At 42.1% G+C, this 237,910-nt stretch overlaps 24 protein-coding genes across 37 annotated transcripts; 9 read left to right on the top strand and 15 right to left on the bottom strand.

The window, feature by feature from the left end:
* The first annotated feature begins 3,206 nt into the window (after positions 1 to 3,206).
* On the top strand, positions 3,207 to 4,221 carry fibina (fin bud initiation factor a). The gene has a single exon (XM_070972650.1). The coding sequence runs from the start codon at positions 3,207 to 3,209 to the stop codon at positions 3,867 to 3,869; it is 663 nt and encodes a 220-aa protein (XP_070828751.1). The 3' UTR covers positions 3,870 to 4,221.
* Positions 4,222 to 7,988: 3,767 nt separating this feature from the next.
* Positions 7,989 to 10,649, bottom strand: tmem276a (transmembrane protein 276a). Its single transcript, XM_070972875.1, has 4 exons — positions 9,785 to 10,649; positions 9,247 to 9,360; positions 9,015 to 9,152; positions 7,989 to 8,856 (listed from the first exon to the last, which is right to left on the bottom strand). Exons 1-4 carry the CDS (start codon positions 10,185 to 10,187, stop codon positions 8,609 to 8,611), a joined length of 903 nt encoding a protein of 300 aa, XP_070828976.1. The 5' UTR covers positions 10,188 to 10,649; the 3' UTR covers positions 7,989 to 8,608.
* Positions 10,650 to 11,649: 1,000 nt separating this feature from the next.
* spi1a (Spi-1 proto-oncogene a) lies at positions 11,650 to 14,577 on the top strand. 2 transcript variants are annotated; one of them, XM_070973030.1, is made up of 5 exons: positions 11,650 to 11,801; positions 12,122 to 12,215; positions 12,287 to 12,471; positions 13,523 to 13,682; positions 14,045 to 14,577. In XM_070973030.1, the coding sequence occupies exons 1-5, from the start codon at positions 11,775 to 11,777 to the stop codon at positions 14,353 to 14,355; spliced, it is 777 nt and encodes a 258-aa protein (XP_070829131.1). In that variant the 5' UTR covers positions 11,650 to 11,774; the 3' UTR covers positions 14,356 to 14,577. The 2 variants fall into 2 exon arrangements, with proteins under 2 accessions (XP_070829131.1, XP_070829133.1); XM_070973032.1 differs by having other exon boundaries at positions 11,667 to 11,801; positions 13,556 to 13,682; positions 14,045 to 14,477.
* A 507-nt stretch (positions 14,578 to 15,084) lies between these two features.
* Positions 15,085 to 21,115, top strand: LOC139338105 (protein regulator of cytokinesis 1-like). Its single transcript, XM_070973029.1, has 14 exons — positions 15,085 to 15,213; positions 15,701 to 15,833; positions 15,928 to 16,050; positions 16,145 to 16,378; positions 16,512 to 16,682; positions 16,989 to 17,138; positions 17,257 to 17,404; positions 17,504 to 17,640; positions 17,741 to 17,836; positions 18,131 to 18,277; positions 18,592 to 18,702; positions 18,819 to 18,926; positions 19,554 to 19,727; positions 20,599 to 21,115. Exons 1-14 carry the CDS (start codon positions 15,203 to 15,205, stop codon positions 20,668 to 20,670), a joined length of 1,815 nt encoding a protein of 604 aa, XP_070829130.1. The 5' UTR covers positions 15,085 to 15,202; the 3' UTR covers positions 20,671 to 21,115.
* A 154-nt stretch (positions 21,116 to 21,269) lies between these two features.
* LOC139337896 (ubiquitin-associated protein 1-like) lies at positions 21,270 to 23,814 on the bottom strand. 2 transcript variants are annotated; one of them, XM_070972726.1, is made up of 6 exons: positions 23,755 to 23,814; positions 23,538 to 23,676; positions 22,291 to 22,953; positions 22,019 to 22,189; positions 21,513 to 21,614; positions 21,270 to 21,409 (listed from the first exon to the last, which is right to left on the bottom strand). In XM_070972726.1, exons 2-6 carry the CDS (start codon positions 23,658 to 23,660, stop codon positions 21,275 to 21,277), a joined length of 1,194 nt encoding a protein of 397 aa, XP_070828827.1. In that variant the 5' UTR covers positions 23,661 to 23,676; positions 23,755 to 23,814; the 3' UTR covers positions 21,270 to 21,274. The 2 variants fall into 2 exon arrangements, with proteins under 2 accessions (XP_070828827.1, XP_070828826.1); XM_070972725.1 differs by lacking the exon at positions 23,755 to 23,814 and having other exon boundaries at positions 23,538 to 23,742.
* Positions 23,815 to 24,795: 981 nt separating this feature from the next.
* Positions 24,796 to 33,513, bottom strand: clpxb (caseinolytic mitochondrial matrix peptidase chaperone subunit Xb). 3 transcript variants are annotated; one of them, XM_070972334.1, is made up of 15 exons: positions 33,233 to 33,510; positions 32,569 to 32,646; positions 31,461 to 31,621; positions 31,230 to 31,344; positions 30,446 to 30,600; positions 30,152 to 30,311; positions 29,704 to 29,745; positions 28,873 to 29,049; positions 28,556 to 28,720; positions 27,836 to 27,924; positions 27,412 to 27,576; positions 26,994 to 27,293; positions 26,582 to 26,674; positions 26,387 to 26,493; positions 24,796 to 26,251 (listed from the first exon to the last, which is right to left on the bottom strand). In XM_070972334.1, exons 2-15 carry the CDS (start codon positions 32,621 to 32,623, stop codon positions 26,161 to 26,163), a joined length of 1,875 nt encoding a protein of 624 aa, XP_070828435.1. In that variant the 5' UTR covers positions 32,624 to 32,646; positions 33,233 to 33,510; the 3' UTR covers positions 24,796 to 26,160. The 3 variants fall into 3 exon arrangements, with proteins under 3 accessions (XP_070828435.1, XP_070828437.1, XP_070828438.1); XM_070972336.1 differs by having other exon boundaries at positions 33,184 to 33,290; XM_070972337.1 differs by lacking the exon at positions 29,704 to 29,745 and having other exon boundaries at positions 33,233 to 33,513.
* A 1,097-nt stretch (positions 33,514 to 34,610) lies between these two features.
* LOC139337963 (uncharacterized) lies at positions 34,611 to 51,194 on the bottom strand. Of its 4 annotated transcripts, none has more exons than XM_070972815.1 (27): positions 50,815 to 51,193; positions 49,994 to 50,045; positions 49,868 to 49,885; positions 49,710 to 49,781; positions 48,741 to 48,833; positions 48,209 to 48,337; positions 45,887 to 45,967; positions 44,610 to 44,699; positions 44,352 to 44,444; positions 44,172 to 44,249; positions 43,919 to 44,011; positions 43,762 to 43,845; positions 42,571 to 42,663; positions 42,397 to 42,480; positions 37,938 to 38,030; positions 37,791 to 37,850; positions 37,369 to 37,437; positions 37,164 to 37,277; positions 36,990 to 37,082; positions 36,807 to 36,887; positions 36,471 to 36,560; positions 36,210 to 36,302; positions 36,052 to 36,132; positions 35,713 to 35,781; positions 35,485 to 35,610; positions 35,246 to 35,396; positions 34,611 to 35,129 (listed from the first exon to the last, which is right to left on the bottom strand). In XM_070972815.1, the coding sequence occupies exons 1-27, from the start codon at positions 51,130 to 51,132 to the stop codon at positions 34,664 to 34,666; spliced, it is 2,964 nt and encodes a 987-aa protein (XP_070828916.1). In that variant the 5' UTR covers positions 51,133 to 51,193; the 3' UTR covers positions 34,611 to 34,663. The 4 variants fall into 4 exon arrangements, with proteins under 4 accessions (XP_070828916.1, XP_070828917.1, XP_070828919.1 ...); XM_070972816.1 differs by having other exon boundaries at positions 36,990 to 37,076; XM_070972817.1 differs by having other exon boundaries at positions 34,628 to 35,129; positions 36,052 to 36,117; positions 50,815 to 51,194.
* Positions 51,195 to 52,348: 1,154 nt separating this feature from the next.
* Positions 52,349 to 57,469, top strand: cyp19a1b (cytochrome P450, family 19, subfamily A, polypeptide 1b). Of its 2 annotated transcripts, none has more exons than XM_070972819.1 (10): positions 52,349 to 52,569; positions 53,763 to 53,965; positions 54,263 to 54,413; positions 54,495 to 54,649; positions 54,789 to 54,965; positions 55,060 to 55,174; positions 55,259 to 55,373; positions 55,468 to 55,630; positions 55,717 to 55,958; positions 56,037 to 57,469. In XM_070972819.1, the coding sequence occupies exons 2-10, from the start codon at positions 53,809 to 53,811 to the stop codon at positions 56,280 to 56,282; spliced, it is 1,521 nt and encodes a 506-aa protein (XP_070828920.1). In that variant the 5' UTR covers positions 52,349 to 52,569; positions 53,763 to 53,808; the 3' UTR covers positions 56,283 to 57,469. The 2 variants fall into 2 exon arrangements, with proteins under 2 accessions (XP_070828920.1, XP_070828921.1); XM_070972820.1 differs by having other exon boundaries at positions 52,481 to 52,569; positions 54,263 to 54,405; positions 54,487 to 54,649.
* ap4e1 (adaptor related protein complex 4 subunit epsilon 1) lies at positions 57,451 to 67,460 on the bottom strand. 2 transcript variants are annotated; one of them, XM_070972813.1, is made up of 21 exons: positions 67,119 to 67,460; positions 66,074 to 66,145; positions 65,848 to 65,971; positions 65,444 to 65,517; positions 65,253 to 65,374; positions 64,973 to 65,132; positions 64,724 to 64,890; positions 64,555 to 64,628; positions 64,331 to 64,453; positions 64,119 to 64,228; positions 63,891 to 64,030; positions 63,560 to 63,672; positions 63,347 to 63,465; positions 62,573 to 62,875; positions 61,778 to 61,889; positions 61,550 to 61,688; positions 61,222 to 61,477; positions 60,476 to 61,030; positions 60,200 to 60,390; positions 59,956 to 60,116; positions 57,451 to 59,128 (listed from the first exon to the last, which is right to left on the bottom strand). In XM_070972813.1, exons 1-21 carry the CDS (start codon positions 67,257 to 67,259, stop codon positions 58,968 to 58,970), a joined length of 3,417 nt encoding a protein of 1,138 aa, XP_070828914.1. In that variant the 5' UTR covers positions 67,260 to 67,460; the 3' UTR covers positions 57,451 to 58,967. The 2 variants fall into 2 exon arrangements, with proteins under 2 accessions (XP_070828914.1, XP_070828915.1); XM_070972814.1 differs by having other exon boundaries at positions 63,560 to 63,664; positions 63,883 to 64,030; positions 67,119 to 67,384.
* Positions 67,461 to 67,598: 138 nt separating this feature from the next.
* Positions 67,599 to 72,548, bottom strand: gnb5a (guanine nucleotide binding protein (G protein), beta 5a). Its single transcript, XM_070972342.1, has 11 exons — positions 72,227 to 72,548; positions 71,528 to 71,664; positions 71,379 to 71,420; positions 70,695 to 70,771; positions 70,472 to 70,604; positions 69,951 to 70,094; positions 69,741 to 69,832; positions 69,355 to 69,403; positions 69,190 to 69,286; positions 68,887 to 69,053; positions 67,599 to 68,785 (listed from the first exon to the last, which is right to left on the bottom strand). The coding sequence occupies exons 1-11, from the start codon at positions 72,360 to 72,362 to the stop codon at positions 68,774 to 68,776; spliced, it is 1,086 nt and encodes a 361-aa protein (XP_070828443.1). The 5' UTR covers positions 72,363 to 72,548; the 3' UTR covers positions 67,599 to 68,773.
* Positions 72,549 to 73,307: 759 nt separating this feature from the next.
* On the bottom strand, positions 73,308 to 83,399 carry myo5c (myosin VC). The gene is made up of 40 exons (XM_070971441.1): positions 83,332 to 83,399; positions 82,877 to 82,987; positions 82,602 to 82,773; positions 82,351 to 82,495; positions 82,112 to 82,268; positions 81,764 to 81,907; positions 81,601 to 81,682; positions 81,361 to 81,468; positions 81,166 to 81,272; positions 80,805 to 81,070; positions 80,625 to 80,706; positions 80,391 to 80,531; positions 80,168 to 80,290; positions 79,975 to 80,058; positions 79,734 to 79,865; positions 79,526 to 79,623; positions 79,351 to 79,437; positions 79,146 to 79,257; positions 78,835 to 79,046; positions 78,564 to 78,729; positions 77,842 to 77,988; positions 77,602 to 77,766; positions 77,423 to 77,516; positions 77,276 to 77,339; positions 76,878 to 77,152; positions 76,736 to 76,799; positions 76,564 to 76,644; positions 76,272 to 76,452; positions 76,075 to 76,168; positions 75,920 to 75,983; positions 75,672 to 75,840; positions 75,511 to 75,595; positions 75,345 to 75,443; positions 75,081 to 75,235; positions 74,717 to 74,806; positions 74,463 to 74,613; positions 74,100 to 74,385; positions 73,843 to 74,017; positions 73,666 to 73,746; positions 73,308 to 73,574 (listed from the first exon to the last, which is right to left on the bottom strand). Exons 1-40 carry the CDS (start codon positions 83,356 to 83,358, stop codon positions 73,422 to 73,424), a joined length of 5,229 nt encoding a protein of 1,742 aa, XP_070827542.1. The 5' UTR covers positions 83,359 to 83,399; the 3' UTR covers positions 73,308 to 73,421.
* A 1,895-nt stretch (positions 83,400 to 85,294) lies between these two features.
* LOC139337082 (unconventional myosin-Va-like) lies at positions 85,295 to 100,817 on the bottom strand. Its single transcript, XM_070971440.1, has 40 exons — positions 100,712 to 100,817; positions 100,231 to 100,341; positions 99,522 to 99,693; positions 98,504 to 98,648; positions 98,223 to 98,379; positions 97,997 to 98,140; positions 97,566 to 97,647; positions 97,347 to 97,454; positions 96,564 to 96,670; positions 96,160 to 96,425; positions 95,988 to 96,069; positions 95,767 to 95,907; positions 95,504 to 95,629; positions 95,148 to 95,231; positions 94,732 to 94,857; positions 93,657 to 93,754; positions 93,457 to 93,543; positions 93,226 to 93,334; positions 92,907 to 93,118; positions 92,670 to 92,826; positions 91,743 to 91,982; positions 91,355 to 91,603; positions 90,618 to 90,711; positions 90,385 to 90,527; positions 90,042 to 90,155; positions 89,381 to 89,515; positions 89,190 to 89,246; positions 88,745 to 88,972; positions 88,583 to 88,647; positions 88,422 to 88,496; positions 87,864 to 88,062; positions 87,590 to 87,683; positions 87,360 to 87,500; positions 87,089 to 87,243; positions 86,919 to 87,008; positions 86,675 to 86,825; positions 86,286 to 86,568; positions 85,759 to 85,933; positions 85,588 to 85,668; positions 85,295 to 85,459 (listed from the first exon to the last, which is right to left on the bottom strand). The coding sequence occupies exons 1-40, from the start codon at positions 100,736 to 100,738 to the stop codon at positions 85,307 to 85,309; spliced, it is 5,463 nt and encodes a 1,820-aa protein (XP_070827541.1). The 5' UTR covers positions 100,739 to 100,817; the 3' UTR covers positions 85,295 to 85,306.
* A 1,124-nt stretch (positions 100,818 to 101,941) lies between these two features.
* arpp19b (cAMP-regulated phosphoprotein 19b) lies at positions 101,942 to 104,038 on the bottom strand. Of its 2 annotated transcripts, none has more exons than XM_070971442.1 (3): positions 103,872 to 104,038; positions 103,223 to 103,390; positions 101,942 to 103,120 (listed from the first exon to the last, which is right to left on the bottom strand). In XM_070971442.1, the coding sequence occupies exons 1-3, from the start codon at positions 103,914 to 103,916 to the stop codon at positions 102,950 to 102,952; spliced, it is 384 nt and encodes a 127-aa protein (XP_070827543.1). In that variant the 5' UTR covers positions 103,917 to 104,038; the 3' UTR covers positions 101,942 to 102,949. The 2 variants fall into 2 exon arrangements, with proteins under 2 accessions (XP_070827543.1, XP_070827545.1); XM_070971444.1 differs by having other exon boundaries at positions 103,223 to 103,345.
* A 963-nt stretch (positions 104,039 to 105,001) lies between these two features.
* Positions 105,002 to 107,705, bottom strand: rsl24d1 (ribosomal L24 domain containing 1). The gene is made up of 6 exons (XM_070972155.1): positions 107,553 to 107,705; positions 106,192 to 106,305; positions 106,032 to 106,104; positions 105,874 to 105,937; positions 105,689 to 105,774; positions 105,002 to 105,414 (listed from the first exon to the last, which is right to left on the bottom strand). Exons 1-6 carry the CDS (start codon positions 107,631 to 107,633, stop codon positions 105,338 to 105,340), a joined length of 495 nt encoding a protein of 164 aa, XP_070828256.1. The 5' UTR covers positions 107,634 to 107,705; the 3' UTR covers positions 105,002 to 105,337.
* A 2,561-nt stretch (positions 107,706 to 110,266) lies between these two features.
* Positions 110,267 to 123,372, bottom strand: LOC139337787 (protogenin B-like). Its single transcript, XM_070972550.1, has 19 exons — positions 123,306 to 123,372; positions 122,331 to 122,630; positions 119,229 to 119,373; positions 118,951 to 119,084; positions 118,552 to 118,848; positions 118,208 to 118,367; positions 117,812 to 118,059; positions 117,078 to 117,242; positions 116,495 to 116,800; positions 115,448 to 115,633; positions 113,502 to 113,597; positions 113,212 to 113,398; positions 112,825 to 112,952; positions 112,493 to 112,663; positions 112,086 to 112,268; positions 111,240 to 111,363; positions 110,992 to 111,130; positions 110,766 to 110,873; positions 110,267 to 110,677 (listed from the first exon to the last, which is right to left on the bottom strand). Exons 1-19 carry the CDS (start codon positions 123,370 to 123,372, stop codon positions 110,267 to 110,269), a joined length of 3,555 nt encoding a protein of 1,184 aa, XP_070828651.1.
* A 2,967-nt stretch (positions 123,373 to 126,339) lies between these two features.
* Positions 126,340 to 141,728, bottom strand: LOC139337263 (DNA-binding protein RFX7). Of its 2 annotated transcripts, XM_070971775.1 has the most exons (10): positions 141,330 to 141,728; positions 139,028 to 139,061; positions 137,206 to 137,290; positions 136,750 to 136,789; positions 136,536 to 136,658; positions 136,333 to 136,449; positions 135,067 to 135,151; positions 134,752 to 134,959; positions 132,669 to 132,964; positions 126,340 to 132,573 (listed from the first exon to the last, which is right to left on the bottom strand). In XM_070971775.1, exons 1-10 carry the CDS (start codon positions 141,455 to 141,457, stop codon positions 129,142 to 129,144), a joined length of 4,548 nt encoding a protein of 1,515 aa, XP_070827876.1. In that variant the 5' UTR covers positions 141,458 to 141,728; the 3' UTR covers positions 126,340 to 129,141. The 2 variants fall into 2 exon arrangements, with proteins under 2 accessions (XP_070827876.1, XP_070827877.1); XM_070971776.1 differs by lacking the exon at positions 136,750 to 136,789 and having other exon boundaries at positions 137,205 to 137,290.
* A 9,606-nt stretch (positions 141,729 to 151,334) lies between these two features.
* On the top strand, positions 151,335 to 161,532 carry LOC139337702 (transcription factor 12-like). 2 transcript variants are annotated; one of them, XM_070972415.1, is made up of 13 exons: positions 151,335 to 151,505; positions 153,875 to 153,974; positions 154,630 to 154,772; positions 154,862 to 154,982; positions 155,074 to 155,144; positions 155,509 to 155,605; positions 155,691 to 155,764; positions 156,340 to 156,516; positions 157,273 to 157,390; positions 157,527 to 157,680; positions 159,090 to 159,319; positions 160,164 to 160,341; positions 160,507 to 161,532. In XM_070972415.1, the coding sequence occupies exons 1-12, from the start codon at positions 151,437 to 151,439 to the stop codon at positions 160,304 to 160,306; spliced, it is 1,497 nt and encodes a 498-aa protein (XP_070828516.1). In that variant the 5' UTR covers positions 151,335 to 151,436; the 3' UTR covers positions 160,307 to 160,341; positions 160,507 to 161,532. The 2 variants fall into 2 exon arrangements, with proteins under 2 accessions (XP_070828516.1, XP_070828515.1); XM_070972414.1 differs by having other exon boundaries at positions 157,524 to 157,680.
* Positions 161,533 to 162,626: 1,094 nt separating this feature from the next.
* Positions 162,627 to 175,155, top strand: LOC139337478 (cingulin-like protein 1). Of its 2 annotated transcripts, none has more exons than XM_070972072.1 (19): positions 162,627 to 162,730; positions 164,247 to 165,230; positions 165,304 to 165,398; positions 166,471 to 166,588; positions 166,707 to 166,802; positions 166,892 to 167,040; positions 168,091 to 168,232; positions 168,341 to 168,553; positions 168,656 to 168,862; positions 168,996 to 169,100; positions 169,369 to 169,521; positions 169,733 to 169,903; positions 170,138 to 170,290; positions 171,337 to 171,426; positions 172,545 to 172,628; positions 173,776 to 173,900; positions 174,165 to 174,273; positions 174,368 to 174,531; positions 174,627 to 175,155. In XM_070972072.1, the coding sequence occupies exons 2-19, from the start codon at positions 164,274 to 164,276 to the stop codon at positions 174,706 to 174,708; spliced, it is 3,213 nt and encodes a 1,070-aa protein (XP_070828173.1). In that variant the 5' UTR covers positions 162,627 to 162,730; positions 164,247 to 164,273; the 3' UTR covers positions 174,709 to 175,155. The 2 variants fall into 2 exon arrangements, with proteins under 2 accessions (XP_070828173.1, XP_070828172.1); XM_070972071.1 differs by lacking the exon at positions 162,627 to 162,730 and adding an exon at positions 163,039 to 163,068.
* A 202-nt stretch (positions 175,156 to 175,357) lies between these two features.
* On the top strand, positions 175,358 to 179,956 carry LOC139337480 (aquaporin-9-like). The gene is made up of 6 exons (XM_070972073.1): positions 175,358 to 175,494; positions 175,715 to 175,841; positions 176,880 to 177,017; positions 177,216 to 177,334; positions 178,102 to 178,319; positions 179,013 to 179,956. The coding sequence occupies exons 1-6, from the start codon at positions 175,417 to 175,419 to the stop codon at positions 179,221 to 179,223; spliced, it is 891 nt and encodes a 296-aa protein (XP_070828174.1). The 5' UTR covers positions 175,358 to 175,416; the 3' UTR covers positions 179,224 to 179,956.
* A 5,364-nt stretch (positions 179,957 to 185,320) lies between these two features.
* Positions 185,321 to 201,002, bottom strand: LOC139337253 (disintegrin and metalloproteinase domain-containing protein 10-like). The gene is made up of 16 exons (XM_070971763.1): positions 200,858 to 201,002; positions 198,682 to 198,832; positions 196,728 to 196,846; positions 196,429 to 196,587; positions 195,779 to 195,879; positions 194,811 to 194,960; positions 192,915 to 193,007; positions 192,646 to 192,829; positions 191,761 to 191,924; positions 191,458 to 191,641; positions 190,646 to 190,796; positions 190,356 to 190,539; positions 190,140 to 190,248; positions 189,797 to 190,017; positions 189,580 to 189,706; positions 185,321 to 188,386 (listed from the first exon to the last, which is right to left on the bottom strand). Exons 1-16 carry the CDS (start codon positions 200,922 to 200,924, stop codon positions 188,166 to 188,168), a joined length of 2,385 nt encoding a protein of 794 aa, XP_070827864.1. The 5' UTR covers positions 200,925 to 201,002; the 3' UTR covers positions 185,321 to 188,165.
* A 225-nt stretch (positions 201,003 to 201,227) lies between these two features.
* fan1 (FANCD2 and FANCI associated nuclease 1) lies at positions 201,228 to 206,993 on the bottom strand. Its single transcript, XM_070973164.1, has 13 exons — positions 205,501 to 206,993; positions 205,280 to 205,420; positions 204,870 to 205,071; positions 204,560 to 204,793; positions 204,341 to 204,472; positions 204,138 to 204,246; positions 203,912 to 204,031; positions 203,652 to 203,816; positions 203,385 to 203,547; positions 203,197 to 203,300; positions 202,920 to 203,114; positions 202,371 to 202,499; positions 201,228 to 202,288 (listed from the first exon to the last, which is right to left on the bottom strand). Exons 1-13 carry the CDS (start codon positions 206,699 to 206,701, stop codon positions 202,151 to 202,153), a joined length of 3,033 nt encoding a protein of 1,010 aa, XP_070829265.1. The 5' UTR covers positions 206,702 to 206,993; the 3' UTR covers positions 201,228 to 202,150.
* A 379-nt stretch (positions 206,994 to 207,372) lies between these two features.
* On the top strand, positions 207,373 to 218,292 carry apba2a (amyloid beta (A4) precursor protein-binding, family A, member 2a). The gene is made up of 12 exons (XM_070972201.1): positions 207,373 to 207,511; positions 210,253 to 211,501; positions 211,717 to 211,821; positions 211,910 to 211,949; positions 212,044 to 212,189; positions 213,004 to 213,090; positions 213,207 to 213,392; positions 213,561 to 213,740; positions 213,896 to 214,108; positions 214,856 to 214,975; positions 215,104 to 215,244; positions 216,356 to 218,292. Exons 2-12 carry the CDS (start codon positions 210,284 to 210,286, stop codon positions 216,425 to 216,427), a joined length of 2,508 nt encoding a protein of 835 aa, XP_070828302.1. The 5' UTR covers positions 207,373 to 207,511; positions 210,253 to 210,283; the 3' UTR covers positions 216,428 to 218,292.
* On the bottom strand, positions 217,174 to 221,386 carry duox2 (dual oxidase 2). Its single transcript, XM_070972202.1, has 9 exons — positions 220,897 to 221,386; positions 220,431 to 220,547; positions 219,867 to 220,045; positions 219,705 to 219,762; positions 219,479 to 219,613; positions 219,030 to 219,237; positions 218,709 to 218,923; positions 218,415 to 218,605; positions 217,174 to 218,036 (listed from the first exon to the last, which is right to left on the bottom strand). The coding sequence occupies exons 2-9, from the start codon at positions 220,483 to 220,485 to the stop codon at positions 218,025 to 218,027; spliced, it is 1,053 nt and encodes a 350-aa protein (XP_070828303.1). The 5' UTR covers positions 220,486 to 220,547; positions 220,897 to 221,386; the 3' UTR covers positions 217,174 to 218,024.
* Positions 220,970 to 236,775, top strand: duox (dual oxidase). Its single transcript, XM_070972200.1, has 33 exons — positions 220,970 to 221,036; positions 221,123 to 221,206; positions 221,284 to 221,448; positions 221,891 to 222,078; positions 222,278 to 222,479; positions 223,686 to 223,852; positions 224,606 to 224,669; positions 225,042 to 225,138; positions 225,287 to 225,377; positions 226,019 to 226,121; positions 226,369 to 226,541; positions 226,926 to 227,101; positions 227,209 to 227,327; positions 227,431 to 227,568; positions 227,676 to 227,789; positions 228,467 to 228,669; positions 228,928 to 229,113; positions 229,364 to 229,589; positions 230,117 to 230,210; positions 230,295 to 230,470; positions 230,556 to 230,625; positions 230,779 to 230,817; positions 231,152 to 231,330; positions 231,452 to 231,682; positions 231,779 to 231,878; positions 231,960 to 232,009; positions 232,107 to 232,234; positions 232,350 to 232,503; positions 232,874 to 233,106; positions 233,199 to 233,357; positions 233,478 to 233,633; positions 234,219 to 234,347; positions 234,458 to 236,775. Exons 1-33 carry the CDS (start codon positions 220,970 to 220,972, stop codon positions 234,578 to 234,580), a joined length of 4,584 nt encoding a protein of 1,527 aa, XP_070828301.1. The 3' UTR covers positions 234,581 to 236,775.
* The last annotated feature ends 1,135 nt before the right edge of the window (positions 236,776 to 237,910 follow it).

Raw genomic sequence — 237,910 nt, 5'->3', positions numbered from 1 at the left:
TATCTCACCAGCCTTCTGGTGGAGGGTCATTTGACCCTGCAGAGTATTTTAGCATCTTTCAGCTCATTGTTTTGGTTGTCTGACCAGCAATTTAATCAGCATCATTTCCAGCTACAGCAGGCAACTGTTTGCAATGGAAAAAGTGCTGAAAAAGTGACTTTAAGCTACCTGCTCAACATGACTGACAAAGTTAGCAACTAGCCGGTGAACACAGTGCAGCAATTAGCAGCTAAAGGCTAAATATTTCCCTGAGGAGTTAGCAGAGACCAAGCTGAAAGGAATATTGCACTAACATTCTCCAGGTGAACATAAACAGGTCTTCAATGAATCCTAATGCTGCTCCACGTCTGCTGGATGTGTCAGCAACACATAATAAATCAATGCTTTGTTTACAGCTTGTTCCCCCAAGAGGCCAGAACAAATCAATTATTACTGTTTTAAATGCAGCTCAGAGTGTACAAAGGGCTTGAATAGTGTTCACACAGGTTTCACTTAATTGTATTATTTTCAGGTAGTTATGAAAAGCCACCTAGGAGCCAAACTACAATGACGCAGTAATTGTTTACTCCAAATAGATGCTGAAAAACACTGGAAATGGTGAATACTGGGCAGCTGAACCTGGACTGAGGCCATCACGACTGCTACGTCATCTCCACAGTGATCTGCACCTGATTAATCACTGAAGTACTTAACTCTCCTGTTATTTCAAAATCTATCATTATAGGCAGCTTCAGTGGCTCCATGAAATTGTTTACTGATTGATAGAACATCGCAACGGGATTAATTACACCTGTGCTGGTCTGTCTGCTCTGGAAAAGCTCCATTTCCTCTTGTCCAGCACATGTTCCTACATCAGTTCAACCTCCTCACACACCTGCTCCCAGTTCCCTCATCAGCTTCCTGTATATATATATCTGCACCTGACCTTTAGCTGTTGTTTCCTGACAGACTGTCTATTGTGCCTCTGAGCCAGTCCAACTTTAATGTTTAATGTCTGCCCTCCCGTTTTCCAGTTTTTGGACTTTTAGCTTCCTGCATGATCTCTTGGTTTTGTTTGCTGCTGCCTGTTACTGACCTGTGTCCTGCCTATTTGTTTGTTTTTGTCCTATTGCTGCTGTCTGTGGAGTCTGCTCATGGCTCTTAATCCAGACTTGTTAGAAGGAAAAAACATACACAACAACTCCAGTACAAATAATATTAAACACTACCAACTTGAATATAATATTTGATTTTCCATTCTGGGGCTGCACAGTGGCGCAGCAGGTATTGCGTGTACCTCACAGCAAGAAGGTTGCCGGTTCGATCCCCGGGTCGGTGAAGTTTGCATGTTCTTCCCGTGCATGCGTGGGTTCTCTCCGGGTTCTACTCCGGCTTCCTCCCACAGACCAAAAAACATGCTCATTAGGTTAACTGATGACTCTAAATTGTCCGTAGGTGTGAGTGTGAGTGTGAATGTTTGTTTGTCCTTGCATGTGGCCCTGCAATCGGCTGGCGACCGGCTCAGGGTGCACCCCGCCTCTCGCCCATTGTAGCTGGGATAGGCTCAAGCCCCCCGCAACCCCGAAAGGGATAGGCGGTATAGACAATGGATGGATTTTCCATTCTCTCATATTTAGTTTGATCAAATCAGATCTTCCCCAAACCATCTGTTTATTCATACAGTCTCCTCCATGTTGAGTGACAACAAAAACACAAACAAGTATTCAACATATTATATGGAACATGAATTGGATCATAGGGAGGACTAAAACAGCCATTGCCAGCTCTGTGTTTACAGCTCGCCATATGTTTCCAGTTTGTGTGAGTTTGGCTGACATGCTGAGAGCCGTATTGGAGACCACCCTGTGATGATGTAATTACCCAAGACAGGATGTGCAGCAGAGGGGATCGTATAGCCGAGGGGACTCTCCCTCCGTGCAGTAATGTAATCACCTGACTGAAGTCATCAGAGTGAGCTCTAACTGCACTCTCACAGTCTGGGAGAGGGTGCATCGACTAAAAAGAGGCACATCCTGGTGAAATTCACTACATTTATTGTTCGAAGTTGCACATATGAAAACATATTCCTCCAGCTCCCCTGTGCCACAAAGAAACAACAGGCTCTTTGTTTGTTTCTTTCAAGATTTGTTAGAAACTAAAATGTCATTTGATTTTTTTACAATTAAATTTGGTACTATAATGTGTTTAAGCATTCTTGAAATTTTGATTTTGTTTAAATATGAGGGATTTTCTGTTTTTATTTATTTAGTTGGTTGATTATAGTATTAAAGTCAGAGATACACAATTGAATCAGTTATGTAACAAAAATGAGGCTTGGACTGGGCTGCTGTGTGCTGTAGACGGGATTGCATTCAGACAGGCCTTGAATTTTTAAAAGCATTGGAAAATCTTGGCTCTGTTATGTAAAATATATAAGGTATATAACATTAAAAAAAATGTATAGGAAATGTTCAAATGCCTATGGTGATCTTGAAAAACCTGCATCATGACTTTATTTATTTATGAAGGCAAGCTGTGGAGTGTTTTTCAGTCGTGGCGCTGCCCTCAACCCTTTCCCTGCATGCTTTAGATGTTTCCCTGCTCCAACACACCTGATTCAAATGAATGCGTTGTTATCAGGCTTCTGCAGAACCTCATGACGAGCTGACCTGAGCCAGGAGTGAAAAACACTGGACAGAAATCTGTCTTGTTTGTGTACACTGACATAGGTTAAGCTTTTAAAGAAGAACTGAGAAATAGAAACTGAAGAAAAACACAGAAAATGATTATATGCATATAATACAAAATTAACTCTTCATATCACATAAGAAGACATTAAAAAAAACATGACCAAAGTTAATGGTGATTCCTAATGCTTTAAAATGCGCAATGAAATGGGACTGAATGAGGAAGACTCAAAGACTCTTGTTAGTATTTATGACCCAAATTTATCAATTTGTCTTGTGCATCCTTCACAACCTCTATATTATCTATATTTCTGCTCAAATACAACTAGCATAACATAAAAGCAAACTGTGTAAACTCAGTTCTAATGTTTGGTGTGTTTTTATACTTGGAAAGCAACTTCATGACTGCGTGGTTGGAGAAATCAGGGGCCACCAGGGGCCCTCCTCACTTAAACAGGCAGTCTGTGCCTTTTAGGTGACGGGGCCTGTGTAACATGAGCCGGACTGAAAACTCTGCGCTTTATCCGGCTGCCAGTGCAGATGCTGTTCGCCAAAGAGAGAGAGAGGAGGTGCATGATGGATCCCGTCCCACTTCTGCTCATCTTTGTCACATCTTTGCCATTTTGCTCGGCGGTCTACAACGGGCCCCTCCAGCCGGAGATCTCCAATGGCACTTTCCATCACTTCTTTGTCCCGGACGGGGATTACGAGGAGACTGAAGACCCGGAGGAGTGCCAGATGTTGTTTAAATTCTCGGATGTGTACCCATGTGGGGCCTCAGAGGAGAGGGACTCCGTGGTGCGGGACGACTTCATCATCACCAAGCTGCAGGCGGAGGACTCGGCGCGGCTGCTGGAGGGCATCGGCCGGACTGTGGCGCACGACTTGGACGGAGAGGACAGCTACGGCAAGTTCCTCCAGCGGGAGATCTCCCAGATCGGCGAGGCTTTCTCAAGCGTGGACAAGTCTCTGTTGGAGCTGGAGGTGAAGTTTAAACAAAGTCAGGAAACTGAGCTGAGAGAGGAGCAACAGCTGAACGGCTACGTAATGAAGCAAGTGAGTGACATCAGGGACGCGCTCAGGGGAACCACGGACATCTCTGCAGGACTCAGAGACAAACAGGAGCTGCTGTCCCTCATCATCCGCAGCCATGGCACCAGACTGAGCCGCCTGAAGACTGAGTATCTGAATGTTGGCTCATAGAGGGGTTATGCAGCTCAGAGTGTGTGTGTGAGAGTGTTTTTCTGTGTGTGTTTGTGTGTGTGAGACAGAGGACCCTCCAGTTGAGCAAACAACTGGAAAGTTCATTGTGGCTTATGAATATCCTTCCCAATTATGTTGAATATCTCCAACCTTTGGTTATCCCCGTTCCTTGGTCATGTGTCATTATAGGGAGCTGGAACAAAAACATGTACACATTCCTCTGAGTCAGGAGGGGAAAAAGAAATGTGGACATAAATTCTGTCTGCATGGAGCGCTCTGTGCCACCTCTGAGGAAGAGATTCATTCAGAGGACACCCAGAATAAAAGCAGATTTATCTGCCTTTTTAATCAATCACATATCTGCCTTTTTGTCTGTATGGTTAACTTATGTTGTTTGTACAATTTTACGTCATTACAGATCAATAAAAGCTTAATATTCATCACATTGTTTAATTTTCCCTTTTATTTTTTAAGTAAGGAAACATTTCTGGACAATGGTTTTCTGCTGCAAACTGAGCTCATGTGTCCTGTGACAGACAAGGCCATACAGTGGTGTATTATAAAAGCCATCTCCATCCTTTGAAGCCTGGCACTACCATAAACAGTGAAAACCTTTGAAGTCTGAACTTCTGGATTTTCCTCCTCTGTCATGTCTTTACGTCACCATGTTTGTTGTTGGCACTACAAGTGGCAGACTCGACCGTCCCGTCAAGTGGCCCTGGTTAATTGGCGTCTGAAGTCTGTCACTGCCTCCCACTTCCATCTGGAAGCCATTGACTCAAGTATGAAATATGTTTGTCCGCAGGCAGCCACTCTCGGCATTATCTGCTCTTTTGTCTGTCAAGATCTATAAAATTCGTGGCTGATATGTAATGATCTTGTGTTGAACTTCTGACTTGTTTCGGATGATGTCATTTCGCTGCTTAAAAATGACTTACAGCTTGTTTAAATCTCTAGACGAAACAACTCTGTGCTCTTCTGTCGTGTTGACATACTCTTTATTTCAGACACATTGTTTATGGGAGGAAAGTTGTTTTGAATTCCTGAAAGACATAAACTCGACAAACTAATCTACTGTTGGGCTGATTTAATTTGCATTGCCTTGAATTTAATATTTGGAATGCCTTTGCTCGTAATCTGTGTATTTTCTATCTTTAACAACCATTTAAATCGCTCTTTTTTCCGACCAGCATGTGCAACAACCACCGAGTAACTGCCATAAGCGTGCCCTCTTTTTACACAGATAATGTCTCTGCAGATGTGAAGGAGCCAGATGGGCTGCCATGGGCACAACTGGGTGTGATTTCCTCTGTCTGGTTTTCCTCACAGTCCAGCTTCCCCTGAGGGACCCCTTTTTAAAAACAGCTCGCCGTAGCTCAGCATAGTGCGGGCCAACCCTGTCAAAAACCCAGAGCTGTGGAGAAACCCTATATTTCTGGATGCCTCTTAATTTTCAGGGGCACTGCACAGGGCTCACAAGATCTGATTAAAAGACCTGGTTAAAATTTCCACTGTGTGTGTAAAAGTAGAGTGGGTCATGAAGCCTCTCATGAACATCGCACTCATCTTACCTAATTTGTCCTTTTTTGGCGCAAATCATTAATTCCTCCTATAGAAAAAATATTTTTTCTGTAAATTGGTTTCAGGTCCAAGAAGCCAAGAGGAAGGAAGGTCTGAGCGTTGAGCACGCTGTTAGAAGAATGTATTCTCCTCACTGACATATTTTAAGGACAAACAAAGAAAGGTCAGGAATGCAGTCGACCTGAGAACACACTGATCCCTCACTGTGCCGAGCACAAAGCCCCAAAACCTCATGCCCCCGTGGTGTTATTATTAGCTAGATGAGAGCTATATGAATACCACAACTGCTACTAGTCCTACTATTATTATCATGCAATGAATACTTATGAATATTACAACCACTACTAATACTGTAGTATTACCATCCTCCAGCTGTATCTGCCACTAAATGATTTCTTTTTGAAGAAAAGACACAAGCTGGTCACTGATCCCACTGTAATGACCACAGAATTATAGATTTTGACAGAATAACTTTAATTTAATGTCCGCTTACTAGCTTTTAACCATGTCTCATGGTACTCATCACCAGGTCAACACATAGCAAGTGAGTTTTTTAAGGAGCTTTCAAAAGCATTTCAGTGGAACAACTGAGAAAACTCCCACTGAGCAAAGTCCATCCTCTCATGAAGACAATGAGATGTGGTTGAAAGCTTTGAGAAGAAGCTAGCAAGTGGACCTGAGGTTAAGATTGTTTCGTCAAACTGCTCTTTCAAAGGCCACGAATGAACTTGTTGAACATGTTACAACATACAGTCTAATTCTTACTCTAGAAACGTGGCGGAGAAGTGTTCAAATCTGTTACTGAAGTCAAAACAGATCAACCACAGACTCTTAGAAGTAAAAGTACTGCATTCAAAAATTTCCTCAGGTTAAAGTGCCTCAATATACAACTGGACTACAAACCTGATTCATTACACATTGTGTAAAACATAGATAAAAACAGAACACAGTTAATAATTTGCAAACAAACTAATTGTTACTACTTAACATACACTGGGGTGTCTCCATCTATACTATTACAGGTGCACATCATAATTTATTACATGATTACATGGATTAGTAATCAGAATCTGCAAAGTAATTCGTTACTTGAGTCATTACATCACTGCAGTGGAGCGAAAAGAACAATATCTGCCACGTCGAGGTTAGTTCAACTACCTGAAAGCTGTACAATAATCAAGTCTACGTTGTTACTGCAGTTTCTTCCCGTCACAGCTCAGACAGCGTCAAACACTGCACTCATGTTCACTTTTAAGCACTGACCACGTTTATTTACCTAACACTTCAGAACTAAATATGTACTTTTCAGTCCACTACATGTAACTGGCAGCTGTGGTTAGAAGTCACTCTGCAGAGTCGGCTTTTACATGCAAAGCGCTGACTGAGCTCCCTGTTGACTTTAAGCTAGCTAGGAGTGTGTGGAGTGATTAGACCACCTAGACATTCAACTGCTTTTTAATGCTGTGGGCACATGCAGGACACGTTTCTCCTCTTTAAACACACAGTGCAGGTGTTTCGTCTCACTGGTACCAGAGAGAGTGCAATGTGACAACAATGTGAAAGGAACCATTCTTTACAATGAGCTTTCATATATATTTACATTTTAAAGCAAGTACTTTGTTCTGTTTATATAAACCTCATTTTAATGGATTATTCCAGGCTGTTGTGATTCTTTACTCAACCGAATAACTGCGTCCTTCTCTCCCTTCAGTCTGCAGTTCGTACAAATCATTCATGAGCAATAAGCAGCAGTGAATTACTGCTGATTGCATATTATTGCATTTATAATACAAAGCATGACATTTATTAGATTATGAACTGAAACGTCCTTACAAAAACACAGTCTCCAGTGGCCAATATGGTTTTAACCAACAGCAATGATGAAGTTGATGAAGATAGTGAATATAATTTGAGTGATACATGGTAATGCTAAGGAGCAGAGAAACCTCAGGAAATGAGCGAAGCCATCAATTGAATTGGATGTCAGAAATATTTAATTTCTCATAAAAGTTGTGGGAATGAATTACAGCTCACAGAGGCTGGTGTTCATGTTGTTAATGGAATAAAACATTCAAAACATAATACAAGTGTAAGTTTAGCTGTTGTCAGATTAAAGTGATCAGAGAGCTTCTGATGCAGTTTTATCTGGATTTCATTTCTTTTTTATGGACCACCGACGTTAATTAAAGGGGGTTTTATTTCACTGTAATGCACAGCAGACAATGACTTCACTTTTTTCTGTTCTGTTTTATTTGGGGCTTTTTTTTATTTTTGTCTCTCGGTTTTGGTCACTGACTCAAGCTTTGGTCAGCTGCACATTTAAGAGTTCAGAAGTGGTTGAATAAAACAGACTCCTTGTCGCACTAACAGGAATATAAACAGCTGCTGTTTAGAAGTAATGCTCTAAAAGTTTGGGCTCCATTAGCAGGCTCCTTTGTCTGCTGACACACCAGTAAACTCTTGTCAGAATAAGAGAAAAGACCACCACAAAGACGTTTATATCATGTCAGTTCAGTGTTACACAGGTTAAAAAAATGGTTTTGCATGGCTGTTTTATTTTTCAAAAATATTTCGATGGGGGTAAGACCTCAAGAACAACAAAACATTTCCCTCAAACACAGTTTGGTCTTAATGCTCATATTTTCCTTGAATAAACACAAATGCATCTGCATACATACAATTCAAAAAGTACATGTACATATCTTGTTTTGAACGGGTACATAATGATACACAGTTGCCCTTTGAAATGTGACAGTACACATCCATAGTTTGATCTTCAACACCGATTTCAAAGTTGTGCTATTGATCTCTGCCAGTGTTTCTTTTCTCTTTTTTTTCTTCTCAAACTAGCAGATTTTACAGGGGGAAAAAAACTTTGTATAACTATTCTCCTCTTAAAGAGCAAGCAATAACACTGAACAGTTCATTCATAAAGAGGGACGGAAAAAGCACCAGAGGAACTGAAATCTTCTTCAGTCAAACGTCACCTCTTTTTCATTTTCATGAGAGCGAGAGTCAGTGTCCTGTGCTCTGCTTTCTCTGTGCCAAGCTGTGTGAAGGCTCTCTCTGCTCTGAGTCCCTGGGTGAAACTGTCTCTGGAACAGGGCTCGTCACCATTTCAGGATGAGACAGGTGTCTGTTAGATGCGTGGCGGCCTGTCACACACAGCCGTTCTCCTGCCTGGGCTTATGCACCACAGGGGTGTGTGGAGGGTAGAGGGAAGGAGCCAGTGTACACAGGAAACCAGCCAGCAACGTGAGGCCCAGTCCACCCCACGCGCAAAACATGGACCAGCCGTAACCATGACTGATGTCCTCTGGTATCCCAAACATGTAGCGGGGATAGCGGGACAGTTCAAAGTTGATCCCAGCCACACATGTGCAAAGGGAGATTATGCAGCATGTTCCTGCAGCAGAGAAAGAGAAAAAAATAACAAGTCAGGCACGACAACAGCCCATTTCCATCTCCTCTGATGCATCGTTTCACCGCCCTCTTATTAACAAAGACCTTACTGCCCCTCTGTGGTGATTCGGGGTAGTGCCCTTTATGTAAAGTGCATCTTACCTCCCATGAGGAAGAGAAGTCCAGCGACATACTGCATCAGATCATGCTCTTTACAGCAGCCCAGCACGCCTATGATCCAGCCGAACAGGATGATGGATATGGCCATGCCTATGAAACTGGCGGTCATCCTCTGGAGGTCTGCAAAGCGCAGGGAGAAGCGGGCTTTGTTGAAGTTTCTCGACATTAATTCATCAGATTATGAGGGGGGGGGAAAAACAGGGGGCGAACTCACGGAGCGCGTGCCACTCATCCTGCCTTATTGTCTTCGTCAGATTGATTGGCAGGTTTCTGGGCAGCACTGATGATGAGTAGTAGTATTTTATTGGTGTGCAGCGCGGAACCAATCCTGTGGATGTAAACAACACAAAGAGGATGGCACATAAGCACCCAGATCAGATAAAGAGGATATCACAAGGCTCTCTGCTGCCACCCCTCACCCTCCTCCCAAAAAAAGAGCACCCAACCCCCTTCCACCACCACCACCCACCCACCCATCCACCCACATCATTGTGGAGTAGCTTATTGTACGCATCTCGAGGCTTCTGTTACTACAGCTTGCCCTTTTGTGCTGGAAAATAACACGTCGACTGCGTTGTAACTGTACCCCCGCGTTATTACTGCGTAGGCCTTGAGGGTCTGTGCGCAGCATCAGCACCTTGGATAGCGCATTCGTGCGCAAAGTATTTACAGACAGCGCCTCACACACTACAACACAAAAATGTGCAAAACAAACACATTATAGCGCAACCCATGATCCCCTGATTCCAAACCTTTAAAGATCAAATCTTCCGTCTCCAAGTCATATCCCTCCCGGTGGCACTTCTTCCACAGTCCGGTGATGGTGGAGTTGTACTGCCGACTGCAGAGGGACTCCATGGCCGGAGCAGGAGGCAAGAAGTGCCGCTTGGCCCGCAGCAGCATTTCGCCGCTGACACTGGAGCCCCTCCTCTCCACATTTTTCTCCTTTGGCAACATGCGAAGTGGAAGGTTGTTGTTGGAGATGTAAATGTAGCCGGGGTCGTTTCTCTTGTTTGAGTAATTCTTGCAGCGTTCCCGGTGCCTCCTCGCGTCAGTCTCGTACCAGTTGTCTGTGCTGATCGCTACTGCTATCAGTCCCAAAGCGCAAAACGCCAAAAAGAGACCCGCCACGGTTAAAGTCCTCATAGCAGCCATGTTCCATGCGTATCTCGCCTCGGTACCGTGATAATTCCACGGGACAGCGGGACTCCGCTCCTGGCTGCTGCTGTCAGTATCTGAGGTGGGGAGGAAATTCGGCAGTACGTGGAAATCTGAGCTGCAGAAAAATCCCCAAAGCCCTCATTTCTTTGATTTGTCAACCACCGCCGAAAAGAGCCAAATTCCGAGGCGGAGGATAAATAAATTTGGGCCTCGATGAGCTATTTTGGTTGTCTCCTCTTTGCCTCTGAACTCAGTCTAGCCTAGATACTGGTCAGTCCAACATTTCTTTCCAGTAGATGGAGACAGAGCAAATATTTGAAAGCACAACAAGCCCCAGGCCTGCACTGCACAGTGGATCATGATCTGAAGGAAAAGATGGCCAAAGTTTGTGCTGAAGCAAGTTTCCTCCCTCAGGTTTTTATTTCCTGCATCACCTCAGCCGCTGTTGTCTGAAGTGTTCAGTTATGAAAGACAGACCATATTAAACCCACAGAGGGCCTCCTTTTCTCTCTCTGGTGCGTTTCATCACACCCAACATATTGCCTCTGGTAACTTTCCATCCCGCTGGGGCCAAACATCTCAAAAATACAGTGGAATGCTGTTTGGTCCATTGTGTAATTCAGGAGAAACCATAAGAAATGGATACAAAAAGAGTTGCTATGCCACAAACACATGATATATTAGTTTTTTGCTGATAATGTCTGGGAGGATTTATGGTCATGACAGATGTTTCTACATGCATCTGGGTTTCATCTGACACTTTTTTGGGGACAAAAATATGACAACGCAAACAAGTTACAGGGACACAGAAGCTCCGGACATTTCAGTCAAAACATACTGGTTTCATTCTCTTGGTCAACACTTCCTCAAATTAAACCATAATGGCAAACTAAAAGAGGAACATGCCCGGTTCCAAACTTCACTTTTGGTTTCAGCTCCTGTGCTCACTAACTCTTCAAAAAATTCCTACATGAATAAATGTGAAAGGGGATTGTTGCAACTGACAGTAAGAAAACAAGTAAATCTGCACAGCAAGCAAAGAAGGACCTGATTTATGTATTTATTACTTAATTATGAAGAGTTCAATGAAAGAACAATATCATAATATTGAAGTTTTATCTTGTTTTAAGAATGAATGCAGGATTAATGTTGCTGCAAGGTCACATCAGGGCAACACAGCAATTAATAAGGGGGGGAAGTTGAAGTATACAAAGGGACTCTTAGTGAAATCCACTAATTGTAGATGGGTTGTGATTGCTTATATTCTGCTCTAAAAAAAAAAAGAGGAATCATTGCTGCACTACATGCCTCTTAAATATGCAGTAAAAGGCATGTCAATATGATTGGCTCATACTGTAAAATACACCAGACCATCAGGAACTAGCTGATCACTTGAATTTGTCAATTGGATGATATGAACGCAGGCTGTATCAGGTCCAGCTTATTTCTCGCTTTCAGTTCCCATTTGTCTTCGTGAAGTCAGAGCTCGACGGCGTTGCGTGTTTCTCTGTGAAGCAATAAGAAAAAGTTAACATTTATCACAAGCTTGGAGAACTGAGATTCTCATGCTGCCTTGTTTACATGATGGACGGATATGTCATACCACCTGTAAGTGTTTACTGCTTTATTCTCTCAATTTTGACCTTTCACAAAACAGATGAGGGGACTGAGGACAGTGTTCTGCTGTTTATTCTGTGTGTTTCTAAACAACACTTTTCCCGATGAACGTGAGAAGAAGAGGGAGACTTACATTTTTGAGTTTTATGAGTGTATGTATGAACTTGTGACTTATTTCCTCGTCTTTGTGTGATATTACAAGCAATAAAAACAAATTAAAATAAATAAAAGTAATTCTAGTGGAACAACTAATGGTCATATTTGACAAAGAGACTTAAGCTTACTCTCTCTTTTCCTCTCTCCTCCAAAAGGCCTCAGAGGAAATCAATCCAAATGAACCTGAGGATTATCGACCACCTGCAGAGCTGTACCCCTACCTCACTAATGTGGGGGAGATTTATGAAGGTGAGAAGGCTGCATTTAAAGAGCATGAATCACTCCACGACTGAGCGCCTTACACCTTCTGTCACTCTCAGACCATAGGTGGACCTTCCACTCTGATCGCCTCCAGCCAGCGGACTTCGACAGTTCTCCAGTGAATCACCTCACAGAGCTTCAGTCTGTGTCTCCTCAGCAACTGACACAACCCTACCGCTACAGTAGCGAGCCTCTGGCCCTTCACCTGGACCCCCCGCTCGGACCCCTCTCTGTGTCACCACAAGTGAGTTCATGTGCAGAAATGTATGACAGTACCAGTGTGAAAAGACACAATCAGTATGTTCAGGTTCTGAATACACAGACGTAGCAAAGGAAAACCACCATCCTAATGGAGGAAAAAGCTCCCTAAATTTAATGCAAGGTCAGTTTTAAGTGCAATCTTGTTATTTTTATGTAGCAGTAATGTTCTGCAATGATGAAAAAGCTGTATTATGTGATTTCCCCCTGAGTGATGGACAGAAGCTAAATCATAAAGGGCACTAAAAATAATAACAATAATAATAATTTTTTCTACTTATTTTGATTTGGTACTAATTTAACAGCCTTTTCCACCTTTTAAGTGAAAATGGTGGCAAATTAAAACATTAACTAATGCTGCTACAAATGATTGTTCACAAATCAATACTGATTAATCTGTCAGTGAGTTTCTTGATGAAATGCCTTGTCCATAAAGTATCAAAAAAATCATGAAAAATCTTGACTGATTTATCCAGTTAGCAGTCTAACACCCAAAGATATTTAATTTCCTATCATACAAGACAAAGGAAAAGAATATGAGAAAGGACATTCACAATTAAGGAGCTGGAACTGATTAACAGTGTTGATTAATATACTGTCAATCGATTAATCAATTAATCAAGTTATTACGTCCACTCTCTTGTTGATATACAAACATGAGTGGATATGCCCGCTCCAGAATTGAATACTAGGTCAGAACAGAGAGGGCTCAGGAATTACTCTGAAGAAAACATCATGGATTTAGATGCTTTCAAATGTAAAATAATGATGATGATATAATAATAATAATTTCATCTCTACAAATACAGTACATGATGTGGACAGCCGGGGATATTTTCACTGAAATGTCGCTCACACCACGTGGTCCTGCTGAGCACTGAGTTCTATTCTGGCAGAGTTACTTCCTCTTCTAGAACAATGACAGGGTTTAAACCAAAATGTCAGACTGTGATTCACTGCAAAACAAAAACCACAGCTGCTCTATCACTCCTTTGTGTAAACTTGAATGCTGACACTCTTTAAAATTTCTCCTAAAGATCCCATATTACACCTCATCCCTGTGCTACCAGTACCAACCCTCTGCCTCGCCTGGCCATTACTTCTCAGAAGAGGAGCACAGACAAATTAGCCCCCCGTTCGAGGTATCAGATGGGGAGGATGAATTTGAAGACCACTCCTCCTTCAGGAAAGACACTAGTGAGTATACCCAATAGCTGGGACAGATCAGATCCCTTATCAGTATCTGCACCAGAACAATCCACGTACCGATCCATATTCCAGTCTACTTATAGTTCACATATTTAATTGGGGCTTACACATAATACACACAACAACAGTAATGATGATAATAATGATACTTTTAAACAGAGCTTTGATATAGGTATCAGCAGATATCCAAGTTCAGGTATTGGAATCGCACTGGGACTGAAAATAAGTGGATCAGTGCATCTCTGTTTCCAATGCAAATTTTCTTCTGACATTAAAAGCACTGAAAGCATGAAAAAATGGATAACTGTCAGACAAAACTGCTTGAACAAGTCTCACATTTTCTAATCTAGACAACAAGAAGAAAATCCGCTTGTACCAGTTCCTCCTGGACTTGCTAAGAAAGGGTGACATGAGTGACAGTATCTGGTGGGTGGACCAGGACAAAGGCATCTTCCAGTTCTCCACAAAACACAAAGAAGTTCTGGCCAACCACTGGGGTACGCAGAAAGGAAACCGCAAAAAAATGACCTACCAAAAGATGGCTCGAGCTCTGAGGAACTATGGTAAAACTGGAGAGATTAAAAAGGTGAAGAAGAAGCTGACCTACCAGTTCAGTGAGGCAGTGCTGAGGAACCTCTACTTGCGTCAATATCCTCACTGAAGAGGGAGCAAAAGCTGTCTTTTATTATGCTGAAATCACTAAACTAGCCAAGATTGTGTTTTGCCTGTTTGCAATTTCAGTTTGTTTTTCTACCAAGTTTTCTTGCGTATTTATTTGCGATGTACAACCTCTTTTGCATTTGCTTCCATATAAACTGCTTCATCCCATACTCAAATGAAGTTTATGTGTTTGTGCACAAGGATTAAAGGATAATCAAACATCAGGGACAGTTCATTTTTATTGTTTTGTCATGAGTGCGTAAATAAATATTATGTTCGACTGGTTTGTAAAATTACTCAAGTGAACTGAATCCAACGCTGGGAGCCACAGACAAGAGCCATGAAATGACAGCTAGTCCTGTAGAAAAAAAAAGAGAGAGAGACGACCAATTGTTTATTTAAAGAACATTTACAAGAGGTTTACAACTGCCAGATTGACCTACAGTTAATTTACTGAAGCATAGTTCCGCTTTGTCAGATGTTTCCAGCCGGACAGAGCGCGTCCAGATATTCAAATTCACAGGAGAAAAAAATGCTATTCTCGTTGAATGGGTTATTTAGATTTAGTAGAAAACTTCGACAACATGTCAACACTGAAATACTGATATGATATAACGGTACTTTAAGATTTGCAACCGAGAATTTTCCTAACGGGCGAGTACACGAAGTACCACCCCAAGGAAAGCTTCCGATGACGTCACTTTGACCAGCCAATAAAAACCTATATGTTGTTTCGGTGCAAAATTCAAACGCTGTCGAGGCGACAAACGGCCAGGCACCCCGACAGCCGCTCTCACGTTAAGGAGGATTTTTGTTTTTAATAACTTTTAGCTGTCTGAGGTGGCAACATGAGAATAAGGTAAATAGCTTAAATCTTTTATTAATTAGAGTTTGAATTGTTTACGATAACAATGATAGGCTATATTCAGTAAGCAAACTTAACAGCTAGCTACTTCCTGGTTGGCCTGTTGATTTTCGATAAAGCTAGCTTTACTGGGAGCTGATGCACACAGCGTTTGTCAAGTTTGGACGGAGAGGTCGTCTCTGTATGCTGCAATGAGTAATTTTGAATGGTAATGATTTTTTTCTGTTAATCTCATGGCACTAATGTTATTCGTGAGCTGATATTATTTAACGTTACGGTACAGCACCGCCAAGCTAATGTTAGCTAGTTCAGTGGAAGAAAGGATTGTGGTATTTAACAATAGCTCCCAGCTGCTATAAGAATGTGCTACCTGGCTTTAAATTACTCACTAGCACTAACATTAATACCGGACTGGTTTAACTGGTAACAGGTGTCTAAACACCAGAAAAATGACGCACTCGAACCATTGTTTTTAATCCAGTGAAGTCCACGCCGCAGAGTCTGTTGCCTACCTCAACAGAGCACTGGTCAGGCTACAGGATATTTGGGAAGAAATCGGGATTCCAGAGGAACAGCGTCTGCAGAGAACCAACGATGTCCACAAGCACATTCAAGTGAGTCCCACATCAATTTTAGATTAAATCTGGTTGTTGGCCTTACGGAGCTAACAAAGTGTCAAATTTATTTTTTGTTTCCCGTGTCCTGCAGGGTTTGCTGGACCTAATGATTTCTGAAGAAGAGGATCTTAAGAAGAGATTAATGAACAGCATAAAGTCCTGTCTTATGGAACTTAATAACTTGTGCAGTGAACTTCAGCTACCCCCCTTTGAGGTACAGTCTCTTTTAGGTATATGTGATTGTTTTCTTAAACAGGTCTAAGAAAGTTGCTGACATGTTTGGACTAACTTGCTGCATTTCTGTAAAGGAGGAGGATGGCTGCACCATGTTGCAGATGGAGAAGAATACTCGCACACGTCTACTGGCGATGAAGGAGCACAAGAAGCAAAGAATGCAAGAGCTTAAAGACCTCATTGGCAAAGACCGTGAGCTGTGTGATATTATGTGCACTACCCCATTTTGCATTGACCAGGACTCCATCCCATCACTGCAGCAACTGGACACATATCGCACCTACCTGAATGATTTGACCAAAGAGAAGGTGTTCTGACGTTCTTGTTTTTTGTTGTTTTTTATAATTAGTGCAGTTGTTTTTTGTTGTTTTTATAATTAGTGCAGTTTTTATAATTAATGCACTTTCTTATAAGGGTTGTAACGTGTGTTGCCTTTTTTAGGAGCGTCGTCATGATGAATTTGTGAGCATCAAGAGGGACATCATCGTGTGCATGGACGATCTGGAGCAGCAAGCAGAGACCACTTTTGAGGTGGATGTGATGTGTGAGGACGAAGAGGCATTTTGTCTGTCGGACGACAACATTGCTGCTGTTAAAGTACTCCTCGTTCAGGTGAATTTGCGATACTTGCATCAGGTTGTTTGGTAACAGGTGATAGTATCATGATTGGGTATGAAAGGGGCATCCTGAAAAGGCTCAGTCGTTTACAAGCGAGGATGGAGCGAGGTTCACTACTTTGTGAACACGTGATTGTATAAAGGAGATTACTACATGGGCTCAGGAACACTGTCTAAAACTGTTGTCCATTCTGTCGTCGTGTTTTCATTTACATTTACATTTTATGTAGTGTCCCAACTTTTTTGGAATTGGAGTTGTATATTATTATAATGGTTGTATGATTTTTATGCCTCTTTTCAGTTAAAAGACCGCAAGGCTGAGAATGAGGCCCGTTGTTCAGCTTACCGCACTAAGATCCAGGAGCTGTGGGAAAGACTTCAGATTCCCCAAGAAGAGAGGGAGCCTCTCTCTGAGGACATGGTCAAATCAAAGAAGAAGAACATCGAGGCAGTAAGAAACTACTCTGTGTTCATATTCATGAATGATAAGTGATCTCAGACAATGCAGTAGTGTGGTGTTGCTTCAATCACCTGTAACACAAGTTTTAATGTGCATTCTGTCTTTCCAGCTCAGGGCTGAGGTCCAGCGTCTCGAGATGCTGAAAATACAGAGCATGAAAAGTGTCATCGAGGCAATCAGAGCTGAGATTGCCCTTTTGTGGGAGAGCTGCTTCTACAGCCCAGAACAGCAGCAAGCTTTCGCTCCATATCATGCTGGTGAATAACATTGTATAATGACAAAGCCCTTACATTGAATACATGTGGTTGATCATCATGGTGGTAGTGTGGGTCTCAGTGCATGTCTTTTTTCCTAAGATGATTTCACTGAAGAGCTTCTCAACCTGCACGAGGCTGAGGTCAGCATCCTGAAGAAGTATTATGAGGACCACAGAGAACTATTTGAGGGCGTGACAAAATGGCACGAGAACTGGACTTTGTACTTGGAACTTGACGTAAGTTCCATCCTGATGAATTTAGTGGGGAAGCATTTAAAACCAACGTCTTCTCTTGTGGTGGTAATGTGTGTGTGGATGTATGTATTTTCTGTCTCAGAAAAAAGCGAATGACCCCTCGAGGTTCAACAACAGAGGCGGGAACCTTCTGAAAGAAGAGAAACAGAGAACTGACCTGCAGAAAAGTTTGCCCAAGGTGAGGAAATGTTTAAAAGGGCTGATTATCGACATGTGCTCTGTGTTCAGTAAATACAAAAACAAATGACCTCCCATGAACCATATATGAGAAGAGCAGAAACAGCTGAGAGGTAATCGGTGTAGTACCAGGTTTGGCCAACAGGTGGTGATAAACATTAATTATCTTAGTCGTCAGTTCCTGTGCAAGTACCAGATTTTGACATGGGAAGGACATTTTACAGATTGGGCTGTTAAGAAATGATATTAAATTAGAAGTCAATAAGGTAAAGTCAGTGTTTTCCATTTGTTTCAGCTGGAAAAGAGTCTGAAGGCCCAAATTGATGTTTGGGAGGAGGAGCATGGCAAGGAATTCCAGGTCAATGGGCAGAAATTTCTTGAGTATGTGCAGCAGCAGTGGGATAATCACCACAATGAAAAGGAGAAGGAGAAACTGGACAGGGTATGTTATTCATCTTAAATGTCCCTGTCACATTATTTCACATGTATTATTTTAGCCATTTTCTTTGGAAACATGCAGTTATTGAGCTTTTAGAAAATCTTGGCTTTTTAATAGCTGATTTCCTTGAATTTTAAGTATAATTAAACTGATATACAAAAAAAATAAATGTCTCATAATATAAATATGACGACGTATTCAAAATATGAGACATCTTAAAATTTATTTATTTGGTATATAAAATGAGAAAGGATTGCTGAAATATGACTCTTGTCTTTTGGCCACTCCAAGTAATTTTGATTTTGATTTTGAAATAGCAACTGAAAAAGACCAAACAGACACAGGAAGACATGTTATATGGAACTTCAATGAGAACACCATCCAAAAGGCGGCTAGCAGCGACTCCCACACTCGGAAAAATTAGAAAGGTGAGGTGGTGCGGCGGTCTTGTCAGATTTATTTCATGTGCCGTTACACTAACTGATTGTATGTGGTGAGTGAATAGAGTCACAAGTTGACCCGTGTTTTTCTTCTGTCCGCTCAGCTCAATGGCTCCTCCACCATCTCCACTCCAACAAGTTTCCTTAGTTCAGGTCTCAGTGGATCCAAGTGCCAGTCCTCCATCCAGAAAGCACCTCTGTCTGCCAGCAAGGTAAGCTCCCTGTCATCCTTCTGCCTCATCTCACTGGCAGATTTCAGCTTGAGGGTCACAGTGTTTAGCCTTATATCTGACTCTCTTATTCTTTATGGTCATGGGGTGAGGAAAAGTGCAATATTGTCCCCATTGTTGTTTAACTTACATATTGATGACTTGTCAGGAGTTGGACACTCCTAAAAGGAAGCAGTGAACTCAAATCTTGATCAAAATGAGATACAAATACACAGTAAATTAAGGATTTTAAATTGTGTGTTCAAGATGATTCTTATATGAATTTCATAATCAAGCTGATACTGTTAACACAAGCCCCTGTTTACTGCTCACCTTAGTGCCAACCAGTTTGTCAGTATAAATGTATCTGATTGGGAAAACCCATCTGTCAGTTGTGTATACACCCTGAATGAAGCACTGGACCATTCTGCCAAAAACTGCTCTTGTGATAGCTAGATGTGGCAGCTTTGAAGGAGTGTTCTGAGACTGGGTGATGCTGTAGGGTTTCAGTTTCATTGTAATGTGCAAATGTGTTTTTTTTCCTCTCTCATTATGAACTTATGGTCTGAAATGAAGTAAGGGGGCAAAAAACAAAAAAACACATGATCATTCTAGTTGGTTTTGTTGTAGGGTCTTGGCCTACGAACCCCTGGACATGGAAAGACTCCCCGTGCACTAGACCGAAACAAGGAAAACCTCTCCCATCTTAATAGAAACACTCCGAGTGGCACACTAAGGTCTCAGGATACTCAAGATCACACCTTCACCTTTAACTCTTTTGCTGGCTCCTATTCGGACTTTGCGGTAAATGCGCTTTTTACATCTGTTTTCCCCACTACAGAAAGTCCACAAGTAGGTCTAGGTCTAGGTAAGTCTGCAGGATTATAGTTAACCCAGTGAATTTCTAGATTATCATGTAAAATGCCATTTGTCACGACTGTTGAGGTAAAGCAGAATTTCAATTGAACATTTGTTTGACCTGGACTTGGACGCCCTTGAAATTACAAAATCTGAGGGAAAAAATGTCTTCTTCGTTGCTGTAAACACTATATATTTTTCTATTTTGCAGACAAAAGTTCTTAAAAGATCAGCCAATAAAATGACCAAAAGGATTGCTAGCATGCCAACAACTTGATTGAAAAGCTTTGAACCAACCGAAACATGCTTGGTTTTGTTGGTTGTCCAGTAACAATTTAGCTAATTATAAACGTGAGCAACTAAGCAACCATGCATACTTCTGCCAAGTGCATGTGGTTTCATCTTGATAATTAAACATTTTTAGACACTGATCATCTGCATCAGTTCACACAGTGACAGGATGAATACACATAGCAGATTCTTTTTATTCCTTCGTGCAGTGATCATGAGAAAATAGTGAAAAAGTTCTAATACTCCACAGTAAATCCTGACATAATTAAGACTCAATCACTCTGTGTCACAGTTTAACATTTCACTGCACTACTGTGAAGTCTGGACATTATCCCAAAATGAATGAATATATATATATATATATATATATATATATATATATATATATATATATATATATATATATATATCACGTCACAAGCTGACATGTTCAGTTCACACATGGACTTGTATCTCCAATCACTTGACTTTTGCCGCGTTAAATCTGATCAAAGATACTGACGGTAACTTTGACTTCTCTTTGCAGAGAGACCTCTCGAAGGCGTCTAAATCGAACGTGAAGTCAGGACTGCTGAACTCCACCGTCAGTAATCAGTGACGAGTCAAAACAGCCGCTCCGGCACCGGAAGTCATCCAGCTTGGTGGTAGCTTGGTGTAGTTTTGGTATAGTGGACAAGAAGGAAATTTAATGTCAACTTCCTCTAAAACTGTAAATATTTTAATCTTTGTCTCCATCTATCCTGTTTTCACAAGGCCTTCTTGCAGGGTTTTGTCCGCTGTGTATATAATGTGGCAGGTTAATGATATTTGTACCAAGGCTGTTGTGGCTTTTTCTCTGACGTTTTTCATTATGTTTACAGCCTTTTTAAGCCAGACGTTATTCGCCATATCTAGAGCACTACATCGTTTTAGTACTGTAGCAGTTAGCCAGTGCACCCTCAGCTGAAATGACAGCCGAATTTGCTCTTCAGAAATTGAATATTTTGAGTGCTTTTTTTAAAATCAAGCTGTAAATAAACACGTTCATAAAAACGTTCATCCTTACTAAGTGTACCTCTTTTTTTTCTTTTTTTTTTATCTTGTGTCATTTTCAATTATACCTGACTGGTTTCATTCTAGCTCCTACAGTTGAGTTGCCCTGCTTATGTTATAACTGAGTCAAAGTCAGAAGGCCGTATTCGTTAAGTATCCAGTTGTTCTGTTTAAGCCATGCGTGTCATGAGTTCTTCGAGAGCCCTCTCGCGGTGATTTTCATGAACAAGCAGCACTTCTTTGATTGCACTTTGCTGGAAGCCCATTTCATTAAACTGAGTCAGAAGGCGCAGGAACTCAGCAGCCTGAAACAGAATTTATTTAAAGTCAGTAATAATACACAGTTGGTTATGATCAGGCGTGGCTGTGGTGGTTTTTTTTTCCTTTAAAAAAATAATGGAGAATCACCTTGCTCTCGCAGTTCTGAAACATCTCCAAGGCCTCCTCCACCTGTGCTTCATCATAACCCAGCTCACACAGATGGTCACTGGCCACCAGGTACTTAAGGATCTGTCAGTAACAGGACAAAATGTATGAAAATAATTACAAGAATGACATGCTGGGTTTTGACAAAGCATAAATAACATAGGTTAGATTTCTGATTAAAGACATGCTTTCATACCATTTAAGTATGTTAATGGGGTTTTTAATTGCTTATGCTTAAATATTTGTGTTTGACAGATCCCTAATAAGACTGGGTGTAAGTGAGGACCCATTCTGTTGGTGTATGTTCTCTGTCAGGTTTTAGCCAGTGATCGAGAAGGACTCCTCCCACTGACTGTTTGACTGGAAGCATTTATTAAAATTACAATAATATTTAATTCAGATTTGTTACTGAAGGCAACTCAAACATATTTATACATTATCAGGGTTTATAAACCACCAAGAGGCATTAAGTCCAGTGTGTTACCTACCTTGTCCGGGCTGCGATAGCCTGTCTTCTGCAGAGCCAGAATAGCCGTGCGTAAAGGGTATCCCCTCTCTGTGATGGTTTCCAGTAGCTCCCTCTCTTCCTGGCTGAGTGCTGACATCAACTCCGCTGCTGAGTCAAAGAAAACCCCACAAGGGCCGCCAGTCCTCATTACCTGATGATGAGGGGAGAACAGACAACAGTTATGAAGAAGAAGTAAGCCAAAAAGAGATTGTTTGATCTATTTTCTTCTTTGAGACGTTGACAGAAAAAAACCTTCTGTCTGCGGTTTTTGATGACAGGTCCTGCAGAGGAGGGCCGTTGCTGCTGCAGCCTGCATGGAGGGGGACCAGCAGGTGGTGTGTTTTGGGACAACTTTCTGCTGACGGAGCCCAGTGAACGCTGCCTCTTCTTGCTGTTCTTCTGACCTAAGAGGCGGGGGCTGGCCTGCTGTGCCCGGTGCTCCTCCAGTGCTCGCACAGGCTGTCTGTAGTCGTGGAGAGAAGGTAAAGACCCTCTGTGGCCTCTGAGGCTCCGAGGTGAATCAGGCTTACAGTGGTGAGTGGCATGGCCGAGGTGCATGTCTTTGACTCTGGAGACAGGGTCTTTGGGCGCGGCGCTCCGGGGTCTCTCTCTGCACTTGATGGGTTGACGTGCATCCTCAGTGGAGGAGCTTTCAGTATCTTCATTGTAACCCTCTTCATCCTCGGAGTCTGACATGAGGAACTTGACAGTGCGATGGTGCAGCCAGCGAGTGTCCGCAGAGTTCAGGCTGTGACTGCGGGGCCGGGGGCTCGGGGTCCACGTGTCGCTGCTCCTGCGACTGGTCCTGTGGCTCTCCTGAGGGCTGCTGAACATCATCCAGTAGGGGGGGCAGGACGGGGCCTGACGGACTGGGGGCTGCCCAGTTAAAATCCATTTCTCCAGGATGAATTCATACTGCAGTTAAAAACAAAAGAAAAATATCAACAACAGACCTTTTACACAGCAGACATTTTGACTGAGAAGGAAAAGTATGATTTGATAACACCAGCAATGGTTCTGTTATATTCAAGTGTCCCAGTAAGCCATGACTATGAATACCAGGTCCCTAAGTCTGAAGCAGCTAAATGGAATTCAGCCATCACTAATTTTATTAAGAACACCTGTGCTTTTCCTGCTGTCACATGACAATATAATGTCTTACAATTAAATGCAAGAGTTCATCAAGGCACCAAGGCAAAAAGCTGCGACCTGACACACACATCCATGTAACTTTTTCGGGTGCGGTGCCAAAATACTTTTAGTAAGAAAAAACAAAAAATCTTGATAATTTTTAATCAAAACGTCCAAATAATCAATTGGACACACATGATATACAGTTTTGTTTTTTGTTTTTTTTCCTTCTGGGATCCGACACAGTTAAGAATTGTCTTAACAACAGAAAAGCACAAGAAAGAAGCTGTAAGATCTAAAAGATCATGTCTAATGAACTGATCCCAGAAAGACATTCGAGCTGATTTCAAAAATGTTCAATGTGTGACCTCTGTGTCTTGTAGCATCTGATGGCGGTCTGGTACGGCGACGTCTGGAGCTGTCACAAGCTGCACCTCCTCCTCCAGTGGTCCCAGCAGGGTCTGAAACGGGACATCCTCCAGAGTGTTCATCTTCACCAACAAATACCTGCATCAGAAGAATGGCTGAGTCACTCAGTGGTAAGTAAGAGAACCAAACCTTTATTTCAATCTTATCCGTACTCACTGCGGTCAGGTGCTCTCTCTGAGGCGCGCAGCTCCGTGAAGCACCGGCAGGTGTTTGGAGTGAACACACAGACATCATCATATGTGATAAACCTCTTCATCACTAAGCCTCTGACATCATCTGTTTACCAATAATACCTCAGACACCTGATGTAATCCTACCCACAGAGGTACAGTACAAAGAGTATTCGAAGATATATATATATACATGTTAATATATACCAGAATACTACTAAAACTATTCAAAAATAGCACTAATAATCTAAAAATGTGTAATTATTTTGTTTTACTGTTAACACATTAAAAATCTAAGATGTATCATCTTTCCTCAATCTTTTGTCACATTTTAGTCAGCTGTAGCTTTTTTCTTTATGTATATTTAAAGGCACATTTCAGCCCATGTGACTTTCAGTGTGGGCTTGAAGGGGGATCAGGGAAATGCTGAGGTATTTGGAAACAAGACAGGCATGATACTTTCCAGAGATTAGCAGATTACATAAAGGTGACAGTGAGGCAGTGTGGTCATCTATTGCATCCGTTTCCCGATTAAATGATTTGGTCTGTGTCCAGAGTGTCTGAGAAACATTTCATCACCCTGACGACCAAATTCATTTCAAATGTACGTTTGGACGACCTGAAGGCCGGACACGACAGGTGAAAATTTGTTTCTTCATGCACTTTTTTTCCATTTCTTCTTTCAGACAAGCAGAAAGTAAACATCCAAAATAGACATTTAGATGTTTATTCTAGTTCTGATTTCAGTTCTGGAAATATACTCAAAAATTGCTATTAGATAATGCCTTAATTGTAATATAAAACATACAATTCCAGAGAACTTGTAATAAAAACTGTCTTAATATAAGTAATCAGTTGAGGAAGTTTCATGGTGTTTTCCTTATCAACTGTCCTGTAGTGTCTTATGTTTTGTCTAAAATCTCTGGAATTTTAAAGACTGTTTTCTAGTTTTTCCCCATACTCTGAAACTGAACCTTGACCCTGTTCACCTTTAGTGTCTTGCCTTAAAAGTAAAGAACAACTTCAGTACAGAGATATACATTTTATTTATATATTTTAAACAATCACAATAAATTTCAGATTCACAAACTCGGGTGGTTTACAGGTTCTGTAACAGACCTCTGAAAAGAGAGAAAAGCCTAAAAGAAAGGGAAACTTAAAGCAGAGAGGAGAACGGATCTAGTTTAATTCCATTTTATAGCACAAACAGCATTTTAAAGAGTACAGCAGCGTGGTTCAGTTCAGTCAGCGCTTTAGGTAGAGGCTTGAACATGTGTACTGATGTACCATTAAGTAACTGGATATTACATCACTAAAGGTGAGTTTCACACGCTGGAGTACACACAAAGAAAATCAAAAATACCTGCGCTGTTCTGAGGGGGGTCTGACAAAGCAGGTTTAGAGCTGCCTCCTAACTGTGACAGAGACGATCTGTCTGATAATGATGTCAATATGGGCGATGACGCTTGAACAAGAGGTTTAAGAGTATTATTCAGTCATGTTTCTTAGAGGATAGCTACTCCAAAACAAAACCTGCCTCGTTAACCTGTTAATTATGCTTTGAGAGACAGCCCTCTGATCCAGTCCAGAGACGCAGAGGTCTGGAAGTAAACGCATATACATTCCCTAAAGGGTGGGCTAGGGGAGGAAGCAAAACACTGAAAAATAACCATTCTGGCTGTTTGAACAGGTCATCATTTTTCACCTGCTTTGTTTAGTGTGCTGGTGCATTATACGTCACAATGTGTTCTCCTAATTACAGGTTATGTTATACAAACTGCTTACAAATGCTACCAAAGCCGTGTAGCTCAACATTTACAGCCCGATTTTACTGTGAACACCATTGTCACAATGGTGGTAAAGAAGAAAACATCAAAATATTGATGTGCTCATGGAATATCATGCCCTTATGATTTAAGGCATTATTTGACATGGTAACATTGCATCTACACTTACTCAGCGCCCCACGTTTTCAAGTGTACAGTATGATCCCATAACTTCCATTTGCTTCCCTTGCCATGACAGCCCATCACCACAAAATGCAAAAACAATTTAGCTAGCTACAAATCCTTTCATGAATAAAATTGCATTATCTTTATATAGATAAAATGTTAACAATCCCCAGAGATTGAAATATTTGATGAAGGTCCACCCTGTGAGCGCACCGCTAGAGAATTACTGTCTGATGCACAGGACCAACGGTTGTTACACTCTCTTGACTTGTTCATGATGAAAACACTCCTCAATGAGAGCCAGCAGCTTTCTTTACCTCTAAGACAACGTCCACAGCTTGTTTGTCAGGGGCTATCATTAAACCCAGAGTTGGTATCCAAAGGTTCATGGTGATCTAATGATTTCAGAGACCGTCTTTAGGTGAAGTAAGTGACACGGTTCAGTTGTTTGCAGCGTCCGCCTGTCGAGGCCAGTTCTCCTCCTCAATGCCTGAGTCGTACTCCTCCTCCGCAGACTCCTTGGCTGGAGCTCTGAAATTCAAATGGAAACTCCAGTTCAAGTTTCAAACCAACCCAACATTTGGAGACTCTGTGTGCTGGGCTTCAGGAATCTGATCTCTAACTTGACACGTATTTAGCCCTGTACTGTGAATAGAGAGTACTGACCTGACATATCTGGGTTGTGATTTTCCTTGGACAACATCTTTGTCCAGCTCAACAGCCATGATGTCAGAGTGCGGCACCTCAAACATGGGCTCCAGAAGGAGCTTTTCCTACAAAACGAAAAAAAAAAAGAGGACAAGTTTAGTTATTGCATAACATCAAGTAACAAGTTTCACACACTTGGCAAACATCACATACCATGATGGATCTGAGCCCACGAGCTCCAGTTTTCCTCTCCAGAGCCATCCTGGCTATGGCCCTCAAGGCATCCTGGTTCACATTGAGTTCACACTGAAACAAAAACACAGCAGATTTACTTCAATTCTAAATATCCAGTCATCCAAGGAGGACAGTACGAAGAGTGGGTCCACGGTTTTGAAGTCTCATGAGACGCTAAAAAACACCACACAGCGGTGGTGACTCACAGGTGTAACTATTTTATCTTTTGTTGTAGTAATCTCAGGGTAAACAGAGATAAGGAGGTCACTTTACCTAATAATCTAACAGGAATGTGGACTCACAGATGGCTGTGGCTATGGCAACTGAACCAGGCTTGACTTTTGCCTCACTGTTGCCTATACTGTACAACCCACTATATCAGAGTCCTTACTTTGTCCATGCTGAACAGAGCCTGGTACTGGGGCACAACAGCATTGCGTGGCTCAGTCAAAATTCGGACGAGCGTGTCTTCATCCAAGCTGTGCAGAGGAACAACCACAGGCAGACGGCCAACAAACTCTGGGATCATTCCAAACTCGATGAGGTCCCTGGCCTCGACGTGCCTCAGCAGCCGGTCCTTCTCCTCTATTTCCGCCACTGTGTCCGTCTCACCGCTGGTGTTGGCCAAGTCTGCGGCAGCCGCAGCACGGCGCCCTTTCCCCAGGTTGGAGGGAGTTCCAAAACCCAAATACTGAAGAGCCATGAAACAGGAGGATCAAGTTAGAGGCGGGGATGACGGAAAACAGGAATCTTGGCTGAGTGTGTGCTGATAATCGGTACATATGACACATGAGCTGTGTTAAATTTACCTTTTCGTTCTTTCTTCTGCTTATGATTCTGTCAAGTCCGTTGAAGGCACCAGATGCAACAAACAGAATGTTTGTTGTGTCGACCTGCACCGTTTCTCCTCTCAGCTTCCTTGAGTTTTTCTCAGGAACGTTGACGATCGTGCCCTCCAAGAGTTTAAGCAACCCCTGACAGAGAGGAAAAGAAAATGTCCAGGTCAACCAGGGCAGGACAAGGAAAACAAACAGGAAAGTAGTTACAGGAAATAAGTGGTCTGCCGCTCTTCGTTTGTTTTTGTTCTTTGTTTTTTTGTTTTTGTTTTTTTGTTCTTTGTTTTTGTCACCACAGCACCACAAAATGCAACGCAGGCAGTTTCATTATGAGATTAATATCTATAAACAAACTGCATTAAAGTTTTATTCAGGGTAACTCTGGGTGAATACTGACCTGCTGGACTCCCTCTCCTCCTACATCTCTCAGCTGATGGATTCCAGGCACACTGCCAATCTTATCCACCTCATCCAGAAACACAATACCTGCACACGAAACACAAGAACAGGGCCAAGGCAGTCTTAGTTTCACTTCTGGTAATTGCCTGAGGCAGTCTGTGTGTGTACATACATGTCTACCATGTTTACTTTGGCTTACACTCTATGATTCACTTCTCCCTTGAGTTGCAGAGCAGTGGGAAGTCGCCTTCGTAGAAATGACACTGATGTTTATTTTTGTTAGGAACCAGTCTGACCTCAAGTTTTATCAAACTTCTTCCTGTTTCCTTCCCCTTCCTGCTTGTACATCTACTTAGATCACACCAATTACACATTCTTTACCCATGTAAGGAATAAAAAATGGAAATGCGACTACACACATTTTAACAGGTTGTAGCTGAATGGCATAGTAACTGACGTGAAAGTGTGCATAATGTAATTTTCACACGGGCTAAGTTTCACTGAGCGGTTTTTTTCAAATGTTTGAGGCAAGCTTGTCATTGTGAACTGAAAACACGGCAGTACTCCTATCAGATGGGATTTGTCCATCTCTGAATGTTAATGGGGAAAAAAAATACAGTATGATGAGAGAAGAGAGCAGATGCTTAGTGTGATATAGTGTTGGCATCATTTTAACACAGGGAGCTTCACTGCTGTTCAGTGCCATTCCTCTGCTCACCTTGCTGTGCTTTGTCCACTGAGTAGTTGGCATCTTGCAGCAGTTTGGCGATAACTGACTCAATGTCTTCTCCCACGTATCCAGCTTGAGTTAGTGTGGTACAATCACAAATTGCAAAGGGAACATCCAGACAACGTGCCAGTGTCTGTGCCAGCAATGTTTTTCCTGTGAAAAATTAGAGGAATCATGATCAGATTTATTTTGGCAAGAGAATTAACTATTTATAAATAAGCGACATATTTGGCAGTGCAAGTCATAATGATCCCAGTGTCACTGAGAAATATTACGATTTACAGCAATGTTGAAACAACACCAACCTGAGCCAGTTGGACCTAGAAGTATGATGTTGCTCTTCTCCAGTTTAATGTCGGTGTGAGTAGAGTCCAGGACCTCGCCGCCCCTCCTCTCCTGAGGGGCCTGCTGACTCGCCTGCTGCTGCATGGACGCTCCCAGAGCATTTCCATGGGGGCTGATCCCTGCGATCTGCAGCAGTTCTGCAACAAAAAGCAAAGCCACAGGGTTGGCTTTGTGGCCGACGAGTACTGCGAGAACTTCTTTAGGAACTGTATTTCATAATAAAGATGCAACTGAACACTAAATTTAAACAAGCCATTCATTGATGGTATATGTGTCAGGCTGTGCATAGTAATGGTATATATGTACAGGCTAAATATATATGGGCCCTTCTGTGTGCCAGTGTGGAGCTGCTGAGTGATAAGAGCTGGTCTGAAAATAGAGGAAGTGCAGATGTGAATGTAGGTCACTAGGCTACTTTATCTCACTCTCTTGCCAGTCAAAGATTAACAAGCATCATTTCATTGCTTCAGTATCTGTAGCTTATTTGTACATCTGGGAAAACAGTGAAGAAACATGCTACGATCAGTCACTGCTCCAGAACTGGAGCTGTATTTACTCAAATAATTGTGCTCAGAGGGACTTTGATTGTTTAGCATCTAATATTTTAGGTTGAGTATGACTTTAAGTATTTTACTAAAAATATAGATCTGAAAAGACAGAACACAGCTCTACGGAGCCACAGAGGTCTGTACATTTTGGCATTTGTGCAACTCGTGAAAATACAGACTGTTTAAGCGACTTTTTAAAGGGGCCCCTGAGAAAGATGACACTATGGAGGACTGATCACTTACTTGTGAACCTGTACTCATCCTCTCGTCTTCTCATCTCTAGCTCTATAGGGAGGATGAAAGTACTCAAAATCAATATTATCATTAATCATTACCATTATGACATTATCAATACAGTCCAACAAAAATGTTTGTACAGCTGTGTGAGATAATTATTGAACAAATGCCAAATAATACAGATTATGATTCAAGACGAGTTATGATGATATAATGAATGATAAACTCATCAGTTATTTGTGTTGATTTGAGAGTGTTAATGGCTCTTGATTATTTAACATATTGTGTAAAATATATGATATTGCACTCTGAACAAATCATTAAATCATTGCATCTCTTATACGTTGAATTTATCAGAATCTTAAAAATAGTATTTTCTAATGCAAAAATGGATGGAAGTTACACCCACAAGTCGCAGAAAAAAAGCAATATCTATATACAACATGATACTGACCACGAGGTGTTAGGGAGGGCTGTTTTTCCACCTCCACCTGCTGCCGACTCCCAGCAGGGATGTTGTTGTAGATGCGCTTGTAGTGATTGTACACTGCAACTGCTAACACCTTTTTTGCATAGGACTGGCCAACAACATACTTGTCGAGGTAAGCATATATCTGAAAACAAGAAGTCATTTATATTTCATTAAAGTATAATAGACTGACTACTACAATAGAATAAGCAACACTCACCACACAAAATCATTTAAAAACATATTTTGACAACTCTTGTTGCTGTTTTAGTTTCTCACCTTCTTTGGGGGAGGTGGAGGTTTCTGTGCAAATGCCAGCTTTACTGCTTCCGCAGCAGATTCTGGCTCTTTATTTAGCCCCTTCTTAGAGTCCGTTTCAGACAGAACCACGAAGAAGTGATGGCATTTCTCACATTTGACAAATCGTGTTGATGCTATAAAAGAACACAAAACACATTTAATATTGAAACATTTCACAACCCTGACACACTTTAACAATTGTCAAGGTTGCAGATCTATAAGCTGACACTCGAACCAAAAATAATTGTTTAGTGTTAAAATGTTATGCAGAAAATGGAGAAACAACCAGTTTAGTATCAAATTGTTATAGTTCAAAAATATAATAGCAGTGCAGGAACACGTGCTGCTTAGCTCAGATACACTTCTCTCTTTACAATCCACTTCAATGTGTTCAATGCTAGAGGAGACTTTGTTACATCATATGACAACATGTTCCTGCTTCTATTCTTCACAGAGGTGACATATAAACTTAAAATGCTCACTGGACAACAGGAAACCAACACCTTAGTGTTTACTTGCAGGTCTTTACTTTGACATACCATGCATGGAAATTACATATGGTGATTGTTTCTGGTGTAATACTTGTGTCCTGGGTGGTTACAGTACTGTGTTTCAGTCCACCACCACAGTCAGCCAATGCACAAATCATCTCCTCGTTGTCCCCCTCCCCTTCCTCATCCATGTTGCATGACATTTGACAATGTTCATGATGATCTTCTAATAATGCCAGTATTTTTTGTCAAAAACTAAAAAATTTACTCACATACAAAGGTCTCTACATGTGTGCAGGGATCTCCACATTTTGGGCAGCGTAGCTGGCTTCCCCCCTTGCCTGACCCTCCAGAGCCAGATAGTCTCTTCCCCTCACTGATGCTTTTCTGTGTAAACACGACTGTGTCAGCAAATATAATATTACCTTACTGCTGTCTCTTTCAAGAAGCAGTGTGTGACACTACCATGGAACAGAAATTAGATTCATCCTCCAAGACATTACCTTTCCACCATCACTTCCACTGTCCTTTGTTGTCCCATCTTTAGAGGCATAGCAGACAGCAGTTTCTGAGAACGACCTCACCCGAACCCAGGGAGGTAAATGAGTTTCCCGAGACCCATGACGACTCAGAGAAAACAACTGGATCCTGGAGCAGGAAAATCCTGAAACAATCGCAACATCCTTTGAGATTCCTCACAATGTTGTTACCTATACAACACATACTGAATAATAATTAGGAAACAAGCAAATACAAATTTCAGAACTGCTCCAATTTGTAATGTCACTAGAGCTGAAACGTGTATCTGATTAATCCTTTAATCGATTGAATCTGCAAAAACCTTTTCACTCATTTTTTAGGCAAAAATACAAAACATTATCTGATTCCAGCCTCTCTGGTGTGATGATTTGCCTACTTTCCCTGCCATATGTGATAGGAAAAAAAAACAAAAAACAAAAAAAACAGATGAGAAACCTCTGAAAAGTGATGCACATTTTGCATAATTTTGAAAAAGAAATCTACTACTTGATACTGTAAATAGTTGTAAATTGTAGCAGTACAGGTATCCCCAGTGGCACTGACCTTAATTGGCTAAAAACACGTCAGATTAGTCAAAAAAGCAACAGAATATTGCTGCAGCTGCAATTAGTTGAACACAATATATATTATCAAGAGCCACAGTTCATAATCAGGGGCCTAAGGCCCATAGTATCCATGTGTGCTGTAGCTATTGCACATTTAGTATTTGTCATTATGCGTTTCTTCATTTTACAAGTGTGAAGGTCTCTAGCCGGCTTGGAGACGAAACCACTTAGTTTAGCTCTTGGTAACACCAATTTGTGATTTTAGTCATGCGTTTTCATTGTGTTGTTGCTCTAAAAGCTGTCACAGCTGTGCAACTCTATAAAAGGCTGTGTGATGCAACAACGTTAGCTTTGCTGCAGTTACTAAACATTTCAAGGGACTTTGCCACCTGCTGCTGACATTATATGAATGTCATAACAAACAGCGAACTGGGTTATCTGGAGACCTACTTCACAGGCTGTAGCAAATAGCACAATGTCATGCAACTTCGGCCAGCTGGCAGGGTGTGTGCTTGTCCTTTCTTACCTCTGTGGGCAGTGTTTAGCAACAACCTGGCAGCCGAAGTGCATGGACAGGACATAACTCTTCTTTTGACTCAAAATCCTGTAAATAAACATAAAGTTAACATGGCTTACTGAGGGAAGAGGGGGTGGCTAAATTAGCCGGCGGCTAACAGCCAGCAGCGGCGAACAGGAGAGGCCGGTTACGTTTCATAACTTCAACGTCACAGTTAGCATTAGCAAAGCAGGTCATTTACTGGTGAAGGTGGTCGCCAATGTTGCTCAATACGGTATAAATAAAACTTTGTTAATCCACTTGAAATGTATTAATTAATTAGACTACCTTTACTACGGATACTTACCCCGTGCTATCTAGCGCTAGTAATCAACGACAAAATAAACAATGTTACGCTAGCTAGCTAGGTTAGATAAACAGGTAACTGTTAGCTACTTAAGCTAGGCCCAAGCCAGAGCTGCCTAACGTTCCACTGCCAGTGGAAATGACAGGCAGCGTTGCACAGTGGTTAAGATGAGTGGCTTTACCCTGCGGTATGGATACAAATAAGCTAAAGGCTAACAACCAAGCGCGCAAGCTAACGCGAGTAGCCAAATGCCTAGCTTAAGTCTAACGTTAACTTACACCAGCAAAAGGGGAGGCAACATATAACCCGTATCGTAGGTTTACTCACAGGGCACGATGAAACCAGTCGCGTCTTGACAGCCCTTCGAAAAGAACAAAAGTGCCAAGTCACTGCAGCTTTCGCTCTTCTGTTTTAGTTTGACAGGTTAGCGTGTCATACTAATGTCACAGTGCGTGTTGCATTAAGTGGCAAGCGTTGGCTTCGTTTGGCCGCTATTTCCCAGGTGGGACACGACCCAGAGTGATGTAACGCTTTGCTGTTATGAACTAGGTCGGTTAACCGCTAGCTAGGTAGCCTACCCCTTGGGTACAGTGGCTAGCAGATGTGATTAAATCAGTGTAAACTGTGTACGTAATATGGCGGCTGGCCTTGGGTCTATGCACACAAATCCATCCATATCTTTAGAGATCTACTAATCCACAGGAGGCGTTAACGGGATGTTTGCTGCTGCATTCATGGTCCTACAAGGGTATGGTGACGTTGTGTTGCATTTTGGGATCCTCGTAAATATGGGACACTGTCTGTCTTTCAAGACCCCGGATCATTGAATTTTGAGGTCGCAAAAAGACATGATTCATGATTGTTTGAGTTGCTCATGGTGTAATTAAGTTATATAAATACATAAAATACCAGTATACATGAGTAAACTGATTCAGTTACTCAACCAATACTTTTGTGTAATGTAGCAGAGAAAGGTCATGGCTGCCAAGAGTTTTAGACTATATCACATATAAACAATTAACAGAGATATCATGACAAATAACTGAGAAGTCTCAATAACCTGTTGTATTTAATTTAACAATAGTAATTAGTAAAGTAAAGTAAACACATCTTCTTTGCCAAATCCTTCTTTGTTTTTTTGTTTTTTTACTTTTCCTGGCAGTTTAAGGCCAAAAAAACAAAGCCATGTAATCACAAGTCAGAGAGGAAAAACCAGTTCTAGCACGATGTTGGTTTCAAAGTAATTTAAGGAATTTTCTGTCCCCAAAGAGAGGTGTCAGTTCTGGTGTGTAGGCTCTAGCTTGAGAATACATCGTAAGATACAGTATAAGAGGTTGGGTCCCTACTGATCACTACCATCTCCTGCTGTCGGTGCATTTCTATATTGTGTCACCTCCAAGTTTCCATGAAGACAGGCTCTCAAGATTCAGTAAACTAAAAATGCAGAACCTAGTTCATGTTATTCAAATTCTCTAACAAATTACCATAAAACAATTGATAGACAGTAGAACCTGGGCTTTTGATGCCACTGGGAGTCTGGGACCTCCAACACAGTTGCCTACTTTGCCCAGTTGGTAATCCAGCCTGGGTTTTTTTCCAGACAGTGGCTCTCTTACAAAGAAGGATGCTGTTTTTCGATTGCATGTTGAACTTCCTCCTGCATTAAAATCAGGTCGCTGTTTCAAGAAATTCACATAAACCGACTGAGAGTTTAAAAAAAATCTTTAATTGCTCTTTTTACAAGGTTTGCGGTTGTTTTTAGGTCAGTTTGAGTTTGACCTTGCAGGTTTTCACACTGCTGTTGTCCCACATGTACAAAATCTTTTTGTTGGGATAATATGACAGCATAGCCAAGATGCCATTAGCTGGCCTTAAATCAAAACTTGCATCCTGAGGACTCTCATTCTTTAAATCAAAAGCATATGTAACTTTTCGGTCTTTGTCGTCTGTAAAATATAGCACCCCACAGACAATGAAAGCATTTCCTGCTTTAGTCGTAGGGTAGTGAGTGTTAATGACCGACTCCACAGAGAATGTGTCAGGACTAAGCTTGGCAACCATTGTACTGTCACCTGTATCTGCTGCAAAAATGACCCACAGTCCATTTTCATCCACAGCAAACTTGAAATAAGTCTTGGAGTTGCTGAAAAGATACTCCAGGTTGTTATATCTGCTGTTTGCCATGATCAGAGTGTTTGTTCTTCTCTTGGTGTTCAGGTCAAATCTGTAAAATATTGATAATGGATAAGTTAAGAAGGTGAGTACGTGAAAAGTCACATGACACAGACAAAAAGAATGTTGGTAAGTTGATTAGTCAAGGTTTAACACACAAACACATACTTAATAAGTTTGTTTGTTCCTCCGTTGTGAAAGTACAGTGACTTCTTGTAAACGACGTGACCACAGCCCTGGTAGAACCTCAAGACGTCAATTGTTTTGTTGCTTTTATTCTGAAATGTCGAAATGTCCCTGTGCTCCGCCAAAAGTCGACCTGGGGAAGAAATGTTTCTGCGTTGAATCTGAAGTGAATCTCAAATCTCCACGATGTATGGCAGACTTGTGGTTGCTGTAAAAATCACCTGAAAAGTGCTCGGCCAGCCAGTATCGGCCGTCGTCCAGCTGCGATGCATCGGACATCCAGGCTCCAAATGTGCTTTGCATTTTGGTGGCCTTCTCTGAACATTTAATAGCTTTTATATTACACTCTAAACAAAGGAAGATACATACTTCAGTAAGTGAATAAGTTATAGAATGGAATAAGAATAGAATAAGATAGATGGATGGATAGATAGACAAAATATCCTAACCAGCTCTTGTCCATCTGTCACTGGTTGTCATGTTGATCCTGTTGTTGGTCTGGAGTGGATATGAAGAGTCTCAACAAAAAGGAAGAGGAACAAAAAGGCTTATTTTTTCTTAGAATTAAATATAAATAGTGGATTTTTATTGTTTGTAGCCAAAAAGAAAAAAACAAATGGTGATCACAGATGATTTTGAATCAATCCACTTGTAATGTGAAATAAATCTTTAAATCAGTGTTTTTAAAGATGATGGATGGGCTTTGAGAGAAAAGAGAAATTTTAATAACTAAATCTGTGAATAAGTCAAATCTTAAATCAAATATGGTACACGAGGCGACGTCTTACCACTTTTCATGGGTGTATCAATAATGTTTCCACTGTTATTGAAGGAGTCTCTCTTTTGAGTCTGGTCTACAGAGAGCGAGGCTGGAAAATGAAAGGAAACATAAACAGAAAAATACATATGGACAAAAGTATGTGCTTTTAGGCTGTATAAAGCCTACCTGTTAATGATGTAAGTGGTGCATCTGTAGCATTTTCTCCTTTGGTAGTGGTCAAGGTGTCATGGCTGCTGTCTTGATGAGAGGATATTGGCTCTAGAAAATAAAAAGGTATTTGGTTTTCATAAAGCACAGTCTCATTCCAGGCTGATAATACATTCATGTTGTTGTTAACTAAATGAACTGGTCAATACTGAAAGAAAGTTACTAAAAGTATGAATACTAAATCTTAAATCGTAATGATTAAATCTCAGTATCTCCTACCTGTAAATAAGTGAAGTGGTGCCTCTGTAACATCCTTTGTACTGGTTTCAATCCATGAGTCAGGTCTGCCTGCATGAGGTGACACTACCTCTGTGGGAAACAAACCAGAATCTGAATATTTATTGTCATCTTCATAACTAGATAACTAGATTTTATATTTGTGCCTTAACTTAAAGGTCTGATGTCTACGAACTGGCCACCTGCACAGGTCACTCCAAACAAATAGGGGACAGCACATCAGCAGGGTAACTGCTAACCGCTGCTCACGCTACTCATGTGAACTGGTCAATGTTGATACCAAATATGTTATATATAGTGTATTATATTGTATTTTACCACTTTTCATGGGTGTATCATTAATGTTTCCGCTGCCACTGAAGGTATCGCTGGTTTGAATCTGGTCTGGAGAAAGTAGGACTGTAGAATGAAAGGAGACATTATCCAACATTTACACACACTAATGGTCCTTTAATTAGGACAGAAGAGACTTTTATGTATAATTCAAAACACAGTTAATACCCGTTAGTACTTTAATTGGTGCCTCTGTAACATTCCCTGTCTTGGTATCATTCAAGGTGTCATGGCTGAACTCTGGGTGAACTGAGACTAACTCTAGAAAAAAAAGAAAAAAGCTTGTGGTTAAACATGTTATTTATATGATAGAATTGAGGTCTGACAATAATGTTCTCCTACCAGTGTCTTCCAACAGTTGCTTGTTAGACTCCACACTCGTGTCTAAAAGTGTCTTAGAGTCGGTAACATTCAATAGATTTCTGCTATAATCAGCTGAATGTGGTGTTGATGACTCTGGAAATAAAATGACATATGATACAGATGTTAAATCTGATCAAAACTGAACATCTCATCATAAAAATCATTAACTCAGATCATTAATTACCAGTTTGTGTCCATCTGTCTTTGCTAGTCAAATTGACTTTGTTGTCGTTCTGAGGTGAAAACGAAGAGTCTAAAGAAAAAGTGACAAAAAAAGACAAATTCACATTTTGTCCTCATAAAAAATGTAATAAATATAATACTTTTAGTAGATATATTGCAGTCCAAAGCTATTATAAAACCTTCAATATTCACTTAAACTGCACCAAACTGTAATCATAGTCTAATTCCTGTTTTAAGATACAGTGCATGAAAGTTACTGAACATTTATTGTTTGTAGCCAATACAAGTGCTAAGAAATACTCATACAATAAATCATACCACTGCTAATCCATTTCACTGACCCTTAGAATAAATGAAATCTTTAAATCAGCATATTGAGGGTGATGACTGAGTTTTGAGTTAAGGGAAAAATAAGTTTCTCACCACTTTTCATGTGTGCATCCATGATGATTCCACTGTTATTGAAGGTATCATTGTGTTGTTCTGCAGAGAGAAATTAAACATTATATCTAATGCTTTAAAGTAGTGGTCACTCACTTTACTCATAATTCAAAACATGGTATCTCCCACCTGTTAATGAGTGAACTGGTCCGTCTGTAACGCTGTCCGTGTTTGAGTCATTCAGGGCATCGTGGCTGAAGTCTTTATGAGATGATACCAACTCTACAAAATAAAAGGCACTGTGTTTAACATGTTTCATTCAGTCAAAATTAAGTTTATTCTGTACAGCCTCCATTGAGCAGAACTCTACAGCAGCTGATCTGAATAACTTTCCAGGAGAGAAGCTGCAAACAGAGGAAAGTACATTTTTCTTTTAGACGATTATTGTTTCCAGTAGTGGAAAGTAGTGATGGCGAGATGAAGCTTCTTGAAGCTTTGAAGCCTTCCAGCCACATGGTTCACAAAAAGGTTCATTTCTTGAGGCTTCATGTGCACACAAACCCTACTGCTGGTCAAAGACTGTTAAACAGCCAGATATATCATTGGTGGTGATGGGTCATACCATGCCGACGCTTCAGAGCGGAACCTATAAATTATAGGTAATTGTAATTTTATCAATTTCCAATACACTCAAGACTGTCCTGCAACAGTGCAGCCATGGGAATGACTGCCAAATGAAATAAATCAATTCATTTTAATAAATGCATTTCAGGTATCGTTCATGTATTCATTTATATAAATAAAATTTTGATTGTTGTTGGATTGTTTAGTGTATTATGGGTATCTAACATGACAATACAATGGAATCTAATATTACTTGTCAAATGTTTGTCAGTAAATAATTTTGTCAGCATTTGAATAACTCATAATGACAGGCGAACAATTGTTTTCAAATTGTTGGAGTATTTTAACCAGATAAGGGGCGGTGGACGTGCTTGTGAACATGAAGAGGGCAGTGAATTTGATTGTGCAACTTAACTCCCAGAGACCCACTATTGTAATTTTACAACATCACATTTCAAGTCTGCAAAAATAAACCTTCCCCTTTTTTTCTTTTTAAAACCATATTTACATTACTAATAGGCCCTATTGTTCAGTTCTTCAATGCTAGTGGATGGTAGAATGTATAATTAGCCCCGTTTATCTGGCCATGAAGTCATATGACCTGGGAACCTGGCTTGGAGTGACATTGTGAGATTTTGAGCATGTTATGTCTATGTTGTAAATTTGTTATGTCTATGTTGTAAATTTGTTATGTCTATGTTGTAAATTTACAACAGTGGGTAATAGTGATACCAAAAGTTTCATCCGCACCATTTTTTTTTTTAGCAGTTTTCAATGTTGTAACAATTCTAACCTATTTTACAATTTCGATTTTAGATTAAATTCAATTTATTGCATTACATTAGCAATTAAATTATACATTCCAATGAGATTAAGTAAGGATTTTAGGATAGAAAGAATTCTGTAGCACAATTTGAAAAATACTATAGTACTGGTCCTGTTTTTCCTGGGCTCTGCTTGGTTGCCCAAACAGCTGCCTGTTGAATGATAATAAGGTGATAATGATGATGATGATTATTTAGCCTGGACAACAACAATCAGTTGTTTTAAATTTCAGAATGCCTGAAACCAGGAAGGGCTGCATCATGTACGGTGTGCAGGATGTTATCAAGGCCATCCAGAATGGGGACAGTGAAGTGGAAATGTCCTCTGAGGACTCCGATTCAAGTGATGAAGAAGAGTGTGGAGATATCTGTAAAGTGGAAAAGGAAAACAAGATACCCAACGACCACCTTCCTTCTGGGACAAAACCGCCAACAGATTTGTTGAAGTTGAGAGGCCTTACATCGTGGCTGCCTATAACAAATTCATGGGGGGAGTGGATTTGTTGGACTCATTTGCAGCAAAACATAAGTTTCCACTGAAGTCCTGTCGCTGGTACATTTACATCTTCTGGCACACCATTGTCCTAGCTGTGATCAATTCTTGGCTTCTGTACAAACGGGACTGCAAAGCCTTGAATATCTCAAAGAAAGAGATGCTGAACATGAACAGGCCCAAAAACACTGATTTCTGCATCATATGCCTCCTGGAATAACATCTAAAAGTAAAAAAATATATATATATGCATTTTTTTTCTATGTTTGGGTTTCTGGGGGTTAAGGAAGGTTAAGGAACAAAATATGCCACATTCCCCTCATTATTTTCAAGCAAAGCACCAAAATGTATGTATGGATGAGGTGTTGTTGTACCCCAATTCTTTTGTACACAACAAACACTTCACCTTGGATTAAAAGAAAGGACAGTGGAAAAACATAGTACATTGCATAACAAACACAAAACAAGTGTAATAATGTTACTGAAAGTGTCCTTAATTTATTGGGAGACATCAGATCAAAAATATTCCCAAACGGCGGAAAACTCACAAAATGCAACTATGTCACACACAAACCAACAAATCGCCAACACTAACCCACGAAGTGTGAGAGGATCCATTGTGGTATATAAATCGCGCCGATACTCGAACCAATCCTGAACCAGCGAGGCTTCGCCCTAAACTACAAAAAGCATCGATACGGGCTTCACTAAACACTTCCGGGATTTCTCGACACACGCCCCGAAGCGTCCGCACGATACGACCCATCACTAGTGGAAAGAAGTGGAAAGGGTGCTTGATCAAGGATGGCGCCGCGGACGGCTGCATACGGTACCCGGAGGTCTTTCACCAGAGAAGAGCTCATGAACATCAGGGCAGCAACACCAGTGGATTTATTTCCTAATTTTCTGGTCCCAACATTGGAAATTTCGGACATCCTGGTCAAAGGTGCGCTCACCTTTGCTCACGCAGCGAAACGCCGGGCGAGAGGAAAACGGGCCGGTGCGCTCGTGCGTCTTCGCCAGCGCGGACTACGCATAGCGTTGCCGGGAATATTTCTCTCTAACGTGCGTTCACTGCCCAACAAAATGGAAGAATTGCAACTGCTGTTGCGTAAAAAAAGAGACTTTTCTTCATCTGCGGTTTTGTGCTTCATGGAAACGTGGCTGTGTGGATTAATACCGGACTCTGCGCTGCAGCTGGCAGGCTTCCAACTGTTCCGCGCGGACAGAGACGCGGAACTTTCCGGCAAAACTGAAGGGGGAGGAATCTGTTTCTACATCAACAGTGGTTGGTGCAACAACGTGACGGTGATCCAGCAGCACTGTTCTCCCGACCTGGAATTTTTTATCATTAACTGTAGGCCTTTTTATTCACCCGGTGAGTTTGCTTCATTCATTCTGGTCGGTGTTTACATCCCGCCGCTGTCCAACGTGCAGGACGCACAGCGCATGCTCGCCAACCAGATACTGTGTGTGGAGCGGACCAATCCGGGCTCTTAAGTTATTGTCCTTGGTGACTTTAACAAAGGTAACCTCACTCACGAACTCCCCAAATACAGACAGTTTATTGAATGCCCTACCAGAGAGGAGAATATTGTGCATCACTGCTACACCACAGTCGGGAATGCTTATCACGCCGTCACCCGCCCTGCACTGGCCCACTCTGACCACGTCATGGTCCACCTGATTCCTGCGTACAAGCGAAAACTCTGTGAACCCGAAGTGAGGACATCAAGGAAGTGGACCAGAGAAGCTGTGGAATATTTCCAGGCGTGTTTGGACTCTACTGACTGGGATGTGTTCAGGACTGCTACCAACAGTCTGGATGAGTACACGGAGGCTGTGACGTCCTACGTCAGCTTCTGTGAGGACTGCTGTGTTCCATCACGCACCAGGGTGAGATACTACAAACCCTGGTTCACAGCCAAATTCAGACAGCTAATGTTGGCAAAGGAAGAGGCCTTCAGGAGTGGGGACAAAGACAGATTCAAAGAGGCGAAGGACAAGTTTAGCAAGGCAGTGAAAGAGACTAAACAACTGCATTCTGAGAAGCTCCAACACCAGTCAATGACTCAACTCAGGAGAAGCTCTCCCAGCTGCCTGACTCCACCTGCAGGTGGATTACAGACTTCCTGTCTGACAGGAAACAGTGCAACTTCACCAAAACAAATTCCTCGTATGTGTAAAATCGTACTCGGCAATAAAACTTTTTCTGATTTCTGATTTTCGTCTTGATTTCTTTACTCAAGTACTGTACTTAAATACCATTTTGAGGTACTTGTATACTACATTTAAGGGGGACATATACTTTTTGCTACATGTCACCACATTTATTTGGCAGCTATAGTTACTGGTTACTTCTCAAATATAAATATACATATGGTGATACATTTCCTCTCTTCATTTCATTTCAATAACTCTTCATATTGTCAAACTTGCATTAAAAAAAAAATTAGAGGGAGTCCAAAGACATGGAAAGAGATTTGTGTATCAGAACTTGTTTTTTTTTCCTTCACGCCCCCATATGAAGGAGTTAAAACTGGCTCCACAAGTAAAATGCTGCTTACACACTGATGCATCACATATACAGATAGTATAAATATTTATGTATACTTTCTTTATGGGTTGAAACAAGTCATATTTTTATATTCATTTCTAGTATAAAGAAAGCCTGTGGGATTTAAAATGGTACTGAAACTTTTCTTACCAGATTGCTTATCTGTGTCTTGAAGTTTCTCACTAACATTAAAAACATCTCTGGCTTCATGAGCTGGATGTGGTGTTGGTGACACTGTGGAAAGAAAGGTGACGTTTAAAAAGATGAGTAACAGTATGAACATCAAAATCAAACTTTCCCCAAACGAGTCCCAGCATCTCCCACCCGTTAATGAGTGAACTGGTCTGTCTGTAACATTCTCTGTGCTGGAGTCATTCAGGGCATCATGGCTGAAGTCTTGATGAAATGATGCCGACTCTAGAAAATAAAAGGCAGGAGTTTTAACATGTTCTTTCATATAATCAAAATACAGCTTTGTCTACACTGCCTGCATTCAGCAGAACATGACAAAACCTTCCATTACAAACAGTGGAAAGTTGCATTTTTGTAGAGCTTCCAGAGGTGGAAAGTAACTGAGTACATGTACTCAAGTACTGTACTTAAAAGCAAGGTTTTGAGGTATATTAGTTTCTAATCGACTATTAGAGAGGGACGTATTTTACTTTTATTTCACAGCTACAGTTTCTGGGTATTTTTTTGTGTTTATATAAAAAAATGTATTACACATATGGATGTATATCTCCTCTGGACTTTTCATATAGTATTTTGGATCATTTATGTACATTTAGCTGACAAAACGTCTGTATTTTGACCTGCGGATGACTGTGAATGCAGGACTTTTACTTGTATTTTTACACAGTTGCATTTTTAAGTAAAGGATTTCAATGCTTCTTCCAGTATGAAACTCTTCTCCGTTAACTTTTACTTTTACTAAGGGGGACATATACTTTTTACTACATGTCACCACATTTATTTGGTAGCTATAGTTACTGGTTACGTTTCAAATATAAATATACATATGGCGATACATTTCCTCTCTTCATTTCATTTCAATACCTCTTCATATTGTCAAACTTTTGCATTAAAAAAAAAATAAAAAATTAGAGGGTGAATGACTGTGAATGCAGGACTTTTACTTGTATTTTTACACAGTTGCATTTTTAAGTAAAGGATTTCAATGCTTCTTCCAGTATGAAACTCTTCTCCGTAAACTTTTACTGTGATTACATGTATAAACATCATTTAATTTCCTTGTCCTATTTAATGCACTTTTGATTTTAAATTACAAAGAAAAAAAAACATAACATGCCAAAGACAAATCTTCTGCAAACATATGTTATAGCCTTCATTTTGTTGGGTATTCACTCACTTTATGAGTTACCACATACCTGCTAATAACCTGACTCACTTCATGAGTTAAAGCAGGTCATATTTTTCCATTCCTTTCTAACATTAAGAAAGCCTATGGGATTACAAGTGGTACTGAAACTTTTCTTACCAGAAACTGTTTCTTACCAGATTGCTTATCTGTGTCTTGAAGTTTCTCGGTAACATTAAAAACACCTCTGGCTTCATGAGCTGGATGTGGTGTTGGTGACACTGTGAAAGAAAGGTGAGATTTAGATCAAATCTGTGTACAAACATTTTATGACCCAGTCCCAGCGTCTCCCACCTGTTAATGAGTTAACTGGTGCTTCTGTCACACTCTCTCTGCTGGTTTCAAGCCACAGGTTGTGTCTGTAGTCTGGACGAGGAGACACCAACTCTGCAGAAAATAAGACAGAATGTGGATAACTTCTATCAATAAACTGAAACAGGCAGCATGTGGTCATACAGTCTCATTCTAAGATAATATTAATATGGTAGACGATTGTTCTGAAACGAAAACTGATACCACACACAGTGTTTACAAGACAGTTTCTTACCATTTTCCATAGTAATAGTAAAGTTCTCTCTGTCACTGAAGGTGTCACCGTCTTCAATGAGGTCTGGAAGAATCAGGTCTGAAGAATCACAGGAGACATTATGGAACATTTACACACACTAATGGTGTTTCAGGGCAGCACCTTTATTTGCAGACATATAACTGTAAACACAGTTAACACCTGGCAGTAATTTATTTGGCGCCTCTGTAACATTCCCTGTCTTGGTGTCATTCATGGTGTCATGGCTGAACGCTGGGTGAAGGGATAATGACTCTGGAAAAGAACAGGAAAAAGTACTGGATTAAACATGTCCTTTTATATATATATAAGTACTGGATTGAACATGTTTTTTTATACAAGTAAAGGATTAAACATGTGTTGTATATGATCAAATTGGTTTGACAATGACTCTTCCTATCACTCAAAACAGCTGCTTACCAGACTCTACACTTGCTTGTAGAAGTTTTTTAGAGTCAGTAAAATTCAACACATCTGTGCTATCATTGGCTGGACGTGGTGACAGTGATTCTGTGGAAATAAAGATTTAAAACAGAGGAGTTGGTACATGCATCATGAATTATTCACAAGTAGAGTGAATAAAGTATAAAGTATGTTAGTATAATCAGGAAAATGTAGTTTGAGTATTAAAAACAAAAGTACTGTTACTGATCATATATCATTAGATTATTATTAGTCTTGCATTGACGTGTAAGCAGCACTTGTAATGGCAATTTCAGTTCCTTGTACTTCATCTACTTGAGACACCCCACCTCCCATTTCCTCACCAGGATATCAGGTCCTTTTGTGTTTGAAATTGTGATGTTTAGACCTCTTAACGCCTACATACAAAACTGTGCAGGATGTCTCCGGTGCGAAACACTGCTGGGAGCCGGCACCGATACCTATAGCCGACCAAAAGGTGCAAAAACACACCTTTGTGTAGGGAGTATTCCTCAGGTATAAATGTTTAGCTCTCTCCATGCTTGGGGTCTTTCTTCATTCCACCGCTCGTGTGATGATTGACTTTTTCTTTGCAAAGAAAATAAAAAAACCTTGCCGGCCACCAGACGTCTCTACCTCATTATTTACCAGCAGCAGAGAATTTCCACAACACACTTCACTCTTGCCGTTGATGTTTAACTATGCTGTCCTACAACTATTGATGATTTACATTACTGATTAATCTACTCATCATTTTCTTCATCAGTCGATTGTTTGATAAGACTATTTGATAATTACCCAGAGCCTAAAGTGACACCTTCACAATGTCTGTTTTCTCCAGACCTCACAATTATTACAAATCAATTAGAATTAGAACACTTTTAAAATTAAAAACAGCAAATCTTCAATCACATTTATGAAGCTGGAACAATGAAATGTTTTTGCATGAAAAATTACTATTATTGATAATAATATCTGCTTTACTTGTATATTCTGTTGAGTGGTATAATTCATAGCAAACCATGATATTTCATTAGCACAAAAATCTTAATTTCTAAAGTGACTAGTAAGTAAAGCTGTCAAATAACTGTCATGAAGTAAAAGTATAAATCAGCATGAAACAAAATACTCTAATGTACTTAGTTAAATTCCAGCACTAGTTATTCATCATCATATAAATTAGATAAAATTAAAGAGCAGCTTGAAGCTGTAAGTCACAGACAGTCTATAGTCTAAACCATTAACTTGTAAAAATGCTGTAAAAAACTTCCCACCAGTCCTGCTTGTTGTGGAGCTGCTGACGTTTTCGGTGTCGGTGTCATTGAAGGCCTCACTGGTCAGAACAGGAGATGAATCTAAATATGAACATGAGGAAAATCTGAAGGTTAACTTTTGTGATTGTTTTTACTTTAAATCTTCATCTATGAATCATAAGGAGAGATTCTTAAATGAAGAGTCGACTGTGACGACATCAACAGCGATAACTTTAGAAAGGTGGCAGGACTTTGTGGTTTTGTGGTCGATGTGATTTGGGCCAGAGCTGCCATTGAGGTCGTTTCTGTATCTTTGGAGGGGGATTTTGGGGGTTTACTTGGGGAGTTGTCCTCCCATCCTGAGCCAACACATGGTGGATATTGTATAGGCTGATTTCAATATGACTTTGAGGCAATAAACAAATAAAGATTTCTGAACCAGAACTCCTGGCCACGAGGAGATGCCTCTGAAAAAGCATTTACATCTTCATGCTGGGGAATAAAAGTTACAGAGGGGAGAATTAAACAGCTAACTCAAAAACACGTCACACAACATGTGGAGGATCTCCAGGCGTGTTTGGACTCTACTGACTGGGATGTGTTCAGGACTGCTACCAACAGTCTGGAGGAGTACACGGAGGCTGTGACGTCCTACGTCAGCTTCTGTGAGGACTGCTGTGTTCCATCACGCACCAGGGTGAGATACTACAAACCCTGGTTCACAGCCAAACTCAGACAGCTAATGTTGGCAAAGGAAGAGGCGAAGGACAAGTTTAGCAAGGCAGTGAAAGAGACTAAACGACTGCACTCTGAGAAGCTCCAACACCACCTCTCAGCTAACGACTCTGTGTCTGACTGAAAGGGGCTCAGGCAGATCACCGACCACAAGCCTAAAACCCCCCACTCCATCAACGATCGATGCCTAGCCAACGACCTGAACGAGTTCTACTGCCGCTTTGAAAGACAAAGGGACAGTCCAGCAACCATCCCCCACGACACCTCCCAACAGCTCCAGCTCCAGTCACCTTCACCAATGCCCACCTTGTGCTCTCTCACCTCAAAGACATCACCGATCCTCTCCTGGACCCCCTGCAGTTTGCCTACAGAGCCAACAGATCTGTAGACGACGCAGTCAACTTGGCCCTCCACTTCACCCTCCAGCACCTGGACTCCGCAGGAACCTACGCTAGGATCCTGTTTGTGGATTTCAGCTTCAGGAGAAGCTCTCCCAGCTGAGCGTGCCTGACTCCACCTGCAGGTGGATTACAGACTTCCTGTCTGACAGGAACCATTGTGTGAAGCTGGGGAAACACGTCTGCGATGCAAAGACCATCAGCACCGGATCCCCTCAGGGCTGTGTTCTTTCTCCTCTGCTCTTCTCCCTGTACACGAACAGCTGCACCTCCAGTCACCAGTCCGTCAAGCTCCTGAAGTTTGCAGACGACACCACCCTCGTCAGACTCATCTCTGATGGCGACGAGTCCGCCTTCAGGTGAGAGGTTGACCATCTGGTGACCTGGTGCAACCAGAACAACCTAGAGCTCAATGCTCTAAAGACAGTGGAGATGGTTGTGGACTTCAGGAAAAACTCAGCCTCACTTGCCTCCATCACCCTCTGTGACTCCACTATTGACACTGTGGAGTCTTTCTGCTTCCTGGGAACTATCATCTCCCAGGACCTCAAGTGGGAGCCGAACATCAGCTCGCTCATCAAGAAAGCACAGCAGAGGATGTACTTCCTACGGCAGCTGAAGAAATTCAATCTGCCAAAGACAGTGATGGTGCACTTCTACACAGCCATCATCGAGTCCATCCTCAGCTCCTCCATCACCATCTGGTATACTGCTGCCACTGCCAAGGACAAGGGCAGACTGCAGCGTGTCATTCGGCCTGCAGAGAAGGTGATCGGCTGCAATCTCCCTTCTCTCCAGGACCTGTACGCCTCCAGGACCCTGAGGCGTGCAGGAAGAAGAGTTTGTGTCCCACCCTGGACACAAACTCTTTGAGACACTCCCCTCTGGCAGGAGGCTGCATTGACATTGCCATAACCCTACGCGTTACATTAATGCTCTGCTTGGTCTTCCTTTTGAAAAACAGACTGTGCTTCTGAAAAAAAAAAAAACAAACAGACCTGTGTATATATATATTTATATTGTTATATTTTTTTACTTATTGTTATATTTTTTACTTTTTTAATAGCTTCTTCTGTGTCATGCACCAACCTCACCAAAGAAAATTCCTCGTATGTGTAAAATTGTACAATAAAGCTTTCTCTTCTGATTTTTTCTGATCAACACGTCATGGTGAAAATGACTGTAGATGGTTCTGTAGAGACGTTCTCACCCATCAGCACGTTGGTTCGATGGATGTGATCTCTGATGGTCTTGTTTCTCATTTGATTACAATACCAAGCAGGACATGGTGGACCAGGCGGGCCAGGTGGGCCTGGTGGACCCCTTGGACCAGGAGGACCTAATAAACAATCCTGCTGGTCAGTGACATAGACTCAACAACAGCAACAATAAAGAAACAAGAAAGCACTAATGTGACTTCTTGATATTTTTCAACATTGTACTGTGACTGTGACCCAAGCAGTGCTGGGAATCTGTTAAATTTAACAATTTAAGATTGTGGTTCAGTTTGATTATTGGATCCCACAACAGGATGAAGTATTGAACAAAACATCTTGCTGTTCTCAGAATCTCACCAGAAAACTCATGTCTGTCCTGAAAATATATAAAGAAACCCAGAAAATGGAATAGATATTTGTAAAACCAGCTTTTTAGATGTAATCTTGACTAAAGTTTGGACACAGGCTTTGTGAGATGTTAATCAGAGGATTCATATCAGGTTTAAAGATGCTGCCATGTCTCACCCTCAGTCAGAATGTCATTGTAGGTTTCACCTTTCAGTCGGGGCGGCCCGGGGTCTCCTTTAGGTCCTGGTTCTCCTTTTTCACCAGGGGGCCCTAGTCAGCAACAGGGGTGGTCATTAGTTTAAACCACAGAGCTGAAAATGGAAGTCCAAACTAAAAGCTGTGTGTTGATTGTAGGACGGTGAAGCTGTCAGCAGATGAACTGACAGTCATTTCAAACTCTTTTCTCTTCGTCTGAAATGCAGCCGAGCTCGTCTGTGACGCCGTCCAGAGTCGCTGAAGTGTTCCAGTGAACGAGTGAAGGCTTGATTCATGTGTGAAAAGTCCAGCAAACATTTTCTGACTAAACCAGCCCCTCATGCATTTCTAAAGTGGCAGCGATAGACAAAGCCTCTTGCAGACAGTGAGTGGGATTCTCATGTTATGTAACCTCAGCTGAACAATGGAAGACTGTTTGAAACTTGTGACTGACTTCTGTCTCTGAGTTTGTCTGATCTGCTGCACGCTTCATCTCTGTTTACCGGAAGGGATAAAAACCAGCCTGATTTCAGAGAAGCTGGGACGCTGTGTAAATCCTAAATAAAACAGGATGCAGTCATTTGCAAATGAACTGTGTTTACCAGCAAAGCTTTTACAAACTGTTAATGTAGTAACATCCTTCATACAATCATGTGTTCACGAAGTGGTGAACCTCGCTTGTGAACGAGGTGTTTTTAGAGCCTTCACACAACTTTTCCAGTCTTTTCTTGCTCCTGTACCCACTTGTTTTAAACGTGTTGCTGCATCAAATTCAGAATAAGCAGATATTTACAAAATTATTGAAGTTGATGAGGTCAAGCATTAAATATATTGTCTTTGTACTGTTTTCGATTGAGTATATGTCAAAAAAGAGGAGCAAATCATCACATTCTGCTTTATTTATGTTCTACACGGCGCCCTAACATTTTTAAGACACAGCAGATCTCTCACCTCTTTTTCCTCGTCTCCCCTCCGGCCCCGGCGCACCCTTTGCTCCTGGTGAACCAGCTCTTCCAGGCAAACCTAACAGGCAAAAGATCTGTGACTGCAGCACCAGATTCGGCTTAGTTTAAGTACTGATGCCACTAAATCAAAGTGCTTTTCTTTACCTGGTGGTCCAGGTGGGCCTGGGGAAAAAAGAAAATACACAATCTTGTACATAAATCAAATACAGAGGAAGCACCAGAAACCATAAAAGCGAAAGTGCTGGAGTGGAGAGTATTTATGAAGCGCACCTGTTAAACAAATTCCTCTGGAGCTGTTGCACAGATCTATGAAGGCTTTGACCTGAAATAAAGAAAAATAGAAACAGCACAGGAGGTGGAGTCACTGTTGATTGTTACCACACCTGGAACATCTGGAAGCTTTCTAAAGTTACACAAACACACCTTTGCTCTTCTTTTGAGACATCTTATCAAATACAACTGTGCCCATTTCCTCGCAGGGTTTTAGAGAAGATTACAACAACAATCCCATTTTTAGAGCTGAGAAGATGAGGTGAATCTCACACAGTTGGCACAATATTAAATTGTTAATATAATTTTTAAGGCAGAAATTCACTGATTCTACCTTCTTAAATGTGAACATTTGCTGCTTTTCAATAATAAAACTTGACGTCATTTTGGTAAAATACATGTGTATCACTGGTAAATGTGTTGCTCTCTCTGTCAGCTACCACAGTAGCGTCCTCTGAAGAAATGCCAGCTCCCAGCGGATGTGATTACAGTTGAGGGAGGAGCAGGCAACAGTCAGGCTGCTCAAAGTGTTTATCTGGAAAGATCCGGTGGAAAACCAGACTTCTCCTTAAGCTCTGCAGCAGACTCTTGGATTCCTTGCATTACAAAGACATGCTTCTTATCCCAGAAGGGAAAAGAGAGGAAATGTTTCTATTAAAGATGACAGCAAAGAGTTGTTGATCGCTCCCCTGTTGCCACTCATAATAACTTAATGAGAAATCCATAAATCTCTCTTTTAATATATAATTTTTCAAACAGAACTGCAGTAAACAGTCTGTAGTGTTGACAAATAAAAAGAGTCAAGCATTCTGGCGTCTTACAGGAACCATGGAGTATGTCATCATCATCAGCATGTCCTTCTCGTCTTGGCTTTGTGTCTGTTGCTCCTGGTCTCTTCTGCTGCGGTGGAGCTTCTTCAGCTGTCCGGCCTCTGCAGGATCCGCGGGCAGGATCCCCGCCTGCAGCCTGCAGCTCTGTGACAGCTCCTGCACCTGGCCGTCCAACCTGAGCAGCTCATCCGTCAGCTCTCTCTGCCGAACCAGCAGGAACACCAGAGGCGCCGAGCCAAGGAGCAGCAGCGCACACGTGCCCACCAGCAGCACTTTCCACGCGAGGAAAACTCCACTCCTCTCCTTCATGTCTGTGCCCTGCTTCCTGGTCTTCCACTGCAGAAGTGATCCAGGCTCTGAAATTCACAAGCACATGCAGCACATATCTGAACACCTGCCAGCAGATGAGACGTCAGAGGGGAAGTACGCTGCAAGCTGCTGTAGAGGAATAAACATGTCAAAATCTGTCTGTAAGTGCAGGGGGAACCACGTGATGCATTGCGCAACAACAAGCATCTGGGAAACAGTTAAAATCTAATAGGCTTTACTTGATTTAGAGGCTAATTGCCATATTTCCAGGATGACACATCGTGCAGACAGTATTCCTTCTCATCATTCTGGTGCTCTTTCTCTCAATATTGTCCCCAGTCCGTCCTACACAAAGTTACATGGAAGTGGAATAAATAAGTTGGGAACAAGGGGAACATTCTCTGGATCCACAAAAGAGCTTTCAGAGAGCTTTCGGTAAAAGGCTGTGGGTGTGTGGATGTTTGTGTGTGTGTGCTAAACTGTCCTATTAATAAATGTGTTTTCATGTTTTTCATTTATTGCATTATGCATTTCCAAATAGAGAATAATGGTGACATGTTATGTCTCCACTTGTGTTGGTGCACAGGTGTCATTAAAGTTCCCCCATTTTCCAGAAAAGTCCTATTGATCTGTTCTTTTTGTCTCTGCTACAGTGAGAAAAGCAAGTTTTTCAGCCAACTTGGGATAAAAACCCCCACCCAAACCCCTAAATGTGAAGCCAACATCTTGATCAACAGCATGCCAGCTATTCATAGGTGCTCAGCTTGAGGGACAGCTCATTGTAAGCGCACAACCTCTGCACTGACTGTTTTCCCTTTCTAACTTCACATCCACCATCATTTCTTTCTACGTGGTGCAGCACTCACGCCCATTTGAAATTGAAATTTTGAAGACTTTTAATTAGAAAGACCGGCATTTTCTTTTCCCCCTCTCTTTCCTTTTTTGAAGTGCTGGCTGAATCCTTGCTCCTATTGACACAGGTCAGTCTGACCCAGCTGATTAATTTCCCCTTGAAAAGCCTCCTGGGTTGATGAATTGGACAGTGGGGCTTCTTTCTTTTGAACAAAGCTAAACCTTAAGTAATCCCATCTAAAAAAAAATGAAGCATAATACAGCCGATAAAAGACCTGAAGGTTTTGCATTCTTATGAATGAAAAAAAAAACCCAAAAACACTTTTTTTGTTCTTTTTGAAGCTGCTTTGCGGTTCAGACATGCACTGTTATCTGGCCTGCCATGTAATGGTACTTGTAACCCCGAAGTGGTAGTGTTTCTAGGCAACCAGTTAAGTGCAGGCTCGAGCGAGGATTTATAAACACTTGAATCACTTTGATTTATTTGGTAGAAGGATGTTGATCATCTTAAACACCAGTGGAGGAAGCAGAGCATCTCCTCAAACTGCATTCTTAACTTGTCAGGAGTAGGAAAGAACAAGACACGTAAGTATTATTCTTTGATTTGGTAATGAAGAAGCAAATAATGCTTAGACCAGTAAAAAGATACTGCTTTAATGTTATCCAGATGTAAAAACATGTGAGAATATATTGCGCTGAAAATCAATAACCCACCTTGACTTTTGACTCAGTTTAAAAAGTGAATTGTGTGCTTTGTTCCTGTATGGAGGCACTGAGGTGAGGCAGAAATCTGCGTTATGAAATTCAATTGAAACTTTAACTCTCTCTCACGTCTCTCATGTCTCTCTTTGGCCATGTTCTGTCACTGCACAGTTTGATCTGAAAACATGAAGACATTCAGGAAAACAATGTCGCTATTATGAGGGAGGAAACTGTAAAAAAGAAAAAGTTTTATGACTGATACAAGCAAAATGACTTGTGCGACCCACAGTTCTCCCGCTCCTGTCCTCCCTCTGTTATGTGTCACTGTCTTTTTTATGTTTCTTGGACAGGATGTAACTGAAAGGCAATTTCCCCTCCGGGGGATCAACAAATATATTCTGATTCTGATTCTGATTATGGATGCATCAATATGTCCTTACTTAACACATACAATAACTCATGATGCGCTATTATAGGACAAGTCATTAGTACAGCTGACTGCTGAGCTGCGTACAGGTCGTTCTAATTCAGTCTGAGTAACATCTACAATGTTTCATGACTCTTGATGAAAAGCATCAGAAAGCATTATGTGTGCTTTTAAGTGTAGAGATAAAGCATTATACTGTATATGTGGTCGCAATTGAAAGTGTTACCCAAATCTGATTCACATTCTCTGGTTCTGAATCCATCGTGCTCGTTTTAGTTGATAAACTGTGTAATAATAATTATTTAAATAATCAAAGAGAGAAATTACTTTTGCAACTTACTGTGTTCAATATATTGAGAGAATACACTAACTTTACGAGTGTGATAAACCTGTAATAACATTACAAAATAAGGGAATGATCCATCACTCTATCTCACTTTAGTGAGATATTAGATCGGGAATATTGTAACACTACTGTGATACAAACAGTTCATCACAGAGCTTGACGTGGGTGTATTTGGGCTTTAATGTGTGCCTTCATCCAAGCACTGAAGGACAAGAGAATTACAAGGGATGAAAGGGACGGCTGGCCACAGATTAGAGATCTTCTATTTTCATTTTACGAGTTTAGTTTGTCTGTTGTTTAAAGGACAGAGAAGCTTTATGAGCACAGTGTCAAAGCCTGCTCAGGCGTTATGAACAGGATGCTGCCGCTGGAGATACTCACCGTCGGCTCCACGGTGGCTGATACAGTGTCTGAAGTCACCACCCCTCTGCTTCTGCTGCTGCTGCTGCTGCTGCTGCTGCTCGTCTTCACCGCCTGGAGCCAATCAAACCGGTCACACATCCCAGGTAAGACACCTCAGCTGCACAAGTAGTTGTAAATAAGCATGAGAGTAAATAACATGAGAAATATTTGTTTCCTTCAGTGTTTTGTACTGTGAACAGTGGCAGTAAATTTTCACAATAGAAACATGGAATTTAGATCCAAAGTAAATGTTTCTGCATCACAGGATTGATGAAATAATCTAAGAGTTTATTGATTTCCATACAGGAGTTCCTCTGTTTTCACTTGCCAGTCATCACACATACATTAGCGCAACATGGACTCTATCATGTCTCACGTCATTACCTGTTTCTGTCTCCCAGGTCCTCCTTTCTTGGCAGGGCTCGGTCCTATTCTCTCCTACAGCAGATTCATGTGGACTGGGATAGGAACAGCCAGCAACTACTACAACAACAAATACGGCAGCATTGTCCGCGTCTGGATCAACGGCGAGGAGACCGTCATTCTCAGCAGGCAGGTCTTTTTGAGATAAACCTCTTCACATTCACAGTTTATCCCGTGAATGTGGAAGTAAAAGCCCGGGGACTCTTGCAGGTCTTCGGCAGTGTATCACGTTCTGAAGAGCGCCCACTACACAGCCAGATTTGGCAGCAAAACGGGGCTGCAGTGCGTTGGGATGGAAGGGAAGGGTATCATTTTCAACAGTGACGTCCTCCTCTGGAAAAAAGTGAGGACATACTTTTCTAAGGGTGAGCGTCCATTGGATTGTGATGCCTTATTTCACCTCTTGTTCATGTGTCTAATAAGCTAAGAATAATAAGTGGCCCCCTGCTGAAACACTGCATCGTTGTACTAGAGTTACTGCACTGCTTCGTGGTTGTTCTGCAGCTCTGACTGGCCCCGGCCTCCAGAGGACGGTGGGAATCTGCGTGAGCTCCACAGCCAAACACCTGGACAGCCTGCAGGAGATGACCGACCGCTCCGGACACGTGGACTCTCTCAATCTGCTGCGAGCCATGGTGGTGGACATCTCCAACAGGCTTTTCCTCAGGGTGCCGCTCAACGGTCAGCTGCATGTTCACTGTCCGTAAATAATGTTTCCAGCTCTTGGACTGACGCCTGCAGCTCCTGACTCTGTCTTTTCTTCCTCCTAACTCAGAAAAGGACTTGCTGATGAAAATCCACAACTACTTTGAGACCTGGCAGACAGTTCTGATAAAGCCTGATATATTCTTCAAGATTGGATGGCTGTACAACAAGCACAAGAGAGCGGCGTAAGATCCTCACACCTCACAGAAATGAGTCTTGTCTTGTGATTTTTCCAGACTAATCTCTGCTTTGCTTTTTTGCGGCAACAGCCAGGAGCTGCAAGACGCGATGGAGGGCCTTCTTGAAATGAAAAGAAAGATCATAAATGAGTCTGAGAAGTTGGATGATGATCTTGACTTTGCAACAGAGCTCATCTTTGCTCAGGTTTGCCCCTTTTCAAAAATCTATACTCCCTCTGTCACAGAGCACATCTCATGTGTTTGCTTCATTCTGCATGTCCTCATTTTCTTTTGAGCAGAACCTGGGGGAGCTTTCAGCAGATAACGTCAGGCAGTGCGTGCTGGAGATGGTGATTGCGGCGCCGGACACACTTTCCATCAGCCTCTTCTTCATGCTGATGCTGCTGAAACAACACCCAGACACAGAGCAGAGGATAGTAGAGGAGATGAACACTGTCTTGAGTAAATGCTTTTGTGTGGTCTCAATCTGTTTCACTGCATGAAGCCACTATTCCAACAATCTGCAAACGCTGCATTTTCATTTACAGGTGAGAAAGCTACTGAGAACATCAATTATCAAAGCTTGAAAGTGATGGAGAGCTTCATCAATGAGTCTTTGAGGTTCCATCCTGTGGTGGATTTCACAATGCGAAAAGCTCTGGAGGACGACATCATCGAAGGCACTAAAATTACAAAAGGAACCAACATCATTCTCAACATTGGTCTCATGCATAAGAGTGAATTTTTCCCAAAACCCAAACAGTTCAGCCTGACCAATTTTGAAAAAACAGTAAGTTATTTAACAGTATGTGGCGAAACACTAGAGACACGAAACATCAGCTGAGTGTGTGCCTCCTCTGCTTGGCAGGTGCCCAGTCGTTTCTTCCAGCCCTTCGGCTGCGGCCCTCGTTCCTGCGTGGGCAAACACATCGCCATGGTGATGATGAAGGCCATCCTGGTCACTCTGCTGTCTCGCTATACTGTGTGTCCTCGCCCAGGCTGCACCCTCAACAGCATCAGGCAGACCAACAACCTGTCACAGCAGCCCGTGGAGGACGAGCACAGCCTGACCATGCGCTTTATCCCCCGAACAGCACAAACCCCTCACAGCTGAAGCTACTTAGTATTATAGTATCTGATACAGTGAAGGGGATGAGTCTGCTGAGCCTGCTGAGCCCCTGACCAAGATAACACAAAAGTGAAAAAAAACATTAACTCTGGTACTCTGGGTTTCAATTGTTCTTTGTTTCTTAGTTTGTTTCAAATAGCAACACTACATTTGTGATGTTACAGCAGATGTTTCGCCAACTCCACAAGACTCCTTCAACAAAAACAAGAATTTTTCCTTGCAGAACACAGGAGCTGCTGGTCTGCTGCTGCCTAGATTTTTTTTGTTTGTTTGTTTGTGTTATTGTGTGACTTCTGTGTTTTAAAGGGTTTGTTCAGCTTCAGTGAAAACACACAATAACACAAACTAAGAGTATGAGGCAGCGGTAGCAATCAGCCACTCCTCTCTTCTCTGAGAGGTTAAATTACTGTTTTTGTTAAAGGAGTCTGGTGTGTTTGGAGAGAGCAACACAACAGCTTCAGTTAACCATCATAAAGGGCTGTCTGATGGCAAGTAAAGTGGTGAAAATAATCCAAACATAGAGTACACTTAAACTGATGTCGGTTTTAAGGTGGGCCTTTTCTTGGGTGGCCAAAATGCCTTTTTCTGCTGCCAAAGTCCTCAGCAGTGCATTGCTTAGCTCCCTAAACTGGCACTGGAAAAGTAACTCATACAAGCCCACTTCAAAAAACCCAAACTTACAAAGGGAAAATATAGTAGGGAGCAGTTAGATGTATATGTCAAGTAATAGCACACACTAGAAATGTAAAATATTAGTTGTACTGTATATATGGTACATTAGTATGAGGACAAACCCATTACCCCTATTATCTCATATTGTTTTCTGATGTTAAATCTCATCATATTAAAAAAGTTATGTAGATAAGAGATGGAGATGATCTAATTTCAGGGTCTCAGTGAATGGAAATGTGTCCTGTGTGACACAAGCAATCAATCAAATGTTACTCATATTTTTTTTACATGTGGTGTATGATCAAGTAAACAATGCTCATTTAATACATGTAAAATATTTTTTTTTTCCATGTAGCCAATATCACATAAGAAGCTCAGAGTTAATGTTCCTCTTTGCTAAAACATCCAGCACATCTGAGTCATAGCTATTCCAGGTCTACACCAGGGGCATGTATCTCATGAATCATCACTGAGCCAAAATCAAGTGAATTTACATGTGTTGAATTTATTCATAAGTTAGCAGAATGTAGTGACAGGCACTCGAAGAAACAATGATTTTCTCTGTACCACAGGCACAAATCAAACACGCCACCTTGGCGTTAGAACATAAGGCGTTGGGTTAAGGTTGACTTTTGGACACACTGTTAGGTTCACGCTGTGCTTCAAATCAAAACACAGGCAAAACAAAAAAGAGCAAAGACAAACTTTCCCTTCAGGCTGAATGAAATAAAACAGGCCGAGCCAAGTCAAACCCAGCACAGCACAATCCAACAGTACAATGATTTCTTTTCTTTCAGAGAAATTAATATAAAATCTTTTCTCTAAGAATATAAATCCAATAAATATGTCTTTAATACTGCATTGATACAAAAATATAATAATCAAAGACCACTAAAATCTGCCTCTCACCAAAACTGACAAACCAGAAACATGAGTGCATAGATCATCATATGACAGAGAGGGCAGCATCTGCAAAGCATGGAAACTGAAACGCTCCTCATCATAATGACTTTATGGCAACACGGACACTGCAGAGGGATCTTCAGTGCTACATTTAAGACAAAATGCTCTCATCATGGATGTAAGAAATATGTGGCTGCAGTTGGATGTTAATGCCGGCATCATGTAGTCCTTTACACAAACGCAGATGTAATCCTCTTTTTACTTTAGCAGTGAAAACCAGCAGCTTCTGAGAAAGCAGCTTTCTGTAAATGTTACCCCTATCATGGTTTATCCAAGTCCTCACCAGAAATGATGAACAATTAATTTGCTACTCTTGAAAAGGAAGGAAAGAATTTGTGTTGTTCTCCCCGTTTCAGTCAGTATTGCTTCAGTCAGTGTTGATGAAAAAGAACTCAAGATAGATGTAAGCAACAGCAAAGAAACGCTTTAAGATGCTAAATGAAGAACTGAGATCACTTTTATGTCTTTGTCTGATTAAAATCCAAACAAGCTTCACTGCAAGGATCGTTCTTACCTTGAAAATATTCCTGATTTTTAAAAATCATGCAACAAATTAGAAAGTGGGACATAATATATGTTGTTATTGAGCACGCATGCCTGGACGTGACGATTTTCCCCTTATACCAAGACTGTCGTACTCATTTACATCACAAACAACACTTCAGCCATTGAAATCTTCAAGTCATTATGGAGCCCTGCCATCATTTTAAGACATTAGTGTTCTTCTGAAACATCACACACAATCTTTTGGCCCTGAGGTTATTACCAGCCATGACTTTCAAATAATCCTGTGAATTATTCCACCAATTTAACTTAGAAATAAATGCCTCATGGACAAAAAAAACAAATCCTGCAGAGTAACATCTAGTGGAAGAGATAAACAAACTGTAAACACTGTGATATAAAGATGAGAATGCAGCAGATGTTCTGCACTGTCTGCTGTTCTGTTCTGCACTACTGCTCCGTGTACCTTCCTCTTCAGTGTCAGGGGGTCGTGCTGCTCAGTGCTGTCAGTGGAGGTGCTGCAGTCCGGGCTCAGTGCTCCTGTAAAGCTCTCTGGCAGTAGTAGATTAGGCAGTCGGGCAGGTCGGGGACTGGAGAGCGCAGCCATGCAGACAGCGTTCCCGCATGCACACGACAGTGCATCAGACATGGCTGATCCTGGAGGAGCTGGCAAGCTACAATGCCTTCCATACCTGTAAAGGTGTATAGGTTAAGGTACAAAGGTTACTCACTGACAGTATATAGCACATGGGACACATGTTTTGTACACATATTAACCTTTTGTTCAAATACTGTACCACTGCTCCTTTCACATACAGTATGCATGTTTGTCAGTTTTAAAATATGCATACACCGTGCTTTGAGATGCACTAAAAACTAATGACTTGAACTTGGTGGGTCATTTTAGAGCTTGCAAACAGCAGCTGACAAAATAGAAATCTCTGAAACAAGTGAGTAAGTGGAGCTTGATTGACAAAAAAAGCGATGATGTTAAAAGACTAACAAGGGTCTGGAGCTGCAGATCTGCCTAAACTGACTAATATATAATTCTTTCTAACAAAGCATGTTTTTTATAATTTGCAATTAATGTCTTTATTACAGTTTTGTTTTGTTTTGTTTTTATTATTCATGCTTTTAAACTGGCATGAAGCTAACTTTAACTCTGACGTTTGATATGCTTTTTTGTACCTTTTAATGGCACCTCTTGGTCTTCATCAGCTACCTTAAAAGCTCTCAAAAAAGTTAGCGGACCTCGTGTTGGGATTATTTTGTGAAACTCTTTCCAAGGTGAAGAAAGAATGTTCACACTTTATGTATAAACTAACTTTCAAGGAGTTTTGTCCCTGACTTGACAGCCACTTAAACTTGCATTGTGGAACTCTTGTCTCCCCCTTCAGGCTTTAAGAGTAACTACATAAACACTGAAGACACCATACATATATGTCCATCAAAAAATTCACATATCCGTATGTTTTTCCTGTCTTTGACACCTTTGGTCTAGATATAAATGTCTTTTCACCGATGATTTCCACGACATGAAGCTGCAGCTTCTTCCTCAGCACGTTCAGAGTGGCAGTGAGAGATTCCTGGCCATCACTTATCAGCGTCAGGTTCTGCTTTGTATCGTTGGAGAAGGCCAGCCACATCGTCCCGTATTCCTCTGTGGACACAGTCAAAGGCCTGAAGGAAACATGTGAAGTTACAGTCAGCCACTCGTCGTCTCTGCACAGCCACACGTGAAAATAAAGAAGACAATATTTCACCTGATGAAGCTGGTTAGAGGCAGTCTGTAGGAGAACTGCGCCGACTGACGAGTCCCAACAGGTAACAGGTACGATACGATCCCAACCACTTCAACACTGACTGAAGGCCTCCTGACAGTCAGGGAATACTGACACACTGCTACACCGAGGCTTCTCAGCTCTTGCACTGGACTGTCACACTCACAAGACACCTGAAACATGACGAGAAAACAGCCTTTAACATGCCTAATTATCAGCAGACGTCACTAAGAAGTCTCTGTTCAATAATTACTGTACCTCAAGTTCACCAGAGTCGAGCTCCAGCAGTATCTGTTGAGCGTCAGTGTCAGAGGAGTTGTAAATGAAAACAACGAGTGCTATCGAATCCTCTTTCTGCACGTGACAGACTGAGAGATCCAGGTTTTGGCTGGAGCACAGTGGAGTGATTTCTGAGTGGGAGAGTCCAGCGAGCTCCGCAGGAAGATGAGAACTGAGACACAAGTCTTTAGGTCCGTCTGGGTCTTCATGTGGAGCAGGATCAGCAGCTACTGCAACACCATTATCCCTAATGAGAGAGGGGTTACTTCCCTTTATGTCACTGTCTGTTAACTCGACATCACAGGTGCCATTAGCAGTGGTGAGGCTCTCAGAGAGATGGGATGTCTGTGTGGGCGAAGAAACCGGCAGCTCTGAGGTGACGTTGGAGTCCAGGAGGTTGTCGCACAGCAACTTATCCACTGTGCTCGAAGCGGAGACGAGGGAGTTGGATATTTGCTCGCTGACACACGGGGACGAGCCTGGACCTTTGGCTTTTCTTCTGAATCGCTGGGGTGTCGGCTCAGATTTTCCCATCTGTTTAAAGGAACAGTTTTTGTGCATGCACAGATGTATTTGTAATAATACACCAGCCAAAGCTGTTACTGGCAGCCTTAATCCTGCCAGCCCTCATATTGCAATCACAATATCAGACAAATGTATCACAACTTGCAGCTTTACTTCATTTTGTGCAGCTCAAATTGCTAAAGAACAATTAAAAAGCTCACCAGACACACGGAGCTTTGGGAGCCCAGGCCGACAAACAGCGAAGAGGCCAGCTGCTGCTTCTCTTGTTCAGGCTCAGGGGTGGGTGCAGGGGTGGGGGTCTGGCTGTGTGAGCTCTCAGCCTCACCCTGCTGGCTGGGGGACCGGAGGGGACTGGGAACCTCAACCTGGGCAACCTCCTCCACAGGTTCCCTCTGCACCAAGTAGCCCTCCTTCCCCCACACCCTCTTCACACCTTCCAGCTTCAGAGTGGTAGAGCTGAAACAAAAAGCATGAGTTCTAAACCAGCCAGGTGTTTGTGTGTGAACTATTTCAATTCAGTCCACCTACCCTCCTTTGTGTGAGAGGTCGGTGCTATCGCCTGACAGACCAGAGCTCATGGATAGCAGTGTAGGAGACTGTCTGTCAGCGATGCTGCAGGAGGACATGCTGATGGGCAGGGACAGGCCGTATGGCTCCAGGCTCAACGCTGAGGCAGACATCACAGTCAAGAACAAAAAAAAAAACAAGGCAGAGCTGACAAATCCGCCACAGCCTGGATATTTTCATGCGTCTTACCTTTCGCCTGAGCTAGCTCCTCCTGCCGTTGATGGGGAGGCTTGTATGGAGCAGCGCCAGCAGCCAACGCCTCTGACACAAATCCATCCAGAAATGACAGAGACGAATCCACCTAGAAACCAACAAAGACTGCAAGTTTAAACTTCTCCTTTGATGAGGATGAGAAGATCGTTTGGAAGAGTTCCACAGGACTTACAAACTAAGGATGTCATATGTGAGTGCTTATTATGCAAATATATCTGATATCATGTTTACACTTTGCTTTGCCACAAAACACAATAAAAAGACTACATGCAATTAAAACAACCAGAGTGTGTGTATTTAGGACGTCATTCCTAAATACACATGACTCATCAGGTCATTCTTGTTCTCTTCTTGACTGGAACTGCGTCTGATACTGAACGGAGTTCTACGGTAAACCCAACCCATCAGACTGCTCACGACATGCCAAAACAGCTGCTGTGACTACAAATGAAAAGATGATTTGCATTATTTCAATAAAGACTGGCTTTAATCTGATCAACTATGTGTCATGGAGGGCAAGTGTATGCAGGTCCTGTTTCCAACCATCAGGTAATGAGCACTTACTCCGCCAGAGAGGAGGATCCACGAAGTGACATCATCTGCTTTCAAGGGCTAAATCATTTCCCGTTTTATTGTTTTTGGCATCTTACACCAAATTTTGACAGCAGTCAAAGTAAATGTCCCCATGTTTTCAATATATTATCACAACATTACAGTGACACTACTGTGCACTGAAACATCATTACAGTAATTCTGCAGCCTGCATGTTACCTCCAGAGGTTCCAGGCCCGCGTCTCGGGGTATCACCCTGGCTCGTAGTTCAGAGTCTTGGCTGAGGTGCTGCAGCTCCTGAGCCCTCTGCCTCAGCACTGTGTCCAGGGAGCTGCTGTATGTTTCAGAAACCTCTCGAGCCACAGACACGCCTGCCCCGCCCTCACAGAGCTTGGTCATTGCCATGAGGACCCAGGTCTTGGTTTCACTGCTGGTCTTCTTCATGTCCAGCAGTTTGGCCAGCAGCCTGAGGACTGTGGCCGGTTCAAGTTCCTCCCTCAAATAGGAGTATTCACCGAGGACCTGTACACAGCAGAGAGGGCCAAATCTTTATTCAGTAGTATTCAACACACTGAAAGATTCACTCCTGTGTCTGTATCTAGGATTTTTAGGCTATCAGATACGTACATATCAAATTGACATGGGCCTGAGATCTTCTCACCTCTGATGGTCCATCAGGAGACACACCACCAGAACAAAGGCGCTTTTATTGTCTAGATTTCTAACTATGATTTGAGTGACACATCTGGGAATCTCAAGTCAACTAACTCTTCATGATCTTTAATGATCCACTCGCACTTTTAAAATGATATTGTTTCTTTATGGTGCTTCCTCTGTTTTCCTGAAGTTATTCTAACCAATGTTCACTTTTACCTCCTCTCATCCTTCACTGTAAACCAAACTTTGTACCCCTTTTTCTTCTTCTTCTCACCACCATTATCACCCAAGAATATGCAAACTGCATAGACTACTTATTGTGCAGACAGCACTCACCCAGCTGATGACTTGGAGGAAGCGCTGTGGCAGTTTGCCGGGCTCTCCTTGCAGCAGAGCGACATATGAATCCACAGCAAACAGCCTCAACTTCTTGTCTTCCTCCACGCTGTCAAATCCTGGCTCATTAAACAGAAGTTAGCGTTACAAAATGAACTGAAATATCACAACACAGCACCACTAGAGGATAAGAGGAGTGTGTGGTTGTCTCACCCTCAGACAGCAGTTTAAGGAAACTGTTTGGGATGTCAGGCTGCATCATGTCTCCACCTACTGAAAACACTGTGTTCATGGTCTCAATGAACCATTCATTGTCTGGTGCATATGTATAAAGGTTTATAGGAAAAAAACTGAGAAAAAAGAGAAACAAAGAAGGTACACAACATGTCTCAAACCGTGCTTTCTATCAGGTTTAACTGATTTAATGACATCTGAGTGAGAAGCAGGAAGATGTGCAAAATAAAATCCATTATATTATCGACAATAATTAATTAATCAACCATCTGAGTTGAACAACGTTCAGAATCATCTATGAGAAGGATATTTTTCTGCCAGTTCTGCAACTTTCCCCACCAGGTCAATGGTAGTGTAGTCATCTTTACTGATACGCAGGAACTCCAGCATCTTCTCCACAATGACTGTGACATTCTGGGCGTTAGTGATCCGAAAGAGCAACTCCAGAGTCTACAGGAAAACAGAAAACAGGCCCAGAATGCTGTGAACACACAATTCCATCACACCAAAATCCAGCCTACAACAGTCACCGCCTCACCTCTCGCTTGATGATGAGGTCGGGGTGATCGAGACACTCTATGATGGTCATCTGATGCTGCAGGGCCAGTTTAGGATCCTGCTGGACCACGTAGGTGAGGGCCTTCAAGCCTGCAGTAACAATAAATAGACCAATTTACTACCGTGAATATCTGAAGTCTTGATCATCAATGACGAAAAAGATTGAAATCAAAGGCTTCCTTTGGGTCTTACCAAGATATTTGAGATTAATCTTCTGCGACAGAACAAAGTTGCCAATGCACTTTGCAGCTTTTTCCAAAAGATCAGATTTGGGATGAATTGCGTAAATACACTTTACACACTCGTATAGGATTGCTGGAAACAAAGAGGGAGTTCAACAAGTGATTAAAGAAAGCACCTAAATGATTTCAAAAGACCAAATTTACAAAAAAAACAGGACATTAAATGCAACATACCATAGGTGATGTTATGATTCATCTCTGCTCTGCGTAAAGACTCATCCAGGACTTCATACATGATCTCACTTGTGCTGTCAAACAGAGAACAGACGCGCAATGATTCAAGTGTGACCACAGAACAGCAAAAACATCCAGTTCACTGAGGGACAAAATAAGTCAGAATTACCTCTGGTCATTTTTCCCAAGCACAGACAGAATTCTGAGGAGCTGAATTTGCAGCCATGGAGCAGGGACACTATGATAGTTAAAATCCATGGGCAGTTTTCCTCCCACCACTTGCTTCAGTATGGTGACGAAACTCGCTGTCAGGTCCTTGTAACCATCTGGATTCTCCTGCAACAAAAGAAAAATAAGTGGTATTACTGTTATGTGCAGTCATAACCTTGCAAATAAATAGTCCTGAAAAACAAATTACCTGAATCATCTGTAAGTAGATGTGTAGTGAGGCTGTCATGACACCGGGATCCTTGTCACACAGAGCTTTGCGGAACTTGTTGTGGATGTGCTGAACTTGATTCGGTGCTATTAGGTAGAATTTATACAGCGCCAGGACGGCTTTTCGGCGAATGATTTCTCTACAAACGTGTAAGGAGAAACTGTTCTAAACATCCACGCTTTAGTTTATCATATTAATGAATACACCTGAAAGAACACAGGTCACAAATCAGACTCAAATGGCAAACAGCTTTTCTTACTTTGGATGATTAAGTTTCTCCTCGACCAGAGGAAGGATCGCAGGAATCATATCTTTGGGGAACATCTGACTGACAACAGTTAGAGCCATGCACACTTCAATAAGGTTGGTGCTCTGAAGATCCTGAAAAAACAAAATGCATCAACATCCATTCTTCAGACACCAGAGGACAAATGGCATAAAAACACCCACCTTTAATACAGTGTTCACGAGGAGAAGAAGCAGCTCGTGACTTTCGTTCAGAAACAAAGACACAGCGAGATAACCTGCAAATCATACACAACGTCAGTTTTTGTCCAAAGCAGAGTAGGAAGATGCAGTGAAGCTGTTAAAATGAATTTCTGGAAAATAAATAAATAAATAAAAAATTTTTAAAAATTACTAAATCAACAACTGAAAAAGCACCGGTCCAGGGTGTACCCCGCCTCTCGCCCGAAGCTGGGATAGGCTCCAGCCCCCCCGCAACCCCAAAAGGGATAGGCAGTATAAAAAATGGATGGATGGACAACTGAAAAAGCTTCTAAATGTGCAGCTTGTGTTGATCAGGGGACTGAGTGAAGATGCTGAGGAATGTGGAAGCTTTTACTAGAACATACCGACTCTTTTCTCCAGAGCGGAGCCTTGCTGAGCCAGTTTGATGGCATGAATGTAGCTGAACGAAGCCTCATAGCCGAGCATTTCACAGTAGATCGCTCTCACCATGAGCTCCTTCATCTGTCTCTGAGGGAAGAAGTAAACACATCATTAATTTCAGGCATCACTGGAGCAATATGAAAAAAATTGGTTTCTTATGAAAGAATTGGAAAATTAGGAGAATCATACCATGGAGGTGTTGGGAGAGGACACATGTTCTTTGATGGATGCTAGTTCATGTTGAATAAGCTTTTCCTCCTCCTGAGCAGGGGAAACATTTGAGGATGATAGGATCAAATACTGAGACTGCTAGGTTTGGCACTACATGTTTTGGTGGTGGCACACACAGGTCCTGGTGTGTAGTTCATGAACTGAACTACACACCAGGATCTTACAGAGAAGCGCTTCCAGGTATCCATTTATACAATTATTTCAAGAAGGTGAGATAAGTTAATATTCATTATATCAGAGCCAGTGAAGCAAATGTAAACCTTTATATATTTATGACTATTATGGGTGCGAACTCTTTTCTTTACGCTGTGGTGATGCAAAGGAACAGCATAAGTTGCGTCTTGTTATTACAGAGGTGTCAAATCCTCCTACCCTTTATGCAAATGATCAGCAGCAGGTGAAAACAACAGATTAGATACACTTTATATTACTCACAGCCACTGCCAAAAGTAAACCATGCCAGTGCGCAATGGAAATCAAATTGTAGAGATCTGCTTTAGATGCATCACAGTGAACATGACCTGACAACATTAACTGTAAGCCATTTCTGAATGGTGCACTCATATGTTTGTGAGATATTACATCATTAAAAACTTGGCAGATGATAGGCCGAAACAATTTCTCACTCTCCTCTCCTACAGCACAGTTTGTGAATACAACGCATACTGACAGCTGACTCTCAAACCTGGAAAATTTGAGGTTATCACAAGCACCTGAACGCACCAACCTTGGACACGTTTTTAAAATGGTCACAGCTCGGATTTCACCTGTATTATCACATAATAGTAACATAGACGAATCAAGAGGGTGTCTGTAAGTCAGTCTAAAACTTAGCACAGTACTGCACGGAATGCTTAGCTTATAGCAAGTGGGTTAAAACATATAAACACATCTTGTTTTGAGTTAGCATGGGCAGCTTAGCAAGCTAACGTTAGAGCATATCATCAACAAATGACGCGTCTTATTTCACCAAACCTCCGGTTTTTAAGCACATCACACTCACATGTTTGGAGGTGAGCTCAGTGATCCCTCTGATGAGGTTTCCTAGTTTTGAGGTGGAGGACAGTTTTGCAGAACCAGGCTGAGAGTCTAAAGACAGGAGGCTCGGCAGAACTGTCAGGGTCTTCTCCACAACATCGCTCATTTTGGCAGCGAAAATCGGGGCCTGGCAGCTGGCTTTTTTCTTTCAACATACGACGATTAAATCATCTATCCATCCCATTCAGAGATTCTTACATAGAGCCAGTGAACGCTATTTGTTAAACACTTAAAAAGACCACAAGAGGTGAACAGCTAGCTTGCTTGTCGGCCATTGTTTTGATTCAGCAGGCTTGTAAATGATGTCATTTCCGCTTGTATTTGGGAAACTTTATTAGAAACCTTCTGCGCGAACAGTGGCTGCCAGGCGTCAATAGCTCAGCAGACTGACAGGAAAATAATAGTAAAACATTAAGATAAGGTAAAGAACAACAATGAGAAAGTATTGATATTCAAAACTCAGTTTATTATGTTTGTGATACTTCGATAAACAGTCCCCTGTATAACTGTACACTAAACTACAATAAAATAATTACAGTAAATATGAAATTACAGCCATTGGACAACTGCATGAAAAGGAATACATTCTAAGAATTTAAACACGTTTTGATATATTGGTATTTAGATATATAGTGTGGGACCACAGGTTCAGGGTGTCTGCAGTGACTGAATGTGCACATAGAGCAGAACGTGGCTTTCATGGCTGGAAACCAACAGAGGTAAACCACATTTCAAAATCACAGGGATGGAAAATCAACATCATGTATTTTTAGGTTACCTCTAAATGTGCTTTCTTTACATCTGAATAATATTGGCAGGTGAGTTGCTGATAGGAATTGAGAAGGCTTTTGGATGCATGTGGTTTGGAATGAAAGTACACAAATTTGCTTGAAACTACAAATTTGTACTTTTGCTTGTAATGCTTTATGCCAATGCTCCTGCATTTCCAATGTTATTTTTGAATCGTCATCAGACTTAACTAATATTAATTTTTTATTGCCAATCTAATTATTCTCACTCTCACTCATATCCTTGTTTCATCCAACATTTTGCATTTACAGAGAAGCCACAAATGCCCATCCTGCCTTCTGTCTTTTCCCAGTCTGTAGCATGAGTAGGTCTAGCCAAGAGAAGCTGAGGCCTTCATGCACACCTACCTGCTTCTTCTAGAGAAGCATTTGTTTCCCTATATCCCATTTTCTTCCACAGACTGCACTCCTCCATCAGATTTTTGTGCAAAAAAAACAAATAAATAAATGAGTAATGTCCTTTATGTGGGCACATACATCACTTTATTGTGTCACTTCTATCCTAGACTGATGCTAGTCACTACCAATGCTATTTTCTGCAATGTACATTTTACATCTTAAGTAACCATAAGTACTTCTGTGCAATTCTCTTTCAATCATACTGTAATACAAGCGTGCCGTTTGGTATAATTATTCTCTGAAATATGTAAATTTACCCTGGCCATGACATTGGAGTATATACAAAGCTATTGATATGCCCTATGTACAACCAAAACTGAGTCTCTATCTGTGTGATTGTACTCTAGCAAACAGAAAAGTTGGGGTGTCTTCAGTAAGTCTGTCTACCATTTAATCTTCTGTGTCTTCATCCTTAAGCCCAGATCTGGAAAAAAAAAAAGAATCAGCAGACATTACAAGCTGTAACCACAAAAGTCACTGCAGACTGGAAAGTCAGATCAGAAGAAAATAACAGACAGCTCATACCCGAAGAGTGTGGTCCCAGGAACCTGTGCTGAAGGCCGTCCCATCAGGGGAAACGCGCAGCGTGCTGACACGGTTCTCATGTCCAAACAGAATGGAGACCCGTGTTCCTTTGAGAACATCCCAAACATTTATGGTGTAGTCGTTGTAGCCGCCAAACAGTAGTCGTCCTGAAAGATACAAAAAACAAAATGCTTTTAACAGGGTGACTCTGATATAACCTAAAATGTTGTAATAATGCTCATCAAATGCTATTTGGTTGAATAACAAGAACAACAGAGAAGTAACAAAGGGTATAATTCTCACCACTGAGAGAGAAGTCAACACTAGACACCCCAAATATGATGCTCTCTTTGGAATAAATCGCCACTTCTCTGTCTGCCCTTAAGTCATACAGGCGGCACTGTAACAAAGGTTGAATTTTAACATGTTTTCAATTGCACCTTGAGTGGTAAATGTCTGATTACTTACTGTAGCATCATCTGAGCCAGATGCAAATGCATCTCCACTGGGATAGTATCTAAAAGAAGGCACAAAGAGCCATGGTTAGGAACAAATTACGCTTATAAAGGCCCGATGGGAAAGATTTGAATATATTAGACTTTTAGCGACTCTCAGTAGTCATATGGAAATAGATGGAGAATTAATGGGCTAAAAGCAGCACACAGATTTCACCAATTTTCACCTTTATCGTCTCATTTTTCTACAAACAACAACACAGGCTATCCCAATCATTTAAAAGATGCTAAAACACATACAAAATTTGCATAGAGGATTTAAAATATTCAGCATTTTTCTCACTGAATGATTAATGCAGAAATATACTCTCACATCAGAGCTCAAAGCCAACCACTTACCGCACACTGTTGATGTCCGATTCATGAGTTTCAAAGGACTGAATACACTGTCCTGAACGCATGTCCCACACATTCGCCTTCTTATCACAGCCCTGCAATAACACAGAACCATGCAAAATGTTTGAAATAATTCAGTGACATTAAAATAGTCATAAGATGCAATGACAGAGGAGGAGGAGGAGGAGGAGGAGGAGGAGCTGGCATCCTCACCCCTGAAACAAACGTGTTTCCAGTCTCAGAGGGGGCCAGGTCCAGACAGAGCACGTCTGCTGCGTGTCCATGGAAACTCTGCAACAGCTGCCCACTCTCAACGTCCCATAATGCACACGTTCCATCCCCGCTGGACGTCAGGATCTGTAACACCAGCGGACAGTGAGGAGGAAGAACAAGGGCTGCTCTGAAGTTCAGTAAAAATGGGCTAACATGCGGCTATAAATGGATTGTCTTTGCTGCGTGAAACGTCATGTGACCAGGACATCAAACCAGGAGCAACTGGCTGTTGTGAATTATTAACAAAGCTCTTTTCACTGGAATATGGAGAGCAGTGATTTCTGATTAATAATGAGCCAGAAATAGTGACGAATAGAAAGAAAGCTGTGTTTGCAGGAACCTAAACGTTAGTAAAAAAGTGGGAAAACATGAATCACATGACTATAATATTTCTATGTTTCATTCAGTTGCTTTTGGTGTTTTTATGGACGTTTTTTTTTGGGTGTGGTGGATATTCTCACCTGCATATCCGAGTTGGTGAAGCTACACGCAGACAGGTAGTTTGTGTGCATGGCCACGGATTTCTTCTTGGCAGCCAAGTTCTCATTCTTGTCCAGAGACAGAGGATACACAGAGCACTTGTTGTCCAGGCCCCTGCGACAGAAAACAAGCCCATTTGAACAACAGAAAACCATTGAGATGACACATCACATTTGAGACGATCACGGGTAGAAAGACACTCACCCACAAGCCACAGCACAGCCGGAGGGGGCGTAGGCGCAGGCCATCACCCAGGTGCAGGGCATTGTCACAGCATGCTCCTAATGAACATCAAAAGACAAAGCTGCATGAGCCGCACCGGGACAGTGAGATGAAACAAAATCATTAGGCATAATTAGAGCAGCACAGTGAGCGTTAGGCTGGTCGACATGAGCAGTTCAAAATCAGACCCTTTAAAAGACATTTTTAGACATTCATGAGGTCAATTTTCTAAGCTGGCACCAATTTCTATTGTCCCTTCCTCTCCATCCTCGTTCATAAAAATGCATCTTTTGCTTTACAGCGCACTGTAGATATCCTGTTCATGTGCAAATCCTCTATGTCTGCTCCTGTCTGTTATGTCTCAGAGTTAATTTTCTACATATATCAAGAAAATTCTCAATCAGACGCTCAGCAGATGATTTTTCTATAAAATCACAACATTTGGTAACATTCACAATGATTTAAAGACTCTACATACCAGTTTATGTGAACTGACGATATTCATAAACCATATTTGAGAAGCTCCACACACACATACTCTTCTCTTTCATATGTATGAATTTAAATATCTGATTGCGTTAAAAGGAAGGAAGGAAAAAAAAATTTTCAATCTCAGCGTCTTTCATTCAGTGGTAAAACACCTGCATGTTGAAAAAGAGAAGTTACCTTGTTGGTAGTGAAAGCATCCCACACAATCACTTTTCCATCCTGCATCAGAAGATTAGAAATTAGTACGGTATAAAACACATTCATCCAATTACAAACATGGCTCTCTGAGTAACTGGGATACTGGGATTAAAAGCAGAGTGTGTGACCTGTGAGGAGCTGACGATCCTCCTCTTGTCCTTACACCAGTCCATACACAGAACTTTGTTGCCATGTCCCTTCAGAGTTCTCCGGGTCTTCATGACAAACTGACCCAGGCCCTCCACCTTCTCTGCCACCTGATGTACTGCACACACACACACACACACACACACACACACACACACACACACACACACACACACACACACACACGCACATGCACACATGCACAATACATTAACCCCCCTTCTGTATACATCCTCTGTTAATATTCCCAGCAGCAGTGAGGATTAAACACAGTGGGCCTTGGCATGAATATGTTGAATTAACCTTTGATTAATCTGTCTTGTTCTCCATTAGCTCCTCGTAAAACAAGTAAATACAAATAACCTGTTTATTTGTCACATTTTTGATTTAATATCTCTGGCGTATGGCTGAGACATGATTGGACAAAACCACAGGGCTGCATGGAGGGATGCAAGCACCGGGCTGTAAAATGGGAGGCAAACAAACAGCCCGCTTTAGTCCAATCAGAGGTAACGTCGGGCCAATTGTCACTTTGACCAAATTCGCATCCCTGCACCGCTGACGACATCTGTCCTCTCGCTAGAACACATTCGCCTGTAAATGGGACATTTGCGGCTATTTGTCCCGTCACACTGTTATCGCAGAGGTGAACCGAGGCCTCTCCATTTTTCAGTACTCACGCTCGACGTCGTGCAGTTTCGCTCTTTCCTCCTCCAGCTTCGACTTCAGCGTCTCCGACTCCGTTTTGAGATGGGCCAGAGTCTCGTTCAGCTGTACCTCCTGTGTCGCCATTTCAGGGATTAGAGGGGATCTCATATATTTCCTTTGTGCAGGCAGCGATCGGCAGCGAAAAGGCTTAAAGCAGAGCTAACAGCTGATGCTGCTGTCATGACGTCAGAGGGAGAAGATGCTCCTCCAGAGGAGGAGGAGGAGGAGGAGGAGGAGGAGGAGGATCCTGCATCCTGGTAATGCTGTTGCTCCATAGGGGCTGCCTGCATCCTCAGCAGCAACACGGCCCCACGCCTACTCTACAGCTGAATAATGCATTCAAATACATATTCAAAAACGACGTGGAAAACACAAAGCAGATACAGAAGGTACATTTTTAGCACATAAGACCAATTACTTCAATGCAATCACAGTACCATATTGAATAGTTGTTACAAGGGATGTATTTTTAAAGAAATAATTATAATGTTGAATAATCCTGCGACGATTCAAAACACTGTTGAGTTCATTTTCACATTTTAACACTGAGGTCCTTGTTTTTTTGTTTTGTTTTGTTTTTAATAAAATAAAGAAGAGGAATATTCTACAGTTAAAATCAAATAAACACAGCTGGTATTTAACTGGCTCATATTACAGTATTTTTAGACTCGCTATATTCAAATTTGAAGAACGCAAAAGAGAAAAGAAAAAAACAGAAATTACTCATTTTTGTCCCACCGGACTTTCACTCGGAGCAGCAAAGAAGGCTCTGCAACTGCATTTATGCCTGGATGTTGACAGGGCAGCTGCCTTCAGATGGATTGTTTTGTCTGACTAACAGGCAAAAAAAACAGTGAAATTCAGTTTACAATGACAAAAAAGCAATAAAATAAGCAAATCCTCAAACTGGAGAAGATGAATTTTCTGTGCATTAATCAATTACTGGCTGCAGCTCTGATAAAATTACCAATTTTTTTTTTGAAGTGATATGAAAATGCAAGCAAGCAAGAGATTTTCTTTTGGATGTGGACGTTACCTGGCCACAGCCCTGAATTTAAAATATCTGGTGTACACTGTTTACATATTTATATGTACAATAAGACAAGCCAAATGTCACACTGGACTATGAATCAGTCGTGAGGAGTGAGAGGTCAAAGGCTGGCTGTGTCAGATCCTGGTTAGGAAACCCAGATGAAGGCTGCTGGGGACCTGCAACAGCTCCAGAGCCTGCGACGACGGGCAGAAAGGAAACGTGACCTGGAAGCGGTAGTCTGAGTCCAGCATGAGCTGTGTGGAGCCGTCACGATCTTGTAGTAATGACTGCAACAAGGAGCAGATTGGCAGATTCAGTGAGGTGCAAGTGTGGCAGGAAAACAAGTCCTTCATGGCAGTAAAAACGAGCACAGCTCACCTGAACTTTGCGGACAAATGACGACGTCACCCTTTTCTCAAAGTCGTCAATGGGCGTGTAGGAGTTCAAAATCTTGACGATCTAAAAATTTGAATGTGAGTTTTGTTTCACATTAGTATGAAGCTGTTTATTTATACATATATAGATATATACAAATGTGTGGCATGAATAAAGCACCTGCACGGGGTTGAGTTCGGTGCATTTTTCAGTGATCTCCTTGGCGTCGTCATCAGTGGACTTGTTGACTTGCAGTAGCCAGGCGGCCTGAGACAACGGCCTCAAAGTGTCTATAGCATTAGAGCTTTGCAGCTCCTTCTCCTTCAGCCATTCCTCCAGGTAACTGATATTGCACCTAAACAAACAGAGAAGCCATGAACTAAGTTTTGTCTGAAAATAAATAAATAATTAAAAAATAAATAAAAATAACCACAGACCTGATTTGCATCCCTTTCCTGCAGGAACACATGTCTTTGCGCAGCATGATGCTGTTGAGGGTGGTCGCACCAACTATGAAGAAGAGCTGCTTCACGGCCTGTTTGATGAGGCCCTGCTCCATGCCATGCTGGCTCATGGTGGAGTGGAAGACGCTGAGCTGCTGAACGATGGAGGAGATGGTGCACGTCTCCAAGTCCTCGTAGGTGCTGTTGGAGCGCTTCCTGAAGCCCGTCGGCTTCATGCTGGAGATCCCCTGCAAACTCTCGTGCTCCAGCATACCAGGTACTGCCGGACAAGAAGGCAAAGCATTTTAGGTTGCTTACAATGCTCTCAAAATCTGCATGTGATGAATTTTGTAATACCAATTGCAGGAGTGAGGCTCTTTTCCATGATCGTGATAAACTGGTGGTAGATGTGGATGGCCAGGTCGCTGAGAATCTGTCTGTGTTCTGACAAATCAAAGTTCTGCAGGCAGTTCTTCTTCTGGCGAGGAGTGCTTTGTTTCATGAACTCCTTTTGAGAACAGAAAGGAAAACAAGGGAATGTCAAAATATGCCTGCTACTGTATATGACGCCACGGACACACAAAACCATGATAAACACAGTAAACACACACCTCCTCCCCGCTGTACTGCTTCAGACAGTTGAGCAGCTGAAACGTGTTTGAGAGCCAGAACGACAGCAACTCAAAGTCTTTTTGGTGAGTCTGAAATGAAAAAGTGTCAGGTGCTTTTTGCTTTCATTTATTTTTAGCAACCCAATGATATTTTTATATATTTAAGATATTTTAATTATGCAGCTTGCTTTTCAGATCATCAATAACACAAGATGAAAAAATGGATTTAAAGTAAACTGCTGCCAACACACAAGCAGTCTTATCTTAAATAAGGATCTGAATTATTGCTTTAGGATTAAATTCATTATTTATTCAGCCAATCTACAGCAGAGATAAAGGCTAATAGACACAGAATTAACCTCACCATGATGACCTTTTTGACAGCACCAATGATAGCATTCATAATAGACTTGAGTTTGGTTTCATCGTTCAGGAAGTCGGCATGGCGGACGCACATGAAGAGGATGTAAGCTGGCAGGCCGGGGATCATATTGACCACCACACCTCTGGGCTTCAGGTCTGTCAAAGTTCATCAAGTTATTCTGTGTCCCTGCACAAACACTGTTGCTTTCAAAGTCAAACTCATAAAATGAACAGGTTTAACAGAAATGATACAGAGGACGAATACCCAGAATGATGTTTTGAATGAGCCTGGGTTCGTCCTCTCTCTTGTACTCCAGCATGCCGAGGTAGTCTTTGGGAATGGCAGGCGCAGGCGTTTGCTTCGCTGTGTGAGAGACATGACAGTGATGAGCATGAAGATTGATTTGATTTGATAGAAGCCACGGTGCTACCTTTCTGTGACGTTTCAAGGCTCTTTATTTGATTGTGGAGTTTCTTTATTAATCTGTCTTTCTGGTCGAGCAGCTCCTCAAAGTCCTGAAAGAGAAGAACTCGTTACTGTCTTTCATGGCAAGACAAGACATGCATTCACACACTATTGATCCACACACACCATATTCTCAGCAGTTAGCCGTGAAGTCTCCTGTCTCAGTTTGTTCTTGGCCTCGCTCTCCATCAGCTGCTGTCTCTTCAAGTGATCATTCTCCTCCTCCAGCTCCTCTATTTGGCCGAGAAGCTCCCTCTTCAACTCCTCCAGCTCCTCAACTTTCTCCTCGAAGTGCCTAGAAAGCAACAAAAATCAGCACGACCCAGAAAAGACCCACACTTCTTTAATCAAGACTCCAATCTGAGTATTTCTACCTTCGCTGTGAGCTCTCTTCTTTAATCTTCCTCTGAAGAACGTGAGTGATCTCCTCAGTTTTTTCTATTGGGTGGCAAAAAAATAAAAGAAGTAAAATACTAATGTGCAGAAGAGCTTCATAGTGAAATGGATGGAAAAAAACACACAGATCTACCCGTTAGCTCTCTGCTCTGCTCTTCTACATGGGTCTCCAGTTCTTGTTTTTGTCTCTGCAGCTCTGAAACCTGCAGTTTAAGCTCTGGTATAACCTGCAGATCACATTAAATAAAGGGAAAAGCAAGAATCAAAGTACATTCTGCAGCTTATGTCTCCTAGTGTGCGACACATGGAATCAAGAAAGCCATGACGCACTGAGTTCTCACTGCTGAGCCGGGACACCTCTTGGCGAATATTCTCGTTGATGTTGCTTTTCTCCTGGAACAGGTTTTGTAGCTTGCTGTTCTCATTTTGAAGGTGGTCCACTTTCAATTTCAAGCCCTCCACCTGGGTCTCATGGCTTTCCTTCTGTTCCCGCTGGTGCTTTTCCAGTATTCTGCCATCACAGGTGGAAACATGTCAAACAAAGGTTTGCCACACAGGAACAGACTGGACAGCACAGATTTAGGTGAGTGGACTGCTGCTGCTTGGCAAGTAAAAAATAGACCTGGTGGCTTTCTGTAGGCCATCAAAGGCTTCCAGCAAGTCTTCGACTTCGTAAATCTCCTCAGAGTTGTCTGGAGTTAGCCTTCAGAGAAACAATGTGTGAGATTAAATGCCTAAAGCAGGTATAGAACAACGACAGGAGAGAAGGGGGAAACTTAAAACGTCTGGATTACCCCAAAAGAACCTCCTCTTCAACAACGCCACCAAGAAGCTGTCTCGTGATATCCTTCATTTTAACTGCAGAAAAATATTCAGGGATCATCATCAAAGTATTGTACGTAACTGAAATGAAGGTGTCCCAGTCAAAGCCTTTACCTCGGGCTTGTTCCGACTGCTGCTTCATCTTTCGGTCCATGTTGTTCCTCTGATTTTGCAGGTTGTTGAGATCTCTGCGTAGCTCGGGAATGACCTTGACATGTTTGGTGAGCTGGACGACCTGGTCCTGCAGGTCAGAGTTCACCTGGCCTCCCTCCTCCATCTTCCTCTGCAGGCTGACTCTCTCCTCTTTCAGTCTCTTTATCTCCTCCTTCAGAGTTTCCACCTCCTTCTCGTGGTCTTGTTTCAGGATCTCAATGTTGTTCTCTGCAATCCTGCCAAGAGTCATCTCATCAGCTACCTGAATAAACTGAAAAAGCTGAGCCAAAGTTTGCTCTGGCACAGAAAGATTTGCTCTATGCTGTAGATGAGGCAGATTGCACACTTTCATCACTTACTTTCTGAGCCGTGCTTCATTTTCTTTCTCTTCCAGAAGATTCCTCTTTATTTGATCAAAGCTCTCTGTAATAAATGTTAAACCGGTCACAAATTCGGTACAAATTAGAATAAGAGTAGCATACAGAGGACTCTTTATTCCTTTTTACCTTTGGACTCTTTGGTGGAAGCTTCAAACTTCCTTTCCAAGTTCTGTTTTTCAAGGTTTACTGCATCTTTTTCCTTTTGAAGCTGCGCAATCGTCTGGAGCAACAACAAATACGAAGGGCTCAGAAAGACAAAACACAAACAACTGTTTGAAATTTTAAGCATCAACTTCAAGACTGACCAGAGTAGCATCTTCTTTCGCTTTCTTCTCTCTTGCCTCCAAAAATGCCTTCTGATTGGTTAGTTTTTCCAGCTGTGCCTCCAGACCCTGAAGTCTGTCTGTGGTTTGAGAGTGGGAGTTGGCCACGCTTGTCAGTCTTTCCATCAATCCACGGTTCTCTTTGTTCTGTGAGGACACATGGATTCAGTTATGTCCTCTATAGAAAAGCCGCAGCCGGAGAAACTTTGGAAGCATCTTTACCTGCTCTTCAATCTTCTTTCTGAGCTGCTGCACCCTGTACGAGAGCTGAACATTAAGCACCAGCCGACGCATGGTTTGAAAACGCCGCCGTGCCAGCCAGGCTCTGGCATACTTCTGTAGAACCAGGGCTTTCTGCTCCTCCACCATCTGAGCATTAACAATGTGATAGCAGGGCAAGAATTACATGTGGTTACATCTGTACTTTCATCATGCTGCAACCCCGATTCCAAAAAAGTTGGGACGCTGTGTAAAAGCTAAATAAAAACAGAATGCACTCAATAGCAATTGAACTGCCCATGTAGCAACCTTTATAACAACCTAACATCCTTTATACAATCATGTGTTCACAAAGTGGTGAACCTCGCTCCATCCTTGCTTGCGAACGACTGAACCTTTCCAGGATGCTCCTTTCAAACCCAATCATGATTCTATCACCTGTTACCAATCAACCTGTTTACCTGTGGAATCTTCCAAACAGGTGTTTTTGGAGCGTTCCACAGCTTTCCCAGTCCCAATATGTTGCTGCATCAAATTCAGAATAAGCATGTATTTACAAAAGTCAATAAAGTTGACAGGGTAAAAAATTAAATATGCTGTCTTTTTACTGTTTTCAGTTGAATATATGTCAAAAATGATGAGCAAATGATCACACTCTTATTTATGTCTCAACTTTTTGGGATCGGGGTTGTAAATGATTAATGAATTAATCTTCAGTTACAGACCTTCTTGTGCTGTTTACGGGCCACCCAACCCCGTGTGAAGGCCTGGATGGTGATGGTGGCCAGATGGACTACCTGGTAGATCTGTCTCATGCGGTAACCTCTCCAGTGCCTCTGGATCACCACTGATGCCCAGGCCTGCTTCAGTGTTGCAGCGCTCACTGTTTTGCTGCAGGTTCACAAACAAAACAGGACCCTGTCAGACCCCGAGCAGATACAATAAAGCATGCAGGACAGCCAAAAAACTGCAAAACTGCAAGTGAACGCCTCTAACCGGACTGTCCTCTTTCCACGGATGTACTCTTGGAGAATGATGGCTGCCTCTCTGATGCGCAAGTACTTCCTCCTCTGGCTCCACCCGCGGACGTGTTTCTGGATGGTCACGCAGGCTCCCCTCAGCCGGTCCAGGCGCAGCTTCTCGAGATAAGCTACCTGACCGGCTCGGAAGAAGATCTTTGTCCGACCAAACTTGTACTGGTTGGGGTCCTACCGATCAAGCCATGAGTCCAAAATGATACACAAAAATGCAGCACATGATAATAATGCATGATTGTATCTATAGGCAAAGCAAAAGCGGCGGCTAACCTGAATCAACCTCTGCAACACGTTCTTGCAGGTCTGTTTCCTGTCGTTGAGGTCGGCCTCCTGATGTGACATTAGGATACTGTATCGGCTGTAAAACTCAATGTACGTCCACCTGCGAACATCATTATCTGTCATTACAACAAGATCATACAGAAATGAGAAAATTGTGATTTGGCCCTTGTAGAATCTACTAATAGAGGATCACCTGGACGGATAGCTCTGTGCACTGATACGAATAGTTTCAAGGACTCCACAGGCTCGCAGCTGCTGCACCACCCTCCTGGAGTCATATCTCAAAAAGCAAGCAAACACTCACGTAAAACCAAAAACATGGTGAACACAGAGTGGATCATGTCAACCACAGTTTCATCAGTACTCACTCAAACGGGAGCTTTTCATCATTGGGCTTAATGCAGCGCACATAGTGAGGGGTGGTTGCATTCAGTGTTTCCATCAGTAAAGAGAGGGAGCTGCGGAACTACATTCAACCACAAAGTTCATGAGAAGGGATAAAAATACAAACTGGTAAATGCAGAAAATGAAACTTCAGTGAGAGAGTTCAAATCTCCAGTGAGTAAATATTTTCACCTTATCTCCCACAGAGGTTCTCAGCTGTTTATTGGCTGGCTTCACTCCAGGCCGGGCAGGCCTCACTTTGATACCTTTACTGTTCGCAGTGCTTTTCTCCTCCTCTTGGAAAAAGTTGGCCAGAAAAGGAAACTGATAACAGTTGCAGGCAGGAGGAATGTGTTAAAACGAGATAAAACAAGGCTGCATGGGCAGGCTTTCCTGATACATGTGTGTTGATTTTTAACCACTGTGATATTACCTTACTGTCTCTCATAATGTCGACCAGTTCTTCATAGAGAGTGTCTCTGTTCTTTTCAAGAAATCCTCTGCACTGATATTCCACCTGTTAAAGGAATATTATAGTATTAATAGTATTAAATATTAATAGTTAATAACAGTAAGAGTCATTTTTGTGCAGCACGACACAGGAAATGTGTTTCTCCAGACAGCACCTTGTCTGCAAAGTGTTGAATCACAAACGCCTCACTTGATAATTTGGGTTTCTCAAACAGAGGACTGGGCTCAAGGTAGGTGAAAAGCTTTTGGAGCCAGCTTTGATCAGTGCCCTGAGGAAACTTAAAAGTAAAAACATGTATGAACAGGAGGTACAGCAATCATAAAAATCACTAAAGAAGAGAAAATGTGGAAAAGCTAATGTCACGTCCTTTCAATTACCAAACATTCCTCATCAAGCAAGTCAAGGATCCCCATCTTTGCTTCAATCAGATCGATGACCGGCTGATTGTCATAGAAATCTATCAGCGTCCATGGGATGTCCTCTTTCATGTACTCCTCTTGCTCCAGCTTGAACACATGCTGATTGAAGAAAGACAAGAGAATAACCCTCTGCGCTGATAAAGGGATGTATGCAGTGTTCTGCAGCGATGATGGGACGACTGCCATGCTTACCAAGTTAAACTGCTGTTGAAGCTTTTCATTTGCATAGTTGATACAAAACTGCTCGAAGCTGTTGATGTCAAACGTTTCAAACCTGAGGACAAAAGGACATCAAGATCACATCAACAGCGGCAGCTAAAGTGACCTGAATTACCAAACAGCTGAGGATAAAAAGTGTTGTATCTGCCTTACCCATAAATGTCCAGAACGCCTATGAAAGCGTGCTGCTTTCCTGCAACCTGCAGGGCTCTGTTTATCCTGTTGATGATACAGTCAAACAGGTGGGCATAGATCTGCTTGGCGAGGGCATCTCTGGCATTCACTGCCCGCTCTTTGGGCACCGGCTTCACCACCGTCTCAGCCACCAGAACAATCCTCCGATGGCACAGCCAACGCACCAACCCATCCACGCTCACACTCAGCAACTCACAGAAGACCAGCAGGTGTGGATCACTGGGCTGGAAGATGCACAAATCAAATTTTGCATTGAGCCCGGTGCAAGTTTTCAGATCGAAACAAAAAGCAATTTAGGGCTCGGAGAGTTGAGACTCACAGGAACTGATGATTTGTCACTTCCAGAGCTTCTGATCTCCACGTTTCCCAAATGCAGGATGGCCGCTAAAACTTTGAACACATCTGACTGGAAGACCTCTGTCAACCCTGAAGGAAGCACAGAGGAAGGTAAAGCTAGCATAAAAGTTCAAACACTGAGAGCAGTTGGAGTCTGACAGCTGAGGTGTTTTTGTACCCAGCAGTGAGAAGGTCCGTCGGGTCTCCTCCATGTCTTTCTTGTCATCTACACCTTCAATGGCGATCTCACCACCCATGCAGGTGTACTGGAACTTATCTGCACTCACTGCAGAGAATGTAGAATCAGGTGCATTTACAATAAAATAACCTATCAATAAATATGTTTATGTTTGTAAGACTGCTGTAAGCCAATCAGATTAAACAACCTGCAGAGTAAACCCTGAGTGCAAACACTCACACAGTCGTAGACTCTTGAACTCTGGCAGGTGAGCACAGGAGCACATCTGGTAGAATATGTGATAGTTTCGCTCGTTGTCTGCCTGAATAAAACAAGAACAGCATTATTGTGGTTCAGATATAAGACATTTAGATATCTATAGCATCTTCAGCTCATACACTACCTGAAAAATCACTCTGGATTTCTCTAAGAGATAGGTCCTCATGTTCGCTCCGGTAATCCGGTACCTCTTGTCAAAGCTGATCTCTGTGTACTTCCCAAAACGGCTACTGTTGTCATTCCGGGTGGTCTTTGCATTTCCTATCGCCTGAGAGAAAATCACCTCAGATCATCAGTCGTCTTTTCAAGTTATCACAACGACATGTTTTAATGAATGCATTAGGTGAATGAAAATGGCAGCTGATGAGTTTAACATTGTCACAGCACTGAAACATGGATCCTTTGTCAACTCAGTGCAGAGAATGGTGATGGGTTGCCTGTGAGAGGGGCTTCTGGTCCAGTCAAATCATACCTCTGTTATTGGATTGGAAGCCAGGACTTTGTCTTCAACCCGAGTCTTACTTCCAGATTTGCTTACAACCGCAAAGTACCTCATAGCGTATCTAGCAGACACAGTTTTACCGGCTCCAGATTCACCGCTGACGATGATAGACTGGTTCTTGTGGTTTCTGAGAAAAAAAGGGGGTATGTACACTGTTAATAATAAGACTGTATATTCGACTTTATGTGATCACTTCAGCTTTGACTTACCTGGCCATCTGTTTGTAAGCCTCCTCTGCCACTGCAAATATATGAGGGTCCATGTCTCCCATGTTCTGGCCTGAGTAGGCGTGAATGATTGCATCTCCATAGATATGCAGCTGTTTGTACGGATTTACAGCCACCAGTATAATACCTGAAAATGAGGAAACAGCACAGGCTGAGCCAAGAGCACAAGCTGCCGACTACCTGCACCTCAGTGCTTACATATAATCTGACAGCCAAATTTGTTTCAACAGTACCGCAGTAGGTATAGATGATTTTGGACTCCACAAATCGCACTTTGAGATTATGCAACACTGCAGGCTCATGCAGGTAGCTGAGAGCGGTGAGGTCGTTCTCCCCCACCAAGATGTCCGGGTTGCGAAGAGGAGGGAGTTGTGGTTTTGATGGGTCAACAGGGTAGTGCTGCTTCTGTACGGTGACAGGTGGTGTAAAAGAGTCAGCTGCTGCTTCTCACCATCATAAAACCTGCTGCAGTTGCGTGTGAGGGTTTTATTGGTCACATTTTACTTACTGTGCCATCTTCAAGGAGCAACTCAAGAACGGTGTCCCCAGAATGAAAGTTTCTGATAATCTCGGCTGATTTCCACACATGTTCTGCATCTGCTATCCACACTCTGTTGTACTAAGGGGAAAAGATTTCAGTGGTGACAAGTTATTAATTTAAGTTTTTACTATTTAGTTATTACAGAATATAACATTGTGTTAATGTAATGCTATTCTCTGTGTGTTTACTTAATTAACTAGGAGGTATTTCATCATAGTTCACATCTATATTAACAGCTCATACAGATTAAAAATTGAGGAGGAGTAAAGAGCTGAGCATTTAAACTTTAAATGCCTTTGGGTCCATCCTCCTCTACATCTCTGCAACTTCCCTGAGCCCTGACAAAGTTTCCATATGTCTCTGTAAAACAACGTGGGGGGATTATTATCTCTACTGTAATAAAAAGTGAGCTGTTCTCTTACCTCGGTGTACAGTTCCCACAGAGCCATCTTTAGGCATTACGGTTTTGACTTCTCGTCAGTTAGTATTTGTTTACCACCTGCTGTGTCACTGTACTTTCCAGGTTACCAACAAACTTCTTCCCTGAGCCTCGCAACTATAGCAGTCAAGCGACATAAAGTTACATCGCTGTTCCGGTTATTTTCAAAATAATACAGAATTAAAAATCTTCGAGGAGGTCTATATTTTGCCTTTATTATCCTTTAAATATTAACCTAAGTATATGTCTGCCAGGTTAAACGAAGCTTCAATAATATGCACTACTAAGATTACACTGTGTATGTATTAAATACTTTAGAATTGTTTTCACAGGGTTGGAAAGTTTCCAACGCCAATGGAAACCAGTTATGCGAAGGACAAACCTGATGCTTTTATTCTGAAGGCGACATCTCTCGTATTCCAGGTGCGTCTCATGTCTTCCTGGATGACTTGTCGCTCACCTGCTGCGGACTTTGGCTGTGTGACTCCGCCCTCCCGTCTTGTGACAGCGGCTTGCCGGAGTGGGTGTGCTCGTTTGATCAAGGATCGAGACAACAAAGGAAACCGGATGCAGACCACAGCCAACTCACTATTATGTGGGGCTTTACCACAAGAATGTTTAAAATGTGATTTAAAAAAAAAAAAAAAAAAAATCCTACTTGCTTCACTCTCATTATCACTGTATTTGAAAATTTGAGAAAACAGGGAATGAGAGTTTAACAGAAAGACACCCAAGAGAAAAAAAATAAATAAATAAAAATCTGGTATGCAACTAATTTGTATTTTTTGTCATTGTTATATGTTTAGCATTTGCACATACAGAGCATAAAAAATAACATCCTGAGGCAGCATAGCAAGGTGAGCATGGAAGGTTCAGGTATCCGTTACATCTGTCCAGTACATGCACATTTCTAAACGCAAATTAATTCAGAGATCCCCAAACTTTTCCATGTGCAGGACATTTAAATATATCTGATTAGAAGTCTTGTGGATCAAGTCCATGTCAAGTCTTTTCTCCCAAACAGATGAGCGTTAGAGTGCACATCCTCATTCCATTTGTTCCATGAAGGATATCTACTGTTAGATACCATCTTACACCTTATTACAGAACTATGTTTTACAAGTTATTGCGCCAGTGTCAGAAAGCAGAATACTAAACATAACTGAAATATTCTATATTTTCTAGGGGATTAAAAGACCCCACTTTGGGGAAAAACAAAAAGCGTGAGATACAAGATCCACAAAACCTCATGAGGTAGTGAAGTATTTTTAAGTAAACCAAATCTTCTAACTGAGAAGCCAGCCTTTAATATGACCGACAACATGAATACTGGTTACATACTTGAAATCTTTTCTGCTCCTTCACCTTGACATAAATACTGTAACATCACCTGACATTAATAGTTACAGAAATAGAAAATTACAGAAATAAAAGTGCACGTGAATTTCATTTTGAGACTCTTTCCACATCTAAATCAGACACACATTAATGTTTGAACATTGCACATGATTATTCATGTAGATTTTTAAAAAATTGTCCATGGTAACAATGCAATTCATAGTTACCAGCATATGTTTATCTATCCCATTATCAGAAACCTGCACGTGATGTGACAAGTAAAATTTCCTTGCATGAGTTTAGATAAACCATTCTCATGAATGCATTTAAGAACCCTTAGGTTGACTATATACTCTCAACACCTGTATCAGTAATACATCAGGTGTAGCAAGAGATGACCTTTAAATGTTTTTTGCAGATTCATTATTCAGTTATTACTGTTTGGCTACGTATTGCTGAGAAGCTAATACATAGATATGTGTAAAGACCTTATTCTGCTGCAGTACTGCAATAATCAGCTATAGTGAACTGGTACGAACTTTGGTAAGAAAAAAAAACAGTCTTTACTGTTTTTACTTAAGTAAACGGGGAACAAAGTCTAAGTGCCAGAGGTCACTGGTCTAGACGCGGGTGAGGAAGCTCAGATTGAGGCTCACAGGGATCTGGATGGTCTCCAGAGCCACAGAGGAGGGTGTGAAGGTGAGAGTGACGGAAAAGATCTTCTTGGTGTCCATCATCAAGGTGGATGACTCAACTCGGTCTTTCAAAAGGTTCTAAAATGTTTTAAAAAAAAGCAGATATAGTGGAACAAAGCTGATAAATGGTATGACTATAATATTAAACACAAGACTGAGTATAAAAGAGAGCTGCATTCTAACTCACACCTACAAGACCGACTTACTTTAATAGTTGCGATGAAAGCGGTTGACACTCGCTCCTCAAATTCAATCACGGGGGTGTACAAGGTCAACACTTTCACAATCTGTTCAAGACAAGAAGATAATGATGAAAGCACAGTCACACATTGTGTCTACAGCTTCAGAAGGGTGAACAGTTATTGATGGTAACGCACCTGTGCTGTGGTGAGGGCAGTACACATGTTGCAAATGGCTTGGGCGTCTGCGTCAGTCTTCTTCTTGATCTGTAGAAGCTGTGCAGCCTGTATGAGAGGCTCCAGAGTCTCTTTCGCACCGCAGTCTGCCAGCTCCCTCTCCGTCAGCCACTCCTCCAGCTGCCACACGTTGTACCTGAAGCCAGAGGAACACACAAACAATTCAGACTGAACCAAGGTACTGTCAAGCAAGATCCAACCCGACATCGGCTCTGTGAAACCACAGTAAAGTTGATGTTGAGTAAATATTTTGTTGCTTTTAGAAGACGTTTTTATTTAGCCTAATGATTTAAATTACTATCTTAGGTTTCTTTGCTTTAAAGTACTATCTTTTATATCTAACTTGACACAATACTATACAGATGCATACTGTTTGCCAGTCGGTGCAGTGGGTGAAAGCTTGCTTGATAATACAGGCAAGGACGGACACTCTTCAATCCATACTCTCCTGTCCCTCTAATTTCTCCAATGACCAATCTGTGCTGTACCTGATCTGCAGGCCTTTACTCCAGGAGCACATGTCCTTCCGCAGGAGCAGGTGATTGAGTGTGACGGCACAGATGATGTAAAACTGCTGCTTGACGACCTGTTTAATCAGGTCTGGATCCATCCCATGCTGACTCATGGTGGTGTGGAAGTGGGCGAGGCGCTGCAGGAGGACTTCCACTGTGACAGCCCCCTCCTCTGGGAAACTGGTGCTTCTCTTCCTCAGGCCTGTTGGTTTGGACCCCAAAACACCCTGGATTGCCTCGTGCTCAAGCATGCTTGCAACTACATATAAGACACAAATTGAGAAAAAACACATATCATGTAGTTCTGTTATGGTTAGGCTGCTGGATAACGGCATGTTAGTTTAAATGAGATTATGTCTCCTCACCAATCAGAGGCTGCAGGATGTTCTCCATGCATTTGATGAGCTGGCGGTAAATTTGGATGGCTAGATCACCAAAAACCTGCTGGTACTCTGATAGCTCAAAGTTGGCCAGGCAGTGCTCATTCTGCTTGGCAGTGTTGTGCGTCATGATGACCTGGTATAAACAGGTTGGACAGGCATCTTGGGTTCATTAAGGACATGTACAGCTGTAATCATAACTCTGGCACCAAAGCCTACTCAGGCTTACCTCGTCTCCATTGTACTGCTTGAGACAGTGCATTAATCTGCATGTGTTGGCCAGCCAGAAGGACACCACTTCAAAATCATTTCCTTTCCTCTATAGGGACAGAACACTAATTAATTCAAAATAAACACATCACTCACTTTCTTTACACAAGGCAATGTGATATACTCCACCTTAATGACCCCTTTGATGCTGCTGATGGTGGAATTGAGCAGAGTGCTGACTCTCCGGTCATTATTCACACTGTCTGCATATCGCAGGCACATAAAGATGATGTATGCTGGGAGTCCCGGAATGAAGCTGACTGCTACCCCACGAGGCTTCAGGTCTGAGAAGATCAGAATAATTCAAAGCAAACTCATAAAATACATTGTCCTCTATCTTTAAACTACTCTAAAAACAGATCAAAAAATTATTTGCTTGAGTGAAACAGGTTGGACATACCTACGACCACATTCTTAAGCAAGCGGCTCTCGTCACCCTCCTTGTACTGCAGCATGCCCTGGTATTCTTTCTCTTTGCGGGTGATGTTCACCGCTCTTACAGTGTTCATCAAAGAGGCATTATTCTTTTGCTGAGCACTCGCTGAACACAAGACACAATATAAGAAATCACAGGATTGATGCTGTGCTTATCTATCAAACACACTCTATGAACACAGTCAATGTGATTACCTTCAAAATCTTCAACTTTTTGGATGTAAAGTTTGAGTTGTTTTTTCAACTTGCGTATGGTTTTGTCTTGTTTCTCCTGCTGCTCCATAAGCTCCTGCAATTATGTAAACATAACTTTCATGCAAGGCACAGGTATAGATCCAGTAATATACAGAGAAATCTGTTTAGTTTGAAGGAGTTGAGAAATACTACATGTTTTCACTGTGCATTATTGCAATTGCCATAATTGCATATCAACAGATAAAAGGCAGAGTGAGAGATCTGGCAGACCCACCAGGTTTTCATTGGTCAGCCGTGTCATCTCATGCTTCAGGCTGGCCTCAATGCGGGCATCTTCAGAGAGGAAGAGGCTCTGGGCCAGCAGCTTCTGCTGTTGATCCTTCTCATTCTTCAACTTGTTCACCTCCTCAAGCAGCTCTGTATACTTCTCATTGTGAACACGTTCCTGCTCCCGCATCTGGAACTCCAGAAGTCTGGAGGATGGAGGTATGGTGTTCAATTCATATGGCATGAATGTGCTTGAATCTACCAACCAGCTACAGAATACTGACACAATGAAGTTAGGTGCTGTAGGGTTTTTATGGTGATGGCATACATGTGCTCTTTGCATACTTCAGGTGTTATTTCATCTTGTGAGGGACTCATTGCAAGGGTGCATTATGGTCTTAATAAAAAATGCAAATTGTAAGTCTCCTTGAAAAATGATTCTGCAGTGTGCCTTTAACCTTTTTTCAAGGAGACCTGCATTTTACATTTTTTATCAAGACCATAATAAACCCATGCAATGAGTCCCTCACAAGATCGAATAAACTCCAGAATATTATATCATTACCTGTTGGTCTCTTTCAAGCCTTCATAAGCCAGCCACAGTTCTCCATCCTCATTCAGTGTATGGATGTCAGTGGATCTGAGAAGCAGCATCAGAGAATTTAAATAACTCTTAACTCTGTCACCTGATGGATTTAAATTGGAGTGGGAGCCACATGGTCTCACCTGTCAACATCTTGAAATGAAGGAGTTTCAAGATCTAATTTCACACCTTCCCCAAGCGCAGAGTCCTAGATGACAGTTCATATGGGATGAATTAAATCTATGTATTATCAGATGTCTGTTAAATGAATATATTAAACATAACAATATATGTTGTTTTCTCACCTTATGTTTAAGAGCCTCTTGGCGGACCATGTGTGAGCGGAGGAGCAGCACTTCCTCTTTTCGCATCTCCAGCTCGTCATTGGAGGAGCTGAGCTGTTCCAGCAGTAAGTTGTAGGGCAGAGAGCCAGGGACAGGGGGCATCATTTCACTGTTCTCATTGGTCAGAGACTTCCGCAGCTCAGTTAGATCCTGCTTCAGCTTCTTGTTCTCAGACTCCAGCTCTTGCCGCTACATTAAGACATTTAGAGAAACATAAACAAATAAATCATCTAGAAATTAATTTTTGTCTCCATTCATAGTTCAGTTACAATAAAACTATGAACTACAAGAGAAAACTGTTTTAAGGTACATTAATGGGATGAGTCTTTCTGGACATTCTCTTTTTTTTGGGATGTTGAAAGACATCTTGCTTGGATCCAAATACTTGTACCTGACTAAGTCATACCTTCAGTTTTTCCAAGTCCAGGTCTGCTCTGCAAACAGCTGTCTGCTCCTCCACCTGCTTTTTGGAAAATCATACACATAATGTACTGTAAATATTAAGCATTCAATCACAAATATCAACCAAAAATGTAATACCTTATTGATACAGAACTAAGAAACATTCAGAAACAAGACTGGTGTTTCAATCCATACTTTTTCCTTTTCTTGCTGGGCTTCTTCTTTCTTCTCCAGCTGCTGCCAAAGTGTCTGTTTGTCCTGCTCTAGTTCCTTCAATCTTCTCTGGAGTTTCAGAAGGACTGGCAGATCCACCGTTGACTGGGTCTCATCCTAACAAAACACAGCAAGCATTGGTTGATTAATCGCTTCACAAACTAGCTAGAATGCTTTGTTCACAGACAAGGCCAGAAAACATCTTGCCACAGCTGTTCCAAATGTGAGATGTCGCCCGCAGGTGCTCTGTAAACACAAATATCAACATACATCAAGAAGTACCTCTATTTTCTTCCTTTTTTTGTGGCGCTAATAAGAATCTTCCTGTAGGATGCCATCATCCTTCTCAATAGAAACTCAATTATCAAAGAAATCATGTGAATCCAGATCATGAGGAAAACTAATAATCATGTAATTTACCTATTCACAGTAATCGCTGTGCCAGTGAATGTGCCAATATTGTAACTGAAATGTCAGTGAAGCTGCTATTCTCTCTGAATATGGAAAATACAACAATTTTATATCCACCTTTAAGCATACAGAGGGTGAATATTTCAGACCCAGAAAGGTAAATTTTGGGCAAAGTATCACGTTGAGGTGATTCTGATAATGCACTGTGATATTGTGTCATTTTCTACATTACCTCTGTTTGTAAAGGGCTGTCTTCTCCCTCAGCAGAGCCTAAACTCAGACTAAACTCAGATGAGTTACTGCTGTAGTTGGAGTCTCTTCTCTTGTGCCCAGATTTGTTTGAACTCTGCATAGGTGTGAAAAATAAAAAGTAAAGAAAGTCCACATATGTTACAGGAGAAGTAAACAGCCAGACATAAACTTCTAGCTCCAGATAACTGGTTTCTGTATACTCTGCAAGTTATTATCACCACTACTGAACCTTTTAACAGAAGTCATTCAGGTTTGTGACTATCTTGTAAATAACAACCATTGTTGCAGTGTCAACAATGTGACACCAGTCAAGTGTTCCTCACAATGCTGAGATCCATCTCGTCCTTCAGGTCTCTGTGCCGCTCCTCCAGATGCAGGTGTTCACTCAGCAGATTTTGGTAGCGTGAGCGTTCATCAGTTAACTCCTTTTCCATCTGTTTTATGTTCTCAACATTGGTTTTAACATCTGAAACAAAACAGTTTTTGTTCTATTTACTGATTGAAAATGACACCATTACTTATGGACTGTGGAGGTTTGAGGTGAACTGCTCAGTACCTGATAATTGCTGGGCTTGTTCCAGGATTAGTTTATTCATTTCATCTTTGTCTTTGTTCAACAAGCTGTTCTTCATATTAAGCTCTTCTACCACCTGATTGTGAAAAGAAGCAAAATTGTGTGTTTATTTATTTCTATTCATTGTGGCTTTTAACATTTTAGAAATAAAAGCAGAGCAAAATAACCTTCTATGTTAATAAAACGACCAAAGGGTAGCTCCTACGTTCTTAAAGTTCCTATTTTGCATTTCATTCTGTCCTTTCGTAACTCAAATGTTTCCCTATGAATCTTATTATTATACTCCATGAGCCACCATGTTGAATTTGCAGAAACCTTAAGCCTAAATGCAGGACGGCTCCATTCTTTCCTGAACATTTTCAACAAGCAAAACTAATAAAACAAAGGAGACTGCAGCCTAAAGTAGCAAAATAATGGGATCACAGTGACAAAAATAAACACACTGAGAAAGAAAGAAAAAACACAAATTCAATCTGAGCTATGAACGCTGAACTAATTAGTGACGAAGCCTGGGGAAAGTGAACAAACCTCTGCTCTACTGCTTAATGTGGAAAGGTGGTGTGACGCACAACAGAATCTTAAATGTCATTGAAGTTACTTATATATCTTCATTTATGCTAAGTCATTAATTCCATGGATAACTGTTACAGATACTTAAAGACAGAGCACTGTGTAAAACTCAAATGAATGATGATGAAGATGAAGTCTAGTTGGCCTACCTGTTGTGTCTGCTCCTTGTAGACCTTTACATGCTCCTCCAGGTCTTCTTTCTCCCTGCGGGTGCTTTCCAGCTCATGCTGAAGGAAGGAGAGCTGCTCCAGCAGCGAGGGAAGTGTCTCTGCCTTGGCTCTGGCCTCCTGCTCTGCTCTAAGTAGGTTTTTGATCTCTCTGCTCTGCTTCTCTCTCTCCACAGAATGGGTCTTCTCCACAGCATTCAGCCTCTCACTGAGCTCTCTGTTGTCTTTATGCTGCGGGGGGGTGATACACACACATGTTGTGCATGTGATACAACCACTCCCAATGACCCAGTGTTTTTCCCACAAGTTATTATGGTAGACTCCAGAGTAAACAACTATAACACAGACAAAACTAGCTATCCATACTCACCTGCTCGTTTATCTTGTGTTGCAACTGCATAATCTTGTTTTCCATGCCAACATTGAGTTTCTTGAAGTGCTCCACAGAGCGCGCCTCCACTTTCAGCTTCTTTAATTCCTTCTTGGCCCTCATGCGCCGTACACAGCTCTGCAGCAGGATGATGGCAGCCATGGTGCGTCTGTAATGCTGCCTAGCCAGCCAGCCTCTCATCCATTTCTGAATGACCAGAGCCTTTTGCTCAAACATCAGCTGTGAAAAGAAAGACAGAAGAAATATCAAGTTTACATGTGAAAATTTGTAATGGTGTTAGAAGGGTTAAGGTGAAAATCGAGAGGCCGTTTGTAAGATTAGTTCTACATAAAAAGTGCTCATGCTTTTTTTAATTAAATTTGTGTGTGTAAATGACATCAGCTGACAGGGAATAAACATGTGACCCAGCTGTTGCCTAATAATACAATTTCAGTGAAATTGCATAAATTCGAAACATTTAATTTAAAAAAGTGTAAATTCAGTGTGAATATTGTCAGTCTATTGATATGGCATAATGATTAAAAATCCTACACAGCAATCAAGGTTTAGGAAGTGCAAACAATGTCTGACTGATGAGTGTTACTACGCTAACCTGGTACATCTGGGCTTCCTTTGAGCTGGAAACGTTTCATATTATGCTGAAGAGGCTCTAATTCCTATTTTCTTGGTGGCACCTATTAAATCCAGTTTTGGTGATTGCAATATCAACTATCAAGTTCCTCTATGGGTTGAGAAAAACCATAAAAACACCCAGCTGGCAAATTAAAATCAAGGCTGATCTTAATATTTCCTTTAACTGGAACAATGTTGATAAAATCAGATTTTGCCTACAGAACCTTACAAGTGTGGAATTATAACATTTAATTTCTAAAAGGATCTTTTTTTTAAAATCAAGCATGGCATTACCTTATAGTACTGCTTTTTAGCCAAGTAGGCCCTCAGGAAGCACTGAATAGAGATAGCTGCAGAGCGCTGCTGCTGGTAGCGTCTCTTTGTCGCCCACATGCGCACATTCCGCTGAATGACAACAGCTGCTCTGGTTCTTCGCAGAAACTTCACATAACTGACAGGAAAATTAAACACGTAAGACACATGCTCGAGCAGGGTTTTTTCATTCTGCTGTTGTTTAATGTCTCCACTCACCAGCGTGCCTGGTGGCCCCGTACATATCTCTGTATGGTGACAGCCGATTCCCTCATCCTCAGGTACTTCTTGCGGGCCAGCCAGCAGCGGATAGTCTTCTGGATGCGGACACAAGCCACGCGCAGCATGTCAGAACGCAGCTTCTCCAGGTAAGCCACCTGACCAGCCCTGAAGAAGATCTTGTTTTTGCCAAACTGATACTTGTCCTGATCCTAAAAGTAAAACAGAATACACAGCAGCATATAGTCTATACGTATACAATGGAGACATTAACTTTGTTATTGGCCTATGAGGATGCTTTTACATATTTCAGAAATACCTCTATAAGTTTCTCCAGGAGATTTTTGCAGGTTTGCTTTCTATCAGGAAGCACATCCTTTTGCTTCATGAGGACCCGATAACGGCTAAAGAACTCCTGATAGGTCCATCTACAATATTCATAGATATTAGAATATAAATAACTTTTACAGCGCTATATAAAACATATAATGATGTGTTCAACTGCCCATGACACTGTGCTCTCTACCAGATGCAGTTTTCGATATTCTACCTAGAAGGGAAGCCGGCTGCTGAGATCCGGATTGTTTCGAGGATGCCGCATGCTCGAAGCTGCTGCACTGTCCTCACAGGGTCCAAGCTTTTTGAAAGAGAACATACAAACAGCTGTTACAAAAACAGATGTATATCTGTTCATCTGCATTTCAATGAACATAACTGTGTGAAACGGCAGAGTGAAATCATCGTCCTCACGTGAATGAAGTTTTATGGTCATTTGGCTTGATGCAGCGTACATAGTGAGGAGTTGTAGCATTTAGTGTGTCCATCAGCAAATGCAGAGACTGTCGAAACTGAGTAAAAAGACAACAATAAATCCTTGATTGATGATTACACTGGGAAATGCATAAATTGTAATAAATGTACTTAAACATTCAGTTTACATGTTCAATATTGTACACTGGCTGAGTCACTTAGAAATCATCCAGCTGTACATTCTTTGGTGTTGTCTATGTTCTTAAAGCTGCAGTAGGTAACTTGCATAAAAAATTTATTGTCATATTTGCTAAAACTGTCCTACTGCGCAGACAGCAGTACATGAAACGTAATCTGTGAAAAAAAAAACTGGCTCCATTGGTCCCACCTACTGCTCCTACTGCGATTTGTAAGAATCCACCACGGCCGACACAAAACAACCAATCAGAGCCAGAAGAGCGTCTGAGGGAGTGTCTTACATCTGTCAATCACTACTCACACGCTGCAAACCGCCCCCTCCCTCCGCTCATGCTGCCGGCTGCCGCTCAGTCAAACAGCACTGTAAGCAACGTCAGGAGGCGAGTGAAAGCTATGGCAGAGCAACAGCCACCCGCAAAGGAGGAACTGCCCATACCGCCGCTGCCAACAACAGCAGATACGGCTAGGACAACAAATAACCATGAAGCTAATATGGTGATTGTTACAATAACACTCCGCAGCGCGTACTGTGTGTTAGCGACTGTGATGTAGCAGCTGGGCAGAGTTAGCTTGTTTCCAGATGCCTCAGGGAGGAGGGGCTTGGAGGCAGAGCAAGAGTGCAGCGAAGAGGGAGGGGGAGTGACGTGGAACTTGTGTTGGTTCAAATTTTCGGGCTAAGTCTGCTCTCCTCTGGATCTTACCTACTGCAGCTTTAAAGACAACTAAGCCTGATCATCTGAGAAAACTATTAAATAAAATATAATTTCACCCCAAAGTTGTTATTAATTAGACATTTAGACATTGCCTGTTTTTTCAAGATGCTGAGAACTGTATGACAAAGTATCACACGTCACCAAATGTCTCTTCATGCTCTCACCTGCAGCCCAACAGTCTTCTTATTATCTCTCTGAGCTTGACCAGCCCTTCCAATAACACTGGTGCGCTTCTTAGCAGAACTCTGGGCCTTCTCATCATCCTCAAACAGCTTCAGCAGCAAATCAAACTGAAAAGATCATTTTCCAGAGATCAGAGCGACAAAATGCAAAGATATTTTTGAACAGCAGATGGCAGCACCTTCAATCTGAAAGTGAAATAGTGGCTGTACTTCCTCCAATAGTTAAGGTTGAACAATTCCAGGGTGTGTGCCCACAGACTTGCAACACAAAATATAGTTCACAATCATTTGCTTTTGGTTAGTTAGGAAGTGTTGACATTGAATTCATTCACCCTCCACAAGAGAGGTGACGGAATACTCAGTGAAAATACAATAAAACAATTTCTAAACTATTTCACCTTGCTATTTTTCAGCACATTTATCTGCTCCTCATTGACCGTGTCCTTGTTTTTCTCCAGGAAACCCTCACACTGGTACTCCACCTAGGCAAAAATGACAGGTCACACAGTGTTCTTTGGCTAAGAGAGTAAAGGTCATATCCATCATTCAGAGTCTTAAGAAAACTGATTAATATTGCTTTAATAAACAGAGTCATGTGGGGAAGGCACATAAGTCTGATTTTGCAAAGCAACTCACTACACTTTCACAAGACTTTCTGCTGGTGCTCTTGAACAGAAAACCTGAGTCATTCATCCATCCACAGAACACTGAGACACAACCCCACTTCAGCGTGACACATACAACTGTGTTTCACCTTGTCTGCAAAGTGGTGGATGATGAAAGCTCTGTTTGATAGCCTGGGTTTATCAAAGTGAGCATTCTGCTTCAGGAGAGTGTTGTACAGTTTCTGGGCCCATGAGTCATCAGAGCCTTTGGGCATCTATGGAAAGAGGAAGAGCTGACACATCACTTAGTCACGGCTTTACTCATTACCTCCAAATATAGTGGAGATTCCTCCAGTGGAAAGTAGCTGAGCAGAATTTGGTTGAAAAAAAATAAATAAAACTGGCATTTTACCTTGCACTCTTCATCCAGAAGGTCCAGGACACCCAGCTTGGCCTCAATGAGATTAATGCACGGCTGGTTGTCGTAGAAGTCAATCAACGTCCAGGGGATCTCCTCTTTCATGTACTCCTCTTGCTCCAGTTTGAAGACATGCTGGAGAGAGTGATAGATGACAATGATTCACATGCACATTTTGACTACAATGAACATGTTGAGGAGGAAAAGACACATACCTGATTGAACTGTTGTTGAAGCTTTTCATTGGCATAATTGATGCAAAACTGTTCAAAGCTGTTGATATCAAATGTTTCAAACCTGAGGAAGAATACATGTTTAAATGAAAACATGTCTGGTCATCTAGCGAGTGCAAACAGTGAAACCACAAACCTGGAGATAAAAACCTACCCGTAAATATCGAGCACACCAATGAAGGAGTGTTGTTTTGCTGCCGATTTTAAGGAACCGTTAATTCTGTCCACAATCCAGCTGAAGAGTCTTGCATAGATGTGTTTGGCTAGAGCATCTCTGCCATTGACCGCACTCATTTTGGAGACAGACTTGACGTAGGTTTCTGTGGTCGTCTTGAGTTTCCTGTGACACAACCAGTGGGCCATTTCTTCACAGGGGACCCCCATCAACTCACAAAACACCATCAGATGCACATTACCTGGCTGGAAATACAGTTAGAATAATATTGATTTCACACAATTAAGACCTACACATCCTCATTTTAATATTCTGACATAAAATTAAACAAATATATGAGACAAAATACTCTCTTGTTGTGTTCATGGGTAATCAGTGTTTACCAAAATGCTGCTTCTGTCTGCAGACTGATCTTTAACTTCCACATTGCTAAGATGGAGAATAGCTGCCAGAATTTGGTAAATTGCCATTTGATCACTTTCAGTGATTCCTGCAACGAAAACAGAACAATAAAATAATAAATGATCAATCACATCACGTAATCCATAAACAAAAAATGTATACGTACAACTCTAATCCGATTTCAAAAAAGTTGAGATGCTGTGTGAAACATAAATGCAACAGAATGTGATCGTTTGCTGATCCGTCCTGACATACACTCAATTGAAAACAGTACAAAGACAATATATTCAATATTTTACCTCATCAGCTTCAGTGATTTTTGTAAGTATATGATTATTCTGAATTTGATGCAGCAACATGTTTTAAACAAGTTGGGACAGGAGCAGCTAAAGACCAGGAAAGTAGTGGAATGCTCCAAAAAACCTGTTTGGAACATTCCACAGGTAAACAGGTTGATTGGTAACAGGTGATAGTATCATGATTGGGTATGAAAGGGGCATCCTGGAAAGGCTCAGTAATTCACAAGCAAGGATGGAGCGAGGTTCACCACTTTGTGAACACATGATTGTATAAAAGATATCACTACATGGACTCAGAACAGTTTGTAAAACTGTTGTCAGTGAACGCAGTTTGTTTGTAAATGACTGCATTCTGTTTTTATTTATGTTTTACTCGGCAAGCCAACTTTGTTGGAATTGGGGTTGTACAGTACCGTCCATTCAACATGTAAAGGCAAACCTTACTGAAAGTTATTCAACACTAACCTAACAGTGAGAAAGCCCTCCTGGTATCACACAACTCTTTGGCATCATCCACTCCATCTATGACGGGGCTCTGACCCTGGTTAGTACAGTGGAAGTCATCTGCGCAACCTTAAAACAATCATATAAAATGTTGCACTAAATAGACAGAACTGCAACAGATTTTTTTAACTGTTTCTAAATCACACTTAAGTGACAAGTGATATTTAGTGACTCTCATACCTAACTTGAAGGCTTTGAACTCTGGTAAATGTGACGAGGCACACAGCTGGTAGAATATATGGTAGTTCCTTTCTCCATGGGCCTAAAAGTGGCGCAAACTGACGTAAAATACACAAGTGCCACAAAGACATTCTGTAAAATTGATAACTCTAACTGTCCATGCATGCAGGCTGACAACGAAGTCATCAAATCTGAAACAAATGCTTACCAAATCCCAATACTATCTTTTTTTAGTCAGGCAGGGTCAGGAAGTGCATGTTGTTTATGTTGTTTGTTACTATGTTGCCAAGATACATGTTACGTGTTAGATACACATGAGAGTGTTTTAAATCAATCAACACAGATGATAGAAAGATAGAAAGTGCCACATTCGGACACTGAGGGCTGTCATCTAAAGACATGCGAGTTAAATCTATATGAATGAAATTTACCTGAAACACAACTCTAGACTTTTCCAGTAAGTAGGTTCTCATGTTAGCCCCAGTTATACAATGCCTCTTGTCAAACCCAATCTCAATGTACTTCCCAAAGCGACTGCTGTTGTCATTCCTTGTTGTCTTGGCATTCCCAAAGGCCTAGACGAATCACACAAAAGGGTTTCAGCAACCTTTGTCATTTCATAATTTTGTCTTGTTTTCTTGAAGTGTTAAATGTTACCTCCATGATGGGGCTGGAGGCAAGGACTCTCTCCTCAACATTGGTCTCACCAGAGGAGCAGCTGACCGTGGCAAAATAACGCATGGCGTATTTAGCAGAGACGGTCTTGCCAGCTCCTGACTCGCCACTCACTATAATAGACTGGTTTCTTTCATTTCTGTGTAAAAAGATGTGATGACAAACAGACGGAATATAAGCTAAGACAAATTAAGAGTATCAGCTTTCAAGAAAATTCACATTTCATCTGCTTTAAGCTGTTTTCTATCTGGTGATTACAAGACCTGGCCATCTGTTTGTATGCTTCCTCTGCTACTGCAAATATATGGGGGTCCATGTCTCCCATGTTCTGCCCACTGTAGGCACTGATGATGTCAGCTTCATAGATAGGCAGGCTCTCGTAAGGATTGATGGCAACCAGGACGATTCCTAAACACCACAAGGAGAAAAATCCTCAGTTACACTCTCTTCAGGAAGTATAAACGTATGTTAGTTGACATGGATTCAGATTAAAGCATTGTGAACACTGACTGTGGATGTTTTGTGTGTATTATTTATACAAAATTCATGTAATACATTTCAGTGCACTGGTTGCAATCCTGGGGGTTGTGACCCCCACTAGGGGTCACCAAAGCTTCACAGGGGGTTGTAGGCCTTTTTATCTTAAGAGGTGTAAGGAAACCTTTTTTTTAAAAAAATAAACAAATTACAGTAGCCCTGTATCTCAGCATTTCTTAAATTTAGTTTGGATTATTATTTTTTCTGGTATAAACTTATGTAATAAGTGCCCTTATCGTTATTTGATAGTGCACGGTGAAGTCTTAACAGTCTCAACAGCCTTGTGCTGCATTAGAGAAGTACGCAGTTCAAACAACCGAAGAGCTAACAGAACAATGGCCAAGAGTCAGGGAGAACAAAACACTGCATTTGTCAGAAAAAGAAGCCTATTAAGTATGTCTGATTGTTAAAAACTACAGATAATTGCATAAAAAGTTCCCAAAAATACCTGGAAAACTGATGCAAAATTCACAGTAATTAATCTGCTCAAAATTCATCCAAATCACTCATTTTACACAAACTTCCTACAGCTCCTGCATTCACTATTTGGGTTAACTGTACAGTTTCTGTTGTTCTGTACTGTTATTGCTGTGCATTGAAATAACCACTGTTTTAGTGCATGTTCCTTTAAGCCACAACCATTAGCATAATGTACTGTAGATTATATCAGAGCATACAGTGAGCCAGGCTCCAAAGTCTACAGTGACAGTGATAGTGTGAGTCAAAGGAGATGAAGCTCATTACCACAGTATGTGTAAATCAACTTGGAGTCCATAAAGCGCACTTTAAGGTTGTGGAGCACTGCAGGCTCGTGGAGGTAGCTGAGAGCTGTGAGGTCATTTTCCCCCACCAGGATGTCAGGGTTTCTTAGTGGTGGCAGGTTGTTGGTTCGGGGGTCTATTTTGTATTCCACCTCCTAGAAAGACACAAGAAATACTTACTTAATGAGTCTAAAGATGGCAAGAAAAAACAAGCATTAGTTACACTTTATGTTGAAACTAACTAGCAGACAGTGAGCTCAGCTTGATCGTGTTCACTCATGATACTCTGGACATATTTCCCTGCCAGAAGTGCATGCCCAAACTCGATACACAGCTGCAGGTAGAAACAGCGCAGAGTGAAAAACCTTCAACCACACACTTTTCATCCATCAGTCCACTTATGGTGAGACCAAAACATTACACTGGCTTCCTGTATTCAAAGCATTGCAGAGTTGCATAAAGAGGCACAAGGTGTTCTGTGGTCTTGCCTGGGAACCTCTGTGCATTTACCAAACATCACAGCTGCCTCCAATAATCCCACAGCACACAGAGATTTATGAGGCTCCACTGCCAGTACTCTTGCACAGAAATGTGTGCATGGCTCTCTGACAGAACACCACACACCCATTTCCACCTCAGCGCCTCTATCTTCCTGTGTGTGATTATGTGTGTGAGGCATTTGCCTGTCTCACCGTGCCATCATCCAGCTGCAGAGTCAGCGTCAAGTCGCCAGGAGTGTAATCTTTGATAAGCTCTGCTGACTTCCACACTTCTGCTGCATCTGGGAGCCATACACGGGCATACTGATGGGCAGAGGGGAAACCAGGTCAGAACCATTCAACCACTGCATTAACAGTCTTTAAGAAAACTACAGCAAAATAGCAATGACATGGACCTCGAGAAAATGGCAGAGTAGCTAACCCAACATAAAGCCAGCAGACAGCAGTATAATGTGGATGGATACGGGGCATTTTATGTGGCAGACAGAGAAAAGGGCAATAAATTAAGATTTTAAAAACACTGAAGTTGTTCAGAAAACATGTCTAAGTGACTGACACGAGTAAACCACTGTTCTTTACATGACATTTACTGTAAGTGAACCAACGTTAGCTTAAGAAATCAGTTGAATGAGTTGGAAAACCGACACGGGCTCATTCACTCCGGCAAACTTACCTTAGAGTAAAGTTCAGAGGCTGCCATGTCTTACTGTTCGCTCCCTCACAAACTTTCTCTGTCGGCAGGAAGAAGGTTAAACATTTCATTGACTCCAGGGCAGAAAACACGAACTTTTCTGAGCTCCTCTCCGGAGCTCCGTGTCGCGCGCTCAGCTGGAAGGACAGTTGCTGCTACGACAGTTGACAGTCAGCAGCGCGTGCGCTGACACGTTGAGCTTTCGTGCGTCTTGTGTGCCTCCTAGCGGCCAACGCGCGCGTGTCAACTAAGCCATCTAAAGGAGGAGGCCTCGAAGGAGTCAACGTCAGTGGTGGGAGAGTTCACATCATTTAGCCACTTAAATAGAACTACTAATACTGTAAAAAATACTCCATTACAAGCAAGAAAAATGCCCGCCACACCCAGGTGACACCTTCACAGTGCTTGTTTTGTCCAATCAAAAGTCCAAACCTCTAAATTCTTGTAAATAAATGGAAATAATTGAAAGAGAAAACAGCAAATCCTCACATTACGAAGTTCATGGAAATGTTTGGCATTTACACATGACAGATGACTTAGGACTTAAACTTGTGTCAGTACTTACTAATTGATTGATAGTGCTGGATAGTTTCGTCACTTTTGTAACAAAACATTATGTTTCATGAAATCTTTGTATTTTTTGTGTGCAAAAATTTAATTTCAACATATAATTGAATATTAACATGTGATAATAGCTTGCCTTTCTTTTTTATTTGTCCCCTTTTGATTGAAATACTGGGTAAAATGACTGTCCTCCTTCCCACCCACTCCTTAAGACCCTGCTCAAGTATTGTATTAAGCAGACTTGATTTCTGAGGTACTGACCCTTAAGAAATTCTTAATTTTACAGAAGTTATTGGTGAAGGCATCCGACATACAGCGTTGTAAATGAGTGCATGCTTCACATGTATATGCCACTGCTTCATTTCTAAGGGTTTTAATTCACTTACTTCACAATTAGTGAAGTATCCACTGTTTACCGTTAATGTATTTCAGTATTTAACTATAGCCATAACAATAGGACCATATTAATATACTGACTAAGTATTTACTAATTTTGAGGCATTTTAAACTGAATTTTTATATCCTTCCAACAGATGAAGACATACTTATGTCTTGTTAGGCTTTCACTTGAGTACAAGATGACCTGGGTGCAAACAGTTCTGTCATTGTCACATATGAGAGTAAAAATAAATGTAAGGACACAATCAATTGAATACATATACTTACAAGATATTATGCAAAACTATTTTATTTACAAAACAAATGGCACAGTGTGACTGCACAATAAATGCACATGCACACTCCAGACATGTCAAGGGAGTTTCTTTGCATTAAATCCTAAGTGATTCCAGTCAGACAGTGAACAGACATTTCAGGCAAAATTCACAACTAAGATTCTCACTGAGGGAGCAAATATTGCTCAAGAGGGTTCATTACTTTTAAGGCCATTTTAAAGGTTGGGATGAGATGGAGACCAGCAGCAAGTCTTTGCAAACCAATGTCACTAAAATGAATTAAAATACAACTGCCTACAAAGAGTGTGTGGTCTAATCTTCAGTGCTTTGAAAGCACAGAATCAAACAGTTTCACAGAGAGAGGAAGGGACACACAATCAAGGACCAGAAAACCAAAAAACAAAGCAGGATTACTGCACTTTTCACTAGATAAAAAGACATGCCTCCATATGAGCAAAATAGTTTCAAATTCAACAGCATATCTGTAGATTACACTTCTACCTTACACATACACCAGTGCAAACTGATTATGTTTTCTCTGTGGTCACAACTCATCAATATTTTTGCCTCTGCAATTATCAGTGACACAGTGGAACAGGATTCCTTTGTGGTGATGAAAACAGATCACGTGCACAGACTTCTGCTACTGCGCATGGAGGCATATCCTCAAAAGTGAAAATGTTCTGTGAAAATAAGATAGCACTAACATCCATTAATATTTACGTGTGATATTGTGTTCAGAAATGAATCGCTACTCAGTCTTTTTTACAATCTCGAGGCACATTTTCAGCTACTCCTTTGTTGGATTTAACTCACTGACAATTCAGTGCCTGACATTTGACATTTTTTCTCAAGAACTTGACTTGGTACATAACTTGTTCTTAGAGAATACATACGCAGGTGAAAAAGGAACAAAAACGTAAACGGCAGGTAGATATGAAGTGGGGGTTGGAATGGTAACAAAACAGTAAACATGAAACCATCAACCGGCCAGTTTGCTGGCCACAATTGAGGTCTTTCTTTGAGGCAGGTCCTGAGGTGTTGGGATGTGCCCACCAGTGATCTCTGTCTTCTCCGTTGGGGCTGATGGCAATTGTTTATTCTTCATTTTTGCCTTGGCCATGTTGTAGTCACCAGAGTCAAAATACTTTTGCTGGAAAAAGAAACACGCACACAAACAACAAGCCATCAAGTGAGAACACTATTAAGACTGGTATTGTTTAGATGAGTAGCTAGCCTAATTCAGGTAACGCACCCCTTTCTGAAGTCTTTTCCTCAGAAGGTCTGAGCCTCCAGGCTTGGCTCCAAGGTTAGGATACCTGGCCTTCAGTTTGGCCTCCTCTGCTTTCTCTGGACTGATTACTTTGTCCTCCATTTCCTGTTCAGCGAACACAGAGTGCAGGGATGGCAAATGACCACTAAGCTAACATGATGGGAGAAAAACTGTGAAGTTTCGTTTAAACGTGCATATGACATTAGTGATTAATGAAACTGCATTATATAATCAGAGAGTTACAGCTAATATAGGTATTAATTATGTTGCACAGTATGCAGACGCCGCCATGAGGGGAAACTCCAACTGGTGTTTGCACTAGCATTCATCTTGCCATTTAACTTAGCATGTTCAGCTACAGGATTCACCAATGTTAGCTAAGTTATTAATCAAGTTAAAAGTGATTACAGCAGTATAGTCGTTGATCCCAAAAAGGCAGGCTTTTTGCTTTGGTTCACCAACAAGCGGTGGTACCTAATTAGCTAATTACATCGTTGGTTACATTAGCAAAGAATAAAGTGCTAGCTACTGGCTAACTAGCTTCCAGCTAGCCTCCGGCTAATATACCAGATTCGACGTGCTACTAGCACCGGCTAAGTAGTTAAATTTGTAGTTCGTTGTTACAATTCACCTGCTGTTCCTCAGAAGTCCTCGTTCCTTCAACCTCTTCGGACATAACTATACTCTATCCCTGCTCTGCTAGCAAAACTGGATGTAATGACTCGTTCTACCAGCTCTTCTAGCAGATGAAAGGTGCTACTGGCAGCGACAGGGCGGGCGAGGGCAGCAGCCTGTCATGCAGCCTGTCCAGCAACAGTCCGATGAATCGATACCAGAGATGCAGATGGGTGAGACACTGGGGCAAATGTACTTTAGTACTGCATCTTAGATTTGTATAATACATGAAGTGGTTGACTTATTGATGCACGCCTTCATGATTTAAAAGACCATACACACAAAATCATCATCAGTGTAATGCCTTCAATATATTGAAAATATTCATGTAAAAATCGACTTTACTACCCAATATGAACACGTAGAAAAAAATCTTCAGACTTTCCATAGACGCGTTATTGCCTCCATAAAACGATGCACTTTAATCTTAATTACCATCTGAGTAATTCATAGAAAATCTTTGGAAAATAAAATATGATTTATGCTTTTGTTATTTTTCAGCATTTCTTGTCAATGGTCAGTTGTATTACATCTCTGATTAAGTGCCAAAGTCCAAGCAGACTAACTTTTCACATTAGTCAGAGCATCTGACCCCATATTTCCAGATAAAAATAGTTAACAGTGAAAAAATAGCCCAGACATGCCATTTTTTCTAGTACTACCAGCACCAGTTTAGAATGGGATGCAAAATGGTTTGATGTTAACTTTTACATTAATTTTGTGGCTGTTAATGAGAACTTACTTGTGTTTGAATGATAGAATGTAAAAGAATGACAGATATGGAAATTACGAACACAGGCCAAATGCTTTTTAGCTAATAGCATAGTGTACATTACGCTTTAGGTGCGTACATAATACTATATTTATCTTTTCTGTGCAGTGCAGTGTATGAAAGTGTTTATACCTTAAATCCCACATTATACAAACAACCATCGCAAAGAGTTTATCAGCAAAATCCACATGCAACACAAAATCAAAATGTTTAATGTTCTGGTCATACTTCTAACAAATATTCAAGTTTTAGTTTATCGAGGGTTACAGTGGGGATCATATATCACAGAAAATAAGAAACATAGGACCAGTTCCCAAAAGAAGCTTTTTTAATTTTTTGTTGGTTACCTTTTAACATTTTCTGCATTACTGTGATACATCATATTATGCAGGATAGAGGAAGTTCTTTATAGCCCCGACTATCACCCAGAAAAAAAATAACTGGGAGATATGAGGTTAATTGCTGGTTCTTTCAAGATCTCTGTTGGGTCAATGCTTTCGGTGCTTGTACAGCAATTTAAAACTGAACGCATTACTGTGTCCATGATCAGCCATTTGGAAAGTTTCATTCCAAAACAGAAGTACAAAATAACTCAAGGTGAACTTGCTCACAAGTTTCAAGACACAAACAAAATCCTCCAGGGTATAAGATTAATTATCCTCATCCCCCATCTCCACATCTTCTTGTAACTTCTGCACCATTTTGGCTTCCATCTGTTTGGCTTTTCCTGTAAAAAAAAAAAAAAAAAAAAAAAAAAAAAGGTTAAAAAAGCCAATTTGTGAACAATGCTGAAATTACAGACTAATCCTAAGGACTTCCATCATTCAGTATTTTATTTGTTTCCCCTGTTGGATTGTCTTTTTAATAATCCATGACTAGAAAATATGCACCATCACGAAACTGTCCCCAAAATCAATGTCATCAATTCAAATGTTGTAAATTGTACACAATAATAAGATTCTTCTGTATAACTTGGACATTTGGTGACTAAAAATTCTTACCTGCATGTGGTGCTTTGATGAGGTGAATATTTTTCTTCACTTCGCTGATGGCCTCTTCTTTCTCTAACTCTTTGCCCTTCTTTAATCTATAAAGTGGCGATAAAAACAGTGAAGGCAAGGCAAGCACTTTCAGTACCAATGTATTTAACATAAGACATTAACATATTTAAAGAGGACTTGCTCACCTGTTCATGATAAATCTTGCCTGTCGTTTCTGTTTTATCTCTTCCACCCTCTTCATTGCTTCCACTGTAGACATCAAAAGCGACACATTGACTCTTTGGTTCAAAAGTCATAAGACAAAATGTTCTCACAGCAATCATGTGAGGAATATATACATTACCTGTCTTCTCCCACAGATCCCTGCTATATTTAACAGGCATGTTTCTGCGTTTCTCGAACTCCAAGGAGTTATCCTTAAAGAGGGGATGTTTGTTGGATAAGTAACAGTAAACTTATTAATAATGACTCTGAAATAAGGAATCTGTAGATAACCAACTCACCACTGTCAACTCCTTCCCTGATGCCTTTCTGAATGCTTTGGTCCATCTTGTTTTTCTTGGGTTACGCTTCTTCTTGAAGTTCTTGATGCATTTTGATCTGCAGAATCTGAATGTCTACACAAAAAGAGATAGAAAAATTAAATAATTCAAGATCTAACTCAAGAAGAAACCACATGACTTTGAATTGATATGAACAGATGGATGTACATTAAAGATTTGACATTATTAGATACACTGGTACTGGTGTTCGTGCTGTTCAGGAAGCACAAAGAAACACCAAAGCTAGTAAAGGTAGTCTGGAAAACAGTGTCTCCATTTCATAGTCTGTCCACTAAAGAACAGAGAGAGAAAAGTTTATTTTTCAACTGTTTAATGTCTTACTCTGTACATATCTTGGTCAAAATTAATCAGTAATGAAGTTCAAGGAATTGTTATCACAATGTTTGTTTTGTGCTTATGTAAACAGACAATTTACTTATTATTATTATTATTATTATTGTTGTTGTTGTTGTTGTTATTAGTATTATTATTATTATTATTAATAGCTCGGCATCAGCCCCATAAATCTATATCACAAAAAGGGATTATATAAAGCTATAATATTGATCCTGAAGCTCCCTCTTCAGTAACACCATACTGTTTTTCAATTTAGTTTTTTCTCAAATACTAATTTCCTTTACTGCCAAAAAAAGGGCAATAATATAAAATTCACTTTAGGCTATAATACCGATTATCAAAAATGCCAAAGTAAAAAGGTGCAAAAAGAAAATAGAAACAAATTAATCGATTATCCTTTGAATACAAGCCTTGTCAAGCTTATGTTCAATCTGTGTTATGATACGAGGATACTGAAGCCGTACAACATATTTGGACTTCAAAAACGAAAGGAAAGTTTAAAAATCACAATCTTTAAAAACATTACAAACTATACAAAGCAAACGTAGTATGATTTTCAGAGCTAATACTGTGGGAGTGCTATGATTTGTCCAGTGTGCAGCAACAAGCTCCTTTAGAGGGCGCAATTATTCCACAACCCAAAACCGAGGCCCTGCTAGTTTAATGTCCGTGCTCTCCAACAAATTGACTCTTGCTAAAAGATGACAAGTATAGTGTATTTCATAGATGGTTACGTTAACGTTATTTATTTGCTGCTAAATAACAGAGCACTGATGTAGACAACAATCACGTTGAGTTATTTAGCATCTGTCAGATGGTAGTACCCTGACTTCATTCCACGTGAGAACACAGATCGTTATGTTAGCAAGCTAACGTTAGCCAGCTAGCTAACACGACAACTAACAGTAAAACATGAGCTTCAGTTAAAGTTACACTATTATTCAGGCAAAAAGGTAGTACCCTACCTTACAGTCGTTCCGTACAAACATGGCCCCATGCCCGGGGTACACTGGACCCGAGCAGAAATAACACTTTTCGATGCGCATTTTCACAGCAAATGTGCTGCGTGCACAACCGACAAAAACAAGACCGCCCCGTCTCTACTTCTTCTTCTTTCTGACTCTGGCAGCGGAAGCGTCTGTTTGTTATTTGCTGCCCCCTGCTGGTCTTTCTGTTACACAGGCCAAAGTCTGTCCTTCAAAACGATTCAAATCCACATAGGATTCATCTTCAGCGTTTGTAAAGCGTCTGTCGCCATGATGAAAAAGTCACTCATGTACTGAGGACTGATGGAAGATGATTTCTGAGATGGACTTGGACCTTCTCCTGAATGACTGTACAGATTATAACCCCACACTGTCCAATACGGTATGTCCATAATAATATATGGTGGCAAAATGTGGTTAATCTTGGAATAGGTAATACATGTAATAAATAAGGAAGTCTAATACAAATAAAGTGAAATATTTACTTTTTTCTTTTTTCTGATGGTATAAAGAGTTTTAAGGAACACACTTTGGAGCATCTGATAAACACTTTCCTTGTTTGCCACCAATTCACAAAGCCCATATTATATTTTTTAACAACCTCTACATGTAGCATGTAACTGTACATACGATACACTGGTAAAATTAAAAATATATTTCTTATCATAATTATTTTTCAATTTCATTTGCTAACCCAGCATGTGGACGCACGCACGCACACACACACATATACATAAATCCGAGAAGACAAAGATCAACACAAATATATTTTTCCAAGAACAATTTTATTATCTAGTTGTTGTGATCATCTTGAGTATCAAAAAAGTCTGTTGCAACATCTCAACACTTAAAATAATTTGTTTTGTTGCTCACTTTGGTTTAAAAGATGTATTTTGGTATTCAAAAGCAGAAATATCAGAAAACCATAACTTAAATAATAACAGTTCAGTCTACAATTTTAATCTACATTTGGCACCTGAGTTACTTCAGCCAAATGACCTGTGGCTTTCAGTTAACCTTTATATTAAAGCATTACACAGACAAACTTTTAACTTGAAACCAGCCTTATTCATCTTGTAAAATGTCACATTAAAATTGGGAAGAATTTTTTGTTAACAACATGCTAAAAAGACGATCTAAATTAAAATTTCCAATGTAACCTAAGTATCATTCAGGTGAAATCTCACAGGGATAAAGAAAAAACCAGCAGAACAGTTTATGACACCTCAAGCTTTTAAAAAACAAAATGTAAAAACGCCTTTCTAGTAATCAAAACCGTTGGGAATCATATCACATTTATATGCAAATAATGTAGATGAAAACCAAAGAAAATCACTAAATAACAGATACTTCAAGTTTCTTTGGTTAAGATTATTTGTATTACAAAGATATAAAAATTGATTATGTTGCTCTTCACACATAGGGTTTCCGTTTGATAGTCAGAATCCTTCATTGTCACACCTGGACAGGAAATTTTTTGGAGAGAGAAAGAGATTTCCTCTCCAAACAGCAATATTGGTGAGCGGTAACAGACGATTCTCTCAACAAAGAATAAATATCATCATCTATCACTGGCAGGACACTCGGGATCTTTGGTCTTGTGTCAATAATCTCCACCGCACAGTACCAAGGATCAACTGAATGAAAAGCCTTACCCATCTGAGGAAGGAGACAACTCTTTGGATAATAGCATCGGCATCACCGCTGCGTTTAGCAATGGTCTAGAAGGCAAATGGAACACAAGCCACGGAGACTTGCGCTAAAGCTTTCACCAGAATAAAGGATCAAGAAAATTTACACTGAGAAAAGCATTCAAACCGAAGAGAAATTTACATCATTGGCAAGAACAATATTTTGGCAGACGTACCCTCAGTGTACATCCATTATATTTTTGGTTGCCTTAGAATATCTATTGTATTATCAAAAACTCTTTGGGCACAATTTTTCACGTCTTTGGATCTCATCTTCAATAGTATGCAAAGCCCTTTCAATATTAAGGCCATGTTAAAGCTTTGAGTTCAGTGCACTGAAAATGCCAAACGATATTCTATGATAAAGCTCAAATAGTTTGACAACATCTAATGCACTTGTTATTTTCACAACATCCATCATTCAAGCAATGTGAAACAAAAGCTCTTTCAACCGTGAAAATAAAAAGTTCGGAGAATTTTTTAAAAAGGAGGACCTCTGGATACGAGCACCCCAACAAGAAGTAACAAGACGCGGCAATGAAATGTTTTCACCTTGTCCCCTGAGTCTGATAATACTGCACCGTACGCGGTGAAAAGGAGGTAGTAATGTATGTACAATAACAGAACATGGAGGTAGATCATCAGTCAAAAGGGCTCAACTACACCCTCCGCTCCAGTGGAAAGTAATTAAATATAATGAAAATGTATCACAGTACATTTTTAACATTCTTTTTAACATTCATCATGGGTGAGCTTTGGTTTAGGACAGACAATGCCAAACACAGACAAACAGGTAGAAGGTTAAAAAAAATGGAAGTAAAATGTTATAACAAACATTCATACAAAATCCTGAGGTAGATCCGAAGCAAAAGCACATTTCCTCCATCGCAGCAGCTTCCTGATCCCTTTTGCCTCAAGAAATAACCCAGGGGCTTGACTCAGGAAGCAAAGGTAGAAGTGGCTTCGCATCGGCTGTTGGAGACAGATCTAGGACAGGTGATGTCAGGAGCTGACTGCTTGGGACGTGTGGAGGGCAGGATGAGAGCCCTCTGAGGTGCAGCAGAGCCGGGCAGCATCGGGGGCGGAGCGATGGAGGGAATGGCTCAGCATCTCCTCATTTTCCACTTCAAAAGACTGCTTCAGCTCGGCGACAGTGGTAACATCGTCAGTCCCAAAAGATTCAGGTCTGGAGCTTCGGCTGGTCGAGTTGCTCATCTCTTCGTTGCTTTCTTCGTTGGAGTAGTGTCCAGAGTCTCCCGTCTCCTGGCTGCCCTCACTGGTGTGAGAGCTCTCCGAGTGATAAGGTCCATAGATGATCTCCCGGGACGAAGGTGGAAGGGGCGCTGAACCTAAATGCTCCTCATATGTTAGAACAGTCTTGCCAGTCTCATACAAGCTGGCTCTCCTTGCAACCTAAGGAGGACAGAATTGAAATTAAGATTAAAAAAGAAATCTGTCTGGAAAAAAAGCTGATTGACCAGAATAATGTTGCATCACTCACATCACTTTCAGCTGGATTCATGACATCCTGTTTGAAGGGCAGCCACCTCCTGCCTTGATTCTTGCTGATGACTGGCCCGGCACTATTTATGACAATGTTAGATCCACCCTGGAACAAATGAGAAAATATATGAGAAATCCAGATGTTCTTGTGTTCTTCTGAATATAAAACATGTAAGTGTAAACCAGAGCTCTATGTCATTCACTGTGGTTCGTTGTTGTCTCACCTTGGCATCTACGAAGTGAGCACTGATCATGGGTATAAGAGCCTCGGCATTTTCTAAGAGGTGTTCATGAGGCAGGGACAAACCAGCTCGTGGATCTTCAGCAGCTCCCCCGCCAATGGCTTTGTGACTGGAGGATTTTCTATTAGCCACACAAAGACAATAATTGAAACACACAGCAGAAAACTCATTGTTTATGTTTTATACTCTGCCAACTGTGCTTCATTATTCCAAATAATTAGAATCAGTACCTTGGTCGGCCTTTACTGATGAGGATTAGCGCACACATAACAATACAGGCCAAGGCGATGCTCACACCAACAATGATCCCTGTCATGGACCTCTGGTCTATGTGGTAGAGACCATCAGAGAACACTGGAAGATAAACAAGACAGTGAGTCAGATGGAAAATAATTACACATTGGCTACAGTTATTTAGAGAAAGTTAAAATGCAGAGGAAAGATAACTGAACGGACAGAGAAGTTAATACTCTCAGCCAAGAAACTTTGTTTAATATATCTTCACATTATCTATTCTTGTCTGCAGTTGACAGACACTGTGTGAAGGCCTTGATGTGCGTTAAAAAGTACACTAAGCTTATTATCAGAAAAAAAAACAGAACTCCTCCAAATTCCTACCTTAAATAAGAAAATGCTACCACTAAAACTAAAAAAAATAAAAAAAAAACAAGGTTTTGATTGTTAACTTGTAAATGGAATTTGATTTAATGTAAAATAAAAGAACATTAATCAAAACCTACAAATCTTAACTGTGCATACACTGAACCACTGTTTTGTTTATTGATAAACAGGGTTAACAAGTGTTGCTGACTTGTGCCTCCTAGTGTTTTGTTTCCTCACCTTCTCTCACTCTTCATGGACCACCTTTACTTATGATTAGAAATATATACTCATATATATACTGTGGATATGTACAGCAATAAACAACAAAGTGTATCACCTCACTGTGAAAATGCAGTTTTGTCAAAACAAAACTTTATTTCAATATAGTTATAGATGCACTTGATATAACAAATGAATCAAAGTGATGATGAGACGCCTCCATCATGTGCACTCAGGTGTTTCATGGAGCTTACCTGTCGTATCCGGGAAGCTGTCAGAGTGCCTGGGGTTCTTGCTGCGGTGGGTGTTTCCATGCTTCAGTGCCAGCTCCACAATGTTCGAGAAGGGCCCGTCACCGACCTGGTTGGAGGCAGACACTTTCACAACATAGACGTTCCCCGGCTCAAGCTTCTCCAGCAGGGCCATCGTATGGCTTCCTGTAAACAGAAACACACCACAAGGATTAGAAATACAGGAAACTGATACAGGTGCACTTAGTCTTGCACAAATAAGTGCATACAGCATGTATCACAGCTGAGTTCATGTGACACACACCCTACTGTAACTAGTGGTGAAAACAGGTCTCTGTGGTTGGTGATACACTTACTGTATATCTTAGTAAGATGCATTAAAATGTTTCCTGAAAACGTGCTCTACTTACCCTCCCTCTGCAGTATCTGCCAGTGTCCAGCCAACCAGGCTTTCTGGGTAGCGTACAGGATGGTATAATGTCTAACCACCACATTGGGCTCTGTGGGCTCCCGCCAGGACACCAGGGCAGTATCTTCCTCGATCAGAGTCACTCGCACTCCTGTGGGTGGTTTGCTAGGTGCTGTACACAGAGCAATCACATTCATCATAAACAACACTTGCTGAGAAATTCACTGAGGAATATGCAAATGATTTGAGTCTGCGTGGAAGAGGAAATAGTGAGATGAGATGAGTGAGACACAGAAAGCGAAATAGTCATGACAAAATAAATACATTAATTACCTGCTGGCAGAGTCCGATGGTAAACAACAGAGCTCCAGGGACTCGACATCTGGTCCACATGGAGACGCACAACAAACTCATAGCGAGTGTTTGGATCCAAGTTCTGAATCATCACACTCTGTTTGGTACTGTGGACAAACAAAATTCTTACGTTATGACCATTTGGAAGACAATAATCCTGAACTACCCACTGTATAAATTGTGCAACTGTAGGGTAAGCTTAATTTCCTTCACCATCAACAGCAAATGATAAAAAGTACAAGGACCATGTCCACATGACCTGACAGACATGCAGTGTAACACAGTGTTAATACTCAGGCAGCCAAACCAAGGCTTTATTTGTCATGCCAGAGGCAAAATACTCAATTTCTTTGGTTCTCAACTTACATTTGTAGGTAGCGTACAGCAGAGGCGTTGTGGGTGCCCACAGGTGTACAGCGGACTGTATAGCTAACAGCCTTTCCAGAAGGGAAAGCAGGACGGCTCCAACGCAGAGACACTGAAGATGAATTGGTGGCCAAGACAGCTACGTGATCTGGAGGTGGAGGGGATGCTGCCAGTTGGTCTCTAGCCGCTGGACGATGGAAGCAAAATTAAATATATTTATTACATATCTCAATCTTGCATTCCATTCTGAAAGTATGATTTTGAAATACACAATAGAGAAAAGTACTTACACACACATCCTGGAGTACTGACTGTTTGGTCTGCCTGATAACCATCTCCAGCTTGACTGACAGCCAGAATCTTGACATGATACTTTCTCCTTGGATCTGAAATACAAATAATCAATTTTCAGCCATTTCCTGTAGTTAAAACTAAAACTGACATTACAATAACTGCACATAACATCTTACAAATGAATGGGCCAAATATTTGGTAAATAATACCAAAGCCTGAAAGATTGCCATTAAAAATACCAAATAAATACAGCAGCATCTATTTAAAAAAAAAGTCAGACACACTGACAATTAGCTCAGGGGGAGGTTAGGTCATAACTGGCCATTGGCCTCCTCAGTCACCCCAACCTCTCATTTATCATGTGTTGTCATGTGTAAGGAGCATGAGACAGATCAACCAGCCCCAAGGCCCAGCAAATATGGTGACATAATCAATAAGTTCTAATAAAATTATCACAAAATTATAGTCTTTCCATTTTGAAAACCTATAAAGATTTTATAACTATGAAACCGTATGAAATAGGTTGTGCTCACAAAACAAATCACTAAATTTGAGGGGATCGACAGAGATGAGATGAGGTAGAATGTGGTCTTGTTTGTACTATAAACTTAAAAAATAGAGTAATTATGGAGCATAGAGGGCTGTATCAAGTGCTGAGTAAAAGACATCAGAAAGATCACTGAGGTTTGGGAAGCTTTCATCTAATTATATGGAATCAAAGTTTGTGTTTTAACTTGAAATGTGACCATTGACTTAGCTCCTTAATCAGGATATTTTTTTAGAATGTTAAGGTTTGTTTTATGCCTCCAGTGTGAAAGGTCGGGCAGTGGATATTGACCAGTGAAGGCGATGTGTCCACGCCCGCTGTGGGGGCTGGGCCAGAGGCAGCGTTCAGCTGCTGGGATCCTAGGCCCATGGGACTGGGGGGTTTGACTGGGGTCACCAGGTCAGGCCAAGATAGAACACAAGGAATCTGGGCGCAGGACAGTGGGAGCTGGGCCCCTTTTGTTCCCTCTTTCACGTTCTTCCCACTGCCCTTGTGTTATAGCCTTAAACTTGAACTGACACAGAAATAAACATGGCTCTAAAACAGAACTTATATTGATATCACTAATATTATGGAACCAGTGACAGCAACTTGTGTGTTTATCAGTATCAAAACACACTGAAGGGTTTAACTTGCTACTTTTCCCACAAGTTATTACTACTAAAACAGCTAAATTAAAAAGAGTGACTAACAATCTACCCTTTTCAACTTTTTGTGTATGGACTGAGAAGGAGCCACGCTGTGCCTGAAGACTTACATCAGACAAAATGATATTGTTAACAGTTTTGATTACTATGGCCCCAGTTCATATTGCATATAGATCGCTGTGGGTTATTTACATGGACAGCACAGATGACCGGTGGGGGCAGGGTCCTAATCCAGGACTGCTGTCTCACGGCTAGAGGTCAGTGGCTCGGTCCAGCTCTGACCAATCCCAGAGGGCTTTGTTTGTGTGCTCCAGTGTCCAGCTAAAGGGGGGTAGTAGCCAGGGTCTTACAGGGCAGGTCTGGCTCTGAACACAACACAATGGCGAAGGGTAATTATGCAAGACACGGGATGGGAAACGGTGGTGGGAGGGACATCTGGACCCTGACCTCTAACCCGGGGAGCCTGATCTCATACAATACCACAGCCAGGCTGGAGAGGACTGCTGGTTAGGCAAGAGGGGTCAGCCCATATTGATCAGGACAGAAGGTGAAAATGCAAATGCACCATCCAACTGGCCACTGAATTAAATTGGGAAGACCCATTTGGGTAAGAACCCATCGGTCACTCTTGGTTGTCTCTACGCCAGAATCACAGGTCTAAAAAATAATAATGTTATATGTTCATCTGCTCCACTCTCTAATCATCTTGTACACTAGACAGCTATGACAGCAAAAATGCATCTCTCACCAAGGCCACTGATGGTGTAGGTATAGGTCTGAGCCTGCAGCTGGATGGTGGGCTGCTCTGGTTGTCCTTCCTCATGGTAACACAGCCGGTAACCCTGGACAGCCACAGATTCTGGGGAGGTTTGCCAGCGTGCCACAATGGAGGTGCAGTTAAGAGGCTCAAGTTGAAGAATAGGGGCTGAAGGCACTATGGGGTAGAGACAACATGCATAGGATCAATACACAGGCATAATTAAAATTTGGCTGAGCACAAAGACTGAACATACAAACAAAAAACAGCAGGAGAGGGGGTATATAAAAAGGGTGGTTGGATGGGAGTTTATCCTACCAACACAATGCTTTCTCAGAAGTGTCCATGCAAATTAAGAAATTTGGGTGTGACAGAGTTATAATCTAAGCTGTATATTGGAGGAAAATGCACCAATACACATAATATTTTCGAAGACTGTTCATTCACTAGGGTTAATGTTCTACAAGTATAATTCTGTCAGCCATGCTGCGCTATATAACCTACATTTTTAACTAAACTCTTGAAAAAAAAAAAATCCAGCTTTGGTGGACAAACAGCCTCCCCCAACACACCAGGCCATGAAAAGAGGCTATTCTTTCCCTCACATAGATGCCAGAGGCCCTCTCTTTATGACCCGTGACTGAAGCCACTCTAACATCACTGACAGCGAAGGGCAAAGGTTCCTGGGTAACCAACACAAAGACTGTGGGACAATGCTACAAGAGCAAACTCTAGTCATAAGCTGGCCACACTGCATGAGCTCTAGTGATCCTCCCGGCATTCTAAGACCAACAAAACAGCAATGTAACAAAAGTAAAAGCATAGCCAGTTGCAATTTGGGCAACATGTGATTCTACTCTGTAGCATGAATTTTGACCATAAGAATAAATTCAATCACACATGAAAACTTTGGCCACAAATGCAAACAAAACTGGTCAATACAGCCACATGATAATATTGCATTGATATGTATAACATACTACTTTATATAACCAACTCTGAAGATTTAGAAAAGTTTTCAGCCTTCTACGGGTTTACCTTTGCTGCTGGAAGTCTTAGGTGTTCGGTGTGAGGTCCATGCAGAAGGTTCACACCAGCCCACACGGGTGGCTGCAGCCATGCGGAGCAGGTAGATGGTGTCAGGCTGCAGGCCCTCCAGCAGATATTCAGTGCTGTTCTGAGGTATCTCCACAGAAGTGACACTGTTGTCTGCCGCTGTTCGATAGGACAGTCTGTATGCAGACAACCGACCGCGGCTCACCTTGGCAGGCAGCGGCTGCCAGCTCACCTGGATATCTGTGGAGCTGTGGCTGATCAGACTTAGTTCTGGGGTACGCAAAGGCACTGGGGAAAGACAGGGATAAAAGAAATATACTTGACACTGGTTTGGTGATGGATTTCCTCTGAATACAAACATCCTGTCATATTTCTATTTATTATTCACACAAATTTGCAGCTAGTAAGTAGACCACACAGAGAATTGTGCTAAAAACAGCATGCCCATCCCCCTTATGTCCACTCAAAATGTGCTCTGTACACACATCACTTGCATGCATTTTAGTTTAACTACCAGAGTGATTTATTGCAAGGAATGCTGGGAGTCTCAGTGCTTTACGCTTACCATCCTCCAGGGTATGTTGACTGACTTGGTCTGACATACGACTGGCTCCCATTGGCATATAAGCCACAATGTAAAAGCTGTAGTTTCGAGCTGGCTCAAGGTCATCGACGATATAACTGGTTGTGTCATTGCCAATAACAACTTGGTATTCTTCGTTGTTTAGACCTGACAAACAACAGAGTAGAAAGCAGGTTAGAAAATAGGTTAAAATGATTCAAAGAAGAAGATACTTCTATGAAAGTCAGTGTTTAGGAGGGCTTGATGCTGAACATGTGTAATGCAAGACATAGCCACATAACTGTTTCCAGGCCTCTTATAGCGAACCTACTTAAACATCTTAAAATGTGTTCACAAAAGCAGACTTGACTTAATAAAGTTAAGTTAAATATCTCCTTCAGCTGTTGGTTTGCAAGACTGTGAGGCTTTAAAAAAGCTACACTGGCCCTTTAACCGCAAGCAGAATGAGCTGGGGAGCGGACAATGGGCTGGCTAAGCGCTGTTATTTCAGTGAAGTTGCCTTTCTGGGTCCTCCTTGACCTCTGCTCTGTGCAGCAACAACAGATGGCCTTCAACAAGGAAAGTTGATAACATGTGAGAGAGAGAGATAGCTTATTGCGGTTGACTGTCATCTTGCATGTTATCACACTTTCCCCTGTCTTCGTCAGTAACAGATCTTATTCAGCTCAAATGAAGGACCTGAAACATATTTAAATGGTTCTTCCTCTTGGTCTCACCTTCAGCCTTCATATAATGGATGGAGTAGGCGATGACTTTGTCTGCATTGTAGAGAGGTCTCTCCCAGGCCAGTAAGATAGCAGAGCTTGAGATGGTCTCAGCATGAATATTTCTTGGTGCACTGGGCCTGTCCTCGGACATGACAACAATAAGGCGAGCCAAGGACAGCACAGAGCCCTGTTCATTCTCTGCCATGCACTGGTAGATGGCATCATCCTCAGGGATGATCTGGGTAATCACCAATTTACTGTGGAACAATTAACAAAATATTAACAACCAGTAGTAGCCATAGAAAAGCAACCCCAAGAGATAAAATCTTATTCAATTAAGAATTTTTTTTTTTCACAGTGCTACAGCTATGTGTCCTTGTGTCCATTACTCCTGTTGTGTAATACCTGTTGTACATCTTAATCCTCCCATTTAAGTGAACCTTTTCCCCATTCTTTAGCCAGCTGATGCGTGGTGGGGGCACTCCCTCGGCTTGGCACATGAACCGTGCAGTGCCCGCTCTTGGACGGGTCTGGCTCTCAGGCCTCTCGACAATGGATGGTGGCACTGAAACAGAGGTGTAAGAGAAAAGTGATGCTTGCTTGCCATTTAACAACCATCAAAACCTTTTCTCTAAATATCTTTATCATCTGAAAAAGCCTTCGTTGTGTTAAAGCACATGGAATATAAGAAGCAGGAGATGTGGTCTGAGAACCAATGCAGTTAAAAACTACTCAAGAGTTTGCTGTACCTTGAACTGTGAGGTTGGCTGCAGCAATAGTGTAGTTGCGGGTTCCAGGGGTGGTGGCCCTGCAGAGGTAGACTCCACTGTGCTTGGAAATGACATCACTAATAACCAAGTTCCCATTGCCCAGCACTTTGGCGTTGTACACGTCAATGGGTTTACTGTCAGCACGGCTCCAGGAGATGATTGGCCAGGGATTGCCTGTGGCCACACACTCCAGCACCACAGTTTGGTGAAGAGAAACTGTGACATTCTGAGGTCCAGCAATGATTCTGGGCCTCTGCCGTGGTTTGGGAACTGCACCTTTATAAGAAAAGGAAATTCTTAAAAATACATTCAATGTTCCCAGCACAATATGATGGTTTAATGCTAATTCATAAAACCCATTTAATGAAGTCTCTGTACCCTGGTTGACTGTCAGTGTGGCCTCTCTACTCTTCAAACGGCTACCGATGTTAGTTGCTACACATCGATACTGTCCAGCATCTTCCAGTTGTACTTTGTGGATCTGAAGGACTCCATTGGGCAAAACCGTCATTCTGGGAACATACAAAGGTAACATTAGGATCAAACTAAAGGGTTTGTTTGGACAGCAACAGAATTTGGGAGCTGCTATGAGGTTACAAATACAATTTAAATAGAGGTGGAGTATCAAAAGTGACTCAAGGTGTGTCTGCAGGTACCTGTCTGTCTGTAGAGGTAATGTGCTTTGGTTGAGCTCCCAGGTGATGGTGGCAGGAGGGCTGGAAGTGACTGCACAAGAGAATCGTGCCACTGAGTCTTCAGTCACCACCATAGGCACAGGATGCAACACAAACTCTGAGATACCTATGGAAAAAAATTATCAGTCAAGGCAGAAGGTATCAGCAGCAGAACATCTCAACTAAAACCTACTTCGTCAACTTACTGTGAAATCAGTGGGCATCTGTTTTAGTGTTGGGTTCGTTTACACTGATTTATGTTACAGTTATTTGTGTTTGCCACTTAGTAGACAGAGCATTTTCTTTCAATTTGGTAAAATATTATACATTATGCATGCAAAGCAATGACTTTGATGGATGTTAACTGATTCTATGAAAGGAATTGATCTTTGCAAGACACAATGATCTGGCTTTGTGCAGATGAGCAATCAAGTCCCGTACTGCCCAGCTGGTCCAATCAATGGATCAATTGAAGAATGACACTGAATGATGCATTGTTATAGACAGAAAACAATCAATTCACTTTGCATAAGAAGGACTGCGAGCAACCACTATGAATAGAAAAATATCTAACACAAATAAATATGAAACCAAACCAATTCTTGCAGAAGGCAGGGATGACACACTACATATTTGCAAAATATGCCATTTTGCCAGTTTAAGGTTGCACATATTTTACATTTGTGCATGTGTAAATGTTCTACCTAGACCCTGTCATGTAGTCACTGATTAAGTACAAATGTTCTTCAAAATGACTAAAACAACTGCGCACAATTTGCCAAACACACATTCTCCACGTGTGTTCAAAAGATCTTTCAATAATCACCACAAATAAGCAACCCTAATCTGCATTTATCTCCAGAAAACAATGTAAAGTAAGACCAATGACCTTCATTCATTAAGGTGATAACTCTGCCTCCCCCCCTCACTCACAGGAAGGAAGTCAATATCATGTTAAAGAAAGTCAATATCGTGTTCTCCCACTGAAACTCCGCATTAAAGAGTAATCCTTTAATTCAAGACCAAATCTGATCAATGCTACATAAATAAACTGGCAGCCCTGCTCAGGTGAAGTGCATTAGAGGTTTGCTCTAAACCAGGACCAGAAAAAATGGTCCTTTATGGTTTGTTTGTGAATTATTCCTCTGCAATGGCAATAGGTTTTGGCTTTGGGTACATGACAACCAAATTCCATGTCAAAATTCATTTAATTATTTTCCAATGGTCAGTATTATGATGAAGTCCGGACCTATGTCCAGACAACATGGCTGACTGGAACATCATGGACAGCACCTGGTCACACGTTAAAAACAATATGCTGGTTCCGCTGAGAGACATCAAAACATCTTCACTCTTAAGATCAGTGATGTAGACGGTGGGTGTGGCCTGCACAGACTGATCCGCTAATATGGTCACCTCTGTTGTATAGAACAAATCAATGTCTAGGTCAAACAGCACAAAGGTTTCTCTGCGGAGGTCAAAGTTCGCCTCTACCCCCTGTCCATTCAATTTTAGCCCAAACTGGGAGTCAGATCGAAGTCAGTTCACCATTAGCCAATAAACACAACAGAACCTTGTGATTCTTATGTTGTTAATATCCTACATCAAAAGCTACAGTTGTAATAATCTATAACGGCAAAGAATACTTGTTTTACAAATACTATAAGAAGTATATGGGACATCTGACACCCTCTAAATCCAAGAGGTGCTGAAACTGGTGAGACAGTCCTAAAACTACTAGGGACATAATTCATAAATATGAACATGTTTTGAAAGGATCAACAAAATGTGACGGAATATCATGGCTGTTCATTCACATGACAAACCTTTCTTTAACAAAAGAGCTTTGCCTGACAGGGCAACACAGGGACTGAGCCAGTGAAAGGGATTGTGGGCTGGGAGAGAGAGAACAGCAGGGCAGCCCAGCCGCAGCAGGCCTGTGACATCACAAAGCCTTTCCCCGCTGACCCCTGACCCGCAGGACCTCTGGACAGAAGGGGAGCACAGAGGAGGCCCATCCTCCACTCTCCGCCTACAGCTGACCAAAAACCTTTAACCCTTTCACAGACAAAGGCTGGACACCAGACCAAACTTGACTTCTGAGGTTTTTGGGGTTTTTTGGTCATCTTATAGAAAACTGATTTCTCTGTTGCCTTTCAATAGATTCACAACATTGGTAACACAGCTGTCAGAGCAGCGTTGGTGTGTCTCTATTTCTATATTCAGAAATCTCTTCTTGTGTGATTACTGTATCTAGTTCTTCCTAATGGTGTACTGTTGAGTGTTAGGACATAGTGCATAAAACCTTCCATCCTTAGTGTCAGAGTCAAAATCAGTATATTTCAAGGGTCATGCAAGTTTCCATGACACCACTCTTGGGATATCTCTTCTAAGACCTGTGAAGTGTCCATGGTAGACCAGGCCCATTGAATAGAAGCAGCTGCCCTGTCCACTGATATGTGGACAAACAAATGCCCTGAAAACCCAGGCTTTTCTTCTGGGGCAGTCAGGGTTACTCCAAACAAAGGCTAAAAGGCAAATGGCCTTTCAGAGATTCCTCTGTGTAGCAGACCATTCAGCAATTACACAGAGCCACAGTCTGCAGTGACAATGCACTCCCACTAACACAAGAGAGAGAAGGCTAATTTCTAACTTTTGCCTGTTTCCTGAGCAGTTTCACAAGTGTTCAAGTGTTACTTCTGCTCAAAACAGGGAAAAGCACTCAGACCCAGGGATGCCTATTTATGGAGTATTTACAAGCTTTTAGATTGACTCTCCATCTTACTTTAACTGTCTCTTAAAATGATCCCATAACTGGACTGACAGCTTTAAACTCAAGCATGGCCAAGTCTGAACAACTTCCAATCACAAGGAAAGCCAGACTTTGGAGCTTTTTTCCTCAGTAAAGAAAAAAAGAGCGGGGTGGGTTACATCTGCTTCCCATCTCCAGGTTAATAACCCATGAACTTCCCATTCCGATGCCTGCACGCTGACACCACAAAGTGGGTATCACCAACAACTTTTAACCCATCCTCATCAACAGTGGAAAACAGGAAGCCCTTTCACTGTGAACTCCATACTTACTTGCGATGGTCAGACGTGATCTTTGGCTTAGGATAGCTCCATATTTGTTCTGGGAGAGGCACTGGTAAAACCCTTCATCTGATTCCTCCTTAGTATGTTTTATCTTTGGTATGTACAAGGAGCCGTTTGGCAGGAACTGTATGTGCTCACTCTCTGCCAAACGAACTCCATTCTTGAGCCACTTGATGGTGACTGGAGGCTGCCCATGAGCCTGACAGTCCAAGACAGCAGGGTCCTTTGGTAATGCAGTAACATCACTGGGCTCTGTGATGAAGGACAACTCGCTGAAACATAAAACACCTTGTGGAAAAGAAAGGGAACATGAGTAGAGGGTTAGTTATCTTCCTCAGAAATAGACGACTACTTACACAACAATAGCTTTATAGTCAGACAGAGCACATATCACACTACAGGACTATTAGAATAATTACTTAATTGATATAACAGGAAACAATAATTAAAATACCATAAAGGACGATATTGTTGGCAAACATAAATTATGTAGTGTAACAGACACTAAAGTAAAAACAGCTGTGTGAAGATGGTTATGGTAATGATGGTATGGTGAGATGTGTAATGTGCTGTCCTGATTAAAAAAAAAATAAAAAAAAAATCTATATATATTATCTTTAAGAAAATCAATGATGAATGGTGTTTTAATATTTGCTGTCACAAATATGAGACATGAAGTCAGCGAGCATCCGAGCCGGCCGATCAGTTAACATGAACTGGCTCTAATGACAGAGAAACACCGGGCTAATAGAAAGTATACCGTTAAAGTTTAACAACCTGACTTCTTATCTTCTCTTAGTCAACGTGGTTCACAAAACAACGCTGTTTTTTTTTTTTTAACAAAATAGTTAACTGTACATGTATTTCACCGGCCAGCTGACGGTATATGGGCAGATAACGCTTCGTTTATCAACAGTCCGCGCACGATAACATCAGCAACAAAAACAAAAATACGACACTTACCTGATAAAGGAAGAAACAAAATAAAAAGCAGCCAGCGCTGGTGGTCTTTCATCTTAAACTTCGCCATTTATCCGGACTGTTGTGTCATTTTCCCCTGACACCGCGACCCGCCGCTCTCCTGCGTGCCGTCCGTAAATCCACAAACTCACTTCTGCCGACTGCGGAGGACCGACGGAAGGACAGGGGTGCCGGGGGCTCCCCGACCCCCGCCTGCGGCGCATGCGCAGACAGCACCGGACACAAGCAAACGTGCGCGTGTACGTGCGTCTCAGCGGTCTGGGGGCCCCCAGAGGCCCCCAGGAGGAACTGTCACAAAGTGTGCAGAAGGAAAATTTCCTGTCCTGACAGGATGAGGTAATGACCAGAGGAGGGTCACAAGAAAAACACTGTAAACAAACAGGGTCTGTGTGGCCTGATAATGTGAGTCTATCCTCTCATTTGACACAAATAAATGGGGACTTTGGCAAGTGCACAGAGGCAGGAGCTCTTTAAATTGCACTCAAATTCAGCCTTTTATTTCTTCTTCTGATCTCTTTGAGGCTCTCTGTAATCTCCCCTCTTTCTATTTTCAAACAACACTTAGTGTGTGTCTGTGTAGGGGTTAACTGCATTGTGTGACTGAATTATCTTGATGTAGTGTAGTATACATGTATTTTGTTGTCAGGTCTCTAATGAGATATCCATAAATAAAGCTTAGCTAACTGTTCAGGTAGTTGTGGCACAGATTTACTGGTTCAGGTTCTGAACTACACCCGTAAATTGCTTCAAATCATCTCTGATCCATATTTTTCACCCGTTTTCGCTTCATTTAATATTGTCATTCTGTCTCTCCATGTTGTTATTTCACTTGTTCTGCCATTTATTGTCTGTCTGTCTGTCTGTCTGTCTGTCTGTCTGTCTGTCTGTCTGTCTGTCTGTCTGTCTGTCTGTCTGTAATGGAGAGGGGGGGTCCCTGTTCTGTTAATCTTCTGTTTTTCCCTGTCAAAAGGTGGTGGAATTTTTCCTTAAATAATTAGAGGGTCTAAAAGCAAAGGAGGAGATATGTTGGATTGTTTGAAAAGTTCTCTGAGACAAATCTGTGATCTGGGTCTTTATCAGTTGATCAGACTTGAGTGGTTCAACAAGATGAGAGTTTTTATTTTTTTTCAGTCAAAGTGTTTACACACTATTATAAAGCTGAAATGCACATACATGTCAAGGTTTGATCATGTCTATAGAGCACATCCCTACATACAGTAATTTTCAAACTACATATTGTCAGTAACCAAATACCATTTTCCCATGTAGCAACTTCACCTAATGAGATCTTCTTTTCTGTGCATCAGATATTTAAGACAACAAAATAAAATGAACATGATGAATTATCAGTAACCAAAGGCCACTGGTAATAAGGTCACACCGAACGGCATCTGCTTCCACCACAGAACCTGGTAATTATGAAGAGATATTGATGGCTGCAAGTCAGCTGCCTAATGAATTCAGATATTGATCCGGCGACCGTGCCTTGTGACAATGACCCTCAGGTCTCCCGGCCCTCATTCAAAGGCAACACAATGGCCTCCAGCTGTGAGATTGGCCATGCTGTATCAGCAAAACACCCATTCGCTGGTGAAGGTAAATACAGTCATCACATTCAGACCAGGAAATGTGATGTGCCTTCCCAACAATATTATCTAACTGTTATTCTCAACACCTATGAATTGTTGTGTAACGATTTTAAAGGATTACTGCCCCAAACATGCACCTCTGCACTTCAATATCCAATCAAATGAGGAGTGCGGAGTGTAATTATGTATTGATTAGAGCTAACTATTGATTTAATCATCTAAAGCCTTATAGTTATAATTCAAGGCTCAAAACCAATAGTCAAGTTAATAGCATCCTGTAATGTGTTTACTCAATAGCTTAGTATTTTTAAATATTATTTAAAATTATATATTAATATTTTTAAAATTATATTATCAATGATTCTATATGCAGGAGAAACACAAGCACCTAATATTATGTATTTTAATGAACTTGTCTTTATAAGGAAACACACATGTTGTAGGTTATGACTGATGGTTAATACTTAGTTCCCTGACATTAAGTGTGTTCAGACAACAGTTATCAAAATGCAGCAGTTGCCACAAATTAAAAAAAAAAAGTGAACATTTTATTTCTCTGAACACCAAAATGTTTACATCACTGTTGCAAAACCTAAACTGATGATTTTGGCTGTGAAAAAGCTGGCAAGATGTCAAACGTGACAGTAAGCTAAAGATGGTTTATCTGTATTGCCTCACTTTGTTGGCAGTCTAACGTTCTTTGGTTATTGATATGTTGTATATGAAGAGGAAACACGATCCTGTTTTGCTGGTGAAATCTGTCGACTCACATTGCCAAATGTTGTGGTGTGGAGGTCGAGGCTACTGCTGGGCTCCACATGGCTAAAGGTTAGGCTGTTTCTGCCATGATCAATAAGGTCATTAACATGTTCTGAATAACAGAGGCCCTGGGAAAGCAGAGCAGGGGACCAACGAACCAGGCTCTGATTGGCTGGAACTCGTCTCTGGGAGAGGCCACCCCCCACTGACCTTAGAGGTCATTTCAAGAGCTGATGACCTCTAACCTCTTGCCAAGACGGTGATGGAAAGGCTTTGAGTTTGTATAGACTTGACTGCTAAAATATAAAGAGTGTGTGGTGTTTGACCAAAAATGAAAAACCTTAGCATTAGCAGGTTTGGCTAAAATCAATAACTTCATATCATGAGCTGGGGACAGACCAGTCAAAATGTTTGTATTGGAGACAAGACCCTTTATTTCTTCGCTAAAATCTTGTCATTACCCAGTGGCATTTTGCTAGCACTGACAATGACACCTAATATAGAACATTGTTTGGCTAATAAATTCAACTATTAATGCCTAGTGTGACTATTTTTAAACATCAAGGTTTGCTAAGTCCTGTAAGATTACTTCTCATGATCTGAAGCATGTTTTTATTTACTGCAATAAAACACAAAATCATTTGCACATGAACACACGAAGCCATTCTTTAAAAAAGTTTATTGGCTTTTAAAACCACTTTAAAAATCTCACCAGTGAGTACTTTCCATTGAAAAAAGAAACAACGCGTTTGCAATATTAACAAGCTACTGTACAGTAAGCAGTACACCAGACAACACCACAGAGGAGGGTTTTTTTTTTTCTACTGGTAGAAATGGACAAGATAGTCAAACAGAGTTGGTTCTGGGTCAGTCAAAGGTAAAGAATCAGAGTCACTGCTTGATGGAGCTCCTGTACTCATAAAGAGGTGCATTTCCTTCATTCAAATTCAAATATCAGTGCCTTATTGTTAAAGACAAAATTAAGAGAAAATGTTAAATTTCTTCACAAATGCATTTTGCAAAATAAGAATATGTAAAATCGACAGAAAACAGTCATCAACATAACATATAGAACAACATTAACTTAGTAAACAGCACACAACAAAAGTAATGGAACTCATGAAACTAGCACCGCCAGTCTGGTTAACAGAACCTGCCCAAATCACAGAAGACAGTGGTTACCAAGAATACAAAGTACAACAGAAGTCATCACACATGCGTGCGTACAATCATTTATCAACATAATGAGCATGTAGGTTTTAAAAGGTTACTTAACTTTTTTTTTCCCTCAATGCTTTATATTCTCATGTATGAGAATGAGTAAGAAATGTGTATCTCACTGAGATTAATGCACATTTTGCTACAAGACAATTAGTCATTTTCTGACAGTTAACCTCCCTACTCATCTTGTCATAAAAAAATTTTCTTTTTTTTTGTGGGCATCCATCATTACATTTGTCCATAAAGATGTGGCAAAGCCATGTGTCATAAAAATTTAGTGCAATAATGTGAACCTCCAAAGTTTGTTGAAACTTGAGTTTTTCCAGTGTCTGCTGAAAGGCGTTGAGCACAATGTCTGTCACAGAGATGTCTGCAACCAGCTAACAGTATCACAACTTTTTTTTTCATTATACCATGCTATTGATCCTGCTCAAAGCACACACCACTTCTTCAACCGCAGAGACCTATTATCTTTGAATAGAAAAGAGTAAAATAAAATCAGCAAGCGAGACCAGACAGCATTACTTTTACGACACATTGAGCCAGAAATGTAACACACAACATACAGTATCTTGCCGACTATAGATCTGTTAAGCATTTTTTTCTTTTAAAATGGCACATACTTAGCTAGAATAATGGCCATAATATAGTGTCTTGATACATCAAATCTCTATGTATCTATCCTATTTACAGATGGAGCTTAAACATGACTTATACAACATTGACAATAGCCAAAAACTCAAGCAAGCATCCTACTGTATCACATAGCCTACCTGGCTAGCAGTGATGGTTTCAACATGCTTTCAGGTCCATGGTTACCTATAAAACATAGGACAGTGACCATATCACAAATTTACACACTGTACATAAGATTTATGCAACTTAATCCTTTTCCCCAAATGCAATAAAACTCTTTTATATCTCGGAGGCTGCCCGTTTCCCGTTGTTGTTAATGTTTACTAGGAGTGTCTCTATGTGTAATAATCTCTTATGTTATTCAAACAGATCATCTTTGGTATGGAAATAAGGCTGGATTCTCCACAAACATAATTTCATTTCCTCTTGATCTCAAGATGACATCAAAACAGAACATGTCAGCCTCTAGCCTTCTGTATAACTGAGCCTTCTCCATACCATTGATATTCTAATCCAAGCTGGGAGTATAGCATGCCAAAAAATAATCTCATGACTGAAAGTGTGCCTGCCATGGTTTTCATGAAATGACAGCATATCAAATTCCTCCAGATCCATTATTGATAAGGGCACACACAGTGTAGTTGTTAGCCTATACAATACGCATCTATATTGTAACACTGCAAAACAAAAACAATAAGAAATAGTACTGAAAATATCAGAGTAACAGCTGCCTTGATATGATGAAGCTCTGGATGGTTCTGAAGATTCCGAACATTTTACTATATACAGTCACTCTACAGATGGCATAAGGCCTTGGACTTTGGGAATAAGGCAGCCAGTTGTTGATTCCTTTCGATGTATAGTCCACAAAGTGGCCTGAATTCCCATCTTCTCCCCACTGATTCATCTACTCCCTTTAGATATTAAACAGTACAAGAAGTATAGGCTTTAAGAAAATTTCACTCCTGGACAATGCTAAGATGTGAATCAGTTTTCCACTGATTTGGTATATGATAAAGTATAAAGATTATGTCATAAATTCAGCACCTGGCAGCATAAGATGCTACCCTTTTTAATATTCAGATATGGCAGGTAAATGTACTACAACTATTATGTGCATATACTACAATCCCAATATTGTCTCCATTTGGTTGAACTTGAACTGCACACACTGAAAATAGTACACAACAGCATACGTTTTTGGTCTTTTGTGCCAAATTTCCATCTCACTTTCATCGAGTGTTTGTTAAATACAAATATTGCATTATTGATTGGTTATAACATGGAAGATTCTGCTTCTCTTAAAGTTCATACCATACAACCTTGCTCTTTGCTGCCACCAAGTACTCACACTTTTTACTTGAAATGCTTACATGTCTAATTTCAGATGAGGGAGAACAGTGTTTAAGTACTGAGACTCTGGGTGACAAATGAAAAAGGAGAGAAGTAACTAAACATCAGTAGGAGAGATTTTCTGGTACGCCTGGCACTTTGAACAGAACGAATGGAAAAGTCCAGACAAATCCCAACAAACTATAGTTTAAAAACAGATATACTACATACGCACCAAACAAACAACAGAGAACAGAACTCATACAGAGTAAAAGATAACATTAGCCCAGCATCTCTACTGTAGTAGGCTGGTCTTTGCTTTCTAGCCAGTCAAAACCAGAGTTCACAGTATCACTGCATATCTGCTGAAAAAGCGGGTCGTTCTTCAGTTCTTCCAGTGTTGAGTCTTCATATTGTTCCTGCTGTTGGTTGGGGTCAAACAACAGGTTGGTGTCCAATGTGTTAAGGTCAGTGATGCTACTGGACAGATCTGAGGTCAGTCTGATGTCATTTGAGAAGTCGGACGCCACAGCGTTGAGCTCCGAAGCTACCTGACCCACCAACTGGGAACTGGGGTTGAGGCCATCGTCCCCCAACAAGTCCTTGACAGTGTTGTTGAAATCCAGCTGTTGCTGCTCGTCCTCCACCTCCTGCTGCTGTGTGCTCTGGAGGAGGAGCTGTGGTTGCGTCTGCACAGAATTCTCCTGGAGCTGGAGCTGCTGCTGCTGCTGCTGCTGCTGGTCTTGTTCACCAGGACCCGCTTGTGCTTGGCTGTCCCCGGTGGAGAAAGTCACCTGTTCTCCACTGCCAGTGGTGAGGTAGCCATGCTGCTGGAGCTCAAAGGCAGCAGGGCTGGAGCTAACAGGCAGCTGAGTCTGGTGAGCTGCTCCTCCAGCGAACGTAGGGGTGGTCTCCAGGATCTGGGTGAGGTTCATACGGGCCGTGTAGTTAGAGGGGAGGTTGTTTATACCCAGGCCACGAACAGAATCATCGCCATCAGCTTCCATCTTGCTAAGAAGAACATTGGTGATTTTGGCCGTGTTACTCTGACCCTGAACAGGCAGCATCTCACTCTGCATCATGATATTCAGAGGTACAGACTGGCTACGTTGGACCATGCTGTGGACAGAGCTGACTGTCTGGTTGTTGGACAGGATGCTGAGTACCTCGGACGTGATGGGGGAGTTAAAGGGCGAAATCACAGCTCTGGTGGTGGTGGTGGTGGTGGTAGTATTCGTGGTGGAGGTTGGAGGGCCAGTGTTGCCACTGAAGTTTCTCTGGCGCACTGCAGGGCTGACACTGCGGCAACGGAAAGTACTGGATGCTGATGACGTTGATGCCTTGTTGTCTAACGGTGCAGGCACAGCAAAACTCTCTTGTTTAGTGGGAGTAGTCACACCTGTTACAAGCTGCTGTTGCTGCTGCTGTTGTTGTTGCTGTTGTTGTTGTTGCTGCTGTTGTTGTTGTTGTTGTTGTGGCTGCTGCTGTTGCACTGGGGAAATGGGGGTCAAACGGCCAAAGTGAGCAGCATCCTGTCTCGACTGAGCCTGAAATGACTGGCCGGGAATTGCAAAGGCATGCGGCTTACGAAACTGGTCATCTACCAGGTCTTGGTAGCTGGGCAGAATGCCAATGCTGTGGTTGGACAAAGGACTTGCAGAGTTGCTGTTGTAGCGGTTGTTGATCCACTCCAGTTTGGCCTTGTCAGGGTGTGTTGCCATTGGCCTCTGCATCGGCTTAACAGGGCTGCTGGAGACAATGCTGGCGTCATGATAACCTGTGATGCTTGAGTTTATGGGAGTGAATGCAAAAGGGTTCCTGCACTCCACTGGGCTGGGGGGGACACTGCTGCTGCAGTTGGACAGTGGTGTGCTGATGGGGGTGTGGCGACCCATTGCTCCATCCACCGGAGTAATGGGAGCCATACGGGAGCAGGGGCTCTCTCTTGTCAAGCTGTGCCCAAGCGTCATTTCAGAGGTGGGGGTGGGTGTTGGGGTTGGGGTTGGTGTTGGAGTGGGAGTTTGGACAGGAGTGGTACTGCTGTGGGCAGAGTGGTAGAAGGCATTGCCGGCCTGGTGAGCATTTAAGATAGAGCCTTGACTGCTGGCTGACTGGCCTTGTAAAGAGACGTCAACACAGCTACCAAACAGACCCTTCAGCTTCATCTGCTCCTCCATTTGAACAAGCTCCTCCACGATGCTGTCCTGGGTCATGTCGTCATCATTGAACGGAAAGTAGTCCATGTTGGGCTGAGAACCTGCAAAGTCAACCATCTCCTGTGTGAGGGTGAGCTGGCCTGAGGCCTCAGGAGGTTGAGCTATAATGGAAAGTTGGTCAGTAGGGGCTTGTTTGTGTTCTGCTGGTATCTGCTGAACAAATGCCTGCTTCCGAAGCTCATCCAGCTGTCCCTCCTCCCATATTGTGCTCTTTAAGTCACTCATCACAGAGGCTTCGTGTGCTCCTGAGTTGGCTGGTATGGCACGAGGGTCCCCAGTGATCTGCTGCAGCAACGCCTGATCAGATGTGTTGGTTCCAGCTGCTCCAGTGCTGGTATCAGTGCTGAGTGAATGGTCTTCGTGTTTCACCACCAAGGCTTGGGGTTTGACAACAGTCTGGGAGCCCTCAGTGTGTGTGATGGGTGAGTCAGAGAGTGCAAGGATCTGTGTGGGCCCTATGGTGGTGTGTTTCACAGTCACTTTGCAGGGGGCACTCTCTGGCCTGGCAGGGGTTCCCGGTCTGGGGATCCTCTTCACTGCAGCACTGACTCCAAGTTTGGGATTGTCAACTACAGCCAGTGGCTGCTGGGAGATAAACACCCTCTTCACAGGAATCACATGGGACTCCCCGCTTGAGCCTGTGCGCTTCCTGGGGCTCTTGGCATCTGAGCAGGGATCCTTCGACGTTGGGGTAACAGCGGAGGAGCCATTGGATGATGCGTTGCCATTGGAGTTCTGATTATCAACAGTCAAGTACAAAGTACTGTCATGGCAGTTACTGTTATTGCTGTCCTGAGTGCCAGCTACAGCTACTGAGGTGGGAGGGGATGTGGGGTCAGTTTTTATCCTTACACCTTTGTCTGACCCTGGAGAACACTTAACCAGGAAGCTTGGCTCACTGGCAGCCCTGAACTTCGCCATTCTCTCCTCTTTGGCCCCAACAGCTGCTTTCTCCGTGCCAGGGGTGGGATTACTGTCATTTCCAGCTTCAGACACAACTTTGGTGTCAGTGGAGAGGGTCGGAGTGGAGATTGGGGCACTGGGTCTGACCGCAGGAGACTGAGGAGCAATCGAGCTCACACCGTGAGGCTGCGCGGAATCGTCCGAAGCAGCCGTGGTGGTCACACCTGCCGAGGCAGGACGCACGGTAGCACTGCTGCTGCTGGGAGCCAGAGCGATGGCCGTCATCTTCACCACGTTGACCGAGCTGACGTGGGGAGTGGGCATCACAGTTTTTATGGGGCTGTTGGTGATGAGCAGGGTGGGGGGTGAGCGCAGCGTGATGGCACTGGTGGCAGAGGGCTTGGGCAGAATTTGGGCGTACCGTGTACCGTGTCGTGCCAGCCTGTCCCCCACAGGACTAGCTGGAATATTCTGTGGAGTTTTGGGAGACTGTTTGAGAGACTGAGTGACCACTTGGAAGTTCACAGGCAACACTTTCCCCTCTGCTGTCCCAACGGGGCTGGGCGAGGTCATCAACTGCCTGCTTCTCTGTACCTGCGAGAAGAACAGCGAGAACACAAAATTACATTTAGGAACATTTATTAATAACAAATCAGAGCATAATTTGTGAGACAAATAGAGCCACATACCGTGACTGGGCTGGGGACGGCTGCTACTACGATGCCTATGGTGGGCTGAGGGGAGAGCAGGGCAGGACTGCCGCAGGGGATGGTGGGGCCGGGGGTACTGGCCTCAGTTCTCTTGATCTGGGTCTCACTGGGCAGGGGTGAGTGGAGCTTCTGCTCCTGCTGCTTCTTCTGGATCTTGCGCTGCAGTTGCTGCTTTGCATCAACAGAGGGAGAGGGCAGGGTCTTCACCTGGGGCTGGAAAGAGTTTGCCTCAGCTGTGGGCACAAACGCAGAGGCTGGCGTCGGTGTCTTCATTCCTGTCGAGAGAGGAAAAATTCCAAGAGTAATGATTAGCAAGCATACACTTTAAACCAGGCAAGGCCAAAAGCAGCACTTTCTGTAGATCTGGACTTGAAGTGCCATGAATATTTTGCAAGTATTATCAAGTACTGCAACCTTGTGAAAAGGTTTGAAATTGAAAACCCCAATCCATACATTAGATAAATCTTCCAATTACTTCCAATTAATTTCATTCTGATTTGTCCGCAAACCTTTGAACTTGCTGTGTGAGATGCATTTATTTTTTCAGTCATCATTCTTCACTGATGGACAGTGAAGACCATGAACATGTAAATAATGATGACGTGAACTGCTGATGCTGCTCCTCTTGAGGAAGGGGAGGGGAAGTGTTCCTCTGGTTTTAGGCTTGTTTTAATTTGTGCTTAATGACTGCGGCAGGCTGAGATCGAGAGGTACACTGGGCTACATTATAATGATGCTCTCAGTAAGAAAATAAATGTACCTAGAATACGCATATCCTGTGAAAGTCCCCTGATATAAACAACTTTGCTACTATAGCCTTTCATGCTGCAAAGCTGAAACGCCATTCTGAGTGTGGTTAGCATGAAACACTGATTACAGACAGCCACATCAAAGGTGGGGTGACTCATTCTGGAGGCAGAATGTTGATACTGCCGTCTCTCCTTTTTCACAATACGATTACACGTTAGCATGCTAGATTTACTGTCTATCTCTCTACGTCCCGTCCCCACACACCGTCCTTTGCACCAGCACGCATGCCACCTGTTGCTGATTGGCTGGAATAGTACAGACAGACAGTTAGTGGACCGATCATCAACAATCTTTCTCCACAATGACTCACCCCACCTTTATCTTAGTTATATTTTCAGCACCATGGACAGCTGACAGCTGCGTGCCCGTACTCGCTATTTTGGGAGACAAGTGTGCAAACTTAAGAATACTTGCATGATCACACGAAGAAAACACCTAAACCTTCATGGAGTACATGTGTAAACTGTAATGTCTGTTGGTGATCATCATGAGGACAATAAAACATAAACAGAAAGAGTTGTAGTTTTACTTAACATATCACTCCTCAAGTAACACATCAAGATGATTCTGTCAACTATGATGTGTACACACACGCACGCACGCGCACGCACGCGCACGCACGCACGCACGCACGCACGCACGCACACACGCACACACACACACACACACAGCACACCAGCAGATCAGAGGACATCTGCACCTGTGGGTGTTCTGCTGCTTGCTGGGGTTTCAGTGCCAAGTTCTGATAGTGATTAGACCACATGCTTTTTTTTCTTGTTTAGCTACACTCAGACTGCAACATGCGGAGGCTTGAGGACATTTTGGTGTGGAACTTGATGGCTGCAGTCATCATCTCGGGTCAAGCAAGGCCAAATATGAAGCTCAATTCACAGTCAAGCAGTGGTTTAAGGTCAGACTGTGTGGGCAATCTCATGAAGCTGTCGCTGGACCAGGCTCTGGCAGTTGGGAACCAGCTCGAGGTGGAAGCCGTCAATGGCACCCAGCTCACTGTGTTAACACTCAGCTTGACTGCTCAGTGTGGATACAGCCTGGAGTCTGACCCGTGGGGACGACATAACATTTAACATTGGCTGAGACTCAAACTGAGTCCATCAGGCGTGGTTAGTCATGATGTGACGCAGACATGCAGCTACACTTAGCATTTCCCTCCTCCAATAACACATTATGATGATTCTGCCAACTATGATGTACAGTACAGTTAAAGAACCACACCAGCAGATCACAGCTGTACCTGTGGGTGTTCCGGTCATAACAGTGAGTGCAGCCATGGATTTAGTACCAATGTAGTGGCTATTGAGCAGGAAGCGGGCCAGGTCCTCCACGTTGTCAAACTGACGACTCAGAACCTTTTGGGCCCACTCGCACACCAGTCCACAGGCTGCAGACCTCATTTCGTCCTCCGCGCTCGGGGACTGGCCCGTCGGCTCCATCAGCTCGCACTACAGCCCAACAGAAGACAGCAGCAGGGGGATGAGCACCAGACCATTTTAAAAGTCTGACTTGATATTAACTGTTTTTTTTTTTTTTTTTTGGCAGTGTAACGTACCCCATCACCAGACTTCTGCAGATCCAGGTTGGGTAAAGATGGCATGTGAACAAAAGCTTTCTTCCTTAACCCGCTATAACAGTATGTGAGAAGGAGTTAAGGCATCTAAAACGTCATGTAGAAACATATAAAACATGCTGGATTTAGGTTTTCTCTGGCCACATTCTTATTTTGCGTCTAATCTATTCTCATCATTCTCCTCAAGGCCCAACGAGTTACCTTCTCTGAAAATCCGCCAGATATTGTACATTTAAAAAAACACCTCAAATCCAAACTACAGCTTTTCAGCTCTATGCCAAGGATCTCTCTTTAATCTGCCTGCAGAAGTCCTCGGGCAGCGGCGGGTTACAGTTCCAGTTCTAAGATGAACTTACCACAGGACAACATGTTAGCAGGCTTTAGAAACTTAAGGCTACATCTTTGAATTATTTCAGAAGATTGGATTTCTCCATGGCAAGCTGTTTACATCTTTCTGTGCATTATTCATGTTATTTATAATTTAAACAGCACGCGCCTTTAGTGCATGCCTTTAGATGAGAACTAATTGTCCACTGCGCTAAAAGCAGAACCATGAACTCACACTGGAACCAACATGGGCGATAAGTCACAAGCTCATTTTCTGGCTTTTTGGCAAAATAATGCTGCGATCAGGACAACTTTATACAGCTGAAATTGTCCATCGAACAATTTGCATGCAACATGATTGGCCAATGTGATTTAACTGCATGTACACTGGGCAAAATAAGGCAAGTGTTTTTAAACTCTATTCAAAGCTCAAATTTGAATGTGATCATTCGCAAACTAACTTTGTGCTTACGAAGTGCCCCTGAGTCCATGTAGTAACATCCTTTATACAATCATGTGTTCACAAAGTGGTGAACCTCGCTCCATCCTCGCTTGTGAACAACTATGCAATCATGATACTAACACCTGTCACCACTGAACCTGATCACCTGTGGAATGATCCAAACAGGTGTTTCTGGAGCATTCCACATCTTTCCCAGTCTTTAGCAGCTCCTGTCTCAACTTGTTTGATGTTGCTGCATCAGATTCAGAATAAGCAGATATTTACAAAAATCAATGAGGTCAAACATTAAATATTGTCTTTGTACTGTTTTCAACTGAGCATATGTCCAAAAGGAAGGAGTCAGGGTTGTAGGTGATGGATAGCAAGGTTATCTTAACAAAGTCTTTCATGACTAGCCAAAAAAAAAGAAAGAAAGAAAGAAAAAAACATGGTCTGCGTTCATCAGGATGAAAGGATATTTGGATTTGCCCCTCATGCCCAGTCGACGTGCTTTCATGTTAGGAAAGACATTCTTCATGATCTTTCCAAAGTCTGCTGCACTCAGTGGATTGTAGCCAAGATTGTCACAGTAGCTCCTGCAGGAGAAGAGAATCCGCCATAAGATCATCAGGTAATACACACTGGGTATCAGGGTATCTCCTCTGACCCCACACACACTCACTTGTATTCATCATACACCTCTTGCTTTGGGAGGGAAGTCTCTGGATGCTCTTCTAGGTGATTCCGTATCCAGTTGAACGCATACATCTGTTGAGTACGGCTCGACGACATGGAACTCTGATCACTGAAATTGGCACATAAGAGAAATAAATCTGGTGAGGCAGTGTCCTCGACTTGTATGCATCATTTCTTGTTAATACAGAAACTTTTAATACCATAATCCAGGAGTGGAGGACCCCCTCTCATTCTCAGTCCAAATGGGCAGAATTGGGGGGTTGGGGTGATGAATAGATATGGGGAAACAAATGAAACACAGACAGCTAGGTATAGCAAAAGTCTACATATATCAGTGTTTTGCTTCATAATGATAATCAATCATACAGCTGAAAAATGAATGCCACTTTCGTATGAAGAGAAAAACTCACCGGTGACCAACGACCCCCCCCAAAAATGTCACAAAGCTAAGTTTTTAGCATGTTAAGGAGCTGTCAGCCTAAACTGTATCTGTGCAGTAGCCTGTGGATAGTGACTTGAATTTCTGACAAGCAATGAGACAACAGTGCCAAAAAATGTCATGAGAGCCATAACAAAGCAGCCGTGTGTGTGTGAGACAAGAAAAAGGCCAAAGAGCAAAGTGGAAACTGGAGTGCAGTGCGCGTCTGTGACATACCTTTTATCATTGCCACTGCTGGGACCAGAAGGCAACTTCAGGTAGAGGTAGAGCTTTTCAATGTCTGTAAACTTCTCAACATCTTGCTGTAAAAATAAAAACATCACAAAGGGAAAGAATATTATTCAAATAAAATGAAATAAACGGCAGTCTGGGACCTGAAAGCTTTCACGTCTTTGCTTCATGAGAGTAATGGAAGCAAGACAGACGGCGTCGTTGATCAAGAGCCTCTAAACCTTATTTCAGGTCAAACTGTTCAGAAATAAAATACACGTACGCAGAAAATTTAGGGTATCTGGTTCTGAATTTAGCGGCCCAACCGTCTGAGCACTGACTCCAGACCAGCTAATTCTCAAATGGTTTCTAAGAATGCGTTCATGTTACCTCTTCCTCTTCTATTTGCCTCTTTGTTGCTAGGGAAACCGATACTTGACTGAATGAGGTGAGAGCTGTCAGCCAATCAGCAGTGAGTAAAAATGCTATTTACTAAACTGCTACAAGCACAGAGTGAATTACCTGAGTCCTTCTCTGTTTGTGCCGCAGTCGGATCTTTTAATTTTACATTTTATTTCTGCCTGACCCGGCATTTCCACTGTGCGGCCATCTTCCCGTGATTTTTGGCTGGCTTCATATCTAAATCTTTTTTTTGTCTGTTTTACTTGTGTTTATTGTTGACATACAATCTTAAGTTGCACAGAGCATTTTATTTTGAAAATTTAACGGATTCTCTACACCGGTCCGGTGTCTGACTTCCTGTCTGGCTCATCTGTTCTCTGCAGATTAGAGAAAAATGCTTTTGCTTTGTATTCAGAAGGATAATATGTTTTAGGTTTGGGCAATAATATTATGGGACAACTGAAATTAAGCCATGCAGCTACACCATGTTAGCCCTCTCTCTGGTTGCATTTGTCAACCATTGCTCACAGTAATATTGAATTTTTCAGGACTTTTTCCACAAATGTGACAAAGTACGTTGATTAGTCAGGTATCTAGTTCACAGGATCAGTCAAAATTGAGAGTTTTTCAATGAAACTTTCCCAAAAAATCCATTAGATTGATATTTGAGTAGATTTCTTGGCAGAAAATTAGAAATAAGGTGATAGAAATTGTGTTGCAAATCACGCTGTTTACGTCGAAATGCTTCCTCATCTGGATGACAGCTGAGAGAAAACGAGGAGCTTGTAGCTAAAAGGAGCTTCTTCTGTCGCACGGATGAGGTTTGAGTATGAGAAGTCTGACGTGGACCAGAAAACTCCAGTTCAGTAAGAAATACGCCTTTCTACGTGGTCGTTTTATATTGAATTTACAGAAAATGTGGCATCGTTTGTACGGTTATCTGGATGTGAAATGACTTAAGGTGCATTCTGGTCACATCGCACAGCTCTAATCCAGATGTGAAACTCATATTATTACCAGGTAAAGGGGGTCTTTTTTATTTGACCCTGGCTGATGTGCAACAATGTCAGTGTGTGGACATTTTAGCAGGACTTGGATGAAAATGACTAAACCAGCCTGCATAAAACCTGACAGACTTGTTGAAGCTAAAATACAGACCGTTACGTGTCTGCAGAAAACAAAACACGGATGTTTTTGGCCTGTCTGCACATGCCAAAAACATCCTTTCATCCTTCCTGAGAAGAACTCAGCCTCATCAGGTCATGACCATGAAACAACAGCATTTCTACATTATTTCCTACCAAAAGCTAAGCAGCACACCTGTTCTTATGATCCAGCTATATGAGACCTTCTGATCATCAGGGGATGGTGACAGAGTGTTTGATAACAAAAACAAAGACTTGGCTTGTATGAGTATGGATACTCACCAATATGCTGTCCACTTTTGATTGTACAGATTTGCTGCAATGAGACAGAGAACAAAAGTGAGTAAATATGACTCAGATTAAAAGATCGTCCAACTTTTTCTTATTATTTCAACCAGGTTTGCGCGCATCATAAATGATAATAATAACATGTTAAATTGTGATACGCAGTCATATGTGCTAAAAAAAAAAGAAAAAAAAAAGTGCTGCATCCCAGTGCTGTAAAACGTTAATGAAATCAAGACAGGACATTTTTATTGTCTGTGTCTGCTCAGATGTCAGTCTACGGTGGCTTTGGACAATATTCACACTCCTTCACTTTGTGCACATTTTATCCTGATAGAGACAGAATTCACACTGGATTAAATGTACTTTTAGGCCATAAACACGCAATAATTCACACTGAAAACATGTTTTGATAGAAAATCAAATGCATTAATAACCTCAATCTCTCATTTCTACAAGAACTCAGACCCTTTATTCTGCACTTTGTAGCAGCAACTATTGCAGAAATTACAGCTCCAAGTCTTCTTCCTGCAAGATCCTCTAAAACACAGTCAGTGGACTGGATGGAGAGTGTCTGAAGTGCCGTCTTCAGGTCCCTCCTCTGGGGTTCAAGAAGTCCAAGCTGGACCATTCAAGGACATCCAGAGACTTCAGGCCACTTCAGCTGAGTCTGGGCTGCTGTTGTACTGAATGATAAACCTTCACCTTTCCCTCAACCTCCTGTGTGCATCTGGCTGCGTTCGTTCTCCCTGTGCATGCCACTGAGGAACACCTTCAGTGCAGAACGAGTTCTGTCACCTCCCTGACCACGATGCCTGCTGCTTCCATACATCTGCTTCACAGTGATGGAGCTCACTGTGCTCATGGGAAAGCTTCAGAAATGGTTTTATGGCCTCACCCTGATCTGCCTACTGCTGGTTTTGGGTCTGAAAACCACTAAGAACTGTGGGACCTCATCAGGGTTGCAGCAGTACAGCAGTTTCACAGTATACTGTTGTATGAAAATTGACGGTTATCACATTATGTACATGCATGGTGTTGAATTCTTCAAGTTTACAACAAGATTCACATCTACCAAGACATAATAATATGTGAAATTAAAATAATGTGTTTGTTTAACCCAAAATAATAAAAAAAAAAAACAACTTCTGCTTTCATTCCTTTCAGGCTCATTGGATCTGATGATGATGATGATGATGATGATAATAATAATAATAACTGTGTAAGACTGTGTACCATGAAAATCTCTTACTACTGCAGTCTTACACTGTAAATACACAGGTGTGTGTCTTTTTAACATTTTTCTTTTGTCCAATCACGTTCTAGATGCTCGATCATTGACTCCTCCCTCTACAATGGACCTCCATAGTTTACTGTTTAATTGCACTGTTTTCCATTTGCACAATGACCGTGAAAGTGAAGCAGCTACATGGAATTCAGCCATTCAGGTCTATGAGTTACACCTGCACTTTTCCTGCTGTGACATGTCAAAATGTTTGCTGTAAAAACGACGTACTGAGGGACTTTTGAGGACAAACTGGACGCACAGATAATATGGTGGACAGTAAACATACATGTATTTGCACTTTTTAGCTGATAGGGGTTGGGTCAGATGTCAAGAATAATCAAAGCACCAAAGGCTGCATAGCAAAAAATGGATTTTGTTTTTAAGCGTGCAATAGCCTCTAGAAATCACTCAGTGCATCAAACCATTTAAAACCCCATCTATAAAGCGTTACAGTGCAGCGAGTCAAAACATGTGAGCAGCTCCACATAATAAAATGTGATCCAGCACAATCTGCTGCGTGTTGATGGGAAACCAGACGGAAATAACTGAGCTTTCACAGAAAAGACAATGACCAGGCAATGAAAGCTAACCCCGTCATCAGAGCAGAGTCTCCTGTTATCATCAGCAGCATTAAATCAGTGTGTCTCAGTGGAGCTGTCTGCTTTGACACCTGTCATCCCGAGCATCAGTACCGCCGGTGGATTAGGTGTCATCTATCACATGGCCTCCTATGGCTCGATGCTAATGATCAGAGCTACCGCTGCTGCAACTAACCCGATGTTAACGTGTTATTAATGCATAAGCAGGAAGCAGACGGCGCAGCTTTGCCCGCTGCCGCCGTGTTTCTGTGGATATGTGCGCTTAGCACGGGAGCACTCGTGTTATTTTCAGCCGCTTTGTGCAGCGCACAATCCTCCCTGCCACTCCACAAGCTAGATACGCTAATTATGAGGCTACGGCTAGCGAAAAAGGACAGTGCGGCTGCTTGGGGAGGATCATTTCCATCCTTACCAAATTGAATTCTTTATTTTGAACTGTAACGCGTTAGCCTCGGGCCCCTGGAGTCCTGGCACCAACGCTGGAAGAGAGCCTAATCCCGAGGCAGGCTTCTGACCAGGTTGTTGTTGATCATCAGCCATCACGATGGAGGGGTGGTGGGGGAGCTTTAACAAGTAGGCCTCATCCCCGGCTGTGCGCTGCACCGGACCCACCGCTGCTGGAGCGGCTCAGTCAGCTAGGACAGCCCGCTGAATCCACCACAGGGCATGGCTACGAACACTGTGATCTGACCCTCGCAAAACACAAAACAAAACCCAAAAAACACACACCCGGGAATACAAAAGGCATTTCGCAGAGGTCTCTCCGCTGCCGCAAATAGCACGCCTGCAGCGGCCAGCAGCAGCTACAGACAAGCTGCCTGCGTCAAGTCACGCACAGGTAGCGCAGACCAGCCCGGAAGTGCACATGGATTTTTCCTTCGAAATAAAAGCATGGCATTTGAAACGTATTTGAGGAGAGAACAAGGACAGCAAATATTGACCCCCATTACTTCCCATAGAAGCACATTTGGCAAGGATCTTTTAATATTCAGTATAAACACGATGAATGATTAGAGCAAACAAAAGTAATGCAGAGTTATGGTGGAGTTATGGTGCACTTTCTTCTCTTCAACTGCATTCCAGAGGAAACTACTCTTGTCCACTACATTTGATTAACAGATATGGATGCTAGCCACTAGAAAATCAATAACTGCTCTATTCTGTGACGAATCAATTGTTTAAATATTTTTTATATTATTTAATCATCATTCACAGATTCCACCCCCCATCTCCTCCACTGTGAGCAGCTTTTCTTTGTCTTATATTTCATTGAAAGTCTTTGGTTTGTTAAGCGGTGGTGCGATAAAACAAACAAACAACTATGAGATGATCAATGACAATACTTGCTGATGATACAGTGCAATTCAAATTATGCCCAACAAGGACGGTTTTGAAAGTAGAGTTGAAACAATAAGTTGAGTGTATGATTAGCCAGTTAGCAGAAAATTCACCGGCAATTATTTTGACAATCTCTTAATCAATTCAGTTACCTTTTCAAGGACAAATGTCAAGCAGTTTGGATCAATAAAGTCTTATCTAATCTTATCTTCATCATATGTGTGAGTGAGCTGAAAACCATTGGGTCGTTTAAATATGTCATGTTGGAATCTGGGAAATTGTGATGCCTATTTTTGTCAATGTTCTGACATTTTATAGACAAAAAGTATTGAATGATTAATTGACATACTGATTGTTAGATTAATCTTGAATAAAGACAAACATTAGGTCAGACCCACGTTGCACAACTCTACTCCAAAATACCCTGCTTTATTCTCCACTCCTATAAACTGGCAAATACCTTAAGTAAATACATCTTTATCCTGTTGGTGCCCGTTTTATATGTGATTTTTAACAGAGTTTTAATTTCTACATCCTGACGGGGATTTGGGTTTTTCATTGTAGTCTCCTGGAACTTGACGCTGGTCTGGGCGCTGCAGTACCTCTGTCAGCCTGCGGGGGCGCCGCTGCAGGAAGCTGGTTGAAGAGATAGTGACAATGACGGGTAAACAGCCAGGATGATATCACTACACCATGTAAACCGGCCATGTACCAGCGCGTGTATCGATCCCCATATCTACCAATATGCCTCTAACGATTGATCATCTGATCAGACAGATGAGATGCTCAGACACCAATCAGGCCTCATAGATTATTCCAAGATGTTTCTTTGCCCATCACACAGCTTAGCCTACTATTTTTTCCTCGGCTGAAATCTGAGACACAGCTGGCGGAAAAAAATAACCTTACAGCATGAATTGGACCGAGACTGTCTGTACCGGATATAAAAATAACCTTCACTTATGTCACATCAGTAGACCTGCTGTAAGTGACATATATTGCACACATAGCCACTTAATTTGATCATAATCACTGTGTTTTGGGTACAAATGATCAGTCACGATCTATCTATCGCCTTCATGAAAAGTCAAACATATAAATTCAGAGGAATGAAGGCACCAGGTCAAGAAAAACAAGACCTAAATAAATAAATTCTCTCATCATGACTTATTTTCTGCTGCCATCTGTTGATGGAAACCGGTAACGTTACTCCACTGACACCACTCTCATGAAACAAAATGCAAGACAGCAATAAAGTCAGACACACCAGGGAAAGGCAGGTATGTGCTAGTACACAGTCACTTATATGACCTCTGAAGACAAGAATAACACCGACAAGTAATAGAGTAATAGAAATGTTTGGTGTCTGACTGTTTGCGTGACTTGAGGTTGTTCTGCTCCACTTTTCTTGGTAGATATGTTTATTCAGTGTCTCTCAGCGCAGTATGGGAGAACTTTCCTGTTTGTCCTTTGCAGTGACTGAGCCTTTGTTGATTTTGGCCACCATTAATGTTTCACTGGCATGATATCCTGATGGCAAAAACGTCTTCCACACCAATGCACCAAATGATCTGAATGTGTGAATGTTAAAGCCTCACATTTTTGCAGGTACTGTCACTATTATGATCTCACACCATGTAATGAAGTCTGTCCTGTGAGAGGGCAAAAGAAGTAGAAAAAAAAAATGCTTGAAATGCAAAATTTGAGGTAAAAGAAGGACTGAAAACAGAGCATTGAAGATTTTCTGGTGGTAACTGATCCAAGTGGGTGTGATTGTTTTCTTACGGGGGCACTGGATTTATAAAATCCAGGCAGATATATATTCCTGCTGTCATGATTTTAGTGACAGTGGGAAGATGACGGTGCAAGATTAAGAAAGGCCTGACTGAAGCTATTTATGTCACAGTGTTTATTTATAATGATGATGATGATAATCATAATAATAAACGTGATTTTTATAGCACCCTTTATACAAGAAATGCAGCTTACTTACATTGGTGCAACTTTTTCTGGGCTATATATACAGTATACATATAAAATATCCCAAAGACTTTTGGCAATATGTCACACTCATTGTATATAATGCATACATTAGTAATGGAGTCTATATCTGTCGGGATCTGCAGGTTCCCTCCCCTTTTGCCTGGTGTGCTCCTGTGTTTCCCTCTCCTTCTGTCTCGTGTCTGTCTCTCCCCTGTCTGTCCTGAATGTATGTGTTTAACAGCAGGGTATGGCTGTCAGGTGTGGCATGTGTATGTGCTGACTGGTGTGGCATAGCCTCCTCCTCTCCTGAGCACACCTGACCTAGTATGCGGTATATAGGCACCAGTCTCCCCACCAGTATTTGTCGAATCGTCTGCTCACCTATGTGGTAACACAGCGATAGACCTATCTCCTCTGGCCTGCTCGTCAGTACTAAGGCTGGATTCTCTTTTGGACTTGATACCTCTGACCTGCTGCTCTGCTCGACTGATTGATGTCGGACATTGAGTCTCAGCGTTTGGGTCCTTAACAATAGCTGTAGCGTTGTTTGGTTCAGAACTGATGTACAGTTGTGTGTCATCTGTATAACCATGGACACACACACTGAGCTCTCTAATGAGGTCACCAGTGGCAGCATGTATAGTGAGAATAAACATGAACCAAAGCAGCTCCCTTGTGCATCCCCAAAACAGATGTCATGTTTCTCAGACGCATGATTTCCAAGACTGATGTAAGACTGTATGCTTTAAACCAGTCTAACACAGTCAGAAAGACCAAACAACTGCTCAAGACGATCGATTAAGATATCATGGTCAATTGTATGAAGCTGCACTTATTTCTTATCATATATAATCGGCATCATATTTGTTGAGAGTAGTTTGATCCTGTTTGGTACAAACCTGTTTTTAAAGTCGAGGTTGGGGCAAGTCCACCTGTATGTGTCTGGACTGTGGGAGGAAACCGGAGCACCCGCAGTAAACGCACACAGACACGGACAGAACATGTAAACTCTACGCAGAAAAGCAGGTTTAGCCTTCTACTAGCACCTTTTTGCTGTGTGATGTAGGCGCAAACCACTGTACCACTATGCTGGCCTTGATTTGACCTCACTCAGCTACTCGTGACTTTGTTAAAAATGTCCCCTTGTTGTGGTTGTATTGGTGCATTCAACCTCCATGGAGCATTCGGGGGGTCTTGGTCCTTGCTGAAAAATTCCTCCAAAATTGGCCAAACCAGTTTCTAAAGGCTGTCATTGTTCATGTAAATGACCTGAGGCCATTCATGGACTTTTGTTCGGCAATTTAAGACCTCATGCTTCCACTACCTCTGCTGTACTCCCACTGCTTTGGCTTACTGCCACTGAGATGCTATATACACTTGATATATGTGTATAAATACACCTTTCAGACTTTGCCCTTTTCTTTATCCTTTTTATCTCTACATGATGACTTCCACTTCATGCATCAGTTGCAACTACAGAGACTACATTATTATTATTATTATTATTATTATTATTATTATTATTATTATTATTATTATTATTATTATTATTATAAGTAGTAGTAGTAGTAGTAGAAACCTTTATTACAAGTAATTTAATCTTGTGGCTTGTGGGACCCTGATCAAGGCCAAAGAAGTTTCTATTGTGTTTTTTAGTTTGGCAACATTTCCTGTGTATGTCCACATGGTGGCAGTACTGGATAGAGGGACTGATATTTGTCATGGAAGCTACTATTTAATCAGGTGGTCTCACTGAGAGACCTGAGTAGAGCAGGAGAAATACATACGACTTCACACATACACCTCAACAGCATCATGAGAAATGACACTGAGACGCAGAAGCAGCCAGTGATGGTGGAGCAGCTTCAACATAATCACTCCATACACATGAAGCTGGCTGAGGCTGAGATTAAATACCACTTACTGTTAATTAAGGCAAGTACAAACTGCTTCTTGTTCTTGCCACATGAGCAGGCCCCCGCAAACATGCAGGACGCATCTCTGCCGCTGTCCAGTGCTGCCACCATGTGGCCACATGCAGAGTCTGCTGCCAAACTACCCGGTGAGCCTGAAACAGGTCAGACTAAGAGTTGTCTGAGCCATTACTGAAATAATATCAACACAATTAAAAACTAAAAAGGGAACTAATTTGCACATTTCATATATTTAACAACAATTCCTTAAGTTGACTGACTTTCACAAAAGCCTCTCTCTGATGCTTTGTGTCAAAATAAAGAAATGCTGAGGTTGAGTCACACATGCAACCAACAGCTGCTGAGGCAGCATGAAGGCCCGGTCACACAGAAAGTGGCAAAGCAATATTCATCAGTGTGTTTACATGAAATAGGAACTTGGTGACTTATGAAAAACTGGCAAGATATGTTGGTGAAGGATTTGTCTTTATTTCAGTCAATAAAGAGTTACTGAATAGATTACATTACATTATAAATCATGCCTCTGTTGTGCGGCAGTCTGAAAGAGGAGGATTTATTAACAACGCATTATGTGACATCATTCTAAAGGCCAATTACAATGACAATGAACTTGTAGACATGTAAATATTTAGGCCCTTTTTAGCCCTTTGGTGGAATCATGAAAATTCTGAATTGGAGTAAAACAGACAAGCAGCAACATAAAATTATGAGATTGTTAATTTAGTCACTGGAAGTTTCTCTGAACTTGTGGAATATTTTCTCACAGGCAAACGCTATAATTAGAATCAGATGTGTAATGTGTCATTTGATTTAATAGATCTGCGCAACAACATTTAGATGCTCTTGACGATTTCTTCCTCTTTCCATAACGTATCACGCACATCCATCAAATCTTGTCATTTGCTGGCTTGTTAACAGCACCGGAGGTGTGGAACAGTGACACTTCATCTAAATCTCAAGAAAATGTTGTTTCCTTGTTAGTCATTGTTTTCTCACTCTATTTTTGACCTTCGGTTGCTGGCTATTCTGGACTGATTTATTTTACTGTCAATCTCCTGTCACTTCTTATTTGGGCTGGAAGGTCTCATCTCTGCAGTCTTTGCCCTTGCTCATTCCTCCGAATGTTAAGATGCACACTCCTCCCAAAGCTGCTGCTGTTTTTGTGGATGTGTAATGCCACAGTGATCAGGCCTCATATCTGCAAGTTTTATGCGGATTTCAGGTGAAAGATTTCTGATTATGCTCTGCCATATTGACAAACACATGCAGTTAATTCTCCCTAATGCTTAAATATACTTAAAACATAAAGACAGATATCAATATAAAGAGAAATATGTGAAGCCAAACAATGTTTATTTTCTCAGATCATTTGTACACTTACACACATTTATTGCCCTAAAACACCTCTTATTTTGAACGCTGTCGAGCCTTCATGTCATGCTTCCTGGGAATCGAGCAGGTCACACGTCAGACTGGCAGTGACCTAAAGCCGCCCGTCTCCTCATCGCAGGTTATGGTGAATGTGGGACGAGGTCACGGCGGTCCAGAGGTCGGTGAGTCTGGCTCTCACGTGCACCGTGCAGCCATGACTGCTGCAATCCTCTTACAACCCCCCACTTCTTATAGCACTCAGGCCAGACTATAAGATCAGCTTGCTGTGGTCAGGTTTTATCTTGAAGTACAGTAGATCCTCACGACAGTCACGCCAGCAGGTATCAAACACCACAGCCAGCCTGCTTACCTCTGTATATCCCAAGCAGGTTGGTTTGCTTTGAAGATGCATTCACTGACATGCCCGCTAAAGACACATCAGGATAAAAAAAATACTCTTTTAGAAAGGTGAAAAAAGCCTATCATTAAAATTTTGGTGAGCTAGGATTGGCCGGTCAGTGTTTGTTACGTGGTTAATATACAGAATAAACTATTTTTATTGTCTGGTAAAATCAAGATTACTTCTAATCAAGTAATCAAGTGCTCATCCAAGAAATTTGTTGTTTCAACTGATTGAAAGTAACTGGAGCTGAAACGACTAGTCGATGAATTGATTAGTGCATTAAAAGAAACGTAAAACTGCAAAACTTTTAAAGGTTCCAGCTGTTGACTGATTGAGTGATTGATAAAAACAATTGTTAGTTTGGGCCCTACAAGCAACAAAAGCTACTGTCATATTTCTATAAATCTAGAAATTAGGAGGTCTCCTGGAAAACTGTGGAAGACAAACATGTCCACAGTGTCCCTGCAGTGAGGAAGAACTGTGAATGATTTAGTGGCATCAGATCCTAAAAATAACCAAAATGTGTGGATGCTTTTGATGAAGTTTTCTTTTGCTTTCTCAGTTCAGCACCAGGGTGAAATCTGGGAGTCCCTGGCTTTGACGTCACCCACACAACCCATCCCAGGCCACGCTGTTATTGCAGATTTTATACAGTGTGTTTTTTTCCTCCTTCTTCTTGGCGTCCTCTGGAAGAGCGGATGGGAAATTCTGATGTCATCAACCTTGGCACAGCGGGACAGAGGAGCATGCAGACCCTCAGGGTGCCACGATTGGTGCCCATGTGTTTGTGCCCCGTAGATGGTGAAATAGATGGTGTGGTGCTGCCCGCCTGTGCTGCACCTGCGTCCCAGCATGCTGATTGATCAGTTTGGTCATGTGGAATGTCACCATCTGCTCCCCAGTCCCACTCACCCCTTCTTGTGTGAATGCCAATCACTGGCAGGAAGATAGTTATTTAAGCCATGTCAAATCAGGCGCATGACGATGAGCACTAGGCCAACACTTGAAATGTGTGTTGCAGGCGCAGTATGCACAACAGCATATCTTACAGTAAAAGGACAACCATGACTTCAGACCGCAAAGGGCTCTATGTTTTCTTCTTCTTCTTGGCCACATCAATGAAGATTTTTTTCTTTGACAGACCGTAATCTGATTTTCTGCCCTTACTAATATATTCTGCAAAAATGTAAATTGATAATTGAGGGCTTCAATGTTGGCGGGAATGTACTTTTATTTGTTTGCATATGAAAGCCTTCATTTCCCCTCTTTTATTTTGAGCATGGCTCCTTATTTATTTCTCTTCCATCCCCTTCAGTTGCTCTTTTTTGGCCCCTTAATGGCCAACAACGTATCAGGGGGCCATCAGGACTGACATTCTTCATTGTAGAGCGTCATAAGCAATGACATTTCAACCATGGGAAAATAAAGATATGCAAATTTGAACTCATTAACATTTGCATTACCTGTTTGAATAATCGCAGTCCTGACAAGACTGCAATTAACTAAGATTGATGCAAAGTTCAGGGTTAGGGGACTGTATATATTTGCTCCTGGATCATTTTCCCAAGATGTGTGTGTGTGTGTGTGTGTGTGTGTGTGTGTGTGTGTGTGTGTGTGTGTGTGTGTGTGTGTGCGTGTGTGAGTGAGCGTGCGTGCGTGCGTGCGTGCGTGCGTGCGTGCGTGCGTGCGTGCGTGCGTGCGTGCGTGCATGCGTGTGTTATGCATGCTTGGTGTTTCCAATGAGGAGAACTGATGAACTGATCTCTGTCAGAGGAAAAGGTCATTCAGTAGCCACTGGTGTTCCTGGATTATTAAGAAATATTTATTATTTCTTAATGGCTTAAGAAATATTTCTTAATTCTTAATAACCTGTATCTAAACTTAAATAGGAAAATCATCTTAGGCCAAATGTTATTCCCCCCCAAAAAGAATGAAAGGTCAACAAATGATTGTTCTGAGGAGACTGACCTGCTAACCCAGTTAACTCTAGCGTGGATAGTCAGGATTAGACTTTGACTGTAAGGAAACAGCACGACAACACAGCTCACCTTCAGACAGATTGAAACCAGCAGACGAACGTTTGTTTTTTTTGCTCTCAGATCAGTTTAGTGCAGTTTCTTCCCAGAGTAAACACTGAACCTTATTATGGTCTGGTTGCCTCACAAATGTATGCTGACTCTTTTTAAAATGCACAAACTGTGCATTAAAAGCCATTCACTGGGAAACCACTGCGCTATGGAAAGATTCCATTGTGCTGTGAGTTTGGACACTTTGCATGCAGTCCTCTTTGGCTTCAGTGTAAACACTGGAGCGTTGGTAAGACATTGTGTTCAAGATAAGGACTTTGCCGCCATATAAGTGAGACTTATTTGATTGGATCTGAGATCTCTCTAGGACAAAACGCCTTGCCAGGACTGTGTGGCACACTGCAGGTCACATCATCATGCCAAATGCAGTGTTTGCATTTATGTAACATGCAGAGAATTCTGTACAAAACACAGCCTGCTGGCCATTTGTACTGTTTGCACACCCTCTATTCTAGCTGTTGAATTATAATATATATATATAGTTGACTTCCTAATGAGAGTCTGCAGAGAAATTATCTAGAAGTCATAAATCTGAGTGATTTGTTTGCACACACAGGAGGTCGCTGTCAGTGTCAGCACCAGGGCAGCAGACACTGGATTTTACCTCACACAGGAAGTCTGACTGTTCAAGTGTTCTACGTTGGCACATCACCCAGACAGATGACTGTTATAAATAACCTTTAACCCAGGCGCTGGAGGAGCTCGCCACGCCACACGTGCTTACAAATTAAGACTTTGTTCTATTTGTAAATGTAGGGCAGACAGGGGAGTGGTGTCCTCTGTTTACTGGAAACCTCTACCTGTCGAACAGAAGATAATCTGCAAGGCGTCGTCATCGCTGCTCTCTGGTCCTGAGGAGGGATTTTATGAGCTTGTTTGCATATGATTTTACACTAACATGGGATGTCAGGATGACAGATGAACAACAACATGCACAAGCCTCACTGGTGATGCCTTTTTCCCTCCTTTTTGCTTTGGTGTGGTTAAGGTGTTTGGTCTTGTGTGGGGAATTCCCTGATTATTACAAGTGTCAGTTAGTTTCATGACAAACAGGCTCCTTAGTAGTGAACACACACTAAACACAAAACCCTACAATGATTATGTTGCTTCTATAACTGAATATTCTCTATTAAAATTTAAAAAAGAAAAAGGATGCTCATCATAGTCTGGACCAGGCTTGTAGTACAGTAATAGCATCAACCCTTGGCCACCCCTCTCTGCTGCCTGGAATGGTCCAGCCCTTATTTGCATAAGTTGTCTGCGGGTAGCTGCATGACCAGCAGGGGTAGGTTAGGGGAAGGAGTGCATGTGGACTACATACACATGAGTAGAGAGACGGAGAGGCGAGCTGTGTGTGGACTGTATCGAGAGCCTTGGAGTCCTGCACTGATCCAGACAGAGTTATGTACTGTGCTCATCCTGTCTCTGGCACAGGCAACAACTCATTGATGTATTGCTACAACATGAAACCAGTGAGTACATTTCTTATCCATATGTTTCTCTTTGATTTTCCTGAGGATGCATGACACTGTGTATGTGTGTTTGCTGAGGATGCTGTTGCACTCTTTAATTGTCTCTTCAGGTGTTTGTTTGTTGACTCACTGGTTTTCAGTGGTTGAACAATGTGTTCTCTAACTATCCAAAAATTTGCATCAGTGTAAAAAACATTCACATGTGCAACCTGTATAAAAGTTAAGAGTATTGATGGATATGCTTTTCAGAGAGGCATTTTGGAGTCGGTGGGATGTTTCCTGCTCTGCACACATTTGTTGGGGTATAAGGTTGTTGTGTCAGGCTCGTTTGCATTCATTTGAGAAATGGAAGGTGAGAGGGTTTTGTGTTTTGGAGAGGTCATGTCTGTTGTTTTGTGCTGAATGGGTCATTGTCACTTTATTGAAGAGTTGTGTACAATCCGTGAAGCTTATTTCTGTTTGAACTTCAGTGGCTGCAACTTGCCAGAGTGAATACGAGAGGAAGGAGTTAAAAATCTCTGGGAGTTCAGTCACTTTGTTATTTGTTTGTTTATTTGGCTCCCCGTAAGCAGCTAGTTCACATAACAATGTGATTGTCTGGTCATAAAAATCACACAACTCATAAGAACTCACCATGCACGCCACCTAAATTAATGACAGCATTCAGTTAGTTACCACTATAACACCTCAATCACTTGTAGTGTCATGTTGACAAACCCATGTTGAAATGCACCGGTGAGACTCAGGCTTCCTGTGAAGCTAAGCACCATGTAGTCAAGCCTGGCAGCAGAAAACATCTTGACATGAAGCAGATTGCTGTTATTTCTATTTGATTTAACCCTGCTATGGCGGAGCAGTCCCTCCACCACTGCAGCCATTATCAAAGGCAGCTTTGATCTCTGTGAGACTAACCATATCCAGACATCGTGGATCACAGAGGCAGAAAATTGGTTGCATGTGGCTGGAAGTTGGCCATGGTGGAGCACAGCATAGGCCCTGAATAGCAAGTTGATATTTCACTCATCTAGCATGATAATGCTGTGTGCATTTACAATAGGAAAACAGTGTGGTGGTTTGTTCTTTTTGTAAAAGTTTGCACATATATTTTACATTGAAATAACTTTGGAAAGGAAACTAACAGATTGCTGAAAAGGACACATTTTCAGTACGATTATTTCAAGGAAATATGGAGGTTTTATAGCATTTAAATTCTCTCTTAGTTGCGGTCTTTATTTGCCCTTATCATTTGTGATGCAATGATTGACGGTTCCTAAATCAATGCTATGCTAAAAGAGGATGCCATGGTGACGGCCCCTCTCCAGCGGGGGCCTGAGAGGGCGTGCTGGGGCGGGGGTGTGACCATTATTAACGGGTCGCCTGCTATGCTGATGGTAAGGAGGACAATTGGCTTTATCCTCCGCCATATGCTGCCCATGGCGGCTCAGACGGGCCCGGTGTCGGCAGGGGCTCCTCTGTTTGGCCTAGCCCACAATCACCATGGGACTCATGCCAGCCAGGGTCACGGCTGCGTGCGTGTGTGCGCTTAAGTGTGAGCGTCTTTCTGTGTGTGTGTGTGTGTGTGTGTGTGTGTGTGTGTGTGTGTGTGTGTGTGTGTGCGTGTGTGTGAGCCTGTGTGTGTGCTTGCTTCGCATACTCAAGAGAGTCTTTAATAGCCTGCTTTACAGAACTTGTCGTCCGGGTAACTGACACCCCATTGATGCTGTGCAGGGAGGTTTATTTTCATTTCCTGGGGCACATCAAAGCAATGGAGGGATGTGCAGGTGCAGCCCAGACCTCTTGGTGTGTTGGAGTGAGTGAGCATGTGTCGGTGTGTTTTGTGCGCATATGTGCAGTTTTTAGCCTTGCGTGTTACAATTAAAAGGAAAAGAAAAAAACATTAACCAAAGGTGCATGAATGTTAGATCTGTTTCTATTTATAATATTTAGTTTCCTACAGGAGGGGATCATTAGGCCGAGACTGAGCTCTCTGTTGGGTTTCTCTCTGAGGACAAAGTATGAGAAGGCCTGTAATTCAATTTTATTTGGGAATTGTATCCCGGTCTTCTGAAGCCAGCCGAACCTGATCACGATTAGGGCAGGGATTTCTCATGGTGAATGGTTCCTAAATCCGGATGAGGAGGTGCATGGATCTGCAGCTTATGGATTATCGCAATAGCTCTAAGTGTGCATCAGCTCTCTGCTTTGTTTTTGTAATACTGTTGCTTCAGCTCGCACTCACAGTATTCACGTTTGAGTCAGTAAGATTGCTTTGAGTGATACAGACACATAGGAAAACATTATCCGTGCACATTATGTTTTGGTTCAAAGTTGTTTTTCCGACAATGCCTTAAACAAGCTTTTCTCTTTAGGTTTATGAGCAGTCTCCCAGTAATGATGACATCAGCCAGAGCTCATCTTTACATCCATCCATCAAGGCCCCCAGCAATGTGTTTGCAAGCACCTTCTTTGGTGAGCTCAAACAATCCAAAATGAACATCATTTTCCATCTAGTATGAGCACAAATAAAACAATATAGAAAAATAATCAAAACCTTACTCCACAATAAGAACTATTAAACAGGTCTGAGAGCCTAAAGCCAAGCTGGCAGCTCTGTGACGATGCGTTTAGGTATGGCAGTGCTTGACGCAAAAATCAGCATGTTTACATACTCACAGTGACACCGCTAACGTGCTGATGTTGAGCTGGATTGCCATTTTCACCATCTTAGTTTAGCATGTTAGCGTGCTAACGTTGGCTAATGAGCACAAAACAGACATCGCAGCTGAGGCTGATGAATGTTGATAGTTTTGCAGGTCTTTGTTCATAAACCAACATAGGATCACTAAAGTTATTAAAAGATTGCATTGAAATAACAGTTCAATTTTCAATTTTTTAGTTTTTTATAATTATTTAATAAGCCTTTAAAAACTGGGCTTTTCCTGTGATTCTCAGATATTTCAGATAAAGACTGTCTCGTCCGTTATATAAGTTAACGTTGTGCAGCCAGTGATTGAGTGATGGGGTCCATTGTTTGCACAGAGGCCTGCTGCAGAGCTTCATGACTTGACTGGCTGCTTGAGATGCTGCTCCAGTGCAGGCTATAACATATCGTTATCCATTTTAGAGGGGACGAGCAATTCGCCCGACATCTGGAATGCTGTAAATGGTCTGAACCAGCAGGGCTATGAAGGGGCTTTGGGAGCAGCCACAGCCCACCAAACACAGCCGGGGAGCTACAGCAACCTGCAACCACCGCACAATCACCTGGTGAGACTTACCTCCAGGACCATGGATGTTGACACCAGAGCACTCTTTAACCCCAGTGGATTAAATGTGTGGTTTTTTTTACCATTCAGGACTACTCTCCTCATTCAGTGATGGCTGATATGAACAGGGGTCTCCCACCAATGTCCACTTTTCACCGCAATAATATAGCGCCACGCAGTGCGTCAATCAACACCTCAGAGAATTCAACAGGTGAGGAAATGGGAAATAATCTTCACTGTTTATTTCAGTTCAGGTTTGTCTGCTCTTTATTATAATATTTTACAATGTTTTTTTTTTTCAGTCTCAGGGAGCCAGAGAAATATGTCAGGAGGGTCACAGACAGGCGATACCCTGGGCAAAGCTCTGGCCTCTGTAAGTATGCACCACCTTAATCCCATTAGACCGGCTCATCTATGCCCTGCTATGTTCAAACAGTCAGACCAGAGCATAAAACCGAGCCCTGAGAGCTCTGGCAATATAATGCAAAAGGAAAATAGTTGTCCGCTCCAGCCAGTAACAGACTAGCGCATAATAATGAAGTGCTGCAGGAGTTTTTATTGGCTGCTGACTAGTAAAATGACCTGAATTGATGAGTTTAGTTCAGGTTATAAGCCTGCTCCAAAGGCCATGGCAGTAGCTGTAAAACCTTGTGCAGAAATGACAAGTTGTGCTTTAAAAATGATCCATGCCCCTCTCCCGCTCCTGCCCCTCCCTCTCTCTCGCTCTCTGCAACCAGATTTATTCCCCCGATCACACCAGCAGCAGCTTCCCCTCCAGTTCGTCCACACCGGTGAGGTCTCCGTCCCCGCTGCCCAACGGGGCTGAACCTGGAGGTATTTAGCCAAGAGTTAAATACTATTTACTTTCTGTATCTAACAATCCCTTCATGAACTGATTTGATCGTTTTCTTCTTGTCAGGTACCAGCATGTGGCCCCGGAGTTCAGCTCAGGCACCAGTGTCACCACACTATGAGTCTTCACTTATATCACTGGTAAAGGCCTAATTTGATGTCACATGCCTGAAGTTTAGATGATTTATTTTGGTCATATAGATGTATGGATATCTATATTTTTATCATTGCAGCAGCAAATATAATAAGGAAGAAAATGTAATAAAGCAAAAATAACAAGTAGAATATATTCAGTATAAAAATACCTACAAATATAAAATGCATTTTCAAACAACAAACAGCCAAATATATAAATGTATTAGTGTTTGTACATACAAGGAAATATATGGACTAACGCAAAAATATCGACATAATAATAATAATGTTTGCTTAAAGGACCCATAAGTAAGATTTAGGGGGATCTGTTACTGTAATATAATATTCACTGGCATGTTTCTACAGTAGCCTAGAATGGACAAACCAAATACTGGCTGTAAAGAGCGGCTTTCATGTTTTCTATTTTTGTTTTTTTTTTTGTGTGAGTTTTATGGCTTTTTATGCTTTTAAAGGGAGGGAGGGTGAGGAGAGGGATATTCAGTTGGTTGCAATCTGCAGTCCTGGATATAAATCCTCAAAACAATCAACAACTTTAACCTTTTGTCTCTCTGTGCTTGCAGTCTCAGGTGGAGGACCGACTGGACAGACTGGACGATGTGATCCACGTCCTGAGGAACCATGCTGTGGGCCCCACGGCCGGTCTGCCCACTGACATCCACGGCGTGTTGAACCACACCCACCACAGCCACCCGGGAACTGCCAGCACTCTACCGCTCACCTGTCACACTCCAGCCATGGTTAACAGACATTTGTTTGAAGTATTTAAGGAAGGACAGGGCAGTGTGTGTGGAAATTCCATGTTGTGTGTGTGCATGTGTGTGTGTGTGTGTGTGTGTGTGTGTGTGTGTGTGTGTGTGTGTGTGTGTGTGTGTGTGCGCACAGCATGCGTATGTGCTGGCATTGAGTTTCAGGAATTTTCCACCCGTTAAGTCTGCATGTTTCCTCATGTAAAGGTTGTTGTCCTTGAAATAGGAAACTGAGCACAATGGCAAAGCGCGTCGCCCTTGTATGGAGAGCGTACAGTATGTGCAGACTCTAATGCCACTGTGGGGTGATGGGGGATGCCTGCGTCGTGCTCTCCCATTCCAGCATGTTTCCCTTTCAGCAGACCAGGGGATTTTGGCCCAGCTGGAGTGGAAGTATATGCAGGGAAAAGGGGTTTTTAGTCTAATCCTTTGGGGGAGGGGGCTATTAAATTCTCTCACTTAGATTTTTCCAAATGATGGGTCGGTCAGACGCCTATCATTCCTGAGGGAGAATTAGTGGTATGTTTAGGGAGTATATAGTTTTACGGGAAGGATTAAGATTGTCTGAGATTAAATTAATTCTGTACAGCGAGAGATCTACCCAACGATACGTCGGAAATGAGGGGGCAGATGTCGGGTTGCAGTCGGTTGGATCTGAGAGTTGTATACTTGTTGTGTAGTTGACTACCTTCTTGTGAATGCATGAATATTGCTTGTGTCACATTCAGATCTTTTTATGTGATGAAGGTTGAAGCTGTCAGTGTGAACAACAACCCCTCAGCCTTCCAGAGCCGCACCCAAAACGGCCACCTGTACCCAGGCAGGCAGAGGGCCACGCTTCATCCCATGCAAGCTGGAGGCAGAGGCGAGTCAATCCTCTCATCTATCCGCTGCTGCATTCATACAGTTCATCTCCTTTATCCGCACTTTTGAACCTTTAAACTATTAATGCTTAAAGGAGATTGCCATCTTATTTTTTTTTTGTGTGTGTGTACCTGCAGGAGGTCTGGGAGGTCAGGGTAATCTGGATCTGAAGATGGAAAGCGGGGAAAGGGAAGAGATGATGCACACCAATCACAGTCACAGCTCTGACAGCCAGAGATCAGACGAGGAGAGTGAACACAAAACACAAGGAGAGAACAGCACAGGGAACAGGTGAGCTGTCCGGCTCTCATTTAAGTCGAGAAGACCTGGTGTGTTATACCAGCTGCTGAGCGTGACTGCCAAAGAAATCTTACAGCGGTAAAATAGCACAGCAGATTTCAAAATAAAAGTCTCTCAATCAAAGGCAAGTATCAGAGCTTTCTTGCCGTTCGGTTTCACTAATTTAAAATGCTGTCAGCCCCCCTGCGGTGAAGGGCAGCTGTGTACTGGCGAGCCGATTTAGCTCTGCCTCATATTTCTTCCTCATGTTGCATTAACTTGCAGTAAATTAAACAAAGGACATATAGTAAAGTGTAAAGATATCAATGATAGACAGGTCTATTTTGGTAGTGGGGTCATCAAAAAAGGGGCCCAAAATAAGTCTTTTTGCAGTATTCTGTCGTCAGCAGCCATTAAGAGTAAAATACAGTATAGTTTTCTTTTTTTTCTTTTCTTTACACATTGATTATTTGTAACTACAGTTATTTTCATTATCGGTTAATCTGCCTATTATTTATCTAAAATAGAGAAAAATGCCTGTAACAAGTTCCCAGAGGCCACCATGATGACAACAAATGTCTTGTTTTGTCTGGCTATCAGTCCAAAACCTTAAGACAAAATAAAAAGCAGCAAATCCTCATATTTGAGAAGCTGGAAATAAGGGGTGTTTGGTATCTTTTGCTTATATAGATCAATTTCCAAAATACTATATTAATTTGCTGTTGATCAGCTTTCAGTTAATCGAGAAGTTGTTTCAGCTGTATTTGTGATATCAGACTTGATCACTGATGATGAAAGATAGTATTTTAGAGTGTCAATGATGTGCAACCATGGTATACATCTTGAAAATGAAGTCAGTCTCAGTGTTTGTCTCAGTGTCTGTACTCTCAGAGGTCACTTCAGGACAAAGCTCTTCATGACATCAGCTCTGCTGCCTGAGTGCATCTTTTCTTTTTATCTACATCTATAATCTAGTTGAGGGATATTGATGTTGATGTATGTGGATGCCCCTCCAGCAACAATTTTACCACTGGACATTTGTTTTGATTTGTTTTGGTTTCTTATTCAAACCGAACAAGACAACAACAGAAAACAGTTGTTAAAATGTCTTAATCAAAACAATAAATATGCCCTTATGGATTAATTATTAAAATGTGCCCCTGATCACATGAGCTTGATGTCAGTGTTGTATGTAATGTGTCACAGAACAAATGAGGGTGTATCAGGTGACATCAGGAGACTCCATCAACATGAGTTCATCTCTGTGACCAGCAGAGGGCAGAGAAATCCACACGATAACTCAACACAGTCCTCTAATGGATGACCCGCTGTCACTTAGATCCACTTCAGGTTTAAATACATGAAAGATTCAGACAATAAATCGAATCCTTACCAGCGTTTTCTCCTTGCTGGCGTTGCAGTATTCATGAGGACGAGGACCTGAGCCCGGAGCAGAAGGCCGAACGCGAGCGCGAGAGGAGGATGGCCAACAACGCCCGTGAACGTCTGCGCGTGCGGGACATCAACGAGGCCTTTAAGGAGCTGGGCCACATGTGTCAGCTGCACCTGAAGAGTGAGAAGCCACAGACCAAGCTGCTGGTGCTGCACCAGGCCGTGGCAGTGATCCTCAGCCTGGAGCAACAAGTCAGAGGTCAGTGCGTTACTGCTGCAGGCTGAGCCGTGCAGGCTGCACATCCTCCTCTCTGATGCAATGATTGCGCTCTATCAAGTAAAGCAGACAGTGAAAATAAACAGAATGTGAGGAGATAAGATAGAAACCTACAGCTCAGGGTTGGTTTTTACCACTTGGAAGCAACATAATCACACAGTTATCAGACATGGAGCAACATTATCATTCATTTGGAGTCATGTTTGTGCACCCCTCTCACTCACACTCTCTTTTTAGCTTTGTTTTGGTGTCCACCGACTCCCGAGGGAAATATCTTTAGCAGCTAAGTGCTCCACTGCGTTCACCAACTCGTGGCTAACTTTGTCCGTCTGCTGTCTGGCGCTGGGCAGATCATGTGCTGTGGGTTTGTAGAGCCTCTTCACTGAAAACAGCTGCCTGCTGTGGCTGAAAACAGAGGTGCACTGATGAGAGCTGAGAGAGGGAACCATAACATTAAAGCTGTGAGCCGTAAAATCAAAACAATGAGCTGAAAGATGCTAAAACGCTCAGGGATCCATTACGTTATATTATATGTAATCATTTGTTCTATTGTTAATATAAAAATGTTGATTAAATCAGCTTTAAAACAACAAGCAAAATTTGAAATTTTCTGACTTTGGCATCTTTTTGGCTATGTTAAAATGACACCGTGGCTAATTTGCCACCATAATAATGTGATACACAAAATTCATAATGGCAGAAAAATCAACAGCAAAACCTGAATGTGCATCACGCAGGGGATGGAAATGAATAATATCCACATACGACCACATGTCTTGAGTTTCTTTATTTAGTCAAATGTTAACCGGTTGTTCGAATCCCACAGAGAGGAACCTGAACCCAAAGGCAGCGTGTCTGCGGAGGAGAGAGGAAGAGAAAGCGTCTGCAGTCATGACGGATCCACAGTCCATGCATCTCGCTTTCCATCCCAGTCTGACAGACCCGGCAAACCCCATGGGCCACCTCTGAGCATCCAATGATGTCTATATCAAATCCAGCATCAGGTATGAAACATTGGCACAACTTCTTATGAGTGATGAACTTAAATCGTTCTCCGCAAACAGAAAATCTATTTTTCTTTTAAATATATTGTTGAAAAGCTGTTGACAAAATGTTAATACTACCAGGTGAGCCATTTTAATTGACACCGCTGTGTCTTTGATGTCCAGATGTTGAGTGAAGAACATCCCAGGAGCATCCAGCTGCTTTTGGACGTCCAGCGTTTCCTCTGAATTCGGACCAGACTGACGGGGAGGCGGACCTCTGTTTGTAAAGCGTGATGCAGTTGAACAATCATCTCCTCACTTCCTGTATGGACTTCTAACTTTGTGCCTAAACTTTAATTGTAACAGACAAATGCATTGTAAGCTGCAGATGTTTTGTACATATTTTGTATATTTATTGATTATCTGTCTGTTTGAGTATATCTGAAAGGATGAAACCCAGTAGTGAGAGCAGAGCCAGATTATGTTTCTGACTGACTTTTACAGTGTATCACTATTTACCACTCATGATTTCCACCGAGCTCAGAGGACTGACATTCCTACATTTGTGTGTTCAGACAATGGATTTCATTTGTCCTGTGTGTGTGTGTGTGTGTGTGTGTGTGTGCGTGTGTGTGTGTGTGTGTGTGTGTGTGTTGCAGGAGTTTGACCATTCTGTGAATGAACAGATCTCCGAGAATGTTCTTTAACACGTAGGCATCATCTGTTAATTGTATATTTGTTACAGATTTGTGTTATAGCACTGTTATTACACTTAACCGTACACTGGTGGACAGGATCCCTCTTCTTCTCAGTGTATTTATTGCTCTTCAGATGTAGTCGAAGCTCTTTGCATGTTTGAGTTTTCAATAGAAGATTTCAGCTATTTTCTAAGTTATGTAACTTATCTTTTATACAAATATTGTGGATTTCATAATGTCTCTATTTACTTTTATCACCCTGATTTCACACCAGAAAACCCTTTTTGTGCAGTTTTACTAGACGTAGCCACATTTCATGCTCTGAGCAATACAGTATTACAGAATAATTGATGTCTTGTTTGCTTATCACACTGCTGAACAAATAATAAATAATAATCAAAAGTAATCTCAAATACTCCTATGATACCATGTACAGTGTGTGTACAGTTTGAAGTAGCCTACAGGCATGTGTCAAAATGATAATGTAGCAATAAATGTCTTTTTTCAAATACTTTGAGCCTGTATGTTATTTTAATGGAGCAAAGTACATGCACACATACACACACCACACACACACCTAGTGTATACAGTAGTCAATACCTTTATATAAGTAAAAGTACCAATACAACAATGTAAAACTACTCCATTACAAGTTAAAGTCCTGCATTGAGTACCAAAAAATTATCCACTAAATATACATCAAATACATACTTGAAGCCCCAGTCACTGATTGATTATCATATTCTATTATTAGATTGTTGGAGCTGGTCCAGGAGCAGCTAGTTTGGCTAATTTAAGTAAAGAGTATATATACTCAGTTACTTTCCACCACTGTCAAACAAATGATGCAGAAATCACCTGAATCATGGAAAAGCAGTGTTGGGACTAGTTCCTACCACTACTTTTGGAAATGTAACTAACTATTTGTAATATAAAGTGAAGAAACTTTGAAGAAACGGTTCATTAAATATAATTATCAGCAAAGCTTCTTCTTCTTCTACCAAATCACTCTGTCAAACCAACACAGCTGACGGGTGGCGCGCTAGTCTTTGCTGCCCTCTAGTGGTCGGAAGTATTAATTACTCCTATCACCACCGTGATAATGGGAACAGTGATAGATCGAGAAGGTTTGACAGTTGTCTTATTCCACTTTGGTGCAGCGACACTTAAAAAATATAGCTGTTGTATGTGTGTCTTAATTAGAGAGCTGAAACAGACATTTGAAAGTAGCAAAAATCACTTTCCTTTGTAACCAATTGCCTGTGTATGCTCTAATTGATCAAGCATTTAATTACTTTTGAGAGGAGTACCATTTTCCTCACATGAGCATGATTTTACAAATCCAACATAGGCCTTAAATATGTTACAGGATTACTACAACAGCCTTTTCCGCTGAAGTGGTATTCAATAAAGACATAACGGGCTTTGTTAGTCATATTTTCCACTACACACATTTAAGGACTTCATTATCAGAATATTAAAGTGTGATAAATGGTCCAATCCCTCTGCTCATTATTAGTTTTCCATAAAGTCATATGTTTCATCATGAAGCTTTGAGCTGCAGCAGCAGTCAAATGGTTTGCGTATCTGGCACAGAGCGGTCAGTGAACGCCCCTCGGAGCGGGACAGAGCGATCATGTCCGGGCGGCGGAGGAGGAGGAGGAGGAGGAGGAGGACTCAGCTCAGCACTCAGACTGGACACACAGCGGGTAAGTTTCACCTCAGATCGATGTTTTCTATAACCTGTTTCCTTAAAATAAGAAACACAATATTGCTCCTGCAGCGGCTTGTAGCTGTTTGATCTGCGGTCTTCAGTCAGCAGTGACTTAAAGGATCTGAACTTTTTCCAGCTTTCACTTAATCTGTCATCTGTCTTCCTCCTATAACATTTCAGTGGGACTTGGAGCATTCTTTGATATTTACCGTTCACGTGTCTTCATTTAATGTACCTGTGTATTATTTCGCGGCTGTAGTCTGTTTGTTTAAAGCTGAACTGTGTGAGGTGAAGTTCATCAAGTCAAACCGGATGAACGCAGATCCGCATCAGGTACATTTTCATAGTCAGCTTGTGCTGATGAACAGTGAAACTTGAATTTTATACATTTGATGTATAAAGTTTAGGAGAATTTGAGATGAGCGGTGACAAAACTAAGAGTAGTGAAAGAAAAGCCTCTTTATTATATTGGCCAAATTCATCCAACATTTAGGCAAACTTTCTTAAATACTACATTTTATGAAGAGTTTATCAGCTGTAGGCTAATTAATGGAGTTATTAATGGTTAATAAATAATTTACTATTGATAATGTAATGTAATTTACTAACAGCTTTTAGATATTAATAAGAACATCATTTGGGTTGCCAGGTTGTATAAAATTCTCCTTTCTTCATAACGCTTGATTCGTCTTTTTAGCCCGCTTTTAAATTGACTGTCCAATTAAATACCTTTTGGTAAGTAACCAGTGTTGACTTATAACTTACAAAGTGATTTTCGTGGTTAAACTGATGAATTTGAGCATTTGCTACAATAACAAAGTCGTACTGTAGGAGGAGTTTCCACAACCTGGCAACCCAAAAGTTAAACTGGTTAATGAGCCCCAAAATTATTTTTGAAAACATTCTGAAATTGTTTAATAACTATTAGAACAGTTAGGTGTAATAACATCTAACAGAAAGTGGTATCAGTATATTGATCAGAGCTTTATATTAGTTAATATAATTATAATTAATTATTATTAAGGAGCTGCAGTCTGACCACACTCAGGATGGTCCTCTGAGGAAGACACCAGTTTGCCTGCTGCACAACGCCTCTTGTGTTCCTGTCTTTCAGCCACACACTAACATATTTGTTGACAAACATTTTCCTCAAGTGTTACACCATGAAGTGGGTGACGACACCTCGGAGACTTCGGTCAGTTGTTGTCGTCATGCAGTTGGCTTTGCTTTGTCTCTACAATAGTACACTGTCATGAGCACACAGAGGGAGCTGTTTTCATTGCACAGCAATATCAGGCTCTTGTCAGTGTCCATTTATTCTGTCTTTAACGGTGGCTGAGTGCAGCTGTGTGAGGAGCTGCCTGGATGTCTGTCATTGTGTCCCAGTGTGGCTCTGACCCGTGTTGTGTAAACACCAGACTCAGCTTGATTACCCTGATGCACCAGTCTTCAATCCACCTTCCCGTGCAGCGTCGGTCAGTTTTAACATGCTGTTTTTTTTTTTTAACTAGTTCATCTGTTACACCAGTGCAGTCAGGATGGAGTCTCACAGACTGAGCTACATGCAGCAACACTGTCCCAGAGGCAGCCAGGACAGCTTATTTGGAGTCAGGGTGCAGGTCCAAGGGATTAAAGGTCAACCCTATGTGGTTCTGAACAGTTCAGGCCAGGAGAGCCACCGAGACATCTCTGTCATCACTCACCAGGCGGGGTACAATCCAGGCATGGTGAGGAGGTCTGTGGATGAAAGGCACTCTCCATCTGAGTCACAGAGGACTGCAGCCTCCTCCGGGTTTCATTATCAGAAACACCCAGAGATTCTGAGACCTTATGACCCTGAAAGTAATAACCTGAACCGAGTCATTCCTTCAGCGGCTTCAGTCACCCGACCCGTACAGCTGAACACTGGCCCTCTTCCGGCTCAAACCCAAACTGCTAATGGGAACAAACCCAGGATCCCTCTGCCTGCCGAGGGCCCAGAGGGAGACCAGAGTGAAGCGGCCCAGAGCAAGGCACCTCCCTCAGGCCGACCACTCCCTGCAAGGTCCCCAAACTCAGTGGAGACCGACTCCATCTTATCTGTGGGAAAGCTAATAAGCCAGTTTAACAGCAGCCAGCGAAGGGGAAGGGGAGGCCCGAGGAACAGGCTGGACCCGGAGCAGTGTCGGAGGTCCCGCAGCGTGGACAGTGGTCGAACTTCAGACTCCTCGTCCTCATCCACCTCCTCCAGCAGAGCCTCGTCTCTGAAGGGCATCAGGGCCGAGACCCCTGGTGGGATATGGCCTCCCGGGTCAGCCAGGGCTAGACTCCTCAGTGGAGAGGCCTCGTTCTCAAGCAAGAGGGAGGAGAACAAACCCAGCACATCACTTAAAGGACATAACGGAAAAGAGACGATATCTCCACATGCTGCAAAATTGCTTCACAGATCAGAGAAACCTTCTGTCTCCAGATCATGTAGTGACCAGACCGATGACTCTGATGAAAGAGACATGCAGGTAAACAGACGAACACTAGGGCACAGCTGTAATTTAAAAGGCTGTATTCATTGGCTGTTTATTCCCTAACCAGGTCACTCCTGATCTTCTGAAAGGACAGCAAGAACTTTCAGTGGACCCCCCTGAAGACACAGCAAAACAAGTCCTGTTCACTTACCTCAAGGATGGGTAAGTGTCCCTAAAGGAGTAGCTGGACATTTTGGGAAATATGACTTTGCTGCTGAGAGTAAGATGACACCTGTAGCTAAAATATGAAGCTACAGCCGGCAGCCGGTTAGCTTAGCTTAGCATAGAAAGGGAAGCACCATTATTTGTACTGCATATTTTAAACACAGAGGTAATTCAAAGTGCTTTACATGAGACATAGCAATACATTAGTACAACATTTAACACAATAGAAAGCAAAAAAAAAAAATCAGTTCAAATAGAATAAAATTGGATTTTAAAACAAAAGGAAACTCAAGGAAACACGAGGAAACAGCTAGCATGACTTTGTCCAAATAGTTATAAAATTCACCTAACACCTCTAAAGCTCACAAATTAACACGTTAAATACTTAAATGAATTGTTTACAAAATTACGTATGAAGAAAATGATAAGTTGTTGTCAAGTGAAAAAGTTAGAAATAATGTGTTCATAAGTGAGACCTGTGGAGCCCAGGCTAGCTGTTTCTATGCTAAGCTAAGCTAAGATGGCTACCAGCTGTGCTTCATAATTGGTGTGTGGACTTCAAAGTGGTATCGACCTTCTCATGTAACTCTCAAGAAAGCAAATTAGCATATTTCCCCAAATGTTGGACTATTCCTTTAAAACAGCTTAATAAATGGGTTTGCGTTTGCACTTTCTGTCTCCATCTCTTCTTTTTTGTAACCTGCAGCCAACTTATGGTGATTAGCTTATGGCTGTGATCATGTAGTGTACATAGTCAGATAAAGGGGTGCTGCTCCAGCTGTGTGTGCTCTCGCAACAGTCAGGAATGCAGAGCATGTACTTGTTTCCACTGATAAAAAAAAACTTCTTCACACGGAAAGTTTTTAAGCTCCATTCGTGCCTTTTTATAAAATATGTGCTGAAGTAGAGCAATAAGCACCGTGTACGTAAGGCAGCTGGAGTAAAAAGTCGCATGTTTTCCCCTCTCACGACAAATTACACCACCGTATCTTTATTTAGCAACCGACTAAATTTAATTCTGTCATTACACCTCGTGAGTACTATTAGTGTGTTTTTTCTTGCTCCTCAGGACGACTGATGATGACCCCACCACTCAGACGAAAGTCACCCTGTTGCTTGAAAGGGTCAACAAGGTCAAGTGGAAGACTGCTGAAAATGTGGAGGAGGAGGAAGAGGAGGAGGAGAAAGTATGTGATGGGATCAGATGTTTGCCCGTGTTGATCACTGTGCACCATGATTTAATGTCTTTGTCTGGAAGTAAGCGTGGTACCTTGTTGCTGGATGTCTCTCTTTTCTCATATGTAGGATTATGCAGCCGAGGTGAAGCTTTTGCAGGAGAAACAGGCAGCTCTGGAGAAAGAAGTGTCTGAATTACAGCAACAACTGGAGACCGAGATGAAGGTGTTGTTCCCGTCCTGTTGAGTCACCTCTAAAACACTCACTTCCTATTCCTGTGACTGATGATGTTCCTGTCTGTTTGTGTTGTGCAGAATGAAAAGACTCTAGCTAAGGCTTGTGAAAAAGCCCGAGCAGAGAAGAAGAAACTTCAGGAAGAGTTGGCCAAAAGTCAGGAAGAGCTCTTCCAGCTCAGGGACAGACTGGCAAACATCGAGGCTGAACTCCAGTCAACCAAACAGGAGTAAGAGTGTGACCTCCAAGTCATTCACCCAAGTTTACAATGAAAACTGTGCTATGTAAATATATGCTTATCAGCTAAAAACACAGGAAAGTGTCAGATTGACGCTTTAAAGCAAAACACTAATGGTTTCTAATGTAACACGTAAGTTCACTGTCAAGAGAACTGTAGAACTGGGCTCTCTGTGGCTAAATGAGTTGTTAAATGCTTGGTTTGTGCTCAATTTACAAGCATCTGGCCGAGAGAATAGCTCAAATTTTTGGGAAATACGCCAGGCTTATTTACATTCTTGTCCTGATTTAGATGAGATCAATACAACTCTTAAATATGAAACTGGAGCAAAGAGATGGTTATCTTAGCTTAGCATAAAGACTGGAAACAAGCAGCCTACCCTTTGCTAGCTATTTTGTGGTGTCTGGAAGTGGCTGCTTCCAAGAAATATCCAGAACATGTTTTTTTTGTCTGGATTAAACAAATGAGAGCTGCTGGTAGGAGTTTTTTTTTTTTTTTTTTTTACCCTTTGGACAACTTTAATACTAAGTTAAGCTAACTATCTGCTGGCTGTAGCTTCCTATTTATCGCACAGATGCAAGAGTGGTATAGATCTTGATGTAATTTTCAGTAAGAAAGTGAATTAGCCCACAAAATACTGAACTATTCCTTGATCTAATGATTCCTATAGTTGTCTACTTGTGCAAAACAAAGCATATCAAATAGAGTTAGATTTTTATAGCAAATGAAACAGTTCTGAAATACACAACTCAATAGGATACACATGAGCTTTAGCTCAAAGCTATGTTCCACTTCCTTTAACTAATCTTCTGCTCATACTCTGAGGTCATTCAAGTGAACTGTGATGTATGATCTAATGAAAGTCATTTGACCGTACTCAGAGTCAAATACCATTTGGATTAAGTGTCCAGATTTTCTTGTTATCTAGTCCTATCAAGCACCTTTCTAAATCTTTTAAGCAGGGTAAGCAGCCTCATTTTGTTGATAATGAAATATGGAACTAAGATATATCTGTCCTGCATATTTTTTGTATGTTGTCAGGCTGAGTCAGATGAAAGCAGAGAGGGAGAGGTCTAAGACAGAGATGAAAGACCTTCAGCAGCAGCTGTCTGAGATGCATGATGAGCTGGACCAAGCCAAGAAGGCAGAGGTGATAAATACAGAGAAAGAAGTCCTCCTGAAGGTAAATGAAACCACATGAACAAGCCGCACTTCACAAATCAACAGCAGCTGTGACGCTCCTCGCCTGGACTCAAGGTTGTGACTCTGCACTTTGTTGGATGTTTGTCAGGATATGGCGCTGCTGCGGGCGGATTTTCAGGAGATGCTACAGGTGAAGGAGGAGCAGGAGGAGGTGCTGCACCACAGGGAGAGGGAGCTCAGTGCCCTGAAGGGGGCGCTCAAAGAGGAGGTGGAGACTCATGATAACTACATGGCCGCTCTGAAGCACGAATATGAAAATGAGCTTGAAAAACTGCTCACAGACTTAGATCTGGCTAAAGAGGTAACAGGAAGAGACGCAGTTCTACGAGTTATTTTCAGAAGCTAAAGCATGGTTTGTTTTGCCTCTTATGTTCAGCATTTATGATTCCACCCTGTCCCCCAGACCAATGCCCGGCTGGATCAGAACAAGGCCGAAGCAGAGCAGGAGAGAGGGGCAGTTAAGGTACAGCTGAAGGAGCTCAGCCAGGAGAGAGATCAGCTGAGAGGAAAGGTGCAGGAGCAGAGCAACAAGGTGGATCAGCTGAGTCAGGCAATCCAGGAGTATAAAAGCACAGAGAGACTGCTGGAGCAGAGAGCAAAGCAGCTGGAGGTGGGGAACTTTTTGGAAATATCTGATTTACTCGATTACTTTGTGTCTTGATGCTTTTATTGGCATTTATCATACTGACGTGACTGATTCTGCTACTTTCTATACATATTCCGATTTTCTCCTTGCTCCCCAGAGGGAAAAGCAGCAGGTTGAGGAAGCACTGAAAGATGTGAGGAGGAATGAGGAGGAGATGTGTCAGTCTAACCAGTCTCTGCTCACTCGCTTGGAGGACGTGCAGGTAAAGCCAGGTTGCTGTTAGCTCTAGAGAAACAGCTGTGGTGGCCCAGCGGTCTAAGATGCTAACCATGTAACATCCTTTGTTGCATCCCCTCTGTCTTCTCTTGCTGCTCTACACCATAAATAAAGAAAGAAATACCCTTCAAAAATCTTATAAAAGATGAACAGCTTGACTCACATTAAGCTCACGACTGATATTGCGACATGAGACACTTTTTAGCCCTAATGGAGGCTCGTCGTCTCCTCTTCCCTCTGTTACTTTTTCCCAGAGTAAGTTGACCAAACTAAATCATGAGCACAGGGACCTGAAGGAGAAGCTCAAGGAGGAGAGGAAACAAGTAGAGGAGCTGTGGAAGGCAAAAACTGAACTGGAGGACGAGAGGAGGCTGCAGGACAGGACTGTGGAGCAGCTACAGAGGAAGGTGAGAGTGGACCAGGACTGTTTCCTGGGCCCTATGGGAACATTCTGCAGTTTTTTTTAGAGCCAGATAAGACCTGAAAATCGGTTTTCTTCACCCCAAAGCCACATGAGATCAGCAGAAACAGCATTAGATTCATTATGCCCCATTTCCTTACACCTAATGAGGTTCACTTATCTCACTGTAGGAGCTCTCTGTTTGTCTCTGTGCCCAGATGAATTGCATCATGGAGGATTGCGAGGCGTCCACCGATGTACTTCAGAACCAGGTCGATGAGGCCAGAGAGAAGAGTCAGAGGGAGTTGGACGAGTTGCGGAGACAGCTGCAGGAAAAGGGAGCAGAGTTGGAGAAATCCCGACAGGCAGCCAAAAAACTGCAGGAAGAGGTGTGGTGCTCATTGTCTCTCTGATTCACCAGCGTGTGGGTTCAACTGTCTGAGTCACCAATGAAATAAAGTAAATAGACGGCACAAGGAGGGAAAGGAGTTATCATTATTGTTTCTTTTCCCTCTGATTTTTAGTTTTTAAATATTTCTGTCAGCAGATTTCATCACTCCTGTATTTGTTTAATAAAGTCTGACTGATTGCCTAATAGCAGACGTTGCCTGTTCTGTGTCCAGCTGCTTCCTCTGGAGGAGGATCTGCGGCGGTGTCGCAGGGAGCAGCAGGAGGCCCAGCTGAGGGGCCGGCAGCTGGAGCAGAGGGTGGAGGAGCTGGAGGAGAGGAACACAACCACGGTGGGAGAGCGAGAGCGGCAGATCAAACTCATGGAGGTAAACGCCTTAACCGAGGAAACCTTTGAAGTAATCACAAAACGATATTGTGCTTCCATAATATCCAAAAGTACACTAGATCCTAAATTTCCCATAGTACAACTCAACAGCATCTCTCATTAGACCTTCTCTGAATGAGAGATTTGCAATGCAAGGTTACAGATTTGTGGTCTCCAAGGCCTGGCTGACTTCTCAGAGTTGGAGCCTTCATCCATGCTGCTTGTGACATGGACATGACAATATTTTGAGCACCAATTGTCTTTTCGTGCAGATTATTGTTAATCAGCGCCTGTAAAAATGTGTTGATGTGCCTCCTGAAAACAGAAACAAGCTGTTATCCAGCAGAGTTTTGACAAATGAAGACCAAATCATTTAAAATACCTCTGAGCTCGCAGGAGATCTCATCCCGAATCTTCCCACGGTGGAGTAATAAGATGTTAGACAACATCAGTGTTTCCTACCATAACAACATACTGTTTACATGTTTACTGACGATGATCTTGATGATGATCGGGAGCTTTCCTTTAGAAAGCACACTGACTGACATACTTCAGTTTATCACATGTTTTAAAGTGTTTATGTGCTCAGGCGACAGTGTTTGCACTCACTGGTTCTTGTGAACTGTAAGGGTGCTGAACGCAGCCATGAGAATAACATCTCACAGCTCAGCTCTGTTTGTCTTGCTGATGACAAAACATCACACAGTGATACCAGCGTGCTCACTGTTGACACCCAGTATCGACAGACGAGGCTCATGTTTACTGTACAGAGTTATCAGACCTGTCTGGGTGGAATCTTCTTTCACGCTTTCGAACACTCACATCCATTCAGCGGTGAACGGTTGCACAAAAACTTCATCCATCACAGGTTGTCCTGAGACATTTTTTCCACTGATTTCTTCATGTATTATTACGCTTTCTTTAAAATCTGAGCCTCAGGGGATAAATTCATCATGTCCTCTGTACTGATAAACACGCCAGCGTCATGCATTATATATGAACTTGATGATGTGTTGACTCATTTTTCATGTGTTGCTCTCCTCTCAGGGGCGTATCAGTCAACTAGAAGAAGATCTTAATGATGAGCGCTGCAGCGCTGACCGCCTGATGGAACGATTGGACAAAACCAAAGTGCAGGCAGGTTTAATCTTTCACTGTCTTTGCTTTTTTCTACACAAATACTCATAAATTTCTTCAGCTGCGAGGAGATAGAATTATGCCCTGTCTTCAGTGTGAACACCCAGCCCTGCATCTGTTTTTATGGTAAACAGATTCAAGGCTGAGTACTCATGTTTCCCCTCAGACACTGAAAGCTGCTGATCGGTGCTCCTTTTGGCCTGAAATATGACCGAACCCTTTCGACTTCACATGTGTTTCTTCATCTCATGTCATCACAGTGTGGCTGTAAAGTAGGCCACCATTCATGGGAGCAAAGTGGTGCAGACTAATTGACACAAAACACTGTTTTGGGTGCAGTGCAAAGAGAAAAAACAGCTAACTATTGTGAGCAGCTATTCCCACTCCCTTCACTGGGCCTCTGGATGTTATTAGAGGAGAGAGCCTTTATATCCGATGTGGCTGCTCAGAGCAGACAGCATTTCCTCAGATTTTAGGAATTAAGATGAAAGCTTCTCATCTAAAGTGGAAGTGCTTGTCAACAGGTAGTGGCCTTTTTAAGGTGCCCCTGTTTTTCCAGTCAGTTATGGAAGGTCATGCATATGAAGTGCAGGCCCATTGTGTACGTCATGCTGCACATTACGACTGAATGCTAGTAGTGCAATACAGCAATGTAAAAAAAACTTTATTTCACAAAAAAGTCCTGCATGAAGTAAAAGCATGGAAGTATTAGCAACAAAATTAACTTAAAGTATAAAAAGTAAATATACTCATTTCACCCCTGTGACTGACATACTATTACATATGACATGATTAGATGGTTTACAGCAGTGTTAATGTCATAGCTAGTAGAGATGGAAGTACTTTTAGCTGCTTTGTATACATCCATGTATGTACTGTTAGCTCCAACTAGACACTGCTTCTCTGCAAGAGGTCACATGACAAAAAGGTTGAAGTGACTTTTCTTTGTGTAAAAGTCTGAATCTGTAGAGTCGCTGGTAACTACAGCTGTCAGGTAAATGTAGTGGCATAGAAGTATAAGAAGCCTAAGATGGAAGTACAATTATATCCGCATTGGACTGAAGCACAGTAGTTGAGTGAATGTGAGTCTTTTTCTCTCTGCTGCTTGTGTGTGACAGATGGATCAGATGAGGAACGAGCTGATGCAGGAGAGAGCAGTAAGGCAGGACCTGGAGTGTGACAAGATGAGCCTGGAGAGACAGGTACTGACCCCTGAGACCAGCACTGAACCCTACAACCAGTACTGAACCCTGAGACTGGTTCTCACCCCCGAGACCAGCACTGACCCCTGAGACCAGCACTGAACCCTACGACCAGCACTGACCCCTGAGACCAGCACTGACCCCTGAGACCAGCACTGAACCCTACGACCAGCACTGACCCCTGAGACCAGCACTGAACCCTACGACCAGTACTGAACCCTGAGACTGGTTCTGACCCCTGAGACCAGCACTGACCCCTGAGACCTGCACTGAACCCTACGACCAGCACTGACCCCTAAGACCAGCACTGAACCCTACAACCAGTACTGAACCCTGAGACTGGTTCTGACCCCTGAGACCAGCACTGACCCCTGAGACCAACACTGACCCCTGAGACCAGCACTGAACCCTACAACCAGCACTGACCCCTGAGACCAGCACCGAACCCTACAACCAGCACTGACCCCTGAGACCAGCACTGACCCCTGAGACCAGCACTGACCCCTGAGACCAACACTGACCCCTGAGACCAGCACTGAACCCTACAACCAGCACTGACCCCTGAGACCAGCACCGAACCCTACGACCAGCACTGACCCCTGAGACCAGCACTGACCCCTGAGACCAGCACTGAACCCTACGACCAGTACTGAACCCTGAGACCAGCACTGACCCCTGAGACCAGCACTGAACCCTACGACCAGTACTGAACCCTGAGACCAGCACTGAACCTTACGACCAGCACTGACCCCTGAGACCAGCACTGAACCTTACGACCAGCACTGACCCCTGACCTCGCACAGTGCCTAGAAGACAAACCAGAGTTTAGTCTTTTAAACAGCACAGATAATCCAGCATCATTACTCATCTAAGTGTTAGCGCAAGCCTGCTTAAAGGTGCTCTGTGGAGTTTTCTTGTAAACAAGCAAAGCTGAGTAAATCTGTGAACTCTAATGAACATGTTGAACGCTGTTGCTTCCTCTTAAAACATTTGCAAACACAATGTTTTTGAAAACTGTGACACCAAGCTGCCTTGTTTACATCCGTGTCTGCTTGCTAGCAGTTTTCTTCTTCCCGTCTCTTCTGTCACAGAGCCTACTTACCTTTAATTTTTGCCTAATTTATGACTGTTTTTTTTCCTCTGTCAGAATAAAGACCTGAAGAGCAGAGTGACTCATCTGGAAGGATCACAGAGGACCAACCAGGACTCACTCGTCTCCAAACTTAACAGCCGCATCCAGGAACTTGAGGAAAGGTTGGAAGGAGAAGAGAGGTGAGCACCTGCACATTAAATAATGATCTTATAGCTCATAAATGTATACAGAATTTTATTAACTAGTGCAGGATAGCACCCAGAAGAACACTTTGGATAATGGCTCCATCAGATACTTGATGGTGGCTGTCAAGCAGCGAGCTCATATCACTTTTCCCGTGGTTGTAAGAGTGAGAGTATCTCTGGTCCAAAACACACTAGGAAGGTGTTGAGTTACAGGAAGCTGCAGCAGCGATGTGATCTCTTGGTGCTTTTGTCCCTCAGAGACAACAACAACCTGCAGCAAGCCAACCGCAAGCTGGAGCGCAAAGCGAAGGAGATGAAGATGCAGGCTGATGAGGAACACCTCAACCTGCAGAGCGAGAGAGACCAGGTTAGGCACCAGGAAGAAAAAACAGAGTTATCAAGAAGTCAGTCGCAGCAGACTTGACTCGCGACTCATTATCTCACTTCTGTGAACTCTGCAGCTGACTCAGAGGCTGAAGACGGCGAAGAGGCAGATGGATGAGGCGGAGGAGGAGATCGAGCGTCTGGAACACGCTAAAAAGAAGCTGCAGAGAGAACTGGATGAGCAGATCGAGGCCAATGAGCAGCTTCACAGCCAATTGAGCGGACTCCGGAATGAGATGAGGTGACCACTCACACCTTCTGCCGCTGAGTTTCTGTGTTTTATGTGCAGACTTACATCCACTCACTCTCAAACTTTTTTACTTTCTGCATTAACAGGCGCAAGAAGAAATCCCCTCCTCTCATTAGGGTTGTGGAGGACGATGTGAACGACGTGGACAACTTTGGATTGACTGACTGACGTGTGATAAAAACAAAAATGCTGTCCAACACTCACTTCTGGACATTATTAAGCAACTTTAGACTGTGAAGAATCCTTGATGTCATCATTCAACATAATTCCATTAACAACTCAGGTGTGATTTCATATTGTTTAACATGTGAGCAGTATGGCACTTTGCCCTCTGGTGGCGATATGTAAAACTACAATATCTGACAAACTGATGTTTTGCAATGCAACCACAAAGTGGCTTACTTCCCTGTAATTGATTACTTTGTTCCCTAAGTTATTCCTTTGTGGTGTGAGTTAATATGGTGCAGAATGCAGACTAATGAATAAACAGAGTAAAATGCATTCCCAACATTCACTCATGTTTATACGCCTCCAGAAAAACTCTTGAAATAAATCCAGTTGTGTGCTGTTTCTGTAAAGTCTGCGGCCACATGCACACAAATAAATAAGAAAGTCTTATTTGCATTTGCATTTAATGAAGATTCAAAACAAACCACAGCTTTCAATCACTCTGCCCGCCCTCTGCTGTGAAACTTTGTGAGTCGAGGCTGACGATAGGAATGCGATGGCTGTATGGATCAATGGCCTGTGCTGAATGGCTGCAGTCGGGTAGAGGTGGAGATTGGACATGAGAGTTCTGAACTCCAGAGGTTCACACTGCTGGACATCTGGTAGTTTAAACAGGAGTCACACACTGAAATACAACACAAGAGAAGCATGAGGAAACACTGTGCACTCAAACATGGAATACTTAAGGAATTCCTGGCAGAATTCCTGGGGACATTTGTCCTGGTTGTAAGTAACATTTTTTTATATTGTTATTTTTTATTTTCTACAAGATATTTGCTTTATAAGTTGTGTCAAGTCTATGATGTTGCTAAAGACAGGTAAGTGATCTCAGGCTCATGCTTAGGAACGTTCTTGTTCTGTGTCCGCCTTCATGATGTTGTCTTTGAGAAGTCAGATGAACAGATGTCAGTGAAAATCTGCTGTTCTCCTCCTCTCTGCTTGTCAGCTGTTTGGCTGTGGCTCAGTCGCTCAGACTGTCCTCAGTCGAAACACCCTCGGGGAGCCTCTCACCGTCCACATCGGCTTCTCTGTTGGACTGATGATGGCAGCATATGTGGCTGGTGGAGTGTCAGGTAAATGTGGTTTCATGATCCCCTGCAACCGTTTATTTCCACTCAAGCAAAACTTATCTCACATGAGCCGCCACAAGTCACTCACAGTGACTGATATGGTCCTTTGAATTTAATGCATGTGCAATAAAATTGAATGAATAAATGTTAATGCATGCTGATGCCACTCTACTGATTATTGGCATCCTGTCAGATCAACTGAAAAATATCATCAGCTGTAATAATATAGTTAACACTTTGTTGTTTGCATATTCAGCTTCTTTGCTGCTTTTAATCTACTGCAGACTCTATGAAGCATTAAAATAATTCATATGTAAAACAAACAACCTGTGCCAGAACGCATAAACAGTCTGACACAGCTCGCTCATATCTGCTGTAATGAAAACATTGTACTTATGAGGCTTGCAGCTTGTAATAATATAACTTTATGGCTTCCTGTCCAGCCATGTGCCACCTCCATGGCTCCAGTGTCAGCAGGAACGAGCCAGCTCTCTGCCCAGATTCAATGAATGTGTACTGAGCATTGATTTGTTAGTGGTAGTGCGCAGCCTCTCCGGGGTCATACATAACCCTGGGCACTAAATGTCCTGCAAACTTCATTGATCATAGGCTACGCTCATCTGTCTATGGCAGAGACCAGACTCAGTCCAAACGAGACTGCTTGTCTCATGTGAGCTGCAGCTCCTTCCAATTTCACATAAAAAGGCCCAAATGGATCTCGTCAAGACTGAACACTGACAGATTTCTAATATGTTTTTAAAAACTAGCTGCATGTGAGCACAGCTTGAATAAAAGACGAGCAGAATAATGCTCCCTTTGGTTGTTTTTTTTTACTTAAAGGTTGAATTTCTAATATGTGACCATTATCCTCCTCTTTGCTTGTGAACATACATAACAAAACCCTGCACCGCCCCAGGGGCTGCTCCCCTTCTGCTGCCCCTTGTAAATGTGAAGGCCTCACTAATGATGGAGAGGATATCATGCCAGCCACCCCCACCCACTGCACTGCTCCCTCACTCTCTGCTTTGTCCTCCGTCCCAGGGGGCCATGTGAACCCTGCTGTGTCTCTGGCCATGGTGATTCTGGGCAAACTGAAGATCTGGAAGTTTCCCTTCTACGTCATCGCTCAGTTTCTTGGTGCTTTTGCTGGAGCTGCCGCCGTCTTTGGGTTATATTACGGTGAATACACCTGAACTTTGTTTCCTTACACGTGCATATTGGACCATAACAGTTGGTAGTGACCCTTAAAAGCTTAGTTTCTCCCAAACTTGAAAAAGAGTCAACACTGGGAGTGTCATCATTCAGCTGTAATGTGAAATGAGGTACTAATGGATCCCTGTGCACACCTACAACAATCTTTTTTTATCCTCCTCACAGATGCTTTCATGGACTTCACCAGTGGGATTCTTTCAGTGACAGGAATCAATGCAACAGGTCATATTTTTGCCTCCTACCCTGCGAGACACCTGTCGGTCCTCGGTGGCTTCATTGATCAGGTGGGCTCTGGTCTCTGTGACCCAGTGACCTCCCTTCTATTGTGCAACACCGCTCCTATTCAGGCTCTAAATACTGCAAAGTTTGGCAAATGCAGCTAATGCAAAATTGATTGCCCCATTTAGTCTGAGAACACCCCCTCTTTAGCTCAGTTTTGGGACTGACAGCTCATTTCCTGGCATTCACTGGAAGGTCAAATCTATATTTAACACCATTTTCCGTCTTTTTAGTCGGTGCAGTCATCCAAAAATAACATGTCTAGCAGCTTAAAACTGTTGGAAACCAGGTGAACCACTGAGATAAGGCTAATCAGTGTGATTGTGCTTATGCTAATGTTTCCTGTCTGTGCAGCAGTGCTGCTGTACAGGTTGGCGTCCCTAAATACATTTTGTTAAAATAATTGATAGCAGTTAAAACCTACATTTGAACCACTAAGATTAGACTTTTTATGATACTTATCCTCCTAATGTACTCAGTGTAGACCAATACTGACCACTATACAGGTTAATGCTACATATGTTATTTATAAATCAGCTGTTTTATAAAACATATGATATGCACACAGAGATATTTATAGAGATACTCACTTACCTACATATACTCGGATATACATGAATGTTAAGTGAACAAAATCTTGTGCAGGACAGGAAGCTGACAGTTAAAAGTCAATGCAAGATAAACAGAATTACATTAAATTAAAAAAAAAAGAAGAAGAAGAAGAAGAATGATCCTGCGTCCAATTAATCAAACAAATGACATTGTGCTGCAGGTGGTGGGGACGGGGATGCTGGTCTTGTGTATCCTGGCTATCATTGATGGTGGAAACATCGGGGCCCCCAAAGGTGTGGAGCCGCTGGCTATTGGTCTGATCATCATGGCCATCGGTGTGTCCATGGGGCTGAACTGTGGCTACCCCCTGAACCCTGCCAGAGACCTGGGACCCCGGCTGTTCACAGCTGTAGCAGGATGGGGGATGGAGGTCTTCAGGTAACTGTACAGCAGAGGAAGACACATCAGGATGTTGAAATATATATGTATGAATATATATTACATCCGAAGGGAACTCATTAAATTTTATTAACCTGCATAGTTAAGTCAGTTATTTTTGTGTAGGTTATTCAGTGAAAACTCTAAGTTAATGGTGGAGTAATTGCCAAATATGTCGTGCAGAATAAGGCATTAGTAAGTGCTTTATAATGACTAATAACGAGCCAGTATGCTTCTAACATGCATGCTGATTAGCAACTAGTTAATGGTGAATATGTGAACCTTAATATAAATTGTTAACACAATTTTTGTCAGCAGTTAGATGTTTGTTTGTATTGTTGCACTTACAATTGCACTTGCAATTATTTTCTGTATCATCTGTTATGGTGTTAGATGTATACAGGTTTACTTTGTATATATAGTTTTACTGTCTGTCTAAACTTACAAATTGGCACTTTTTATTTGCTTTATCAACTGAAACTATTATTGAAGTAAACAGATTAAGACCTGAGCTGCTGACATGGCCTGTAGTGTTATATAATGTCACATGCGCTCGACAGATGGAGCCGATACTTGTGAATGATCCGGTGATGGCCCCGGTGACCCTCAGTGGCCTCTGTGCCGGCTGCTGCTGTCACTACCAGAGACGTGTTTAACTCTTTCCTCTTTCCCTCTCTGCTTCGGCGCTCACAGCACTGCAGACTACTGGTGGTGGATCCCTGTGGCGGGGCCCATGGTGGGGGGCGTGGTTGCAGCCGTCATCTACTACCTGCTCATTGAGTTGCACCACCACCGCGATGAGCCTGAAAAGCCCCAGGAGGAGGAGGAGGAGGAGGAGGAGGAAGACGAAGAGGACGAGGACAGCAGCCTGAAGGACAAATATGAGATGATCACCATGAGCTAAAAAAAAAAAAAGACATTAACCTCCAGGACTAACTGGTTTGATTCAGCTGTTTTACTGTCAGTCAGGTGAAGGGCAGCCAGCACAGCCTCCATCTGTAAGGACAAGCTTCCTCTGTCAGTGTGCTCTCTTTGGCAAACCCGTTAATAGCAGGATAGGCTGTAGTTACTCTTCTGATTGACTTTATGCTCTGCAGAGACAAGCTTTTCAGCCCACCGATGGCAATATTAGAACATTCAAGGGTCAAAACACAGAGTAAAATAAATTAGGATGCGTTTTAGATAGAAGAACTGCAGCTCATTAAGCACTCCGGACGCTGCTCTGGTCTGTAAAATGCTGGACCCACCATCCAAACCAATGCTGGACTGCATCCTCTGCGATTTAACGTATTCTGTTTTATGTTTCATAAACACATGAAAATCTCAGTCCTGTGTGTTTCACAATGTCATGACTTTTCATAGGTATGTTGTAAATATTGTATTCTAGATATTAGATGAAAAATACCCTTCATTTGGCTCATTCATGTGGTGCTGGACTAAATAATTTCACATCTCCTTTTAGCTTTGCTCCCATTGACTTCTGTGGTTGTGATGAAATTATCTGTATATTCACAAAACTGTTTTTTTTGTTCTCATGTAATTATTTTCTTCTTTTGCAAACTGTGAGGAATCCTCCCTCCTGTTCTTTATTCATATTGTGTTGTTTTGTCTACATTAAAGTTTCTACAAATATCGAATTCAGAGGAGATATTTCACTTCAGGGACTCGACAGAAACACCATCATTTGCTGCATTTGTCATTATACCTTGTGTCCTCATACACCCTTTGAATTGTATAGATTTAATACTCAATGTGACAAAGTGAAAGAAGACAGTAGCACAGTAGTAATGGTAGTGGTGATTGAACCCCTTCACCAACACAAGAGATGGATCATTTAGGTGATAGGACTGTAGAGGACAGTGACGCCTCACAGTGTCAGCTCTGAGCTTTAAGCTGTAAAATAGTTCCTTCCCCTTGTTTATGTCCTGCATATCAAAGATGATTGGAGCCCCAGATACAGACTCCGCAAAAAGTTCAATTACCACACGTCCTCTTCATTGAAATATCCAGAAAAAATGAACATGCAAATGCTTCTGTAAAGTTACTACAGCCGTTAGATATACGTGAATCAGCCACGACATTCAAACCACCTCCTAACACTGTTGGTCCCATTGATGCATGGACTCCACAAGACCTGTGAAGGTGTTGTGTGCATCTGCCACTGAGACTTTAGCAGCAGATTCTGTCATTTCTGCACACTGTGAGGCGGTGTCTCATTGGATCAGACTGGTCTTTGCAGGGCACATTAACCTGCTGAAAGATACCACTGCCATCATGGAATACCGTTGCCATGAAGGGGCGTATGTGTTCAGCAGTAATGTTGAGGTGGGAGGTAAATGTCAAAGTAATATCCACATGAATGTGAAATGAAAGGTTTACCAACAAAACATTGACCAGAGTATCACACTGCCCGTTCCCCGACCCTGTTTCCAGTTCAATGGTTGACTTTTGGTGGGTATTAATCAGTTCATACTGGGAACAACCCACAAGCCATTCTGCTCTGACCCATCTCCTGTGCTTGTGTGGCCATAACCGTTCAGCCTCTGTCAAAGTCATTCAGAGCCTTAAGTTTGCCCATTTTTCCTGCTTCTAACACATCAACTTCAAGAACTGACTGCTCACTTGCTGCCTGATATAACCCACCCCTTGACAGGTGCCACTGTAACGAGGTGATCAACATTATTCCCTTCACCTGTCGGCTTTAATGTTGCGGCTGATCAGAGTATTAAGTGGAGTAGAAATATACAGTTGCATAAAATGGACATGAAAGGGACATATAATTATATTTAAGCAGTACTTGAGTACATGTACTTAGTTACTCTCCACCTCTTGTTGGATCAGTATTTATTTGTGCCTGCAGGCAAGTGTGAAATAATAATAATAATAATAATAATAAAGGGGCTCAGATGCCTTCAGTGACAAATAAAAGTCTGGGAGAAGTTATAGCCAGACAACACAAATACCCACATCAACTTGCATTTTTTAGAGACAGGATGAGGGTCAGTGACATCAGCAGAGCAGAAGGCAAAGCCTGGAGGAGGAAACAGCAGCAGAATACCAGAACAAGAAGCTGAGTATCTGGCAGACTCAATGAGATCACTGCAGGGCCAGTTTATCTGACACCAGCCTGGTGGTCAGTGCAGATCACATTATTGTGCATGTCACTTTGACATCTATACATTGCATGAGTGCATACATGGAGCAGAAGGGAAAATCAGTTTGTATAGACTGACTGGCTGCTCGATAACGATACATGTGCAGGTGCATGTGATCCTCCCTGCTCTCACCTATGGGAAAGACATAATGTAGGACAATGTTGCTGTGCTGATTCAGCCTGCTTTGAAGAAGTGCTCGCAGGCTTCTCAGCAGAAACAAGAAACATTCCTCCTGAGAACTGGCTCTGCAAAAGTGTATTCCTCCGTGACTGTGAAATCACATGGACACACCAAATAAGCTCAATATGAGGAATGTTGTTTTAAGATACAACCCAAGAAGTGCAAGAATCATGCAAGTACATCAACTTCATCAAATATGCTGAACTGCCTCAAGTGCTACATGTAGAGAGTTTGTGTGTGCAGTCTGAACAGATGAGGAGGGAAGATGTGTAGTTTCTGCTGTCCTGATGTCAGTGGGGAGCTTGTTCCACCGTTGTGGAGCCAGGACAACAAACAGTTGTGATTTTGTTGAGTGGCAGCTGGGTCCCTCATAAATGAGCAAGTAGCAAGCTGATTTGCAGTAGCTGAGCGTAGTGGGTAGGCTGGCGTGTATGGCTTAACAAAGTCCTGGACGTTGGATGGGCCTGAGCTATTCGCAGCATGGTAGAAAAGTACTAGTGTCTTTAATCAGGTTTGAGCAGCCACTGGTAGCCAGTGCAGTTTGCAAAGAACTCTGGTAGATTGAAGACCAGCTGCTGCATTATGGATGAGCTGCTGAAGGGATAACACATGCAGGCACACCAGGAAGTTTAATTAAGAAGTCACACTGAGATTAGGACACCCTTAAGAAGAAGAAGAAGAAGAAGAAGAAGAAGAAGAAGAAGAAGAAGAAGAAGAAGAAGAAGAAGAAGAAGAAGAAGAACTTTTACTTTATTAATCACACACATGCACATTCCATGCTTTTTGAAGAACACAACACATCATGCAGATGCTTCTGTGAAATTCTTCCTCCGCATTTAACCCATCCTGGTCAGTCCTTCCTCCGTGACAGACCAGGAACGGTGGGCTGCCAGCTGACAGCGGCGCCCAGGAACCCAGTTCCTTTCTCGTCACCATTGGTCAGATGGTGATCTTCTGGCATGTTTTTAGTAGGGGTATTTGTGGAGGATACCCCCCCCCCCTCCCCCAATGCCCACAGTGGGAATTGAACTTGGAACCCTCTAGCTGTGAGGCGACAGTGTTTCCACCGTGCCACCCAAACATCTCACTTGTAAAGTGAGATGTTTGGGTGAGTAGCCTAGACAGTTTCATATAGCAGCATCAAGCACATCAACAGCACAAGATATTTTGCATAATACAGTGCAATAAACCTATGTAAATAAAACTGAATTAAATTGAACTGAATCCACTAAGACATGTCATCCAGGCACGCAGAGATTGATGCTGCTACCTGGGAACAGACAGAATGAGTTGAGTGTCATCTGCATAGCTTTGACAGAAAAAACATGTGAGTGAACAACGGAGCCAAGTGACTTGGTGCAAAGAGAAAAGAGGAAGGGACCCAGAACAGAGCCGTGAGGGACTCAGGTTCAGACACATGTAAAGAAAATACACAACAAGATTGAATAATAGCAGATGGGGATTCCTCCAACTGGCAGCATAATCATGAGCCACTTAATGTCTTGAAGCAGCCAATGTTTTCATCAGACATACAACCTAAATCTCAATCTTCGCAGACTGGCCGAGTGGAGGAGCCTTGACAATCTAATGGAAATGATACTGGACAATGAACTGACAATGATTCTTCGCTGCCACTGTGTTTCTATTCTTTGTGTTTCAGTCTTTAGGGTCAGCTGCTGATCGGAGGGCGTGCTTGCTAGCACTCAGTTCAGTCTGGGCCGGTGTCACTTTCACAATCATGCTTTGTCATTGCAGGCAGAGACAAAAGGTGCTGCTCGCCTATCAGCTGTGACGTCAGCTCCTTGCACAGAGCTCAAACTCTGAATGTAGGATAGTGACCAGGGTTGGTCACATGGTCCTCTCTGTTAGGAGCATCAGCATCAGTAATAACAATATAAACTTACTGGACTTGCCTGCATTTTCTAGAAAATATTGAACCTAAACTCTTGTTGTGGGTGACTGTGCTTGCTCATGTCACAACCAGCGACTGCAGCTCAGGATCCGCATTGAAAATCAATAGCGGGCCACATTCCACTGCATGTGCTAATGCGTGCTTCCAGGACCTGATATACACTTTCCTATAGTTGTTACATCAGCATACACACTCATGAGGAAAAAGTCATCAATAAGTGTAGGCAATGAGTAACAAAGTGTGTAACAAACACATGGATTATTCTGTGAATAAACTTGTTGTGGCGAAGGAAAATACAATTATCTGAATCTGCATTTCAGTCTACCATCTGCACTCGAATAAACAGATCACTACTGAGCCCACACAATGTTTAGAGTTTAGTTTTTTGATTGCTTAAGTACTCGTCTTTGGAAACAGATGGTATGAGATGCTGTATGTGGCTTTATGGTGCTGATGTTGGTGAACCTCTGGTCCCAACACTTCACCACAGCAGCTGCTCCCTCTGCTGTGGAAGCTCCTCTACTGCATTCAGCTGCGTGATAAAGTTTACTTTACAGGAACTTAACACTTCAGGCATTTACCACAGGAAATCATCACTTCAGGATACAGCTTTCAGAGCTCAACACCAGAGGAAAGACAGATCATCAAGCACATTTTTTTTTGCACTGCTACATTTCATTTGAATAAAATACATTTCATCTTAAGATCCCTTTTTTAACCTCAAACTTGTTTAACATGCAAAATTTAAAGGATAAAACAACATTTTAAAAATATGATTCATCCCAAAACAAGTACATTTTGTAAAATCAGTGATTACCATATAAATAGTATAGAAATAAAGCTGGGACATGGGCAAGAAACAGATTACATGTTAAAAAAAGAAAAAAGAAAAAAAAAAAGAGCAGTGTCTAATTGACGACTGTGTTGATGATCCAGAAGATGTGACTGAAAGCTTGCCTCCATAGATGAATGTCGCACAGATGGTCCATCCTAATCTTCACAACTCATCATGTCACAAGCTATGAGTGTGAGGTTTGCTTTAGCCTTTTCAGATGTTACTCTGGTGATTTAGAACTGCACTTCCACAAAGTTGGACAACTTGCTAAAAGGAGATTATAAAAAAAGCAAAAGCATCCACACACTGACATCCGTGCTAAATGAATTCATGAGGCCAGTTGTTCATCAGAGACCTTCCTCAATCATGAGAGAAGTGAGTACTACAGTGGATACAGACAGTAATGCTTAAGGATCTCTGAGTGAGAGCTTCCCTGAATAAATAAAGACTGTGTGTGCAGAAGCTTTTCTGAGCTCCAGCCGCTCCATCATGCATTCATTTAGTGAGCAGTGATGCTGCAAAAACGACAGAATTAAAACTAACTTTTACTCTTAAGTATGTGAAGGTTCAAAAATGCTGGAACTTACCATAATGAAACTCATTAGCATAGTTTCTTAGACCTTCCTGCCCACACGTTAAACACCCACCTTTCAATCTCTGCACCAGTTTGTGACGCATTTAAGTTTCAAACCCAATCAGAAACAACTCTAATGACATCATCAGGGTTATTTTCTCCTCCAGAGCCCCAGAGAAGATTATGCAACTGTTTCCACAGGCGGAGTAGTACTCCTTGCGATGAGTAATGTCCATATGTAAAATGTGTGGAGTGCCCTTTTGAATTCCTCCGCATTAAACCTCTGCATGTACAAGCAGAACTGCAGCAAGGGAAGAGAAAAAGCCAGAGAGAGCACGCATCACAGACAGTAAACAGGGGTCTATTTTATTTTGAACGAGTCTTTTAATTAATGCATTTCAAGTACTCCAAAAATTACATCTCTTTGCACAATACAATTTGAAATCTTTTTTTTCTTTTTAGTAAAAATGTTCAAAGTGAACAAAAATTTCCGATACTGTATAAAACACAGTGAACATTAAAATCAGACAGTAGTATTACTTTTTAATCTTGTGTTCTTTCGGCCTACATCACCTACAACATTTCAACTCAATTTGGACATTTTCAGTGCACGTTTATCTAAAAACTTTTTACCAAGACTACGAAATTAAAAAGAAAGTAAATTTACAGGCATTATTCTTCTGCTCTTCTACCCAAACCATGCCACAGGATAACGAAGACAAAAATGAGAATGAGTAACATTAACTCCATCACCCTGAATTGTTTTTACCATTGATGATGGTGGAAAAAAGTATCATAAGCAAACTCCATTTCAACTAGCACATATAAGAACATAAATAACTTAGAAGAAAGAAAAGTTTGTCACACATGAACATCTTCGAACAGCTTACTCTGGAATAAGAATACAAAAACTGAAACAGATGTATCAAAATGTAATTTTTCATTTTCAAATGAAATGCAAATTTTTCGAAGTACTGTACAAGTTTACATGTAAGTTCTCCAGGCTTGACGGGTGTGATCCAGCCTGGGAGATGAAATTTAAAAAGAGCTCCATTTTGTACAGACATGAGAAGTTACCGCAACCGCCGACCTGCCTAATTCATCTGTCATGTGAAAGAAACTGTCAGCTGTGAGACACACCACCTTTAACGTCCCCTCCAGAGCATGTTTGACTTCTACGACCATCAGGACAGTGTTTGTAAGATACTAGTTATGATTCGTATTCCATGCATTTAGAAATAATAACGCCAGGACAAAATAAAGTCGGAGCACAAGAAAACATCCTTGATGCAAAAAACCCAAGCTTTTTTTGTTTTTTGTGCCAAAGTTTTCGCCCACATTTCAAATCCTACTGGTGGGTGAAACACTCGCACGGTAAATAAATCCTGGGATTTTGCACAACATATCACGACCAGATTATCAAATCCTGTTGGTAAGTGTTATCTTTTTCCACAATGCTCCTCATGCTATGCCGCAGCGAGGCGAGGAAGAAAACACCTGAGGTGAACCGTCTCCTTCATGTCTTCTATTCAAAGTGGCTCCAGAAGATTTACAGATGCTTCCTGTGTTTTATAAAACCTGTGCAAAAAGATCAGCTGTATAAAGTTTTATGGCACGCTGATGTAAACTCACACCGACGGCTGCACTCATGAGCTCTCAAGGGGATTCAGTCCAGGAAGAAATCTGACCAGGAGATAACTGCAGGTGAGTTTTAAAGAAAGAGAAAAATTAAGAAAGCTGTTTGTCTCATGTGAAACTAGTGAACACACTGAGGAACGTGTGAATAGTGTGACAATACTGCTGCGTTACTCTGCTCCCTCCACTTCTTTAAAGACTCACATTAATAGCTGTCAAAGAAAATAGTGTTGAGTGACATACAAATATTACAGACCTTGGTCAATTAATAGTCACATTTAATAAATGTGTCTGCATGCCCACATTGAAAGTTCTTAGATGCGCTATCTGAAGAATAATAGAATGATTTAAATCTTACAATTTTTTTTTCTTTTTTTTTTTGTACATCCACACCGGAGTCGTTTTTAAATTTATTTCCACACTGGTGTAAACTAACTCTGTAACAGGATACACTCTCACCTCTAAACTAAGCCACAGCAGCCTTCACTTTCCCTTGTCTTCATATCGGATCAGGTAGAATCATCATCAGCTTCAGTTAGTGGTTATTCATTCTTCATCATCAAAAAACAAATCGGTAAAGACGATAAAAGGTGTACCAAACTAGGTGATCTTCCCTTTCTGTTCCCACGACTCTTCACCTCATCTAGCTTGTTACGCAACATGTTAGCAAGACAATAAAAAAACAAAAGATGAAAAAGGGGGATCTTGAACAAAGAAGGCCTGAAAAGTGGGATATGGTGACCTTGATGTTCAAATTCCAAATCTAGCAACCTAACGAAAGTGAAAGAGATCCACCTGATTGGACGACTACACGGAGAACCTGATGGCGTCAAATCCTCAACCGCAGCGTCCAAGGAACTCATCACGACCATCATTCCTTCATTTATGTGTTAAGAGTCCTGAGAGCACTAACCGAAAAATAAAAGAAAAAAAAGTGAAGAATTACACATTTACAGTAGAAGAAATAGTTTGTTTTCACTTATGATACACTAAATATGTACAGTCACATGCAGAAGACTGTCTGCACGAGAGACCGGAGCCTGTGTCTTTTGCCGTTTGACATGTGTAAATCACAAAAGTGCCGCAAATCCCCACTGAGTGTCTCTCAATCCTGGCTAGAATGGCAAAAAGAAAAGCACAGAACAGTTCACCAGCAGCCACGGGTGTGTCACTCAAGAAGACGTTGCAACCAAAAAAAAAAAAAAAAAAACAAATTAAAAAAAAAACACATCACAGAATGTACTAAAGCTACACATGATTCCTTAACTCCTTGGCACTCCTTAAAAAAAGAACGAAAAAAAAAGGTGGAAAAAGATGCTAGATCACACTGCATTGGAAATGGCTGATGGTCGAGTCCACTCCACAAAGAGCCAATATAGTTGCTAGATAGCATTTTCTCTTTTTCACTGTGTCTGTTTTGTCTGTAGATGGAGGATATGATGATGAGTAACGACCATGTCAGGCTTTTCTTTGGATGGAGTGACGCTTTTGTTTCCCACTGTAGGCACAAGGAGGAGCCAAGGCATTGGGGGGGAGGAGGGCGGGATGCAGGGTCTCAGCGTCTCATCTGGCCCATCTGATAGTTCTCTCTGGGCTGACGGTGGTGCCTCTGGGGCTGCGCCTGCCGCTGAGGCTGCCTCTGGGGTTGCCGCTGGCCGCCGTGGCCGCCGTGCCCACCGTGCCCACCATGTCCGTGCTGGTGGGAGTGCGGGTGCTGAGACTGGTGCTGCACCTGGGAGTTAGCATGCTGCTGCGCTCGCCGCCTCTTCAAAGTGCCTGTTAGGAGAGAGGCAGCTAATTGAGCTTGTTGAGAGACACACAAGTAGGTTTGCTCCAAACTAAACTGCATCCAGTGACACTCTGCTACTGATGCCCACACTGCGATAACAATAATCTTGTTCATTGCATGTCACACTGTGAGAGATGAGTCTACTAAAACCGTGGTCGCAGTCTGTGTCAGACTGCACGATATCAATTTGGATGCATGTCAGGTGATATGATGAAAGCCTGGTGAATTGTAGCGCTACAATGAAAGCAGAAACAAATAAAACAAGCAGACACGTGTCATCGACGTGTGTCATCCTTCAGCTCTTATGTCTTGAAAATGAAGCAAACCCATAAAACAAACTATGGCCATGGTGCTGGCACTTCAATGCATTGAAAACCTCAAATGAGGAGGAGGAGGAGAGCGTGGACTCATTCGTGGAAAAGGAGGTTAATATACTGCAGGCTGCTAACGAACTGTATTCGACATCGTTTCAAACGGCAGTCAGATTTTGGTCCTACATTTCTGCCACTGCCAGGATTTTTGATGCAGCCTATTTTAGTTGATGAAGCTTTTAATCAGGCAGCCGACTGTTTCGTAGTGTGACCCTAGACCATTGTTTTTGTTTGAACACAGATTTCAACACGCTTCTTTCACACTTGTCATAGAGGGCTTAACTAAGCAGAGGGATGCGGTAAAAGTCACTTCATTTTTGTCACAAAACTGCCTTCCAGCATGTGCAAACATGCCAAACTTAGTTTCTTTTCGAGTGTAATTCAGGCCTAATTGCTGAAAGTTGAAGCCAATAACTGCTCTCGGGAAAGACTTTCACAAACACCGTGACCGTTGTAATCCTTGCTAAAGACTGCTAAGCATTGAAAATGTACAAATTTAAGCAAATCCTACTGCAACAATGATATTTACGAACAATTTGATCAAATATTACTGTAACTATGCATGTGGCTAAACAGATGCAACAACCAGGACATTTTCTGGGAATGAACAGAATACAAACACCTTCAACAGGCCAACCCCGCAACTACAGAAGAACAACACAAATCAGTGCAGTGGAGAGGCAAGTGGAGAAATCACTGTAAACTTGTCACACACATGATTTCAAACACATCAGCTAAATGACGATGCATTTATAAATGAATATATAAAAGTGAGACTTTCTTTTGTTGGACTTTCTCTGTGGACTCACCTGGAAGTGGTTTGGGAGGAGGAAGTTTGGGATTACTGCTCGGTGTATGCACACTGCAAATCTTGATGAAGCCGGCCATCAGCATGATGAGGGCAATACCCATCAATAACACTGCCCACCAATGGGCCTAGACAAGAGAATGAAGCACAAATCAAGCACAATCAACACAAAACCACCTAACTTATCGTCCAATCAGAACCAAGAAGTCGATACGTACCACAATCCACTCTGCAATGTTCTCATAGAGCTCTGGGTTGAAGATGGCCTTCTTCAGCCTGGCCAGCGGTCCGTCTGCATCCACCAGACGGCACTTCATGAACACGTCACAGTAGCCCTTGAAGTCGTTGCAAGGCGAGCCAGCCGGCAGCGTGGTCACTTTCTTATTGAAGAAACGAGCCAGACGCTCCGACCCCGTGCTGCTGCACGTGTTGGGATTCACTGTGGAGACGAATCACAGACGATATAATTCAAATGACAGAGACAAAAACCTACAGCACATTTTATTTGAAGAAAGAACAAAGCCTAGTTGACAAGGTGGGGGAAGCGGGTTAATGACTCACTCTTCTCCATGCAGCACACGTGGCAAAGCTCAGTCTCGTCTTTGCCATCTTGGCTGGCACAGGTGCACGCCTCAAGCCCGTACTTCTCACAGATGGAGCCGGAGCAGCCCTGCGGGGGAGGAGCATGAGGACAGGCGAGATCAGACACTGACTGGTATGACTATTAGGTTGCTATAACAACCAGTTCTTCCAGGTGCGAAGTCTTCAGCCACTTACGCCATTGAGACAGACTTGAGTCTCTCCGTGGCAGGCGGTGAAGTTGGCCTTGGGCTCAGACGTGGGGCACTGAGCGCTGACCCCGTTACACATGCCCTGGTGGGCGCACTCGGACTCCTCTCTGCACTTCTCATTGCGACCCTTGTAAGTGCACTCAGCAGTACAGCAAGGACCCTGACTGGGACTGGTGAGAAAGAAGCGCCCAAGCGAGAATTAGAACAAATGAGCTGACAGATCTTTACGAAACATCAAAATGTTGAGGCAGACAAAAATTGAAAGATAATATCTACCTGCAGACTTTGTTGGGCTTTAATTTGCACTTCTTGTTGTCAGCCTGGTTGGCGTCATAGCAGCACTGGTCCCTGCACTGATCACTGTAGCCACAGTCGCACTCCTCTCCTGGCTCCACCAGGCCGTTACCACAGATGGGCTGGCCAGACTCTGTTTTGGGAAGGAAAAGTAAACATTAAGTCCGGTCCCCAGTAACTGGAACATGTCGTTCCATACTGGGACTTTTTGTACTGAAGGCTGAAAGTGGATGAGAAATCCGACATTTACTATGAAAACTGTCACTACAAAACCAAACCAAACAAATGATGTTCTGAAGAGTCGCTGCAATACACACGGAAACAAAATCAGTGTTCAAAAAGAGACAGATCCTTGAGAGCCCAAACTGCTCTTCATCAGTTTGGAAGGACAAGAATCCGTGAGAGACTGATATTGGCCTCCGTAGCGGATATGATAATCAGATAAATCAGCTAAGACTGATATGCATGAGACTTTGTAATGGACTTTTAAAGAATGTTTTTGTTATGATACTGGTTTGACAGTTGTATTAAGTATCACACTTTATTTAAAAAAATCCATGATATGCCAAATACTGTCACTAAAAATAGTGCTGGACTAAAACCAGGATTGTTTTTCAAAGACAACACCGGCCAATATGTTAGTGCAGCTTTAGTTGCCTGAATTAATTCACTAATTACCACGGTACTGGCGCTAAAATCTTCCACACTCACCAGTAAAGGGAACGCAGAAACAGAATAATATCGTGATTTGACTTAAAAAAAAAAGTCCTCAGTCCAACAAGAACAGAACGTACCGACAAAACAGTTGCTCCTCTTTTTCTCCAGAACCTGGCTGATGTTGCGCACACTACAGATGGAGAACTTATTGTTGTTGAGCTTGTCTCCGGATGTAGCTCTTGCATACATGATATAATTGCCCTTCTCCTTCTTGTCTTGGCTCTTGGATTCTCCCGGGGTGCACTCGGATCCAGAGTCGTGCTGAGAGTGAGAAGCAAAAGAATAAAAAATATCTCAGGTTAGCAGAGGAAGGACAAAGTGTACGAGCTTAATAAATTCATTCTCGGCGTGCGTGAATGTGGCACATCTAAGTAACTCACCGGGGAGCCAAAGTTGTGTCCTACTTCATGTGCAAAAGTGATATGGGAGACTTTTGGAGGTACGTGGGAGGCATAGTTCTGTACAGTGATTATACCGGTGTTGAGAGACTTCTTTTTTCCGTCTGAGTACAGCTTGCTTTTTTCACAGATACCTCCGGAGCTCCCTGGGAATGAAAAGCACAAGCTGGAACAAATCTTCTTCCAAATCACAGCCACAAAACATGAAGGATTTCGCACATCGAAGAGGGAGATTAATGCCGTGACAGTTTTTCAATTAAAAGTGCACATGACATAATGCCTTAATTCAAAACATAATGAGCCTGAGTGATCAACTAGTCTCGAGTGCACGTTAAATTAAAATGTTGTTTGTCATCGCTGGCAGGAGATACATAACCTCTCACAGTAAATTAAAAGATTTCAACGGTACAATATTTTTAAAACTTTAAATTAAGAATGTAGCACAGAATCCTAGTTGCTATTCCAGCACGTCAGTAACAACCAAACCTTTGGGAATCATCACATCTGCATAGTGTCGGATCTGATATTTGAAGCTGCATTTGGTCTGAATCAAAGAGCATTCAGAATCCCAAACACCACTGACACTTTTTCTTGTTGTAGCTGCAATGTATAATGCAGATAAGCCGCAATTAACTTCTAATGTAAATCACGGATGCTTTCCTAAAATAATCATATTCAACTAAACTTGGGTACCCATGCTGATAATGTGCCTAGAGCCCCGTGCAAAGAACATCATGAGATTCATACAGTTTTAAAAATGTCAGAATCTGTTAGCTGTGGATGCAATCATACAATACGCTGCTTTAAAAAGGGACCTATTTTTTGCACTTGCTGATCACTGATGACACACTGACTGTCTTTCAGTACCTGAGGGGGCTCCGACCCAGGCCAAACCCAGCACCCCGTCATCGAAGTCTCTGTCGGTGAAAACATAAGCCAGACAGTAGTCGTCATGGTTCTGCTCAGAGTTCAGCTCCAGGAACTTCTCCACCCCGATGTTGGCAAAGCGGAACGGGTTGGACCTGTCCCTCTCGTCACTGGTGGTGTTTATCTACACAAGAGGAGGGCCATGAGTTCAGGCGGAGGAGGGGATACAATCTAAAACGTTTAAACTGAAAGTTCAGCACAAGCCTTACCCTGATCCTTTTCACCATGAAGCTGATGTTGCGAATGCCCATGAAGTCTGTGCCCTGATAGATAGCATCAATGGCCTTGACATGACTGGAGATCTGAAAGAGTAATGACAGATTGAATCCACTCTGTGTGCAACTACGATGAGGAACACGCTGAAGGTACAGTACACATGTAGACTGAAGACGTAAAGTAACAGAGTAACTAGAGCAAACTGTCCTGAGCTCATCCAGGCATGTTTTGATGGACTGGTATTGGCTAAAATAAAGCCAATCAACAATCTTTACTGTTCTCTGTGGTGTTTTATCTGACTCAGCCCGATAGTGTCACAGGGTGGTCTCCTTTACCACAGCTGGCCTCTCTACAGTGTGAGCATTCAGCTGTACATTTAAAATTAGACAGTGTGAATGTGAGAATGATTTGGCCTCACTGGTGATTCACTGTGAGTTCAGACAATGAGCTTGGCAGAATACATGGATTCAGTTAGCTCCAAACGTAGCAAATCTGCTATCTCATCACTGTTTTTAGCAAAGGGCAGCATACAGAATGCTCAGGCAGCAGCTTCTCATTTTTAGCTGGAGCAAACAGATGCTTTTGTTGGTTAAAATGACAAACATCACCAGCAGGAGGCCATGTCGCCTGTCGCTAATTACTGCTTATACCATGAGTAACAGGATAACAGGAAAGGTAGTGTCTGTGTCCAGACAAAGACTTTTTGTGTGGACCTCCACTCACAATCAGAGTGTTTCTGTAGTCACAGCAACTCCAACAGAGTGATACGACTTCTCTCTGGCAGATCACATCATGTCACTTTCAGGGGTAGAAACCTCCCCATTAAACTTTCATTCCCATTATATCAATAATTTAAGCTTATAAACGTAATTGTTTTGAACCAGAATCTTCAGTATTTGGAACAAGCAGCTCGTGAAAAATAGGGTCTGACATATTTAGCGGTCTGCAGCTGTCAGTTCAATGCTTCAGATACGTGCTGAATCACCATTTAGGTAAAGAGATGTATTGGATTAGACTCTGTATCAGCAGAAAATTGAGCAACCCCTAGCAACCCAATGTTAGTAACTGTGTAATCATGTTTTAGAACCAGTTATCCAGTAAATACCATTCTCCTTTTTCTGCGTAGTCAGATTATTTGACACAACCATTATTTTGTTAGTGTCTTGGAGAAAAGACGTATTGTAACTACATAGTTTTGGTGAGTTTTGTTTTTGACAATTTAAATTGTGTTTGACGAAGAGTTATATTAAAGAGAATTAGATGAGTACATTGATACCGCTCTCATGTCTATACTGTAAATATGAAGCTATTACCAGCAGTCATTTAGCTTAGCTTAGCATTAAGACTGAAAACATGTGGAAACAGCTAGCCTGGCTCTGTCCAGCAGTAACAAAATATCCCTCCAGAACCTCTAAAGCTCACTCATTAACGTGTCATATCTCATTTGTCAGGCTGGTACTAATTTTCTGATTTAATTCATGTCCGAAAAGGGAATACGAATGTCCCAAGACATTGAACTGGTCCTCAAAGATACCATTTTTCCATGGGAATTATACTTCCATGGACATTTACTATTTGCTGTGCACTTCCAGGCTCTGACTTTTACATCTCAAACAGGAAAACAGGCATTACTGTGTGATTTTGTGATTACTGCAAGTTTTTTGTTTGTTGTTTTGTTCCTCTCTTGTAAGCCCCATGACTCATCACTTGCACTGAGTAAGAGGTGTTATTATTCCAATCCTAATTAGCCTTTACACTCTTAGATGTCGGTTAAAAATATACCTCTCCACACACATCAGACAAAAAAACCCTCATACTGACTGTGTAAATCCAATTCTAACCGCACCACAGTAGCATGTGTCAAGTGAGTGACAGTGGCTGCGTCTTACCTGAGCAATGACAGCCTCTCTGGTTTTATAGTACTTGTAGAAAAGGTGGTCTGTCTGAATGAAAAGCTGGCAGGTGTTCTTCTCAACTTGGGCCATCCTCTTCTTCCTCAACAGCACGGGGTCATTAAAGCCTCCCTCAGTGTGGAGCTCCTGGTGTGAGCAGCACCGGAGATAGAGAGTAGGAAACACATGGTTAAATAAAACATAGTATAGATAGCGTTTTCCAACCAAACAGTGGCTAAATAAATGATGTCTGGTATTTTTAGACTGTGGTCTTTCAGGTGCATACCATGAACTGCAACTCTGCTGAGGAACATAAGGTACTGTATATGGCACATACAAGAATATGGTGGGAAAAAAGGATAGAAAAAGCATATTAAATGTCTAATTAAAAGACTGTTTTGGAATAATGGAAGTAATGGAAGAGTTTCCCTAACTTATTTCCATATTTCCCGAATGGAAAGACAAATAAATATACACATATATACTCATATAACTAATAGTTTTTATTTTTGGTTCATGTGGTACGTGGTATAAATTGAAAAAGGACATACAGTACGCCATTTCTGAGAAGCAGCTGAATACTGTTTTTCAATCTGGGCTAATTTAAGTTTAACTAGTTAAAAATACAGCATACAAGTCAAAGTAATCCATGTATACAAGCTTACTTGTTTAATATTCAGGCATTACTGCATAAAACCCTAATTTGGAGTAAAACTTGGAGCAAAGACCAACTTTTTGTCCTGCTATTGAGATGAGCTACTGATTAATGGTATAGAAATCTGTTAATTGAGCTGAGAGAGGCTATTCTCACCAGTCAATATAACATCAGACTGCACACAGAGGCTTGAAAAACAGGCATCCACGGGTATGACCCTGACAAAGTAGGAAAAATATACTTTTTTCCCAAAAGGGCAAACCATCCCTAGACACTGTAAGGGTTTACTGTGGTGTGTGGTGAAGTTCACCTTGGGTGGCTTCTCCACGGCAGAGGCTTGGTACCTCTTCATCCTTTCAAACACCGAGCTATCAGCACAGCCTCCCTCTGGGCCGTACTTGTGCGGGTAGTCTGAGTGAGAGAGGCAGACACAACACTGTCAGGATTATGGGAGACAATGTTAGCTACTTAACCCCCTGAGTCACTCTATTTCTGGCGCTATTCATGATCAGCTAATGGGTGTACTTACACGCCACTTGAGCCTAGCTTTGCTATGTGAGCTGTTACTTTCCTGTCGCTCTCATTAGCGATTCCTCTCACATTTCTGTGTAATTTGCCCCTCAGCCACATACTATATGTACACAGATGATTTCAAATTAGGGGGTGGCAGTGTAGTGAAGTAAGCTTTGTGTTCACTACTAGCACCAACATTGTAAAGCTGCTAAAAGGAGGCAGTAGCCCGAGAGAAAGATCGTGTTACTCAGCTAATGAGCACCCCAGGTATCTGTGCTCCCTGGAGGGCGATCACACACCAGTCTGCCTCTATCAACTCAGCTGCCCTAACCTTGCACTTTCCCGATCATGCATTTACATATGCATGCATCCAATTAAACATCCTCAGTGATTACAAGAAATTGGCCTGTCAAAGTGTCTGTCTAGCTGACGTTGCTGTGGACTCACGTATGTCATCTTCGTGATAGATGACTGAATGGAAGGGCACGTCTTTTCCCTCCAGGTATCTCTCAGCAGGCTCCACGTAGTAGGTGCCTTGGTAGCTCTGAATGAAGCCCTCAAACTTACCATCCACAATGGCACCATGAGTCAGGGTACCTTTCTCACCTGGGAATCCAAATTACAGAGGCGCAGGTGTCAGATGATTCACACAAGATCAGGTATTGATGTTTCAGAAAAACATTAAACTAGAGTCTGAAAAACGCAAGTATAGACAAGCATATTAAAAATGAGAAGGACAGTCTTGCCGTAGATTTCTCCAGTGTAGATATGAGAGGTATCAAATGGAATCTCTTCTCCTGAAACATCCACCTTCAAATCTTGGGCAAACAAGGTGGTATCCCTCTTCATTCGTAAATTAAAATGCCTGAAATCGAAGCAATGAAACTGTGGGTAATTCGAAAACAAAATACATCTGAATGTGATGACACAGGGCACAATGTGGGACAGCAGAGTTATCTATATTGCAAGAAGTTTGTTTCTGTGATGTCCTAAAACTGCCTGCTGATGTTATTCATGTCTCAGCGTGAGCCTCAGCCTATAGATTTGGGTGAGAATATGAATGCGGCCTCACTTTGGGAGGTGAGCAATATTCACCCAACCTTAGAGAAAAGGGAGAATGCAAATGAAAGGGAAAAAGGGTGAAAAGAAGGGCATGGTTAGGCAGACAGAAAACATCTGAGCTGTTTTTTGCACAAGGGGAACTGCAGTCTATCCTGTAACAGAAGGAACTGAAAATCAGGACATCTTGAAACAATGCTGTGTTTTGTTGATCTAACATATGGCACGGAAACAAAGACGTTGCAGTAAACCTTGGGTTTCATGTAACACCTACACAATGCTCTTACTGTATGTTTGTGTAGTGTGGAAGTTACTGTACTGCAAGCCAGGCAGAGCAGTTTAAATTAACTGTAAGAAAACACGAGTCTTTGTTAAATTAGACCGGAAGAATTCGGTCAAACGTGACATGATGATCCTGTACGTGCACAAAACCTATTTGACTGTTTTCTGTTATGACTGAATCTCAGGGGAAAAGTGAGGTGCACTGAAATTGTATCTGACAACGCACTCGTACACAAAACCTGCATGCAGAAGGTGGATGGGGTGCTGCAAATTAAATGTAGGAATTCGACTTGTCTCTCGCTTTGTTGTGAATTCAAAGAAAAAGAGGCTGACACATTCCTGCTTTTCAAAGGAACAGACGTCTTCCGCGTGTTTGTTTACACGGCTCTTATCGTTCTCTTCCCTATTAAGCAGCGTCAGGGTTTGGGAACAGCAGGCCCTGCTACAGGCAGGACGACAAACAGCCTTTGCCAAGCTCCCAGCCAGATGGTCTTGACTTTGTCATAAAGAGTGTAGACACTTTCTATTATACAACATCAAGTCCTCAAAGTATTGGATGAAGAACCATGACAAGGACTATATATATCCATCAATCCATTGTTGAGGGGGGTTCCCACCAAGGTATCGAGTGTACAGAAATACCGTGGATCCTGTGATCCATCACAGGGCAAACCAACACACACACACACATTAACAGTTTCCTCTTCACCTGACCTGTATTTAGATTGAGGCAGGAATTCAGAACAAGTCAGACGGGGGCTGCAACAAATAATAGTTTTAATTATCAATTAATCTGCCAACTAATCTTTTAATTGAATCACCTCAAATTAAACGCCTGTTACACTTATCTCAAGCTCAAATTCATGTCTTCAAATAGCTTGTTTTATGTGATCAACAGTCCCAAGCCCAAAAATGATCAGTTTACTATCACACCAGACAAAGAAAGGCAGCAAATCTTCACAACTGAGAAGCTGGAAGTAGGAAATTGTGATATTGGTATTTTTGCTAGTTGATATTCTGTCCATCTGCCAAATGATTCGAAGTTTTAATTCCAATGGAGATAACAGAAACTACACAGAAAGAACCAAGGCTGAGATTTAAAATCTGTCATCACCAAAGACCCAGTCTGATGCCCCTGATCAGGTCCAATTTCATAAAACAGGATTAAACGTGAATAACTTTCAATCACACTGAAAATCTCCGCTACAGCTGATCTACACTTTTAATCCTAAACAATGTAGGCATATTAGATGAGCTTTGCAAATAAAAATGGTAAACAAAGAGACAGATGAAGAGACACGAAAAGAGAGATCTAGACAGAATTTCCTTTCAGATTAACATCTGGAAAAATGGACAAACCTTCCATGGGCATGAAAATCTAAATGAAGGAACTTGTCTTCATGGGAGAGCGCCCTCTTGGCCCTCTGATGCTTGCTGTGCAGAAGCTCTGTGTCGTAGGACAGGCCTTCATAGTGACGGATGTACTTGTTCAGGGGATTTCTGTAGTGTCCTGTCGGAAAAGAACAGAGGAAGTCCTGTTACCAGCAAAAACAAGGTAAACACAAGCTTTATGAAACTTAATGAAATGCATATCCTCACAGAATCAAAGTAAATGACAGCACAGGCGTCCCAGGTGTATGGATACAATATAAAGGTAAAAACATACCTATAAAAGACAAACTGCACTAGTGAATGTTGGAGGACAAAATACTAAGATCTGTCACATCGACTATACAGTACTTAGCAGATGGCAGATATGAAACGCTTGTTTTGCATGTTAGGCAATACATTTCAAGGATCAGATACTCCAATTTGAGTATTCATGGTGGTGTTTAAGTATAACAGCTACATTTCAGAGCAAATAACTGAGGCATGGTATGTGTCAGGAAAGTCTAAGTGCCCAAACAATTGATGATCAGCCAGATATTTAACAGGCAGGATTAAAAACGATGGCAACTGACAGCAAGCCAGTATGGTCTGCGTTTTAAAATTCAGCTAAATCCATTTAAGTCAAATGGATGCCAGTTTTGGAGCTGTGCTCAACAACAGCCCCCAGCATCACAACATTATTATTTTGCCACGAGAAGAGTGGGTGGTGGGCTCGAAGGGAAAAGATTCTGGAGCACCTCTACTCATTTCACAAACTGCTTCACACCCAAAAGCAGTCTGACAAACTCCACTTGAAGTGCGTAGACAGGGCACAGAGCACACTGGCAGATCTGTAAGATCCCATCTTTGGCCCATAACATGAAAACCAAAAGAAAGTGCTTTCAGTTAAATACAGTATATGTAATTACTACTGTCTGACTGGTAATTATGCCTGACTATTGAGCCAGAAATTATAGGATTCCCTGTATCCATGTAACAAAGATGGGTAAGTAGACCAGGCTTCAGCTAGTTCTCTGTTCATGTGCACTATGAAATATTTAGGTGCCATCATTAAATTTTTCATTATGGGGACTATGAGAAGTGAGGGCCATGCCTACTCTGAAATATCTTAATTTGTCACGACCTACAACAAACATGATAATAAACACATAGATTCCTCTTTATTACAGTTCTGCGATCACTCTGAACCATCAGTATTAAATACTGAACACACACAGTAACGTAGCAGCGACATGTGCACGTTGACGTTAATTTCACCAAACGAAAAGGGCCTACTGAGTTGAAAAAGTTGTGACTGATACTTTTGACGGTTTAACAAGGGAGCAATGTTGAGATTAAAAATATTTCCCATTATTCAACATAGATATTGATCGTACAACTGACTTACTTCTACTTCTGAGTCCCATATAGCCAATTTCATTTTACTGATACAAGATTAAAAAGCCGATAGGGGCAGGTGTATGATGCCATAGGTACACCACAAGTCATTATAGCATTTTAAAGAGGGGCAATTCCCCCCAAAACAAATCATTAAAATCATAATGAACCCAGAGTTAATGCGACTCACAATACGTTTAATTCGAGAATAGCAATAACAGCACAAGACACAGCACTGACCACTGACCGACACAGAAAACGGAATTACGCCAGCAAGCCTGAAAACTTGTGTCATATAAATTATAAACGCTGACAAGGTGCAGGAAACGTCATGTCACCGGCTAACTTTATCATTTTCGACAAAAGTCGTTACGTTAGCGGCTAAAGTGTTAGCTAGCACGAAGCTAACCGTCCGTTAACCCAGTCGGCATCTCCGTCTTCTCATAACAATGGCTGTCGGCGCTATTCGCACGATAACAACAAAACCGATCCAACCCTGACAACAAAATCGGTGACAATGCGCGGAAACATCTCCGCAATATCGGTTCATTTCAGTCAGCTGCACCGAACCAAATCAGCTTTTACGCCACGCACCATTTGTTAGCTTGAAGTAATACGGCAAAAAAGGGTGCAGTCCCTCTTCATAACAAGCAGGCCCTGCTGATCCCTTCTGTTAGCTAACGGGTTATCAGCCTTTCTGCTCCTCTCAGCCGCTGCCTCACGGATTCAACACAACTTGTAAGGTTTTCTGTGGAAATACCTCACTCACCTTGGGTGTGGTTTAATAAGTACACGAAAAGGAAAACTTTAAGAAGAAGCATATCTGCCAAATCCATTGTTAGAGCATTGATGCCGTTTTCACTTTATTGTCCTACTTAGATAGGCGCAGACGCCCTGTGTGTTTATTGCACCTTCCTCTCATCGCCTCCTCTCTCGCCAACGTCATGACGTCAGACGCAGGGCTGCCTGGCATCCCTTCCCCCAAATGCATCCATGATCCAGGCCTGCATACATTACAGTCCGCCCAGGCACAGCCTATGGTCACAGCGCTAACCTGGCTGTGATACGCAATGTATACATCGTTTTCCGCCATTACAGGCTCATTCATACACAGGACAATAATACCAAAGTTGTCTTTTAATATTTAATGGCCAAACCGTTATGTCAACAGTCATTACATTTTACATATCAAGACAATTCAGTGACAGATCTGTTTTGTTGATTAAATTGATCTACAGAAAATTCACTGACAACCACTTTGAAAATGATTAGAGTCATTTTTAAACAAAATGCTAAAACATTTCCAAGTTCCAGCCTCTCATTTTTGAGGATTTGCTGCTGATTTGCATCACATGTGATGGCTGTTATAATAAGATGAGTCATTTGGGTTTTGGACTGTTGGTCACACCAAACAAGCAATGTGATGACAACATCTTGGGCTCCAGGAAACTGTGATGGGCATTTCCACTACTTTATAACATTTTACAAATGTTAAATGTTAACGATAATAATCATTACTTGCAGCCCTCTTATTTGATTTCTCGTTTCCTTTGTCGTACCCAACTGATGTTTTTTTTTGTTCTGATAGAGTAGTGGCAAAACTCCATATCTAAAGGCATATTATTACAGTAATTACTTGGATAACAAACTCATAGAGCTGTCATACAATTTGTAAGTAGCCAGCTAAATGTGAGTTTTCGTTGCTTGGCAACCCAAGTTCCTGAGAATATAGTGTGAATGTAACGGCAAAGAAAAGGGAACGCCGTCAGTTCGCCGTGGCGGTTGGATCATATCATGCATCAGCTTTGATTATCTGCAAGCAAGCTATTTCTGATCCTGGCAGTCCTCAGTGATGATCTTCATCTCATGATGCACCTCTTCCTGATAAAGCCACATGTCACAAGGCACACCTCTTCCCACAACATTCACACTCATATAGGACTCAATTTATCTGTGACAGATGACCAGAATCAGGAAAAGCATTCAGATCATTTGCTTCCATTTTGACCACACAATAATTAATTAGCAGCAAAGGCAGTTCATCAGTCAGTTCTGTGTCTGATTATTCCAAACGAGCTCCTCTGGCTCCAGTAGCCACCACGTGACACACCTCCACATCGGCCCCCAGTTTCTGAAGCTCATCCAGCCAGATCTGTTGCTTCTGGGACAGACGGTCACTGGGCCCCTTCACCTCCACCAGCTAGAACAACAAGACATCCCCTGTCACATTTACACCAAGGAAAACATCAAATTCAAAGAGCCAGGATGTGACGAGATCTCACCTTGTAGCTGTTCTCTGAGGTGTTCCACACCACTAGATCAGGCAGACCTGCACGGCAGTGTCTGTAGTCTTTTGACATTCGTGCTATTACCCCTCCTAAGAAGGCTCCACCCAGGCATGACACAAGAGACTGCAAATAGATAAATAACACATGCAGTCAAAACATATAATCCTAATTATTTACCATAGCCTATGGAAGCATCCTTTACATTATCTTTCCACATATAACTAGACATATAATGTATAATGTGATATACATAATATAGAGCTGTAATAATGTAACCACATGTTCATTACTGAGATTGTAGTTGGTCTGGACAGCATTATAATGAAATGTTTCTAATGTTTATCCCCCCCATGTTTGTAAATGGAAAAGGAAAAACATTAGAAACACTTCTCAATACAATGAAATCCAGTTTAACACCACCACAAGCTATAACCTCAATAATAAACATGTAGTTAAATAAAGTAAATATCTTTTCTGACTTGAACTGCATTCAATTCTACAGGTGTACCTACTAAAGTGGTGTATGTGAGTGACAGTAAATACCTGTGCCTGTTGAAGGGATGAGAAACGATCCCAGCTGACCAGCGAACAAACTTTACCCTCCTGGGAGGTCCAGACCTCTTCTACCATGGCGTGCAGTGTCTCCACAGATGCCTCGCCAAGTAACTGCACACGAGAGTCAATCGCCTCCTTTCGGTTCTCGTAGAAACAGTCAGTGTGAAGATCCAGTGGACATGTCTGTGAGGAGAAAGGAAGACAAGTTAAACTGGTATAAATACACAATATCCCACAAATACAATATTGGTAGAGCTTACTTTACCTGGTACGGATTTCTGAAAACATCTGGAATACCTTCCATAAAAATGATGTCCCAAAGCAGAAGAGCAAATAACGTAGAGAACGTTGAGCCCTCTCCATGGATCCCTATTGCATTAACAATGCCTAATCAATGTTAAAGTGATAAAAGGATACAGAAATATTTTTGATAGGTGAAGCAAAACCTTTTACCTTGGTCAAAGCCTTGTTGGCGGTAATGTGCTAGAGACAGCTCTTCCACTGAGCCTATTACAGTGGCATTAGCACTCTCTTCCCCCTCTTCATTTGCTGGTATAAGAAACATAGATTTCCCCATTCCCCCCTCATGAGGAAACAGCTGTCCCCGGATGGTCACCTGCAGACAAGAGCATTAACAGTTCATATGTCTATTTTTTTTACATACACCAAAAAATTAACACTTGTTTTTCTTCCCAGATACTGACATATTGTTAAACTCACATGTCTGACATCTTCGACTTGGATAGTAGGCAGGTCTTTTAGTTGCAGACGATACTTCTTGAAGCTGGCAGACTCTTTCATCCTAACAGCTCTCTGATGAAGAGAGAGCTTATGTCCAGTTCGCACCAGAGGGTCTGACAGCCCATCTCGGATAGCACAAATAGCCTAGAAATAACAAAAGAAAAGACAACAGCTATTACTGAGAGCAATGTCACACATCTAAATGTCTTAAAGAGGTGAATGAGGTCACTGGTACTCACTTGGTCAGGTTTCTTTAGGTGCTGGTGAAGGTTTAATGCCAGTCTGTCCCACCACCGCCCTCGGCTGTCAAGACAGTAAACGGACTGCAACAGTAAGGACCGCAGCTCCTCTACTGCTTCCTGTAACACAATAGTAGACCCTTAGCTTCTTTAATTGTGACATATTATAACTTTATTTACAAAGGCTGAATGTGTGTGAGAGTGTCAGTGGATAATGTCAGAAAACCTCATAGCGACGTAGCCTCTGCAAGACCTCCACCCCCCTGGATAAGATACGAGTGTAAGCCCATCCTGTGGTGAAGCTGCGCATGAACACAGGCAGCTCCTCCTGGTGACTATCACCAACACAATAATAAAGAAATCATATAAATAATGTCCAGGGAGTCTGTATCTGTTTCAGGCAGAAGCAAATGAATAGATCTATGTCACCTGAGGTCATGGTTTTTCTGCAGCTCCTGCCAGGCACTTTTGGCAGCAGTGTAAAGCTCCATGGCCTCTTCCCACTGACCTCCCTGCATGGCTGAAGCTACCTCTTGCAGGGCTCGCATGGATGCTTCATATCTGGTGTGATGGATGGAATCCTGAGTTTTTATATACTGCATAGATAAATGTAATAACAACAAAGTAATTTATTTTCCAGACCCCCACCTGATAAGATCATCTCTGTCCTGGAACACCTTGGCTGTACGCTGCACTGTGTAGTCTGGGAAGGCCAGGCGTCCCGAGTTGACCAGTAGGATTGTGAAGAGCTGGTTTTGCCCACCAGCCGCCATCTCCTCCTCATCCATGGTGTCCGTCAGAGAGAAGAGTAGAAGGATGCGAGAGAAGACAGCCCGAGGATCACGACACAGGCGCACACAGGGACCTGCGAGCTGCTTTGCTCTTTAAGGTTAGAGAGCAGAGGGATGAGAGATCATTGCTGCAATACTACTGAACAAAATGTATTTCATCATCTCACCTTTTGAGGATAACAGCCCCAATGTTGTTTTGAGCAGGGGTCATAGAGAAGAGGGACTTTTGCTTGCTGAGACGGAGAAGTCCATCCACAAGCTGCTGTTTCTGAGTCCCAGAATTGCCCAGATGGAAAGTCTTAGCAAGAGCTTTGAGCTCAGGAGCAGGCAGGAGATCCAGAGCCTCCCCTAACTCCTGAAGGTCACTCTCTTTGATGAACAAAAGCACAGGAGGGTATGAAGAAGTGAAAACCAAAAAATATACATGTTTTAGCAGGATTGCTAAATTGCTGTTTTGTATATTCTATTGTAGTATCATATGTACTTTATTTGACAGATTTAAAGGAGGTCAGCTAACTCTGCTAAAGATGCCCTAAAATGTCAAATTATGTTATTTATTAAGGCTTTAGCAATTTACCTGACTGTAGAAAACCACCTTGAACCAGTTCCTGAGCAACAGGTCCCAGATCACTGCATATCTCCTCATAATCCAGTTTATTTACTTGGAGCCACTTCAGCTTCCTCTGAAAGAGTCTCACGTACAGCTTCTGCCCCATGACTTGGAGAGGAGAAAACACCTGTGAGTGACGAGGCCTTACTTATATTAAACAACAATTACTAACTGATATTTCAACATACCTGAGAGCTTCTCAAATACATGTACGAGTGACATATCATGCTGGTCGAACAACGCCCTGTCGTCCTTGTTCTCCAGGACAGCCTGAAGCACAGTCCGGAAGTTACGGAGGTAGTAGGGAAGCCGTGGGGGGTGAGAGCCCTCGACAGCCTGGTCATTAGTGGCGTACTCTGCAGCAGACTCTGGGAGTGAATCACTGCTGATGGCTGCTGCACTGTTCTCATGGGTCTCCTGTGAACTTAGAGGGGGCTCACATGCAGTAGTGGCAGTCGCTGAAGGGACTTCAGTTTTAAGATGGTCCACATCAGTCGTCTCTGCCTTGTTTTCTCTAGACAACACCTCCTCTGGCTGTCTGCTGCTCCCCTCAAATTTTGCCTTCTTTTTCAAAATAGACCCCTTGCCGGTTGGAGTTGTTTCCTTTTTTCTCTTTGCTAGTTTGGAGGAAGTAGAGTGCAACTTCGGATTATCCAATTTTTGGACAGTTTCTGATTTCGATGCTTTGAGTTCAAGATTATGTCCTTTGTCTGAACATGATAGATCTTGCACTGCTGTTGGAGTGTCCACGCTGGTTGTTGTCAGGTCAATAACTGTCACAGATTTGTTGTTGTCTTCTAAACTCTGAATGCAAAGATTTTCTTTCTGTGAGCTGCTTCGTGTTTCAGAGTATATCTCCTTTTCATAACACTTTGGCACATGTTTATCCTCTGTCTGTGTCCTCTCAGGTTCCTTACATTTCCTAGATAACTTGGAGGAGAGACTTCCCAGGTCAATCACCCTGACCACACTTTTACTGCTTATCTCCCGCGGTGGCTGGTGAAAGCTTTTCTTTTTGAAGTAAGGGCTGGTATTGGTCTCATTGACCTCTTCTTCCATGTTTGGCTCCAGCGCTGGGGACTTTGGGGGATTCTTTCTGGGTGACAGCTGGATGCTTGGCACAACACGATTACTTGCTGAGGCGGCACTGCTGTCTCCTCTCTCAAAGTTCTGACATTGCAAATCAATGTGCTCATTGATCTTGAATCTTGGTACCAACTGGCCACAAAGCGGGCAGGCCAGCTTAGGTGGGGGCTGACTACTGAAGAACGAGGTGATTGGAGCTGTGGTGGCAGCAGCACTGGCAGAAGTCCCAGCTTTGACATTGCCTTTGTTCTTGGACAATGACAAACTTCGCTTGAGTTTGTCTTTGCTGGCTCTGCCGGTCATGGTACAGACGGAAGTGGCGTTGCTCGATGAACAGTTTTATAGGCATACTCTTAGGAGCATTAACGTATGATAATGCTAAGGTCTGTTTAGCTCACTTAAATGCTAACTGAGCTCATAAAAAATACTTCATTTTAAATTGTAACACTTTTCGGGTTTTGGTGCGACACATATGCATTAGAAGAATTCCCCAAACATTAATGTAAAGACTGTCAATGGGTCAAAACATAAGCTAACATACCGGTAGCGGTCTCATTTGGTTACAGACGAGCAGCACGACAATAACAATCCCGCTTCTCAGGCTTAACCAGCAGAGCGCAGAATGCTTTTCAGGGTGTAGCAATCGATCTCTACCACATCGATATTTTCTCAACTACTAATGCAAAATAAACAAGGTGAAATTCCCCCCCCAAAAAAATAAAAATCTTGGTCTACATGTAAAATATTTATATGTAGATATATCTGTTAGTTTAAGTTAATGATAATACAATACAAAACATATGAATTACCCCTTTTACACTGACACCGCACACTGTTAAATATATAACCAATAAATATTACTTGTGCTTTGAACTAAAATGGCAATGGTCAATTATTTAGGCGTATGTTTGACCATTCACTCATTCCGCTTCTCTCTGTGTTATTATTTGTTGGCTGAACAGGGTAGTGAGCACATGATGGGGGGTGTATTTTCTACACAGGTTCCTGGGCTGCTGTGCGGCTTTTATTCAAAAATCACCATTCCGGAGAGCAATCTGATCTGATCAGCACACGGGCATTTCACGAGGAGGGCCGCCGACAGGACCGATGCTGGTAAGTGCCACACGGAATAATCTAAGAACAAATGTCAGGGGAAAAAAAACATCTTGTAGAGATGCAGAAGGGCCTCTACGGCTTCCGATGACGGGGCTGAAGACAATGCTGGATGTGCCCCTCTGGTACAACATCAGCCCATAAGGTGGATGTCAGCATGGTGCAGTCTCGATGCTTCAAATCAAGGTCGATTTGTATTGCAGCAGCAGGATGGTGTTGCTCCCAGATGGTGAAAGCAGCAGTGTGTGCTGAGGGAGTCAGCTCCATCACTGTCGTGGTATATGCGCAGGGAAACCATATATCCGATTATCTTATCGATATTTACGCAGATGGGAATGCGGCGTCCAGTTATGGGGAAACCGGAGCGACCACAACAACCACTCCTGCAGCTGCGGCAAAAGTTCGGCGTAATGGTTTTATAAAACACCACAAATACGTGAAGGGCAGGGCAAAATGCGTATAATCTTAAACCTGGAGCGCGAACACAAGCCTATAATAAACCTTATTGTTTTTAATTAGCACTTCAGCACCATGGAGAGGTCATGATTAGGTCCGCCTGTCATACTGTACTGGAGGTGATCTGGCGGGGATTAGGGTATTTTTTGTACTCGTAATACCATAATCTCAGTTGCATTATCATCTGATCAACACGGTGAGCGGTGAGGATTTATTGTGTCTAGTGTGTTAAACCTCAATCATACCCGAAAGCTGGAGCCCAAACAGCGCAGTCGAGCTGTTTTTTTCCAGTTCAGCCACAAGCTCAGATGGTTCATGTGTAGATGAGGGTGTTGACGTGTTTATTCTGGGCGGATATCAGACCACCGTGTTCAGTGTGATATAAAGCTCTGATACACTGTGTACCAATCATTACCAGACCGAAAGCATCACATCAGGGGTGTCTGGCTTTTCTTTTCTTTGAAATCTTAATGAACTTACTCAGAAATAGTCGACATAAATGGCCATATTGGTCCTAAATATGTATCAATGTGTGTAAAGTACAGAGGCTCATTATTTTGTTGAAAAGACTAATTTTCTTTATAATATCCTTTTTTAGGTTATTTGTTGTTGTTATATTTTCATTATCAGTCAGTGTGCCAATTATGTCAAAAAATGTCCACCATATCTTCGCAGGCCTCAAGGTAAATACTTTAAAGTGCTTTTTCTATCTGACCTACAGTCTGAAACTCAAAGCTGTTTGAATGACTGAAGCTTGTGAGCTTATGAGAGACTGGAACCAGTCGATTTTGGCCCTGTTGAAAAATAGCAAACAATTAACTGGTTATCAAAATTGTGGCAGATTCATTTCCTGTCAGTCAGCTAATTGATGACTTGATAATGGTCTAGTTCAGCTCCTTCATTAGTTTAGCTCTATTCTACTATATGACCAAGTCTGATTTAGTGCGACAGTGTTGTGATTGGTATATTTTCTTTTTTTGTTGCTAAAACAATCATAAAAATGGCTGAAATGAGTGCAAAGAAATTCATTTTCCACCAGGTGTGTTTGCATTGTCTGCTCATTTGTCGATACATGGGATGTTATGTTGTAGAGATGCTGTTGGGATGTCAGAGGAATGATGTACTGTTCTGCAAACGGGTTCCTCAGAGGACATAAGTCATAGATCATAAATCTGGCACCCACACTAGCCACATCATAAAAAACATTTCAGAGATGAGTTTGTAAGTGAGGGTATACTTTAAGTAGAAAAAAAAAAAACGATGATTCCGCTTCAGAAAAACATCACATGCTACAGGCTTGACTCACTTAAAGCATTTTTCCTGTTCTGCGGGATGTCAAGACAAAATTAGGACAGACACAACAAAGCAAGATGACAGATAACAAACAACATCGGCAGTCGACATGGACAAAAAGACTGTGATGGCGAGCGTGGGTGTTGGTGTAGAAGTAATACATTAATAAGTGGCCACTGGTTGTCCGTGAAGGAGGAATTTCTGTGTTTGTTCTAAATGTGAAACAGTGACATTTGCTCTGATATCATCGGGGATCTCAGTCCAAACTGTTTGTCTAAGTGTGGAAAATAATCCTTCATCATATGTTATTTAAGTCTGGTACAGTATGAAGTGCTTGAGAGATGCTCTGGGAATGTGTTGTCTCATGGTGGCTTAGAGAGCAGGGGTGGGTGATATGCCCTAAATGAATATCACAACGTTTCAGGGTATTTGTACTATTATGATATTTTTGACAATATGACAAAATATAGAGTACAACTTGCAGAAGATTTGGTGATGCTTTGCTGAGACAGTGTAGTTTGTTTGCGTAGTTTCCATCTCAACAATAGCCACTGAGCTCTCTTTGTGGGATTTTTGCCTCTCTTTGTACTCATCTGTGTGCTTCTGCTTGAGGGGGTGAAATAAGTTTGTTGTATGTTGTAAGTTGGAATATTGCCATGGATCATATTTGGTCATTATGTTAAAAATTATGCCAAAGTAAACAAGGGAAGAGGTTGCCTTGTAACTGAAGCAGATTCATAATAACTACATAATTTGTGTATTTATGGAATAGATGGTTGGATAAAACCTCTGAAAGCTCAATTCTACAGTATGTTGGTTCCCTGGCATAATTCATGTAAATTCTCCTCCTGATTTTTCTGGTAGTATTTGATAAAAGGCAGTTGGGGATTGCAGAGTGTTTCAAAAGGTTGCTTAGGATGTCAAATGAAAGCTTACATAGAGCATGATGCAAGCACCTCAAACATCTAATTATGGTTATCTATCGTTCACAGGGTTGAGGGTGGTGGGCTTACAGGGCCAGGTATGGCTCATGGAAAGAGGCCAGGAACCATCTCCAAAATATTGGCTCCCAGTCCTCCACCGTGCCCCGACCTTGGACTCTCTACACAGAGCCTGGAAGAGCAGCGGGGCTTGGTGAGCGAAGCGTCTGAGCAACCACCGTGTACCTTGAAGGATGATGACAACGACCAGCTGACTCCTGTCCCTGCAAGCCACTATTACATGAGTTGTGACCCTAGTCCTGAGGACATGGAGGACACCTGCTCTGAGTACGACAACGTGGGCTCTGACGTGGAGCAGGACTATGATGAGGTGCTGCATTTAAACAGAGAGGGCGTAGTAGACACGAGGTACTACAAGCAGTACTGTCCTGAGGAAGGTGGCTATATAAAGCATGCAGTAGGTGATAATATTAATGAGAACAGCAGTGCTGCTGACCAGTTCGCTCCCAGGCCTCGTCACAGCACAGAAATATGCGAGGGATCACAATCAGACACTAAACCTCACAAGACGGGCCATCGCTTTAGGTCGCATTGTGCTCCGATTGCAGGGGATGAAGCAGAGAGGAAGGTGGAAAAGGGCCAGGAGAACAGGTTCTTCTTCAGTGATGGAGATGAGATAGAAGAGGTGCTGGATGGGGCCAAATTTATAGAGGATTTAGAGGAGACTGAGACCAGTGTTCAAAGGCAGACTTGCCTTTATCAGGACAATGAGAATGAACGAATTAGAAAGGCAGGTGATGAAAGGGAAAGAGAAAATGACACTCGACTCGCAAGAAACCAGAATATCCCAGGAGGCGGTAAGAAGTGTGAGTTGTCACACATGGGGTCGAAAGAGAAAGAGAGGCAGGGTAAAGGACGAGGGAGGAGGGGACCAGGAGAGGACACGGAGCATGTTGTCTCTGGGATCAAAGGATGCGCCCTCAACAGCAATGAACAGCGCCCAAAGACGGCGTCAAAGGACTGCAAAAAAGTGGCCGTGCGGACCAAAGCTAGGTCGGGCTCCAGCAAGCAGCATCCCCCTCCACCACCTCGTCATTCCCATGCTCCGTCGCCTGCCGACACCCAGAAGGCCCAGCCTCGCAGAGAGACTCCTCCCGTTCCCAGACCTAGTCCCTCCTCTGCCGCCAGCCAGGAGAGCGAACCCAGGGTTATCAAACCATCCCGGGCTCCTCATCCCACACCGGAACAACAGAGGGAGCCTCTTGAGGAGAGACAGAGACGGCCAGAGAAACCCCAGCAGGTAACCAATACGAAGAGGCCAGGTCTTTGTCAGATCTCCTCCCCTGAGGCTTGTGTTTGTTAAAGCTTCAGCACAATCTACCAGCACTGTCCCAGAATGAATTAAGTAATATTTTAATTACATGCTTTGCCACAGATAGTGTTTGTCACCCAGGACAATGAGAAACACGTAACAGGAGGCCTGCCTAAGTTAAAGCAGATATTTGTACACAACAGGGTGAGAAGCCGAGCACAGCTGTGACACCTGAGGACGTGCCAGAGCAGCCAGGGAGGCCTCAGTGTCCAGAGCTCGTCCCTGCAGACGAGAGCGACACACCCAAGGTGACGACTTGTGGCTGATGTGTTTTCTCGAGTATTATCACTATAACGATGTTTATCCTTGAAGTCTAACATATAACTTATTTTAAAGAAAACACAGGAAGCTGCTGCCTTCCCCAGTTTTGAGGATGGTAATTATCTCATAATGTTCTTACATTTTGTAGTTTTCAGAAGTCTTTGGAGCACATTGTGATGTTTTGCATTGAGATCCCTTTCTCTGCACAGTCCCAGGTCCCTGTGAGCCAGAAGATCTTATTGATGGGATCATCTTTGCTGCTAACTACCTTGGCTGCACTCAGGTGTTGTCTGATAAAAACCCATCCAAGTCTGTCCGCATGTCCCAGGCCCATGAAGCTGTCAGTCGTATCAAGGTAATCTGTGTCTTTGTGGAGGTCGCCGTTAACATCCATTGACTAAAGCCAAAAAGTTGCTCTGTGCTTTCTTGTTTCTGTGTCTCAGAAATGTAGGCGAAGATTTCTAAAGAAATTTGATGAACAGATTGGTCTTGTGTTTAGGAGGAAATGATTAGAAGTTCATGGTGATCTGGATCTGGGAGTTTTGCCATGAGAAAAGTTGCCTTTTAAACTTTAGCCGTCAAACTAAGATATTCCAAAAGGTTGTGTTTGCAGCATTGCTGAAGGAAGTATTCCTCCTACACTGAAAATATTACTTCAGTAAATATATGTAAGTACTTAAAGCGCTTAAAGTATTAATACTAGTGACACTGACAGGAAAATGTAGTGGGGTTAAAAGTAGAATATTTCCATCTGAAATGTAATGGAGTGGAAGCAGAAAGTGGCGTGAGATTAGAACAAGTACATACAAGTACCTCAAATTTGTACTTCAGTAAATCCTGGTTTGGTTTCCACCACTGGTTTGCAGGTTTAAGTAGTGAAGCTCTTGTTCAGCACCAGCGGAGGCTCGTGCCCCCAAAGTGCTTTTGCTTTGGATTTCAACACAGGCATTAAAGGCATTTTTAAATGTATAAGTATTTGTATTGCCAGCTGACTTTAAGGATAAGCAGGCAGCAGAGTCATTTTCTCACCACACAGTGGAGCTGTTGGATTGTTTTTTAGCTCAGTTGCCCATCTTATTGTTCTAATAATGAGCTAAAAGTTGCATTGTGAGATTAAACTACAAGAATATAAAGTGTCTGATAAAAACAATATGTCATTTATTTCCAAGAGCCAAGATGAAGACTCTCAAATGATGACAGAGGTGGACCTGTTTATCTCCACTAAAGCTGTCAAAGTGCTGAATGCTGACACGCAGGTCAGTAACTCAGAGATCTGTGTGTTGATTGAGCCTCTTTCCTCTGTTTAATCATCCCAGTGAATCTACTTTGAGATATAAATAGTGATGATTGTCATTGTCTCTGCTCCACGTAGGACACAATGATGGACAGTGCCTTGCGTACCATCTCCTACATTGCCGACATTGGCAGTATTGTGGTTCTGATGGCACGGAGGCCCATGTCTCAGGCCTCATCAGAGGATTTCTCAGAATCTCCCGACTCTGCCAGCGAAGGAAAGAGTCAGTACAGGATGATCTGCTATGTCTTTGAGTCAGAGGATGTAAGTGCTTGCTGCTTAACTGCACATACATTTTGAGTTTATACTTATGCTTTAGATATTTGTTCCATGGTCACTTTAACCGTTGTGATCTTTCTCACCTCCTTGTTGCTGTCAACTGAGATAGCCTTTCTGCTGAGTAGTTTTCCCCAAACGCTTCCCTTCCCACAGGCGCAGCTCATCGCACAGTCCATCGGTCAGGCCTTTAGCGTGGCCTACAGAGAATTCCTGCGAGCCAATGGCATCAACCCGACCGACCTGAGCCAGAAACAATACAGTGACATCATCAACTCCCAGGAAATGTACCACGATGACCTCGTTCATTTCTCAAACTCAGACAACTGTAAAGAGGTGTGACATTTTTTATTTGGCTGCAGGTGAATTGTGATGCTGATTGATGGATTTCCCTTAGCACAGGTGGTTGCGCCAGAATCTCATGAATCTTCTAAACCCAGTTCAAAATGTGCTTGAAGAGGAATAAGAGGTGCTTTTTTCCTGTGTTCCAGCTGTACGTGGACAAGCAGAAAGGGGAGAGCCTCGGTGTGGTGATCGTGGAGTCCGGTTGGGGCTCCATTCTGCCCACCGTCATCCTGGCCAGTATGCTGAACAGCGGCCCAGCAGCCCGCTCTGGAAAACTCAGTGTTGGGGACCAGATCATGTCCATCAATGACACCAGCCTGGTGGGGCTGCCACTTGCCACCTGTCAGGGCATCATCAAGGTACCGAGTATATCAAGCACCTCCAGCTACTGTTTTCACCCACAGAGTTCAGGGTTCACTCATTGAAATATAGTCGCACTTAAGGTTAAGGTACACATATTCTGCTACCATATTGTCTCTTTATTAGTCATTATAAAGCACTTATTGGTGCATTTTTCTGGGATTATTAAGGTTGTAATTCATGTGCAACAACTTCCTGACTTACCATTACTAAGCAGTAATTAGGAGCTCATTGGACACCAAGATAGGCTGCAGCCTCCGATGACCCTAACAGGATTAAGTGGGTGGACAAAAAAGACGAGCGAATAAATGTTTGATTTAATCATGAAACCACAACATCCTCAGCGAGTTATTCCATCCACACACTCATGCAACATGACACTGAAACACCTCACAGAGGCTAAAACGCTAAAGGTTAAGGCCCATTGTTTCCAACTGAATGTATATACTGATGTTTATTTTTAAAAATGGGTCAGAAACATCTACTTTTATTTTGGAAAAACAGCTAAGCAATTTCCTGGTTGTTTGCAAATTGTTCTCAAACATCAGCATTTTTTCATGTTTAGTATTTTTAGTTGTGCATTTGGTGCACTAATAAGTATTTAGCTGGACGATGTATGTGGGAATGAACCAAAAGAAACTGCAGCTTTTTATAAGCTATATCAGGCTTTGGCTGCAGGTAATGCTTGTCCTTCACAATGACCATAACGTTAATGTGTTTGTCTGTTTTTTGGGGACATGGTCCAGGGTCTGAAGAATCAGGTGAAGGTAAAACTGAGTATTGTGAGCTGCCCCCCTGTCACCACTGTCCTCATCAAGAGACCTGATCTCAAGTTCCAGCTTGGTTTCAGTGTACAGAATGGCATTGTGAGTAAGCCCTTGTTCGTATGAAGCATGACACACCTGAAGAGCACTGCTGTTTCTAAAGAGAGTGAGGCTTGTGTTATACGCTGTGCGCTAACATACAGTATAAAGTGTCTTCTTCACACCCTCAGATCTGCAGTCTGATGAGAGGTGGCATAGCTGAACGAGGCGGTGTTCGTGTTGGACACAGAATCATTGAAATAAACGGTCAGAGTGTTGTTGCCATGGCACATGAGAAGATTGTCCAAACCCTGTCTGTCTCAGTGGGTGAGGTAAGAACTCCTCATGCCACAAGTTGGCAATTGTCACTGATTACTGCACCACACAAATCACCGCACTATACAGGCCTTTCAGAGCAATACGAATGGATTACATCAGTTTGAGAGTGATTCCAGGCCCACAAAAATTGATTCTGTAGTTTAAAATAGTAGTTTGACTTTTGGGAAATAATGCTTATTAATTTTCTTTGTGAAAGTTAGATGAGAAGATTGATACCACTGTCATGTCTGTACCATAAATATGAGACTACCACCGGCTGATGGTTAACAGGGGGAAACAGCTAGCCTGGCCCTGTATGAAGCTAACAAAATCTGCCTACAAGCTCCTCTAAAGCTCATTGATTAACACATTATATCTTTGTTGGTTAATCTGCTCAGCAGCTTTGGTGAAAACTCCAGAAAGTTACTATGCTAGACCAGGAAATATTCTGACGAAATGCCACATGTTAATTTGTGAACTGTGGAGGTGCTGGTCAGCTGATTTTGTTACCTTGGAGCAAGCAGAAACTCCAGGGCTGAAGTACCAAAACAGCAGTTCCTCGAATGGCCACTTGAGGCTGGCTCTAAAAGCGAGTCCATCCCCATAGACCTCCGTATTACAATACCAAACTTTACAGCAGAAATGGACACTACATCCATTTTTCTACAGTCTATGCTTTGGACAGAGCGAAGCTGTATCTCCCACAATGTCAGTCTGTTCCTTTAATTTGTCAGTTCAAGCCTAAGTTATAAGTTCTTCTAGTCGACAGTTTACTCTAAACAACATAACAAATTGCTTAATTTATGGCCAAGGAAGTTTTCATTATCAACCATCCTTGGGCTGCTCCACTACTAACCCTCGATTTTATCATTTGTTAACATGCTGTGATTTTGTATTTGTCTGTTTTCCCACTCTCAGCCATTATCTATCTCCATTAAAGCCATAAAAGCTTATTATTTGTCAGTAATGGATCCAAGGTCTCTTCTGTCTCTCTGGTGGCGCAGAGGGGAGTAAATTAGGCCTGGACTCAAGTGATGTGATTATGAGTGTGCCTCTGTAAATGGGCTCTCAAGTTGACGGCGTAATCGTCCCCGCTGCTCTCATCTCTGCCTCTCTCCCTCTCAGATCAACATGAAGACGATGCCTGCTGTGATGTTCAGACTGCTGACAGGACAGGAGACGCCTATCTACATATAGAGACCCTGCATGGATCAGGCCGCTGTCGCTCTGCATGTCTGGCTGTGTGGAGGTGATGGACAGATGATGGACAGGTGGCTCCGTGGGACGAGGAGAATTTATTTTTCTATCATTTTATTTTTTCGGCCTCTCGTTGCAATGCTGTAAAGAACATCCAGTTCTCATTTTCAGGTTTATCTTGAATTACATTGTCATAATGGCCTTACAATGTGAATACTCTGTCTGTAGTACTGTATGTGAGTTTCTGGTGTTGAAGAGAAGTAGCTTTAAGGTCATGATTATTTTCTTATGAAGAGATAAATTAGTACATTTATTTTTTATTTAGTCATTTTTATAATGTGTATGGAGTTTAAAAATGTACTTCTACTGTAAATACTTTGGATTACTCAAGGACTTGGTTGGAAAGGCCATATTACTCCTACAGTATATGCATGTTATTATGAAGAATTACTGACCAGGGATGAATTCTCAATCTGACATGATAACCTATTACAGTAAGTATTAAAAGAAGATAACAATATGCTGTACAAAGGCACTCAACTATGTGTATTATGGTGATGCTGAAGGCCAAAGACACATCTACTTTTCAAAGACATACAGTATGGGTGACCATTACCTTTACCAGAGGGTACAGTACAAGAAGAATGTATCAAAACATACATTACCGGATGAATGTAATGTTATAACACATTAAGAATACAATCTCACGGCTGAATGCTTCTTGTTGTTTGTTTTGGTTTTATTTTATGACAGTGTTAATGCAAAAAAGTACATTACTTGCAAAAGAGACATCAAATTCATTTGCCTGGATTAGAGATAAATCACTTGTACTAATACAAGGAATTTGGTGTTCATTCTTCCTCTCCTGTTTTCACGTTTATTTGGATCTCAGAAGCTGTGAAAGAAGGAAGCTTCCACCACTGACACTGCCCACAAAGTTAATTAAATTAAACCACGTGTTGTTGTTGTCAAAGTAATCAATATTGAACTAACAATTATTTTGTCTCATTTTTCATTTCTAATGAGAACAACGAGCTGAACAATGACCGACCTATAATCCATATTGATCAGTGTTGACTGTATACACATTGTATGGATCCCATACAACTTACAACTACTGCAGCATGACAATAAATGTAACAAATACAACTATTTACAGATAAATGATGTACAACACATAACACTTAGAGGCTCACATATGACCCTGATTCCAAAAACATTGGGAGGCTGTGAGAAACGTAAAAACAGATACTCTCACCTGTTACCAATGAGCCTGTTTACCTGTGGAATGTTCCAAACAGGTGTTTCTGGAGCATTCCAAAAACTTTCCCAGTCTTTAGTTGCTCCTGTCCCAACTTCTTTGAAATTCAGAATAAGCATATATTTACAAAAGTCAATGAAGCTGATGAGGTTAAACATTAAATACAATGTCTTTGTGCTGTTTTCCATTGAGCCTATATCAAAAAGGATTTTTTTTGGAATCAGGGTTGCAGATAACTAAAACAGTTGTGAATATAGATACTCCATCTGTAACACATTCAGCAAAAATATCTTCAAGTATTGACTGGAGAGCTCCCAGAGTGGAACCCAGATGGCTTCATATATGTTCCTAAAACACAGAAAAAAAATGATCACAGTCGATGAGCAGCAAAGGCAGGAATAGTTCCTTTCAATGTTAAGCAAACATAAAAGTGCTGCACTGAGGATTCAGGCAATCTGTACTGTTGCGGCCATAATAGCAGCAATTCATTTTATTCCGATCTTTCATTATTAATACTGCATGGGCCACGTGTCCCAAAGTAGAACTGAATATGTGTTGTGCAACAATAAATGTATATCAAAGGCACATTTTCCAATAAATTCATGAAAAGACAATGGATGAATCACTGTTGCTGCTTGGAAATGTATGACTAATTCATTTTCAAGCAGCAATAGATTATGTTGATGTTTGACAGGAAGTATTAGCCTCTCAGTGTCGCCAACTTACCGCCATTTCTTTTGACGTCAATGTTGAAACTGTCACTCCATCAAGAAAAACTGTATTCAGGTAGCCCTCCCCGTAAGAAACGTCCTCATCCTCATAACTGTCGACACCGACGCTGAAAGCCTCTTTTATCTTCTCTGGCACCATAAAGTAAAGCATCACCACCAGAATCCCAATGACAGTGCACAGCAGACCTGGAAATCATTTGAGTGGAAATCACGACCCATGAGCAGGCTTCAAATGTCAGATTAAAAGACAAAACATGTGAAAGGAATGTGCAGCTTTTTCCATTTTTACCAGTGGCCAGAGCCAGCCAGAATGAATGGCTGTACTGGGTTTCAAAGGAGTCCGATCCTATGGAGAAAACACACTGCGGCACGTTCATTATGGTGGAGAAGGAGGCCATGGAGAAGAAGATGAAGGCGGCGGTGGCCAACATCATGTAGCCGGCGTACAGGATGACCGGCATGCAGAAGAGGATATTGGCGAGCATCCAGCAGCAAAACGCCGTCCTGCGAAAGTGTGCAGCCATTTCAGTTTCAGCTACTTTTAACAACCGTCTGCTGAAGCTGAAAGCATACCAATACAACTTCTGTACACAGCTATCTAAAGTGTTACCAGAGGGTTGCAGAGGCGTATCGTCCAGAGTATCTGTACTGAAAGATGAGTCCACACGGGCTGCTCCGGGTGAATTTCTCAGCGATGTACAGGATGGGGGTGGGTAAACCTTTCTCCAGAGCGTCCTCGTACTCTTCTTCAATAGTGCCATGCCAGCTGAACATCTCATTGTAGTCAATGGTCTCATTGAACTGCACAACAGGATTCCCTATGAGAGAAAAGGGGGGCAGAGAGATGCACCTGAAATTCATATACGAGATAGATAAAAAAGATTTATCTGATGTTTTCACACAAGTTGGAGTTTTTACTACAGAGCATGCAGCAATGTTTTATCAGACTATTGAACTAGCATTTTAATTAAAGATCTAAGTTGTTTAAAGTCTAAGGCTGCCAGTATGCGAGTGTATTGTACATCAATTCTGTGCAAAACAACAGCAACAGTGACTCACCCCTTAGTGTAACGTTGATGCCGTACAGTCCGACATGCAAGCCGATCTCAGCGTTAACCACTACGTTGCTGAAAGACTTGTAGGTGGCATTAGTGGTCATTCTGGCCTCAGCCCAGTCGCTAGTAAAGTTGAGCGCTGCAGGAAAGCACACAAAGGCGAATGGCAGTGGCAGGAAAAGGAAAACCTGCCATTTCTTCAACAACAACGGCAAAAACACATAACTCACCCACTATCACCACACCTATGAACAAGCTGATAATTATACGAAACATCCAGAACAGCCTCTGACAGGAAGGGGAAAGAGCAGAATCAAAATTATAGCAGATAATTCTGAGGTTTTGTGATACCACTGCAGTGAGTAATAGCTTATCGGATGGGCTGCACTCACCGTCTTCCCTCGTATCCCCGGCAGGATGAGAAGAAGACTGACCGCTAGCACAAGGAAGACCAGAATAATGGTGAGCAAGCTGCCACTGAAGATGAAGGAGGTCCTTTGTAGAAGGTAGAATGGGTAAATGTCATCGTAGAAAGTCATCTTAGCACCTGATCTTACGGACGCAGCTGAGGCTAGACAGTGTAACAGAGAAGACAGTGTTAGTGGCTGGGTTCTCAGTTTCCTCCAGATGCAGAGATAGCAGCTCTTGTTCCTACGGCAGATAAAGGATGGGACATTATTACAGCCATGTCTGCCTCATGTAATACCATCTAACACTCCCTGGTGCTGTGTGTCTGTACTGCAAAAAAATAAATGCATCTGTATAACACACAAAGGCATGCCATTCTGTTGGCTACATCCATGTGACCACGTCAGACGGTGTAATGTAAATAGGCGCTCTTGATTTGGCTCCATCCTGGTTTTAATGAATCATTTGAGTGCAGGTGAAACGAAAAGTTTGAAATACAAACAATCAATCACACAGGGAAAAGTTAAAATCCAAAAGACCTCTCTTACCTGAACGACGCTGAGTGAGGATGAAGAGAGTGAAGTGTGAACGTCGAGGGAACATACACTTCTTTTATAGCAGCGATCCCCTTTGTCACCGAGGAGGAGGATGTATTGACCAGAGAGCTGTGGAAAAGAGGTGTGATCCAGAGATGGTAACCATTCCCATTTGGGCAACACAGGTCACATGTAGTCTGTGATAAGCTGTGCAACCTATGTTGGCTTTAGTATTGCCCCATTCCTCACCTGAACGTGTGCTCCTGCACCACTTCTGCACTACATTTCAGCCTCTGCAGTGGGTAAGACTCAACTATTTCTTCTCTCATTACATATTGAGTGATAAAAGAAAAAGATTTGTCTTAAGGTGTCTGAAGTTTATGTACAGGGCAAAAAGGAACAGAGCCAAAGTTATGTAAAGTTTCCAAAAGGTGTAGAGTTAGACTTCCTGGGGAATATAGTAGTAAAAGTCAGTTACCTTCAGTTTGTCTTTGTAGAGGTCCTTCTCTCCTCTTGGCTGCGGACTGAGCTGAGGAGCATCTCTCGCTTCAATGGATTTGCGTAAACGGGTTTGGAGTATCTGTGCAGCGGTTGGTTTGGTGCTCTGTGTCAGTGAACGTGAGTGGACAGCAGCTGCACCTTTCAGTCGCATAACTCGCGTAGACATTTAGAGTGAGAGACGCTGTTTAAACTGTCTTCAACAGATTCACGCTGTGACAACTCCTGGGAGGTTCCTCGCTTTGACGGCTGGTACAACAGTTTGGGATACCCCAAACGCGGAGCTGTCGGTAAGTTGCCGTAGCGTGCATCAGCAGCTCAGATCGCCAGCGCGCCTGGTCACCGGACTGTGTTTATGCTCGCGCAGGTTCTCACCTTGTGCGCCTCGTGCCCGCGCAATACCGGGACGGGGTCTACCAGCCCGTTCAGGAGCCGCTGCAGCCGAACGCGCGCAAGCTAAGTAGCCTGCTGGCCGGGGGCCCCTCTGGTCTGCCCTCAACCCGGAACCAGACCGTGCTCTCTCTGTTCTTTGGTAAATATTAACTGCATGTTGTTGCGTTGGTGTGCTTGTCAAAACGTATTAGATGAGGTCACAAATTGAATTTGTTGGAAGGATACACCCATATGGCGCACTGATATTTTACGGAAATGCGGGCGCAACACAGGTGTAGGATTTTAGGATTAATTCATATTTCTCATGTAAATGTTGAAGTAAGTGACCATCTATTAGAAATAAGTTGCATATGACAACTTCAGTTCAATATTAATATAAAGAAGATATTGATGCTGCTTTTAAAGTTGATATTAGCTGATACTATATGTCAAGATATTCACTCCAACTTTCTTGTGTTCATGATTAAACACTTTGCTTTCAGCAGAAATGAAAAAACAAACAAATAAAAAAAAAAAAAGCCATTCAGGATCCAGGCGCATGTCTTTTGTAGTAATGACTTTTCATTATTTTTTATTCTCAGGTTATCATGTTGCTTTTGAACTTTTTGACTCAAGAACTCCCGGGTGTCCACCTGAGTTCATGAACATCCCGGTCCCAAAAGGTGACCCTGTCTTTGACCCTGCTGCCACCGGAAAAGTCCTGCTGCCCTTCCAGAGAGGACCATGGGACAAAGAGTCTGGCCAGAGTCCCAGCAACCCTCGCACACAGGTGCTGATCATTGACTCTTATCAATATGACAACATGGTTTATGTCACTGCCAAACTGCAGCCTCCAGAAACATTCAGTAAACCTGAACAGTAAGTTAAGCACAGTTCAGGCAGTTCTGGAGTTGCACTTTACATCACGTTCATGTATATCTTCCTTTCCTGAAGTGTAATAATTTGAAGTAAACAAATACGACACATAGGTCAACTTGGTGACAGCGTGGATAGACGGCAGCTCCATCTACGGCCCCTCCGCGTCCTGGTCTGACTCCCTGAGAAGCTTCTCTGGAGGTCTCCTGGCTTCAGGCTCTGAGTCGAACATGCCGAATCTGGCAACAGGGCGCAGCCTCATGTGGAGCGCTGCAGACCCTTCTACAGGAGAGCATGGACCTCAGGGCCTGTATGGTGAGACATTTTATACTTCCTGCTTCAGATCAGACCTGCACCACACCCCTGCACACAAATAATTCATTTTGTTGTCCACTTGGTACCAAGCAGTTTGGATTATATCATCAGGAGCATGTTATAAATATGCTGATGGAGCTGTTGCAGACAGGTATGCTAAACTGGCTCCTACTGTATGTCACTGATTAAAGGGAAGGTTCACTCAAAAACACAGTCAAACACAATTTCCTCCCTAACTTTATTGAGGAAATGTTGGCTGAAGCTCAACCGAAGACTGTGGAGCTCAGTTACATTTGTTTTATGGACTTTAAATCCCCAAAACTCAACAATAATATGTCTTTCCAAGTAAAATGCCACATTGTGAACATTTCTTCCCCTTAAATCAGCCATTTTCAGTGAAAGGCCACTATACAGCATGTGAAAAATGACATTTCTATGCAGCTTTTCAGCGTTTTGATCATAAACTAGTTCAACTACAGATCTCAGCAAATCACATTAAAACTATCCAGATGCTTAGACCTCACTCAAGATAAGACTGAATATGTTTTAGTGTGTGTTTGGCTGACCTATATCTTCAGAAATGTGGTATCTGTTGTTTATTCGGCATGTGGCAATAATATCCATGCAATCCATACTGCAGACGGCCGAAAACAAACAGCACAAATTTCTTGCACGTATTGTTTCTCCCTGCTTTGATTAGGCTTGCAGCCTGAAAGTCTGAGTCAAGAGAGGCCCCACCTGACGTGTGTTATGACTCTTTAATTATTGTGTAAATGGATTGTCACCCTCACCACAGTAAATCCCTCTCTCTATAGCTGAGAGGATGCCACGCAGATGTCATGCAACCAGTGTTTTGTTGCTTATTTTGTTAAAGGTGTGTCGTTATTATCTGGGGTGGAGGCGGAGGATCTTCTCCTGTTGTCACAGCACTGTTGTCATGCTCTTAAAAACAAACAGCCAAGTTATCGTCTCATTAGTGGTCAGAGATACTCATCAATAAATCTAACGGAGTATGGCACTGTAGAGATAAGACGCAGAAAAAAAAAATTTATGGCAGTTTTTAATATAGAAAACGTGACACATGCAGCCTCTTCTCTATTAATTATTTAATTAATAGTGTTGCTGCTACAGTGATGGTATTTCTCAAGATGGAATAGCGGAATTCCCAATAACTTGTGTCGTATAACTTATATTTTCTGTATCCAGTGTTGGGAAATGCCTGGGCCAATGAGAACATGTTCACAGCAGCAGAGGGGATTATCTGGTTTCGCTACCACAATTATGTCGCCTCCAAACTGCATGAGGAACACCCAGAGTGGTCAGACGAAGAGCTGTTTCAAAACGCCAGGAAGACCGTTGTGGCCACATTCCAGGTAGAAGGAAGAGTCTCTGTGTAATCCTCTCACTGCGCAGGTGCTGATTTAATTTGCACTCTGGAAGGAACGAGGTTGCATCAGCAACAGGTGGTCGAGATTTTATGGATGAAATTGATGGTTTTAGTTTAAGGGCGAATGCATCATCTCTCGCTGGTTTGATTAGTCGAGTCTGTCCTCTGTAAAGCAGAAGAACATTACACACATGTTGATTTCTTTTTCTTTTTTTCACTTCTATTGAAAACTGTAGGCAGCAAAACTGTTAACAACCCTGATACCAAAATCAATCAAGATGCCGTGTTAAACATGAATAAAAAGAATGTGGTAATCCTTTTTGACATGGAGCACAAGACAATATATTTAACATTTTACCTTGAAAGACTCGTTCACAAGCAAGGATGGAGCGAGGCTCACCACCTTGTGAACACATGATTATATGAAGGATAATACTACATGGGCTTGGGAAGTCTTCGTAAAAACACAGTTTGTTTCCAAATGATTACACTCTGCTTTTATTTACATCCCATCTTTTTTGGAATCATATAATCCAATGATATTTTCGATATCGATATCATATCCAATACAAAATCACAACCTGCAATCACAAAATTAGGTTATATGTATATATATATATATATATATATATATATAGAGAGAGAGAGAGAGAGAGAGAGAGAGAGAGGAAGAAAAGAGAAAGAGGAAGGAAAGAGAAAACGCTGCTGTAACTTTCATCCCTCCTGTTTGTCCACACAGAATATTGCTCTTTACGAATGGCTGCCTGGATATCTTGGAGACAAAAAGCTTCCTCCTTATCCAGGTAAGAATCATCCAGAGTGTGTGTGCGCACAAGTGGAGGGGAACAGGTAATGCACCGGTGCCCACAAACCGTGGTGAGGTGAGCTATCGCTGGTGGTGTTTGACAAATATGTGCTCTGTCAGCAAAGCGTCACCCTGTGCCTCCTCGTGCTGCTGAATAAGCACCCACAGCTGAAGAAAGTTAAAGGGACTATGGTCAGATGACCCCATCACCTTAATCACTCTTCATTTTCATACCTATACTACTCTTGTTGCCACACTTTGACCATTTGGGTGATGATAGATGGTGGCGGCAAGTGTGAGGATTGTTTGTAATTCATATGGCAGTTTGTTGTATTCCCAATGTGTTCTGTTCTGATTTATCTGTACACAGGTTACCAGAAGTTTGTGGATCCGGGGATCTCTCCTGAGTTTGAAACTGCTGCCATAAGATTTGGCATCACTATGGCTCCACCTGGTGTTTACATGAGGTACTATTCTTTTTTTCCCGTGTTGGGAAAAACCAAAGCATACTAGCTCAGTGGGCTTTAGTGTTAGGCCTGTAAATAGCATCCATCTAGACTAGAACATGTACTAACCGTTAGACATAAAACCCTCTGCATCTCCTTCATCCTACAGAAACAGAACCTGCCATTTTCGGGAGGTTGTCAACATCGATGGCAGCTTATCACCAGCAATGCGTCTTTGTAACAGCTTTTGGAAACGTGAGGTACATCATGATCCTCCTTCTGCATTTTCATAGGAGTGCACGGAAGAATTTTATAATTTCATTTAAATACTGTTTATTACCATAAACTGTCCCTACACCACACTCACAGCTGACTTTCATTTTCGCTGTCCTTACTTGTAAGCACTTGTATAATTATTATTTATTAATAAACCAGAGCAGGCAGTGAAGACGCATTTAGCACAATTGTTTATTTGTGGAGACAGTGGAAAAGCACAGAAGGAGAGCAGCAGAGAGGCTGCGGCAGGATTTGACCCAGGATCTTTGTGGCTTCAGAGACAGGAAAGTGAAACACTGTGTGTCTCAGAGTACAAATGGGGCAAATCTGTAGAAATACTTACGCATTGTTTTATTTATGAACCATTTCACATGTTTTTGTAGAGAAAGGTAAATCTATTGCATGGCTTAAATCTGTGATGTGCGTGTTTTTACACAGTAAGTCTTAACCTGAATACATTTCTGATGGTACATGTTAAATATGGATCTTTTACGAGAAATCAATGAGCAAATACTTGTTCTTTCTCTACAAGTGATCTCTCTAGAGAATTAGTTTAGAGAGAGGAGATATATTATGTCCTGATCTTGTATATTATACACTAATGCTTTTGTAATTTTGTTTCCAGAGTGTCAACGTGAAGACGAGCCAGGACGTAGACGACCTCCTCATGGGCATGGCTTCACAGATTGCAGAGAGAGAAGACAACATTGTTGTGGAGGACTTGAGAGGTGTTTAATCCTTCTTCTTCACTGCATGTGTCGGAAATCAGAAACAAGTTTATTGCCACGTGGGTGTTGACATGCAAGGAATTTGTCTTGGTTTTGTGATGCACAGCAGTAAAGAATATGCAAATAAGAACAAATAATAAAGTCAATAAACATAAAAAGTTAGAATAAAAGCACTTTACATATCACTGGCATGTATTCAAGTTCCAAACTAATATTCAGTGCTCTGATCTGATTTGCTCCCTGACAGACTACATGTACGGACCGCTAAGATTCACCCGGACAGATCTGGTGGCCAAGACCATCCAGAGGGGAAGAGACTTCGGTCTGCGTAGTTACACTGAGGTCAGAAATGCTCTGGATCTACCTGCGGTCAACACGTTTGAAGACATTAATCCTGAGCTCAACAACACCAGCCCGCAGGTAAAACCTACAGTCTCTGAAGAACAGGGTTTGTTTTGAATGTGTGGAGAGTGCTTGATTTTCAAGGAAGGGAATATGCCTGAATTCAAATATACTTCTGGAAATCCTCACATCAACCAAATATATCTTCATACTTGAAATGAAACGATCGCCCTGTCATATTTGTTTGCTGTCTCCTGCCATGTTCAGTCGTCATTCATGGCTAGATAAATCCTCTGCTGATCTCTTACTGTAAAGTTCTGGTTTAGGTACCTTGAAAGTGCTTGAAAAGTGCTTGAATGTTATCCTCAAAAAGCTGCATATCCTGGCAGAAAAAGAGTCTACAAATGAACTGCATAATAAAACAGTGATCCTGTGAATTAAAGTGTGTCTTGTGTTCTGCAGTTGTTCCGAGATGTTGCAGAGCTGTATAACGGAGACATCTCTAAACTGGAGCTCTTCCCTGGAGGACTGCTGGAGTCTCTCGATGGTCCAGGTCCAGTTTTCTCCGCCATAGTCCTGGACCAGTTTGAACGCATAAGAAACGGAGACCGCTTCTGGTTCGAGAACAAACAGAATGGGTAAGCTCCTCTCTGAAGGACTTCCAGAATAGAAATAGACGCCGTATTTTCTAATCCTACTGTGCGACTGATCTCATATGTTATCTGACCACAGTTGTGTTTTCCAGTTTGTTCACAGACGAGGAGATCCAGATGATCCGCAATGTGACCTTTCATGACGTCCTTGTTGCAGTCACAAGTGCAGAAACCTCAGATATACAAAATAACGTGTTCGTCTGGAGGGATGGTAAAATGGCTCTCGTATATTTGTTTCATAAACAAACAAGGATTTATTTAGAGTCGCTAATGTTTAAAGAACGGATTAAAAAAGGGTCTCTCTGATACCTTAGGTGACCCTTGTGCTCAACCCATGCAGCTGAATGCGTCAATGCTCCATCCCTGCACTAATGCTACCAAACTTGATTACTTTGATGGGAGCAAAGCTGGCTTTGGGATATTCATCGTTGTTCTGTTCCTCTTTCCTGTTGGTCAGTATCATACTCACAAATCCTTCTGTGTTAGCAGCAGTGATACCGAGATTGCTCACTGGCAGTTATGTCGTAAACCTGATAATCAGCTTTGTTTGCTTTCACAGTCAGCTTTCTAGTGGCCTGCATGGTGGCGTATCTTCGCAAGTACAGGTATAAGAAGTTCCAGAGAAGAAGAAAAACTGGCGAGAGGACAGAGGAACCGGCTGTGGGAATCACTGGTATGAAATCAGGGGGATTAAAAAAATCCCTCTAATACAAATGTTAATAAAAACACAATATCTCATGTAATAATATCAGGTTTTAAAATTGCCTCAATATAAATGGTTGCTATGATGCTATGATTTACTGCTAAACTCGCCTTCAGCAACCGCAGCTCAGTCACCAGAATAAAATGTCTATGCAAACCACAGATATGCTATGCATATGAGAGATGACTGCCGAGCAGCAGACCACTGTTCAGGCTTGTGATAAAACCATGTATTTTTGATGAGACATCAGGACATTTCCCACCTGTGTTTGTGGTGACAAAGGGTTAACCCTAACCCTACCCTAACCCTGGTTATTTAATGCCAAAACATGATCTTTTCCTGACCTAAACTAAGTGGCTTTTGTGCCTGAACCTAACCAGGCCTTTACCACAGTGTTGTCACAACAGTAAATATAAAAGTAAAGAGCCGTAATGTCTAAGCGTAAAGAAACCAACAGTTTCAACATAACCACGATTTGGGGAAACATTATCAAGAAGTGAATTCAACTGATAATCAGTGAAGGCGGCAGTGAAACCAAAATTCCTTTACTATTTTCTCTAATGCCAGCTCCTGTCATTTTACACCTGACTTCATCGTCATCCAACATCCTGTCTCCCACCTCCTCTTATTGTGACTTTGCCCTCCAGCTTATGAGTGGCAAGGCCATAAAAAACCTCTGCATCCTGTCAGCGCGGAGGTCGATGAGAAGGGGAGGCTGCAGGTCTTCGACAGGTCTGGGTCCGCTCACCGCTTCCTCAATCTGGCCAACCAGGACTACCTAGATGTCATTCTGTCCAGCAACTGTCAGAATAAATCTCTGCTGCTCAAAGTGTCGAAAGAGTACGACCTGGTGAGTCACTGGAAAGTAGAGGGGATGGTTTGCACCTTCAGGCTTGTGTAAGCATGTATACAACCAAATGTTCACATTTAAGATTGCAGTTAAAGCACATGCAGTTTTCTCAGTTATGCAGCAAAGTTGCTTCTATGCTAATATTTCACCGCATCCAGTCATTGCTGCAGGCGCGATTCTGCAGATTTACCTGATCTACGACGTGTTTTCTCCCTCCAATCCTGTTAATCTCCTCGTGCTCCCTGTTCGCACGTCCAGGTGCTGTTTTTTGATGACGAGAGCAAACGTGCAGCATTTGTCAAGCATCTGCGCCAGGGGGTGACAGACATCACGCAGGAGATTAGAGTGAAGGAGATGAGAGAGGAGGAACTGCTGAAGGAGGCTTTAACCAGAGAGCAGAGGGCTCAGATTGTGGAAACTTTCATTCGACACGCGTTCTCTAAGGTACTGTCAGCCTCTGAATGTTTACCTCATCCTCTGCTCAGTTGCAGCAGCAGCAGCTTTAAGCTCGTCCACAAACTGTCGTCAGTCCTTTTTGAGGTCAAATTAGGTCCGACCTCCAGCCAAAAGAACTAATTGTTGGTCTTGATGGTGAGCTCATCGCTGATGGTCTTACAGCAACCTCAGTTAACGTCAGAGATATTACTGATGACACTATGGTGACGTATAATGACGCTGTCCCTCTGGTGCACAGGTCTTGGAAATAGAGAAGTGTGACGCCGGGGACATGAATGGCATTTCCCGCAAGAAAGCCAGAGAGGTTCTCCAGTGCGAGCTGACAGCATCAGAGTTTGCTGCTGCGCTGGGCCTCAAGCCTGACTGCTTATTTGTGGATTCCATGTTCACACTAGCTGATAAAGATGGAAACGGTTACCTCTCCTTCCAAGAGTTTCTTGATGTGATTGTTATCTTTATGAAAGGTAAACTGCACAACAACAAAAGACTGTAGCTGTTTTGTGTATTTAGGCGTGCTGTCATCTAAACACTGCATAACATGCAAATGTTAAAATGTAAGAGCAGCTGCAGAGTTAATTTAAAAGAACAAAACTGATGCTTACATATATATATTTTCCTGTCTATTTTTAGTAAAACATCATACCAATTCAATTTTTCAAATTTTCAATTCAGTTTCCACATTTTATGAGAGTGGAAAAGCATCTCAGTCAGCATTTGATCATCATGTGAAACCGTCTGATAATAATGAACTTCATTTTGCTGTGCTAGCTGCTCTCCAGGGACGATCCACTGCAACCGTCCAGCTGCAAATAAAAAGAAATTTACATGCATAACAGTAGTCAATCAATTAATTCTTTTTCAATGAAGGTTTTATGTCACATAGATCTGAAATGAGCATGAATGTCACGTCTGATATTTGATAAAAAGCTGATGTCAAAAACCAGTAATTAGTCTGGCCCTACAATCATTAATGAAATGTGTGTTTAATCAGGCTCACCTGAGGAAAAATCCAAGTTGATGTTCTCCATGAACGACATCGGTGGAACTGGTTTCTTATCCAAAGAAGAATTTGCCAGGATGCTCAGGTTTGCGTTGTATTTTTATTTTTCATGACGGCATCTTTTTTTCCCGCCTGGTGGTTCGTCTTCAGTCCTGTTTATTTGCCACAGGTCTTTCATTGAGATCTCCAACGGCGCTCTGTCAAAGAGCCAGGCAGAGGACGGCATCAAAGCCATGATGCAGACCGCGGGCTTTGACAAGAAGGAGAAAATCACATGGGAGGACTTCCATTACCTCCTGCGGGACCATGACAAGGAGCTGCAGTTTGCTCAACTCAATGTCAAAGGTTGGATGGTTTTATTTACAAAGATCTTTTTTTAATCCTTGTCCTCATTCTGATGAATCTGCGTCTGCTGTGTGCGTGCGTGCAGGGATGGAGAAACAGGGGAAGAAGCGTTTGAGTCGAGACCAGAGAGTGTCTTTCATCTGTCCAGCAAACAGGTGAGACAAGAGGACACACACGCTGTAATTCCTGTGTAACAACTGTCACTTGACACAGCAGATAAAAACAATGATCCACTGCAGCCTTTTCACTTATTCAGCTCAGTTATTGTTTCCCATTTTACAGTCTCGTTCATTTTTTGTTTGCCGCAGCTTCAAGACAGATGGAGACGAGCTACGCAGACGGAAAAAGTTTGTGAAATTGTTCTCTTCCTGTAAATGACTTTCTTAAGGAAATACTTAGAAAATTAAGAAAAGATAAGACAAACAAAAACTGATATAGCTCATCACTTGAGGTCTTTTCGCAAATTATTTATTTTCACCACAGAGAAGTTAAACAGATCATCAGTTCTGATGTTGTCTTACAATATTTTAACTGAAAAATATCCTCCAGTTTTAAAAAATGAAGTCAACTTGCATATTTTGCACATATGATGGAGTCGAGGGTCAAAAACCCTACATCTAACAGACAGACAGGACATGGAATAATCCCTTAATAAAGTCTAATGGATATGAATATCTTCAGGTTAAGTGTCAAAACTCCAGATGTTTACGTGAAGGCCAAGCGTGAGCAGTACATAAGGAACCCAGTCCAGCAGAAGATCCAGCAGTTTAAGCGTTTCATTGAGAACTATCGGCGTCATATCGTCTGCTTCATAGTCGTTTACGGCATCGCAGCTGGCGTGGCCCTTGAAAGATGCTACTGTGAGTGGAAATCCTTCTTCTGCTACCTCCATCTAACACGTTATTTAACTTCAGCGTTTTCCTGTCAGTGTGACCGTTTTCTGAAGCGAGCTTCTAGAGCTGATACAAACGCTGTTTTCAGATTACACTTTGCAGGCTGAATCGACAGGCCTGCCTGAGACTTCAGTGGTGGGCATCACCGTCTCCCGTGGCACAGCGGCCGCCATCTCCTTCCTCTTTCCCTACATGCTCCTCACTGTGTGTCGCAACCTGATCACTCTGTGCCGAGAGACCTTCCTCAACCGATACATCCCCTTTGACGCTGCCATCGACTTCCATCGTTTCATGGCCATGACTGCCATCATCCTGGCAGGTTGGCAGACAGGAGGAGAAACTATCACAGAGATGATAGAAGAGAGTCAACTGTGATGTCTTCACTTGTTAACACTTGTTTCTGTTCTGACTGTAGTTGTTCATAGTTTGGGCCATGTGGTCAACATCTACATCTTCTCCGTGAGCGACCTCAGCATCCTGTCTTGTCTGTTCCCCAAAGTTTTTTGCAACAATGGGTAATGTTTGACATTTTAGCAGCTATTTGCACACTTTGCAGTGAGTGATTTTGGCTGATTTTCAGTGTCCTTTCATTTTAGGTCTGAACTTCCTATGAGGTGGTCGTGGTGGTTCTTTGAAAGTGTTCCAGGTATCAGAGGAAGCCGATTTTAGACCTTCAGTTGTACACGGACTCCTTGTTATATTATGCTGATTCTCTTTTTTTGCTGTGCTTTTTCTTTTTCCAGGAATGACTGGTGTCTTGCTTCTTTTTACTTTTGCGTTTATGTATGTTTTCGCTTCGCGCTATTTCCGTCACATCAGTTTTCGTGGATTTTGGATCACACACTACCTCTACGTTGTTGTGTATATCCTTGTAAGTACTTTCCTAACTTTAAAAATACCCTAAATGTACTCTGCAGTCAGGTGGCTTTCATGATGTGAGGCAATTTTACAAATAGCATAATGCTGGCTTTGTTTTCTTTGGACAGACAGTTGTTCATGGCAGTTACGCCCTGCTCCAAGAGCCACGTTTCTACATCTACTTAATCCCACCGGCACTGCTCTTCCTGCTGGACAAACTAATCAGTTTGAGCAGGAAGAAGCTGGAGATCCCGGTGGTCAGAGCTGAGCTGCTGCCTTCAGGTGACAGTTTAAGTGGCAATCTTGAAGATTTCAGTCCTGGTTGGTTTGGTGACACCTGGAGCATTTTTTGCTTTATGATACTGCAAATATATAAATATTTTCATCGGTGGGCCATAGGCTCAATCACCATTTTGTTAACTCACCTGGTGATAGTTACTTAATGTAACTTAACTGACATTTATTTAGATGAAAATCTTCACCATATAGCTTTAACAACTCCTGGAGAATCACCATGGGGTCTTTAAAATGCATCATTATTCCCTTTCTCTCCTTTTGCTAATTAAATTGCACTTGTCCATCATGAAATTGCATAATGTTTGTCTGCATGGTGTATTTGAGTTCACACTTCCCTTATCTGCCCTACCTGTAGGAGTGACACATCTGGAGTTCAAGCGACCACAGGGCTTCACGTACCGTTCAGGCCAGTGGGTTCGAATTGCGTGCCTAATGTTGGGCACAGATGAGTACCATCCATTCACACTGACGTCAGCCCCTCACGAAGAAACTTTGAGCCTGCACATTCGAGCCGTGGGGCCCTGGACCAGCCAGCTCCGAGAGCTCTACACTGAGGAAAGCCTGCTCGAGCTTGGAGCCTATCCAAAGGCAGGCCAAAGCATTGTTATGTGTGTGTAAACAGTTTTGACTGCTTCTCCATTCTTTGTCATTTCATGATAAATATTTTATTTCATCCAAAGCTGTACTTGGATGGCCCGTTTGGTGAGGGCCACCAGGAGTGGACTGAATTTGAGGTGTCTGTTCTGGTGGGAGGAGGAATTGGAGTCACCCCATTCGCCTCCATCCTAAAAGACCTGGTTTTCAAGTCCTCCCTCAAATCCAAGATTCAGTGTAAAAAGGTGCTGCTTGAAATCAAACAGACTACAGTACATTTAGTCTTAAATCCAGCCCTGAATTTATTTGTGCAAGGAGCTCATTCTATAAACAATGTCCAGCTAACATTCACTGGTTGTCTGAAGGTGTACTTCATCTGGGTGACACGAACGCAGCGTCAGTTTGAATGGGTGTCAGACATCATCAGGGAGGTGGAGGAGATTGACACTCAGGAGCTGGTTTCAGTCCACACCTACATCACCCAGGTGGCTGAAAAGTTTGACCTCCGTACTACCATGCTGGTGAGATCTGCAGTATTTATTTCTAAGTGAAAAAAATATAAAATTGACTGATAATTTAGAATATTTAAATATGTGCTTTGTTTATCACAGAAGTAGTTCAACATTTTAAGGAGGGTAGTTGAGAAGCATCCAGTTAGCTTAGCTTAGCATAAAGACTAGAAGCAGGGGGAGACAGCTAGCCTGGCTCTGTCCAAAGTTGATAAAACCCTCCAACACAGCACCACTAAAACTGTTATATCATGTAATAATTTGATTGATCTGCGCATAAAATCCGTAAGAGTGTGATGTCTAGAAAACTAATGGTGACGACAGGATTTCATGAAATCACTGGAAATTATGGCATTCATGACCCTCCGTAAAACCACAACCTCCTTTTTTCTTTTGCTGACTGAAGAAACAAGATATAACATATTAATTACTGCGTTTTAGAGATGCAGGTCGGCAGATTTTGTTACCTTTGTAAACTATCGGCACGAAAGGGAATAGCATATTTCTCTAAACTGTTTATTTAATATGTTTGTTTAATATCAAATATGTGAAATCAATGATTGACCCCTCACTGCTGTCTTTGTAATGTGTGGACAGTATGTGTGTGAGCGCCACTTTCAGAAGGTGTGGAACCGCAGCCTCTTCACCGGTCTGCGGTCTGTCACCCACTTCGGCCGTCCTCCCTTAGTGTCCTTTTTCAGCTCGCTGCAGGAGGTTCACCCCGAGGTCAGCCCTTCATCCATCTTCAGCTACCTTGTGTTTATAGACATTGCCCAGTACAGCAGCCTGGAGAAAATTAATTATTTTGACCTTTAAATTTGTATTATTTTCTGTAGGTGAGTAAAATGGGTGTCTTCAGCTGTGGACCACCTGGACTGACCAAGAACGTGGAGAAAGCTTGCCAACAGATGAACAAGAGGGATCAGGCCCATTTTATACACCACTATGAGAACTTTTAACATGTCCTCAGCGCTGGACTACATGGTTATAGAGCAGAAGACAAGTTTCTGCAGCAGTTATTTAGAAATGCTTTTCCACACACAATCACAGAGCAAATGTAGGAAGTTCACATTTTTGCTGATTCTCTAATCATTGAACTACAGTCATTTCTATCAGTCGAGGATAATACATTTTCATTTCATGTAATATCATAAAAATACACAATTTTATGTTTGATCATTTTTAATCATCATGCATCCTGTCATTTTTATTTTCTGCCTTTTTAGCTGGATTGTTTGCCAGTGCTTTTCAAATCATAATGTATGATTGATTTTGTGTTATTGATTTCTTGTGCTTGTCATTTCTTGTGCTGGAAGTATCTGGGAGAAATAAATTAACATTTTACAATAGATCTGTAACACTGTACTGTCAGAGGGAAGCGTCCCCAAACCCAGAAACATCAGCGCCACACTCAGCTCATAGCGTTAACACATTGTGTCATTGTTGCAGGACATTTGATTACATAAGGACCTGTGGGGTTTTGTGCAGTGGAAGTTCTCTAAATTCTGCTTTTGGCTCCTTCTGGTGCTTCTAGCTTTTGGACTAAAATTACACTTGAATTAACCTCAAACTCTTAGATTTGATTTGTTGGTTGAGTGGTAAGCCAGACAGCTCCTCCACCCAGGAGAAGAAGTCAAAATGTTGACTTTCCTCAGGGAAGATGAATCAGTTATTAGCATTCATCTCAGCTATCATTGTGTGACAAACTGCGCTTGACATTTGCAGTATGTGTTTAATATTTGTTCAACACAGTGAGTGATGTGTGTACAAATGTTATCCTGCTGCACACCGGGAGGCTGCACACAAATGTTTGCTTCTCAGATACATTAAGATATGAAGGGTGTATTCAGATATTTAATAAACTGCATCGACATGGTGGCGACCCGGTGAAACTCCCAGACTAGAAACACAACAAACTCACTCAACCCCAGAAGTACTTTCAGTTTTTGTATATTTTGCCCTTTCAGCCTAGGCCATGAGTTTGAGTGTGTGTGTGTGTGTGTGTGTGTGTGTGTGTGTGTGTGTGTGTGTGTGTGTGTGTGTGTGTGTGTGTGTGTGTGTGTGTTATCAGGCAAACACATCCACTCTGTAGATGAAGCCTTTTCAACAAGACATCAAAAGCACCATGCAGTTCCTCCACTTAGTCTTCGTCATTTCAATGATCCATACTGAAATGTATGTGACTGCAACTACGGTCATATGGGTTACAATCACAGGAAGCAGCCTGCAAGCTGACATAAACAATGCATTTTTTTCTTGAACTCTACTCGAGTAGTTTAACTGGAAGCAATGCTCTCTCCTCCTGTCACACAGTTACACACGTGGCCACCCAGTTCAACCACAGTCTAATTTGGTGGCCACTGGGCAGCTCCAGCTGACCAAGAGCACCTAAGCAACTGTCATGAGGGAGGGGCGCTGTTATTTTACTTTCCATACTCAAGTTTATTTTCCCAGTTTGAAGACTGAACAGACGACCTTCTCATCACAAGCCCAATTAATTCGTTGATGTACTGTATAACAACGTTAACGCAATTTAGCACTTGAAAGGGAGCTGCATTGACTCAGAAATGCACTTCTATGACATTGTCAGTCTCTCAACGGACTCTTTTTACAGGAGGATCAAAAATCACACAACAGCAATTAATTCAATTCAAGGCGATGCACAAGCTTCACTGTTCAAAAACTAAATTACACAGAATCTCGCCTACCATTTCATCTCTATGTGATTGATATAAATCTGCTGAAGGCTCTCTGATACACCTTTTCTGGACTTGCCCAAAACTCTGTTACTCTATTAAAGCACTATTAGGTGTGGAATGGTAATCTCAAAGAAAGTCATTTTATGGTTCTGGAAACCAGAAATCTTGCCTCAGTTTAAGCCTGTTTAACTGCGCTCACTGGTACAATATGGCATGATGGACAGTCTTAGTAAATTTTCAGATATTTGGCAGCCATTTCTGGATCACCTTACTCAGCATGACACTGAGCCCCAGCAGCAGTAAAATCCATAGTGTGCCTCTCTCATTGAGTGCTCGTGTTAAGGTGTATTGTGCTAGTGATGCCCTGTTTCTTTTTTTATCCTTTGTTTCACTTTGTTTTCTGATATGTGTCTGTATTTTCCCAATAAAAATATCATAAAAAATCGAAATGATGCAACAGAGCCACCGATATTGTCTGTTTCTTCTTCGTCCCTGTCAAAGCCTGCCCCCTAAATTACTCACAATTGCCTTTGAAATAATACTGATGGAGATGTGGCCTGAAAACTTTGTGTGTGCATCCACGGTCATGTGTTTTAAGTTTCCTCTGTTCACTTATCCACATTTATCAGGTTTTCTTGGACCATAAATCATTTTCTGCTTGAAATCTTCCAGTGTTTCAGCTTGTCTAGCATGTGGCCGTCACAGGTCAGGCCAGTAAGGCTGCTACCTAATCTGAGGTCAGTAGAGTTGATTCCACTCTCTGTTGTCGTGCTGTGAATAAAGTATAAATCTTGCCACTCTTTTCCTGCTAAAGCTGGCTTTTCTTGAAAACGTGGGATGAATGCTGACAGGACATAAGTGCTCAGTCAGTGATTGAGGTCAGTGATCAAAGGATGTTCAGATGTGGTGCAGGATTCTTGTGGTGCAGGAGGGAAGAGAGTTTATTGTGCAGCTGTCAGAGGTTGGGAAAAATGTTTTTTCTTTGATAGGATTTTTTAAAGTTTGTCACATGTTATGATAATAACCTTCCCTGAAAAATTTGTGACATTAATACAGGAATACGGGAAGCCAGAAGTGTACTTTTCTACTTAGTAAGTAGGAAAAGGAAGTAAATGTAAATATCTAAGAACTGTAACATTAGTGAACACTATGAGAACTCATACATACGCATATGGTAATAAACTCTTGTTATGTTCAGTTTGTTCTGTTTTCTGCTCTCTCTCTCTCATTTGTCTGCAATGCTTTCGTGCACTGACTCCATTTTCCATCATTACATTCTCATTTAAACCATTATAATCTAATCTAGTGTCACTTTTTGTTCCCTGGAGACAGATTGTGGTTAAGATTCAGTCGGGTTGGTGGCACAGGCGGTTAATTTGCTCAAACCTGGACGACATCCATTCTCACAAACAATATGCTTCTTTTCTTTTTCACTCTCACTCCGTTCTCTTTCCTGTGGAGCTGTTCAGTAAAGACAAACAAAGAAAAACGAGAAGGGCAGAAACATAATAGAAAAGCACACACTTATTCCGTGACATGGTTCTGACATTATCCTGTTATTTGCCTTGTCACTCTCAGTTGTTTGCCAAC

This window comes from Chaetodon trifascialis, chromosome 10, assembly GCF_039877785.1.
Source record: "Chaetodon trifascialis isolate fChaTrf1 chromosome 10, fChaTrf1.hap1, whole genome shotgun sequence".
Classification (NCBI taxonomy): Eukaryota; Metazoa; Chordata; class Actinopteri; order Chaetodontiformes; family Chaetodontidae; genus Chaetodon; species Chaetodon trifascialis.
This window is presented reverse-complemented; position numbering and strand designations above follow the sequence as displayed.

Coding starts and splice junctions, on each gene's coding strand:
- fibina (XM_070972650.1), top strand. CDS start 3,207: ATGCTGTTCGCCAAAGAGAGAGAGAGGAGGTGCATGATGGATCCCGTC.
- tmem276a (XM_070972875.1), bottom strand. CDS start 10,187: ATGGCTGCTATGAGGACTTTAACCGTGGCGGGTCTCTTTTTGGCGTTT. Junction 9,153..9,246: donor GGATGAGTGGCACGCGCTCC/GTGAGTTCGCCC, acceptor TGCGCTTTGCAG/ACCTCCAGAGGATGACCGCC. Junction 8,857..9,014: donor ACTTCTCTTCCTCATGGGAG/GTAAGATGCACT, acceptor TCTCTGCTGCAG/GAACATGCTGCATAATCTCC.
- spi1a (XM_070973030.1), top strand. CDS start 11,775: ATGATGGACGGATATGTCATACCACCT. Junction 12,216..12,286: donor TGTGGGGGAGATTTATGAAG/GTGAGAAGGCTG, acceptor TGTCACTCTCAG/ACCATAGGTGGACCTTCCAC. Junction 13,683..14,044: donor CTCCTTCAGGAAAGACACTA/GTGAGTATACCC, acceptor TTTCTAATCTAG/ACAACAAGAAGAAAATCCGC.
- LOC139338105 (XM_070973029.1), top strand. Junction 16,051..16,144: donor TTCAGCTACCCCCCTTTGAG/GTACAGTCTCTT, acceptor ATTTCTGTAAAG/GAGGAGGATGGCTGCACCAT. Junction 16,379..16,511: donor ATGATTTGACCAAAGAGAAG/GTGTTCTGACGT, acceptor TGCCTTTTTTAG/GAGCGTCGTCATGATGAATT.
- LOC139337896 (XM_070972726.1), bottom strand. CDS start 23,660: ATGAACACTCTGGAGGATGTCCCGTTTCAGACCCTGCTGGGACCACTG. Junction 22,954..23,537: donor AGATGCTACAAGACACAGAG/GTCACACATTGA, acceptor TTTTAACTGCAG/TATGAATTCATCCTGGAGAA. Junction 22,190..22,290: donor TCAAAAACCGCAGACAGAAG/GTTTTTTTCTGT, acceptor CCTCATCATCAG/GTAATGAGGACTGGCGGCCC.
- clpxb (XM_070972334.1), bottom strand. CDS start 32,623: ATGTCCTGTCCATGCACTTCGGCTGCCAGGTTGTTGCTAAACACTGCC. Junction 27,925..28,555: donor AGTGGACAAAGCACAGCAAG/GTGAGCAGAGGA, acceptor TTTCGTGTGCAG/GTATTGTGTTTCTGGATGAG. Junction 27,577..27,835: donor GAGGAGAGGGAGTCCAGCAG/GTCAGTATTCAC, acceptor CCTCTCTGTCAG/GGGTTGCTTAAACTCTTGGA.
- LOC139337963 (XM_070972815.1), bottom strand. CDS start 51,132: ATGAAGGAGAGGAGTGGAGTTTTCCTCGCGTGGAAAGTGCTGCTGGTG. Junction 37,851..37,937: donor ACCAGTTCACTCATTAACAG/GTGGGAGATACC, acceptor TTCTCTCTGCAG/AACAACACAATGATACCTTC. Junction 35,611..35,712: donor TGACAGATGGACAAGAGCTG/GTTAGGATATTT, acceptor TCCTTTGTTTAG/AGTGTAATATAAAAGCTATT.
- cyp19a1b (XM_070972819.1), top strand. CDS start 53,809: ATGAACAGGATGCTGCCGCTGGAGATACTCACCGTCGGCTCCACGGTG. Junction 55,374..55,467: donor CAGAGCTCATCTTTGCTCAG/GTTTGCCCCTTT, acceptor TCTTTTGAGCAG/AACCTGGGGGAGCTTTCAGC. Junction 55,959..56,036: donor TGACCAATTTTGAAAAAACA/GTAAGTTATTTA, acceptor TCTGCTTGGCAG/GTGCCCAGTCGTTTCTTCCA.
- ap4e1 (XM_070972813.1), bottom strand. CDS start 67,259: ATGAGCGATGTTGTGGAGAAGACCCTGACAGTTCTGCCGAGCCTCCTG. Junction 62,876..63,346: donor TCCTCCAAGTCATCAGCTGG/GTGAGTGCTGTC, acceptor TGCTGTGTACAG/GTCCTCGGTGAATACTCCTA. Junction 60,391..60,475: donor TCGACTCTGGTGAACTTGAG/GTACAGTAATTA, acceptor GTCATGTTTCAG/GTGTCTTGTGAGTGTGACAG.
- gnb5a (XM_070972342.1), bottom strand. CDS start 72,362: ATGAGATCCCCTCTAATCCCTGAAATGGCGACACAGGAGGTACAGCTG. Junction 70,605..70,694: donor GGCTGTGCTGTGGCTTGTGG/GTGAGTGTCTTT, acceptor TTTCTGTCGCAG/GGGCCTGGACAACAAGTGCT. Junction 69,054..69,189: donor TGTTGACTTCTCTCTCAGTG/GTGAGAATTATA, acceptor TGTATCTTTCAG/GACGACTACTGTTTGGCGGC.
- myo5c (XM_070971441.1), bottom strand. CDS start 83,358: ATGGCTCTGTGGGAACTGTACACCGAG. Junction 79,624..79,733: donor GAACCTCTGTGGGAGATAAG/GTGAAAATATTT, acceptor GGTTGAATGTAG/TTCCGCAGCTCCCTCTCTTT. Junction 77,340..77,422: donor TTCCACCAAAGAGTCCAAAG/GTAAAAAGGAAT, acceptor CATTTATTACAG/AGAGCTTTGATCAAATAAAG.
- LOC139337082 (XM_070971440.1), bottom strand. CDS start 100,738: ATGGCAGCCTCTGAACTTTACTCTAAG. Junction 96,070..96,159: donor GGTGTGCTCGATATTTACGG/GTAGGTTTTTAT, acceptor ATTCTTCCTCAG/GTTTGAAACATTTGATATCA. Junction 94,858..95,147: donor ATGTGCTGAAAAATAGCAAG/GTGAAATAGTTT, acceptor TGATCTTTTCAG/TTTGATTTGCTGCTGAAGCT.
- arpp19b (XM_070971442.1), bottom strand. CDS start 103,916: ATGTCCGAAGAGGTTGAAGGAACGAGGACTTCTGAGGAACAGCAG. Junction 103,391..103,871: donor GGACTTCTGAGGAACAGCAG/GTGAATTGTAAC, acceptor CCATCATGTTAG/CTTAGTGGTCATTTGCCATC. Junction 103,121..103,222: donor GGAAAAGACTTCAGAAAGGG/GTGCGTTACCTG, acceptor TTCTTTTTCCAG/CAAAAGTATTTTGACTCTGG.
- rsl24d1 (XM_070972155.1), bottom strand. CDS start 107,633: ATGCGCATCGAAAAGTGTTATTTCTGCTCGGGTCCAGTGTACCCCGGG. Junction 105,938..106,031: donor GGATCTGTGGGAGAAGACAG/GTAATGTATATA, acceptor TGATGTCTACAG/TGGAAGCAATGAAGAGGGTG. Junction 105,775..105,873: donor GCAAGATTTATCATGAACAG/GTGAGCAAGTCC, acceptor GCCACTTTATAG/ATTAAAGAAGGGCAAAGAGT.
- LOC139337787 (XM_070972550.1), bottom strand. CDS start 123,372: ATGGCGAAGTTTAAGATGAAAGACCACCAGCGCTGGCTGCTTTTTATT. Junction 119,085..119,228: donor TTACCTCTACAGACAGACAG/GTACCTGCAGAC, acceptor GTATGTTCCCAG/AATGACGGTTTTGCCCAATG. Junction 112,269..112,492: donor GCAGATACTGCAGAGGGAGG/GTAAGTAGAGCA, acceptor TTCTGTTTACAG/GAAGCCATACGATGGCCCTG.
- LOC139337263 (XM_070971775.1), bottom strand. CDS start 141,457: ATGGCTGATGATCAACAACAACCTGGTCAGAAGCCTGCCTCGGGATTA. Junction 137,291..139,027: donor CAAAAGTGGACAGCATATTG/GTGAGTATCCAT, acceptor TTATTTTTACAG/CAAGATGTTGAGAAGTTTAC. Junction 136,450..136,535: donor GAGGTGTATGATGAATACAA/GTGAGTGTGTGT, acceptor CTTCTCCTGCAG/GAGCTACTGTGACAATCTTG.
- LOC139337702 (XM_070972414.1), top strand. CDS start 151,437: ATGTACTGTGCTCATCCTGTCTCTGGCACAGGCAACAACTCATTGATG. Junction 151,506..153,874: donor ATTGCTACAACATGAAACCA/GTGAGTACATTT, acceptor TTTTCTCTTTAG/GTTTATGAGCAGTCTCCCAG. Junction 157,681..159,089: donor GAGAACAGCACAGGGAACAG/GTGAGCTGTCCG, acceptor CTGGCGTTGCAG/TATTCATGAGGACGAGGACC.
- LOC139337478 (XM_070972071.1), top strand. CDS start 163,048: ATGAACGCAGATCCGCATCAG. Junction 167,041..168,090: donor CTCCAGTCAACCAAACAGGA/GTAAGAGTGTGA, acceptor GTATGTTGTCAG/GCTGAGTCAGATGAAAGCAG. Junction 168,233..168,340: donor AGAAAGAAGTCCTCCTGAAG/GTAAATGAAACC, acceptor GATGTTTGTCAG/GATATGGCGCTGCTGCGGGC.
- LOC139337480 (XM_070972073.1), top strand. CDS start 175,417: ATGAGGAAACACTGTGCACTCAAACATGGAATACTTAAGGAATTCCTG. Junction 175,842..176,879: donor TGTGGCTGGTGGAGTGTCAG/GTAAATGTGGTT, acceptor CCTCCGTCCCAG/GGGGCCATGTGAACCCTGCT. Junction 178,320..179,012: donor TGGGGGATGGAGGTCTTCAG/GTAACTGTACAG, acceptor CGGCGCTCACAG/CACTGCAGACTACTGGTGGT.
- LOC139337253 (XM_070971763.1), bottom strand. CDS start 200,924: ATGGATTTGGCAGATATGCTTCTTCTTAAAGTTTTCCTTTTCGTGTAC. Junction 193,008..194,810: donor GAGAGGCTGTCATTGCTCAG/GTAAGACGCAGC, acceptor TTACTCTTTCAG/ATCTCCAGTCATGTCAAGGC. Junction 190,540..190,645: donor AAGCCCAACAAAGTCTGCAG/GTAGATATTATC, acceptor CTTTCTCACCAG/TCCCAGTCAGGGTCCTTGCT.
- fan1 (XM_070973164.1), bottom strand. CDS start 206,701: ATGACCGGCAGAGCCAGCAAAGACAAACTCAAGCGAAGTTTGTCATTG. Junction 203,301..203,384: donor CCAACAAGGCTTTGACCAAG/GTAAAAGGTTTT, acceptor TTAATGCAATAG/GGATCCATGGAGAGGGCTCA. Junction 202,289..202,370: donor CCTCAGAGAACAGCTACAAG/GTGAGATCTCGT, acceptor TTGTTGTTCTAG/CTGGTGGAGGTGAAGGGGCC.
- apba2a (XM_070972201.1), top strand. CDS start 210,284: ATGGCTCATGGAAAGAGGCCAGGAACCATCTCCAAAATATTGGCTCCC. Junction 213,741..213,895: donor ACTCAGACAACTGTAAAGAG/GTGTGACATTTT, acceptor CCTGTGTTCCAG/CTGTACGTGGACAAGCAGAA. Junction 214,109..214,855: donor CCTGTCAGGGCATCATCAAG/GTACCGAGTATA, acceptor GACATGGTCCAG/GGTCTGAAGAATCAGGTGAA.
- duox2 (XM_070972202.1), bottom strand. CDS start 220,485: ATGTTCCCTCGACGTTCACACTTCACTCTCTTCATCCTCACTCAGCGT. Junction 219,614..219,704: donor CATAGGTGTGGTGATAGTGG/GTGAGTTATGTG, acceptor GCTTTCCTGCAG/CGCTCAACTTTACTAGCGAC. Junction 218,924..219,029: donor TACGCCTCTGCAACCCTCTG/GTAACACTTTAG, acceptor ACACTTTCGCAG/GACGGCGTTTTGCTGCTGGA.
- duox (XM_070972200.1), top strand. CDS start 220,970: ATGGATTTGCGTAAACGGGTTTGGAGTATCTGTGCAGCGGTTGGTTTG. Junction 230,211..230,294: donor GAATTTGCCAGGATGCTCAG/GTTTGCGTTGTA, acceptor TATTTGCCACAG/GTCTTTCATTGAGATCTCCA. Junction 232,235..232,349: donor ACGTTGTTGTGTATATCCTT/GTAAGTACTTTC, acceptor TTCTTTGGACAG/ACAGTTGTTCATGGCAGTTA.